The sequence below is a fragment of the Heterocephalus glaber genome, unplaced genomic scaffold (assembly GCF_053883595.1).
Source record: "Heterocephalus glaber isolate CG9 unplaced genomic scaffold, H.glaber_assembly_v1.0 deba00000613, whole genome shotgun sequence".
Taxonomy (NCBI): Eukaryota; Metazoa; Chordata; class Mammalia; order Rodentia; family Bathyergidae; genus Heterocephalus; species Heterocephalus glaber.
Window position 1 is genome coordinate 1,193,269 of NW_028258152.1, and position 237,358 is coordinate 1,430,626.

A 237,358-nucleotide genomic window follows, 5' to 3' on the forward strand; every position below is an offset into this window, starting at 1 on the left:
CATTCACATGTGTATTTGTGCAACAGAGCCTTCAGATGTACCCTTAGTATTTAATATCTGAAACTAAAAATGTTATCATGGCTTTGATCCTCAAAAATATCATCTGTAAACCTGACTTGGCCGAGGCTGCTGGCTTTGCTTGCGCTGTTCCACTCGGAGGCACACTGCAGGAACATGGTGATCAGCTTGCTCTTTGTCCTTTTTTGGTAAAAAAGCTGAAGAACACCTGTATTTTATACTTTATTTAGAATTAACAAACTAACAAACAGTTACAGGGTAGTAACAACCCAGTACAGCCAGTGAGATGTTTCAGAATTTACATATTTACAGGCTCGGAGGCCTCTCCCCACCACAGAACGTTTTAGTCTATGTAGTCAAAGTCTTCCGGAATTCCAAAATTTTTATCAATTTTATTTTCTTCAAACCCAAATTTTCTTTTGGCCCATGATTTGATTGCAAATATATTATCTGTAAAAAACAGAGAAATATTTTTGAGAATTAAAAACAATCATAAAATATTTCAAATAGAAGTATCCTCGTTGTTCCTTTATTTACCTTACTCTTAGCTGCATTAACATAAGTTTCTCTATTTTCAAGAGTGAGGGCAGTAACTACAGATAAAAGAAGATATTTTATTTAAAACTCGGAAAGTATTTGCTGATAAAGAAACCTACCTTAAGGATAATACGAAGACGGGTAGGCTAATGGCATCTTTTCTGTTATTTCCACCAGAGGCCAGACTCAGCTTAGGAGCTGGGGTTTCTCGTCCCCAAAGGGAACACCTTCTCTCTGGACCTTTCTTCCCCGACCCGAGGGTAACGGATTCCAGACCTCAGGCCAGGGTGAGAGAGAGGGGGTAGCAGCAGGGAGAGCATCCTCCGGGACTGAGACAGGAGAAGATGTGTCCTCATCCCCAGGGCTGGGGGAGGGGGGTTAAAATGTATTTGCCACTGAAAAAAGCAGTCTATTTACTTAAAAGAACTTATCCCAAGGAAAGACAATAAATTGTGTACGAAGATTTTTGATCAAGATCTTTAGCCCAGTGTGACAACAGAGGGGAAAAAAAGCAATCTAATCATCTACACGTTGCAAGGGCACTCGGGCGGCTGAGGGTGCAGGGAAACCCCGCTGCTTGCAGTGCCCTGGGGGACCAAGGACCACAATGGTGTTCCTCACTTTCACACATTTCTGATGTACATCTACAGCTTTTTGTTTGTGCTGGGGACCAAACTCAGGATCTTTTCACTGAGCTACATCCCCTGAGCACTTTTGTTTTTTCTTTTTGGTACCGGGGAATGAACTCGCGACCTTGCGCTTGCGTGGCAGGCACCGGAACCACTGAGCTAAATCCCTGGCCCCTGAGTACTTTTTTTTTGTTTTTTGGTTTTTGGTACCAGGGATCAAACTCAGGACCTTGCGCTTTAGAGGCAGGTGGCAGAACCACTGAGCTAAATCGCCGGTCCCACCCTGAGCACTTTTCTTTTTTTGTATCGGGGATCGAACTCCCGTCCTTGCGCTTGCACAGCGGGTGGCAAAACCGCTGAGCTAAATCCCCAGCCCTTGAGCACTTTTAAAGAATTTTTATTTTATTCTTTGAGACAGGGTCTTGCTAAGTTGCCCAGGCTGGGCTCAAACTTGTAAGCTTCCTGCCTCAGCCTTCCAGAGTGTTGGGATTGTAAGCCTGTGCCACTATGCCTGGCCGTATATAACCTTTATAACAAAACTGTATCCTGCACATGGAAAAATAAGGGCATAAGGTTTCCTGGCTTGTTGGGGTGCTCTGTGGAATGTTTAAAGAGTTCTCTGGGGTGTTATGGGAGGAATCAAGTCACCCTCTTGGCCCCTACTCCTATGCTGAAGTCCTACCCCTCCATGACAGCATGTGACTACATTGGATATGATGTCCAGAAATGTGATTCTCTTAAAATGAGATGATTAGGTGGGCCCTATCCAATCTGACCACTCTGCACAACGAAGGGAAGTTTGGGGCACGGAGAGGCACTCACACAAGGAAAGACTCGAGAGCACAGGGACGGAAGCCACCCCGGAGGCCAACGAGAGGCCTCAAAACACGCGAGGCTTGCCAACATCCTCATTTGGCACTTTGAGTTAGGCAGAGGATAGCATCTATTCAGCATGGTGAGGAATTACATTTCTGGTGTTTTAAACGACTCGGTGGTACTTTGCTCTGGTATCCCTAGCAAGTTAATACGTGGACTTTGACCATTCTTTAATATATTGTTTCTAAGGAAGTTAACTCCAAGTATCAAATAATGACATTTCTGGAGTCAAATTTATTTCTAAAGTGTACATTATTGCCTCAAATAAAACAAATACTGCTAGTGAAATATCATTTCTTTCCATTAAAGACTTATGGAATGTCGAAAGATACTAAAATGAATCTTGACTCTTTGTAACAACCTCAAATAAATCTTTACTTTCCCTAACAAGTGAGATAGTAGAACAATAACACGAGGGCACCAGGACTGTTTAGTTTAGCCAGTGCCTGCACAGTCAGTACAGCCTTGCCAATCACAGTCAAGCATTTATAGAGGGCTCACTGATACAGAAGACAAGTTTTAAGTGTACTACACCTGTCACAGAATGTAAAGGGCCTATGCCTTTGAGCTACCATGATGGGGGAGGGAGGGCAGAGAGAGACAGAGGCAGAGACAGACAGACACCGAGAGAGACAGAGACAAAGAGACAGAGAGAGACAGAGAGAGAGATCATTACTTTACTACCAAACAATTCTGACCTGATGTGCGTGTTAGAGAGGAAAGATGAAGGATTACACGCACAGCTTTCAGGACAGGCTCAATGAATACATAAAGATTTCCAGGAAATGAGCGAACTCAGGCGACCCTGCTTGCAGGGAAGAGACTTCGAAGCTGGGTCAGGAGAAGAAAGCGAAGCCCAGACTGAGGCTATTCAGCAGCCTCTGCTGGAAGGAGTTTCTGCTTCATGTAAGGACAAGAAAGGATCTTATTATAAACAATCCATGAATGAAATATACACAAAAGAACCAACAAATACAAGCCTCTCTGCAACACTGTAATGGACCGATTCAAAGGCGGCTCTGATCAAATATTTCCTTGGGCCACGGGATGTCCCATTTAACATGATGCAATCCACAAGCTTGACAGTTCATTCGCTATCTGATAATCTTCTTGTCATGTAGACGTTTTTATAAATGGATACAGAATAATTTTGTTTTTACAGAAACAACTCTAAGACAGGCAGAATCTCTCTTAACTTATCCGACTGCATAACCAAGATACATACAGAATAGGCTGCTCAATCATCATTTGCAAAGAGCCTATGATGGATGGGGCCTCACAACATCTACCTGCCCATGCATTGAGATGCCTCTCGTGTGAGTACAAAAACTGCCATCCTGGGCTGGCTGTGGAGTGGCAGGCCCACGAGCAAGGCCCTCGCTTCAGCAACACAAACAATCTCTACTATCTTAATTATTAAGGTTTTATGTAATTTGTTAAATTACATTTAAAGTGTACTAACTGCCATAAAACATTTAGACTTCGTATTTCTGTATTTACATCCTGAGGTGATTTCTCATTCTATAAAACTGAGATACTGAAAGGCCAGGAATTAGCTCAGTGGCACCGCACCTGCCTTGCAAACGCAAGGTCCTGAGTTCAATCCCCGGTACCACAGAAACAAAACAAAAAACCTGAGATACTGAATTATTAAACAACATAAATATAAACAATATAAATATTCTCAATTCCAGACACATTTTAAGGACTCACAGAAAAAGAAACCAACCCTTAACCGATGCTATATAACTTTTAGTTACAAAAAACAATGATATTTTGGTTTTTTTTAAAGACAGTGAGGTTTTCTGAGGTGTAATCCACTCTCTCCCCATCTTCATTTTTCACAACATGTGTTTATGCTGGAAAGAATGAGTTGTAACCTCAAAAGGAAATACAGTTCTTAACAGCTGTTTCTGCTATGCTAAAAATATCTTCCTTCCACATGCTTTAAAAAGTTCCAGGTTCTTCTGCAGCTAAGACATGGAACGAGGGTGGGAAGCTCTGCCAACTGTATTATAATTTTGGAAGTTTTTGATAAGCTGAAAAACAACTGATTGTTTATTTAACACTTGGAATTTATGATGAATTGGAGAAAGGGTGGGCTGGGGATTTAGCTCAGCGGTTACACCGCCTGTCTTGGAGAAATGGAAAGGAGGGCACTTTTTGAGGTCTTCTTTTGAGACAGGGTCTCCCTTTGTAGCCCAGGCTGGCCTTGAACTCACGGCGATCCTCCTGCCTCAGCCTCCTGAGTGCTGGGATTACAGGTGTGTGCCACCATGCCCGGCTTCAGGGTCTGACATTGTGTGGAGCGCACAGACTGTCTCGCTTCATCCTCCCAAAACGCCAGGTAGATGCGATGCAGGCGGAACAGAGGAGGAAGCGGGCTGAGAAGCTGAAGGGGTCAGACAGCAGGCGCGGCGCTCCAGGTGGACTCCTCTCCAAGTGAAGCCCTGCACACACAAGTTGCCTGTTCCACCTGCCTCGTGCGCCGCTGTGTTGAGAACTACTCAGTCATCTCGTGACTCTTGTCCTCTCTTTGACCTAAGATCCACTTGCTACTCCTGTCACACTCACTTATATTTCTCAAACCCATAAAATATCATTGCATTTGTTACTTATTTGTACCTTACAAGACACATACACTTCATTATTCTCTTTTCTTTAAAGATAATTTGCTCTTTCTACCCTCCTCTGTTCTTATCACTGAAGCATTATATTACTTAGGAAATTAACTGTAATAATTAAGATTACAAGCTATAAGATAGTAAGGGGGAAACAAGGCTAATTTATGTTGATTTTACTAATCTGTTTAATTCTAAAATAGGCTAGGGAAAAATGATTTTTACATCTTTTGTGAAACACAGGCCTGGACAGGGCACCAGGAAAACCTGGCACAAAATCTGTGTTCTTCCAGTGACTAATCCCTTTTGACTTAACAAAGTCACTTTAAACTTTACATCTCTGCTTCAATCTTATCCATATTCCCCCACAGAAACATGAGGATGACTAATACACGTGAAGGCTTTACACACTCTCACCAGAATGGAAAAATTCAATTACCATTATTTTATAATTAAATTTTGAAAAAACATTAGTATAAATTTCTGGCAGGTTTTAACAGTATATAAATCACAGTAATCCCTATTTATTAACTTTTTCCTGACCCTATGCCACATACACAATGGCTTTTTTTGTGTGGTTTTTTTTTTGTGGTACCGGGGATCAAACTCGGGTCCTTACGCTTGCGAGGCAGGCGACGGAACCACTGAGCTAAATCCCTGGCCCCACAATGGCTTTTGAATTCTCACTTCCTAAAATGTCTTTGGTGTAGATGTGGGCGGGCACCCATTAGCACATGTTTGATGAGGCACTTACAGGACAGCTGGCTGACAGAGGAGAGAGCACACGAAGTGGGTCAGAGCTCAGTCTCGGGAAACAGAACAGCCGGACTTAGCTCCTGTTCCACAGCCTAGCGTGTGTGTGTGGCCTGGGACTCGGGGGCTGTTTCATGTCCAAAATGAGGGACGCCGACCTCATAGGGTTTGTGTGGAGAGGAAGTGAGAACACAGCGCGGAAAACCACTCATATTACTCTTCAGAGAGCCCTCAGGCCTCACCTAGCACTGTCAGGAAAACAGCTGTAGGGTTCCACGAAACTCTAAAGGTGAATTTGACATGAAATACACATGAAACATCAATTATATATTTCATTAATACATATGAGAGTTAAATGATTAGTCCAGGTGACTTACCTTGAGAGAAATAACACAAAAGTTAAACTGGAAGCAATTACTGGTTTTATAAAAATACACTTTAATAAAATGAATAATAATAAGATTTTTAAAAAATAACCCTTAGTAACTGAAAAAATTTCATATACAAAAACATGAGCAATGCACACATTTCCAGAAATACCTTTTCCTGAACAGAGCTAGCACCAAGGCATCTGAATTTCACATCACAGTGAATGTGGAATAAGTTTAACCATACATTGGCAATGTCATTATAATACATACCAGTCCATCTGTTAGCAGCGTCTTTGGCCACTTTATTTGCTTGACCTAAAAAAAAAGATACATAAAACTGAATCTAATTATTTATATATACAAATTACCTTGATCTAACTATAGATTTATATTTTCATACAAAATTCTTATAGTTTATAGATTTTATAAAACACACACACACAATAGCTTTCGAAAAAAGGCTCAAATAGTAAAATAATACTGTATCTTACAAACCTGCTCAAATTCCCAAGAAAATTTTAGCTGCAGTTCTATTAGCAATGAATAAATAGAAAGTCAATGTGAACAATTTCCCTTTCCAAAATGTCTATCACTGTAGTTGCTTCTTTAAAAACACGTTTAAACGGGCCGGGGATTTAGCTCAGTGGTTCCGCCGCCTGCCTTGCAAGCACAAGGACCCAAATTCAATCCCTCGTACCCCCAAAAAACAAAAAAAAAACAACCCCCGCCAAACCACGTTTAAACGAGATGTTTCTCAAACAACTTACTAAATGATAAAATAATTTAAATTTAATGGCAAAAATTTTACTGTATATATATCCTCAGGACATGATATATCTGACCTTAAAAAAGATTAGTGTTAAGAAAGTAGCCTTACAGGAGAATGCATTTTCTTTTATTTACACTTAAATACACATCTTGTTATTAATCTATCTGTACACATACTGCCTTCCAAGTTTATCTGCAGAGCATGGAACAATGCCATAAACACCTGTGCATACATATTACTTAAGAGTGATGGCGTTTAATTTTTGATTGAAAGATAATTTATATTCCACAGAATTTATCACATTGATATAATTCAGTGGTTTTTTATTTTCATCACCCAAAAGGAAACCTTGAACTCATTAGCATTTACTCAACATTCCCCATCTGTCCCTCCACTGATCTACATTCTCTCTCTGTGGACTACCTTTCTGTGGAACAAATGATCTATGCATCAGTGGATGGACATTTGAGTTGTTTCTACTCATATGAATAATTTAGTATCTGTGAATCTGTTTTCACTTTGTTTAGGTATGTATCTAGGAATAGAATTGCTAGCTTACCCAGTAACTGTGTCATTTTGGGCAAAGGATAAATTGTTTTCCAATATGGCTACACCATTTTACAATCCCACCAGCAATCTAAGAGTTCAATTCCATAAATTAAAAAAAATTATAGCCTTCATCCTGAAGATGAAGATGCATCTCATTCTGGTTGTGATTTGAATTTTCCAAATGACTAATATTGAGCATATTTTTGTGTGCGTATTGGTATTTGCATATTTTTCTTGGAAAATGTTTGTTCAAATCCTTTGTCCACTTTGAAGATTGGGTTGCCTTTATTGTGGAATTATACAAGTATTTTAACAGTGCCCAAGTCAAGCCCAAAGAAACACACACCTATGTTTTCTTCTAAGAGTTTTATAGTTCCAGGTCTTACGTTATATCTTTAATTCACTTCAGTCAATTTCTGCTTATGGTACGAGGTGGGGGTCAGATTAATTTGTTGTCAGGTGGACATTCAACTGCACCCAACACCATTAGTTGAAAACACTACCAATTGAATGGTTTCATCACCATGGTTGAAAATCAACTATTTATTTCTGGACTCTCAATTCCATTCCATTCATCCATATGTCTGTTTCTAAACCAGTACTATACTGTCTTGATCAATGTAGATCTGTAGTAAGTTTTATAATCAAGAACTTTGAGTCCCTCGACCTTGTTTTCTCAAGATATTTTGGCCATTCTGGGTCTCCTTTATTTCTGTATGAACTTTAAGATTAGTTTATCAGTTTCTGTAAAATAAGGAGTTGGGACTTTGACAGGTTTTGCACTGAAAATATGGATCAGTTTGGGAAGTATTTCCATCTTTTTTTTTGTGGCACCAGGGATTGAACTCAGACCTTGCACTTGTGATGCAGGCACCGGAACCACTGAGCTAAATCCCCGGCCCTTCATCTTAATAATATTAATAATTTCAGTTATAGATTGTTTATTGTTAGCATACAGAAATTCACATACTTTAAGCCAGGCACTGTGGCATATGTCTGTAATTCCAGCACTCTGAGAAGCTGAAGTAGGAGGCTCTCAAGTTGTAGCCCAGCATGTAGCAATTTAGTGAGACCCTGTCTCCAAATAAAAAAGCTCAGTGTGAAGGCCACAGGTTCAATCCCTAGTACTGAAAAAAACAAAAAGATTTTTACATACAGAGTTTGTATTCTGTAAACTTGCTGACCTTATTAGGTTTTTTTAGCTTTTTGTTTGGGTGTATATCTTAGTTACTTTCTTGTCACTGAGACACAATATCTGACACCCACAACTCTAAGGAGGAAAAGTTTATTTTGGCTCAGTTTGCAGAGGTTTCAGTCTTTAGTCGCCTGGCTCCAAGGCAGAGTGGCAGGACAGAGGAAACAAACAGCTCATGACAGGACAGGAAGGAAGCAGAGAAGAATTAATGGCGGAGAGAGATAAAGCCTTCCAGGCCACGGCCCCAGTGACCTACCTCCTCCGACCAGGCTTCACTGCCCAAATCACATTCACCTACCAACTCATCAGAGGACTAATCCATCACACTGACATGATCCAATCATTGGCCAAAGCCCCACCTAGAAGAGCATGAGGCTCTGGGGGCACGTGGAGATATAAACCCTAACAGTGTGCATGCTGTTACTGAATGTATATATACATACACATTCTACATAGATATAAGATATGCCATCTGAAATCATTTTACTTCTTCCTTCTCAGAATAAATACCTTTCTTTCTCTTTCTTCATCTTTTTTTTAATGTCTAATGGTCCCAGTTAAGCTTCTGGTACAGTGTTGAATAGAAGTGCTGTGTAGACATGGATGGGAAAAGCTTTCAGTCTTTTACCATCCAACATGTTGACCATGGATTTTTGTAGATGCTCTCCGACCAGGTTAAGTTCACTTCTATTCCTATTTTGTTGAATGTTTTAATAATAAAAGGCTGTTGAATTTTGATCAAATATTTTTATTTCACCACTTAGGATAATCATGTGGATATCTCCCCACTACCGAGCATTATTTTACAAATATGTTGTAAACTGCACCCCAAGTCAAAACACTGCAAAAGTTCACTATTTTTTACTTTGTCAGCCATTTCCCATGAAGTCTGCAAGCAACAATTGTAACAATTTTGCAAGCTTTTGTGGAAGGGCAAATTTTCAAAGATGCTTGGTTTACTATTTTTATTGTCTTTCAGGCATTTATTTTAAGAAAATTTCTTGAGTACTTCTGACATTTACTTTCAAGTATTTTTGTGGGAATTTAAATTTCTACCAGGTACTTGTTTTCTCTAGTCTCATTTAAATGTTAAGTAGTTATAATTTCACATTTAAAATAAACTATTGCTTTCACTTCTTGGATATTTGCAGTTAATCATGCCAATGTTTGTGTAATGATATGAGTAATTCAAATGGCATGATGAAATATAAATATTTCTTGCAGGCATTATTGAAAAATAAGTAAGAGATAATATACAGCCATACCTATACAAAGAATGGGTTGTGGTTATTATTAGCAAATTGTGTTCCAAAATAAACCATGACAGTCCTAAACTTGAGTGTTTCTAATATGCTCTTAATTGCTATTAAGAACAAAATCCTATTTGAATCAATTTGCAGCATTTATAATCCTTCAAGCTGGTACCATCTGTTCTGCCCTAACATGATAGCTAAAATCCTATGAAATCCCTCATTAAAAAAAATAAAGCACATCTAAAAACAGTAATTTCATTGGGGAGAGCTGGGCAGTAAACAGAGGTTAAAGTTTAAAGTTCTCTGAATGTAGTGAGAAGGGGATCTCTGGCCTCTAGAACTTAAATATTTAAATTTCTTAGATTTGTAGCTGTCATCAAATTGTAACAAATTAGCTTTTAGTTCTTCAGATATTTTCCTAGCCTAGCAAACTCCCTGCCCCAAATTCTCCTTGAGACTCTGGGTAGTTGTGTGCGTGTATGTGAGACACAGGATAAACCCAGGGCCTTTGCACTGAGTTACAGAGCCAGTTCCTTTTTAAAATTTTGAGACAAAGTCTTGTTAAGTCACCACAGTGACCAAGCTGGCCTGGAATTTATGATCCTCCTGTCTCAGCCTCCCACAGTGCTAGGATTACAGGCATGTACCACCATACCCAGCTAAGAATGACATTTTCATATTAAAATTTTTTGCTTCATTTTGGATAGTTTCTATTGCTGTATCTTTAAATACAAGACCTTTTCTTCTGCAAAAGTTAATCTGCTGTTAATCCAAACCACTGTACTTTTCATGTCAAACATCATAGTTTTCATGTGACGACATCTGACATTTATAGCTTCCAAGTTAGGTAGAAATACTTAACTTTTTGAACATGTGTGGTACAGTCATAATTGTTTTAATGTTCTGGCCAGTTTGGATTGATAGATTATTCTGTTCATTTTCAATCTTATTTTCCTAGTCTTTTACATGCCTGGTAAAATTAATTTGTATGCCAAAAATAACAAGTTTTATTTTGTTGAATATTAGATTTTTTATATTTTTATTAATATTCTTGAGCTTTGATCTGGGATGTGTTTACTTGACGATTAAGATGCTTTCAAGTCTGGGTCATACGGCTCAGTAAGAGGTCAGAGAAGAGCTCAGTCTAGAGCTGTTTACTCCCTTTTTTTTTTTTTCTTCAGTACCGGGGATCGAACTTGGGTCCTTCCGCTTGCACAGCAGGTGGCGAAACCACTGAGCCAAATCCCTGGCCCATGTTTACTCCCTTCTTGTAAGGCAAGATTTTCTTGTACTCTCTAATAAATTCCTTGTTAATTGCAAATTCTCTCAATCTGGCTGGTGAAAAATGAGCACTACTCTCGGCCCTTGGTGGGTGCCTGGCACCGTTCCTTTGAACCGCACCGTGGCTCTTCCTCGGCCCCGGGTAGCGTCCTCGTGTCCTCGAGGGGGCTGCACTGGATACATGCAGAGCTTCCTGGGCACCCCGCTCCTCTGGGCGCACCCCTTCCTGACTCTCAGTTCCATCTCCTCAGCTCAGGGAATCAAGCTGCAGGGCTCTGCCTGGGATCCCCTGACTGTGCCGTGGCCAGGAAACTCAAAAAAATAAGAGGGGACAATTGCAAGGCTTACTTCAGCTGTTTCCTTTCTGCAAGGATCGCTGTTTTTCACTGATATGAATATCCTGAAAACCACTGTTTTATATATTTTGTTTGTTTTTAAGGAGGGAGACCAAATCCAATCCCCACTACTCTGTATTGACTGGAAGAAGTTCTGTGTTTGAAGTTTTATGTTTTCTGTTCTAAAATTTAAAGCAGATGAACTGGACATTTCTCTATAAAAATACGAACTGAAGTTCGTCTAAAAATTCTCATAAGTATACAAACTTTGACAGATTATTTTTCCCGTTGGTAGTTGTGATTTTTCTTTTGGTAGTGCCAGAAACTGAACCCAGAGCTTCACACATGCTCGGGAAGTGCTCTGCCACGGACGGCATTCCCAGCCTCACTTTGTGGCTTTCATATGAAAGAGACCCTTGCCACGCACCTGCATTACGCTTACGGAATAATGTAATTACTCTACACATCGACTCTGTATAAAATATGTTGAAATTTTCTATAAGTAAAGTACACAAAAACAGATAATATTCTTTAGTTGAGTAAAAAAAACTTGCACAAGGTCAGGAAGCAAAGACTCTTACCTTCTCATTTCCCAGTAAAAAATAATTTATCTCGAATAGATTTATCATTAAAATTTTCCAGGATCCAAATACTGTACAGATCCAACTTTATGTGGGCACATAAATATTAAAAGATAGTCTCAGTCTAGCTGGGCGTGGTGGCACACACCTGTACTCTCAGCACTTAGGAGGCTGAGACAGGAGGATCACTGCAAGTTCAAGGCCAGCCCGGGCTACAGACAAGAGACCCTGTGTCCCTGTCTCAAAAAACAAACAAAAATCTAGGTCTGACATTGATGAAGAATGATAAAGTCTCTTAACCCACTGAAAATTAGAAAAATTTACTTTTCTTTTCACTTACTTAGACCTCATATCCTGCATAGCACTCATTCACGTGGGCATGTTTTCCTTGGGTTGGGAAGTAAATTACCAAACTTAAATCCAAGGGCCAAGACGGATACCAGAATGCAGGCAACCAGTATAAATTTAAATTGCACAGCTGCAACTTCCTCCTCAAATACGCTATTTCATACTTCATACAATCTTTCGCATACCCTCAAATGCCTTCTTCAAGTTTTATTACCTTTCTCTGAGGTGATGCAAGAACAGCAATACCTTAAATCACATGCCTGAAAGTCTTCCCACTTTGTGAATCAGTCTTGCATAATTCTCTGTCCCTGTCCATATCCTGCACCTCAAGATGACCCGTTGGTGTAGGATCACTATCAGTGTAGGTCAGAGTGGTGTAAGAAGCCTAAATAAAAGTTTCAGTCATTCCCGAGTGGACAGAGGGTAGCAAAATTATGAGGACTATAAAAATGGAAAGTCCCATTTTGGTGTTTTTTTTGGTACCGGGGATCAAACTCCGGTCCTTGCGCTTGCGGGGCAGGCGGCGGAACCACTGAGCTAAATCCCCGGCCCGAAAGTCCCATTTTGGAGGTGAGGTCAGTCGGGGGCACTTGCCCAAGGAAACACTTGTGGCAGTTCAGTGGGGACCACAGAGTTGAAAAGCTGGAATCCTGAATGAGTGTGGGTAAAGTTGCAGGGAATAAACACATAAAGGGAATGACGCAAGCAAGTAGAGGTGCTAATGCAAGGAAACAGTACAAGAATTACACAAAACTTCAATCAAGAAGGAAGGCAGGTCAGGGGTGGTGGTGGGTGCCTGCAGTCCCAGCAGTTGGGAGGCTGAGGCAGGAAAGTCACAAGCTTGAACCCAGGCTGGGCTACAAAGCAAGATCCTGCCTCAAAAAACCAAAACCAAATCAAACCAAAACAAACAAGCAAAAATCAAACCCAACCAATCAAATGACAAAAGCAAAAAAGAAGGAAAGCAGATGTAGAGTAATGTATGAAGGATCAGAGTTAGTTAGGGTGAAAACTCAGGTTGTCATGATCTGCTAGCGGGCACTACGGGGCCGATCCTGAAAGTCGGTTCCAGAGAGCATCAAATCCAGTCAGAAGCCTGTCCCGAAGCTAGTCACAAGACAGGCTCACGCAGGCCCGGGAGTAACCTCCATCCCGTCCCTCCCGCATGCGCTTGTGTTCACTGACGGCCACCTGACACTGGTTAAAGCTTTCAATCAGGTAAAGTGATAATGGTGCAGCCCCAGATTCAGACAGTTCTGCTGGGGATGATGAATACGTCTGAGGGCAGCATGTAAGGCATGTTTCCCTAAACGCCAAATTTAACAGAGATGACTGGCTGAGGGAGTTCTTCTGCCTCCTTCTCTGTGAAAATCACCCCTGCAATCAGCTGAATCGCCCCGTATCACCACTAAGCACGACTCTACGCGCATGAACAGGGTCTCCCAGGGCTGAGCAAAGTGAGGGAGCTGTCTCAAACTCAGGACCTTGTGCTTGTGAGGCAGGCCGTGGAACCACTGAGCTAAATCCCCGGGCCTATATTTTGTTTTTAATCCTTTGATCCCATTCACTTTCCTTACTTTTGAAATGTTTAACTTCAAAGTTGTCACTATTCAACGATTTGACATTGAGTCTCTTTATTAGAAATATGACAATATTTTCCTATTATGCTAAAATACAAAGTGAGAGCAGAGGACACAACACTGTTTTATAGCCTTTCTTTTCTCTTGTACCTGGAAAGTGCTTACCAGACAACAAGAAATGCAAAATCTTGTTCACTGCCAAGTTAATGAGCCTCAAGTTGTACTATAAACTTACGTATTTCTTCCACAACTTGTGGGTCACATTCTTTGTATTTTTCTACTTCTGCCTTAAGCTGTTCCCTTTGGTCCCGAAGTGAAGAAAGCTCTTTTGCTAGCATGGTTCGTTCTTCCTAAATTCAAAGTAATTTTATGTATAATTAAGACAACAAAATCCCATCTGTTATAAAGCAATACACTTTATAAACACTTTATTTCTTATCTATGACATAGTAGGCTTTAATATAATATTCATACAGTCGGCTCTCCATATCCACAGATTCTGTGTTCAGATTCAACCAACCACGGATCAAAAATATTCAAAAATTTATAAACTTACATCTATACTGAACATGTACAGACTTTTTTCTTGTTATTTCCTAAATAACAGAGTATAACAACAATTTACATAGCATTTACACTGGATTAGGTAGTATAAGTAATCTAGAGATGATTTAAAGCTCATGAGGAGCAAGATGTGTTGGCACACAACTGCAATCCCAGCACTCTGGGGAGCTAAGGCTCGAGTCCAGCCTGGGAAACTCCATGACTTAGTGAGAATTTGTCTCAAAATAAAAAAGGGCTGGAGATATAGCTCTATGTGAAGGCTCTGGGATTAATCCCCAGTAATGAAAAAAAAAAGCACATGAAGGGACATGATACAAAAATACTACCCTATTTGATGTGAGAGGCTTAGGCACCTGCAGACTCTGATATCCTCAGAAGGTCCTGAGACCAAGCCCTGTGGGACCCTAAGGGATGACGTGTAACACACATGCACAGTGTAAAAACAAGCTTGATGCTTATCTTTCTTTGAAACCTCAGACATCTTTTGTGCAACCCAAAACAAAAATCCAAACAAAAATCAAATGCAGACAAAGACTGTGGTAAAGAATTGTAAGACAAGCCAGAGGCAAAAATCAAAGTCCAAGTGGCCCGAATGGGACTAAGGTTCCTTGCTACCTTGTATTTTTGTTTCTACTTTCCTAATCTGCCTTTGGCTGTTCCCTTTGGTTCCAAAGTGAAGAAAAGTTCCTTTTGCTGGCATTTGTCGAGGAGAAAGCATATGCAGAGCAGCATGCTTTGAGAAATAAGGTCCAACAGAGCTCTTTGCAATGACAGAAATGTTCTAGACCTGCACTCTGGGCATGTGGCTACTGAGTATATGAACTGGGGCCCCGGTGACCGAGAAACTAAATTTAATTGTATCTTACTGTAAAGAGCTGCATAGAGTCAGTATGTGTTGTATTAGCAGAGCACAGATTTACGATTATAAGACAGTGATCATTATTTGCCATCAACACCTAATTATATGTGTTTCAAAGGAAAACAGAAGAGGCTAATGAAGAAAGGAGAAGCAGAAAGGAGAGCATCCGTACGAACACCATGACAGCTCCCAGACTCTCTGAATCAATCCCATCTCAGTTACTGGCACTGAGACCTCTGCAAGATGACTGAACTCCTCTGTGCCTCTAGTTCTCCAGATGTAAAATGTACACAGTCCGAGTACAGCCTCCTCAGACTGTGGGCAGGATTTAATACATGTAAGAAATGCATTTAGGGAAGTACCTGCCTGGCTTGTAGTAAGCACCGTGTCCCTGCCATCTTTTCAGCAGCATCGCATCACCAAGGACAATACCTCACAGAGGGGGAGACATTTCTGAAAATCTACTGGCTGGCGAAACCTCATCTTTTCAGGAGCCTTTCCCAGTTACTGCCCGCCTCTGATACCCAAGGCTCCAGCCGGCTCTGTGGCTGGTTTTCCCCTGGCTGCACTGATCTGGTGGATTGAGTGACACTCGGCAGACTGGCTGACAGCTTTTGGGCACGCACACAGCGCCTCTATAAGTTATTGTCAGCGTTGAAGAAAGAGGATCAAATAAGGTGGTAATTACTACAGTCACCAGGGAAATGACAACAGATTTGGGCTGTGCCCAGAATTTAATTTCCCTTAAATATGCTACAGAAATTACCATTTTCTAAGGTCTACCTGTGACTGTGCTGCCTACTAACATGAAAAAATATATGCGAAGTAACTGCGAAAGCAACAAAGCCACTGTAACCCTGTGATGTGTTCCTTTCTGTAGTGTAACAAGTTTTCAGGTCACTTTCTTTCACAATCAAGTGATATGGGGACCTAAGTGAAAAACTTAGTGCTTCATATTGATTTCCAATGCCTTAAAAGTATTTTTCTAAATCCATTCTTGAGATAATGACAATAGATAGTGATTTTTAGAAATCTCTAACACAGTGTTTTAAAACACACTTGCACTTTAAGAAATAAAATGGGTTGGGCTGGGGTTATAGCTCAGTGGTTCCACTGCCTGCCTTGCAAGTGCAAGGTCCTGAGTTCGATCTCTGGTACCAAAAAACCTCCCAAAACCAAAAGAAATAAAATAGGTCAATACTCATTTCAATAGTTAGAAAATATTACAAGGCCACAAGAATACTATGTTGATCATTTACAGTTTATGTGTCAAAAAAGAAAAACTCTGAAAAAGTGTAAATATTTAATAGGTCTTACCATGTACCAGACCATCTTGTAACGCTTTGCAAATTTTAACTAGTTTAATCCACATAATAACCCAGTGAAGTAGATTTTATTATTCCCCATTTTACAACCGACAAAACTGAAAACAGTTAAAGAGATTTCCAAACTCCAGCAGTTTGGCTCCAGGGTTTATGCTTCAGTGCTAATCGTCCGAATACTCTCTCTCTCCCTCCCTCCTTCCCCCCTCTCTGTCCCCTGACAAGGCTCTCAATCCCCAGCACCCCTCCCAGCAAAACCTAGATTCACAATTGGTGAATTCTACCAGGTCAAACACTTCTGTCCTGTGTCCCTTGCTGTGATGAAGCTCTGTGTTCTTACAAGTCTGTTTAGAATTGCAATTATTTTATTTATTTATTTTGGTCCCAGGGATCGAACTTGGGACCTTGCACTGGCGAGGCAGATGGCAGCGCCACTGAGCTACATCCCCACCGTAGAATTGCATTAAATAACAGAAACAAACTTACTGTCTCATGTCGGCCAATTTTTGCTTTCTCGATGCTTTTCTGCAGGTTCACTTGTCTTTGGCTTCCTTCAGACAACTAGAAAATCAAAAACAAATAAAATGGCTTGCTAAGGTGAACTCTGACCTGGAGTTTATGAAGACAAAATGGCATTTTTCTTGGGCCCAGCTCTATGTCACACACACACAAAATCAGACTAACCCAGAAACTAATTTTTTAATTTGACAACAAAAAACAAAAAACAAAAAAACAAAAAAAACAACCCAAAACCAAAACCAAAAAACCAAGGACAATGAATTATTGGAGTAGACTGAAAAAGTTTTAAATATTTTCTTATCCATGAAGAAAAATAAGTAGTCTTCAGTCTTTTCTATATAATCCTCACTTACTAAATTTCCTACCTCAAGCGGTACGTGGTGGCACATGCCTATATCTCAGCACTAGAGCAGGCAAGAGGATTGCAAGTTGAAACCCAGCCTGAGCAGTTTAGAGATTTAGTGAGGTCCTGTTTCAAAATAAACAAATAAAAAAGGTCGAGACGTGTGGCAAAGTAATAGAGCACTTGGCTATAATGGGCATGACCGTGGGTTTGATCCCTAGCATTGCAAAAAAAAAAAAAGAAATTATATTTTATAGACTCAAATTTCATTTCACTTGTGACTAAATTTCTAAAATGCTACACTTTGTTTTTTTTCCCTCCCTCCCTTCCTTCTCTTCCTTTCCTTTCCCTCTTCTTTCTTCCTTTCTGTGCTGGGGTTGAATCTAGCAACTCTACACTAAACTACACCCCCAGCTCTTTTTTAGTTTTGAGAAGTCTCGCTAAATTGCCCAGGCTGGGCTCAAACTTTTGTTCCTCCTCCCTCAGCCTCCCATAGTGTTGAGATTACAGGTGTGCAGCACCAGGCCTAACTTTACACTACATTTCTTTGAAATTTGTAGTACTAGAATTTGTGTCACTGGGCTGGGGATTTAGCTCAGTGGTTCTGCCGCCTGCCTCACAAGTGCAAGGTCCCAAGTTTGATCCCCAGTACCAAAAAAAAACCCAAACACAAAGCAGAAAAGGAATTTGTGTCACTAACAGTCAATAATAAACGTAATGCTTAATATTCCTAAATAAAGTACTTTATGAACTGCACACTTTACATACTCAACTCAGGAGAAAAAAAGTCTTTCAGCCTTCTGCCTATTTTAGGTATGTTTTACGTATCTTAAAAGTGATTATTTTTCTCAGCTTAGAAAGGAGATAAATCGTATGTGGAAATGGATTAAATAATGCCAGTATAAAGAGACTACAGATATTAAATGTTCACAAGCATGTGACTAGGCCTGCACCAAAAAGGACCGGCTAATGCAAGAACTGGGTCCCCTTCTCAGTTTTATTAATCTCACCTGGGTGCATAAATAAATCACAGGAAATTGCTACCACTAAATTCTCTACCACATATTTGGCTATAAACTAGTCAGAATTTCCATTCTTGCTTGGATTAGAACCTTCTTAAAATATATTCTATACCTTCCTCATTCTTGAGGTGTAAACATTTAGGAAGTAATTAATGATTGGATGAATTTAATTTCTATTAGCAAGAAACTGAAATTTCATGATATAATTAGTAAAACAGACAAGGTGAATAATAGAGATACCCTTCTGCTTAAAATTCGGAAATACTTCCTTCAAAACTTTGGCAGCTTTACTCTGGCCTTGGGAAACCTTACACTTCCGAATATGCATAGAGAATGTTTTAACTTTAACTTTACTGGTTCTTTAGTCATGGATTCTAATATATATATAGCACAAACAAGATCCATCAGCTATGCCAAAGAGACACTATCACCAAACCAGTTGTTTCTCTTTTTCAGTGTAACTATCTTCCTAAAACAAACAACAATTAAAAAACAAAACCAAACCAAACCAAACCCTGACTTAGACTTAAGAGCCAATATAAGCTTTCAGGCCCTAAATTTAGCAGAGATCTAGTTCTTTATAACAAGAGTTCCCATTTATAAAATGAAGCCATGCTTAAAAAGTTAGTACTCTACTTTGAAGGACCCACCTGAAATAATTTTAAAATGTAACATTTAAACTCAGGAGTAAAGGATTTTTCCAACTAAAACACACATTTTTTTACATTAAAAATGTTTTAAAATAACCAGACAGGAAAATATTACCCAAAAGGCAATAATTATATAAAATAAAACCAATAGCTGGAGAATATATATCTTAATTTGACTAATGAAGTGTTTTTCATTTATTGTGTTTTTATTATTTATAATTTAAAGGCATTTGAAAGAGTTCATTCAAGAATTCCTTAATTCTGAAAACAACCCATGTATTCTGAATGTGAAGCGCTACATACATGAGTTGTCAAGTACGTTTCTTAGTAATAGAGGGAGGCACAAATGATGTTATCAAAGGAAAAGCTTCTGCTAATTATCCTAAGTGCTGAAATAGTTTGCTCTGACTCAACAGTGAAAGATTCTTGGCTCACTGCTTGCTTCTTGAGATCTCACCACTGGAAACAATGAAAGCAGCTCTTGTTAGGCAGCCCTTTAGTATCCGTTTTCCATCCTCACAGCTATTAGAAGCATTATTGCTATCATCTCTAACATGGGCCTTGGAACTGAACCAAACCCAGGCCCCAGGCAGAAATGCTGAGATCTTTAGCCATGGTGTCTTAGTTTCTCATGGCAGGGACAAAATAACTGACATCCACAATTTTTTTTTTTTTTTTGGTACCAGGGATCGAACTCGGGTCCTTGAGCTTGCACGGCAGGCGACAAAACCACTGAGCTAAATCCCTGGCCCCTGACACCCCTAATTTAAAGGAACAAAGGTTTATTCTAACTCATAGAATAGAGGTTTCAACCCATAGTCAGCTGGTTCCAAGGCAGTGGGGCATGGCAGAGGAGAAACAGTCCATGGCCTGGCAGGCAGGAAGCAGCAGGCCTTCCTTCTTCCCCTTTTTAGTCCATCCAGGCTGCAAGCCTATTGGTTGGTGCTACCCATACCAGGGGTGGGCCTTTCCTCTGCAGTAAATCAATCTATCATCCACACCCAGAACTATGCAAAACCAATCAGTGCACTGATCCAGTATCACACACTCCTGATCCAGTCACTCCCCAAAGCCCCAACTATGAGCTCATGAGGCTTTCAAGGGACATCTAAATAGAAAGCCATAACACATAGTATATTTTTCACATGTCCCAGTAACACCCAAACTTTGGCATGTATCAGGATAACCCAAAAGGTTTGTTGAAACACAGGTTTTTCTGAATAGTAGAACTGGGGTAGAGTCCTAGAATTTGTATTTCTAACATGTTCCCAGGTGACACCAAATCATCCTGGTTACCATAATTTTGAGAACTACTGATCTAAACAAAAACATGTTTCCTTGCAGTAACAAAGTCAACTAAAATACACATGATACTAATATGTGGAAAAATATCTAGTTCATTAAGTTAAAAATGAATTACAGTTAGATATTGTAGCCTAAACTAGTAAAGAACAAGAAATATACAAGGGCCAGGATTTAGCTCAGTGGTGCCACTGCCTGCCTTGCAAGCGCAAGGTTCTGAGTTTGATCTCTGGTACCAAAAAAAAGAGAGATATACAAAAATCCACATTTTTGGCCGGGCATGGTGGCGCATGCCTGTAATCCCAGCACTTAGGAGGTTGAGGCAGGAGGAGCACCATGAGTTCAAAGCCAGCCTGGTCTACGTAGTGAGGTCAGAGACAGCCTGAACTACAAAGCGAGACCCTGTCTAAAAAAAAAAAAATCCACAATTGCAAAAATAAAAATGGGGTGGGTTCCCTGCATTTAAAAATTGTATACACTGGGCTGGGGATTTAGCTCAGTGGTTCCGGCGCCTGCCTCGCAAGCGCAAGGTCCCGAGTTCGATCCCCGGCACCAAAAAAATAAAAAATAAAAAAAGGTATACACCAGGCCAGGGATTTAGCTCAGTGGTTCCAGCACCTGCCTCGCAAGCTCAAGGTCCCAAGTTTGACCCCCAGTACCAAAAAAAAAAAAAAGGTATACACCATAGGATTACTTCAAAGACCAAACTTTTCTGGCAGATTTCTATAACGTGAAACCAGAACCAACTATAACCAGTAACAATAAATCCATTCCCAAATTTCACTAAAGCAAATAATTTTTCAAAATCTAGTAATTCAGAGCAAAGAGCAGCAGCTGCAAAACAACAAAAACTACCTATAATTAGTAAAAAACAGATTTCATCTTTAAAGTTGAGATCTGACACAATGCTTCTCTTTGAATGCATTTCAGGCCACCTATTTCAGACACTCAGGGGAAACATAATGCCCATCTTTTCTAAAGGGCAATTCACTGCCTGGAGGAATTACCTATTCATATGTGAAACAGAAAGACTGATTCAAGCTAGCTGTGTTGAATTCTGATTTACTCTTTTTTAGAAATGAAGAAATTTCAAAGCATTAAGGGAAGAATACCAGCTTTTCATAGGTGGGTAAGAATGTTAAGGAACAGAGAATGAGGAAAAGAGATAATGACAAGAGCAACTAGATCATTCTTACTTTATTAAAATTAATTACTATATTGTGGAAAAATAGGTTCTATGTTTTTTGTTACACTTAAAAATAACTTGCTTTATATTTTTATGTATTTAAAGTCTTGTTAGAACATATATAATTTTAAAATTTGCATTTTTAATAAAAGGCAATATTCCACTTAGGAGCTGATCATAAACAATGAATCCTCTAAAGATACATTTATACAAAAAGATGGAAGCAATGTAATTGTCTCAACATTAATGTTAAATCGCTATTTCATAGTATGGATGTGTTACAATTATGAAACCAAAAGAGATGTGTTCAAATAATTCTTTTTTTTGTTCAAATAATTTTTAATGACGCTGAAAGATTCTCAAAGAATAAAGCCAAATTTTTAAAAAGCTGGAAACAAAACTACAACTCAGTGAAAGCCTATCTATGACAAACAAACAAAAAACAAAACTCAAGGGCTGGGGATTTAGCTCAGTGGTTCCAGCGCCTGCCTCATGAGCGCAAGGTCCTGAGTTCAATCCCCGACACACACACACAAAAAAACACCTCAAAAAGCACACCAACAAAACTGCAAGAAAATGCACAAAATCTAAACAACAGTTGTCTTTACATCATGGAATGTGCTTTCTAAGTTTTTTATATAATAAGCATAAATAATTATTATTTCCAAAACACTTTTTATAATATATACATGTATTCTCAAAAGATTAAAATATAAATATTCTTATTTTAAGACTCAAACGATGCAGAGCACTTAAGAAAATCCCCTTTGCCTCTTCAGTTCTGCACTCTCTCCACAACTCCTTCCAGAAATGACCCCTATAAAAATCCTTGTATGTATCCTTCTGTCTTATTCTTTTGCTTTCCTTCAGATACATATGAGTATGGATATCATTTCAAAACATGGATGGGTTATCCTCTATGTAATACCTTGCAGTTTTCCATTTTCAGAGAAATTTCCATGTCAGCATGGTTAGGTCTACTTCATTATATACATATAAAGACAACAAAAACTTTGTTTTTAGAGCAGTTTTAGGTTCATAGCAAAATTATGCAGAAGATATATATGTGTTTTCTATACATCCCTGACCCTACAGATACACAGCTTTCCCAACTATTGAAATCCTGTACTAACCTGTATATTTGTTACAATTTATGAGCCCACACTGATGTCATTATTTAGTCCATAGTCTCTACTAGGGTTCATTGTGTTGTACATTGTATGGATTTTGACAAATGTACCCATCGTTACTGTGTCATACACAATTTTCACTGCCCTAAAAATCCTCTGTGTTCCATCTACCATCCCTTCCCTTACTCCCCAGCCCCTGGCAGCCACTGATCTTTTCCTGTCTCCATGGCCTTGCCTTTTCCAGCATGTCATACATGTAATCACACAACATGCAGTCTTTTCACTCTGGCTTCTTTCACTGAGCAATATGCACTTAGTTTCCCCAATGACCCGAGCCAAACTAAGACTTGTACTAAACTGAAGTGTGAGAGATTATTCATGAGGTGAATGCATATAGCTTTGAAAAACATAAAAATTAACAAAAGCTAAAATTGAAGTTGTTTGTATCTAATCTATTTTTCAGAGTTACAATATAGGAAAATTACGGTCACACATAAATATAAACACAGGGAAACCTTAACAAGACTCCAAATCTGAATCTGATGAAATGCAGGCCTACAACATTTGAATCATCCCCTTGTGTTAAATAAGAGCTGTACTTTTTTTTCAAACAAAAGAGCACCCAACTAAAAGGTTATTTTTTAAACTTGTAAATTCACAGAGTAACCAGAGATATTATTGATATTGAAATATAACTTATAAAACAATGATATGCTTCTGGGGCACAAAACAGGCCAAATAACTTGAAATTAAGGTTGTTCTGGGAAATTAGAGATCCACATGATCCTGACTGCCACCACCTGGTGGCACGGCATCTAAATTGTAGGTCTAGTTGTGGAGTAAATCTTTTCGAGGTTGGCTGATTTGCAGGGGGAATATACTTTTAAAGAACGGCTATCACAAACCTGTATCTCCTATGGACCATAGGAGAGTGTTTGGGGATGGGATAGGAATTCTACAGCTGGTCTAGGGTCAACTTTTCAACCTTACCGCCACGAAGCTCTAACAGTAAAAAAGAGTAATTCCTAGGGATGTTGGAAGCTACCTCCCACAAAAGCAAAAGACACACACATATATAGTCTGTCTTCGAGTTCTACCATAAAAGCTCATGAGTTCTCACAGTTACAATATTAAGTATCTTTATTTTTTATTACTTTAAATTGCCAACCAATAAAAACCCTTTATAATAGTGTGTATGTCCCTGTCTTACCTCCAATTTTGGGTCATTCAATCCCAAGAAATATACATTTATTTAATTTTTGATTTTCCAGGCCATTATAAAACATTCAACTTAAAAAGCACAGCTTTTGGAGGTGGGGGGCGCAGACAAAGGCTTGCTAGCTGTGCTGTCCAGGCTGCCCTCGAACTCCTGGCTCATGCAGCCCTCCCACCTCAGCCTCCTGACACCGCATCCAGCTTGAGGGCATGACTTTTTTTAGCTATAATTTGGCAGACCCTCCATTCTCTCCCCAGCCCTGTATTTGGAAATGAACCCAGGACCTTTTGCACTGAGCTACACCCCTGCTCTTTTTCATGTTTTATTTTTAGCCAGGCTGGGCTCAAACTTGGAATCCTCCTGCTCTAGCCTCCCAGAGTGATGGGATTACAATGTGTGCCACCATACCTGGTTTCTTTCATTCTTACCAGGACTCCAATTTTTGTTCAAATTAGAGAGGCAATATGCTCAGAAAACAGGTCCCTTCGCAGAGCATGAACTATGTTTACTTAATTCTTCCCAGTGTGTGCACTGGAAGTGTAACTCAGACCCAACCAATGGAAAAATAAAGGGAATTCTACTTGGGCAAGGGAGCAGTCTACGATTTTCCTCCTAGATTAAGAAAAAAAAAAAAAAGACATACAAGAAGAAACTCCATCTTTCTTCCTGCTTTGGAGACAGTGTCAGGGGAGGACATAGTAGTGGTTAGTAACCACTTGCACCCAAAAAGGAAAAGCCAAGAAAATATCGCAGAAGCCAGTCTAAATCTGACATGAGTGTGTGTGGGGTCAGGCAATCCTGAGACAGGCCACCTCCATGCTCCTTGTTATATCACACAGTGAATTCTTATTATTTATGCAAAGCTGGATCTACATATCTGTTATTTATGACTAAAAACATCCTGATTTGTGTATATTAAAAAAAGGACAAAAAATGTTAGCAGTGTTTAGTATTCAATGACAGGTTTATAGGCAATTAAATTTTCTTTTTGATTCTTTTGATCTATGGTGAATAAATTTTAAATTAAAATGCAAATGTTAATATTCTAAAATATTAAAACATTGGGCTGGGGATTTAGCTCAGTGGTTTTGCTGCCTGCTGCACAAGTGCAAGGACCCGAGTTCGATCCCCAGTACCAAAAAACAAAACAAAACAAAAAAAATAAAATATTAAAACACTGTTATTTTGTGGCATGAAAAGTTTTCACTTGCTAATGTCCTGTTAGAGATTAAGTCTAAAGTGAACTAAATGGACACAGAGAACAGATGCATAATCTATACAGGAGAACTATATACACTAACAGAAAGTTGACGGCTACACTTAAGTGCCTGGTAAGGAGTAACTAAGGATAAGAAACATGGGCTGGGCTCTGTGAGAAACCTGACACTGGTATGTTTAATCAGAAGGGACGCAAAGAACAGTTGATAACGGCAGACTTTTGCACATGTTGGTATGTGATCTGCCAACTAGTGAGATGGATTCATTCTTTGATGAGTTCAGTAGCTGACTGTGCTATTAGAAGGTGGGCCTGGTCGGAAGTGTCAGGTCACTGGCAGCAAGGATTGGAGGGTATATTCTCACCCCTAGCTCCTTTCTCTCTCTGCTTCTTGGCCACCATGTGGTGAACAGCTTTCCTCCACTGAGATCTGCCACGCCATTTCCGCCTTGGAGTCAGCAGACCATGGACTAAGCTCACTGAAACTGTGAGCCAAAATAAACCTCTGTTCCTTTAAGCTGTGGATGTCTTATATTTTGTCCCAGGGACAAAAAAGTGATTACTACATACACAAAGAAGTACCAGACTATGTTGAAGAGATGAAAAATTTCCCAGAAGAGAAGATGTTTGAAGTAGGTCTTGATGCTTAGAGATGCTTCTGATAATGGACACGTTGGCATTTGTCAGACAAGTAAAAAGAACAAGCCAGGCACAACATGTAGACACACAAAGAATAAAGTAAATGCTACTCAGGAAGCTGTATACAATCTGGTATGATGATGTGTAGGGTTCGAGAAAGGGCAACAGTAGGTTATTAGGTTGCCCAATGGCAGAAGCTAGGTTATAGAGTCTTAAACACAGTCTGAGAAATCTGGATTTTACTGGAAAATTATTTAAGGTTATTAAAGGTAACTGTTACAGCAGATGAGAGAAAGCAAAGGCTGCAGACAGTGAAAACACTAACTCAAAACTCTGGGCCAGAGATAATCAGTCTAAGCCAAGAGGGTAGCAATGGGAATGGAGAGGAAAGGAGTGATCTGAGAGATACCAGGATGTAGAATCAACAAACTTGTGGAACCAAATGGACATGGGGAAAAGGGAAAGAAAAATCTAATGTAACTATCAGGTTCCAGGTGACTAAGTGACAGTGGTTTCAGAACCTAGAAGACACAAAAGAGCTACCATAGAGTATAAAGTGCCTGTCAGCCATTCGGAAAAGATGTCTAGTAGGTAGCTGAATACATGGTATGAAGCTCAGCCCATAGGTATAGGCAGGAGATAAAAAAACAAACCAAAACACTGGGGAATTATGAGCATGTAGCTGGCAATGGGAGCCATAAGAGATAAAACTAAGTAGGAAGAATGTGCAGAGCAATGGGGTCCGGCTGCAGACCCCCAGCATGGCAAGGGTGCATGCCTAGATAAACTATGACTTCTGTGATTTCAAAAAGTTTTATAGAAAACATACATTTTTTTAATGCAGGACTACATAGGCTTATAGCTAAGAGCTCATGAATGAATGGTAGAAGAAAAATTAGCCTAGTGAAAAGAATAAACTAACCCTTCTTTACAATTAGGGAGAGTGGGTTATTGTTTTAAACATTAGAGTTGTATCAACTTAGTAGGTTAAATTTTTTATTCTGCACTAAGTTTGAAAAGCTCTCTGGTTTAAAAAGCATCTGAAATGAAATGGGAATGAAATCAGGGATTTATGAATCTAAAAAACAGGGCCTTGAAAATGCGTTGGCAAACAGCAGAATAGGGTTATTACAGAAATGCAAATGGGGCAAATATAAGAACTACAGACAAGGATAACTATAAGGATGACACGATCACTTGTGGTGGATTATATAGGTGAAAAGAGCTGAACTTAATCATTCAATGCGAGTGGTAGTAACAGACCTCAGGTGCTTTCCACTTTCTCAAAAGGGTCTACCCTGACTATCTTAAATCTGCCACTCACCCCCAATTGAGTATTACCTTTTCTTTCCATATACCCTCTTTTTCTCCATATATTTCATACAACATATAGTTTATTGAGTGGTTATGTTTAGTGTTTGATGTCTGTCTCCCTCCACTAGAATGTGTAAGTTCCCCAAGGGCAAGGAACTCATGATGTCTGTCTTGTTTTATTCACTGGTGCATGTCCCAAACAACAAAACCAGTGCCTTGCCCAAAAGGGGAAGCTTAATAAATATTTGTTGGATGAGTGAGCAGATGAGTCACAGTGCAGACAAAAAATAAGAGCTGGCTAGGAGTGGAAATACTTTCTCAAACAATATCTGAGGATAATTCCAATTCAGATACTGGAAGGATCCAGAGGAAAGAGAAAGATGATAATGAGGAAGCCACCAGAAAACAAACAGCCTTGCCGCTGGTGTAACTGAGCATTCTCAAAACATATGAGGCCTTTCTGAAGAAAAGGACATGGGCAATGGGGGAATAAAGGGAGATCTTCAATGAATAAATTTAGAAAAGCAAAACTCTGATAGTCTCAAACTTTTCTCATAAGTAGAATGCAATATCAAAATCCTGAAAGAACTGTGAATTCTAATTAAGAATTACAACTCTGAAGTAGCTGTGTAATTCAGCTTATGAAAGAGGACAAATGAACCCAGGCACAGTGGCAAATGTGGAGTTCCAGCTGCTCAGCAAATTAGGGAAAAGGATCACCTGAGCTCAGGGGTTTGAGGACAGCCTGGCAAACCAGCAAGACCTTGTTCTCAAAACAACATCTATAAACAAACAGAAAACAAAAATGAAAGTTTGCTGTCAACTGTCATATCAAGATGTCAGATTTCACAAAAATTAAAGCTCTCCATGGCCTGGTGGCCTATGCCTGTGACCCCAGAACTCTGGGAGGCAGAAGTAGAAGGGTCCTAAGTTTGAGCCCAACCTAGGCAACTTAATGAAACCCTATCTAAACTAAAAACTAAAAAAGGGCTGGGAATGTAGCACAGTACACAGGCCCTGGGTTCAGTCCCCAGCCAAACAAACAAGAAATACTAAAAAATATGTCAGGAATAGAATTATTAAAGTTTCAGTAGTAACCTACCTATTCTCCCTCTTTTCTTTTTTTCCCTCTTCTCTCCTTCCCCTCATTCCCTTTTCTTTCTTCTGGGAATTGAACCCAGGGCCTTCACACTGAGCTGCATCCTCAGGCCTTTTTCGTATTTTTAATGTTTAGACAGGGTTTCATAAGTCACTAAGTTGCCCAGGCTGGGCTCAAATGTGTGATTCTTCTGCCTCAGCCTCCCAGAGTGCTGGGATTACAGGTACGTCCCACACCTGGCTGATTTTTAGTTCTTACTGAAAAGTACTTGAAAGGATTATGTATGCCCAACTGAAAAAATATTGAAAGAACTTCACTGAGAAGAACTGGCTTGATTTTGATTTTGACAGATGACCTTTCAAAATCTTGTTTCCTAAAAAATTCCACTTTGGGTGTAATTAGGTATAATTATACAAGTTTACAATAAGGCAATCATGCTATTAGGTGCTGACCTTCTGGTTTACTTCAGAAAAACAATGGAATTACGCTTCTCCTTAACAAAGGAATGAGAGGGCTCTAAAAAGGGGGAGGTATACATAAATATAACTGAAAGTTGCACTATCTTTTTTTTTTTTTTTTTGGTACCGGGGAGCGAACTCGGGTCCTTGTGCTTGCAAGGCAGGCACCAGAACCACTGAGCTAAATCCTTGACCCCACAAAACTAATATTTTAACTTAACCCAACCTGAAAATTCTAACTTAAGAAACAAGTAATATCTCTTAAAAATTTTTTATACTCACAGCTCCTTTTGCATTTTTTCTTCCTTCATGTCTTTAAAAACAATGGCAAGACCAACAAATCACCAAGTGAGCCACAGAGTCTCTCTGCTCTCCCTTAGCTGTCAGGGGAACAGCTGCTCTGATGGAGGTTTCTCCTGTGACCCAGGGCTGCAGGGGCTGTGGTACACACATGAGCTCACCGGAAGGTTTTATTATTGCCACTTGAGAGGTAAGGAAACTGAGGTCTGGAGAAAGTAAGTAAATTCACATAATAGTTGAATCCAGGTTACCTGGACAATGAAGCCTGTGTTTTCCAGAGAAAACCCTGCCCCTCCAGGCCTCACACTAATGTATTAAATTGGTGAATATTTAAAACATGAATAAATACGTTTTGAACAATTTCAAGCGAAGAATCATCAAGAAAAAATGAATTATAAGCTATAGAGCATATTTTTAGCTGACTATTGCTTTGATACAATGTAGTAGAATAAAATGGTATCTTTGATCAAGAGGAAAGCTTCAGTGCCATAACCAAAGTTTCCGAAATAACCTTTGGCACCTAAGAAAGTGAACCAATCTCAAGTACACCTATTTATTGCAGTATAAATGTGTATCAGCAAAAATACATTTGTACAGCAAACTAGTAAAAAACTACATAAGGGCTGGGGATTTAGCTCAGTGGTTCCGCTGCCTGCCTCTCAAATGCAAGGACCCGAGTTTGATCCCCCGTACAAAAAAAAAACAACAAAAAACCCCAAAAAACCAAAAACCAAACTACATAATACAAAATTAGTCAAATATTTCCATATTTTAAGGAAAAATGAAAACACAGATGTTATCTGACATTTTTAACTCAAAGATTTTGTTATCAGTGCTCAATCAAAGAGAGGAAAACCCCAAAGATAAAAGCATTGTTTTCTGTATCACCTACGCATTCACAGAGAACAAATCACTAAATGCTTTCCTATCTGACCAACTGTGCTGCAGTTATAATCCAACCCGTAAAATAACATCCTATTTTTATCACCATGCCTGTGGCCAGCTCTTTTGGTTGACTGACTCAGTAGCCCACTTCTGGTGTGCTTCCGCCCTGACTGCTTCCACTTCCAGTTCCCCCTACAGGTAGAGGTGGCAGTGTGTAAGCAAAAGTCTGGTGGTGGAGAGACAGATACTCTAGCGACCTGCCTCCCTCCTCCTGTCTCAGATTTAACAAGAGGAGTGGTGGCAGCTATCTGTGTCAGATGCAAAGGCCAAGAGAATCAGAAAGATGCCAACTGACATCACTGAGTCACTACCCATAGACACCTGTCTCCAAACTTTATATGAGAAAAATAAACTTCTACCTGTTTATATGAGTGTTCATCAGAAATTCCATCAAATGTATCACAGAGTTGCAGTGTTCACATTAACATGGATTAGAAGCTGGTTGTGACCTGATGTTCAAATGCTTAGGTCTTTGACTGTCTACTCCCCTACCCAAAATTCTGCAACTTCATTATCAGCATAAACCTACCAACATAGCTACAGCTCTAGCCTGGAGTACAGTGAGACCCTGTATCAAAACGAATGAATGAATGGGGAACTTGTGTGGGGAATGAGAGGGAGCGGGGGCAGTGAGGGGTTCTCTGTATTTTACTATCAATTTATCTACAGACCTAGATCTAACCGCCCCCTCTCAAAGGCTACTGAGGTATTTTTGTTTTGTTTTGTTTTCTGAGACAGGGTTTCACTATGTAGCTCAGGCTGGCCTCAACTTGCTGAGATCCTCCTGCCTCGGCCTTCCAAATGCTGGGATTACAGGCATGTACTACCATGCCTGGCTCCATCAAAGGCTACTGATTTTTTGGCAAAGGAGCTAAAATACTAGAAAACAAGATCATGACAAGCGGGAAAATGAAAGTTAAAACATTCTAAGGTCATAGTAGTTTTCTGTTTGTTTTGTGGTGCTATGGATCAAATCCGGGGTGCATGCATGTTGGGCAAACACTTTACACTGACCTACATCTCCAACCCTACTGCTTAGGAGAAAGATAGAGATGTTGATTATCTTTAAACTTTGAGCCAAGTAATACATGTTGAAAATGTAAAGGGAATCACCAAATGAAAAAAGGATTAGATACAACAAATCTTTGTGCTACAAATCAAGTCTATTATTTTAACTGTGGTGGCTTACCTGAGATTCCAGAGCCTCCAATTTACGTTTCCTTGCGTGAAGAGCTTTACTTGGAAAAGCCCAGTAATAATTAGACGTTCCAATCCTCTCACAGTCCACCATACCATCATCAACTAAGCTTTGAAGAACTTCTTTTACTGACATAGCAGCTAAGAGAAAGAATTTTTAAAGCCTATTAAAAAGCAGCATGAATAAAATTAAAAAAGCAAATAACTGGAGAAACATTTGCAAAAAATATTATATCTCAAGAGTTAATAAGTTATAAGTAAGAAGTTCTTAAAATAACAACAAAGATGGCCGGGGATTTAGCTCAGTGGTGCCGCCGTCTGCCTTGCAAGTGCAAGGTCCTGAGTTTGATCCCTGGAACCAAAAAAAAAAAAAAAAAAAAAATACAGGCTTCAAGGAAATGGGTACTCTCACATGGGTAGAAAAATGTGGAACTATGTGCCTAAAGCTATATTTATGCATATCTCTTATGGAGAAATTTCACCTTTATAAACTCAACCACAAAATATCATGATGGATGTGTACATTGATGTCAAAGCATTGCTTTAAATAGTAGCAACCAGTCTAGTAACAGGATTTAAAAAAAAACTGTACAGTAGTTTATGCTATAAAAGAATATTTAATGGCATAGGATATATTCAGATATTCAAAACATAGTCCACAGAATGTACTATATAAAAAATAAGGTTAGAGCCAGGCTTGGTGGTGCATGCCTGTAATCCCAGCACTCGGGAGGCTGAGGCAGGAGGATCGCCTCGAGTTCCAGGCCAGCTTGAGCTACGTAGCAAGTTCAGGGCCCGCCTGAACTACAAAGGGAGATCCTGCCTCAGAAAACGGGCCCCCCCATAAGATTAAAAGACAGCATGCACCAATGTGATAGTAGTTATCTTTGGATGGTACATAACAAGCAATTCTGACTTCCTCATGTTTGCTTCCTCCCAACAATGAACATGTATTATCCTTTGATAAGAAAACTAAAACAAAACCACTATGAAAAATTAAAGAATAAAGACATAAACTTGGTGCAATAGCTAGGGTTGAAATTAACAATCAGAAAAATGTTCCTAAAAAAACGCCATGTAAAGATGCAAAACAATACTTCTATGTATCCATATTTGCATTTAATGTCCATTTTAATTTTTCCTAGAGCAGATCCCCCACAATAAAAAAACTTTAATAATTTAAGATTTGATAAATAAGTAAAATTGACATCAAATGTGCAAAACATTCAACCCCACTTTTAAGGAAGGACACACTGAAATGAAATGACAAAGAATTAAAAAAACAAAAGCAGTTTCAGGAAATGATGCTGGGTCTGGGGTTCATTAGAAGAGTGCTTGTCTAGCAGGTCCAGGCCCCTGGATACCATTCCCAGCACCGCAAACAAGCAAACAAAACAAAGTAGTGTGAATACACATTGGTGTAGCCTTTCTCAAAGGCAATTTGAGATTACATACTAAAAAGTCTAGTACCTGCACAGATCTGTTTTCTACAGACATTTCTTAATGAAGTAATATGAGATATAGAGAAAAATTTATAAACAATATCTTAGTCCGCATGGGTTGACTTAACAAAATGTTGAAGACTGGGTAGCTAAACAACAGAAATGTTAGTTCTCAGGGTTCTGGAGAGTGGATCGAGAGAAAGGCCAAGGGCTGGATGTGGTGGCTCATGCCTGTGATCCCAGCATTTGGGAGGTGAGGCAGGAGGGATCACTGGGAGTTTGAGGCCAGCCTGGGCTACATAGTGAGACCTTGTCTCAAAAACACAAAACAAAAAAATGACAGTAGCCACTCAGTTCACGGTGAAGGTTCTTTTCCTGTTTTGCAGCTAGTTATCTTCTTACTATATCCTCACATGGCCTTGCCTCAGTAGATGCAGAGTTCTCTCTCTTCTTCTTCTAAGGTCGCCAATCCTATAGGATTAGGACCCCACTTATAACCTGACTTAATTTTCTTTTTTCTTTGGTACCGGGGATCAAATTTGGGTCCTTGCGCTTGCACAGCAGGCGGTGAAACAACTGAGCTAAATCCCCGGCCCTAACCTGACTTAATTTTAATTACCTCCTAAAAGTCCTCTCCACAAATACAAACGTACTGTGGGTAAGAAATTCAGCATATGAGTTAGAGGAGACACTATTCAGCCCAGGGAAGACAGCATGTTAATTACTCATTACTTTTAGCAGCAATATTTGGAAACAATCTAGATGCTCAACAGTAGGTACCCTAGCAAGTTATGGTGGCGTAGATGGTCACAGACAGAAAATTAGGAGACACAGATGTAAAAAAAAATCACTTTTTAGGCTGGGAGTAGTGGCACATTCCTATAATACCAGCTATGTGGGAGGCTGAAGCAGGAAATCACAAGTTCAAGGTCAGCCTGGGCAACTTAGTGAAGCTATCTGAAAATAAAAATTAAGGACTGCCGGGGATTTAGGTCAGTGGTTCTGCCACCTGCCTCGCAAGTGCAAGGATCAGAGTTCGATCCCTGGTACCACAAAAAAAAAAGAAAATTAAGAAGGACTGGGAATATAGCTTGGTGCTGCCTGGGTTCAATCTCCAGTGTGTGTGTGGTAGGGGTGATAAGCAACATAAATGCAGATAATATACCAATACGGGAGGAGTGTAATCAGCAGTACAGCACTTGCCTAGTATGCCCGAGGCCCTGGGTTTGATCCCAGCACCTACCCCCTGCCAATAAAACCATAAACACAAACTGTATATGTAGTATGGTTCCTTTTCAGGGAGCTGGACAGACAGACAGACGCACACACATACACACTAGAACCTAGGAATAAGACATTAAAATACACCAAAATGTAAGCTGGCTATAGCGGCACACGCATGTAATCCCAGTGCTTGGGAGGCTGAGACAGGTTGATCACTGCAAATTTGAGCCAAGCCTGGGCTACAAGTAAGTTCAAAGCCAGTCTGAACTACACAGCGAGACCCTCTCAACAAACAAAATACACCAAAATGTCAACAGTGGCAATCTCAGAATCAAAGATTCCTTTTACTATCTTCCTTACAATTTTTACAGTTCCAATTTTGTTAACATGTATAGCTTATGTAATCAAAAGCAAAAGGTAAAAAAATAAATGTTTATTTTTTTCAGTACCGGGGATTGAACTCAGGACCTTGCACTGTGAGGCAGGCACAGTGCCACTGAGCTAAATTGCCAGCCCAGTAAAAAAATACATTTATCATATGCAGTGGGTTTAGTAGTATTCTCTTAGACCCCTTGAACCTGTAACTGTGAGCTTATATGGAAAAGGATCTTTGTAGATGTAATTAAAAGTTAAGGATCTTGGGGCCAGGGATTTAGCTCAGTGGTGCTGCTCCTGCCTTGCAAGCACAAGGTCCTGAGTTCGATCCCTGGTACTGGAAAAAAAAAATCTACCAAAGTTAAGGATCTTAAAACGAGATCACCCTGGACTTCAAGTGGGTCCTAAGGCCAATGACATGTTTCCTTGTAAGAGAGAAAAGAAGGGAAACACAGACAGAGGGAAAGGCCGAGTGAAGGCAGAGCCAAAGACTCTTCCGTTCAGCATGTATTGCTGGCAGCCACTGGAAGCAAGGAGAGAAGTATGAAGCCAATTCTCCTTTGGAGCCTCCTTAGGAATCAGCCCCGCCCATGTCTTCATGACAAATGTCTGGTCTCCAGGAGAGTGAGAAAACAAGTTTCTGCTGTCTTAAGCCATCACATTTGTGGGAATTTGCTACGGTAGGTCGAGGAAACAAATATACCATGTAACGATGCAAAACGCACATTTAACAAACACTGGACCATGCAGTTTGACTTCTTTGGAAATAAACGATAACATAAGTGTGTGATACTGTGTATGTACACACACATGTGTGCATGTGCACGTGCATTCCATTTTAATTCCTCTCGAGCAGATGCTCCAAACACAATTGTGTCATGGCCAAGAGACGCTGATATGGGGACATTTACAAACACTCTCATCTCGAGGAGTTTATGTTGCCAGAAAGGGACTGTTGCAGAAAAGATGACAGCTCCTCCCTAGCGTATCCCAGCACATCTCCCATACTTACTAATTCCTTTCTCTTTGGGAGCAATCTTCTCCAAGTCTTTTAATTGAAATACATCTTTCTGTTGAAAGGGGTTAAAGAAGAGAAGAAATACAGATGTTTATTTTCTACTGCATATTTATATTCACCATGATTATGTTTATAAAACAATATATTAAAAACCTATGCCCGAAAAGGAACAGAGCAATAAAATTAAGCATTTTAAAACTAAAAGAGATTTTGTGATTATCTTAACACCTCCTACAGAACTTAAAATAGACAGGCTTTTGCATGAACATGAAATTCTTTTTTTTTTTTTTTTTTGAACATGAAATTCTTTAAAGTACTTGGAGATCAGAACAACAAAACATATCTTCCCACTGAAGGAGAAAAACTAGTTATGGTTAATTAGTTGGTAACATGAGTCTCTGCAACACTGATTTGAAGAAAATACCATGCAAATAGACAGGTGCAGGTGCAGTAGCTAGGAGTTTGGGCCACATGAGACCCCATAGAAAGAGGGAGAGGGAAGGGGCGGGGGAGGGGGAGGGGCGGGAGGAAGACACACAGACAGTGCTTTACTTAGGATATATCACTCTATGGATTTAGCAGTTCTAATTAAAGGCAAAGCAGATAGCTGTCAAGATTACTTTACATTTAAGGTTTCATAAAACAGTTATAACTAAACAATAGAAAAATTATGTAATCCACGGCTGTCTTTGAATTATTCACCTGTACATTTTATATGTTCTCCAGATTCAAAGCAAAACATTATGAAAAATATGCCTGTAGAATATCTAACCTGATGGTCAGGAGGAAAAAAAATCTACATTGAATACTTCTCTCTGCTTGTAACAGTCGCGGCTTAAGTGGTAAAATAACCTGGGTAATGAAAGTGAAATTACTTGAAAAGACTAAAGTATTCAGTAATTAGAATAGAAATATTGTGATTGTTGTTATGGAAATCTGGGATCCATTTCTTCCAAAATCAAGTTTATTTGAAGGCAACTTCAACTAGATGGAAATTACTCTTCAAAAAATCGAAAACTTCTGTTCATCCAAATGGGCGCTGCTAAAAAACTGAAAAGACAAATCATTCCCAGAAGAAAATATTTGCAACACAATACTTGACAAGGGAATGGTACCCAGGATATACATAAAGAATTCCTTTGAAGTATATTTTAAAAAAAGAACTGATGGATAAAGGAGTGAACAGATGAAAACAATGTGATAAAGCAAGTATGTTAATGGTAGAATTTAAATGGTAGGAATATGGTTATTTACTGAAAAGCTGTTTGATCTTTGCTATATAGGATTACCATTTTCATAATAAAGTGTTGAAAAAATTTCATCTTACTACACCAAAGATTTAACTTTGTCTTCACCTAAGATTTAACTTCTCTTTCACTATTCCCAAGGTTTGATAAATTAAGAAAATAGTAACTTAATGGATTTAGAGTACTGATTTAGATCAATTTTTACACTTCTGAAAATAAGATGTTTAAAGGTAATAACTGACGATTTCAGGGAACATGTAATAAATTAAGACTACAAATAGACTTTTAATAATGCATTTGAAAACTTGGTCTCTCTTCAAATACTTAAGATTCCTTGGCAAGAGAACATGAGCGCATTCAGACATCTGCCGGTACGCAGTCACCAAGGGAGAGCTGCAGACACGCTGGCCACCGCTGTGGGGCTGCGTGTGACTAGTGGAGCTTGCAAAGAGCAGGTCTCCAAACTTAGGCAGACAGGAAAATGATGCTGCATAAATTAGTACAAACGGTAGTTTTTACACTCCACAGATTTAAGCACTGATGATGAACGAGGTGAAAACGATGGTCCTAGCTTAAAAAAAAATAAAACTATGTGGGTCAGGGATTTAGCTCAGAGGCACCGTGCCTGTGGTACTGAAAAAAAAAAGCTATGTGCAAAATACCATGGAACATCTATAGTTGCAGTACTACACTAATTAATACATTAATTTAATCCAATGCAACCTAGAAACTGTAATGTTTTACACAGAATATCTCTCTTTTTTTTTGCTTTTTTTGAGGAAGGGTCTCCCTTTGTAGTTCAGGCTGGTCTTGAACTCACTGAGATCCTCCTGCCTCAGCCTCCCAAGTGCTGGGATCACAGGTGTGCGCCACCACACCCGGCTTAAAGTATCTCATTTTAATTCTCGAACCAACACTGAGTTAGGTACTATTATCATCCTTTTTAATAAAGTCACTGAGAAAGAGGTCCAGTGACTTCCTCAAGGTTACACAGCTACTAGGTAAAATAGATTCCAGATGTAAATTCTCAATCATGGAGTTATGCTCTTCCTGTGTTCTTCCTAGGTACAACCAGTAATCTCTTTATTACACTGGCAGCTTCAGACACACAGACACACAGACACACACACACACCCCCATCTATATATTTATGCGATGTCTGTCTCTTTCCCTCCACTTATATATTTACAGGCTCTCTCACTGTAAATGTGGTCATCCCAGGGGATCGTATACCAATGGAAAGCCATTCAAGCCTTAGCTAAGGCAGTATTCAGAAAACTCAGCAAATGTCCATTGTTATTTTGTGTCTCAAAATAGTCCTTAAAGGAAGGTTCTGATCTTTCCTGAGCTGTCATTATTACCAAGACTGTGTTTTTCAAAGATTTCCAAAACTTCACACTTCAGAGAGAGGCAATACAGTAGGTGATACTCCCTTGGCTTGTTTTCTAATTTGGTTCAAAAGGTAATATATGCTTGCTGGAGACAGCTGAGCAAACAGACTTAAAGCAAAGTCCACCTGCAATCCTAACCACTCTTCAATTTGTGATCATACTGCAATATTTTTTTAGATTCTGCATTTTTTACTTTACTTTATCAATTTCTTATTTATATTGCTACTTTTCCCCATCTTTTTTGCATCTGCATAAGATAAAAATAGCCAGTGGGCTGGGACCAATAGGTTAAAGGTCTTGGCAAGCAATATGAAATTGGTGTATATTCTTTTAGGTAAAAAGCCCATTGGTACTTGAACTAGGAGCATTTCTTGTACAAAAACATGATAAAGACAGCAGGCTCTCAAGCCAGGTGCCTGGGGCTGAACCCTGACTCTGCCACGTAAGAGTTGAAACTTTAAACATATTTCTTACTACTGGCAACCACAAACATCTGGAATAAATTAAGGAGGCCTATGTGCCATCATACATGTGTTACAGTACAGTCAGATGGAAAAATACCAAGAGGCAGTGTTTTCCTACCTCTAACATCAGGTGAACCTCTTTGATTTGAATCCTGGTACAGACAATTCTATTTCTGAGATCCAGGACTAGCTTCTTAGATAGCTGGTGTCTCACAGGTGACTTCATTTGTAAAAATGCAGATGAGACAACAGTACCTATGCTCACAGGGCAGATGGAAGGATAAAATCAGACAGCATACACTGGGGCTTGGAACAGCGATGGGCACCTAGGCAACGCCCCGTGAATGTTAGCTCTCACCCGCATATTTCAGGCAGGAAGGAGACACGAATACTGCTCTGGAAAGATAATTCCGGTACCAGTATTTAGGGCAGTCTGGGTGAAGAGACCCTCCCAACAGTGGTATATGGTCCTTTCATACTCCACTGCTCACAGGATCCACAAAGGCTGCTGAACTTTATCCATCCTTCAGTACAGACTTCTAACAAAGCAGAGACTGCTAACATTGGACTACTAAATGTGAAAATACAAAATCTACTAACTGCAAAAACATACTTTTTTTTTTGGTACTGGGGATCGAACTCAGGACCTTTCGCTTGCCAGGAAGGTACCGGCACCACTGAGCTAAATCCTGGGCCCTGCAAAAACATATTTAATGTGAAAACTACATAAAATATGAAAAATCTTAAAAGAACTTACTGTCTCAAAAAATATTTGCATCATCCGGGCTCTCTTTTCTTCTGCACTCAGTCCTTTTTTCTTTGACTAAAACACAGAAGGAAAAAGGTAAATGCTGCATTTTTTAAACACTGCATTTCAAACAACTTGGTGTGAAATGTTACCTGAAATTCTGTGCATGGTCTTATCTGATATCAACAGGTTTGATACTCTGAGTCAAGCCTGCCTTGTCGTTTTTAATTACTGTGCCAATCTCTGTGGTAGGTGCTACCAGTGTAATAGCAAGAAGAGTGCTTAAGACACCGCCTGGCATTTCGTAGACGTTAAATATTTATAAAACGAACCAACGGCAAACAACTATATTTACCTTCAAAAGGTTTACAAACTCTCACAAACACTTACAACTAATGAACAGCGACATGCCTAAGTGCCCAGGACAGGATGGATTGATTCCACCTGGGGAAGGAGAAGGAAGCCCAGAGATGAGAGGGCTTTGGAAGTTGAGAGACCCTGAGAAGGGCGCCTTGGGCAGACCACACGTGGGCACAGCCAAGTGGTCTGCTGCCGTGAGGGCTTTGGAGGGGGAGTGCAGGTTAGAAAGGGAGAAAGAGATCAGAATGTTAGATGGCATTACGGAAGGCCGGCGGGGACAGAATGGCTTTCATTCTAAATAGCGAAGAACCAGACTAAACTCTAATGCAGGGGAGTAACAAGATTAAAGAGATATTTTGGCGTACTGATTGTGGTACTAATGGGAAGAGTAGGCTAGAGGAAGGAAAAGCCTATCCAAGTAGAAAATTGGAGCCTCCTCGGGTTATTATTCTGTAATACTTTAGGCCAATTTGAAATTAAGATAATCAATATATAACTGAAATGTATAAAGACATTTTACTATCTACTGTATATAGAATATGTGCATAGAAAGCTAAAGTCCCGCTTCTTTGAAAAGCCAAATTTCAACCCAAAGATTTGCAGAAAAAAAGACAAAACCAAAAACCCGTGAAAAGCATCATTTCTAGCTCTCCAACATGGAATTTCATACTAGTGTTTCTTAAATGATCTGCACCTTTCTCAAAAATTAGATGTGATCACAGGGAAACAAACCATTTACTTAAGAAACAGGCTTAACGAAGATGACACTATTCAACCAAAAACTCCACGGGAAAATGTCACTCTGAGACACAGGAGGAAGGGATGGGGACAGCTAGTCTGACTACATACCTGAGTACGTAAGTCTATGCTTTTTTCAAAACCTAGAGACTCACTAACTCTTTTCAGTGAGTGGTTCTGTTTTTCTTGATGAGTCATATAAGTAAGCAGCCTCAAAACTCCTCAGTCTACTCTGAAACAGTGCAGTTCCTCAGGGTTTGGCTACTGATCCCCTCATCTGCTCACACCTTTCCTTTGATCTCACCTGCCTTCATGGCTTTAATCACCAGAGCTGAGAGCTCAAATCTTTACATCTGTCCCTGAGTGTGCTCCTGGGCTTCAGTCTCATGTACCTACCTGCCAACTAGACAGACTTCAAACCCAAGCGCTCCAAACCAAACCTCCTTTCGAGCACCTCCTCCCAAACCTGCTATTCTACACCCATACCAGCCACCTTGTTATCCACCCCAGAGGCACGGCAGTCATTCTAGGGGCTTTCACCTCTCTTACTCCACATCCAACCCAGCACCAGGTTCTGCCAATTTCGGTGCTTAACTGTTTCTCTCTTTTGTCCGGCTGGCTCTGTCCCTACTACCACGACCCTGGTTCAGGCCTTCATTATCTGTCTCCTGCAATATACTTTCAGTAACCTGTTTTTGTTTTTTTTTTTGGTACTGGGGATCGAACTCGGGACCTTGCGGTTGCGAGGCAGGCGCCGGAACCACTGAGCTAAATCCCCAGCCCTACTTTCAGTAACCTAACCACACTGTCTCACCTCCAAGTTCACCTTTCCCACTGTGAAAAGGCAAATCTGACCGTGCCTCTCCCTCGATGAAAACCTTGCAGTGGTTCCCAACCACCAGAAGTATCCATGCACCCTAGCTGGATGTAGGCCATCTATCACCTGACTCCAACTTACTTGTCTCAGCCGTGGCCCTCTTCAACTTCTGCCTAAAAATACAACGAGCTAAGCAAGTTGGGCTATAATATAAAGACTGTTCTCTACCCGAAGCGCGCTCTAACTTCTGTGCCTTTTAAAAAATGTTCCTCCACCTAAAACACCTCTTCTTGCATATTCCAACTCCAGAATGTCTCCCGAGGCTCGGTCCAGGCACGCTCCTCATGGAACTTCCCTGCTCACAAGCTATGCCTGTGTTTCCAGGGCACACTTTGATCAGATTGTTTACTGCGCTAAGGAGAATTTACTTGTCTCCACTCAGCAGCAGACTGAAACACTTTAGAACATGAACTGCCTTGGCCCTCCCTGGCTTAGTAAGCCAGGTTAGATAGTCAGGCCTGCATTGTAGAAGCCTTCAGCTCTAAAATTTGAAGCCGCTCAGACTCCCAAGCCCCCAGTACCTGCCACACTTCCATACATACTTACGCAGGGAGAATTAATAATGGGGAAATCTGTGATAACTACCCACTGCCTTGCTTGCAGAGAGAAATCGGAGAAATTTCAGGTAGGCAAGCTCCAGGAAACCATGTAGACCTGTTCACTAAACCTAGGGCTGAGAGCTAGACTTATCAGTCTCCCTTTGCAGTATCTGAAAATCAAGCAGAGATCCACACCTAGTTAGAAGGCTCCTAGAAGGCTCCTCGGCTCATTTCTTGATTCCAGTGGGTCTCGAATTGCCATGCATTAGAATCATCTCAGGTGCCTGTCTGAAAATACAGATCCCCAGGCACATCCTGTATGAACTGGGCATGTCTATTTTATTTTTTTCGGTACGGGGGATTGAACTCCGGTCCTTGCACTTGCACAGCAGGTGGCGAAACCACTGAGCTAAATCCCCAGCCTGGGCATGCCTATTTTAAAGGTGTTTTAACTGTGTCCTACGGTTGATAACTTTTTTTCTCCTCCAACCAGATCTAGAAGACATTGGGGGCTCAGTGGGAGCAGTAAGTCCCTTAGGACTTTACGGCTGCTTTGGCAGAAAACAAGCCCCAAAGTAGCAGGAAAGGTCCTGGCGTCTGGCATCATAAACAGCTGCTGGGAAGGCCTTGCACTCCACCAGCCTGGCAGAGGCAGGCAATGATAAAGGGAATCTAGTGTCCCCGGGCACAGCAGTAGGGAGGCTCTCAACACTAAGAGCTTATAAAAGTTACTCAAGAAATGCAGCTGTGCTGGAGCATTCATTTACAGTGCTTTCACTCGTTAATCTCTTATGATTAGAAAGAATTTTTAACCATTAACTACAGTAGGACAGTATTATGGCCGAAATTAAAATAACTACTGTAAAAGGATGTCATATTAATATCTCCATTTAGAAACGTCAAAAAATTAACAAGGACTTACTCAGTATTTAAGACTAGGAAAATTATCCTGATAGTGTGATTCAGAGAGGTTTTCAAATTAGTAAGGAGACTCAAAACTTGGCCTGAGGACTATGATGCTTCTTCATTAACCAAAGTATTTTAAATGGCTTAAAAAACCTTGTGTCTGAGGTTTACAGAATTTACAGAATTCCTAATACCAGTCTTGTTGGTCAATTACAAGAAAAAATTTTTTTTCTTTGGTACCGGGGATCGAACTTGGGTCCTTACGCTTGCGCAGCAGGCAGAGAAACCACTGAGCTAAATCCCCGGCCCTACAATAAAATTTTGAAAAAAACAGAAAGTTGTTACCTGCCGCCCTCTGAGTTGCACTTCTCCAATTCCAAAAATACGCCCGGACTCATAAATGTTTACCCATCAAGCCTGACCAAATCAAAACAGTTATCAACTGACAAGGAAGACAGAGGATAAAGTTTGTCTTTTACCGCCATAACTAATCTTATTTCTTGATCACATATGTAAAGAACAAGTCCTTATCTATGAACGGTTTTATGTGTCGCATGCTTCTCCATGATCAGACGCATCCAACGTGGTAACAGCACATTAAATCATTTAATATCAGGTGATCAATGTGTGAAAAGATTAGATAAAAGCACGAAATCGATGTATTGTCCTGCACAGTTCTCAGTAATCAGTTATGTTAGGCGCCAACTCCACAAAGAGAAATATAACACCAAGCACTGGCAACAGACTTGTTTTAAGTTTGATCTGGTAGCTTCTTGGACCATTTTGTGCCCAGGTGACTGGGTTGGTAGTTTAACCACAAAGAAGCCGTTATCGGTTAAAATACAGCTGGCCGAGTATCTGCAAATAAACACAGTACCCCAGATCTTTGTCCACCACGACCTCTGCAATATAACGTCCACTTCGCTAAATTAAGGTATTAAAGTCTTCGCTCTTTTTAATCAGACATTGATTTTCTGCCAACAGAAGCAGAAAAAAAAATGGCATGAAACTCTGAAGGTTTAGGAAATGATTTGATGAGCAGAAAGACGCTAAGTCCACAGAGCAGACGCTCCGAACCCCGGCGGGACCCGAGCCCTCAGGGCCCGGGGAAGGAGGCCGACTCCGCGCGGCGACGCCCCGGGTTTCCAGGGACCCCGCGACGGGACGCCGTGGGCTCTGCCGGGCGCGCTGCGGACCGCGGGGCCCGGGCTCCCTCAGCCGGGCCTCTCGGGGCCCAGCGCTCCAGCCGCCCGCCGGGGCCGAACGCGGGAGCAGGCCCGGCGACCCCCGCGCGAGGCGAGGCCGGGGAGGAAGCAGCCCCGGGACGCGGCCTCTGCTCTTACCATGGCGCGGGTGGCGGGCCTTCCGGCGGAGAGCCCTGCGGGGGGCGAGGGGTGAGTTTGACTTTGGCGCCAATTGCTCGGGGCGGAGCAGGAAGGGGAGCAGGGCGGGGAACTGATGGGCCGCGTCCGCACGGCGCGCAGCGACCCCTGGCGGCCCCGCCGAGCGAGGGGCGGGGCCTGCTCCCGGACAGAGGGTAGGGTCTGGGCCGGGATAGAGGGCGTGGGCCGGGATAGAGGGCGGGGCCCGGGCCTGGACGAAGGGGCGGGGCCTACGCGTAGTCCCGCGCTCTAGGCCGCCGTGTCTTCTCCCTTTCTGGATTGACTGTCCTTGTTTTCTAAAAAGAAAGATTTGAGCCCTCATTTTTACACGAGTTTCCTCGGTTCCGTGGCTGTCTGACCTGTTTGGGTTAAAAGTGGAAGGCTTGGCTGCGGGAGAAGAAACCACTGCCTCGGCCTACCCGGATTCGTCCAGTGCGGGACGACGCTGCGCCGGTCTCTTCTAATCGTCCCCGCTTCTCCCGGCCGCCACCCGCTGCTTTTCCCGCTGTAAAAGGCTGTCGTATGCTTGCTTTTCCCTTAGGCTTTTTAAAAAGGAAACAAAATGAATTTAACATCAGAAGGGTGGAAAATACACTCCTCATAATAGTAGCTGCGAATTCAGAGCAAAAGCACCGTTCCCTTACCCTGAAAAGTGCTAACAATTTTCACTAAGACGTCAATCGTATCGAACCACTCTAAAGTGTAGTAATTTTACTAACATCTTAAACAATGCCATTAAAGGTATTTGTAGTCCTTGTTGCTTATTACAGCAGGAGGGGGCGCTGGGTTCCATTCGATTTTTCTGGAGCACACAGGACAGAATTCTAAACTAGTAAATGGGTAGCCAATTAATACATGCTTAATATGTACTAGAAAAATATTATGCATATTGTGTGTTATTCATGCATTGGTCATCCTATGGCTAAAGTAGGTATTGTATGTCAGTTTAAGAAAAGGAAAGCTATAAGAAAAAACAGTAAAATGTTAGCATTTGTGGGCAGTCTTGTGTCGCTCTGCCCTGAGATTACCTTGTGTCTCCTGTCCCATCAGGGATACAGGTCCTCACCTGCCAACTTTCCCCATCCTTCAGACAGCTCAGTTGGAGCTTCCAGGAATCCCATCTCCCAGGCCACCTCACAAATGTAAGAGAGACCACAGAAGAAAGGAACAAGGCTTTTCCATGGTCCCATAAATTGTGCAGCTGTCTTTATTGTATTCATTTGTCTCATCCCAGTAGACCAAAATTCTACGAGGTCAGGGACTTCCTCATTTCCTGCTATTCCCTACTGGCTAGAACAGTAATGGAACATATTGTACTAATAAATATTTGTTAATGCACTCATAGAAAGTAGCTCACGGTACTCCCAAGTATCTGGCCTGTTTCACCAGACTGGAAGCTCCTAGGTGGTACCGGCTTCATTATTCATCTTTGTATGCCTAGGCCTACCCCAAAGTCTGGGGCACCACAGGCGTTTACGATTGTTCAGGGCCTACAGCAACGAGACAAAGGGCAGTAGTTTGGTGGAGGGGTGAACGTCACTTTGCACTGCCTGCCTCCCAACTTTGGCAGTAAGAATCTGCAGCTCGGATTCCTCTGTTCTGGAAAGGGATGTTTCGGGCTTTATGTGGAATGTGTTTCCAATGCACACTCTGAGATATGTTATCTTGATATGTGACCCAAATGGCTTGTGAAGTACTCCAATCTCTGAGTCTGAAAACCCCCAAAGAACCCATGACACCAAGGGTACTTGCTTGGGTTAAATAAGTGAACTGAAGTAGGATTCAATAATATTAATGTTCACAGTTAGTTATCAGTGGTGTTATGTTTGGTCTTTGAAAATTTCTGTTGTTTCATCTTTAAAACTAACTTAGATCATCTTTGTCAGAGTTCCAATTTATTTTGGATGTTTTTAGCCCTTTAGAAAATAAAGAAATCCTTCATTATTTACAAAGGACACTTCACAGTTCAATTAAGATGAATTTTAGGGTTCATGGCATCACAGCAAATACAAATCAGAAATTTAATGATTTAAAAGTCTGTAAGTGTAGTGTATCAGGAAAAACAAGTTGCAAGGAAACATGTAAACATGTAAAAAAAGAAAAGCCAATGACTTGTTTATAATCAGGAAAGAGCTAAGATTTCTTTATAGAAACACGAGAACAAGTCTAGACACCAGTCACAATTGTGGGAAAGATACTGGCCTGTAGATGGGGCCTCTAAAATGGCAACTTTAACATTATGAATAGAGATTATGTTTAAGAAATGTTTACTTGATTTTGAGAAAGGCTGTGGAAACTAGCTTCTTTGCAAATATATGACATATGTACATTTATCACCAGGCTCCTCCAGAGAATGAACTGCCAGAGGACTGTACAGATGTGTTCTCTGGATGGTTTGAAATGTGTGATCAGCAGCTTGATAGAACGTAGAATTTTTTATTATAAGGAATTCCATGTAATTAAATTCTGGGGCCTAAAAATAATGTTGGTAGTGAGGTCCCTCTTGAGTACTTCATTCCCCAGAAATGTGTCTCCCATGCCCACCAGAAAGTCTCTATCTTAAGATCCTTTAAGGGTTATAAGGACAGTGATTTTTTAAAAATATTTTTATATCTTTCTAAATATACATGTTATGTTTTAGGGCTTTCCAAATTCCTGTTTAAGATACAGTACACGCTAAAGACTACTAGATGATTAGCAAAGTAACAAAATTTTACTAAGCTTTTTCTTACTAGTATAAAAGTTTGGATGAGGTATTGCTTGCTATCATCCACATATTCTACAACAATCCCTTCACTCAGGGGAACAATCTGTTAAATAAACATTCACCCTGGAAATGGAGAAAACAAGCTTTATTATAATGATTTGAGATTTTGTGCATGGTAAAGATATACATATGAATCTTGTTTCTCCTAGGTTTCAAGACAGAATTAATTTAAAGTTTTATTGTAGACTAAAGCATCCAAAATACTGTGGTACGTATGTAGCTACGAACATACAAACACTTTGATGCACAGCGTTCATTCTCTTCTTTAAATAGGCAGTCAGCACTTTGATTCATAAAAGAACAAATGATGAGAATATCAGTATCAATGTCAGAGAGCAAGACTTAGTGTTCTATACACAAAATGTATGAAACAGAGCTATAAAGATGGAATGTAAAAATAAAAAGAAAACGAAGCAAAAAACCTTCATACTCATACACAGTATTCAAAAGCTATAGAACTGAGAGTGATATAAAGGATTCTATTACAAGAATACACTCTGATGATGACAGAACATTCCAATGTCATAAAGCAAAAGCACTGAATTTAAGGCTGTGTTGCTTTCGAAAATTAGTGGAAGTGCTGTACATTCAATGGAACAACATAGCCAATTTATTAATCTATTCTAGAATATTAATAGCTTTCATACATTCTGCACAAACAGACCACACAATCACTGCCTCACAATTCATCTTTAAAAGTTTTTAAGATTAGCATCATGATTTGTAGCTTACTGTCATTTAAAACAAAACAAAAAATTATTTATTTATACCAAGTAAATCTTTAATGGGCACTTAGTTTCCTTTATGGCAATACTAGATTCCTAGTTATCAAAAATATTAAAATAATTGTAAAGTTTAAAACCCTGCAACATTTACAGAACGCAATAGTATCATGACTTTTTCAGTTTTAAGCAGAATTAGATAAGGTTTGCATCCAATAGTTTTGATTTCCTCTTCTCTGGAATTTTTTTGATTCTTCAACTAAAAACACTCCTACCTTTTCATAAGCTGGTCAATAAAGAGGAACAGAGTTCAAATGTACAAAACATTCTTCTCATTTGAAGTAATCAGCAATGCTATCTGCTGTTGACTTGCTATTTCCTCAGATTTACCCGGAAGGTACTACTACCAAAGCATTTGTGTTCCTCCTCAGTGGAAGGATCCCCCGACCCTTGCTAGCGTACTGCTATTCCAGTTAGTTCCATGAGAGGACATACCCTGTATTTAGTAGTGGAAGCAAGTGTGCAACAGTTGCAAGGATCTGGAGTATTTATTTACTTCAATCTAGTCGTAGACTAAATGAAAGTTAAGAAACTTGGGGACTTGTTTAGTTATGGGGACTAAAGTTTCACTGAAATACTACATAGCATTAAAAAAAAAAGGGGTCAAGATTCATGAAGGCTTTTGTTCATAGTTTCCGGATGGTCATGTGACTCCCCACCTTCCCATGGCCAGCAGGGGAGGTCTGTGTAGGGAGAGAACGCGTTGTCACTGACCTTTAAATTCTAACTGGCAATATTTTGCCGGAAGTGCCCAGGAGAAATCTGAATGAGTACTTTTTCAGTGCTACTTATCATGAACGTATGACAGGTTCTATACACTTGACAAGGAGAAATCAAACAATAATGGTAGCCCAGAAAAAAGCCACTTATTTTAATATCCTTCTCAGTTTACCAGAAACCATTTTCTATAGAATGTGACAAAATTTCATCTAAATCTTGTCTATCTGTATCTTATAAGCAGCACTTTCCCCGAAAATATGCTTACCAGGAAATACAGTAAACACACGTATGTATCCAGGTGTGAAATGTTATCTATAATATACATGATTACATATTTTGGTGGGAAAATATAGTAGTTCCTGGAGTGCCTATAGCATGTGTTTTAGTAACAGATAGTGGAACAGGTCCAGGTCAAGCTATCTGTTCTTCTATTCCAGTTTGCAACATGTAAAAAAAAAAAAAGTTTTGTGTTCAGCCTATTACTGGGATATCTGGATATCTAGTTTGATATGATATAATGGCTGATTAGTTTATAAGTTAATTTCTAAGTTCACAAACATTTTGATGTTGAAACAAAAAGCTTCTTTATCTAAATTAGTTTTAAAATCAATGGCTATAGGGCTGGAGATTTAGCTCAGTGGTTCAAGCACTTGCCTCACAAACACAAGGTCCCGAGTTCGATCACCAGTACCAAAAAAAAAAACACCCCAAAATCAAGGGCTAAAAGCATAGCTCAGTGGGTAGAGCACTTGCCTAGCATGTATGAAGACCTAGGTTCAATCTCCAGCACCAAAGAAAAAGAAAAAACGTCTGTGACAATTTAGACAGAAATACATTCTTACTTAGGAAAATAAACTAAAATTAATTTAACCAGTTTAAAAACGTTTTCTTTTAAATGGTCCAAGAATCTAGCCTATCTTTCAGTTGGAATATTAGTAAATTGAAAAATGAAATTTCTTCCCCAGAGTGTAAAGTCCAAGGGACAGGAATTTTTGTCTATTTATTCCTTGCTCTATTCCTAGTGCCTGGATTTATGGATGGGTATTTAAATTTGAAGACCAGGTCTACAGGTACAGCTCAGTGTTGAGCTCATGCTTAGCATGTAAGAGGCCCTGGGTTCAATCACTGACACTGAGAAAAAAATAAAATAAAATAAATTCAAAGACTCATTTCAATGACCTTAGGAAACAATATCTTAGTTTAACATTCTAAAAATTAGAATTAGTAAATTTTATGACTTTATCACAGATAGGCTTGAATATTTTAAAATCTACATAAATAAAAAAATACTAAAAAGTATTTTTTGGGTGTTGATTTGGGTGTAATAAATTTAACAGAGAACTGGAAGTAGTTAGATTTCCCTTCTAAATTTTAAAAAGTTCTATGTAGAGAAGGACTGGATTTTAAATTAATAAGAAATAAACATCACATTCATATAATAAGTTCAGAAAATGCTTTCTATAGTACAGCTCTAAGGTGCTTTCAATGAAAAAGATCCCAAGTCACTATCGAAAATGTCAAACACAACATTATATTTGGTAGAACTGAGTAGAAAATTAAACAGTGGAAATAGACTGAATCTTACTGTACAGCATTAATGACAGGTGAACAACTGACTAAACTGTTCTTAACAGTTCTCAAAATGCTTTTATAGTTTAAATTAAATATAATTCAACTTTTCATCTTTTTTTTCCTTCTCTCCTTTGTCTTCTTCCTTCAAAAGCACAGAAAGCCATTTTCTGACTAAACATCAGCCACCATCATTGTTCCTGGAAAACGGGCAAAAAAATTAAACTTGCCTTTGGGCTTCCTCCGTGAGGACAGCATTAAGCTTCACTGGTAAAAGAATATGCTGCAAAATGGCTAGATAACGCTTCTGTCTTTCAGAGTGCTGCCTATTTCAATACACCAAAGATTCAGCTATATATATGCATATATTATACATTCTATCTTACCCTAATCATGTATACATAATCCCTTAATGCCTCTACTATTCATTAAACATGATAAATAACCGTAACATGCCCTTACCTGTAATGCTCTCGAGATAACAGAACTTTGGTAACACTTTCTCTCTAAGGGGAAATCACGAATCAATCACATGCCTTTGGTTGACACCATGGAGTCCTCCAAAGGGCTCTTTATGGCTCTCTGTCCTAGGATACTGGTGTCCTACTACATGTGCTGACGTTTTGCAGGAGGTAAAGCTTTCGCTTTCACAAAGTGGAAGAGGAAAGACACGTGAAAACATGGCACATCAAACGTGACTTTTTCTCCGTAACACTCCAGTATGTTAATCTGGAGCTATTCATTGAACAGAAGGTAGCGTTGCTTTTGTAATATAATTTTCAAAGCATCAGGAATTTCAGGTTCCCTTGAAAATGGACTTTGTTTTTTGATAACAAGGTGAGCAGGAAAGAGGTGGAAAAGAACAAACAAAGATGATCTTTGATCTAAACCTGAAAGGTTAGGAAATTTGCATTGATTCTTAAGTGCTCAACTCAAAAGGCCGGCTGATCAGAGCTGGGAGGACTTGCAAGAGTAATTCATATGCAGTCATTGATAACCCAAACAGTGTCACAAGAGTAATACCTACTGTGAAAGTGAGGTTAGAAGATTTCCTGGGTCTTGTGACCTAGGTGTAAAAAGTATATAAGGACAACAGATTTTGTTTTGGGGAGCTTTGCACAAAGGTGCCCATTCACAAGATTAACAAGTATCTTCACATATGCTAGAATATTTTTAACTGTTTGTTTTGCAAAATTAGTTGAACTACATAAATCCCTGTCCTACAAGCCATAGTTCACAGGTGTAAAACTTTGCAGTTTTCAAAGATTCAGAAGAGATTTTTTTTAACCCTAAAGGTGATAATGCTGGAAACTGGATAAGCAGTTTTTAAATAAATTGTTACATTCAGAAATAACCTTGGAAAGTTTACTGAAGATTCCTTCTAGCACGAAAAGTCTGGTCATAATGTGGTCCTGGGTCAAGAAATCCACTTCAGTTTATAGTGCGAGACCTTCGGGAGGACTGTCCAGCCGCAGGCTGTTACTGTAAGTATCGGTAGACTTTGAAACAGTGATTTCCAGAGTCTGCAACCACAACGTGACCATCTGAAGTCAGGGCCAGGCCTTGGGGGCCGTACAGGGGATCAGCAGATGTGTTAATGTAGGACAAAAATGATCCGCTCCCATCAAAAACCTGCAAAAGCATGAAGTCAGAATATAATAGAAGTAGTTTTGTGATATGAAGTACATGTTAGAAAACCCATGGTGCCAATGTTTTTAATCTAAAAGCATGTAAATAACCCCCTAGGTTTGCTCAGGCCGAGGTCACACATGGGACTCTTCTCTTCCCCTGTACTTCCCTTGCTTGCTCATTGTAGTTCCTGTCCTCAGAGTCACTGACACAGATTGTGCCTGGGTGGCCAAACTGCACTCTGTCCCTACAGTGGTCACACAGGGGTAGGGTGGGAATGGCATGGACAGGCTTGAAACATGAATGACCCTTATTTTTCATGCTGAGCTTCTTTTCCTCCCAGCCTCTCATTCCCTTTTCATGCCCAATTTTATGGGAGGAAAAGCAGCAGCTAGACCACAGGAGAATGACCCTGAGTCATAATGTACAACAATAAAATTCCGATTTCTTTTTCTCTTTTCAGAAACAAAGCTGTAAGAAGTCCATGGTTGAACATGTACGTTAGGAGATGAAAGGGTCTCTTTTTGGTCTATTAGCTTCTGCTGTGATGAAATAAGAGGAAATGTCCAGGACCTGTACACTTCTCCCCCTTCTCACGGCTCGGCTGTTTTCATCTGACCATTTTGCTGGCCTGCACGGCATTTTAAAAGGCAACGTCAATGGGTAGGTGCTGTGAGGTCACAACACGAACAGCTTAGCAGCCTGTGGGTCTGCTCTGTGCACTTAGCTCCCTGCCTCAATGATGGCTTCTTACAACATCAGACCCTGGAAACATTCTCCTGAGATGCAGAATTCTCTTTCAGCGCCCATGTCCTTGGGGATAGGTAAACAAGGTAAATATGGTGGTGAAATCAAAGCCTTCTGTGTTATATTTGTGGCCTCAGTTCTGCTGAGAAGCAGTTACCTCTATCTGATTTGAACAGAAGGATGCTGCTGCCCTCACAGAGACATTGAATGCCCCAGATTCAGCCAGTGCCCTCGCAATCAACACACACTACTCCGGCATCATGAAGACCTCCTTCCTGCTGGGCTCCCTGGTGCACACGGAGGAAGAGCACATTGCTGGGTGCGTGGTTACATCCACGCAGGCATGATCACAGAGAAACAGGAGCGAAGTCTTTCTTCCACTTGAGGATTTAGAAGATTTGTTCTTCATATAGAGTCTATCTTTGAGGGGCAGGGAGCGCTGGGGGCTGAAACCAGGGCCTTCACACTGAGCTACATCCCCAGGCCTTTTTATTCTTTATTTTGAGATAGGGTCACGCTAAGTCACGAAGTTGCCCAAGGTGGGCCCAAACTTGCAATCCTCCTCTTTCAGTGTCCCAGATAAGGTGTGTGGCCCCGAACGTGGCTGTGTAAAAGTCAAACTTTCATGCAGCAGGGCTCCCTTTGGCAGGCTGGCAAGGGCTACAGATCCCATCTCAGAAGTATACTGTCACACTGCCGCCCACCCCAGAATGCAACCAAACGCCAAATGCCATCCATGATACCATTATTTCCTAAATGATGAAAACAAATCATCACCATTATTCCTTTTTTAATCAACTTTTTATTTTGAGGTAATTACAGATCTGCAGGAAGTTGCAAAGATAACAGAGGTCCGCTGTACCCTTCATCTGGTTTGCCCAGCTGGTTACATCTGTAACTATACTGCCATGCAAACCCTAACACAATAGCTTCTGAGATGTGTGTGGTCAGTAGTCACTTTATCACGTGTATTTCTGCGTAACCATTCCCTCCTCGCTATCAGCGTATACTACTCCACCATGATGAAGACTTCCCTCTTGCGACTCCTGGTCAGTCACATCCACTCGGCCACACTCTCTCCATCCAGAACCTTCGCTTCCCAACACAACCTGTTTTCCTCTCCTATAATTTCATTACTTTGACAGCGTTGCATGAATAGAATCATACGGTAAGCCACCTTTTCAAAGTGGCTGTATCCACTCAGCACAAGGCCCTGAGATGCATCCAAGTTGTTAAGTTATCAGTTAGTGTATCAGTTCACAGTATGGAAACACTACACTTTATTTAGCCATAAACTGATTGATAGAAAGCTTGGCTGTTTTCAGGTTTGGGCTATTACAAATACACCTTCTATGCACAATAATGTACTACTTCCATGTGGGCCTAAGTTTTCATTTCTCTGAGATAAATGCCCAGGATTCTAACTGGTAGATTGTTTGGTGGCAATGTTTAATTTTTTAAGAAACTGCCAAACTACAGTATTTTCAAGGCAGACTTACTATTTAATTCCTACTAGCAATATATGAGAGATTTAGTTTCTGTAAGTGCTCACAAGTATTTGGTATTATCAGTATTTTTTAATTTTAGCTACTTAAACAAATAAGGGTAGGATCTCATCATGGTCTTTAATCTGTGCTTCCCTAATGTCTAATGATATTGAGCACTTTTTTATGTATATATCTTTCCTCTTCATATTTCTTGCTCATTTTCTTTTTTGGGGGGAGAGGTACCAGGGATTGAACTCAGGATCTTGCACTTCCAAGGGAGGCGGGGCACCACTGAGCTAAATCCCCGGCCCCTCTTAAAATCTTTTAAAAGTTTATCTTCTACAGCATTATCTCCTAAAAGTCTTTTAGTTTTACATTTAAACCTGTGATCCATCTTGAGATCATTTTTTGGATAAGGTGAGATTTTATTTTTCCTTACTGGTTATTTTATTTGTTACAGTCCCACTTGTTGAAAAAGCTATCATTCCCTACCTTGATTGCTTTTGTACCTTTGTCAAAAAAATCAGTGGGCTGCACGTGTGCAGGGGCTGTTTGTGGACTCGACTCTCTTCCACTGATGTTGACTCTGTCCATCCACAATACCACACAGTTGGGATGATGCCAGCTCTGTAGGAAGGTGGTGTATCAGGCAGAATGATTCCTCTCACTTTATTCTTCTTTTCAAAATTGTTTTAGCTGTTCTCGGCCCTTTGCCTCGCCATAACAGTTTCAAATAATCTTGTCTGTAGCCACAGACAAATCCAGCTGGGATTCTGTGTTAGAGCTGTGGATCAGCTGATAGCCTTGCATTGTTGAGCTGAATGGTAGCCCTGCATGTGGACCCACTCACTCTGAGTCTGGTAATTCAGTTTGTCTCTCCATGTATTACTCAGATCTTCTTTGATTTCTTTCATCAGCATTTTATAGTTTTCAACACATAAATACTGGCTAGACTTTGTTATGATACCTAAGGTTGATTCTGTTTTTAGCAAAACAAAATTATTAATATTATTATATTAATTATATTTTAAATTTTGGTTTCCATGTGTTCATTCGTTGTTTTTGTTTTTGTTTTTTGTGACAGGGTCTCACTGTGTAGTTCAGGCTGGGCCTGAGCTCACTAGGTAGCACAGGCTGGCCTCAAACTTGCAAGATCATCCTGCCTCTGCCTCCTGAGTGGAGATTGCAGGCATGTGCCACCATGCCCGGCTGTTCATTGGTAGTATACAAAAATGTAAGTGACTTTTGTTATGTTGATCTTATATTCTTGCTGAACTCACCTATTGATTCTAGGATTTTTTTGTTTGTTTTTTGAGACAGGGTCTCACTATGTAGCCCAGGCTGGCTTCAGATTTGTAGAAATCCTCCTCCCTCAGCCTTCTGGGTGCTGGGATTACAGGTATGCACCACCATGCATGGCTCTAGGAATTTTTTCGTAGACTCCTTGGTGTTTTCCATGTAAATGATCATATTATCTGCAAGTAGGGAAGATTTAAAAATTTCTTCCTTTCCAGTGTGTAAGGTTTCTCCTTTCCCTTGTTAATTGTGCTAGTTAAGACTTCCAGTTGTATACTCATTAGGAATGCTGAGAGCAAACATCACTGCCTTGTTCCCAATCTTACAGGGAAGGAATTCAGATTTTCACCATCAAGTTTAGGAGAAACTGTAGGTTTCATAGGTATTCTTCATGGAGCTGCAAAAGATTCTCTCTACTAGCTTCCTGAGAGTGTTGTCATCAGTGGGTATTGCAAGTGGTCAAATGCTTTTTCTATATAATTTTTTTTTTTGGTACTGGGGATTGAACTCAGGACCTTGCACTTGAGAGGGAGGCAGCAGCACCACTGAGCTAAATCCCCAGCTTCTATATAAATCAATACAATCATATGCTTTTTCTTCCTTAGACTTTTCATGTGGCAGGTTACACTGATTTTCAAATACTGAACCAGTCTTTTTTTTTTTTTTTTGGTTTGGTACCGGGGATCAATCTCCGGTCCTTGCGCTTGCACAGCAGGCGGTGAAACCACTGAGCTAAATCCTCGGCCCAGAACCAGTCTTGAATTCCTGGAATAAACTCACTTGGCCATAGAGGAATTTCATATATTGGTGAATTTTACTCCTCATTTGAGCCAAACTTTAACATGAACTCACCTTTCTGATTAAACACCTGCATTAAATACTTTAAAATTATTACAAGTTAAAATAATTGAGCCAACATTATAGATTTCTTTTTAAAAAATCTGTTTCTGTTTTGCTAAGAATTTTGGTATGTACACTGTGTACTCAAGAGGAATGCTGTTCTATGATTTTGTTTTTCTTTAATGTCTTAGTCTGATTTTGATATCATGTCCTCAGAAACTAAGTTGAAAGTGAGCTGAGAATTGTTCCCCTATCTTTATTTCCTGGAAAAAATTCTATAAAACCGGCACTAATTCTTCAAACATTCAGTAGAATTCTTCAGTGAAATCAAATGAATCTACGTATTGCTGGGGAGTTTTAAAATTACAAGTTTAATTTCCTTAATAGTTGTACGGCTAGTTATTTATTTCATATTGAGTAAGTTGTAAAGTTTCTATTTTCTGAGAAATTGTCCACTTTGTCTAGGTTGTCAAATTTATATGTGTAATGTTCTTCACAGAATTCCCTTATTGTCCTTTGATGTTTGTAGAGTCTGTAGTAATGTATTTTGTTCCCCCTCTCTTTCTCCTGTCAGTATTGCTAGAGGTTTGTTGATTTGATTGATCTTTTAAAAGAAGCAACTTGCTTGTTGATATTTTTAATTGTTTTTATGTTTTGAATTTCATAGATTCTGATCCCATCTTCACTACTGTCTTCCTTTGCTTTGGGGTTCTTTACTTCTATGTTTTTGCTTCTCAAGGTGGGAGCTTAGATTATTGATTCGAGCAAGAAATTTGCTTAATAATTACTGTAATGTTGTAGTGGAATGGGCATAAATGATAGTTTGGGATGTCTGTATCAAAACTATAAAAATTTCTGTGGTTTTTCTTGGTGACCACAGTCTGTGATTGTTGCCTATATTCCTAATTAAGGGAAGTGATAATTTTCAGTTATATATTAGCAGAGATAGAAACAGATTTCTTCAATTCCATCTACAAACCCTTTAAGAGTCTGTGAGATCCATGTTAAAAGAAAACCTAAATTAGAGGATTTCATCCTGGTAATACATTGCCCTTTCTTTGTCTACTCCACCTTCCATAGTTTGGTCCTGTTGGTGAGATTTTCTATGGTCTTATGATCTACCCTATGGAGAAGAGAAAACATCCCAGTCTGGGAAACAAACAATTCTTCACTTTTAACAAATACTACTAACCACATGACCACATTCAATAGCATTTTAATATACCTGGATCCTGCTGTTTCCCCAGTCTGCCACAATGATGTTCCCATTGGAATCCACTGCTACACCTGTTGGTGCATTAAACTGCCCATTTCCTTCACCATTGGAGCCAAACTTCAACATAAACTCTCCTTCCTGATTAAACACCTGTAAGAAATATTTTAAAATTGTTCGAAGTTAAAATAGTTGACCCAACTTTACACCTTAAAAAAATACGAACATGGGCCGGGGATTTAGCTCAGTGGTTTCGCCTCCTGCTGCGCAAGCGCAAGGACCCGAGTTCGATCCCCGGTACCGAAAAAAAAAAAAATACGAACAAGTTATTTATAGCAAGACTTGTGATTTAAGACACTCTGATAGAAAAGGAAAAAAAAAATCTATAAATCAAATCCCTGTATCACTTAGTGGCTCCCCAATTTGCCATATAAATATTATTCATCATTTCTTACATCACTCTTCTTTTTTCTATAATTTATATCTAGTTAATAAATACTTGGTGAAAAATTTTTTGGTATCAATCACAAAAGACTTTACAAATATAAGGCAGTATGAGTAAGGTTATAATTTTCAACAATATTATTCTTTCTACCTTTAAATATAGCAAAATTTCAAGAATGAGAATTTTATTTCTAACAGGATGGGTGCTCGTTCAATTTAGATCTAACAGTAGGAATTTCTTGTTAGGCCAGATAGTCAGAATTTACTATCATTTTATTACATCAACATAACAAAAAGAGGCTGGATTTTATGTACACAACCGGTGAAATTTAGTGTTTGTGTCTGTCAGAGAGACAAAGGGCTTTTTTATTCTCAGAAGGTAGTTTTCCTAAAATAAGTTTATATAATTCTATGGCTTTGATAAATAAATCTATGAAGACTCTTAAAAGTGAAGGAATAAATGAACTTTTAATCAAAATCTAGTACTGAATGTAGTCAAGCAATGGGTTAGTGTAGTTATTAATTAAACACTTACATGCATCAAATGCAGATTATGAATTCTGAATTAACATTTTAATGTGTTTAATGACAACACTATAGTAAGTATAATTTTATCTTGATGCTTCTGGTGATCCTTTTCCAATCTACATTTTTTCTTTTTTTGGTACTGGAGATCGAACTCTGGTCCTTGCGCTTGTGCAGCAGGCGATGAAACCACTGAGCTAAATCCCCGCCCCTCTGGTGATCCTTAATGGTTCTGAAATGTCTCTGTGACGCTATTTGAAACATCCATTACTATGGTTACCATGCCGCCTGGATGCATAAAAACAGTCCTTAACGAACTGAGAACTGAATCAACTGAATCGTACTGCGTTAAAGGCACCTTTAGAGTGAGGACTCCTCACATGTGGACCTGAGAAAGTTCACTATCTTTCAGAACAGGTCTAATTTGAAGATAATCTCGGGATCTTTAAGGGCCTCTTTAGTTCTTTAGAGACAGAGATAAGAACAACCAGCTTTCACTAAGAAGTAATGTTTTCAAATTTCTCCCTGGCTGAGGACTTGTGAATGTGGCAGAGGCTCAGCAGTGTGCATGAGGCCCTGGGTTCCTCCCCAGCAACACACACCCCCGAAATGCACGCTCATGCACACATGCATAACAAATCCCTTCACTCAGTCGCCTTTTACATACAACACTTTAAAGACCAATGGGTGTGTTTATGCTGGTAAGGACACAATTTATGATTCCCTAATCTTTCCCTTGTTGATTCTTATAAACAATATTTGAGTTTGTTTGTGGTCATCTTTCTGCATCAGTATGATTTCCTTAGCACAATGCTTCTGCTTCATGGTGGAAGAATGGATATTGCCAAATCTTGCTTCATTTTGTGATTAGAAGAAATCTACTATTGTCCCCCTTTATCCTCCATTTAATTTTGCTCAATTTCAGTTACCTGTAACTATGGTAGGGAATTTTTCTTTTTGTTTTATTGAGACAGGATCTCACTGTGTAGTCCAGGCTGGCTTTGAACTCACTATGTAGCCTAGGCTGGCCTTGAACTCTCAGCAACCCTCCTGCCTCTGCCTCCTGCGTGCTGGGATAACAAGGGATGTGCCACCACACCACCCAGCACAACAGAAGAATGTGAAATGGAAAATTCCAGAAATAATTTATAAGTTTTAAATAACTTTATCATAGTATTGTATTATAGTATTATAGCATTGCTGTAATCGGTCTACTTTATTATTAGTTACTATTGTTTGTTGTTTACTGTGCCCTACTTGTAAATCAAGTTTTATCATAGGTACAGATGATAGGAAGAAACAGAGGCCATCTGCTAGCGGGCTTGGAACAGGCAGACTCTAGCTTGCAGCCCTCCTCCTCAGCCTCCCACGACTACAGGCGGGTACCACATCTGGCTATTTCTATTTTCTATGTTTACCCATCTAAAAGGTCCTTTATTACTTTTTAATTATTCAGATGAGAACATATTAAGAGGCAGAAGTATAAACTGAAATAAATAATCTTTATACCTTTTTTGGGGTAAGTATTTACAGCAACTTTAAAAAAATAATAACCTCCTTTCCTGGTTTCAAAATCCTGCTCATGTCAAATATCACTCCCACTTGAAGTCCTCCCTGAAAGTTTTAACTATGGTTCTGGTCCTCTCCCTCTCTGTTCTCTCCCCCTCCCCGCCTCTCCCCCTCCCCTTCTCCCCTCCCTCTCCTTCCGTCTTTCTGCTGGGGATTGAACCTAGGGCCTCATCTATGCTAAACATACAATCTACTACTGAACTACATTCCCACCCCCAGAAATCTTTTTTACTGCTCTTTGGCCCTGTTCAGATCTGTCAGAGTTTTCTTCTTGCTGAATGCCTTGTACTTAAATGAGTGAAGGACACGAAGTGTGACCACAGCCTGCACTGTCTGTGCGCTCCTGTGTGTGCACAACCTGACACACATGTGTGTGCCCATTCTACAGGACCGTTACGGCCCCTGGGAGGACAGGCACAGCCCATTTCCTGGGTCCCCTGGTCTCTGTTTCCCTCCTCCTCCTCCTCCACCCACCAAGGCTGACTTTCCCTTCCTCCTTGTGGTTTTATTTGGACACCTCCAGGTCCCTGCTACTCAGCAGGCCACACCCTTTCCCTGCCCTGCCCGCCTCTGGGGCTCACTGTGCTCTGCCCTTCACAGGGTGACTTGGCCTTTCCATCTGCTCAGGTTAAACAGATCCTGGGGGAGGTTTGGGAAATGAAGCAGTGAAAGGGAGAGGGAATCTCTGGGTGTTAAAAAATCCTACTCCCTCCCCTGGTTATTTATTCCAGTTATCAGCATTTACCTTTGGCTGCTCAATGGTTATCTCTAAGTGCAAATCTTAGTCATTGCCATATGACCCTATCCTATGCGGTTGCCTTATTATTTTTCCTTTAAAGTGACTCGCTTTTTAAAATTTAAATGAATTTATTTATAAAGAAAAATTTGATCACTTTTTATGACTGCAAACCAGTATCACTTGGTGGAAATGGAAGGTGGCCCTAAAAAATTTTTTTTTCAATGCTGGAGACTGAACCGAGGGCCTCATGCATGCGAAGGAAGTGCTCTGCCACTGAGCTACATCACCGGCCCTAGTGACCCTAAAAATAAACACCTAACTCTACAATAAATGCCAGTGCACTCACAGATTGCAAAGTTTGACTTGAAGTATTGCTATTTTCTCATCATGACAGCAAACCAGAAATTTACTCTGGATTACTATATTATTTCTCAATTTTCTCATAATAAATTTCAAGTCTTTCTCCCCCTGTACTCAATAAGAAAGGTGTACTATGTTATTGGAGGAGGCAATTATTTTCTAAATAACACCAAATTATGAAAGCATTCTGAAGTGTGAAATATACTTCACGAGTGTATGTTAGGGTAATTCCTAATCCACTCTTGTAATGAGCTGTAATATCTAATTTTGTTTAAAAGACCCATACTTCAGGAAACTAAAAAAGTGATTTTGTTTTAATCTGTTGAATAGCCACAAAATACACTTATGTTAAGCTTCTGAAAAATTTGCCTCTACTTTTAAGCAGTTGCTTTTTAAAATTTAATTTTCAAGTCATCTTCAATTACACCAGTTTCTAATTAAGACACTTAAGGTTGCATATTCTGTTTGGTTCCCTGACTCTCCAGTCTGTATGCTCATATTAAAACCCTCATTTTAAAGCAGAAGCAAAATCTACTCTTCCAGGTTAATGCCTTCAAGTCCTGTATGTCTACGCAAGTTATTTTCTCCCACAGGAATTTCTCCATAAAAAGAGTTAGAAGGTAACAACAACTAATGTGTAATAAATAGTACCTTGACAGAATGATTATGGAAATCTGTAACAATAATCTCATTATTGCTATTTACAGCTGCGAAATGGGGACCTGCAATAAAGATGGAAAAAATATGTGATTACTATAACGACAAAAATGATTACAACCTATCAAGTACTGTAACAAAAACAAACTTCATACATTCATTATTTGAGAAAGAACAAAGAATCAGAGACCCAGTCCTGGATGTATCATTCAGCCTGACCCCTGGCTCCAGAAAACCTGGATCCCACTCTGTTCCACACTTGGGGTTGTCTCCTCTGACTTCTCCCACGCCAAGAGTTCGAGCAGCTCTAACGGTGTGGAAGGAGCAGTAAGGCAGAAGAGTTCCTTCTCTGCACTACCATCTGAAAGCCACGCCTGACAGCTCCTTTGAATGTCTGTTAGTTTTCTTAAGGGTTCTCAGCGTCTACTGAGGAAAGACGTGGCAACTCTCAGCACCGGGAGAGAGACTCCAATATGTAAATTTTTTTCTAAAAAGTTGAGCAGAAAACCCATACTCTGTAATTACGGGTGACATTCAGAACCTGGCAGGACAAAGAACTGAAGACAAACGGCAAAGAAATGAATGCAAATTCATGTTAAATACCCAGAGCATCATTTCAAAAAGAAAATTGATGAACCGTGTGCAGCCTCTTCCTGCAGATGTGAAAACTGTTGCAAGCCTGTGACTGCAAAGTGGCACACCAGAAAGAGGAGGAGTCGGCCTTCACAAACACTCTGAACTCCTGTTTTCATAATAACCTAGAAACATGAAATACGTTTCCATTTCAATAAAGCTGCTACTATGGGAGACAGGAGTTACTCCTCTTTTCCTGAAACAGTTTTATTTTAAAAATGCATATTTTGGGCCTGGGGATTTAGCTCAGTGGTTCCGGCGCCTGCCTCGCAAGCGCAAGGTCCCGAGTTCAATCCCCGGTACCAAAAAAAAAAAATGTGTATTTTACTTAATATGTATCTTTGAAGATTAGGCTCCTATCACCAATAAAAACCACAGCTTTTATTGCGTGGTTTGACTTACAGCCAGTGGAGAGACCGAGAAGCATCTAACTATGCTCTCATCCCAGCATCCTTCCTTCCCAGAGCCACCAGCGTGCTGGGGACACGGCGCCTTCAAAATGCTACAGCCTCATGCAGGCGTGAGCAGAGGAAGCATAAAGGGGGGGGGGTTTACGTATCAACATTGAGTGTACCTGCAAACTGCCTGTCCCCATTTCCTCGGCTACCGAACTTGGTGACGATCTTCCCGTTGGGCTGGAAGATAAACACGCAGCACGCCTTGTTGTCCACCACAATGATGTGCCCGTTGCGGTCCACGGAGACTCCTTTGGGCCCCATCAGCTTTCCTGATCCAATTTTAGTCTGTTAGGAACAAGTGCAGAGATGGAGCATGGACCCCAAGTTCAAAACCCTGCAGACAGGGAGCCCCACACTTGTTTTAGTAAACACTGACTTGGGGGCCTCAACGGGGTTTGTGGCCACTCACTGTCACAACGATCTCCAGTCCCCAACAGTGACTCCATCACACCCATTATCTGCTCACGCCATTCACAGGAAAGCCTTATTTATCAAAGGCACCACCTCCAAAAATGCTCCCCCGTCCCTGAGACCATGTCACAGGGCCCTTCTTAGGAGGCAGTGCAGTCCACGGAAAGATCCTGGGTTAGGAGTCTTACAGCAGTTTCAGTGGTGGCAGGAGAAGCTCCTACTGTTCATTTTATACTCCTCTGTAGATGGACTTTAAAAGCCCACTTACACACATGACTATAAATTATTAAATTAAAAATGAAGATAGGCGTGGTGGTGCATGCCTGTATCCTAAGGAGAATCACTGCAAATTTGAGCCCTGGGGCTACATAGGGAGTTCAAGGCCAGCCTGGAGTACACAGCGAGACCTTGTCTCAAACAAAACAAAACAATTAAATTAAAAATTAACCCCCATTTCCTTCTCGTGGGTTTCTGCTTCAGATCCTCTATTTTCCCAGTCCACAGGATCATGCTGATAGAAATGCAATGCGAGCTGTATGTACATTTTACGTTTTTCTAGTAGAGGGATGGGAGCTTTCCCATGGTGGGGACTTGGACTTAGTAGAACCCTTTATTCCGTGGTTATCAATTACTGCGATTCAGTTCGATCCCTTTGGAGCAAAGGAAACACTGGCTTTTGTAGCAAGTAAATCTGCTGCACAAACCAGACTGTGGTGCTCCACACCGGCCCGAAGATCAGAGGCCACAACACAAAGGCAGGTAAAAACAATGGCAAATATTCTTTTCTAATTTTGGGTTTGTTTTTTTTTTTCAAGACAAGGTCTTGCTATGTGGCCCAGGTTGGCCTTGAACTTGCGGCAATCCTCCTGCCTCAGCCTCCAGAGTGCTGAGGTTACAGGCATGTTAAGAAGTGGTAAATATTCTTTCATATGCACAGAGATCAAAAGGATTACCGGCACTCTGCTTAGTACTACCTAACATTATGAAAATAGTAGTCATTACTTAGAATGACTCAACCATATAATACCAAATGGGTAATTAGCTAGAATAAAAAAAATAGGATCACCTCCATTCTATTGTGTAAGGTCAGCCAGGGCAAATCTAAAAGAACATCTTACATGTTGAACCAACATTTCTTTACCTTCCACCTCCCACCTATCCCTCTTGGTTTGAGTCTATAGTACTGGATTCTACCAAGGAAATAACAATCACAATATTCGGCCTGACTATGTGAACCCACTGAAAACAGCAAGCAAAAATATTTTAGACCCTGACTTTGGAACTGTTAAATGACAGTATTTAACCGAACCAACAGGTCCTTTAATTTGAATGGGGAAGAGGTATTTTAGGGTGTAGCAGACAGAGGGGCACCATGGTTATTCTGATCACAAAAGTTTCCCAGAATGGCTAGAAGATGTAAGCTAGGAGGGGAGAGGAAAAACAGGTAAAATTAAAGGACAGTTAAGACCTTAAAAATTAAAGGACATTTAATTAAAGGACAATTAAAGAGCAATGAAAATTGGATGAACTGGAATAAAAGCAAAGAACCTGGATTTACTTTAACAGTATGTGTTTCTTAGCACCTGTTTAATTTTACTGAGTGCTACCAAAGAAGAAAAATAAGACTCTCCTGGTATATAGTTGTGATAGCAACACTTAAAGAACTCTTTTTATGGTACTAAAGTGTATTCTCCTGCTTTCATTTGGGTTCTGATCAACATCTATCATAAAAAAGGGTGCAGCTGAAAGCATACTGTACCTATGCTCCCAGACCTCTAGGGGGCGAGAGTGCTCTTCAGTGGTTATTCCAGTTATTAGCAATAGCATAACTCCAAGAATCAAGTTCTTCAAAGACCAGGATCTATTACAGACAAGACTACTGACCCAGTGAATGCGAAACTTTTAATTCATTAAAGGAGCCCTTAGATTTCACTGTTAGATGTCAAACTCCTGCCTCAGTATGTGGAACCTATTTCAACGTTACTTCCTGAATTTATAGAGATCATGATTTGAAGAACAAATGGGTTGCCTCAAACTAGATGAGCACTATCAAGAGATAATGAAAAAGTTTTCACTGTCTTCCCACTAGAACCGTCACATTTGGGTACTAGAACTATAAAAGCAAACAGAAAAGGAAGGAAGTTAGAGATGCAGAAAGGCAAGAGATCCTGATGCGTACATGACCTGTATTGTATATGGAGCTATCAAATTTCTATGGAACAAAAAATTCAAGGGCCACTGAAAAACTGCATACAGTGTTATAGAATTAAAAATGACAACCTTTTACTCTCCCAGGTTGAAAATTTGCTGCCCCATAAGGGCTCTAATTTGAGGGTTAATAATTATATAAGTAACTCATCCCATAAAAACCAGGAGGTGACTAAAGAAATCCAAAGACCTAAAACGAGGAAAACATAAGTCTCATTGATCAGAGACCAATCATGCCATCTTTAGGATTCCAGGAGGGGTTTAGGAAAAGTGGCATATCCAAGCCTTTGGATAAGGAAATGATAACCACTGGAGCCACATGTCACGAATCCCAAATCCCAAATCCCAGGTGGTCAAAGAGACTTCACTTTTTGAGCAGTTATGACAGGCATGGAAAAGAACATTTCTTAGATACTTGTTTTGTATGAGGCACATATGGAATCCAGAATAAAACCTCATTTAGTCTTTACTCAAATCCTATGAGACAGATTGTTTTAAATTCAAATTTCAAATATTAGGCTATCAGGGCTCAAGGAAATAATGTAATTTGCCAAAGCTCAAATAGTTCATAAGCCACAGAGTTTCCAGGGGGTTGATGTGAGTTAAAGTTCATGCCATCAGCTGAAACAGAGGTCTCTAGCAGGGTGGGGAGGGCGATGCAGACGGCATGGTGTACACGCCTTCAGAAAAGATGCTTGACAAGTTATACTCCTGTGAACCAATGAACAAAATGGGGCTGGATGGTAACAATTCATCGATGACAACTTAGAGATTTGTCATGACCATGGGGCTCTCTGCTCTTTGAGTTGAGAGTTGCTGAAGAAATCAGAGCTATTAGGCCAGGAGTTAGAGCAGTTATCAGCGCATAATGCTACTGGGAGGAAATGGAAGGTGGGGCCTACTGGGAGTTGCTCTTGAGGGGATACTGGGACCTGGCTCCTTTCTCTCTCTTTGTCTGCTTCCTGGCTGCCATAAGGTGAACAGTCTCCTCTGCCATGTAGTCCACCATGATGTACTGCAACACCACAGGCCCAACTCAACCGGGCCAAGCAACCATGGACTGAAGCCCCCCAAAATGTGAGCCAAATAAACCCTTCCTCCTCCCAAGTTAATGGGCTCAGGTATTTTGTTGCAGCTACAGAAAGCTGACTAACACACAAGCCATTCTTATTATTTCCATAAAGATGATGCTGGGGTGACAGCAAATCGATCCAGTGACAGGATCCCTCAAGGTGCCACTCAGTGTGAACCTTCGCTGTTTCTCTTTTCTCTTTCCCTTCCAAATCTTAAATGACATTCTTTAACACTTTGTGTTTGGATTGTACCAATTTGTGGCTGACAAGAAATGAATTGTTATCTGTCCTTTCTTGTGTGTTACTCCTTTTTCCCTCCATGAGTCTGTATATTTTTAAAAGTTGGGAACCATGTCTTATAATTTGGTTTCTCCCTGGTGATCCACCACAGTCTGAGGAAGTAGAAGGCACTTTGTAAGTGACGACCTGTAGGTCAATGTGAGAATTATAAGCTGCTTCTTCATAACCCTTTTCAAAGGGTGGTTGTTTCGCATTGAATTGAGCTAACGAGAACAGTTTTCCTCTAAATCTGATGGTTTAAAGAAAAAAACAAACCAACCGAGCCAACAAGCTGCTTGATAAAATGAAGCCACCTTTAGGATCTACATGAGCAGGCTTATAAAATTATCACTGTTACCCTGGTAGCATAAGATTTGGATGTCAATGTCTTTGTGTGTAAAGAACTGTTGACTATTGGATTAGATTTCAAAACAGAAAACAGACAACTTCATCCTGTGTTTCTCGTTCCTGCTCTCTCATTTAGTGGGGGACTGCTGGTTAATCTTACCTTAAATTTCCCATCTGAAGAGAAAATGCTAACCCATTTATTGTCGTAATCTGCGATGATTATGTCCCCACTCGGGTGCACAGCGACCCCCGTGGGCCGCTGCAGCTGCCCAGGCGAGCGCCCTCGGATGCCGAAGCGACTTTTGAACTGGCCATCATTGGAGAATATCTACAGAGCAACGTACATAGTTAGAAGGTGAACACAGCACTGAAACTACCCAGGCGAAACAGGCAACACTTGTCACTCGTACAGAGTTTGGAACGTGCCAACTCTGTGTAAGAGGCGTCTACAGACACTAGTGTAAGTTTTCCTTGCACCACATATCTTAAAGCTAAAGCAGGAAATGTGCAACCACATCTATTTTATCGGTATACACAGACCAAGGCGAAGGAAGGGACCCACCTGCACACACTGGTTGTTACTGTCTGCGATTAGTATCTTTCCGCTCGTAGATGCAGCTACCCCCTGAAGATTTGTGAACTCTCCTTTATTTCTTCCTTTGGTACCTAGAAATAAATTATGAAATTGAGTACTAGAGAATTAGATTTCTCAGTTTCAGCAAAAGAATAATTTATTCTTCCACGGGTAACCTCAGAGTGATTTTTTTTTTCAATGCTGGGGATCCAGTCTGGGGCCTTGCATGTGTTTGTTAGGCAAGTGCTCTAACACTGAGCTGCGCCTTGGCCCTGCACTGCTCTGTAATTGTACTTAAAACACGAGAATCCTTCCGCCACATGGCGTAATTCATCCCGACCTAACTTCCAGACCAATAAAGTCTATGCAAAACCACTTTTTTAGGTGAATGCCAAAATATACTCAGATTGGCATTCGCTTAAAAAAGTGGTTTTGCAAAGACTTAATAATTAAAATGTACTCAGATTCCACAAAAATATAATAAAAACTAATGTTCTAATCATGTAGATGTAAGAGGAGAAGGCCTTATTTTAGGGTTCTGCCAAAATCCCAACCTGGGCACCTGAGTTTCAGACCATTTAACAAACTCTCAGGACACAGAGGTTATAAAAGTACAGGCTAATTTTCATAAACTGCATCTAGGTAAGCATACTTTTCTAAGGTTCTGGATCTCACTGGCTGTTGTATTCTTCCTGAAATTATATTTTTAAAACCCTAAAAGGATGCTTTCTAGATTAAATAACAAAGACAAGGAAATTAATATTAGGAAATATTCTCATTCTTACTGGATCCGTCTTTACAAGGAGAGAGGAGGCAGAGGGAAGAAAAGCAACACCATATCCAGGGTAACAATACCTGTTTTTTGTTTTTATAACTTATTTTAATAGGAATACATAAATATTAACAGGTGGAAACAGAATTTAAGTTTTGTTCAAAAATGACGTGTAGGAGGTTATATTTAAAAATTTTTTTTCAGAACTAGGGATTGAACGTAGGGCTTTTGCACCAAACTACATCCACAGCCCTTTCAATTTTTTCATTTTGAGCCAGGGCCTCACAAGTCACTAAGTTGCTCCGGCTGGGCTTGAACCTATGACCCTCCTGCCTCAGCCTCCCAGAGCGCTGGGATCACAGGTGTGAGCCACTACACATGGTTTACATTTTAATCACTGGAGAAAGGAAACTATAATTTCATTTATATTCAGTAGCAATTTGATACTTTGTTCCTATACATCCATCAAGAAGGGCACAGTGAAGGTGGTGGAAGTCAAAGCTGGGAATGAACGCTCCTGAAATAGTTTCTCAGTCTGGAAAGCGAAAGTGGTGATACAGTGAACTCAACACCACCAGAATTGCTGGGCAGAACAATCCCCGATAACCTGGTTCTCACTAGACCTGCATGGTTCTTTCCAGACCCTGGAGTACCATGTTACTGAAGTCACATTTCCTCACTGCTTCTGCGCCTCAGATGCGCTTGTAAGACAAAATTGTGAGATCTGGATCCTCAGACAAGCACCTTCCACACTGGGAGGGGACAGTGCCATTTTCTTTCAAGTGTATCAGAATCCAGGATCTTTTTACAGTTGACCTGCATAGAACCTTTTCAGCATGCATGAATGTGGTATTGGTGAACATGCTTCAAAAATGCTATGTTGGAGCTGGGGATGGTGGTTTGAGCCTGTAGTCCCAGCCTCACCAGAAGGCTAAGACAGGAGGATCACTGGGACCCAGGGGTTAAATAAAGGCTGGCCTAGGTGACATAATGAGACCTTGTCTAAAAAAAAAAATGGTGCACATGGGGTGGCAGAGGACAGAGGAAGGGGTGGCCGGCTCTTTAAGGAGGTATCTACTCATGTTGTTAATGTGGTATCCGTTTTTTGGCATTCCTCTACATAACAGCTGAACCACAGGTACTGCAAAACAGATGGGCCAGAAACAATTCTACTATATTCCGCTTCCAAGTACTTTTTCAAAGAGAGTACGAGTAAGTCTAAGGCCTCTTAAAAATTAAAAACGTGGCTAGGTGTGGTAACAAACACCTGTAATCCCAGATCGGGGGAGACTGAGGCAGGAGGATTGCTGTGAGTTCAAGGCCAGCCTGGCTGGACCACATGGTGGAGGCCCTGTCTCCAAAAACCGAAGTAAGTGAGTAAGTCAATAAAATTAAAAGAAAACGTATCAAACTGTGTGATAAAGAAAAGCACAGAATTGAGCAAGATAAGAAACAGAACCAAGTAAAGAAGTGTAGTTAAAAAGCAAGAGTCTTCCTGCTAGGACAGGAACATAAAGAAGTGTTTGACCATGCAAGGACAGCCTGGCTGCTGCAGCTCCTGGCTTGCGTGGAGCACGCACACCATGGCTTAGAGGGCAAACGCAGGGGACAGAAATACTGAGCATAAGGGGAGGGGCTAGGAAGACCTCAGCAGAGTAGATGAACCCTGCCTCGTGCGCTCCTTCATTTCACTTCATTTCACCTTTATTTTGCTAAGGACAAAGTTAATTCTGCGCAGAGAAGACTTATCAGGCAGCAGCAGTGACTGGAGGGAAGGGAGAGGATGGAGAACACAGAGCGGTAGAGGAAGTTCAGGGAGTGGCTTGTCCAAAAGGGTCCCCTCTCCTTCTGGAAACAAGGAGGCAATGCTGAAAGAACAGGAAAATATATGACCAAAAAACCCCCAAAACCAAAAAACCAAAGAACCACGAAACCCACTAACGCTGTTGTGCCTTGCAGAAAAACACACCGGTGAGCACTGGCAGAAATGGGAAACAACTGCATTTTAGGGAGGAAGACGTTTAGGCAGACTCCGTGGTGGCACTATTCAGAACCAAGAGAAGGAAGACCCTATGCCCACAGGAAGTGCCGAGACGGACTTGGTACAGCCCACCCCTGGTCACCAGAGCAACGGGACAGCATTGCAAAGGAAAGCTGCTGGAGCGCCGTTCTGCAGCCGCTCTGCGCTTGAGGGTGACCTGCCAGCCCAGGGCTCACTCTTGGTCTCAGGTTAGACATACTTGGAGTCTGTTGCTCCCTTGTAAATAAAACCACAGAGCCAGAGGAACGTCGATTAGTCTAACATTGTTTATATATTTTTAAAAGACGCTAGATGAAACAGACTCTGCCACTTTAATTTTAACCCCGAACTTCCTAATGCTGGGGATTAAATCCAGGGCCTCCACACTGAGCTACATTCCCAGGCCTTTCTCATTTTTTAATTTTAAGGCAGGGTCTTGTTAAGTTACTACATTTCCCAGGCTGGGCTGGAACCTGTGATCCTCCTGCCTCAGCCTTCCAGAGTGCTGGGATTACAGGTGTGCACCACCATACCCAGCTCACCATTAAACAAAACAAAATAAAACCAAAAACCAAAAAAACCCCCCCAAAACCCAAACAATAAAAACCAAACAAACTGTGAAAGCACATCAGAGTTAACGGTCTGTTAGGGTTTAGATCTAAATTGTCCCCCTAAAGCCTCCTGCATTTGGAACGTGATTGGGTCACGGGCACTGTACTCATGGGTGGATTGATCCACTGTGAATCCACAGCTGAGTGTGCTGTCAGCACCCTGCTCTTGCAACCTCATTTCAGCCTCAGAGCAACTGGAACGGTGAGCCTAAATAAACGTCTCCTCCTTTAGGATGTGGGTGCTGGCCTAAGACACCGTGTTACCTGTGAAGATGAAAGGACTCCACAGGCATATTCTGGAGGAACCACTGATGCCAACCATCTTTGCTAGCAGTTGAATTAGAAAATTTTCTATTTTCTGAGTGCTGATGCAGAATTACTGCATACTGCTCAAACATTTGTGTGTTGCAATGAAAAAAACCTGAAGTTCCAGGAGTTAGAAATATTTGGGATAATGCTTTGCTCTTTTAGCTTTTTAGTAAATTCTATTTGGTCTATAAGATGAAGTCTCCCTTTTGTCTCTACGGTATTCAAAATTTAAATGAAAACTAGTTCTTTTACAATGATTATAAATGTTAAGACCAAATGTATATAGTGCTATAAAATCTTTACATGTCTATTTTGATATAAATTATTTCATTAGATGTTTACCTATTAGCCAATAAAATGAACAGCATGAATTTTTAAAGTAATCATAAACAGTTTGGCATAATTTTACAAGAAAGACAACATTAGTTTTTTCCCAGATGTTAAACTAACATAGGCATGGGATAAATTTTTAAGGCAACAGCTTTTCACACATGTTCCTGGTCCCTTTCATGTACCTGTCCGAGAGGATTACAGAAGTGGAGTGAGACTTTAGATTGAAATTGGGGATCAAGAGATACGGATTTTCTCTCATTACCCACTATCATATGGAAATTATTGCTAAATAAAACAAAATACTTTGAAAGGAACAATGCAACAAGATATGACTCAACCAAGTAGAGGGTCTAACACAGGATCTTTAACAAAGCTGATGCTTAACAGATGTTTGCTGCATGAATGAGCGTGTGAATGAGTTATTATTGACTGGTACTCAGTTACAATCCATGTGACATGACGGAAAAGTGAAATGTTCAATAATATTTATAGTGCTTTCATGTATATTTGCTCATGTGTTCCCTTCCCTGTAATTATCTTATGAGTTACCAGGACAAATATTATCATTCCTGTTTTAAAAATGAGAAAGTGGAAACTAGACATATCACTAAGATGGTCAAAAGAAAGAATAAAACCTGGCTTTCCTGACCTGTTACATAATATTTCTTCCAATATATACATTATTTCTTTCTAATTAGACTTCAAAATACCCGGTTTTGGAGGTAAGAATCATTTACCCTTTGAGCTCACATGAATGATGTTCTCTCTTAAAGTTTTAGAAAACTTCCTCACTTGTCACACAGTATTTTAACTGTCCACATCCCTCACTTGACTATAAGCTGCCTGGAGGTAGGAGCGACATCTGCCATGTTCAGTGTTCTACCCTGGAATACAGAGCTATAGCTAGGACTGTGACTGTCCCAAAAGCCCATACATGGTGGGTCCCCAGCTTGTAGCACTCCTGGGAGGTAGCTGAAGCTTCAGAAGGTGGAGCCTTGAGGGAGGAAGTTAGGTCATTGGAGGCGAGTCCTCCAGTGGGCTCTTGGGACCTTGGGCCTTTCCTCTTCCTGTGTGCTTCTTGGCTGCACTTAGGTAACAGCTGACTCTGCCTCCCACTAAGATGTGCTGCCTCACCACAGCCTCAAAAGCAATGGGCCAAGAGGACTCAGGCTGAAGCCTCCAAAACTGTGAGGCAACAAACCCTTTCCACCTTTTCAGTTGGTATCTCAGAGAGTTTGTTATACTAACAAAAAGCTAATACACAGTACAGTGCCTAATAGGAAATACAGGTTGAATCTTTGTCCACTTTAAATGCAAGAAGAGCTCCCAAAGACGAGATTCTTGAGGAGTAGGGGCAGGGTTCCTATAATCACCTCAGATGTCAAATTAGCATGACCTCCCCTCTTCACATGTTTTAGGCATGAAGGGGGGTAGTTTGCAGAGATGAAGCCGAGAGTGAGGCGTGAAATAATGTCATAGCTTTCTGTAAAGCCTCTGAATTCATGCTAAGGGATCTTACACAGCCGTTTTTAAATGACACTGTTCTAGAGTGCAAATGAGTGTTCCACCCAACTTCTCATCAACTCACTGAGGTACGGCATATGGGTTACATAATTTGAAACCACCCACTTGTAATTCTCTCCCTCCCTCCCACGTCTTCCAGCTTCCCTTTGTTCAATGACTTTCTTTAGTAGCTGGTGAAACCAGCTCATGGGCTTCTAGTCAGCAAACTTAGTACTGGGGGAAAAATAATCCCTGCATTTCAAGCAGTTGTCATCAACAGGGGCTCCAAGTTACTTTCCTACACTCATTCAGAATTGTTTCCCCGAACAGTATTACAGGGACAACGGAACTCACCTGCAGTGTTGTTTTCAGGCAAGGGCAAACCGGAGTTCAACTTTGGAAACCCGCAGCAGGTAAAGGGCAGAGGTTTCACTTGTCTCAACCTCCAGTTCTTCAGTGGTGCTAACGGCTGGCTGGGGGCTCGGGGAGGGAGCTCTGGTGTGTAGCATTTGCCCTTTTCCATAGTGTAAATGCTCCCACTGTGGCCGACCGCAAGCCACCAAAATGAAGCCACCGAACGAGCCGGTACGAGCTGGGTCCAGCACACCATGTGATACTGTGCAGTGGATGTGTTATATTGCGGGCCGATTAGGAACTGAGAAAATATTATCTCCGCTAAGGGTTTTAAGTAAGATGACATCGAAATCCTTGGTCCTAAGGATTTTAGACAAGTTGCCTGGCTCAGAGCACACCTGTTCTTCCTTCTGTTTCCATTCCCCATCTTTCCTTCCCTTTTCGACTCTGCCTTTGACATTGCACCAAGGCTCATGATTTAAAGCAACTCCTCTACACTTTTCACTTCCAAACTGATCTCTTTTGCCTTGATGACTCTGCTATGGTCCAAACCCACATTCTGCGCTGCCACCTGGGTGATTAAAGCAGAAGCACACCTGCTCTTCCCCTTCCTCTCCTTATTGTGGTCGATAAAGATAACAACAGGGCCGGGGATTTAGCTCAGTGGTTTCGCTGCCTGCTGCATAAGCGCAAGGACCCGAGTTCGATCCCCGGTACCAAAAAAAAAAAAAAAAAAGATAACAGTCGACTGTGTTTTCTTTCTGCAGTGCTGGGGATCTCACCCACCAGGGCTTCTCACATACTGGACAAACACTCTATCCCCGAGCTACAACGGCCAACACTGACCAAGCCTTGCTATGTACTGCACTGTTCTAAGCCTCTACATGCATTACTTTAATCCTAACCACATGAGGCATGCATTCATGCCCTTCCCATTTCATAGATGAAGAAACTGAGGCATAGAGAGGTTAAATAATTTTCCCAAAGTTACAAGACTAATAGATGGCAGCCTGCGATTTACGCTGAGGTTGTCGGGCTTTTGAGTTCTTTTTTTTTTTTGGTACTGGATATCGAACTCAGGACCTTGTGCTTGCGAGGCAGGCCGTGGAACCACTGAGCTAAATCCCTGGCCCGTTTGAGTTCTTTAATGTGCTTTTAACTAGTTGTGTTAACTATTACTTCTATACTACAACTGAACATTATGTTAGCTAGTACGATCTGCTCTGCCTAAAATGCATGAGCATTATTCAGCGCCAGGCACTGTTCTAAACTCTTCTGTGTATAAACTCATCTAATCCTCACAACGACCCAATGAGCTAGGTTCTTCATTGCCATTTTACCAAAGATACGGAGGCTCGGAGAGGTTAGATAATTGGAGCTGGAGTCCAGAGTCCAGGGCAGTCGCATATCACAACCCACAGTGTGACTGTACACTCTACTGCCTCACATTCCAAAAATACACATGTCAAACAGCCGGGTGCTGAAACGGATCACAAGCTCCACACCCACCTGCTGAGCATTTGAGACTCGGCTGTTGGCTTCTATTCCATCCCATCATTTCTTTCTTTTTTTTTGGTACCGGGGATCGAACTCGGGTCCTTACGCTTGCGAGGCAGGCGACGGAACCACTGAGCTAAATCCCCGGCCCTATCCCGTCATTTCTAATCCCAGAGCTCCTGGTGCCACAGCCTCTCAGTATAGTCTCCCTGCTTCCAGGGAACACTTCCACACACTGTTCAGTGCCTGTCACACCGACACAGCCGTGGCAGTCAGACCTCGAGTGCACAGCATAGCATCCCTGGAGTCTGCCGAATGCAAGCTCCCTGTCCCCAGGTGGATTTCCTAATTCTGCAAATGCAGCTTGGGATTCAGGAGTTACTGTTTGGCAGTAACCACAGCACTGCGACACTTGTGGTCTGGGGACCACACGCAGAGGAGCAGAGGATCACAGAACACAGTCCTGCTCCGTATCCAGGGAGCACAAGCTGTCCATTTACAGCTCCTCGGATACCCAGTGTCTCACCTTCCTGCCTTTGTACCTGCTTCCCCTCCACCTGAAACTCTGTTTCCTACTTCCACCTCAGAGCCTCTGCCTTTCAAAGCCAGTTAAGGTTTGGATGTCCTTTCCAGGAATGTTCTTTAACTCCCAACCCCCTGCCAGCCTCCCTGCTGCACCACCCTGGCTTCCGCGCCTTGATTCATCCAGAAGCTTCCACGTATTTGCACGGCTGTCTCCTAAACGCCAGCTCCCAGAGACCAGAGTCAGAATCCCACCCCTGTGTGAGGCGCTCACACAGCAGGTCCACCATGAAGGTGTAAGGTTGAATGGAGTGACAGGAACGTAACTTATGATCGGAGTGTATTTCACCCGACCTTACTCGCGCCGGTTAAGCAGGGGGATGGAAGGCAACAGTGTGAGTTGAAATTATCCTTGAAAATCTTTTAGAGAGCCTAGAATGTGAGGATTTCTTTTCATGGGCATACAAAATGAACGTGTCGTATGAACCCTAATGTCATGTTTTGTGAAAACTGTCTATCTCTCAGCACAAAATCAGTGCCACAGAAGCTCAGGATGTGTAAGAGTGGCTGAGGAAACAGCAGAGTCCTGGCTGCCACCTCGAAAGTGTGACGGAAACTGACAGACTCCTGGGTTATACGTGCAGTCTTCCACACACGCACAAAGGGACTGTTCGAATTGGAATGTTCAGTTTTCACAGCTACCAGCCCGTGGTTCTAAAACAGAGGTGTAACTGTGAAGGAAGTTTAACTTCCTCTCGTTATTTTTTATTTTATTTATTTTTTTGGTACTGAGGATCGAACTCGGATCCTTGCGCCTGCAAGGCAGGTGGTGGAACCACTGAGCTAAATCCCTGGCCCCTACTCTCATTACTAATAGAAGCTTTCCCATTTGTAGTCCAGAGTGCGGAGGCTGAGAAGACAAGGATTGGGGCCAGCACGGTTTTACCTTGTCCAGCACCGGCCCAGGCACAAGTCCCCATGAATGACTGCCCCGAACTTCCGTGCACTGTTATCCAGTCTGGGTGCCCCTGGGCCGCAGAACGGGGGCCTCGTCGTGGTGAGGAGGAAGTCAGATCACGAAGGAGGGCCCAACTTGATCCTACTCGAAGGGACAAAGTACTCACACAAAGTATTCTTCTAGGTTTTGCTGGGGATGATAAATGACTAATGACATCGTCCTTGACCTCAAGGAATTAACAGTCTTGTGGACTAATAAGACCCAGGCATAAATAATAATCCCTGTAGTTTCTAAAAGAGACGATGGTATTGGAGGAAAGCCTAAGGTTGGGGAAAGAAGCTGCCACGATGGTGCACAGCTGTATTTCCAGCTCCTCGGGAGGCTGAAGCAGGCTGAAGTCTGAAGTCACTCTGGACAACTCAGCAAGACTATCTCGAAAAGAAAAAACAGAGGGTGGGGTGAGACACTGGGTTTGGGGATGTATCTCAGTGGTACAGCCCTTGTCCACCATGCACGAGGCTCTGGGTTCAAATCCTAGTACTACCAAGAAGCAGGAAGGGGAGTTCAGGGACAAATGTACTCAGGTGAGTGGGCAGAGATACTGTTCAAGGAAAAGTGGGCTCTAACATGGATTTGCCCAATGACGTCAGTTTATATTCCTCTGGCCTTTGTTCACTACGCATGATCTCAAACCGTCAATCACGTTCTCTCCTCTTCAGTTTGCTTTTCTCTTCATACGGTCCCTCTGCCTGAGAGGACTTCTCCACTTGTTAACACAGCTAAGTTCTACTCATCATTCAGGTCCTGGCTTAAATTCTTTTTTATTTTTATGCCTTTCCATAATAGTCCTTGGTATTGGAGTTAGTCATGTATCTGTCATCTCAATTGTAAACTCCTTGACAGAGAAAGTTTCATTTCTTTTATTTCTATATACTCATTTAGTATAATACCTGTCAGGTACCAGGTGTCCTAGAAATAGTTTTAGAGTTATATTATTGCATACTGAGAGGGCTGTCTTTATTTTTTTGGTACCAGGGATCGAACGCAGGTCCTTGTGCTTGTGCAGCAGGAGGCGAAACCACTGAGCTAAATCCCCGGCCCAAGAGGGCTATCTTTTGACTAGACTCTGAGTTAGAACATAAGGTTAAAAAAGAATTTTTGGTTTTTTTGTTTGTTTGTTTGTTTTTTTGGTACTGGGGATCAAACTCGGGTCCTTGCGCTTGCGCAGCAGGTGGCAAAACCACTGAGCTAAATCCCCGGCCCTAAAAAAGAATTTTAAAATATACTCAGGAATCAATTTAACCAAGGTGAAAGATCTATATATTGAAAACTAAGACACTGATAAAAGAAACTCAAGGTGATACAAATAAATGGAAAGAAAGCCCATGATCATGTATTAGAAGACTCAATATTGTTAAAATGTCCATATTACTCAAAGTAATCTATAAATTCAATGCAACCTCTATTGAAACTCCAGTGACATTTCCCACAGAAATAGAAAAAGTAATCCTAAAAGTCATATGGAGTCACAAAAACCCCTGAATAGCCAAAGCAATTTGAACAAAAAGAATAGAGCTAGACGCAGCATATGACTTGATTTCAAAATCTACTTCAAAGCTCTTATAATAAAAACAGCATAATACTGACATAAAACAATCACATAGTCCAATGGAACAGAATAGAGGGACTAGAAATAAACCCACACATTTATGTCTAATTGCTCTTCAACAAAGATGCCAAGAACGCACAATGGGAAAAGGACAGTTTGTTCAACAATTGGTGCTAGGAAAACTGGATATCAACATGCAGAATTCAATTAAATCCTGACCTCATATTATATACAAAAATCAACTCAAAACAGGTTAGCCTTAAACATAAGACCTGAAACCATGAACATTAGAAGAAAACACAGGGGGAAAGCTTCATGACATTGGTCTGAGTAATGATATTTTTGGGAGATATGAAGCTGAAGCCAAAAAAAAAAAAAAAAAAAAAAAAAAAAACAAAAATAGACAAATAAGATTACATCAAATTTAAAAGCTTCTGCATAACAAAGGCAATAATAATCAGAATGTGGATAAACTACAGAAAAGAATACATTTGCAAACCATACATCTGATTCAGGGCTATTATGGCTTAGATCTAAAATGTCTCTCCAATATCTAATTTGCTGGGGAGAGGCGCTTTTGGAAAGTGACTAAATCAGGGGAGTGCTATCACTATACTTGTCAGTGAATTAACGTCTTGATTAGTTCGTAGCAGAATGTGCTGTTAGGAGGTGGGACCAGGTTGGACGAGGTAGGACATAGGGTGTGTGCCTTAGAAGGGTGTGTCTCCAGCTCTTTCCTTCTCTCTCTGCTTCCTACCACCATAAAGTGAGTAGCTTTGCTCAACCACAGCCTTCCATTATGATGTTTCTGCCTTGGAGCCAAATGACCATGGACTGAACCCTTGAAACCATGAGTCAAAACTCCTTTAAATTGTGAGTGTCAGGTATTTTGTCCCAGTGGCAAGTGATACAGGGGCTAATATCCAAAATACATAAGGAGCTCAAACAATTCAATAGTGAGAAAACAGCCTGATTCAAACTAGCCGAAGGATCTGAATAGATTTTTTCCAAGTGGCCAACAGGTATACAAAAAATGCCCCAAATGACTAAAGATTAATGAATCTTTAGGGAAATGCAAAGTAGAACCAAAATGAGGTATTACCTCACACCTATCAGAAGGGTTATCATCTAAAAGACTAAAGATAAGTGTTGACAAGAATGTGCAGAAAAGGGAACCCAGGTATAATTTGGTGAGAATGTAATACAGCCATTATGGAAAACAGTATGGAGGTTCCTCAAAAAAAAGAAAAACAAAACTACTTATACGATACAGCCACATCATTACTGGGTATATATCCAAAGGAAATGAAATCAAAGAGTTCCCTGCATCCCCATGTTCACCGCAATATTATTCACCATAGCCAAGATACAGAATCAAGCCATGTGCGCATCAAAGGACTGGATAAAGAAAAAAAAAAAAAAAATATATATATATAGATATATACACACACATATGAATACTCTTCAATCTTAAAAAGAAGGAAAACCTGTCATTTGTGACAACACAGATGGACATTATATTAAGTGAAATAAGACAGGTACAAAAATACAACTACCACAGGCTCTCACTTATATTGGAATTTTAAAAAATCAGACTCAAAAACAGAGTAACATCATAGTTACCAAAGGCAGGGTGGGGTGGAGGGAAGCTTAGGAAGATGTTGGTCAAGGATGCAAGATTTCTGTTAGGCAGGAGGAATAAATTCATGAGATGTACATCATGGTGATCACAGTAACAATATACTGTACACTTAAAAATTGTTAAGAATAGATTTTAAGTATTCTTATTATTACAAAATATGGTGAGATAATGCATATGTTAACATGATTTAGGCATTCCACTATATATGTGTTTATGTATATGAAAATATCATGTGGGAGACCATAAATATATATAATTTTTACTTGTAAATTAATAATTTAAAATGAGGAACAGGGCTGGGGATTTAGCTCAGTGGTTTCGCTGCCTGCTGCACAAGTGCAAGGACCTGAGTTCGATCCCTGGTACCAAAAAAAAAAAAAAAAAGAGGAATAAACCAGTCGGACTTGCTTTAATTTCTTTTTTTTTTTTTTTTGGTACCGGGGATTGAACTTGGGACCTTGCACTTGCAAGGCAGGTGGCGGTAGCACCACTAAGCTAAATCCCTGGCCCAGATTTGCCTTAATTTCTGTTTCTCTATGTACTTGCTCTTAACCAAAAGGCCAAGAAGGATTGTCTTCTATTCCTATAGACCTGTGGTGCTTTTTTATGGTAGCCTTAGCAAACTAAGACAGCATTTTTACTTTATAAATAAAGTCAGAATCATGGTATGACATGCACTGCTCTGAGCTCCTTACAAATATTCAAATTATTTCATCCCATTCCCCCAGGGCTCGGGAATCCTCACCGCTGCACTTCTCATTGGGTAGGACGGGAAAAACAGAGCTCCTTGTCCAGGGGTAGGAGCTGGGGACAACCCAAAACTGATACAGTTGGGAGGGGGGAATATGCTACATCTCTTTCCCCAGGGGGGCAGCAGAGGAGGAAATGACTCTTATTAATAGTAATAATAATAAAAGCTTAGTGACTATTAACTGAGTATGTGTTGTTCATAGGCTAGAGCTAGACATTCAATTCTCTCATTTTACCAAAGCAACTTAATAGGACCATTTCAGTCCCTTTATTTTACAGGCTTCAGGAAGGGTGAGCCAGCTGCCCAGCTGGAATAATCAAGGTTCAGATGTGGATCTGTCCAATTCTGCTCCTCTGCCCACCTCCTAAGGGGCAGGCTTGGCTTGGCTGGGGGCAGGGGTGGGGCTGGAACTCCAGAGTTTGCTCTACAAGCAGGAGACCCATAGGGAGGAGCAAATTAAACTGTCTCAAAAGAAAACGCTAAGAGAGAATCTCACAGCCTTAACCATTACACTTGCAAAGAGGACAGCTCTTTCCCTCTGGATACACCAGGCGTTAAGCTTGAAACTTAGAGCAGTTCTGAGAAGGAGGTACTTTCGTGTTTTCATTTTCTGGTCATGGAAATTAAAGTTCAGGGACGCTGAGCGATCTGCCCAAGGCTCAAGGGAAGTGGGGGAACCAGAGTGGCAGTCGTGGGAGGCTTCCGACCCCTCTCTGGCCCAGCTCTTCCCACTGCACAGCCAGAGTTCACGAGGGCTGGCGAGTTCTGTACACACAAGTCGCATGGTATATTCCAAAATGCTTTTTGGTTGGTGCTGACACAATCATAATGTTAGGCAGAAAGTCGGTCATTAGGAGGCTAGAGATAGGTGGCTGGGAGGAGGCTTTGGTTTGAAAAGCAAAGAAGATGTGGTTTTTCTTCTCCCTTAATCACTGGCTACAGAGCAGATCTACACAAGCTTGTGGTTTCCAACTTTAGCTCAAGAGAAAGTAACATCTGATGAAGGTGCCGATGAGATGAGGTCGAGCCCAATTCAGGCTGTCGGTGAGGGGCTGAGAAAACCTTAAGGTCTCAAAACAAACTAAGGAATAAACGGGACTTCTCTCCGAAGCAGGAAAACACAGCCCGTTCTTTCTGTACAAGAACAATAACACTGTCAGGGATCACCACAGGGCAACCAGGTAGAATCCTGGGCCCTCCACCTGCTGCCCACTGAAAACATGATTTGTGTTTTCTCCTGGGACAGCCAGGGACTTAAAAAGCTTTTCTTTTTTTGGTACCGGGGATGGAACTCAGGACCTTGCACTTGGGAGGCAGGCGGCAGAACCACTGAGCTAAATCCCCGGCCTTAAAAGCTATTTTTGTTATGAACCTTAACTCTTCATTTGGGCCTACAGATGCCCAATATGTGACTAAAAGCAAAACAAAGTTTGACTTTTATTTTAAAAGGAAGAAGCTGGCAGGAATCTTCCTATTAAGTTGTAAAATGTGGGTCAAATCTCTTCTCAGCTCTGCATATATATGTTAATCACTTACGGAGTGTCTGTTTTAAAATTGGCAAAAGAAGGTTACTTAGCCCTGGATTTACATAATCTCAGTCTCTTCAAGACTAAAGACACTGGGATGGGCAGCTTCCAGGCACATTCAACTCTGCTGAGAAGTCTGCAGCCATTGTCCCAAACCTGCACATCCTAAACTTTGACCACCCAGGCACAAAACCATCCCCAGGCCATACAGGATCTAGGACAATGGCACCAGGAATGGAACATGTGACACCGGGACTGAGATAATGCTCCGCTGGCCCCCAGCCCACCAGCTAACCCCAAAAGCAGGCGTCTTTTGGGGAAGCCCAGTCGGAATCCCTGTGTCAAGAGTCCTAAGCTGAAGTCTTTTCCTTTCTTGGCTCTAGCTGGCCAATTAAAACGTTTTTCCCTGTAAATGTGTGCTTTACAAACTTTTGTTTACTTTTTTTATTACTAGAAAAAAAAAGTAAGCAAGGACCCAAGGTAGCCGGATGGAACCCAGGGCTCCATGCATGCCCAGTAAACATTCTACCCCGAGCGACATCCGAAGCCCTACACCACGGCCTCAAATATTAATACTGAGCCGCTCTGCCCAAGAATGTTCCAAGGGGCCTTCACTTTCCAAGACGTCTCCTGGAAAAGGTTCAGAGGACAGAAAAGTCTACGAGTGCTGCCTGTTACCCCTCCCCTGCCCCAGAGCCTCATGGCGCTCACCAGCAGATTCTACAGGCTCTAAGAAGGTCTGCAGAAAAACAAACGTTTCTTTCATTAGGCCCAGGGTTTCCCCGGTGCACCTGAACCGCGGGATTGCCTGTCTACAGGTGTCAATCAATACGAGGTGCAGAGCCCTCTCCAGAGATGCTGCAGTCAGGGCTGAGGAGAAAGAGAAGTAGGCCGGGGCTCTGATCTGAAAGAACCGAAAGGCACTTTGGGCTTGGGGTGGCTGCACAGTGCAGAGCACTCGCCTACCATGCATCAGCCCCCGGGTTTGATCCCAGCACTGCAAAAAAGAAAAGAAAAGAAAACAGCAACTTTCTCTTTCCTTAAGAATGATCAAGTCCTTTGTTGTTTACATTTAGTTTGCTTTCCACTGAGAAAATAGACAATTAAAAATAAAATACAAACGTGAGGCCATAAGTCAGACCAGGGAAGGGCTGTCTGCATTCCCAAATGTCTTGCTTGGACCTTCTAGGGTGCTTCCGAGCCCCACCTCAGTCGGGTCCTCCACCCTCCCTCCTCCGGGCTGCTCTTCAGCTACACGACCTGTGGTGAGCCCGACCCCAAGCCAGGAGCGGCGAGGCGAGAGGCACATTTGAGAAACACGGAGACGGCCCAGACGCAGGAGATGCCGAGGCTGCGCCTGTTTCTCCCCCTCCGTGCACTTTCTAATTTTCTAGGATGAATACGCAGCGCTTACATTTTTAAAGAGGAAGAGGAGAAAGAGGAGGAAGGGGAGGAGGAGAAAGAAGAAAAGAAGCGGGAAGAGGAGGAGGGGAGGGAGAGGAGGAGAAAGAGAGAAGAGAACGCGAAGAAGTGGGGGAGAGGAGGAAAACGAAGAACGAGGAGGGAAAAGAGAAGAAAGGAAACAAGGCGACCGCGGGAGGAGGGAAGAACACCCGGAAGGGAAGGCTCCCCACGCGCAGCCTCACCCCGCGCCCCGGCCCCGCCGACGGCGCCCCCTGGCGGCGGCCGCGCTGCTCACCCACGCGGAAGATGAGGTCGTCCTCGATGGGGTTCTCTTTCCGCTTGCCCGTGCTGTACATGCTGGCCGGCCGCTTCACCGCCTTCTGCTTCACGTGGCCGCTGCCCGGGGACTTGACGCGCCGCTTCACGCCCTCGGTGGTGGGCGACACGTCGGCCGAGCGGATGACCTTGAGCTTGAACGGGCTGCCCCGGATGTGCTGGTCGTAGAGACGCAGGGACAGTGTGAAGTCGCCCTCCTTCTGCACCGTGTACAGGAACTCGTAGGTGCCGTTCTTGTTGTCCAGGATCTCGCCGTCCGCCACGCTGCCGTCGGGGGTGCTGAGCTCGGCCGTGAGGTAGGCGTTGCCGGTCTTGCACAGCTCGCCGTCCTTGTCCTTGGTGGTGATGGTCACGGACATGGGCTGCCCGATGACGGTCTGCCGGAGCCCCTCGCCCGTGGCCACCGTCTCGGAGGCCACGGCGTTGGTGGTCAGGATGGTCCCGAGGTTGTGGATGGATTTCTTCAGGCCCTCGGTCTCCACGATGAAGTCCAGCTGGTCGTTCTCGCGCGGGTGCAGGGGGAAGTCCTGGTCGGCCAGTTCGTTCAGCTTCTCGCTCATCTGCTTCTTTACCAGCAGCACCTCGGTCTCCGTGCCGTGGTTGAGGGCCTGCGCCGTGAAGCTGCTGCAACTCTTGATGCTCTCCTGGCCCTGCAGCAGGGTATCCAGCTGCGACTGCAGCACCTGCGGGAGCGGAGGGCGGTGAGGTCTCTCTGCCCGCCCGGCCCTCCTCCTGCGGGAGGCGCTCCACACCGCCCACCAGGGGCGGGAGAGCCAGGTTCCACAGTAACACCCGGTCCTCATTCCCCTGGCCTGCTGGGGTTCCCTCCCCCTTGCCCGCCTCATCTCCCACACTGTTATTTTTGGGTCATGGGTTTGCACAGGAACAGGGAGAAGCTGTCACACCCAAGAGCTGTGGCAAACAAACTGCCGGGCCTGACATCTTAAATATTCCTTATTCAGTATCTTTCCCGAATGTTCAAAGCTCCCCGGTCAGCTCCTAAAGGAACAGAAACCAAACACATGAGAAATCTCCACACCTAAATACCAGAAGCGTTCAGTGCTTGGTTTTGTGAACAGACATGCAGAGCTGAACAAAGAGGGCAGTCAGGGTGCGCTTTGGAGTTGAGGAACAGGTTGGTGTGGATGGGAGAGCAATTAAGAGACATTCCACGTTGTAATTAAGGAAGGAAAACAATCCAGTTTAACCCCCAATCCTGAAAGCATGACATGATATTCAGCCTCACCTTTTGTCAAATTATAAATTGGTACTTAAGGTCATGATATCATACCGTTTTGCTGAAAACAGGGAAGAAAAACAGAGCTGGGTTATTTTGTTAAATGCAAATGACAGTTTACTGTATGATGGTGACATTTAAGAACCTATTTGAGTCCCTCTGCTGCTACTGGGATACAATCAGCCAGCGCTGTTAAGGGCCCAGCTGTCACATCCCCAGTATGTGAACTCGGGTCCTTGCACTTGCACAGCAGGCGGCGAAACCACTGAGCTAAATCCCCGGGTCCCCTACTGGAGTCTTACTTTGTGTTTGAGGCCATAGTTGACTTCCAGTTCCATAAGCAGCACACTCTTGCGCACGTTTAAAGTCTTCTGCAGCTCATCGAAGGTGGAGTGGATATCATCCACAATGCTGGCCTTTTGGTTGGTTAGCTGATGAATGATTTCTGAGATGAACTGAAGAGCAGAATCTATTTCCGGGAGCCTGGAGGACAGTTGTTAGAAATCTTTAACATCAAATATCCCAAAGTACTGTAACCCAATACTGTTTTATAACTTTTTTCTATGGCTTTTGTCATCTTTAGAATGGACTAATGGACAAATGGGCTCATGGAATGAACGAGACTCTTGACGGTCTGTTTGTGTCTTCACTCATCTCATTTTAATAATTGACGGTGGAAGACTTGAAGCTCTAGGAAAAACCACTATGGCCAAATAATCTTTAGCTGCATAGAACGGTCTTGTGCACTGTGGGCTGTTCTGCAGTGTCCTGTCCTCTACGAGGTGCCAGCAGCATCCTTGCACATAGCTGTGACAGCAAAAATGTCTTCAAGCACTGCCCATGGTTGAGAACCACTGATCTACATATATAACTATTTTTTCCCAAACCACAGAATACTTATCCAAACTGAGAGTTTCCTGGGAACTTTCAGAAGTGTCCAAGTGCTTTTCATTAGTTTAGGATAATCATACTTTTCTTACTACAGCTGACTATTGCTAAGATATTTACTATGTTGTCTGGTTTGCAGCAGCTAATTTCCTCTGATGTTTCTCCTGCACAACAGCTACTCTGTTCCCTTAAGTCTGTGACAAAGAAACTCCAAGCAGGGGAGCTCAACACCATTCTGGGGGCTCATGGGAAGAAGGGGCTGGCCACCACAAGAAGTGCAGCTATGGAGCTCCTGAGGGCCGGTTCAGGCATGATTTTTTCAGAGATCTCCAGGGAGTAAAAGAAATGCCACCACTCAAATGCAGTTGGAATTTTACCAAGGAGGAGGGAAAACTTTTATCTCTTACTAGTTCATAACCACAGACCCAGGATGGGATCGAAGGTGAATTTATTTATGACATAATGACGGGTACCTCCAGGGTAACCTGAACCTACTACAGCATGGGAGCCTGGCGGGGTGTCCCACCTTTTGTTGACAGCATCCAGCTGGACCTGGAGGGCAGCCTTGTGCTGCTCCACCACGTCCTTGAGTGGGACTGTGGGGTGCTCGGCGTGCTCCCCCTCTGTGCACTCGTGACACATGGCAGTCTCGCAGGACTGGCAGTAAAATTCCATCACCTGCAGGGACACAAGAAAAGCTCCATGGTCAAGGTCACTGGCTGAGCACTTCCTCTGCAGGAAGCAGTTTCCTTTCACTTCCTCAGCTAATTCTCACATCCATCGAAGAATGCTGGCAATGCTCTCTCCGGCTGCATGGCAGGAAAGGAAGAATGAATGTGATGCCATGGGTCCCAAACAGAAGTGGGTCTGACTCCAGAGCTACTGCTGGGGCCACAAAGCCAGCTTTTTGGTGGCCGCTGCCTGGGGCAGAACTGTGTAGGGCTGTGTTTCAAGCATTTGGTCTTGGGCCTTCTAGACATTCTTTAAAAACTACTGGGGACACCAAAAGGACTTTTGCATACATGCATGATACCTGTAGATGTTTGTCATATTAAAAATGGAAGGAAAGGGCCGGGGATTTAGCTCAGTGGTTTCGCTGCCTGCTGCACAAGTGCAGGGACCTGAGTTTGATCCCCGGTACCAAAAAAAAAAAAAAGGAAGGAAAAAAAGTTTAAATTCTCCTTAATTTAGTAATAGCAATAGTAAGTCCATTTAAGTATTAACAGGAGTCATATAGTTTATGAAAAATAATTACATTTGCAAAATAAAAATTTGGGGAGGAGAATGGCATTATTTTCCATTTTTGTAAATGTTGGCAGTATCTGGCTTTACAGAAGTCAGCTGCTGCTCATATTTGCTTCTGCTTCTGTGCTGTTGGAACAGCACACATCAGACACACTCTGGAAAGCACCGCTGTACACTTTTGAGAGAATAAGGGTGAAAAACACAATTAATGTCTTCAAACCGCTGCACTATGGTACAGGGGCTGGGGCCCCTCAAGTATTCCTGGGCCGTCTGGAAACTTCTACTGGGAGCAGTGTGCATCCTGGTCCACCGCCTATTCAGCTGAGTGATCTTAGGCAAATTTCTTCTTCTCACCACTTCTGCCTCTGCCCAATGGAAACAGTAACAGTAGGGCTAAGTGAGTTAGTGGGCATGACGCACTCAGGGCTGCCTGGTACCAGCGCAGGCATCTTTAGTATGTAATAGTTGCTACAGTGATGACAACGACATCATCTGGTTCCCTGAAAATAAAATCACCTCATTCTGATTGTGACAAACTCTCAGGAAGGACACAACATGAAGCCTAAGGGTAGTTTCCTTGTGGAGGAAGCTCTCCCACATTCTCAGCTGGGAAGAGCATCTTCTAAGCTTGAATTCCCAAAGCCCTTTGCTGGGGGAAATTTTTTCTTATAGTGTAATGTACATCTTGAAAAGGGCATAAATCTGAATACAGCATGAATGCACCTGCCACACTGTCGTTTAGACCCCACTTACGAAACATTTATAAGGCTGTAGGTTTCTGGACAGGGACTGTCCCTCCCCTGCCCACCTAGCTAAAGCCTGTGGATAATGGGTACCAAACGCTACTGCAAGCGGCCACGGGAGGACGCTCTCAGCCAGAGCCACCGCGCGGTGACAGGTGCTAGAAGGACGTTCCTCCCTCATCCAGACTGACTGTTTTACATGGTACTTTCCTGGAGCTGATTTCCCCAGATATAAAACACTCAGTTTGCCGAACCTATCTTAGCAACAATCTTTTCCAGTGACCCAGATTTAGATAAAAGTCCTTCACACCACCGGGTGTGGTGGCACACGCCTGTAACCCCTGCACTTAGGAGGCTGAGGCAGGAAGATCAAGCATCCAAGGCCAGCCTGGCCTACATAGTGAGGCCCTGTCTCAAAATACAAAAAGAAAAATAATCCTCTGCAGGTCAAAAACATTGCTCTACATATTCCATTAATATGTATTTTAATACACAAACTCAAATGAAAATTCAATTCTCCCATAGGAAGACTACGACACTAGTCACTTGAATCTTATTTTGGTAAAGTCTAATTCAATCCAGCAGCCTGCCCAGCACATAGAAACTGTTTGATGATTGTTTGCCAAGGGACTGTATGAGCTAAGGGATTGTTCTAAGGGAACTTACTTTCTCCAGTGAGAGGCAATGTACTCCAACAAAGGACAGCATTTTGGGCTGCTTTAGGAGCAATTTACTATATTTACATTTTACTATGTTTTACTATACCCTCCCTGTGTTTAGAAAATGGAATGATCTAAAAATACCAAAATACTAAAAATAGCCAGCCTGGGCTATACAATTAGTTCAGTGCCAGCCTGAACTACCTAGCCAGACACTGTCTCAAAAAAACCAACCCCCCCCGCCACGAAACAAAAAAACTATAGGCAGTGTCATATTAAACACCATCATAAAGTTTCTAGACATTATTTTTGGAAATGCAAATACACAGTAACAAGATATGTATAAGTCCTATATCATAAATATTTCACTCTTTATTTGAAAATATGCTTCATACAAGAGGTTTCCTATTTTTCAAAGGGTTTGGGAAAGGGAGAATAAAAAAGCAGTCCTCAATGAATTCTCGGATTTTCTTTTGAAAAGTGTCACCCCTGGGGATCTGTGGAACACTTCATGGCTTTAGCAGGAAGCGACTTGCATTTCTAGATCTTATACATAACCAGACTCATATTTACGAATGTTTCACTTTGTTGGCCAGAGCTCATGAAACCTCTCTAGAGCAGGCTGTCACTGCTGGTCACATGCAAGCTCGGAGAGTCCAACAACAGAAGGAGAAGAGAGTTCTTCCCTCAGTTCTTCAGAGCGCTGGGGCTGCCCAGTGTCTGCCTGGGGAGACTGCACAGTACCAGCGCTTATTTCTTTCCCATGTCTCTCGAGGCTGAGCTCCAGTTTCCACTCCTCCTCAGGAGAAGACAGTGGGCTCTTGTCTGGAAGGAACCTGGCCAAAGGCAAACTGACTAGATTTTAAAAGAACTCTTTCACATACACTCACAGAGCTCCAAGAAAAAAACATATATAAAGAACTAAAGGAAACCACAAAACAATGTCACACCAAACACAGAATATTTAAATACCTCAATGTTTCTCTGGTGTGAGAAGCTGAAAGTGGAAATAAGGACTGAGATGTATAAGGGATGTTGGAAAATGGGAAGAAAGTGTTCAAATGGGAAGGGGAACAAGGGAAGGGGGAGGGAGAAAGGAAGGAAGGGATAAAAAGAAAAGTGAAAATAAAATGGAAACAAAGCTTTTGTACATAGGGAGGGGAGGGGGGCTGAAGGGGAGGAATGGGATAAAATGAAATTTATTTTTAAAAAAAGAGAAATTATAAAAAGGAGCTAAAGGAAATATTCTAAAGTCAAAAACTGTAACTGAAATGTAATAGTCACGATGTGAGCAGACAGAAGAAAGAACTGGTGAACATGAAAATAGGACCCTTGAGATTATAGTCTGAGGATCAGAAATAAAAAAGATAGAAGGAAACGTAATGAACCCAAGAGACCCGGAGACACCATGAAATGTACCAAAATATTCATAGTGGGAATTGCAAAGGAGAAGGGAGGGAGAAATGGAAGATGATGAAGAAATAAGGGGTGGAAACCTCCCCAGTTTTAATGAAACACACATGTACACAGTCAAAAAGCTTAATAAGCCTTAAGCAGGCAACTCAAAGAGAGCCAACCAAGGAATCGTATAGCCAAACCATCAAAAGACAAATATCTTAAAAGCAGCTCTAAGACAGAAGCGATTCATCATGTCCGCGAGATATCTGACGAGATTCATGGTCCACTTCTCCTCAGAAAGCACTTTGGTTCCACCGTCTGCCTCGCAAGCACAAGGACCCAGGTTCCATCCCCTGTACCACACACATACACACACATAAATGGCTATGATAGACCGAGGAGAGTAGATGACAAAAAAAGACATCACATAATTTGACAAAACTTGAGCTAGATTGACCAAGAAAAAGAAGAACCTCAAATTACTAAACTCGGGAAGAAAAGTGGGGAAATTAGTACTGACATCATGGAGATGAAAAGAATTATAACAGAATACTATGGATACTTGTAAGCCAACAAATGAATAACCTAGATTAACGGACAAATTTCTAGAAACACAACCAAATCTGAGTTGAAGAAGAAACAAAGTCTGGAAAGACTTAAAATCATCATCATCATCATCAACAACAAAACCCAGGACCAATAAGCTTCACTGATAAAATCTGCCAAATATTTAAATAAGAACTGATACCAATTCTTCTCAAACTCCAAAAAAGAAAAGAGAACCACCTCTTAACCCATTCTATTAGGCCAGTATTTTCCTGACACCAAGGGCGTCACAAGACTATTACAGACCAAAATCCTGTATAAATACAGATTTAATCATTATGAAGCACTAGCAAAAGGAACGGCGTCACATATTAAAAGGATTATGCACTATGAGCAGGTGGAATTTATCCCAGGAATGCAAGGGCGGCTCTCGTAGGAAAGTCACCGCGTGTGTGACACCACGTTCATAGAAGGTAGTGGCCACTTCATGGGAATGGTGTTTCTTTTGAGAGGTGATGAAAATGTTCTAGAGTTAGAGAGTGGTGATGTTTGTACAACTTAGTAAATATACTAAAAACCACCCACTGTCACTTTAAAATGATTTTTAAATTTTATCTAAAAACAAAACTGCCCGTAGCTTTAAGGAACAAGCAGCAGACTCTGGTCTCCGCTCAGTGCACAGGCCTCTTCAGTACGCCCGGGGCAAAGGCCGTGCAATCGTTCTGCTCTATCATCAGCCGCCATCTGCAAATGCCTGAGCGGGGTTCTGACAGTGGAGCTCACTGTGAGGTGCGAGCTCCATCGGCCCTGTCCCTTGAGACCTGCTGTCTCCAGGGGTGCCAGGGAGGCCAGGGGGCAGGACGAACTTACTGCTGCTGACAGGCAGTGGCTGTTTGTGTTCATCGCAAGAGGAGACTGCAGGACCATGCATATCCCTAACCTGACAAGGACTCTCAGGGCCTGAGGCTTCTGGAGGGTCCGACAGTGGATGCTGGTGGGGGAAGTGGAAACTTGTTACTGAGCGCAGGAATTGTCCACAAAGACACATCCGTTATTGAGGCATCTAAGCAAGCAGTGACAGGGTTTCCGGTCATTTGTGTACCTGGGATGATGGGGCCTGGGGCTCAAAGAACCCCTTAGATCACTGACCATTATTCAATCTCCTTTTCTTTGTACTTGGACAGTGCCGCTGTGGCAGTTTAATGAGATGACAGTGTCACTGCACTTACAGCAGATGACAGGCTTTCATCCACACATGCTCATCAGTGCCAGGCTTATGGTGGCAGCATTCTGCTTTGTTGTTAATTACTCCATTTTATTAACCTTCAGACGCTTGACTTGTTTTTAAAGATTTGCCCATGGCAATGAACTGCAGCAATTTATCTGGAATATTACATGCATTTGGCTTGAATATGCAATGAGGACCCCAGTGTCATTAAACTCCTACAAGGTACGGTTGAGCAACAGAATGATTTAAGATGCACACTGCTAATTTTCCAAGGCCTCTTGCCAGCTTATAAATTTTGTGATTCCATAGATCATAATGACTCAGCAGGGAAGAAGTACTCAAAATATACTTTAAATAGCTTCATTTACCTCAAGGTTTAATTTTTAATGCAACTTGTCAATATGCATGTGGTAGAAAAGGGGAAGTTTTAACCTAAAGAATTCTAACTACAGTAGACCCTTGAGTTATGACCGACCTAACATATGAACCTCTTGGGTTACGTCCAGAATTTTAGTTGGTTTTTTTTTTTTTTTGAGTATCGGGGATCGAACTTGGGTCCTTGCGCTTGCACAGCAGGCAGCGAAACCACTGAGCTAAATCCCCAGCCCCAGAATTTTAGTTTTTAACTTACAAAAAGTCTTGAGTGATGACCCTAATGCTGGCTGCTTGTGCTTCCAGATGGTCTCAGATACAGATCTGACCCTTAAGGAGTTTTGGAAAGAATCTTACAACATTCTTTCCTGTGTAGGGTTGAGAAATCCTGGGCCAGTGTCTCTAACAACACTGAGATCCGCCTGTGTACGGCAGAGAGACCAAAGGCTGTGTAGAGGAGCCTGAGCCTTCACTGACCAACCTGAGTTACAACCAGCCCTCGAGAAAGCATAGAGTTTGTAAGTCAAGGGTGCACTGTATGATGGAATTAGCATCTCTAGGAAGTGTTTCTGCTTTCCAAGCTAAAAGTCTGTGTTGCTGACTGGTGCTCAGGAAAAACATCTGTAGGAAATCTTTTCTAATTTATCCTTCAGGCAATGACAACAGATTACTCTTTCCAAAGTTTCACCTGAGTTGGATAATGCTATTTTATAAAAATTCATAGTTATTTTGTTTTATTCTTTGCAGTGCTGGAGACTGAACCAAAGGCCTTGCACATGGTAGGTAAACATTTCACCACTGAGCTACTCAAACTTAGAGTAATCAAAAAGCCAATCTCTATGCATGTGGCAACATCAGTGCTTCCTTGGACACCAAAGCTAGACACCTGGGAGTCACCTGGTGTCACTTGGGACTGGGGTCTCTGCTCACTGGTCCATCCTGCCACCTGACTGCTGTGGTGTCACCCTGCTGTCCTAGATTAGGGTGATGTGGATCCCTCTAGCAGGTTTCTAAGTGATCCCGTTTCAGGCTCCTTTACTTTGGATCTACCCTTCCTTACCTCTCTAGCTACTTTGGAATGAGTTCAGGGCAAGCCTTGACTGGGCGTCCCAACACATAACAGCCTTTAATAGCTCCCCAGGACTTAGAACAGGCTCAGGTTCCTTAAAGTGTCATTGAGGGCCCTCCAAACCTGAACCCTTTTACCTCTCTGATGACCATCAGCACTTCCTGGCTCCTGGGAACAATGGACTGAGGAAGAGCACAAAAGTCTCTGATTCTTCTACTCTTTCTGCAACTTCATCCTTTCTGCACAAAATACCCATCTTCTTTCTATGCTGTATATACCAGGGCCCTACAAGTTATAAAACAAGACTCTAACCATGTCCACATATAGCGGCATACATGTCACTTGTTTTGAAATCATCAGTTTTGGTCTAGACGTGTAGCTCAGTGGTACAGCATGTGCCTAGCTTGTGTGAGGCACTGGATTTGCAAAAAAAAACAAAGCACTTTTAATGCCTAATCAACAATCAGTTGTCTAGACTCACCATAATTTAACAGTGTTCCTAACATTGCACATTTAGACTATTTTTCTAATATTTACTGTCTTTAACCTCAAGTCTAATGTCTCAGACTTAGGTCTCTGCTGCCCCATTCCTCTACGTGGGGCCACTAAATATCACCCCTTATTTAAAGAGGTTTAATGCTTTCACACTGCCGGTGGAATTCAGGTCAAGCATTTTCTTGAGGATGTTCATAGCTCATCACAGCCTCTCCCCTCTACTTTCTGGGCTCCTCCCTGGGATTCTCCTCCTCACTCTCCCGCCCTCCCCTCCCCCAGGACCTGCCAGTCCGAGTCCACCACATTCTCACGCTGCTCCCTGACGCTGTCTTCCCGAGTGTCATCATCTCTCCTTCTACACCACTGCCCCTTCGCACCCCGGATTTAGACCAGTGTCTCCATAAGTCTCCTCGTGTCTCTAAAACATACTCCTCCGTGAAGTGGGGTCTGTGGAGCCCCCCCAGCCTGCGCTACATTTGAAGAGTACTCACATACCTGGCAGAAAAACACTCCCAAAACCAGTATTTAGAATGCAGGCTCCCGGCAGAGACAGCCGCACCATTCACTGTGGGAAACAGTCACTGAGAAGCATGTTCAAACTGCTACTGAACGCACTCTTTAAGGTTCTTTTTAACAAAACATACATGGTAACTCTCCCTTGTAGTAAAATGCACAGAAAACCTGATAGTCATTAAAGTCCAATCTGTTTCGATATAGCTGCAGATATGTACCTCGTGGCATTATAGAGAGGTAACCCCCAGTGTCTCTCGTTTGAGCTAAAAAGCTCACGATGATCTTTAGTCCAGGTCCAGCATTTATGATGCATTAAGTAGCTTTGTGACTTAAACCACGCAAGCCTGAGTCTCTTATCTCTGGAGTGAAGGTAATTAACTCCTACTTTACTGGGTAGCTTTGAGGAGCCAAATCTGGCTGGCAGATCTGCTCAGCAAATTCGTACTGACTGGCTCCTGTGTGAAGGGCACAATGGGCAAAGTCTCTCCTCTTCTGGAGCTCACCCTCCGAAGGAAAGCAGGAGACCCACGGTAATCAGTCCACGGATGACTGTGGGCACCATGCGGCAGTAAAGGAGGGGATGTGACAGAAGGTCAGCATTGCATGGCTCGGTACTGTTGGAGAGGGCTGCTCTGTGGAGGAGAAAGCTGCACTGAGAGCTCGAAGATGAGAATGAGACACACAGAGAAGCCGCCAAGCCCGTCCCAGGCAGGAAGGACAGACACTCCCGGAAGTGGAAAACACTTTGGCCAGGAGGCTGTCATGCAAGTGGGCAGAGGTAAGGTCAGCAAAGTGTAGCATGGGTAATAGTAACTGCTAGGCTCTAAGCGTCGCTTTCCTTTGTGGTTTTACTGTACATAGGACTTTTATTTAAGCAGTTTCAAATACTTTTTTTTTGAGACCGGGTCTCACTATGTAGCTCAGGCTGGCCTTGAACTCACTGTGTAGCCCAGGCTGGCCTCGAATTTGTGGCAATCCTCCTGCCTCAGCTTTCTGAGTGCTGGGATTACAGGGATGCACCACCACACTAGGCTCAAATACTTTTAAAGTGAGCGATATAGGAGGAAAAAATCGAGGAATGTCATTAATTAGAAATAACACTAGGGCTGGGGGTATAACTCAGCAAGCAGTGCAGCGTGTGCTTGGCATGTGCAAGGCCTTCAGTTCCATCCCCAACACTAAAAAGCAATTACTAATAGCAATTTATATACATACTATATATAATTTTATATTATATATATATATTTTTTTTTTGTAGTGATACGGATTGAGCCCAGAGCCTTGTGCATGCTAAACAAGGGATGAGGACACGCTAACTTTATAAGCCTGCCCAGCAATAGCATCCGTTGTACTTTTTACCACACTTCATAATCACACTCACAAAAGAGGAAACCTGTAACTTCAGAAAGTGAAAACTGAAATAAGAAATGAGTGTTCAAATCAAGAGGGAGTATTCCAAGGGGGACTAATGTCAGTATGTCTTTTATTCTAAGAATGTTTAAATTTCACTTTGGCTTTACAGTTTTGTATCTATGGAATATAGAAGGGGAACACAAAATAAGTGAGTAATAATTGTCACAATAGCAGTGACAATTATTACCATGAGCTATACCACAGCCCCGAGAAATAATCTGAATAGCTAACTTTTATTTTATTACTATGTCCTTAATTTGATTTAAATATTTCATTTTTCCAGTAATCTCATATGGTAAATGCTATTACTACTTCTTTTTACCAAAGAGGAAATGAGACACAGAGAGTTTTATAAACTTCCCAAAGCTGACTGAGGGAACAAATGCAAGAGCAAGATTTGAATCAGGCTGTCTGGCTTCAAAGGTGGAGCTCTCAGCAGAGCATGATCCTGCCTCAGTTACAGAATTCTAATGCATCAGCTATTGGATGGTCCACAGGTCCCCCTGAGTCTGTAACAGTTTTGTATTTGCTACTAGCAGGAAATACATTTGCTATTTTTTTTTGGTACTGGGGATTGAACTTGGGTCCTTACGCTTGCGCAGCAGGCGGTGAAACCACTGAGCTACATCGCCGGCCCAGGAAATATATTTGCAATCTATAATCTATCAAGATCCACAATGCTTCAAATTCTATTTATTATTAAGGAATAAGGTCTAAGGGAAAATGTAAAAATTTTGCCCCCCAGGAAAAATAAAACAACTTGTTGATTAACATTATTAATTAATACTCTCTCGATTTGCAGAACTTGTCTATTACTAAATTCTTATCCAGAATTTATGACATGATGTTTATGTGGGTCAGAGAACATGCAGCTTACAAACAGCTACTGACGTGCTCTCCTGAGGATAGCAACAATTTATGGCAAGCAAACACAATGAAGTGGATTTCATTATTTAAATGATTCTGATTATAGAAAGTAAGCAAGCCAGATAGTCTAAGGGTTGGTCAAAAAAATCTTTTGCAATGACTCAGTTTCCGGGTGGAGTTGTGTTTTAATGTGCATCCCTGATGTGCCCAAAGCGTGCCCAAGGTCAACGCTTCCAGGCTGCCAGGCACCGTGCGTGGTCTGCCCCCTCACTTACATTCCCATCGTGGTTCGGGCAGGAGAGAGGCTTTCCTGCAGCCACAGCGGTGACCGTCTCCAGGATGGAAGACTCCTCGACGTTGCTGCCTGGCGTCCGCTGCAGCACATCCATGAGGTTCGTGATGAAGAAGTTGTTCTGGAGCGCAGCCACCCCTTTCTCGGGCAGGATGGAGGTCTGGCGGCACACTGGGCAGGACAGGGTCAGGCTGTGGGCAGGAATGTAGTTCTGCAGGCACCTGATGGAGGGGGACACAGGGGGACAGTCAGCACTGAGATGCCGGGGACCGAGCACCACTTCTTGCAGGTATCATACACGGTCTCAGAAACTAGGTAGGCTACTTTGCAGAAACACCCTTCACCATGTCCTTTACTTGGGAAGTATTTCAGAAACCGAGGGCTAACCTCACCTCACATTGGCCTGTCAGCTGGCCAGGCAATACTCAAGGTCATGCACAAGGAAAAGAAAAATGTCACTGAGTTGCATGGAGTGTTCTAGGTCCTTGGCATACAGTGTGGAACCAGAAGAGCAGCCTCAGCCTCCCTGGGAGCTGGGTAGAAACACAGACTTGTAGGCCCCATCCAGACCTACAGAATCAGATCCTATGTGACTTGCACACACATTAAAGTGTGTAGCACTGGGCTCAAGACTGTGTGACTTTTACAGGAAGTCCTACATGAAGAAGCAGGTCATGTGTTTTATTAACACTGAAATTGATTTTACACCCAGAATCACAATTGGATATTAAAAACCAGAGCCGGGGATTTAGCTCAGTAGTTTCACCCTCTGCTGTGCAAGCGCAAGGACCCGAATTTGATCCCCGGTACCAAAAAAAAAAAATACATACCTAAACCTATTTTATTTCAACCCTATCTTACAAGACGTCTCAACAGCATCCATCAAATGTGACCACCATTTTGCCATTTTATCTCCCCTTGTCTTTATGACACCATGCTCATCTGGTCCTACTCATGTCTGCTCTGTTTTCTGAGTTGATGAAATTTGGATTTAGTTGAGGCTTCATCCTAAGAGCTCTTCTGCTCCTGGATATTCTACCCATGTATGCGGTGACAGGCAGGACTCGAATGCTGACATTTCTGCTTCTCCACCGATGTCCCCTGAGTTCACATCTGCAGACCAGCTGCCCCCCTTATGTCTTCCCTCAGGTGCCTCCCAGGACCTAAAGCTGAACATGTCCAAGCCACACCAATGATCTTCTCCCAAACTGTATCCTCTTCCATCTGGATAAAAGGCACCTCCATCCGTTCATCTAGGACAGGGGTGATGACCCCATGGCACATGTGCCTCAGTGGGCTGCTTGTTACCACTGAAACCTCTAAGAGGTTCGCCATCACTGATCGAAGCAAACCAGGAACGAAGAGTCCTTCATAAAATAGTGACTCCTCTACTGTTCTGCATTCCCCACATCCAACCCATCACCAGAGCCTGCAATTCCTTGTCTTTCTGGCCTCTCCAGTTCTTTTCATTCCTCTTGCCCTTCTCTGCACGGCAATCAGAATAATCTTAAAAATGCAAAAGGAACCCTCTTCCTCTCCTCCCCTCTCATACAAAGACTCTTCCATGCATGGCTTCCTACGTGGTGAATAAGAATCCATGGGCAGGAACAGACCACACCTGATACGACCTCACACTTACAGCTTTGCTGTCTCCTCCTCACACTTGCTGCCTGAGAGCCACAGTGGGCTCAGGTTCATTCCATGTGTCATGGTCCCTCTTAGGACAGCAGTGCTGAATGTACCTGAAATTTGTTCCTCCTACTCATTCCCCTTTGCTTCATTTTCTCTCACACTTGGGATTTCTGCAATCACTTCTGCAGGAGAGCCTTCCCTGAGTGGGGCAAATGCCCATACTATATGGTTGTCTGTGTAATTCCGGTGGGTAGCATTTGTCTGCGGTTTAATTTCACATTAATCTGAGCAATTGGGGGTTAATGACAGGCTCTTCCACTCGGCTAGTAATGGTATCACGCTTTGGTCTCCTTCCAAGCCTCGCTGGTGTTTGGAGGTAGGAAAGCAAAGATAAAGATGCCTGCAAGCAAGAGGGTATGTGTGTCCAACATAAGGGGCCCCAGGGCTAGTTCTAGAGACAGAACCCAACAGTGAAGTTCTGTCTCTACAGAAACAAAATCTTCCCATTTTAAGGAAAAGTCACCTTCACTTTCAAAAGGAAGTATTTCACCATGTGTGATGCTGGAACAATTTTAATGCACAACCTTCCGTGGGTACTCACTACAGTAGGATCTTGTAAGTCACCACCACTAGTTACTGGATGGGAAACGGGGAGAGGGGACAGACCCAGGGCTACTCTGCAGGATGCTTCTCACCAGCTGGAATAAAGTAAGAGGACCCAAGAAACAGGCAAGTCGCTGAACCTAGGACTGTGGTAGCTCTGCCGAGTTCAGACTGAGCAGCCAGGCACCGGATCCAAATCAAGTAGGGGTCTCACCATATGGGCACTGGCACTGGGACACACGGACAACTGGCTGTTATTTGTTTTAGCTATATCCGTCAAGAAGTGGGGGGAAATCACACTCTATTTAATTAGTCTGGAATATGAATTAAAAGCACTTAAGCCAAAGCATAAAACAAAAAGTACTGGTGCACTATGTAATACCACAAAAACAACAAAACAAGTCTATCCACACACATGTGCAACAATCCCAAAGGAATAAAAACCACAGCTATCAGTAACAAATCTACCTTTTTGCTCCACCCATCACCACCGCCAAGGACGTGGCTATTCTTCTGCACTTGAGACCCCCATCAACTCAAAAAACATCAAGTGGATGTCTCAGATAACCAATGTTAAATAGGTGGTAAATGGAATCAGTACATATTTGAAGCCATTAGAAGTCCTACTTTCCTGTTCTATAATAAGCAAAATATTTTATGTATCTTAGATAAAACAGTATAGAAAACTTACTTGGCAAAGTGCTATAATACATTATTACCATAATTGTTATTAAGAAAACATATAACTTTACTAAGAAAATACTTAAATTAGGCCACAGAGGGCCAGGGATTTAGCTCAGTGGTTGCACCTCCTGCCTTGAAAGCACAAGGATCCGAGTTCGATCCCTGGTACCAAAAAAATAAAAAAAATAAAAAAATTAGGCCACAAATAAACTAACTACAGACTTTTAATGCCTTATTTCTCAGGTGGTAAGTTAAACAATGGGGTAAAGTGTATTTTGATAACTCATTCACACCCCTCTCCAAAAAGATAACCTCTCAGGAAGCATAAATAGAGCATGGTGGCACACACCTGTCACCCAGTACTCTGTGAGGCAGGTTCCAGCCCAGCTCGGGGAACTTGGCAAGACCTGTCTATAAATAAATAAATAAATAAATAAATAAATAAACAAACAAACAAACAGCTGGGGGTACTGCAGTGCAAAGGCCCTAGGTTCAATCTGAAATGACCCCTTATGTATGCAGGTATTTTCACTTTACCTGTTTCAGGGAGGAAATGACAGATTTGTAATTGGCCCCCGGGAAAGACGCTCTGTGAGGGAACAGCTGTCAGCAAAATCATTCCACAAAGAACAAAGGAAAAAAAAATCACAAAAAATGTTTAATCTTGAAATAGTTAATGCTCTGTCTCCTTTGGCAATGAACCAGTGGTCCTTCCTGGGTTGCTTTCTCCTTGCAAGTATGTGAAATACAGTAGGTTGCTGGCAACGCATGCCTTGGTTTCCAGATGTCTGTCGGGAGGACGGAGACTCACTGTCTCCCGGGGTAACACAGTTCCGGGAGAAAGCCCCATGGGCCGTGGCAGGAGTCAGGCTGTACAAGCCCCTCCGAGGAGCTAGCACCGAAGAGGCTTACCTCTCGCAGAAAGTGTGCAGACAGGGGAGGACCTTGGGATTCTTGTACCGTTCCAGGCATATACTGCAAATCAGAAACTGTTTGTCGATCTGGCGTACCACGGGGCTTGGGATGTTGGTGGCTTCACTGGCCATCCTAGACCACTGACATGGGGGGCCGGCTGTCTGTGACCCTGCACGCTGCTGCTGTCAAACAGAAAAACCAAAACAGAAACATGTGTAACAATCTGCAAGTGCCCAAGTCAGTACCGCCTCCTTCCCTCCAGGCATCTTGTTATAAATACAGGTAGGTGGAAGTAAACTTTAGTGACTCTGAAACGAGCACAGTTGAGTTGCACTGCTTCGCAAGGGAAACAGTGCTCTGCCTGCTGTTTGTTTTGCAAATCAATAAAATAATCCCATCTTCATGCAAACAGAGCAAAGTAAAAGAGAGCGTGCTCTCTGGGTTTTCAAGGCTGAGTGGTAGCCAAGGGGATAAAAACTTTTTTTTTTTTTTGGTACTGGCGATCGAACTCGGGTCCTTGCACTTCCACAGCAGGCGGCGGAACCACTGAGCTAAATCCCTGGCCCAAGGGGATAAAAACTTACATAGCTATGTCTGTTCATGCCTCAGCAGGACTGTAGTTGAATATATACAGCGGATGCTGATGTTACGACCCACTTGACATATGAACAACTTGGGTTACTACTGGAATTTTCATTTAACTTATGAGCAAAGTCTTGAGTTACGAACCGAGTCCCAGTCCCTTGTGCTTCCAGATGGTCTCAGATACATATCCAGAACCTTAAAGGGTTCTGGAAGGAACAATGACATCATCCTTTCTGTGTGGGGTTAACTGAGAAATCCTGGGCCAGTGTCTCTCTAAGGACACAGATCTGCCTGAGTACAGAAGAGAGACTTTGAAGGCTGTGGAGAGGAGCCTGAGCCTTCAACTGACTGACTTGGGTTACAGCCAGCCCTCTCGAATGAATTGAGCTCGTAAGTCAAGGGTCCACTGTATTTGCCTTTTAGATTCTTACTGAATTCAGTATTCCCAAGTATTGATTGTTCTTGAAGAGATCAGAGTATGTCACTCAAAATATGCCACTTTGGCCAAAGGATTATTTTGAGCAGAAGGCTGCTAAGAAACAGCAGTCACAAAAGGAGCTCTCTGTTCTCCCTCACTTGCCTAAAATGGACATAAATATCCCATCTGTAAGGAAAACGTCCACCTATAAAGCGTCCCCTCCCTCCTATCCCAGGAAGAGAAGGTTCTTAGCCACGGAGACTGTGAGGTGAGTCTGCCTAACACACCTTTACTAAACAAACCTGCTCTACCACCCCTTCCTACTCACCATCCCACAACTTACAGCCCTCCTTTCCTTTGTCTAATCGCTTCTCCACGATTTATGACCCTTTATCAAAATGGTGTAGAAGTTCATAGTCCCCAAGCACATAATGCAGGAGAGTAGAGAGTACAAGTTTTTCTTCCCCTGCATTCTAATCTGCAGAGCAGTGCTCATTAGAAGTTTTGATTATACACTTTACATGTGGTTCGACGTGTTTTCTTCAGAACTAAAGTTTTGTTGGTTGGAAACTAAAGTGTATCTGCCATGAAGCAAGGACAAAAATCTAGAGGGGGTCCCTGTTATTTTAAAGAACTGCCCATTGGGAGCTGGGGATATAGCTCAGTGGTAGAGCTATTGCTAGCTCTTGTGAGGCTGTGGGTCCGAGCTCCAGTACCACTCAAAAATAAATAAATAGCCAGGAAGGAGGAGGGAAGGAGGAGGAAAGGAAGAGGAAAGGGAGGGAAGAAAGGAAAAAGGAAGATGGATCTGCTGATGTACATGTATGTGCATTTAAGGGACCTGGAAAAGGGAATTAATTCAGAGCAGGCTTCAAAATGTTGGGATCATTCCAGAAAAGAAGAAATTAGAAGAGAACAACAGAGAAGAAAGCAGAGAGCCCAGGGGTGCAGAAAGGAGGGAAAAGTTATAAAGCACAGCTTTGTTAGGCAGGAAGTTAGACATTAGCAGGCTTAGAGACAGGTAGCTAGGGACAACATAAAAAGCAAAGAAAACATGTTTTTTAAATTCATTTTTCCTTTGTTTTCATAATCATTAGCTATGGATAAAATCCAAACAAGCTATAGCCCCAGAGAATCTCCCCTTCTCTGAGCACACTGATAAGGCCCAGGGCTCTTACAGTACAAAGTCCAGACACCTGTGAGTGGGTGGAAAAACCTCCAGGTCTCCAAACAACCTAGAGGGCAACATTCCACCTGAGGAGTAAACAGGGGCCTCCTTTCCTCTGAAGTTGGTCAAAACAGCCCATTTTCCTCAGGAAAGAACAATGACCCAGGAGGCAAGAAATAACAATCCTTAAAGACCCAAGTAATCATAGAGACAGAACCTGAGGCCCTCAGGGCACCTGGCTCCACCAGGCCTGCATGTCTTCACACTTTCACACTTGAAGGTGTATTCTCTGTCTTGCTCTGAAAATCTATCACTTCTAAATGCTACCTATATTCTACACATCGGCCCACACGTCTGGGTCTGAAATAGTTCCTCAAAGATACAAAGAACCATGGAGCGAACATCACCAGGTCCTCACAGTGTTAGGACCTGGCTTCCTGGTGACCACAGCTCCATTTACCATGCTGAAGAGTTCCTGGCTTCTATACCAAAGGGCAAACTAAGACCGAAGTAAAATTCACACCTATTTGGTAAGGTGTCCACAGCCCTCGGAATCTTTACCAGAACAAAAAAGTAGTTAATCTTCAATATAATTCTAGAAGAAGTAGCATGATTATTCTCAATCTATGCATAAAAAAAAACAAAACACACACTTAGTTAAGGTTACCAGAATGCAAACACAGATGTAAGTCTCTGAAGCCTTTTCAGTCCCTAAACCACTCTACCGCCCTTGACCTTGTGAGCAATGGAGGCTTGGTTTGTATGTGACACTTTAACATGGCTTAACCTGTGTTTGAGGCTGGGAAATCCGCCATATTTATAGAATCAACAGTTCCACACTTTCTAAGGGAAACGCTCTTTTCAAACACCAAATCAAATTTTTGAAAAGAATTTCCGTTGTTATTAAGAAAACTTTTTTTGCACATATTTAAGCGTAGCTACATATATGACACGGCCATTTTCCAACTCTGTACTTTCCAAATAAGTTCATTAAAGAGTATGATCAACAAACAAATAGCACCTGCTATCCCTGAGCCACATTCCGACAGAGCTCAGGAATAGCAAAGCAGACTAGGTGTGAATATCTTATTAGCCAGCATTATCTGCTAGGCTTTCTACAGGTTGTCTCTAAGAACTAGAAAAGGGTCTTCATTGACTGGATTAAACATGGTTCATTTCTCGGGAGCTCAAATGTTGGCACACACTGTTTTTTGTAAAACCCCATCCCTATGACATCAGAATAGGGAAGGGATGGATTTGTCTGTCTTAAAGAAAAGGAAACCAAAGCTGAGGGTTTAAATGACTTGTCCAAGGTCATCCAGAAAAATCAGCCAATTGGAAAGCTCAAATGTCAACTTTTCTGCCTTATCTGGTAAGTGGATGACACCTAATCTTAAACAAGCTGCTTCACTAGTGTGTATGTGCGCGCGTGTAGCATAAAAATGACAGAGTGCTCCTTTCAGTAGCACTAAAATTTGAATGACACAGAGAAAATTAGCACAGCCCCTGCACAATGATGGCATAAAAATTTGTTAAGTGTTCCCTGTTTTTAAAAAACTGATATGGCAAGCAGGGGTTATAGCTCAATAATACAGTATATGCTCAGCATCCATGAAGCCATAGGTTTAATCTCCAGCACAATAATAATAACCAAAAAAATGGAAGAAAAATGATGTTGAACTCGAATCTGTCAATTAAAATTGATTAAAAATAATTTTATTTTACATAGCTTTTGAAATTTTTTCATACTATCCTTTGAAATAATCAGAGCCATGGTAGATTAAAGAAAAAAAAGAAGAGAGAGAGAAAATGATACTAGACTTCATTCTTTTTTTTTTTTTTTCCTAACCTTAAGAATTTTGGATTTGGTGCAAGGAAAAATATTTGTTTTAATCAGATGATATGTGTTGACTAACTGAGTTTCTTAAGCCAGTACTTCTATGGCCTAAAATTGAAAGAACAAACCTACTTCATTCTAATTTTATGATAATTATTGTAGATGACAGTGAATCTTTTTAGTATTGTTCATTCACACGGCAAATTAATTATGTTTACTCATTAATGCTAATTTAAAATCATGACAATATCACAAAGGTCACAAGTGACCTGTCAAAGGCATCTGGATTTTTATTTTATTTTATTTTTTTTGGTACCAGGTATCGAACTCTGGTCATCTGGATTTTTAGAACTCTCAGAATCAACACAGAAGGCTTCCAGCCCCTAACAACCTCCCAGCTTTGCCAGGATAACAATCCCTCCCTGAATATAACCGAACACTTGCAACAGGGAAGCATTCCACCACCCCTAGAGGAACAGGGTGCTTAGAATCTGAAGGGATGCAGTAGGCTGCCAGCCACCACTCTGAATAGGCCATGAGGCTCAGGCATAAAATAACACCCTTTAGTCAAAATTGTTGAGCACTAGCAGTGTTTGGTCTTCTTGTACTGGAAAGCAATGAACATTGAGATTCTTGGCTGTCTCCTTTCCCCACCTGGGTTTCTGAAGAGTAAAGAGACCTTCCCTCCCTATAAAAGCAGCAGAATTTGGTGCAGGACAACAAAGATGATCAGAATGGAGAACTGCTCTTCTGCTGGAGATTAGGAGAACTGGTTTCTGCAGGAACATCTGTGAAACACACCTGGGATCTTACTTCTGACACAGCCCCAGTGTCTGTGGGACGGGGGAATTAACATCCAGCACACCGACCAAGGGCCAAGAGACAGCCCACCAAGGCAGTATACAGACTCGATGCAAACCCCACTGAAACTCCAGAGCTAGAAAAAAGAACCCTAAAATTCATATGGAATGAGAAAAGATGCAGAATAGGACTCGGATGTAGCTCAGTCATAGTGGCCACTACCATGTGTGAGGCCCCGGGTTCCATCCTAGCATGGGGAGGGGGGAGGGGCCCCCAGAATAGCCAAAGTAATCCTGAGCAAAAGAGCAAAGCAGGAGACATCACAATTCAAGTTATGAAATCACAATTTCAAGTTATGCTATGATGCTACAATAACAAAAACAACACAGTGTTGGCACAAAAAGAGACACGTAGATGAAACAGAACAGAAGGCACAGAACCCCATGGCCTTAGCCATTTTTTATAAAAGGGCCAAAAACATGATGGGAAAAAGAGAGCCTACTTCACAAATGGTACTGGGCAAACTGGACATCCACTTGCAGAAGGTTGAAAGTAGGCCCTAGCTCTCACCCTGTACTGTACTACTAAAATCAAATCAAACTGGTCAAAGACCTCAACATAGAAACAGAACCTCTGAAACTGCTTGAGGATAACGGGCGAAACGCTTGAAGCCATATATCTTAGTCACTTTGCTCGTCTCTGAGACACAACACCAGACACCCCCAACTTAAAGGAGGACAGGTTTATTCTGGCTCACAATCTGTAGAAGTTTCAGTCCATAGTCTGCTGGCTCCAAGGCAGGGCGGACAGAGGGGGCAGAAAGCAAAGAGCAAAGGGTGGAGCCAGGGAAGCAGATGAACCCTTCCTGGCCAGGCTCCCAGGGGCCACCTCATCGGACCAGGCCCAATTCCTAACAGTAATAATCTAAGTCCCCACACCCCAATCACCTTCCAAAAGCCCCACCTCTGAGCGCCTGAGGCTTTGGGGGAACATCCACATACAAACCCTAACACTATAGCACAGGCAAAGCCTTCCCAAACAGAACTCCAATAGCACAGGAAATAATACCAAGAACCAACAAATGGGATCACATCAAATTAAAAACTTTCTGCGTAGCAAAGGAAACAGTCAACAGAGTGAGGAGACAACCTGTGGAATGGAAGAAGATCTTTGCCAGGTAGCTACTCTTCGGATAGAGAACTTATATCTAGAGTATATAAAGAGCTCAAAAAAATTAGCCCCCAAAACACCAAAGAAAAATACGGGCAAATGAATTGAACAGACATTTCTCAAAAGAAGATGTACAAATGGCCAATGAGTATACCAAAAAATGCTCCGTATCTTTAGCCACTGGGGAAAGAATGCCTGTCATCAAGACCACAAAAAGCAATGAATGCCGGCAAGGATCTAGGGGAGAGGGTGAGCCTGCATTATTGGTGGGACTATGAACTAGTACAACCACTGTGACAACCAGTACAGGGGCTCTTCCAAAAACTAAAAAATAGAAATACATTTGACCATCTTTACCTCTTCTGGGTATATTCCCTAAAGAATTAAAGCTATTAACCGCGCCTGTCTAGCAAGTGCAAGGTCCTGAGTTCGATTCCCGGTACCAAAAAAAAAAGAATTAAAGATATTATTCTATAGTGATACATGCATACTCATGTGTATAGCTGCATAGTTCACAACAGCTTAGCTCTGAAAATGGCTTGGATGCCTGTCAACAGATGAATGGATGAAGAAAATGTGTGTATATACACAACAGAATATTATTCAGCCACAAAGAACGGGATCATGTCAACTGCAGGAAAATGGATGGAACTTGAGACCATCATGCTAAGTAAGCAGAGTCAGACCCAGAAAGTTCAATATCACATGTGTCCTCTTAAATGGGAAACCTACAATTTAAAAAATGAATAAAATAGAGGAGAGATGACAGGAAACTAGAAGGCAGACTGTTGCAGAGGGGGAAGACAGGAAGAGCCCTTTTAGATGACAGAAGTAGCCAGCATTAGACTGATACTGGCATTAACCAGCTATGAGAGCTCAGATGGGGAACGCTGAGGGTCCCCGTGGGTGGGAAACACACAGAAGTCCTGCTCACAAAGGTGCCCTGTGCTGTGTCAGTCACCTGCTCGAGTGACCAGTGGCTGGAAAACTACATTCTACTGCCCCTCGTCTTTGCTATGTTTTTCTACACAGCACTGGTCACTTTCTGCTAGGTTGGCTGCCTGCCCTTCAGCACGATGGGGTAGGAAGCGGGCCCTTTAGGAGGTGACAGTCAAGAGGGAGGCGCCTCCATGAGGGGATGAGTGTCTTCTAAGAATGGACAGAGCACAGGACCTCTGTCTCTAGGTCTCCATCTCTCTCTTCCAAGTGAAGATACAACAAGAAAACAGCCATGTGCTCCCTGCCACGGTCCCAGCACTCAGAACTGTGTTACCTGGTACTCAGTAGTCACCTATCTTTTGAATGAACTGAACTAATGAAGTGTTACACAAAAATGGACTTAGGCAGAAAAGAGTGGCGTTTGCCAAATTCTGTGACAGAGAGCACAGTGTGCATGTTGTCGTTTCTCCCTGGCCTCCCCACATGACAGTCCATGCTTAGCAACAGGAGCCCTCATCCAGAAGGTAAATATTAGTGACACATTTTAACACGTTCTCAAATGCACCAAGAGAAATGAAAAACTACTGAGGACACATATGCATGGTAATAAAAAGTCTAAGAATTGGCACATAAGTCCCTTATTAATAGGGCTTTGCCAACTAAACACAGCATGTTGTGGGAAAACCAATGTAGCAATCATGTAACAAAACCCCTGCACAGAAAAATCCTGCCTGAGCATTTCTCCCTTCACATCACTGCTTCTCAATTTAGTGGAAATTACCACCAAATGGAAAAGAATTTGATAGGAGGAGACGAAATGAGAAAAAAATGCCTGAGTTTTCAATTCTAAGATTTAAACCATATTTCCCACCCCACATTATACCAGTCAGATCAGAAAAGTATACGAACTGTTGATTACAGCAGCTCAAGGAGGAACAGGAGGACAGGATGGAAAAGAACTGGAAGGGGAGGGAGGTGGCCCCAGTGCCTGGCTGGTCTAGGGAACACGGCTGCTCAAAACAGGGGCCCAGAGGGCCCTGAAAAGTGAGACGTGGACCTGTGATTTGAGGCACCCTAAAGGAACTCCAGATTAGCATACATTTTTATGCTCTAGTTTTATGGCACTCTTGGGTTTCTCTTTGTTTGGCCCTGGAGGTGAGTTTATTTACTAATGTGTATACAGTTTTAATTGCTCTTGGGCCAGTGCAATGAGGCAGATAGGCAATAACTACATCAGCTTTACAAACAAGGAAAAATTTCCCAGTACATCTGAAGAAAGGAAATCGTGAAGCTCTAGGATTATCTATAACTATGTTACCTGTTACTTGCCAGATTTGGTGACACCTACAGCTCAAGGCACAGGGAGAGGAAAAATGACAAGAGAAGCAGGCATTTAGTTCTGTTACACTTCTATTATCATCCAGCTGTAAGTGGATGTGCACTGTTACTGAGGCTTACCTTGAAGAAAGGAAAGGATGATCTTCAGTGACATGAAAACGGGCGACCCACTTCCAGTTAAATCAAGGCTCACTCCCAGATGGGCTGTTTTGTAAATTAGTAGGCTAGATGTGCTCTTTCCTGTTGGTGTGCGTGTGTGCGTGTGTGCGTGTGTGTGTGGTGGAGGTCCTCTAGTAGACGACCACCCACTTTAACTTCTGTCCCAAGGGAGGGATGTGTCCAAGGCCCTCAAGGTTCTCCTTATTTCCAACTCCTTTCTTTCCTTCCTTCCTTCCTTCCTTTCTTTCTGGTACCAGGGATAGAACTTGGGTCCTTGCACTTGTGCAGCAGGCAGCGAAACCACTGAGCTAAATCCCAGGGCCTGGTTCTCCTTATTTCCAGTGTGCAATGTGTGACAGCTTCCCAGTGTGCTGGCTTCTCCCATATGGGGGTGGTGGTGCCTGCTGAGCTGAGCTCCCCACTTCTCTTTGTGTTACGTGTGTCCATTCCCCCAACTCTCCTCTGTGTAGCTAGATAACTTTGCCATTGCCTTCCCTGTAGAAGTCCTCACCTTTTGCTTAAGCTCTTACGCTTTGCTTTGGTGTTCTGAGCTCCTGAAGGTGGTGACTGCGTGATGGAGTGCTAAGTGGTCCAGCTAATTGACATTCACCTTCAGGCACCCGAGGACAATCAAGATGAGTGGGTTCTCCACTCCCTACATCCATCACCTCGCCAGGCCTCCCACTTGCTTTCCTTGGGGACCCATGAAGTGGCTGCGTAGTCTGAGACCACAAGAAAGGCAAAGGGCAGCCAGGGAGCCACATGGTGGGAACCAAGCCTGGGGTTGGGAGAGGCTGGCAAGAAGGGAGAAGAGGAACTTATTTCACATCAGAACTCCCAAGCACAGGAGCCTATGGGACAGGATCCTCTTTTATGGCCCTGGTGTACAGAAAGCACACTGTTTAATTATGTTGTTGATTAGAGTGTTTCTTTCATTACCTAAGTTTTCAAGAAAAAATAAATAAGAAGCATTTAATTGGGGCCAGGGATTTAGCTTGGTGACACTGTACCTGCCTCACAAGCACAAGGTCCTGAGTTCCATCCCCGGTACCAAAAAACAAAAAAGCACTTAGTAGAAAAACGAAGGGTGTTGAGACAGAAGAAGATGGTAGGGAAGAGGATGAAAGATTAGCATGCAAAAAGCAACACACATGGTCCCTTCAATAATGCTATTTGAATTTTTGGTGTCTCTCTCTGTCATCTAGAGCTCTAAATTCTAGGAAGAAATCTGATCCATTAAATCCAGACAACCTGCACAAGAGAAATATTCAGAGAAGCCTAATAATCAACCCCATTATCCAGCAAACCGTAGTCTGACACTGAAACCCTTGTGTAAGTAATAAAGGGACACAAATGTCATCAGGGAATACAATTTTTAAAAGTCATTACAACTGTCTGCAAAGTATCATTTTGCTACAATGTAGAAGTAATTCACTCACTTTTTTTTAAAAGAAAAAGACTAATGCTAGGTGTAGGGGTGTAGCTCAGTGGCAAAACACTTGCTTAGTATGTACAAGACCCTGGGTTCCACGCCTAGCACCAGGAGGAGAAAAAGTATGATAGTAAATATTTTGGCAGCAATGTTTTCAAACTTTGAAAGTGCTTCTATATACATCTCTGTAATACATACAAATATTTGGTTAAAGCATTAATTTTGCCAGGGAGATAATGAAAAGAGGCAAAAGGTATCTTTAAAATTACACTCAGTTAAGTTTTTAAAAATTGCTACATATTTAGGATTTTTTTCTACTTAGTTGAGATAGATGAACTAAAGTCATAAATTTGGAGAAAGTGATTGCTATCCAAATGCAGGCCCGTATTCCTTTCCAAGAATGTGTGCTTCTTGCTGCACTGCACGGGCCACAAAGCCCCCTGATCTTCTGTTATCCCATAAATTTTAAGAGTTAAGTCACTTCAGAATTGCACTATTAACTACGGTGAAAATGTGTGTGGATTTTTAGTGTCCTTTTTAACAACGTGTAGGCTAAAGATGCTACGTTCCTACAGCTAGCGCGGTCCATCCCAGAATTTTTCTACATTCAGCAGAGTTTTAACCTTTGCAGTGGAAATCACTTATGTCTTTCGAGGAGGAGACTAGAAAGAAAGAGTTGGAGGTTTAGGGAGGGCTGGCTGCCAGCTGGAGTCTGGGCAGCAGAAAGCAGCTTTCTCACACGCAGCACACATGTAACTTCTCATTGTAAGCTCACTCAGAGGGATCTGCATTATTTAACATTTCAGTGGGCTGGGAGCCCTGCTGGTATAGCATTTGTCCCCCGAATAATGCGAGGCCCAGAAAATAACTCACACTGGGTGAAAAGAATCCTCCTACTACTTAAGAAATCAGCCTAAGGATCTGAGCAAACAAATGGCTCTCCTTACCTATTGTAAGTGTTTTAAAAACCAATTTATTCATGAGGAATAAAACTGCTGTAATGTGAGCTAAGCCAAAGAAGTGAACTGATAATTTTTTAAATGCTTCATTCTGAGTTTCTATTTGTTCTTGAAAGCTACAGCATTGAAACTGTCTTTTTCTTCAGACAAAAATATTTTATCTTTTGGCTCTGGAACCCATTTATCAACATTCAGTTTTCAGTTTAAAATAAAGAGCCGTCCTACTTGCTTTCCTATTGCCCTACAATAAAGACTGACAGGGTGGGGCACTCTTGTACAAAAAAGCTGCAATCCAAAAATTACCCATGGTTTGAAGAAGCAAACCTAGGAGCAGACCCAAGGATTCATTCTCCCACCGGTGTATAATGCTACCATTGAGCTCCACCCAGATTTGACTGTACTTAAAAGGGGGGGGGCGGGGGTCAGAAAGAAAGAAATCATCTGCTGCATATCTGTTTCCCGGTCCTCAATGTCACTGAGGATTCAGAGGGGCAAGTCATGCATTATGAATGAATGCGTTTCCCATGGTTACTGGGAGCCGTGGAGCTAAACCCCAGGATGCTCCTAATAGAGGACGTGGTGGGGGAGGGTCACACCCCACATTCCCCTCCACCCCGGGGCAGCGAGGGAGGAATCCTGCAGATTCAATATTTAAACTCAACAGAAAGATGGGGGGGGGGGTTGTCCTATTTAAAACAAGTCAAGTCGCCATTAAAATAATGACTAAATAATCAGTTCATAACAGAACTTCATAGGAAAATCTTGCATCACTTTCTCCCCATTCTTGTTCCTTTGATGCCTTTGTTTAAGCAAAGAGTGGTCCTTCCTCTTTTTTATGGTTACAGAGCATGCAGCATCACCATGAAAGAGGGGGTGCAGAGCACAGAAAGCAGGAGAAACCAGCATCCGCCAGGCGCAACGCTCAGCAACCAGCCGCTGAGCACCTACCCATTTCTGCAGGCAAACAGACTAACCAGACAGTCAAAGGCTCAAATCCTCCCGAGTCTGTCGCTGCAGCTCCGCGGCACAATGCACGGCCCCGCTCACGCCGCAAGTTTGGAAGCAGCATGCAAAGAGCCCGGGTCGCAGCCCTACCCGGCAGCGCGGCCCTCGTCAGTATCCCCGCATGGCTGCTGCTGCGCGGAGCAAGGCGCGGCGCGGAGCGGCTCGGAGCGGCGGGCGGAGCGGGCAGGAGGGGGCAGGCCCGGCGTCGGCAGGCAGGCTGCGTCCCTAGCGAGCGCGAGAGCCCCTTCGCGGCGCCGGCCGATCGGTCCCTGCCGCGCACCACATCCTTCTGGAGGCCGCCGCAGAGCCCGCAGCGAGCCGGCAAGGCATTCTGGGATCGGGATGCGGCGGCGGGCCTGAGTCAGCACCGCGCCTCCGAGCTCAGCCCGTGCGGGGCGCCCCGCACCGGCCAGCGGCCGGCCCCGGCACTGGCCTGCGGCGACAGGCTCCCGCCGACAGGCGTGCAGCGCCCACACTGGCTTCCACTAGCTGAGAAATATGATCTGCTTCCGCAGATGCTTGGGGAGCTGCAAACACGCAGAGACAGACCGGCTCCACCAGCTGCCCCACCCACTACCCCCCACCATGAATGAAAGTCCACAAAGCAAAATAATGCAAAGGACATTTCTCTGCTTTCTGTGTTCTACCCACTCAGAGAAAAATCATGTGGCACATTCATCTGATTCAGAACATACCGGACCCTGTTCTTTTTCTGATGATGAAGTTTTCAGTTAAAGGTTGAGAAACCTGACAAATTGTGCACACAAACACACACACACACACACACACACCCTGATTTCCTACCATGTCATTACACATATTTTCAAAAAGTATTAATAGCATTAAAATCAACAAGTAGCTATAAAAGTGATTAGGTTCTCATATTACAAACTGCTTTAGAATAAACAATCAACATGTCAGAATGGAATTCATGATCACTCATTACCTTTTCTATAGCAATGGAGGCAGAAAATCGAATTGCATCCTATTCTTTGGCTAGTTATTAGTTTAAAGGTAATCGCTAATCATTTTTATTTAAATAACGATATTTAATGATATCAAATAATGCATATTTGATCTATCCATTTGATTGGATTAGTATTTATCACATTCTGTCCACGAAGTCAAGCATTGCAATGAGCACCTGAAGGGGCCTTGGTTCAGGAATCAGGGATGGTCACCTTCGAGGCTGCAAGGGGAAGAGGGAGGTAGAGAATGTGCGAATCGCCGGGGCCTGGCACTGCAGACGCGTCCATTTTGGCAGGTCATTTTTGGAGGAACACAGTTCTCAAAAGCCCAGGATACAACCCCACTTTATAGTGTGTGGGATTATTTTTAATGACAGCTTCATTGGGATATAACTCACATGCTTTACAATTCCTCCATTTAACGTGTACAATTCAGTGACTTTTAGCTCACAGATGCAGACAACTATTATCACGGTCAACTTCTGAACATTTTTATCATCTCAAAAGCAAAATGAAAACAAAGTCCTGCCCTCTATAGCTGCTACTTCCTACCTTCCCGTCTCTGGAGCAATCTAACCAATCACTAATCTACTTTCAGTCTAAACAGACTTCTACTTGTATGGGAGGCTGACCCTACAAATAGATCGTTCTGTTCTAGACTGTCACATGAAGGAAATCATATAATATGGTCTTACATGTCTGGCTCTTTTCACTTAACGTGTTTTCAAACTTCATGTCAGGGCATGTGTCAGTATTTCGTTCTTTTTTATGACTAAATAATATTCTAATATTGTATGGATGTACATTTGGTGTGGCCATATATTATACAGACATAGGACATTTTATTATCCATTCTTATCAGTTAATGGATATATGAGTTGTTTCCTCTGGGGCTGTTATGAATAATGCTTCTGTAAACATTTGTGTGCAAGGTTTTGTGTGGACATAGGCTCTGCTTCAGAAGTTCACAAAATAATCAGGAGTAACTCCTGAAAGGACCAGCAAGCTGCCCCGCCCAGGTCCTCTTCCTAGGTCGGACCACCTCAAAGGTATCCGGCCTGCAATGGCAGGGGTCCGGTTCTGCTGTCCTCCTGCAAAGCCAAGCTCTAGGCTGCAGCACAGCCTTTTTTTTGATCTCCTTCCTTTTCCTCCATTTAATCCAAATTCTTGGAGTGTACAGTGGACTGGGTCTCCGTCCTCACAAAGTGGCGCAGCAGTGGGGGAGATCCTTGGTCTGGTGGGCTTATCGTCAGGGAGGCCTCCCTGATTCAGTCGTTCATTCCACAGGGAACACTTCCTGGACGTCAAGTGCGTTGCAAGCCGAGTGGCCACGGAAGATACCGTGAAGAGTGTTGGATTCTGAGCCCGTTAGGAGGGTCACAGTCTCGTGTGGAAGGTGGGCTAGTAAGCAGGCAATGTAACAGGGGCAGCAAGTGACTGACAGCAAGAGGAAGTGGGTGCCGTGGGCACCCACGGGAGGACCAGGCAGGGGTGTTTCAGGCACAGCACACAGCACAAGCAGAGGCTTGGGGTAAAAGCTGGTATGACTGCAGCCCGGGGTGGAGGAAGAACAGCGGCGGGTCATGTTTGTTTCCAGTCTTTTACCTGAATTGGGAATACCTCTTCTGTGGAAATGGCATCACACGGGAAAGCTGACTGCCGATACTCTCATTACTATGGCTTAACTACTGCATGGATAAAATGGGTTTGTGGGCTCAGCTGGGCCCTAACAAATATATGTAAGATTGCTTGTTACAGGGACATGCAGGGCTGGAGGTGCAGCTCAGTGACAGAGCACTTGCCTAGCATGTGTGACTCTCTGTATTACAAAAAAGTGGCAGCACATGTCTTGGCAGTGAACACAACCGTTTATAATAAGCACAGGCTTGGGCTGCCACAGGATGTGTTAGCAGGTCACAGCATCTCCCCCTGGGCACCCCCAGGCAACAGGCAGGTAGGCAGGTGGACAGTGGTAGTGGCTGCTGGTGTGCTTCTTTCTGAATCACAATTTGCCTGTATCGATGCCTTCAGCGGCCATCTGTGGGGTTTCACAAGCAGAGAAGAGGGCTGGGGATGTAGTTCAGTGGCAGAGCATGTGAAACAAGGCTGCTGCTGCTGCACTTTACTGACTCCATGGAGCTGGCTTCCCCTCCTGATTCTGACCAGTTGACTGGACATGAGAGTTCACGGACATCAGCCAGTCTGGCTGATGCACACTTGGGAGGTAATACAGACATTGTGTGTGCATAAGAACAAAACATTTGCAGCTATGGCTTGGCAGGATCGTGGGAGGTAGTGACCCAAAATGTATCGACCCTGTATTATGTGCCACGCTCCACCCAAAGCACTTTATGTGGAGTCTACTTATCCTTGATCAAGGAAATTTCTCTAGGAAGTAAGCTACTTGGGATGCTACACAAGGCCGCTTTGGACCTGGCCTCATTTTTCTCCACCTCTCTCCTCCCTAGTCATACTACAGCTCCAAAGATATTTGTTAGCAGTGACCCTCAGGCAGGGAATGGTACCCCACTCCCACCAGGTGGTGGGGTATGTATTTGTGAAAGGACATTTTTGCTTGTCATAGTCAGTGTATTAGGTAGATGGGGGTACCCCTGACATTCAGCGCTGGTCACATGGATAGGAAACATTCCCAATGCCTGGGACAGTCCCACACAAGGATCCCTCTCCCCGTATCGCCAGTAGCCCCACTTTGGGAAACACTCATCTCCAGACTTGTTCTTCCCAGAACACTCTCACCTTCTCCTGCTTCCCTTCCCTGCTTAACTCCTTTGACTCCTTCCTGGCTCAGCAAAGTCACTACTCGTGGTAGGAAGGATTCTCTGATTCCTCTTCTAGCCCACAGACCCCACCACTGCCAGTCCGGAGGAGAAAAGTGATTCCTGAGTCCTCCACCGCATGCTTTGCTAAAAACTGTTGGAGGTTCCTTCTTTCACCTCTAACTCCTCAGCCCCTAGTGAAATGCTAGACACAGCATAGGTGCCCAGTAAAGAGATACAGGATGACAAAAATCTTCCTACAAAGAGATGAGTGACATAATATGACAGAAAGGTAAAAGTTCATTTCTGAATTGCAAAATAGTGGACCACATACCATTTAGAGAGCAGCAATTTTTCATATCTGATTGGTGGTTTGTAATTTAAAAAGTGTCTTCATAATAGATTTTCTCCTTTATCCTCAAAGCAAACCCAGAAAGGCAGAGAAGGGATTTTTATTATCTTAGTGAGAAATGAGGTTTGAAAAGGCTACACGACCAGCTCAGGATGAAGTAGCCATTACGTAGTGAACCTGAATGAACTCAAGTCCGTTCCTGTGGCCAGCACAGGTCCTCCTTCAGTGTGTCACAACACCCCTCCAGGATGGGCAAGAATGGAGAGAGTAATCAGACAGCCGCCGAGTGGGACAAAGCCAGCTAATTAGAGTGGCGATATGTTTCAGTGAGAGATAAATATAATCAACTAGAAGGAGACCACCTGAAACCAGAGCCTTAGAAATTCCACTTAATGGAATCAGTACTTCATTTTTCTTGCCCTTGCTTTCAAAAAGCTTTATGAAAATTATCACCCAACAGTTTTAAGAAAGAGGATGGAAATGAACAATTGTTTCCAGCAATGAGGAGATGTACAACGGATTTTACAGGTCAGCAGTCCAGGTGCAGCCCGTTTCAAAACTAGGCTTCTTTCCACTGGTCCAGACTCTTGTGATCAGCTTTGTTGGGGGATTTGGGGTGAACCCCAGCAGACTCTCTCTTCTCTACTGGCAATGGCCCTGATAAGGGCTCCCTCCTTGGAGGCTTGGATCATTCTTTAGTAACTACAAGGAGGTCCCAGACCAATCGGGACTATGAGAAAATGATGTCAAGTGAAACAGTGTCCTTAAGCAGAGAGTAGATCCAAATTGGCCTCGACCTACTGGGATTATGTAGAGAGGAGTGGATTAATCAGAGAAGCAATGGAGCCATCTCCCACCTCAGGACTCACACTAGAACTAGCCTGCTGTTAGGATCACCGTTCAGTGGTGCACACTTCACAAATGAGTGTGTGCCAGTCAGTAAGTACCAGCAAATGACAGGCCTGAACCTCTCAAAATCACCCTGGGGACAGAGCTCCTGGCCTCCACCTCACAGTCATGCTGACTGGGTCTCACCCAGGCATCAGGACAGCCCTTTCTGGCCAGGCAGTGTTCAGAGAGGGGACCCAGATCAAGCACCTTTAACGTTCTGCTGAGTATCTTAGTCTCCCTCAAGATTACCTGTGTTTCTGCAGGGTGCTGCCCCACACTGAAGAAGTACATAGGTGGAGTCTGCCCAGCACAGAGCAAAACAAAATCATTGCTTTTCTAGCTCCCAGCCTGGCCTTTTGTTCGTGACCTCCGAGTTCACTGTCCTTTCTTGCCACCATTCTTATGTTGACTTATATTGAGCAGACAATAAAAATCCGAGTCCAGTAATCCTGTCCCCAAACCCTGGCTGTTGGTCTGCTCTGATTTATTCTCATGGAACTCAGGATACTCTCTTTCATGGACTCTTAGAGCCATCCCACTAATAATCCTTCTCTAGCATTATGCTTGAGAACAAGCTCCTCAGTCTGTAACTTGCTGGTTTCATTTTCTTCATTTTTGTAAATATAAAGTACACTTCCTGTCTCAGTATTTAAGAATCTCTCCTTCCCTAACAACTCTATGACTTTAATAATCGCTCCCTTCCATGGCAACACCTACTGTGGATAAAAGGTTAACTGAAGACCTGGTCTCATGCAGGGCCCTGAGGGTGACCTGGTTTTTCCACAGCACAGTTCCCTTGAACAACAACGTTCAGACAAATGGAGAGTGGTACACCTGCCTCAACTATGGCGTGCGCTAGCGGAACTGAGTTGGCCACAGAACTGGGAAGGGATATGGGACTGGTTGGGGAAAGCGGTGTAAATTCCGTAGGCCAAGGTGACCCCAGCCATCTTGACTCTTGTTCTGGCACCTTCCAGAGAGGCTGAAGGGGCACCTCAAACGCCTGACAGCATGTCCACCCTTCCTTATTCTTTGTCTTGCTCTGACTACAACAAAAGCAAAAAGCAAAAGCAAGCAAACAAAATACTGTTTTATTTTGTCATTGTTTGGCTTAGGTAATTCAAAGCGACTCTGTGTCTCATTGCTTCTAATCAGTGGGTTTGAGCATAGGGTTGGGTTAGTGCCCCACCCCCACCCCGCATCCCCTCTTTGGGGCTGGGAATGGAACGGGGCGCCTCGCATACCCTACAGCCGGGTTGCGCCGCCAGCCGGAGCTGGGATCTGGAATTAGGCTCTGCCCAGCAACAGTCCCCCGCCCACAGGCCTGGAGGCACAGAGCTGGTCGGTGGCGGGTGGGTGCGCGGCTGCTAATGCCTGGCTAGGCTCCTGGCTTCCGCTTCCTCATATTCCTTTCTTTCCGTCCGGTATAATGGATTCCTCCGAAACCAACGTGGAGGCTGGCGAGAACCTTACAGACCTTCCTCTCTATTAACCAGCCCAAACTCTGGACTCTTTACTTTAGGAGAACGACCATAGCCTTGGGCAGCTCCCGCCTCCGCCTCCCAGGCCAGGCGGAGCCCGGAGCGCATTCACCTCCGCTTTCCATGGCAACAGGCACCGCCCCAGGGTGCAGCCGCAGGCCTGGGCTGCAGAAAGGCCGGCTGGGGGCTCCGGCCGCGAGATCGCTGCTCCTGCTCCGCGGGGTTGGAAGATTCTTCTTTCTAGGTTTCTTTTTTTAACCTTTTTCCCCCATCGGGAAAAAGCTGACTCTTGGGGCTGTGACGGGGAGCGGGGGTGGAGCCGGGGCCAGGGCGACCTGGGGGCCACCCCCTCCAGGTATCACCGTAAGAGCCCCTTTCTCCAAGCTACAGTGAAAGTTGGCCCAGGCTGCGATCCAGCCAAGGCCCCGAGGCACTCAGATCCCCTGGAGGCACACGGTCCCCAACTGGGGATGCTACTGAACGCTGTATACCCTCGCTCTCCCCTGTACAAACATACGTAACTAGGATAAGGTTTGATTTATAATTTAGGCACAGAAAGAGACCAAAAATATAGCAGGGCGTGGTGGCGCACGCCAAAGGCTTAGGCAAGAGAAGTGCAAGTTTCAGAACAGCCTAGGAAATTTAGCGAGACCCTGCCTCAGGATTAAAGGGGGGAGGGGTAAAATTTAAAAAGAGATATCAAAAACAACTGAAAATAACGGAGAAAAATAACAATAGATCATAATAGAAGTTATAAGATGTGATCTCTGAAAATAATCTTATTTTCACCTTTTCACTTAAAGGAAGAACTTTACAGCTTCTCTTTGGTGTATCAGAACTGTCAACATCACTATTCTTGCATTTTGAGGCCTGCTAGATAAAATAAGTGTTACTTGAACACCACTGAGAAACCCTGACAATGGATCTGCCAGCCAAAAGGTTACATAGTAACTAACAGCAGGCAGGTAGGTATACACTGTGGATACACTGGACAAAGGGATGTACAATGGGGCAGACAGCATCAGATTTCATTATGGTACTCAAGATGGCATGCAATTTAAAATGAATTGTTTATTTCTGGAATTTTCCATTTAACATTTAGGACTAAATTTGAAGATAACTGAAACTGAGGAAAGGGAAACCACAGATAAGCGGGTACTACTGTACACATCTTCAGGTTGCTCCTTGCCTCTGTTAGCTGTTGATAGAATGCTACCTTGGAAGGCTGTTGGGATGCTTAAATGGCACTTATAGGTCCAAGACTATAATCAGAAGCAGTGTGGTGCAGTGGTCAAGGAGAGGGTGGACCTTACAGCCAGGGATGGGGTTTGGGTCCCAGCTCTGCCACTTAAAAATTGCAAGACTCTGGGTAAGAAATTTAACCTCTCTGTTATAGTCTGGATCTGAAATGTCACCCACAGGCCCGTGGCTGTGCCACTATGGGTGGTGGTGGAACCCTTAGAAGGTGGGGCCTGGGAGGAAGGGAGGTCACTGGGGGTTAGCCCTGGGAGGGGACACTGGGACCCAGTCCTCCTCCCTGTCTGCTTTCCTGGAACATAAAGTGAAGAGCTTTGCTCTACTATCCACTCCCTGCCATGATCTCCTGCCTTGACACAAACAATGGAGCCAACCAACCATGGACTGAAACCTCTTAAACCATAAGCCAAAGAAAATTTTTCTTGCTTTTAATTTGTTTGCTTCAGAATTTTGTCACAGTGATAGAAATCCAGCAAACACATTATATGCTAAAATTTCATTGATGTAATGGGGATAATAAGGGTACTAACTACATAGGGTTTTTGTAAAAATTAAATGGTTTAGTGTTTGTAAAGGACGTGATACAGCACACAATACATAGTGAGCATTATTATTAAAGACACTTCAGTTTATGAGTCCTTTAGGGAAGACTAATGATTTACTTTTTATACCTGGTGCTGGGGTCATCTTAGGACTCAATCAACATTGGTTTTCTGCATGTATGAATAGACAATACACTATTTCTCACTGGCTTTTCTTAGTCCAAATAAAATAAATCAATAAAGGAGAGTGGGTAAAGTCATGCAAAGTCAGAAGAGATTACGTCTGCTCTCTGTTGCACTGACCACAGCCTCCTGGGCCTTTCTCACTCCCTTGGCCTTGGTGGCTTCCAGCCCACATGGACAGAGTTGAGAGGCCAGAGTGCTAACCAGTCCTCACACTGACTGCCCATGCCAGGCCAGGCCAGGAAGGGACAGGTCCTTGTTGGCAACCCCCTGCCCCTCCTGGTGAGGAAGACACTTGGTGATTTGTGCGTGTCAGCGGACAGGGAAAATGAGTCGTCGCCCAGTGTATGTTCCTTAGGCCCAGCAGCCTTTGTGGGATGCTGAGAACACAGTTCCTTTCGATGGGTCTCTGGAGTCAGTTTTGCCCTGTGATGTAAGCTGCTGGCCCTGGACTGGAAAGCTGGAGGCCTCGCATCCATGCACTGCTCTGAATGAACACACCCTACAGCAGACTGGCACCCAGCTCCCTCTGCAGGTGGCAGTGTGTCTGGGCTGGATGCCAGGAAGCCACAGTGCTGGGAGAGGCAGGAAGAGGCCACAGCCCAGGCAATGCATGCAGCAGTCAGACTGGCAGCCGGGAGACCTGGTGTGGGTGAGCTTTTCATTCATCTTCTATTCTGTGCTCACAAATAGTCAACACCCTTGAGGAACTTAAATACGCTCATGAGAGAAACAAACAGAAAAGCTCAGCTAAACAATAAAACGAAATCAATTAAATGTAAAATAAATCAGATCCAAAGTGTGTATCTGTAGACTTCGCTCAGAGCCACGGAGGATGCGCGTTGCTCCAGTGAACCCAGATGGCTTTCTGTGGTGGATAAGAGGTCCCGCTCAGGAACAGCCAAGTGTGGGTGTGAACCCCAACTCCCACACTGACCAGCTGTTTGTTTTTGGCCAAATTATGACACCACCTCTCTGATCCTCCTTTTCTTCATTTCTAAAATGATGATAAAAGAGCTATATTGTATAGTTCACTGTGAAGATTAAACAAGATAATCCCTGAAAGATGGTCAGTACTGCGTCTGGTACATAGTTAGGCTCAAAAAATGTCAACTGCTACTGCCATTTAATTGTTCAAGCCTATGGATCAGCTTGCGTTTTCAGTAAAGGGTAGACAGTTAACACCTGAGACTTGTGCTTCCATATAGTTTCTGTTGCTGCTATACAGTTCTGTAATGCAAAAGCAGCTGTAGGCAGTAGATGAGCAAGGGACTGTAGTTGTGTTCCAAGACAGTATTCATCAACACTGAAATGTGAGTTTCATATAATTTTCACATGTTATGTGTTATTTTTCTTTTGATTCTCTGCAAATCATCTAAAAATATGAAAACCATTCTTAGCTCATGGGCTGTACAAAAACAGACACGGGCTGGCTGTGGCCTGTGGGGGTTCACTCACCCCTGCTTCAGCCTAATACAATGGCCAGCTCCTTTCCTGGATTTTGCTTAAGAAAAATCCAGTTGGTTGACCCACAACACCCTGTGTGGATATTAAGACACAAGCCAGACTAACAAGGTTATAAACCAACCCCAGGACAGCAAGAACCTCATAAAAGAATACCTTTGCTTTACTTGTACACAAGCCAAGATAAGTGAGCAATACCTCCCCTCTTACTTGTACCCAAGATAAGAAATGGAAAAGATAATCGGTTCCTTAGAGGCACAATGTTCACTCTGTGGTTTGAAGATAGAGGCAATCTGCTCCGCACAGGTGCGAGAATTTGCTGTGCCCATACTTCTCAGTGCTGTGAGAAACATTTTACATCAGAGGGTCACAAGTTCCCTAATTTTATAGAGGACGGGAGAAGACAGAATGTATGGTGAATCAAGAAAGCTGGGGACCCTGAGGGAGGGCAAGGGGCCCTCCCAGAAAAAGGCCAAGACCAACCCATGTGAAATCAGATCACAAATGTTTTAGTTATAAAACAACCAGGCATCCAAAGCAATGTCATGCAGTTCCTCATTCCCTTCTTTATTTTCCTTCTCCCTTTCCCTCTTCAGAATCTATGGATGGAAATAGGACACTGTACTTTATTTACTGTTGAAATCTAAGAAGACTTTTAGTCTCAAATTCATATCAAATTTCTTGCAGGCCAGAAATTCTTTCTCTAATAATATTTTTATATTATTATTTTTTTATTATTTCTACCTATTTCTGAGACACCACAGTTAATCATTAAATTTGTTTCCCAGGACTCAGAGGAAATGCAAAGCTTTCTAGTAAAGCCAATCCAAGAATCAAACCTGTTCTTCTATAACTTTGAAGATGCTATCCATATCCAGCCATTATTATTAGATCAAGGACTTGCTGATCTCACCCAACTGAAGTACTGAGGAGCCACCCGTAGCCACCTGTGTCTGATGTCACAATAGCACCCTCTAGCTGAGTGGGGACTCTCCTCTGGGAAGAACTCAGCCCAGGCACAGACCTCTCCATCGATAACAGTTTGAGTTGTGGGTGACTAGCTGACACCTTGTATTTTAACTGCTATCTGATGAGGAGCTAAGGCAAGGCTATTACCTCAGGCTTCTCTGGAGAAGAAAAAGTCAAAGTGTGGGATCTGGAAAAGAACCTGGCCAGGATGTACTGGCTGCACCCAGTGAGCCTCTATCTATTGAGAAACACAAGTTGGAGGTCACAGAACCTGGCACTCTCTTTCATCTTTGCCCTACCACACAGTGGATTCTCGGTACCCTAGAGAGAAGAGCCACTCCCTATGTGTGGACTAAACAACTGGATCTGCCATGGTTTGGATGAGTGTCCTCCAAAAGCCCATGTGGTAAAGTGGCGCTGTTGGGACAGAATGGAGCCTTTAAGAAGGAGGACGTATTGGGAGGTAGTTAGGCCATCGGGAGCATGTCCTTGAAATGGATATTGGAATTCCAGCCTTTTCTGCTTCCTATCTTTCATGTCCTGGCCATGAGGTGAACAGCTCTGCTCTGTCAACTGCTCCTGCCACAACGTACTGCCCCTCCCCACCAGACCTAAAAGCAATGTGTCCACCTGTCCATGGATGAGATCTCCAAAACTCTGAACCTTTCTTCTTTCTAAGTTGATTCATCTCAGGTACTGGTTACAATATCTGAAAGCTGACTAGCAGATCATCACTTTCCAGTCCCATGGGGGGCTTTAGTTCACTTTAGTAACACTGACTGGAAGCTCAAGGGCTTTACCCCAGCTCTGGGAGGGGCTCCTAATCTTTCCCCCTTGCCCTATGGGGGCTCTCCACCAATAACTGGCAGCAGGCAGCTAGGAGACTTAGTTCATAGAATCAGAGGTATATGATATTGGAAAAGACCTTAGAAGAAGGCACAGTCCTGTGGTTTTAAAGCCACAAAATATTTTCTCTAGAGAACTACTAGGGGATGGGGGTATGGCTCAATGGAAGCCCCCATGTTTAGCATGCAAAAGTCTCTGGGTTTAACCCCCAGCGCAGAAAACAGAGAGCTGCTTTCCATACCTCTCACCCACACTCATCCTCCACCACACACTCCCGTCAGGCACCTGGAGCTCTTCGGACACAGCCAGTCTGATCTCTGCTGTACAGACGAAGATGGACGAGTCTGGGGAGACGATCTGACTCCTTCCACAACACGCAACTCAGTGGCCACGCCATCTGCCTGCCTCTGAGTGCACAGCTCTCCATCTGCTCCTCTGTACCTTTTCTAGGCAGACCTGGGCATCAGAGGCCTCTACAGCCTGCCTGGGTTTCGTTACAGTTAGTTCTATTGAGAATATTCCACAGCAGAAACAACCAGAAATACAACAAGCCAAGGTCTTGCAAAGTGAAAATAGAACACTCCATGGAGGACAGCAAAGGGCTCTCTCTCAGGCCACAGCTAGTCTGCTCCGGGAATGAATGGTTTAGAGTTTATGAATGCACAGACACCACCATCAAACAGCAGGAGCTCCCAAGATAGCAGTGAAACAGGAACTCAGCACAAAGGATTATAGCTGTCAAAGGTTAAAAATCCAGCCACCTCATGGCAAAGGGCAGGGAGAAAATGAACCACAACATCCTGTAGAGGGAGATTCAAGAGAAGGCAGACTCCTGGGAATAGGAAAAAAAAAAAAAAAAGAAACAGATACAAGATGTAGTAGACAAAGGCTGAATGCCAACTGTAGTTAAGAAGCTGCATGGGCTGGGGATTTAGCTCAGTGGTTCCAGCGCCTGCCTCCTGACTCACAAGTGCAAGGACCTGAGTTGGATCCCCGGTACCAAAAAAAAAAAAAAAAAAAGAAGCTGCATGCCCTCAGGATGGCTCTGACAATGAAAATTCAACACTAACAAAAGTGAGGAAGAGTGGAGACTAAGTCATTAGCAGCTGTAGAGACTTCGAACAAATCCAGTCAAATCTGTGACCAAAGTGTTGTGCTAAAAATACACAGATCTACCCAAAGGTGCCATGCTGTTGGCAGCAGATGCGGCCCTCTTGGGCATCTGGCCCTCCCTTTTCCTGTTCCCTGGCGGACCTTGGTAGAATTTTCTTTTTTGTGTTTTTGTTTTGCTACTGGGGATGGAACCCAAGGCCTGGCCCATGCTAAGCATGCGCTCTCTCCCTAAGCCAAGTCCCTGGCCCTCCATTCTATTTTTAAAACGCTATTAACAAATGTTTGTCTGTGCCCAGGAATGGGATGACCTAGTCTTCCGTTCCAATCTGCCATAAAGCTTATTTTATTATAAGAAGAGTGTTTATTTCTGGTTTTCTCTTTGAGGGCCAGAGCTCTCCTGGCAGCACCCTGCAACCTGCCGCTTGGCTTCCTGTGGCCTCAGCTTTGACTTCCCCTCGCACTGTCTCTCCAAGGTTTCCGGCCTCTCAAGAATCAGCTGACCCAGGACCCTGGTGTAGATTCAAGTTCTTAAATCCTGCAAAGGAGGCTCCCCTTCTTCAGCTTGTGGCTAAATGAATGGATCTTAATGAGGTGGGAAGCAGTTCTGGTGTGAAGCTGCCACCTGGCAGGGGGCCTGCTGCCCTGGCTCTCACCCCTGTGCTGCTTTCTCCCTGAGGCTTCCCAACCCCATCCTCCAAGTGTATGTCCTTCTTTGCTATTTCTCAGCGGGCCCCCTGGAATCCTTTGTGACCATAGCCACAGTTTGGGACGGCCTATCTGCTTGGTCAGAGCAGTCGCCCTCACCAACCTGTGAACCCCACCAGGGCAGGGCCAATCCCCAGCGATGACACAGCGCACATGCAGGCTGGGCCATGAGTCCCCTCACAGGCCATGTCACCGATGCTGCTAGGGCTCCCTGTGAGCTGTCTCTGCAGCGGATCTGTCAGGGAAATGAGGTAAGAAGTTCATCAGGACAGCATGCGCTACTTAAGACTGACGTACACTCTACGGGGAAAGTATTCTCATCCAAGCATTAAGGTGTGCTTTTATAATACATTTACATGGTTATTTTGTACATACAAGTACTGTGAATAATAAAAATAGACAGCTTTTGAAAATTCTGTAATTCATTTTTTTTTAGTGCTGGGGATGGAATCCGGGGTCTTACACGGGTTAGGCAAGCACTCTGGGCTACACCCCCACACCCTATGATTCGCTCTTGCTTTTCCACACTATTTTGAGTTAGTGACCTCTTACAATATGTGTAGTCTTAGATAACTAGATAGGAACTTCCAAATGAAGAAAGAAGCAATGTAAGAAAAGATGCTATTTACTCCTAGACTGAATCCCTGCCCTAAGGCCTAATTACCATAGGTAGTGTAAGGGTAGAGGGTGCAGCTCAGGGAGTGAGCACTTGCCTAGCATGTGTGACATCCTGGGTTTGAGTCCCACATGGAAAAGTAAACAGTATCTAGTTGGGTTTGGTGGGGCATGCCTGCAGTCCCAGCACTCTGGCACAGGAGATTCAAAAGTTCAAGACCAGCCTGCACAATTCAGTGAGACTCTGTCTCAAAAAAAAAAAAGAAAGAAAAAAAACAAGAGGAAAAGGGGCTGGAAATGTAGCTCAGTGCAAAGGCCCTGAGTTCAATCCCCAGTACCACACCCTACCCAAAGTCTAACTGCTGAATATTATCTGACATTCTTTTAAAGAGTAGTTCAAACTACGATGTAAAGCTTCATCCTTCAAACTGGGAGTCTAAAAACAATATCTGAAAAAATACTTCCAAATAAGACGTATCTTCTTATTGCCCAGCCTTAAGTATTTTCAGTATTATTAAAGGAAAATATTTTCAATCCTTATGCACAGTTTGGCAGCAATGATCTTTTATATGTAAGCCAAAGAATTATGGGTATGATACTCAGCTTTTATTTAGAAACCCTATTTATTACTGCAGAAAATTACAATGCTGTCAAACATTGTCACTTTATATTGCCCAGAAACTGGTTCTAATTAAGATAGAGATGGACAAAGGAAGATAGTACCTAATAAAATTCATTTCATTTGTTGAAGAAAAAAGAGGTAGAACCAAGAGAGAAGAGATGGGGATGAGGAGAAAACATGGTACAGTCCAGTCACTTAGGACATTCATTCTCTGCTTCTTTCTTTCCATCTTCATGTGACAATGTCTCTTGTGCTTGCAGGCACAAGGCGCTTTACACCAAAGCAGACTCAAAGCAGCACTTTGGCCACAGCACTCTTTGATGGTTACAAATGAGGGGATAAGGATTTCTCTCAGTTAGAAGGGAACAGGAAGCGAAAACAGAAAGCCAAGCAAGAAAGCTAAAGGTATTGCTATCAGCTATCATTTACGATAAAGTCTTCAAAACAATTCTATCAAAGCCAGAGTTATTCTCTAACAGGAGAGAATGAGCTCTAATCTCTATGCCCACCAGCAAAAGGCCGCACCCTCTGGATCTCATTTAAGCCGGATTACCTACCAAAGTCTCCATCTCCAATACCATCACTCTGGGGGTGAGGACTTCAAGAGAGTAACTCGGGGGGACCCAATACAGCCCATGACCGAGAGCCCATGGGTTTCTGTCTCTTACTCTTGCCCCCAGGACCTCACTTCTTGGGCCTCCCTGCCACAAGTAGAGCATCCAAGCCAGCCGGCGTCACTGACCACACTGAGATTCTGTCTCAAAATGTGTGCAGAGCATGCACACGTGATTTCTACTGCAGCCAAGTCATTACCTTTGCCCTCATAAACGCTCCGTGGGTACACGTTGTTTAACGTGCTATGTGCGCCATGCGTCATGTCCTAGTCACTTCGGAGGTTGGTACTCATCAGAATATGTATGGCAGCCAAGAACTGACAAACCTTCCCCTTCCCCTAAAATACAAGTTAACCTGTCGGTTTGTCTACTTGCTTCTGAGTATTATTTGGATAAAAGCTACCGCCACTACCACCTTCAGGCTTATCTGGACTCAAGTTAGATGAGAGAGGGTGAGAAGAACAAGTAAAAGGCCCAACTACCTGGGCCCCTTTTCTTGGAAGAAAGAGTCCAGTTTCACGTGAACGGAAGACACAGAGGTCTCGTCCACCTGGACCCAGCACTGGCTCCTGCAGTCACCACACTGCCGTGCTCCATGATGACTGGTCACCCACCACACACTCAAAAGAGAAGCCACTGCACGGCCGGGAAGTGGGTCTTCTGTTCTCTGAAGAAGAGATAAATCTAGGTTTTGATATTTTCAAGCTCACTCATAGATTGCCCTGACCCCAGGACACCCTGCTTGACAATGGAGAAAATAGGGTTGTGTGTATTCAACCACCACCCACGACGTGCTTATGTGTTAGCATTTTCACTCTCCATATACTTTGTTTTATTGGCATGCATGCTCCTGAGTAACCATAAGCATCAGACCTGAAGGTTTTATTAGTTCTAAAAGAAACCAAATCATCAACTAATCAAAACTGCTTATTGAATGCCTGATATAATGCTGGGAGTGGCTCATCCGGCATGCATGAGGCCCTGGGTTTGATCTCTACCACCATAAAAAAAAAAATTGGTAAACTATGTACATATATATAAGCTATATTATATATTTTATATGTGGCCGAAGACAATTCCCTCTCACTCAGTACAGCCCAGACAAGCCTCTCCTAAATGCTCTAAATTTACATTTAAGACACGGTGCTCAGACTTGAAGCATTTGCCATCAAAAACAAACATGTAAAGATGTTGCTAGATAAAAGACATTCTTCGGTATGAGAAAATCCACCAAAGGCTGCTACAGGGTACAAAGGAGGACTGAGGACAACTACTTCCGTGCGTTAAACAATGCATTCGAACGGCTTCTGGACGGTAAGCAGGAGCGGTTGAGAGGCCTTCCAAGGGTCTGTGTGACAAGTGAAGCAGACAGCTCAGGCATTCGCTGTTCCCCAACAGAAAGAGCCCCACAGGCAGACACGAGGGGACGAAGTACGAGGCGCTGTCAGAGAGGAAGCAGCCGGCTTTGTGCGATGTGAGGTACAAGATGGGGACAAGTAGAAGACAAAACTGGAAGACTGATAGGAGCCATGCTGCACATGTCCCCAGCTGCCAGGGTCGGGCAGGTTCACCGAGCAGAGCAGCCCGAGAAGCATGGGAAAGCAAGAGAGCTCCACTTTAAACTAACCCAGTTGCAAATAACAGGGTGAATTTCTTGAGGCAGAGAGGGCAGGGACACCAACGAAAAAAATACAACACTTAGCTCATTCACCCATTCCTTGGTGCAGTCTGAATGTCTCCACCAAAGCTGGCGTTGAGACTGAGCACTCCCCGTGAGATACTAGCAGGCGGGACCAGGTGGGACCTGGAAGAGGTGATTAGTGGGCTGTGGGTCAGCAGATTAGAGGATTACACGGTTATTTGAGGGGTGGCTTTGCTGTAGAGCGAGACGCCCCTGGCTTGGTCTCAGCTGGCCATGAAATGCTCTGCACCGAGCCTGCACTCTGCAGCAAGAAAACACACACAGTCCTGCAGCCCCTAGCCGTCAGCTCCCCAGCCTCTGGAACTGTAACAAATAAATTCCTTCTCTCTATAAATTATACAGGTTTTGGTATTCAGTTACAGCCACAGAAAATGGTCTCCACCATTACTTGAAGATTACTTCAGGGAAACACGAACTGATCGCATTCTATGCGTCGGGCACCTGCAGGTACCGAGGGAGCTCTTGAGTGCATGTGGGGACATCAGGAGGCTCAGCATCTGGGCAAGAAGCAGCTCAGCTCAGAAGGCCAAGAGCTCAGACAGAGGCATGCCCAGGGCCCCTGGGCCAGTCCCAGAGAAAGTGTCACTTGGGTTTTGTCTTGAGGGATGGGTAGGTTTTGGTGAAAGGCAGGAGACTGGGAAGGTTATGTGGCCAGAAGAGACAGCCAGTACAAAGATGCAGAGATCCTGAACTATTCAGATCTGCAAGAAACTCTGGTCCACAAGGAGGTACACTGAGCCTTTTTAACAAGCAAAAATACTCATTCTTTTTTTTTTTTAGTACTGAGGATTGAACTCGGGACCTTGCACTTGTGAGGCAGCCGGTGGAACCACTGAGCTAAATCCCCAGCCCAATACTCATTCTTATAAATCAAATATGACCATGGCCACTTAAGTACCGTAGTTAGTGTGGGTCATGCGTTGCTCTTTATGCACAACAGTTCATTTCATTCTGGTAACTGTGAAGCAGGCATAGCTACTCCCGTTTTCCAGAGGCAAACACTAACTTCAAATGTTTCAGAATTCCCTTCTCAGAGTCACAAAGCTATTGACTATTCACTGGGCGGGGCAGGGGTCAAAGCTAAGTCTTTCTGACTTAAAAATTACTTTGTACAGGTGCCTGAAGGACAAGCCACTTAGCCTGACAACAAAAACAAAAGGTGGGGCAAGCAACTGAGGAAGAGGCACCCTGAAGTTGTATGCATGGTGCTGGGGTGAAGACCAAGTACATGCTTTGGAATTACCAGAGTATGAGGCGCAGGGCTTGGAGACAGCAGCACTCCACATCGGTGACGATGGTGACCCAGGCTTGGAGTCTTTCCCTAGCAGAGTTAGCAGGATGGCACGCAGGCAACCTGAGGGAGGCTGAATGGAGCTACTGCTCAGATAAGGGCGAAGGGCGTAGGAAGGGCCAGGCGCTTGGGGAGGGGGCAGACAGCCAGAGGGGTGAGAATGACCGAAGGTGGAGATGACTGGGTTCAGGCTTGGACAGGGCTTGACGTGAATGTCGTAGCAGCATCCTGGCTGAAATTCAATCTCCACTGTGAGGTATTAAGAGGCGGCAGCAGGCAGGACCTTTAGGGGGTGACGGGGTCAGGAGCTCAGAGCCACTGACCCAGTCATGATCATCTTGAGAGTGGGTCGGTCACAAAAGCCAGCTCGCTGTCGCCTTTCTGTGCCCCTCTCACTGCGGGACGCCCCGTGCCACCTCGGAAGCCTGCACAGAGGCCCTGCCAGCAAGAAGAGCGTCACTGGATGAAGCCCCTTGAACTTAGGCCCCCGGTCTCCCAGCCTCTGATCTTTGTAAGTCACCCTGTTTCTGGTATTCAGTTCTGGCAACAGGAAACAGGCTGCGGTGCAGTGAACTGGAGACGCTTGTAGGAAGAACCACATGATGGCAGCAGTTGCTGAGCTGAAGAAGAAATCCAGAGAGGCGAATAAATCCTGAAAGTAAGTTTTTTCTTCTTCAGTACTGGGGATTGAACCCAAGGCCTTCACATTCAGCTACATCTCCAGCCCTTTTTTATTTTTATTTTTTTCATTTGGAGTTAGGGTCTCACTAAATTGCTCACGCTGGGCTTTGAACTTGCCTCCCAGGGTGCTAGGATTATAGGCATGTGCCTCTCCACCTGGCCTCATAATAAGCTTTGACCGTTAAACAGGCACAGGGCACAATGTTTTTCTTGGATCTTCTCTCTGATCTTTTCAACAGCCACACAAAGTGGACAGATAACTTCATTATCTCCACTTTACAGTCAATGGACCACGCTATGCCACAAGGACATCCAGTGACCTAGGTAGGGGCACAAAGAACCCACACACCTCCGCACCCAAATTTCCCAAACTTTGGTGACCCTGATGGATAGCAGAAACATATTTCACAATGGGGTCTGGTCCAGAAATACAGACTGCACTAAAACAAAGATTGATGAGATTGAATTTAGTCCGCTGGCCTGTATTTTCTACTCCATGTTTTAAATAGGCTGTTGCAACTCACGAACTGGATGCACAACCCACTCATGAAACCCACAGTTTGAGAACCGCTGTTCAGCGCCCTCCTGCCTCCCACCCTTGAACTGAATCCATCTCAGTGGGTGTGCAAAGATGAGAGGAGGTGCAGGCGACATCACAGATGCCAGAGAAAACTTCATTTTAGAGTGTTTTAAATCTTAAGTATAAGCTGACGAGGAGAACCGACTCTTCTGCTAAATCATGCCCTGAGGACATGTCTGGGGCAGCCAGCTCTTCAGCAATGAGTCATTTACGGCTGTCGCTAGTATTTATGGGGGTTGAAGCCATTTTCACTGCCAAGTCTTCCCAGTGTATGGAACAGGGGAGGTGCAGATGCACTTAACTTTGGAGAATTTTTAAGTTGTTGGCTTTAAACTTGCTACAGAATTACAAGGCAGGCGGATTTGGGCACAGAGCCCAAAGCAAAGCAGACTTGTGCTAGCACACTACTGCAGTAACTCCTGCAGACAGTAACTGCAATAGGGAGTGAAGAGCCAGGAGGTGGAAGTTAAGGGTTATGACATTAACATCTTGCCCAACAGGAAATGGTTTTGCTGGCAGGACTTTAGGAATTCACCCCAAAATATACCATAGGCCCTGGATGTGTGCCTTCATTTGTCCTTCTGCTTCATGAGAAGGGGTAAAATGTTCTTTTCACCAAAATAACCTCTTTTGAGTGGCCCACCTGCCTTCCACTCTCTGGATTGGGAGACACCTAGAACACTGGTGAAGTGCACTTCCACGTGTGTATGGTGTGAGGGTGTGTCCAGAGGAGACTGGCACGTAGGTGTGCACACTGAGGGGCCTAGATTCACCCTAGATGTGGGTGGCAGCATCCAAGTGGCTGAGGCCCTGGACGGAATGAAAAGCACCAGACAGGAAGTTCACACTCACACGGCTCAATTATTGAACAGTTGCATTTTTTTGCTGCTGCCACTGCCCTGGGACATCAGGCTCTAGATTCCTCAGTCTCTGAGTGTGGACAGGCACCAGCCCCTCTTCGGGGAGTTTCCAATCCTTCAGTCCGGGCCCGGGCCGCACCTCAGTTCCTCTTGTTCTGAGGCTTCCAGGCTGCTGGACAGAGCAGCTTCTGGTTCCCCGACTATGCAGCTTGCAGACAGTGGTTGTGGGACTATCCGGGCCGACTGCACGTGCCAGCCTAGTACTCACATCCTATTCATTCTGCTCCTCCACAGAGCCCAGTACAGCCTCTCTCCCTCACTCAAGCCCCCACCTTTAATGTAAGCATCTACTTTAGCAAGGACCCCTTCCCTTCTGACTTCAGATAGGCATAGCTTTCCTCTGAAAGGGCCTCAACGTGTAGGAATTTCAGGATGATGTTGCTGGTTTTATCTTCATGGTGTCATGGTCACACAACTCCAACATTAAATATATATGTATATATTATTCTCTATATAACTGAACACTGGAAAGGATGAATTTGATTGTATGTAATTACATCCCAGAAATCAGACTTGCGGATACATAAAAGCCCCGCCGAGCTCTTGTTTTAATCCTGCTACCTTGTGGTTATTCTATTTCCTTCCTTCCTCTCCCGGGAAAGTTGCTCTTCTGCATCTCCTTTTAGCTACAACTGATGTCCCCCACACGGCCCTTTCCAGTTTTCCACCTGCTTTCCACACTCCTGTGGCCCCGGCACTGAAACTTCTACAAGAATCTTTCTCTTTAGCTTTGTGAGTATAGAACTCCACCTTTTCTCCCCTCCAGTTTTAAATGCTCCTTGGACCGGTTCTCAGAGATCCTCTAACTCTGGGAATTTGGCAGAATATCAAGCCCACGGCTCTGCTTCTACATCCACGTCTTGGAGAGCCCACCCTCTCCCCGGGATTAAAGTCCTGCTGGAATGCATCTGAATCCCAGATCCGTATCTTCGGGGAGGACAGATGGCTCGGTCTCCAGGGCCCACGGGCCATCTCCACTTGCCTCTGTCACCACCTCAATCCCAGCCCTGAACTCCACCCCCTCCTGGCTCCGCAGCCATGTGGATGACTTTGCCATTGTCCTCACAGGCCGGAAACCCTGCAGACACCAGATTCCTGGCCCCACAGTCAGTTCCCACCTGCAAGGAGGCAGCACAGGTGGAAGCACCACGCTGAACAAGGCACCACTGTCTTCATTGCTAATGCTTATGTGGCCTCAACTCTTCTTCTGCAACGTCTCTGGATCTTACCTACTCCTTCTGCACCCTGCCCTCCAGCCTGTAGTTCCCTCCCTCCCTCCAGTGTGGTCTGCGTTCTGTTGTTGGTCCACCTCTGCCAGAGCTTTCTCCTTCTGCTGCTGCTGAAGACTGTAAAGGCACCTGTCATGGGTTGCACAGTGTCCCCCACAAAAAAGACATGTGGAAATCTCTCTTACAGTTGGGCAAAGTCGTCTAAAGCCTGTTTTATAACAGTGTTGAATATTTCACATAATGTACTAAACACCTGCATCGCAACATTCTGGCAACACAGTATGAGGTAGGTTGTGGGGGGACCCCTCAGGATAAGGCGGCTGTGAGCCGTGGCTCACTGTACGCTGCCCAGCAGCAGGAGAAAGTGTCAGTCTGAGTCTGATTCCTACTGAGTGAGGATCATTTCTGCCCCGAGGTACAGGTGAAAATCCATAAGGTGGGAAGATTCCGGGGGGTTCAGAGAAGTAATCAAGTTTAAAGGAGATTGTCACCTGGGGCCCTTCTCCAATCTGGTGTCCTTAGAAAAAGGGAAATACGGACACAGAGACAGACACACACAGAGGGAAGATGCTCTGCAGACCCACAGAGATAACATCTACAAGGCAAGGACTGACTGAGGTTCCCGAAGTTAGGAGAGGACTCTCTTCCATAGCTCTCGGAAAAACCAGGTCAGTTCACACACTCTTCGGTGCCTACACAGCAAGTCCATGCATGTCCACCAGGCCCTCAAATCCTCTCTGATCGGCCCCATCTTAGAGCCCCGATCTCTCTGCCTACACCTTGTGGTCAGCCCCCGGCCCAGTTCTGCATGTCTCCTTACTAATCCAGATGTGGACTATGGGTCTCCCCGTGTCCAGGATGCTCCTGACAGCCTTTTATGCCCCAACATCGTCTCTCTGCCTCCTAAAGATTGCACCATCTTCAAGCTCTAGCTGTAGTCCTTCTCCTCAATTATACTGCCTTTGATTTTTCAGCTGATGGTCTTGTCTCTTCTCTGACCCATCACTGCACTTACTGCCTGTACCACATACGTTCTCATATACACATGACTATGTCTTGCTCACACCATTCTCTAATGGTTTCTTGTGTGCTGTGCAGCAGCGTAGACTCAGATTTTTTGTTTTGTTTTGAAACAGGGTCTTGATAGTGGTCAGGCTGGGCTCCAACTTGCAATCCCTCTGCCTCAGTCTCTTGGGTGGCTGGGATCACAGGTGTATGCCAGCATGCCTGGCTAATAATCTCTACAAAAACCACTCCCCCAGACACTCCCTAGGTTTGCTTTCACAATAGGACATCCTTTCATCCACAGCTTCTTGCAATTCCATTATCATTTTGCAGTACTAGGGAGGAACCCAGGGCCTTGCACATGCTTGGCAAGTGGTCTGCAGAGAATACTCAGCTCTGGTATAATTACTGTGGAAGTGACCCCTGTCCCCTTTGCTGGGGAGCTGCCCAGGGCTGCACACGAGTTAGACAAGTGCTTACCACTTAGCTGTATCTTCAGCCCAGAAAGTGACCTTTTATGTCTTGCTTTTTTTTTTTTTCCAGTGCTGCAGATTTTGCAACCCAGGGCCTCACACATGCTAAGCAAGGGCTCAGCTACAAAGCTTTGAGCTACAACCCCAGCTCATCCGAAATGATTTTCTAAAGGTAAAGTTTTTCTCCACTGTTTGAGAGTAAAACATTATTATGATCTCAGTACCAAGCGAGCTCAGCTAGTTACTGCCACACTGAAGAAATTATAGACTTGGACCACGTGAGGTGGTTCTTCTAGATTCATGCCATGGGGCCAATAAATTTCAAGACTAATGAAGAGTAGTAGGGGTGGAGAAAATGGCAAACACATCTCGGAGGGTCAGTAGGGTATCCCATACATAAAAGACAGAGCGCATACTGTCACCTCAGTCACCGTAAGGTGTGCAGCATCCCTGGCTCTCAGAAGAAATAATTGAAAGCCCCAACCTACCTAACCAGCTCTGCTGCAATAAATCCACTAGGTAATGCATTCTGGCTAAGCCAAGGGTTTAATATTTATTTATTTTAAATTGAATGACACTGACTTTTAAGACCAAAAACTAACCATGAATTGCTAAATATGTCTGTAAAACAGGAATCAACTCCAATTTAGAATCTGAACACAGTTCATCCCAGGAGCATTTCAAATCAAGGAAGAACTCACTGGCCTCACTGCCAAGTTCAAATGAAGACAAACCACAGGAGTTTACCCTGTCGGTTTGTCAGGTAAGTACTCACACTCAGAAAGCACTAAATTTTCCCTATAAAGCCAGCCATATGAACTTAATTTTAAGTAAAATGTTTCTATTTTTAAATTATTAAATGGATTTTTTTGTTTTATATCATCTTTGATATTTCTTCCACACACTTCATACCCTGGCCAATGATCGCAAGTGAACTAAGAAGTAGTTATTCTTACTGTTTGGATGCCAAACACACTAAACCTGCACATTCAGACAATAAATACTGTAGCAATCATTATGGACAAGTTCACTGGTCTGGAGGGATATGGGCAGGAAGTCTGGGGGTCTCCTCCTTCCTCTAGTGTGCCTGAGAACTTCGGTCCCCTTCTGATCCATTGCCAGACACTGGCTGAAGAGCAGCACAAGAAGACTGAAGACCACTCGAGTCACAGAGATACACCTGGCAGTACTCTGGTGAATGCATTCATTCAAAGGACATGATGAAGAGGAAATGGCTTAGGGAAAAAAATCTATTACATTTCTAGATAGATAAGATATTTTGCATGGAGCATCCCATGTGAAATAAGCTCCAAGCACACCAAGAATGTTTTGTACCAGTTACAAATGCAGAACAGCCCCAAAGCAGATGGGATTCACTGTTTCCTAACCTCATAAATCTGCCTTCCTCCTATAGCAGGAACTTTATGCAAAGCTTTAACCAGTCAAAGCAAATTCTTATTAATTTCCTATCCTTGATGTTTAAAGCTTTTCAGAAAGGAGTCAGAATTTGGAGATGGGGGATAGTTTGGTGGTGGGAGTGCTTAGCCTGTGTGGGGCCCTGGGTTCCATCCTCACCACTGACAAACAAAAAATATAAACAGCATATGAATTTGATCCGTAATGGATGGTGTTAAAAATTCAGAATCTTTGTTTGAGCCAAACAGTTTATATGGATTACGGAGGAAATCTCTACGAAATCCTATATTTTGTCTTTTAATAAAATTGTATTAAAAATGAATGAGATTCATCTTCTTGTGCTGAAACAGAAACATCGGCATAAATGTCATAAGAAAAAGCACAGGGCTCCGAACACCCTCACTGCCCTTCTCCCTTGCAGGGTGCTAGATGTTTCTTTCCTTCTCCTTCCTTCGTGTTGAGGATGGAGCCGGGGCCTTGCTCATGCTGTATGCCAGGCACTGCTCCACCATCAAGCTCCGCCACCAGCTCCCCTTGGTCTCTGCAGCTGTTTTGGTGGCAGTTTGGCAGCTCCGAGTGGGTGTCAGTCTGCAGGCATCAATTACTTTGTACTATGGGTTTCCAGATTGAGACTGGAGGGGAGGAGAAGGACAGGACAAAGCATGAAGGACACTGGAGGGGCAACTGCTAATGGATGGCAGAGAGTAAGGAAAACAGCAGAAAGAAGGCAGTCGGCCTCTGCTCAGCCCTCCCGAAGGCAAACATCCCCTGTCCCTTTCCTGTTCCCTGACTCCATGCCAGCTTCATGACCTGGGGCGAGAGATGGCATTTACCACGTGAGCTCATGTGCTGTGCAGTGTGTGCCACAACAGATGGACACAGCATTGTCCTTACAAAAGGGAAGCAGCTTTGTGAAAAAGACTGCTGCTTATTTGTGGCAGTGCTCTGGAGAACGCATTCTGGAACCGTTAAATTTGGTTTTGAGCCCTGCCTTTGTCGGTGATCAAGTGTTAGATGAGAAAGTCATTTTTTGCTATTTGTTCTCTGCAACGATCACTATGCTGACATCCAGAATACCCTCCACTGAAAGTTATAAATTAAGTATAATTTTTTAGGCCAGCCGTACTTAAAAGTTTTTCTCCCTGGTGTTAATTTTGTCCTTAAGCTTTGTATCCTAAAGCTATTCAAGCAAGACTGCTCATCATGGCCACTGGAGCCATAGGGCCCAGTGGCTGAGGAGCTGTGGTTAATTTCTGTTCTAGAAAGCTCAGGAAGTATTAAGTGTTGTAAATGGCTAGGATTTGGGTGAGAAAAGGGGTAAGGGTCAATCAAACTTGCAAGGATTGGAAAAAGGAGTCAATGTGTCTACAGACAGCTGGCGTGGGTACCAAGGGTTATGGATGGGGTAGCTGATCCTGCAGCCTTGAGCCTTCGGAGTACCCTTCTATCCCCTTTCTGGGAGTGATTTCTTTTTAGGATGCTAAATAAGGGGATAGCCAAATTATGTGCTTATATTGCATAAGAGGTTAATTTTTACAACCTCTTTCTTTGACTACCATAGTCGTCATTTTGCTTTCCATAACCAGAACCCATGCATAAGTTCCATGGAGGAAGCCCTGGGCATATGCTGAGTAATACAGGGCTGTGGAATGCCCCAAATCTGGGAGGAGATAATTCACTTGCCAATGGCAAGAGATTACTATGCACTGAGATAGGCTTTGCTGCTGCTGCGGCAAACTGTACACACACACACACACACACACACACACACACACACTGAAGGGTGTCCCCTGACCCCAAGCTTTCTTCTTTTGAACATCCTGCATGCTCCTGCCCTTCCCTTCCCCTTCCATGCCTAGTTCACTACCTTAGTTCCCAGCTGGATCATAACGAAGACAGCCGTGCATCCTCCATGGAGCCCAATAGTCAAGGACACACAGGGAAGTTAACAAGATGTAAATCCCATTCACTATGGCTCATGCCCTTTTTATCCATAGGCAAAGGGGCAGAAAACTTACTCTATTCGGTGGTCTTATAATATGGCTTCAACACCATTGTAGAATGCATGAGACTGGTTGAAATAAATCGCATGTAGTCAGCAAAAGAGACAGTTCTGTCTTTGTTTAGTCTAGGAGGCTATTTTCATGATAAGAGAAACCTGATCTCATCCTCTTAATTAATGCAAGGCTCAAGGGAATCTATCATCTACCCTCTGGACCGCTGAGCTGGCTGAAGCCACAGGAATAGAGCCACACACCCACAAGGAGTCCTGGGGTACGTAGCAAGTGCTGCTTCCCTCAGGCCCTGCTGCAACAGCCAGAAGTCACATTTACTGCCCAAGAAGCCAATCCCATGTCAGGGGCCAAGCTGATTCTCTCAGAAAGTGTTTGTATCTGAAGCCCTGAAGAGGTTCCTACCACAGCCCTGGGCTTACTTCCCAAAAAAGGAAAGACTTTGGGGGAAATAGAGCTGTGAGAAGGATGCTTGTTAATGTCTAAAGGTACCAATGAGGCTTGAAAATCTCTTCAAGGCTTATGCTCTGCTTTCTACACTGTTGTACTTTGCAGATCACAAAGCTGGGGGGCTCTGAACATAACATTTGCTCTATTAAGTCCTTGGTGGCAAACAGACTGGGGTATGGGCTTGAAAAAATAGCTTCCTGCTTTATCCAGTGGGCAGAATAATTCAGAACAAATCTTATCCTGGGAACTGGGGATGGGGTGGGCAATTGAGAGGTGGTGCAGGAATTTAACAGCAGCCCTGGGTTCCATTCCCAGCACCACAAAACTAACCAAGGAAAAGCTCATTCTAAGTTCCACTCTTTTTGGTCATATATTGGATCTCTCTTTTTACAAGTCTTAATCTGAGAGACTCTCCATTTTGTTTGCTTCCTGGTCTTCAAAGTCATCATCTCTGAAAGGCAGCCATGCATGGTCCTCCTATGCCAGTCCTGTTTCAAATGGGAGATGAGTAGGTCAGCAGGATTGTATGCCTCTCTTGATATTTTAAGTAAAATCAAAACAAAAGGGCATCCCTGAACGAGCAGGCATTCTGAAACCTGAAAACCACTTCCACGGAGTTCCAATCGCCTCCCAGCCCGGCTCTACAAACCACTCTGGTTCCAGAAGTCATCAGTCTTATTTTGATTGAGATACTGAGATCAAGGCAGAAGGAAGCCTGTACCCATGGCTTCTATCTGAGTACTTCTAAACTCTCCTTTGATTCAAAGATCCTTTTTTTTTTTCCCAGCGCTGGGAACAAACCCAGGGCCTCACCACTGGCCCCAAGGAAACATTCTAATCATCCAGAGCCAGCCCTTCCACATAAATAAATCCGATGCAGATGAGCAGTATGTCATGAAAAATTCTAGGGAGGGGATCTTTTTGTTCAACCATTAACATGAGATTCAAAGGCAGGATGTGCAACAGTAACAGTTTTACATAAGAAGAAACCAGTATGAGTAAAATAAAATAGTTGCCAGAAAAAGTCAGTTTCTGAGGTTGAATTTCTACCAAATCCTGACAAATTATATAAAAGCTGAGTCACTGATAAACAGCAGCTCAGTGTCACTAGATTTACTCCCCTAAATTTTCTTTCAACCTAAGTATCTCAAAAATTGCACTTATCAATTCTTTTAACTCTAAGGCCAAATCCCATTCCATATCAAGAAGCTTATCATTTTCTTCCAGAGAAAATCCGATGGTAAAGTCACAGATGACTGGTAAACCAGTAGGTCTGTCTTGAAGTCTAATACGTAAAAGCACAGGGGCAGCTGTTCCTTGGCATATCTGGGGACAGGTTCCAGGGCATCCCCACCAGTCTGGGCACCAAAGTCTGCAGATAATCGAGTGCCTTAAATAAAATGGTGTAGTGTTTGCACATAATCTATGCACACCTTCACATACACCTTAAATCATCCCTAGGTTGTTTATAATACCTAACACAATGTAAATAGTTGTTACATCGTACTGTATTGCTCAAGAAAAAGGTTACATATTCAGTAAAGATGTGCAAGAGTACATGTTCAGTAAAGATGTGTAGGCTGACCTATATAACACGTGTAACCTTGTTTCTTTTAAAAAAAAATTTTATAGTGCTGGAGATTGAACCCAGGGCCTTTGCACTGAGCCACATCCACAGCCCTTTTTCATTTATTTTTGAGACAGGGTCTTCCCAAGCTTTTAAGTTGCCCAGGTTGAGTTTGAACTGGTGATCCTCCTACCTCTGCCTCTCAGAGTGCCGGGATTACAGGTGTGTACCATAATACCTGGCTAACTATGTGACTTTTTCACTTTGAGGCTGGATGAATTGCTGGGCATGGAGGCTGCAGATACAGGGACCAAGTGAGTGACAGAGTTTGACAGGACCTCAGTCTGCCACAAGACTTCTAAAATAACATTCTCAGAGAGGTCTCCCACACTGACATCCTGGAAGGATTATTCTCCAGAAGCCCAAAAGGAAGTCATCATTGATCCTGTCTTCATCATGAGCAGCAGCATGTGAAGCATTTCACCAGCAGCTGACCTTTAAACTTTTAAAGCCTGAATAAATCAGGCTAACATTGTCTTTGCATATGTATAGTCCAAAGTGGGTTTGGTGTAAATCAAGCATTGCCATCTTTAGTAGAGGATGAGAAAAAGAAAATTCTGATAATGCCATCTCCCTAGGATTTCAGAATTCCAAGATATCATTTTCAAAGCTTCCCCGGGCATTGCTATACCACCAGTTGTATTAATTCCACTGAATTCTTACCATGCAGCAATTGGAAAGTAATCAGTTAGTGCTGCTCAGAAAAAGCCATGTAATATATCATTCCTCCTACAAGGTCACTAACCACGCAGCCTCCTTCCAGTCAGCAGTCAGAAATTCAAAGGATAGAATTCAACCCAATGACAGATCAAAGAATATGTCAGAGCCGAGATGGTAATTCTTAGAGAGACTCTAGCCCATTTATATTTAGTGTCTTACAGGAAGTTCCTCCCATTTGTACTTCTGTATAAAGTAGAAATAATCCTACCAGACAAGCAGGAAGCCATGCAAGTGACCGTTAACGTGATGATTCGAGGACTTTAACTCAAGACGTAGGTATCACATTTATGTTTAACAGATACCATGGAATTTCCAATGGAGAATTGAATAGATGGAGGAAGATAAACACAGGGGTTGGAAAAACGTTCTCAGGAAATATTGGTAAGGGGCATTTTCCTCTAAACAGAAGCTTGGTAATGAAAGGTGATGGTATCCTAGAGTCCATGATCCCAAATATGGTCATGGTAAGTGCTTAAATGGAATCTATAGAAAAGAGTGGAAAGAAAAGGGAGGCTGCTAGGACAAGGCTGTGCTTATATGAGCCAGTGAGAACTGGTTTTCACCCTCCCGTACCCAGCCCAGAGCAGCACCAGATTTTCTCACCTGGAAAACATTCCAAGAGTGAAGATGACCCTGCCCATCTCAGCCAAGTTCATGTTTACCCTAAGGGAGGTCCTTTTAATCCTTATGTGAACCTGAATTAGGAAGGGAAGGAAATGTACTGTACATCAGAAAAAACTCCATCAAATTCTTCATGTCTCTGATTAAAGCGGTGGCAGCTAAAGCGTCCTGAATCATCTCTGCTCTTTGGTTTCTTGGAGGTGAAAGGCAGGTGCTAGCTCTGCCAAGGATGAAACCAAGTGGAAATCCGAAAGTATAGGTCAAGGAAAACTGGAGCACAATGCCTCCTCCTATCCCCAACAAAGAAATGCGGAAATACTAGCTGTCATGCAATAAGTCCTTAACTATATTCTAGAAATATAGATTTAAAACTTAATATCCATTTGTAGAACCAACTAAGCTAAAAACTGTTGTTTTTAAAAGCCTAAGTGTAAAAACTGTCCCAAGAACAACCTCTCAAGCATACCCCAGGGACTAACCTAATCTTGGCAAGCCTGGAACTCTAAACGCTCTAAAATTCACTATTTAAAAAGCACTTGGTTTCGTCGCCTGCTGTGCAAGCGCAAGGACCCGAGTTCGATCCCCGGTACCAAAAAAAAAAAAGCATTTGGGGCTGGAGGCCTCGCCTGGCATGCACGAAACCCTGGGTTTGATCCCCAGCATCACAAAATAAATAAAAACAAGTTTTTAAAAGCACTTGAATCTAAAGTTGTCTGTTTCACAAAATACAGCTGTTGCATAAATTAAAGCTGGTGGTTAAAGGAGCCCAGGAGAATCAATTGCTCTGTGGGTTGGACTACAGGTGGGAATGAATTTAGGGTTCACAGAATGCTTTGGGTCTGACAGACATTTCGCAAGACAGGCCTGCCTCCCCGCCCTCAGCCTTTGATCTCCTTTGCCAACAGCGTATAATTTTCAAAAAGGGCAAGTATTTCCTGAGTAAATCCACCAAAAGGGTGTTGCAAACCCTCAAAAACCAACATGCCCCTCCTCTAATAAACCATAACCGTAGCCTGAGCTTGAACTCCGGATGACTGTAGGCCAGGAGGAAGGAAATCCAGCGGAAGGGCCTTTTTTTAGGAAAACCACAATTTTAAAAAGAAAGAAAGCAAAAAGATAGACAAGCAGGCGGAAGCCCATCTTTGCACCGTCACGCTTTGGGGCTGCAGAGCTTCCCTCCCGCCCCACCTCGCCGCCAGCAGCACAAAACGACTTTCCGAGCTTCACGCCCACGACAGGCCGCAAAGGGGCGCGGGTTCCCCGAGGCGGAGGCGCCGCGCGCAGAGGTGAGGGATGGGGCGCCCCGCCCGGCCGGCCACTCACCCGCTCGCTCTACGCTGGACACGCGCTCGCCCCGACTCCGCCCGGCGGGCCCTCCCGCCGCCGCGCTCCGCAGCCTAGGTCGCAGGGTCACGCTGCAGCGCCGGCCGCCTCCCGCGCGCGGGGCTCGGGTGGGGGGCATGGGGGCTCAGGGGCGCCCCGCCCGGGCTCCGGTCCCCGCTCGGGCCGCAGCAGCCAGACATGTTTTCCATAAGCCCGGGGGCCAGGCAGAGGCCGAGCCGGATTAGCTGCCGCCTGCCCGGATCTCGGGCACTCTCAGGCCCTGCAGACAGCAAGGCCCTAACAGCAATAGCTCGGAACACCCGCGCGCTGGAGCCCAGTGCCAGGAAGACGGGCGCGGTGACCCCGGGAGGTCCGGGCACCAGGCCTGCACACACCAGGCAAACGCTGTCCCCAAGGGGAAGTGACTTCAGCGGGATGGCCCGAGATGGAGAGGGCAGGCTACCACCAGGAGAAGGAAAGCCTTGGCGTTACTTCCATCTCCTGCGACACACGGGGCACCGGGCGCGCTGCACATACACTAGTACTCCGGTTTCGTTTTGTCTTGTTTGCCTGGTGCTGAGAGTTGAACTAAAGGCTTCGAGCCTGCAAAGCAAATTCTCTACCACCCCACCCCCTTTTGAGAAGGGATCCGGTATGGGGAGGCCCCAATTTAAGATCCTCCCAGTGTGCTGGGATTACAGGTGAGCCTGGCATGCGCAGTGCTCTCCAGCCCTTCCGTTATTTAAATTTTGAGAGAGTCTCCCTATGCTGCCCACACTGGTCTCCAATTTGTGGTCCTCCTGCTTCAGCCTTCTGAGAAGCTGGGAGTACAGGAGTGCACCACCTGGCTGGGGCTTATTTGGGGTAGTCTCCCCTGGCTCCTCCCCCCTCCCTTCCCATGTCACATGTGCCTCCCGAAGCTGGAAAAAGCATGGAATCAATACTTCCCCGTGCCTCGCAGTGTAGTGGGGGAGATGTGGGGCGACCTACAATTGCGAATATTGTAAAATTACCCTAAGAGGGATGCCCGATGCTAGAAACCAAGAAAGACCTCCCAGAGGAGGCTGGAACGGAGTTTGAAGGCTGGGTGAGGTGGGCAAAGAGGCATCTGGATGTGACTGCAGGACCCAGGAGCAGCCTTGAGAGAGTGGCATGGAGGGTGTGGGCTCTGTAATCTGCATTCTGGAGGTTAAGGCTGGTCTGGGCTACAGTGAGTGCAAGGCCAGTCTGGACTGCCAGCAAGACCCTGTTGTATGCTGTTAGGGGACTTGACCTTTGCCTGAAAGCCAGGGCCCCCTCTGAGGGATTTCAGATGGGCAAGTGGGTTGATTAGATTCCTGTTTCAGAAAGATTATTTCCGTGGGCAAGTCAAAGGAGGCCAACCTAGGAAAGGAGTAGAGGTGAGGGATGGAAGAAAAGACTCCAAGGATACACAAGGACAGAGGACTTGGAATTGAGGTCTCATAGAGGGTGTCAATCCCAGTAAGAAGGAGGGGACTGGAATTGAAGGTTAGCACACAGCTTCCTGCCTTAGCACCAGGGTAGGAGGAGGATGCTAATCCTCAGAAAAACACAAGAGAAGAAGTGTTACTGTTAGGCAGATCATTTGCGGGATGGGATAGGGGGTCCAAAATAGCATGGATTAGGGCTGGGGATTTAGCTCAGTGGTTCTGGCACCTGCCTCGTAAATGCAAGGTCCCGAGTTCGATCCCTGGTACCAAAAAAAAAAAAAAAGCATCCACTGCCTTCAATTTGTAGTACATTTACAATTATTTCCTGGGTCTTGGATCTAACTCTATCCCACAGAGCGCAGTGACACTGTAAGGTTGTACATGGTGGTGCATGTTGCTTCCGGTACCTGGCCACCTGGCTACTTCCACAACAAGGCACCAGCATTCCTGGGCTCTGCAGCCCACACAAGATGATATCCAAAAAGGGAGCCTTCTTTAAAACTTCCCTCCTTGGGCTGAGACCTGATTTAGAGTCTCACATGATAAGGCCCCTGAGGGAACACTGGTCACCCAAAAGGTGCAAGAAAGACACTTGTGAGGTATCGACATTCCCATCACCCCTAAGAGCAATGTCAGTAAGCACCACACTCACCGTAGTTCTCTGAACCCTAGCGCATTAGGTGTCCAGACTCACAGGCAGGGCCAAAGCCTTCATGGCACTGCCCACCTCGTCACTTGAAGGTGTAACTCTCTTCATCCACTTTACAGGAAATTCTACCTATACGTGTGCATGTTGTATGTGACTTGACTGAACTTTTTCACTGAGGGCCCAGAAATTAAGGACCAAGGAAGCAAGTGGCCAGTTCCTCCTGTATCAGGACCCCACTTCCGGGTAACATTATGGTTTATACCGAGATGTGCCCCGGAGCCTCATGGACTCAGGATGGGCCTGTGGACTGCACTGGATTATGACTAGGTGTTGGGAGGTGGGGCCTGATAAAAAGGAAGATCGCTGGGCTCCCGAGCTGGACCCCCAGCTCCAGCTCCTCCCTTTGCTCTCTGCTTCCTGGCTGCCCTGAAGTGAGCAGCTTTTCCTCTGCCAGACCCCTCTGCCACACTGTCCTCTCTTGGAGCCAGCTGACCGTGGACTGAAATGTGAGCCAAAATGAACCTCTCCTTTAAATTGCTGGTATCAGGTATGGTGTCCAGGCAACGAGGAAAGTGACTAAGACATGAAGCACCTGCCACATGGAGAAATGACTTGAGTTTTAAAAAGTTGTGTGTGGTTGCTCCAAGATAAAAAATGCTGAGGCCCAGCAGGCACAACAGCCACATAGATTTAGAAGGTGTTTCGGCCCTGAGGCTGAGCCGTACAGATTAGGCAGATGTCTGGTTATAGGCAGAAGGTAAATACAGAGAGAAAAATTCAGTGAATTAGACTGCCAACAAGTACCACAAACTGAGTGGCTTAAACAGCAGAAATTCACTGCCTCAAAGTTCTGAGGCTGGAAATCTGAGATCAGTGTTGGAGAGGTCGGCCTTGCGCCCTCTAGCGGATCTGGGATCTGCTCCAGGCTTCTCTCCTGGCTTCTACAGTAGCGCCTTGGCTGCCACAGCATAACTTGTGTCTTCAAATGGCGTTCTTCCCGTACGCATGTCTCTAAGTCCAAATTGCCCCTTTTTATAAGATACCAATCGTGTTGGATCAGGAGCCCACCCTGTTCCCTCCAGTATGACCTCATTTAACTAATTACATCTGCCCCTTGGTGTTAAGACTGCTATCACTGTGACAAAATCTGAAATAGCCAATGTGTACGGAGGGAAGTTCATTTTGGCTCTTGGTTTCATGGGTCTCAGTCCACGATCACTTGGCCCTGTTACTTTCAGCCTCTGGCCACACAGTATACATAGCAATGGTGTCCAGAAAGCAAAAGACACACCAGGAGGGACAAGGTCCACTATCCCCTTCAAGGACGTACCCCAGTGTTCAAGGACACACCCCAGTGCCTGATTTCCTCCTAGGCCACACCTACTGAAGGTTCCAACACTTCCAACAGAGGCATGGCTGGGTCCAAGCCTGTCACATGTGGGGCTCTGGGGGACATTCGACATCCAAACTATAGGGCCTGAGGATGTAGCTCAGTGGTACAGTGCTTGAGTAGAATGCAAGAGCCCTAGGTTTGATCCACAGCACTGAAAGAAAAATCCAGACTCCGGCACCTTATTCTGTCTCCTATTTGGAAATTACCCTATTTCCATGTAAGCCCGCATTCTGAAGTTGTAGTGGTTTGGGCTTCACCACTGGAGTTTTTTGGGAACATAATTTCAACCCATATGATTCACACAGTGTGAACTGAGTTATAAGAGCAGTACTGAGGATGAAGACAAGAAGAAACATCAGCTTTAAGTGGGCGAAGGACACTTTAGATGGAAACCTAGAGAAAGGGCTAGAAAGCACAAGAAGGGAAGCACAACAAGGAAGTGAAACAGGAATGATTAACAATGCCAAATGCTTAAAAGGTCAGGCAAAGTGAAGCTAGAAATTACTCATCCCCTTTGGCCATTTGATCAGCATTGACAAAATGGTCAGACTAACAGATGGACATCTATAATGTTAAAGCCACTTTCTAGGCAAACCTAGTAAGGGAATCAGGTATACAGTGCACAGGTGCCACCTTTGAATCTGGCATCTCTGGTCAGAACCTGGGTTTCCACCCTCCCTTGCAGCTAGGACTTGAAAATGGCAATCAGAGGGATAGATTGTAGGTCGCAATTTAGATGAAAAACAATGTAAGAAAATAGATCTCGGGAAGCCCATGTTCTGTAGAGGGCAGAGCTTGGTGGAGAGAAATGAAAACTCAGCCAGTAGGGTCAAAGTACCAACGGACATTTCACTACCATCCTGTTCCAGAACAGTACTAGAGCTTATTCTGGAACCATCTGGTGGTATAATTACTAAATTGTTCTTAGCCGCGTGACCTCCAATCTGCATTTTTTTGGACCACCTGGAGACTTTCCAAGCTACTTAATATTCTTTTGTTTTTAACAATAGTTTTATTGAGATATAATTCACATGGTATAAAATTGGTACATTTAAAGTGTAAAGCTCAGTGGTTTTTAGTATATTCACAGGGTTATGCAACTTTTACAATTCCAGAACATTTCATCACCTCAAAAAGAAGCCTTCTACCTTTCTCCCCCCACCTTCTCTCTCTGGAGTCACAATTTCTATGCAGTTCATATAAATGGAATCACATCATATATGGCTTTTTGTGGCTAGCTTCTTTCACTTAGCAAAACTGTTTGAAGTTTTATCCATCTTGTAGCATTATCAGTACTTCATTACTTTTTATTACCAAATAATTTTACATTGAATGGATGTACCACATTTAGTTTATCTGCTCATGACCTGATCGGCATGTGATTTTTCCCTCACTTTTTGGCTTGTGTAATAATGTTGCTATGAATATTATACACAACTATTTCTTTCATATACAACTAGGAGTAGAATTACTGGGTCGGGTGGTTAGTCTATGTTTAATATTACGAGGAACTTCCAGACTGTTTTGCAAAGTAGTTACACTATTTTATGGTACTATGAACAAGGTATGAGGGTTCCAGTTTCTTAGCTGGTGTTTCACTGTTGTTTTGATGTCCCCAATGACAAAGTTAAGAAGTTTTTCATATGCCTATTGACCATTCCTGTATCTTTTTGTAGAACTGTCTGTTGAAATTCTTTGCCCATTAAAAAATATCTTTTAAAGATGTAGTTATACGTACATAACATAAAACTCACATTTTGACCTTTTCATTTTGTTTTTTGGTGGTATTGGGACGAGGAATTGGACCCAAGGCCTTTGCATTGAGCTATCCTCAGCTCTTTTAAATTTTTTATACAGGGTCTTGCTAAGTTGATCAAGCTGGGCTCAAATTTGCAATCCTGCCTCAGTCTACCAGAGTGCTTAGATTATAGGCATGTGCCACAACTCCAGGGTTGTGCTGTATTTTCTTAATTTTACTTTCTCTTTTTTTTCCTCCTCCTCTTCCCCCTTCCTCTCCCCCTTCCTCCTTCATTTCTGTTACTGGGGGTTGAACCCGAGGCCTGGTGCATGCTAGGCAAGCCCTCTATCACTAAGCCACATCCCCAACCCCCCACTTTTTTTTTTGAGACAGAGTCTCACTGTTGCTGAGGCTGGTGTTTTACTTGATGATTCAAGCAATCCTTCCATCTCTACCTCCCAAGTAGTTGACACTACAGGCTTGTGCTCAGCTCCTTAATTTTACCTTCTATTTAAAAATAATATTTGTGTAGTTTTTCATTTTCAACTTTTCTCTCAATGGCCAATTTGGAGAATTAACACTTGAAATTGAGTTTTAGGGCAAATCTCTGGTATCCAATTTGTGATCGGAAGGGTAGAATTCTTTTAGCATTAATTTTCAGGAGTATGTGAAATGGTGAAAGAAGGTAGGGCTTCCTAGATAAGGTTCTTAGGACCCAGGAAGGAGCTAACCAGTCTTATCTAAGTTAAGATGAAATTTTTTTCCTGGTAGTTTTCTGATGGATTAGGCTTGGTGACTACCACTGTGCAATCGTCTGGCCCTGTTGCTTCCTCACAGGCTGCTTTAATCCCACCTATGTACTTCGGTAGCTGCGCAGCAATCTGTCGTCTTAGATTAGGGACTGAAAGACACCTGCGGGAAGCAGGTGCAGAGAGCCTGTGTCCGTTCAGTCCCAGATCCAGCCAGTGTTTATGAGCACACGGCTCGTGCACACCACCACCCTGGCACGAGGCAAATGAGATTTGGTTCCTGTGACAGGGAATTGGGTGACTCACGGGCGAGACTCAAGGCAAACACAGTCACCTATAAGCTCTCCATTGAAGAGGTGTTGAGGGTTCAAGGGAAGAAGAAACCATCTTTTTTAAAAATTATGTTTTTCACATGCTGGGGATGAAACCCAGAGCTTCACAAGGGCTAGACAGTGCTCTACCACTGACCTACTTCCCAGCCCTGCTTATGCTTTTGGGTAGCAGGAAAGAGTGCTTGAGAAGCCAGAGAAGGTCTCAGTCAAAGGAACCATGATCTGTTCAGCACTAACAGGAGACCTGGTGGAGTGAGAACTGATACTGCACCTTGTCCATTATACACATTATTCAGATGGTCAAGGACCATTGAGTCACTGTGGTTCTCTTTTTAGGTGCTGGTTTTAGAACCTACCTTCCTCCTGTGCCATAAAGTTAACCCCACAGTATTCTCCACTGACTCCCTCAGTCCAGTGAACCTGCGATGCTTCACTTTGCCTCATGATGTCTGTTCCTCCTGAGCCTGATGTGGCCTCCTCTTCACATTCCACAGTCCAAATCCTGCCTGGACTGTGATTATGCAGCTCAACTGGAAGCCTTTGCACGACAGCAAACTCTTCTTCTGAGTCCCATTCACAGTGACCTTGACAGAAGCACTCCCAGCCCCTCAGGTTCTCTGGCTGTTCTTGCATGTGGCTCATCTCCTACACTGCCTTGTATTATGGTTTATATCTAGATGTCCCTGGTGAATCAGTCCACTGGTAAGTTTATAGCTAAATGTGCTGCTAGGAAGTAAGGCAGGTCTGAAGAGGCAGATGGCCTGGAAGGGCTTCTCTCTCTCCCTTTCTCCTCCCTTCTCACGCTGCTTCCTGGCTGCCATGAGGTGAGTGGCTTTCCTTCCCCAGACCCTTCCACCATGCCATCCTTCCTTGAGTAGGAGAAGTGTCCCCCACAATGCACGTGTTAAAATCTCAGTCTCTACCTTGGCACTCTTGGGAGGTGGTAGGACTTTTAAAGGTGGACTCCAAAAAGAAAAACATGAGAAAAGAAGGAAAAAATGGAAACAAAGCTTTTGTAAATAAGGAAGGGAAGAGAGGTTGAAGGGAGGGGAGGAGAATGGGAAAAAATAAGAATCAAGATATACCATGTACAGGTACAAATTTCCTATGATGAACGTGATCATTATGTGTACCTAAAATGTAATAAACTTAATTTTTAAAAGTTTGTCACTTTAATTTCTTTGAAGAACTGTCAAACTGTTTTGCAGAGTGGCAGCACTGGTTTGTTTACATTTCTACTACCAATGGGTGGGGGTTCCAGTGTCTTTCCATTCTTGCCAATATTTGTTATTTTCTGTTTTAAGCAAACAGGTTGCCATTATTCTGGCCATCCTAGTGGCTCTCAAGTGGTATCTTGGTGTTTTGAATTGCATTTTCATGTACTTACTGATCATCTGTATATCTTCTATGAAGAAATGTCTACTGAAAAATTGAAAATCTCTTTATCTATTTGTAAACTGGATTGCCTTTTTATTGTTGACTTGTAAGAGTTCTTTGTATGCTCTGAATATCAATCCCTTATCAGATGTAGAATTTACAAATTCCGTATTTTCTTCACCTCTCTCTATTGTCTTTTCACTTTCTTTAGTGTCTTTTGATGGACAAAAGTCTGAATTTTGATAAAATCAAATTTACTTACAAAAAAGAAGAGGTAGGCTCCAGTGGGAGGTCCTTAGGTCATTTGGGAACATGCACGCCCTCGGAGGGGATAACAGGACCCAGCGCCTTTCTCGTCCTCACTTCCCAGCCATGAGCAAGTGACTTTGCCCCATCACATGCCCCCACCAACATGTACTGCCACAGGCACAAAGCACTGGGGCCAACTGACCATGAACTGAAACCTCCAAAACTGTGAGCCCCAATAAACCTTTTCTCTTTTTAAGTTGATTATCTCAAGTTTTATTACAGTGCTGGTAACATACACACATACCTATAAAAATAAAACAATGTCATTTAGCGGAAACATTAGCCAAAAATCTAATTTGAAAGGGAAAATTAAGATTAATATATTAGTTGTATTGATTATGGTTATGGTAATATGTCAACCAGAAGAGGGAAGAGACTCAATCTAAACAAAGGAATATTGCTAACGCAATCAACAAACTCAAGTGTCTCATTGCTATAGTCTAAATGTGTCCCCCAAATCCATAATTGGGTTGAAACCTGATTGTCAATGTGATAGTATTAGGAAGTAGGGCCCTTTGGAGGTGTGTAGGTTATGAAGGCTCCACAGTCACAGTTGGATTAATGCCCTTATAAAAGGGACTTTTTGACCTTCCTGCCATGCAAGGACACAGTGCTCAAGGAGCCATGCTGGAAGCTGAGAGCAGGCCTCACCATGCACCAGACCCGCCAGCTCCTTGTTCCTAGGCATTCCAGAACTGTGAGAAATGCCCTTCTGTTACAGGTATGCTGGCTGAGCAGCGAGGACACGTTCTGAGAAATGTGTGGTTAGATGACTTCATCACTGTGCAAACGGTTAGGGTATACCTCCGCAAACACAGAAGATACAGCCTGCTGCACACCGAGGCTTTATATGGCCTCTTACCACAGCATTTGCAGGGAATTCCGTACTCTTGGGGGCCCGGTGAAGATGGGATTAAATGAAGCACAAGAGAAAAAGATACAACCGAGATTTGGTGACCATGTGACATCTGAGGCAGTGGCTGGAAAACACAGGACACTTTTACAGTGAACATTCTTTATAAGTAGAATGAGGACACTCTAAAATGACAAAAGTGTAGTATGATAAAAGCATAAGTCAGTAAAATAGCTTATTATATTACCATGTAATATGTACTGCACAAAATTGTATGTGCTACACTTTTACACAACTGGTACCACAGCAGGTTTATTGACAGGAGCATCACTGCACACACGTGAGCAATGGATTGAGGTATGACATTAGGTTGGCTTTGGTGTCAGCAGGTGATTGGAATTTTCAGCCCCATTATAACCTGATGGGGCCCCCGCATACCTGAGGCTCAGCATCGATGCAAAATCGGTCTATGGCGCATGACTGTATATATAAATCACCCAGACTCAGGCATTTTTTTATAGCAGCACAAATGGACTCATCTTGAGACATTTTGAGTAAAAACTGAAGGACGAACAGGGAAACACGCCTCCCTTTGTGTCATCCTAAGAGGCACAAGCTGCCTGCTTATGCTGCAGCCCCTTAAGTTCTCTGCAGAAGAGGAATGAAAATGTATAAAAATTACAACCCGAGTCCAAGGGCTAAGAAACTGAACGGGGGTAAAAAATTAATTTTAGAGTCAATAGAACCAGATAATAAGCACTAATGACATTTCAAAACCATGGGGAGGTTGACAAGGAATTAGAGTAGGAGCTTTGCTTCTGGTAATGTTTTCCTGAAATGACGAACACATCTTCCCTTGCTAATCTGTTAGCCACAGAGAGAAGTTCATGGGTCTCCCGGTGCCTACGCAGTGAGGGCTCCAGACTGCCTCACAAAACTGATTCAAAACCAATTACTAGGGCCGGGCAGTGATCTCAGTGGTCTCACCGCCTGCTGCACAAGCACAAGGACCTGAGTTCGATCACCGGTACCAAAAAAAAAACAAACCCCAAAAAACCAATTACTAAGGAAGAACACACTAGAAAACTTTTCTGGGGATGATGGCATACATCTGTAGTCCCAGGTACTTGAGACTGAGGCAGGAGGATCGCTTAAGTCTGGGAGTTCAACGCTAGCTGAGCAGTGTCTTTTCTGTCTAAAGAAAAACAAACGAAAAAAACAAGATATAGTGGTGTCTGGTGGCAGAAGGCAGAAGAAGGGCCCCGTAAGGAGGTCTGTACTAATGTGGTATTCATTTTTGGTCATTTCTCCTGATATTTACAGAAAAACTGAAGGACTGGAAATGAAACAATTCTGCAATGTTCAGTTTTTAAACAAACCAACCCAAGGTAGTAATAATAGGCAGCCTTTTTAGAACTATATTTCTTAGGACTATGGTGACTTTACGTCTGTTTAATTCTTGCATTACAGATAAACAAACAATCAAAGCATTTCTTTTGAACTCTTTTATTCAATATGTGGAGCAAATATGGCAATTGAGTCATTTTCTTATTCTTTGTAACAGATTTCAATGTCTGTCTTTAACTCCCAAAAGGCTGTATTTTGCATGTAGAAGCTTATTTATTTTTGAGCTAGGGTCCAGGCTGGTTTTGGACTCCTGGGCTGCAGCTATCTTCCTGCTTGAGCCTCCTCAGTAGCCAGGACTATAGGCATGTGCCACTGTGCCTGATCAGTGAGGGCTTCTTCAAGAAGCTGAGGCCGGAGGACCACAAATTGGAGATCAGTTGGGGTCACTTAGTGAGATCCTGTCTCAAGGGAGAAGTAAACAGGCCAGGGATGTAGCACAGTGCTCCTGAGCCAAGTCCTTAGTTACCGCGTAGGCTGGTGGGAGGATGTCATTAGCAGATGCCCTCTCCCAAGGATAGCTTTGAGCTAGATATATTTTTTTCATAGAAACAATATTACTGTCGTTAGTAAGTACCCAGATCAATCCAAAAAGGCCAAAATCTGTCCTTGGACTGTGGCAAGATGGCACATCAACATCAGTGTGTGCACAGGGATTTCCCTTCTGAACAGTGATGCCGGGGAACTTCCCAGGACTCAGCATCCTGGAACCCTAAGGGTTCCTCCCACTGTAGGGACCGTGGGTGGGGCAGGCACAGAGGGAGGAGGAGCTTGCCAGGATCCCAGGACAGGTGGTGGTTCTATATCTGTGAAGTTCTTGGATAAACCAACCCTGGGTTCAGTGGGTTGGAAAAAATTTTTTTTAAGAGATGGGAATGCCCAAGATGGCTCTGAACTCCTGGGCTCAAGCAACCTTCCTGTCTCAGCCTCCTGACTACAGATACATGCCATGGTGGGGGTGCTCAGCTTAGTAGGACTGTTTTTTAAAAATTGCATCTGTATTGAACTTGTATCAAACTTCCTCCCTAGTGTCCTGGATTAATTACTTCTCTTGTCCCTGAGACACAATCCTTGATGCCCATGACTATAAGGAGGAAAGGTTTATTTTGGCTCACAGTTTGTAAAGAAATGAAAATGTATAAAAATTACAACCAGAGTCCAAGGGCTGAGGAACTGAATGAGGATAAAAAAATTAATTTGAGAGTCAATAAAGAGTCAGAACCAGAAAATAAGCACTAATGACATTTCAAAACCATGGGGAGGTTGACAAGGAATGAAGAGTAGGAGCTTTGCTTCTGGTAGTGTTTTCCTGAAATGATGAATAGATCTTCCCTTGCTAATCTGTCAGCCACAGAGAGAAGTTTGTGAGTTTCTGGCTGGCTTCAAGGCAGGGTGGCATGGCAGAGGAGAAACAGCCAATGGTATGTCAGCAGGAAGCAGAGAGAGATCAAGGGAGGAGGAGGGAGATAGACCCTGCTAGGCCATGCCCCCAGTGACCACCTCCTCCAACCAGGCTTCAGCTCCCCACATCATGTTCAGCTATAAACCCATCAGGGGACCAATCCACCCATGAGTATAGCACCCCCCTGAGCCAATCACCCCCCAAAAGTCTCCCCTATAAGTGCATGGGGTTTGGGGGGACATCCAGATATAAAGCATAACATCACTATTCCCCAATCAATACAGTACAATAGCTATTCACATAGATTTCACATTGTGCTACTGTAAGTAACCTAGAGATGATCTGAAGTGTGGGGGAGGATACGTATAGGTCATATGCAAACCCTACACCTTTTCTATAAGGAACATGGGTGCCCTCAGAGCAGAGACTGGGATCCTGGAACTCATCTCCTGCTGGTACAGAAGATGAATGGAACCAGTTTCTAGTCTACACCAGCTTTAGCATGCAAACAAGAGACAGTGGTGCTTTAGATAGACATGGGACAAGTATTCTGATTTAGGAAAGAGATTGTAAGGGTTTGTGTGTGCATGTGTAGATCTATGTTATATTAGTGTGATTAGCAATGTGCATCTGTGTAATAGACATTCAGGAGAATTAGATGATGTATACTTAGTGCAGGTGAAGAATGAAGGGGAGACAAATATATAACTGACCTTTGTAGGGTCTTTTTTTCAGCATCTGATGCCAAGTAAAGGCAAGCATTCTCCTTTTAATAACTTACCACTGAAAAGACAACTGGGGCTCAGGGTGTGGCTCTGTGGGGGAGTGTGTCCCTGACATGTGGAAGGCCCTGTGTGTTCAACTGCCAGCCCCACACAAAACAAGACAAATTCCAAAGATAATTTATTATAAATATTCAATACTGTTTTGGGCATTTAGCAAAACTCCCCAGAAAATAAAAATCACAGATTTAACAGCTCCAACCCAGACATACGCTTGAGAATTTCCACGGGGAAGGGCTGGTATCCATGGTTATTTACTTAACAACACCCTGTTGTATTTCCTACCTTTGATACTATAGGAAACCCTGGCTCTAAGAAATATGACAGAGCCCTGCGTTCAGTTAAAAGCATTGTATAAGTTTAGCTGTTTTTTTAATTGTTCTATTTGTGTGTGAGTGGCGCTGGATTCAAACTGGGGATCTCATGTGTGCTGACAAACACTAGCTACCACTGACTACACTCCCAGCCCCATGCTGGTTAAGTCCTATGGACATGCTGTCCAGGGGCTTCCGGAGACCTGCTACCGGTGACATCCAACTTAAAGATTTCTTAATGGACTGGGCAGTGCACTTGGAAATGCAAATTACTGTAACAACCGGCGTTACTGGAAAGCAGCTTTGTGGTATGTGTCAAGAATCTTAACAGTATTTTACCTCATGCTCTAGTATTTTCACTTTATAAACCTTCCCTGAAACTGGGTGCAGGGGCACACATCTGGTACTGTACCACTCGAAGATGCAGCAGGAGGACTGCAACAAGAGGACTGCGGCTGGACTCCAGCCTGGGCAGTGTGGCAGCTTAGTGAGACTTCTCAAAATAAAAAATAAACAAAGGCTGAGTAGCTCAGCCCAAAGGCCCTGGGTTCAAGCCCCAGCACCAGAAAAAACCAGAAAGCTCCTCAGAGGTGTGGTGACAGACGCTATGTCCAGATACCGCTCTCGGAACACCAGCCCTGGGTCTGAAGGGCAGCTCTCCACTTCCAACTCTGCAACCTGGAACCAAATATGTAACCACGGCTCTGTGGCTCAGTTTCCTCATCTGTTAACTGGTCACACTAGCAGGGTATTACAGAGCTGAAATTAGTCCAGACACATAAAATACTTGGAACCGTGCTTGTCACAGATCCAGTGATCTACATTTTAGCTGTTATGACAAAAACGTTCATCACTGCATTATTTATAATGTGGTAAATTTGGAAAGAAGGGAAATAACAAGAACTAGGGGAACAAATGTACACACTGTTGTCCATTCATATAAAAGACTATCATGTACCTTGCCAGTATTATATTGTGGTTACAAAAACGCACTGGAACCTGAATGCTAGCCTCCACTTGACCAGATGTGTGGCCTGGGAGAATTTTCTTAACAGTCGGAGCCTCAGTTTCCCCACCTGAAAATGGAGACCAACCTTTGCAACTATGTGAAAGGTTAGCTGTCTTCTTTGCTGTAGTTTGGATTGGAAGTGTCCCCCAAAGGCTCCCATGTTAAAGGCTTGGTCCCCAGCCTGAGGTGGGGGAACCTTTAGGAGGCGGGGCCAGGAAGAAGGAAGTGAGGCAGCTGGGGGCGTGGCCTTGAAGGGGCTGCTGGGACCCTGGCCCTTCCTCTCTGCTTCGGCTGCCTTGAGGGGCACAGGCCTCCTCCACCCGTGAGGTTCCCCACTGCCACAGGCCCAATACAACCATGGACTGAACCACACAACCATGGACTGAAGCTTCTGAAACTAGGATCAAAATATGCCTTTCCCCCTTAAACATTGATTTCTATCAGGTGCTTTTTACAGTGACAGCTGACGAACACAATGTGGAATGGTTTCCAGCTTAATCAGTGCTGTGTCTCCATTTAGAGCTGAAGCTCTGCACCCGCCTGCCTGGTGACATCACACACAGAGCCTCTGGCCAGCAGCTGAGAAAGGTGAACAAAAGCTAAACTGTCCTTTGAATGAATGGAAGAAATGGGAGACACAAGCCTACACCTGGATGCTACATTTGCAGCTACCCTGCGAAGGAACCAACGGTGGTTCTGCAGGTAGCACCAGCACAGTGTGCTCTGACTAAAAGAGAAAAGAAAGGAAGGAGAGAGGGGCCCCAAAGAGAAGCACCCACCACGGAGGCAAACAAGCCCTGGCCAGAGAAAAGAGCTGAAATGCCTTTGCTAATCTCCAGCCGGAGCTCACCTCTTTCTAGAAAGATACATTTGTGTCTACTGAGGGAAAAGGTAAGCAATGACAGCTTCCAAAGAAAGAACCTGGGACTCCCCTGTGGTGTTACCCAGCTTGGTCCGAAAGCCAAGTGGGGCCATGGACACAGCTGGGCAGCAGTCCGTTCTGAGACGGTTCTCTGGTAACCCCAGTTCCAGGACAGATGAGGGTCAGCAGGGGCCACTACTGTGAGTCCCCAGACAGTGCCGGGGAAGGCTCCTCCTGGCTCCTCCCAGCTGTCCAGGGACAGCACAGACAACGGCATCCCTCGGTTTATTGCCATGTGTCGAGTGTGGGAAAAGAGCTGCTTCTTTTTCAGGTCTTGTACTGTCTCCTTGTCACGGATCCAACACTGATTCAGGGATTTCTAGGGTCACTGCTGCCTTATAGGGGTCTTCCCATTTTCATTTGGTAATGGACCAGAAATAATTAATATTTATGCTGCGCACACAGTGTACCCAGAGTCCAGGGTGTCCAGAAACACAAGAGCTAACCAAGTCAAGGGTGCACAGGAAGGGGCCGCATTTCTAAGAAGTCACTGCTTGCCGCTGTGTTGGTTAAAAATGCTCTCATCTAGGGCAGAGCAGGACTCCTATCTCCCAAAGCCCTTGTTCTTATTCCTCGGTTTCACTGAAGAACCCAAATGCCAGTAATATATCAAAAGGATCGGGCTGTCCTGGGTGTTCTGGAAATGCAATTATCAAGCAGTTGCCTGTGAAGTACTGGGGACACAGCGAGGGAGACGATCTTGTGGCAGCCAGAGGCGACTCATCACTGCTAGACTCAAGGGCCCTGCAAAGAGGCTGTGGCATCCACCACCTCATTGCCTGCAGTTCGTTATCGGAGGTCAGCCACGGACTGAAGATAGTAAATGGAACAGCTCCGAAATTAACCATTTATGTTTTAAATAACTTTTATTACTGTATATTGTTAAAATTCTTCCAATTTTATTATAGTTTTTTTTACTGTGGCTAATTTATAAATTAAACTTTATCATAGACAGGGACAGGAAAAATCATAGTAAATACAGAGTTTGGTACTATCTGCAGTTTCAGGCATTGCAGGGAAGGGGTACCTGGGAAGGTATCCTTGTATCCTTGGAAGGATAAAGAGAGCTACTTTGTCTGAAATCCGATCACCCCAGTTGCAACTAGGAATATCTTGGGGAACTATGGAGATTTGGAGCTCTCTTGGGGAGATGTGAATGCTCTTTAGGGTACATGGTTCTGAGGTAAAGTTCAGTACTAAGCTCTTCATTTAGGGACAGGGATTTAGCGCAGGTTAAGTGCTTGCCTAGTGTGTACAAGGTCCTGGGTTAGATCCCTACTGAAGGGGAGGGGAGAGGGAGGGAGAGGGAGGGAGAGAGAGAGAGAGAGAGAGAGAGAGAGAGAGAGAGAGAGAGAGAGAGAGAGAGAAATGAAAAGCCCCTTTCCCATAAACTCCCTTGCTGGACCCCCCCACCCCCCCCACCCCAGGATCTGGGTCATGATGTATTTAGCTCCTTAACGTATCAAAGATCTCACATAGGGAACTGCCCAGCTGGGTTTACAACCCCAATCTGAGGTGTTAACAGATTCAGACATCTGCCTCACACACGTCACAGGGGACAGATAGCATATTTCCAGTCAGATCAGAGACCGGTGTCCAGAAGCAGATCCGACACTTGTGAAGTCAGCCATCGGCCCTTTGGCTCCTGCGGCTTCTAAAGTCAACAGTCTGCAGAGTTCCACCACAGTTCTGTTTGCTCAAGAGCTGCAAAATATGGAGTGTGCAGTGCCCTCCAATCCAAATGTCAAGTACAGGACTTGAGAGTGAGCAAATACACCTGGCAGTTACAGACCTGCGCGGGTGGAAATGCTCCCCTTGAGAAGCTGGCAGGACTGGAGGTGTGATAAGGACTCCTGTTCCCAGCAGGCAGCGTAGGGGAGGCAATGGCAATCCAAATGGCTCCCTGGGCTGCCCCAGGCCTGAACCCCAGCTGGGTTTCTGATTCACCTTCCGTCTTTTTTGGGAGAGTCTCTAACAGCCTGGGATGACAAAATAGCACGCTTACTGAATGTGGGTAAGGCTGAGAGTGCCTCATTTAAAAATGCAAGGGTTCTGAACGCAACTCGCAACGCAGTTGTTTTTGCCTCCACTGCTACACTTAGGGAGGCCTTGGGAACACAAAGGTAACCTGGCTCTCTGTCCCAGGGCATTAGACCCTTGACTACAAGGTCTCAGTTTTCCTAGTGTCTTTGACAAAATGGGACTGGTGAAGAAATGACTCCACTCTCATCAAATCTTAGAGGGAATTGGCGCTGGGCCTTCTCAGCGGACGAATTTCAGCCCGTGACATGGTTCTCAGTGCCATCCTCTGCCCCAGGTTGGCTCCCGGCTTGAGCCGCCCATGCTTCTGTAGCTTAGAGTTGGAAAGTCCGCTGTCCAAACCTGTGCAGCACCATCTAGAAAGGCAGCGTGAGGGGTGGCCTATCTGGGAAGGACAAGCTCTGGAAGCCTACTGTGTTCTGTTTCTTCCATCCCTCGAACAGCCCCAGAACACAGACCCTGGTTTTCCAGCTCAAGGTGAGGACGATGGAGACTGGAGGGGGAATGTAACTGCCCAGGATCACTAGCACTCACACTCAGCTACACACCTGAGATCTGAGTTCAGCTCTGCTGGGTCATGTCTGCTCTTGGCCTGTCTGAGACGCTGTAGTCATCATAAAATGTATTATAAAATTACTACATTCACACAAATGCTCGTAAGTGGGAATTTGCTTATTGTACTAAACAACTTGAATGTATTACCTCCTGAGAAAAGAAGGAGCACAGTTTTCAAACTGCATATCTGACTCATCTATTAATCTTTTATTTACTCGTTTATTTCAGAGGCACTGGATGGAACCCAGGACCTCGAGTATGCCAGCCGGCATTGTCCCTGAGCGGCGCTGTCTACTACTCTTCCGTGACCCTTCAAGGGAGATGTGTGCAGCTAACCATGAGCTCCAGGGTGATTGCAAACCATGTCCAACCCACAATCCTGGGTCCCCGGGAGGGAAACTTCTTTCTGATCTACAATCATAGAGTAGGGAGCGGAATGGGCTTTGAAGATGTGACCTCATGGGCAGATCAGAAGATGGTGGCCCTGGGGGACGTTTTATCCAGAATCACCCAGTGGCCAGGACAGAGCACAGACCAAGCGCCGGGTGCTGTGTGCGGGGCACCATATAAAACACTGTTGCTCATTTCCACACTGAAGCCTCCCAGTGGTCCAGGGAATGAGGCTGGCATCCTCCTGATGTAGTGTTGAGCTGTGAAACTCGCTCACTGTTGCATCAGTGGAAGAGCAAAAGGGAGGCTTGAAGCTAAATCCCTCTGAATGAAAGCTCTTGCTGGGAATCTCCCCTCGCCAGCTTCTGCTGTCCCTCCCTGCCCAGCAGTGTGGCAGGATGGGCCCCAAACACCTCTCCTCAGCAGGACGTCCCTAAGATCTGCCTTATTTTACAGATGAGGGAATTGGGACATGGAGATGTGGAAGTGTGAATCCTTTAGGGAGGTGTAATATTGTGATTTATAGGAAATATATATTTGTAAGTGCAAGGTCCCGAGTTCAATCCCCGGTACCAAAAAAAAAAAAAAGAAAAGAAAAGAAAAAGAAATATATACTTGGTCTTGTCCCATTTCCTGGCACGCAGTTCCTAAAACCCTTGGAATCTACAAAGTGATGGAGCATCTTTTTGTATGCTAATGAGAAGACAAAAGGTGAGGGCTTGTGAAAGGACTCCAGAGGGGGTCTGGTTGCCGGGAACCCACCACAGTGATTAGAAGGTTGGACTTTCCCCCCAACCTCCTCCCCACTGCAGCAACTGCACCCCACCTTCCGGGGGCAGAGAGGGGCTGCAGAGGAACTCAGTTCCCAGGCAGTGATTTAACCAACAACAGTGCCTATGAAATGCTGCCTCCATGGAAACCCAGGAGGATGGAATCTGCTGTTCACACGGACGTGCTGGAGGGGGTGCACCTGAGGAGGGTGTGGAGGCTGACACCCCCTCACCTCTTCCTCCACAGCTTCTCATCTATACCCTTTGTAATATCCTTTACAATGAACCAGTAAACAGCTGTTTCCCAGAGTTCTGAGAACCATTCTAACAACTGACTGAACCCAGGGAGCAGGTCGTGGGAACCTCCCATATATGACACAAGGCAGACAAAGCCCCACAGCCAGTAACCCAGCCCCCCCCCCCAGACAGTGGGGACCTCTGATTCATCGCCAGGGGGCCAAGCGTAGGGAACACCCGGGTTCCGCTGGTATGTGGGGCGGAGCCAACTTGAAGACGGAGCCTTTACTCCATGGGGCGAACCTGCCCTCTCCCTCTGCGCCTCAGACCTGTGCGACCTGTGAGAAGTGCTGCTCTTCAACAAGCGCGGGAGCGATGAGTGACAATGACGAGTGACGGGTGACGCATGACGCGCCCCCTTCCCTGGCTCTCCAGCCACTGCAGGAGCCAGGGCCACACACAGAAACCTTGGGTTTTCACACCACGGGCTCAAATATTCACGTTGCTTTGGGTTAAATTCATTTGAAAGATAACCTTTGCATTCTGATCTCATTCTTCAGGGGCACAAAGACAGCTTTAAACATAACACAGCTACAGGAAAGACAACTAATTCTGGGGACCTGGAGAGGTGGGGAGATTTAAAATGCATTGATGTATTACCATCTAGCAGTTCACCTTTGGCTTTGTCTGAACTTCAGCCGCACCTCTATGATTTATCACACACAGACCTTGAGTTCACTGACTTCGAACCACGAGGGGCATCAGACACGCAAAGGCAAAGTTCTCTGATCAAAACTCCCCTTGGTGATTCTTCTGTTCTAAAGCATGACCCAGGATTTTAGATTCCCTAGCAGGGGCTGGTGACAACACAGCCCTTCACGCACCATGCGCTTGTCCCTCTGCACTGGGTCAGTGTCTCAGGACCCAGTGGGCCGTCCAGATGCTGAAATCAGGCCCCCAAGACCACTACTCAACAGCTTCCACTCAGTTCAAACACCCCGTTCCCCTGCAGGGCCGCCAGGCCCAGCCCCTCCACCCCCACTCCCTTCCTCTGGGGCGTTCTTCTCACTTGGGTAGTCAAGGACAAACACCCTATTTGCCTGGAGCCGTTCCTTCATTCCAGAGCCCCACACAGATGGCCACGGTGGCCTTTGGACGTTTATTGGGCAGTAAAACTTTACAGCAGCTCAAAACTGTTCCCACATTACTGATCGGATCTATTATGACAGTCGAGATGAATATGCTTTGCCCTTTGAAAATGCCAGCAGATACTAGAGCCATCAGAAAGGGCCGACCAAGGCACATCCACTAACAGCAGACGCACAGAAACCCCACAGCGGCAGAGCCAAACTGACAGGCACCGCAAGTCAGAAAAGAAACCGCATTTGAGGCCCACAATATCCTTGGAAATGGCCTTATACTCTGGCACATGCACACTGCTTTGGGCTCACATCGGCTTCATCTCTCCCCAGGCTTTTGCTTTGTCGCTCCTTGCTTGCCTGGGTTCATAGGGTTCATTGCGAGTTTCGTCAGCAAATCCCAGCAAACTGGTCCTTTCCTTCCATTTCTCACAGGCAAAAAATTATAACCAGAAAAAGCTAGCGACTCAATCACAACTTATTTCTCCCAGTCCCCGGAATTAACCCAGCTAGCCCAGAAAAAAATCAACATCCACTTAGCCGAGTTCTTACCAGAGTTCCATAGCAGCCGCTCTGGGGCATTGGGCTCCTGCCTCTGTGGAACCAGGGACCTGGCTCCCTGTGGCCCTCGCACAACTGGGCCCATTATAGTCCTCGGGCTGTGGAGCTAAAGGGTGGCCCTTAGGAAAATATCAGCGGCTCCTCAGAGGAGGCCAGAGAGGCGGGGCTGCGGTGTTGGGCACAATGGGAGCCAATGAACAGCCTTTCTGGGCTCAGTTTGCTTAAGATATTGTATTTCCTTCTGAAGCAGAGGAGACAGGAGTTTGGAACACTGAACAGGAAGGGCCAATGCCTTTGTGTTTTTAGTTTTTAACTGTGGTTCTCTTTGTTTGGGCCCATTTCTTTAACAACTATCCTAGCGGGGGTGACTCCCTCAAGTGCCTCTAAAGGCTTCTTGCTCTAGGCATTCAGAGTCCTCTTTCTGGCTACAGGGTGCATGCCCTGGAAGGCACTTGTGATTCCCCGGAGCTTCATTCCCCCTCCAGGCCTGCACACCTGCTCCATCACCTTTCCTTTGCCATCAGCATTGAGCAGGTGTCAGAAACGACGGGCCATGTATGGCCTTTACCACTGCACCTATGCCCCAGGTTTCAGTTTCCAAGGGCCGAGAAGAAAGCTTTGATACATGACCTTGCCAGGCAGGCATCCAGCACTGGCACTGCCCAGGCTCCACAGGATGGAATGCTCCTTTTCTACAGCAGGGCAGGGACGGGACGAGACCCACTTGGATTTCCCACTTGGATTTCCTTATCCTTCCGTATCTTTATCACCTGCCAGAAGCTGGGGCATCTTCCCCCAGGGAAAGCACCTAGGGCTGGGGCAGGACTCGGCTCTGGGAGAAACTGCTTCCCACAGACACTGAAGCTCCGGGGCTGAGCAACACCCCAGGGCTGGGCACCGTGATCTCACTGACCTCCAAGGTCAAGGGTTGGAGAGTGACTAGCGCTTTCTTTGGTAGAAGGTGAAGGGGCTCAGGATTTAAATTAGTCCTTCTTTAGCTAACTGGTACTAAGCCCAAGGCACAGCTTCAAGTTAGATCCTATAAGCAGGGAGTAGGTTATTGAGAACAGCTCCGAGGGGTCTTCAGGCCCCAGCATCACATACAGGGACCTTGGAGGAAGGAGACAGAGTTCACAGAGCCCAGCTTGAGGACCTGAGATGAACCTGGGAACCAAGTGCTCCTCCTCCTCCTCCAGGGAAATGTAGGCAGACATGCAGATGTGGGAAAGAAGGGGCCTGCAAAGATGGCATTTCTGGCTAGTGAAGAGCAACCTTGGCAGCAGGGACATTTCCCAGGTGCAGTTCTCCTTGGCCTCCTCCATGCAGCAGAGTTTCCAGGACCTTCCTGATGGTCTGGATGGGCTCTGGCAACATCTGCTGCCTACAGCACAGGTGCCATAACCCTTTTCCCTGCTGGACCACAGAAAGGAGCAGGTGAGGAATTCATCCAGGGTTCTTTCCTTAAGGCAGAAGTCACTGTCACCTTGCAACTGCTCCACCCCGTCCTGGGACAGTCCTCTGCTGCTGGGGCCCTATCCTACTGGATTTTGGTGAGCACAAAAGGGCTCCACACCATGGAATCCAGAAGTTCTGACAAGCATTTCATAAATCCAGTCCTTGTGAGTTCCTCTTCTGGGACGAACCTTCTGGGCAAGCACAATCCAACCCCATCAGCTCAGCCCATAGGGGCTTTAGGTAAGGGAGGCAGGTGGAAGGCTGGGCTTGCCCAGTGGCCTGCAGGAGCAGCAGCTGGAAGGACTGGTGGGCAGCTCTCCTGCAGCAGAAATGACCACCACTTCACCCCTCAGCAGGCTTGGCCCTGTCAGTCCCGGGAGTCTGGGTGGGGCTTGGTGGTTGTCCTGATGAGTCAGATAGGGACCCTTGGCAGGGTGCTTGGACCTCAAAGAAAGGCAGCAAAGCCAGGCTCTAGGATTCTGGGTTCTCTTGTGGGGTAGGGTGGGGCTAGGTGTTCTTTTTTGAAATTTATTTTTTCTTTTTTGCAGTACTGGGGATTGGACCTAGGGCCTCACACACACGAGGTAGTGAGTGCTGTGCCGCGGAGCTATATCCCTAGCCTTTTTCTTCTTTGAGACAGGGTCTCGCCAAGTTGCCCTGACTGGTATGGAACTTGTAACCCTCCCATCTCAGCTTTCCAAAAACCTGGGATTATGGGTGTGGGCCACTGCACCTGGCAAACTATTTTCATTTTTAATTGACATAGTAACTATGCATATGTATGAGATAAAGTATTATATTCTGATATATGCTTAGTGTACAATAATTAAATCAAGGTACCTGGCATTTTCATCACCTCAACTGGTCATTTCTTTATAGTGAGAAAATTCAAACTTTCATCTTCCAGCTATTCTGAAATATACAACACATTGTTAGCTATAGTTACCTTACTATGTAATGGAACACCAGAATTTATTCCTCTAATATAATTGTAACGTATGGCACATGACAGGATTTCATTCTGTTTTGTGGCTGAACAGTGTCCCACTGTGATACACATTTTGTTTATTCAGTCATCCTTTGGTAGACACAGGCTGTTTCCATATCTTGCTTACTGTGGATAGTGCTGCAAAGAACATGGAAGTACAGATGTCGCCTCAACATACTCATTTCATTTTCTTTGGATATATATATTCCCAACAGTCAGACTGCTACTTCATATGTTAGTTCTATTTTTAAAATTTTTAGGAACCTTCATACTGTTTTACATAATGGCTGTACTAATTTACATTTCTGCATATGGTGTGTAAGAGTTTCCTTCTTTGTCTTAACTTTTTTTTCTCCAGTACCAGGGATTGAACTCTGGACCTTGAGCTTGCAAGGCAGTCGTGGTGTCACTCAGCTAAATCCCTGGTCCCAAGAGTTTCCTTTTTTGTACAGTCTCACCATATTAGTTATTTTTATTTTCTTTGTGATAATGGCCATTCTAATTGGGGTATGGTGATATCTTATTGTGGTTTTGGTTGGGACTCCTCTGATGATTAGTGATGTTGAGAACTTTTTTATATACCATTGACTATTTGTATGCCTTCTTTTGAGAAATGTCTGTTGTCCATGTTATAAACCTTTCGCTATTGAGTTTGAGTTCCTTAAATAATCTGGCTGTTGATCCCTTGTCAGATGTATAGTTGGGCAATATTTTTTCCCATTCTATACATTGTTTCTTTGGTCTGTTCACTGTACCCTGCAGTGTGCAGAAGCTTTTTGGATATAACCTCATTCGTCTTTTTTTTTTTTTTGGTACCGGGGTTTGAACTCGGGTCCTTGTGCTTTCGAGGCAGGTGGCAGAACCACTGAGCTAAATCCCCAGCCCTCATTTGTCTATTTTTGTTTTTATTCCCTATACTTTTGAGGTCCTCTCCCCAAAATCCTCCTACAGATCAAAGTCATGAAACATGTTTTCTTCTATTTGCTTCTTAATTTCAGGTCTTGTAGTTAAGTCTTTAATACATTTTGAGTTCATTTTTATAACTGGTGAGAGATAGTGGTCTAGTTTCATTCTTATGCATGTAGATATGGGGTTTTTCTCAGAATCACTGATCAAAGAGACTGTGTTAGTCAACTTTTCACTGGCACCAAATGCCTGATATACACAACTTAAAGGAGGGAGAAATTTTTTGCTTATGGTTTCAGAGGATTCAGTCCATGGTCAGCTGGTTCCAGGGCGGGAACATTGTGTCAGAAAGGCATGGCAGAGCAAAGCTGCCTGAAAAGAGCAAGAGAATGGTGCCAGAGAGGAAGGAGGCAGAAACCAGATACAGATCTCAAGATTACTCTCCAAGACTCAACAGAAGTGTGCTTAACTAATCCCCTAGGCAACTCCCAAGCCAATTAAATTGGCAATTAAGCTTAACTATCACATACTACCCCTTGTCAACTTGATACCCAACGCATAGGGCATAACATTGAGTTACCACAACCCATCCCATACTTTTCTACTGTAAATTTGTACTTTAGCGTAATAGTAGCTGGCTGTGTGTCCCAGTAGCTGCATCTGAGGGACACAGGAAGCAATCTTTGTTTTTAATCACTTAGTACTACAATGGCAAGGTGAATAGCGACACGTGTGCAAAAATGTCAAACTGGCATTTCTACCCACAATGCTCTGGCTAACAGGCTTTGTGTATATTTACCTGAGGATCACAGCGGGTAAAATACACTCACATCACTCTTCTGTTACATAAATATGTATCCTACCATAATGGAATGTGGGTGTGACTCAGTAGCTGCACCTGGGGAAAGCAAAAACCCATCTGTGTATTCACTCACTTGGCAGATGAAGGGCAAGGTGTGTATAGGAGCTCCAAAGCAGCAACAGATGAGTTTTATTCATGAAATGCTTATTGCTAAATTTCTGTGTACTGGGGATTTGTTTTTTGTTTTTTTTTTTGGTGCCAGGGATTGAACTCGGGTCCTTGCGCTTGCGCAGCAGGTGGAGAAACCACTGAGCTAAATCCCCAGCCCAAGGTGGTGGTGGGGGGATTTGTTTTTTAAAAAGTTTTCTTTTCATTTTTCTGGTAGAAGTACCACAAGTCATACATTAGCACATGAAAAAACAGATTTGGAAGTTTTGAAGGAGGTCCAAAGTGAATACTCAGATTACTCGTGTATGGATGATGAAGATGATAATGACTTTCATGTTGGCCATGTGAGGCAAAGTTCCTATGACAGTGACATGGACTAAGAATCACCCGATACAGACACAGAATATGCAGACCTCCTTGTTTCAGATGACAAAGAAAACTGCAATGGGAGTACATATTTGACTAGCTGAAATGGTAGGAAATGGTCATGAAACCAAATGGAACAATCTAATATTAGAACTAGATTCAAAAATATAGTGAGGATCTTGGCAAGGGTGAAACCTTTTGGACAGAATGCCAGCACTACCATTCAATGTCAGAAATTGTAACAGATGAAATGCTGTAAGGTGTTGTAAAATACACAAATGCCAAAATACAAGTAAAATGTTCTGTATGCAACAATAGCCATACTCAAAATGTATTCATTATGACACCTCATTAGGTGAACTGAAAACATTCACAGGTCTGCTGTACTTAGCAAGGATTTCTCATGGTAATCACAAGAATGTAAAAGACTTATGGAAAAGGGATAGGTGTGAGCTTGAAGCTTGTAGAATAACAATGACAGTGAGAAGATTTGCTTTCCGTCAGAATTGCCTGAGGCTTGATGACAGAACTACCTACCCAGAAAGAAAAAGAACCAATGAACTGGCTGCTATTTGCTCATTGTCTGAGAGATTTGTGGGTAACTGTCAAACTATTTACACACCATCTGATTACATGACAAACATCTGGCAGTATTTCATGGTCACTGTAGCTTTAGGTAGTATATACCAAAAAAACCCTTCAAAATATGGCATAAAAATTTATCCCCTTATAGATGTGAAGACTTATTATGCTTTCAATTTAGAAATTTATCCTGGAACTTAGCCATTATCTGAATAGTAATAAACTGAACGATGCTGTGAACAGACTTGTTGCTCCCATTTCCCAAATTAATTGGAATGTGACATTCAACAATCGATTTACAAGTTTCCAATTGATGTTACATTTTCTAATAGAGCACAAGATGACTAGCATAGGAACCGTACGCAGGAACAAAGCAGAAATTCCAAATGAAATGTTGCAATTTCAAAACAGAGAATTGTATGGTACAATCTTTGGATTTCAGAAAGATATAACATTGGCCTCATATACGGCAAAGAAAAACAAACTGGTACTGCTGATATCAACACTGCACCATGGGGCTGGGGATTTAGCTCAGTTGTTCCACCACCTGCCTCAAAAGCGCAAGGAAGGACCTGAGTTCCAACCCCAGTACCAAAACAAACAAACAAACATTCAAAACACTGCACCATGATGGAAATATTGATAGGGAAACCTTCACAAAACACAATCCTGAGATAGTAACTTTCTACAACAAAACCAAAGGCAGAGTAGATGTTGTTGATGAGTTATGCAGCAATTATGATGTCACTCAAAACACAAAACATAGACCAATGGTGGTATTTTACTCAATCCTAAACATGTGTGGCATAAGCAGTTTGATAGTTTACAAAGAAAATTATAAGTGCAAAATGCAATGGAGAAATTTTCTTAGAGGATTGGGACTAGAACTCACAAGAGATCATTTATAGCAGAGGAAAAACAAAATGTTTCTTCCCAGGGAACTATGCAAAGAAATTGTGGAGCACACTGGTGAGCTAACAAGTAAACAGGCAGGCACAGAATCACAAAGACCTTGTATGACAACAGGAAAACCAAAAAGATGCCAATGGTGTCCTACAAAAAAGGACAGGAAAACAAAACATACAAGCTATCAGTGTAAGCAATCCTTGTGTATGTAACATGCAGTTTTCATGTGTGAAGACTGTGTTGGGTGTGACAATCAAAGCAAAGATTTTTTTTTGTGGTAGATTTTTGTTTGTAGTTAGATTGTATAGGTATTCATTTTTGATGTTATCTTTTAGGTTTTGTAAGCAAGTACACAGCTGACATGAAAATGTTGATATCTATTCTAAGCACTCATTACACATTTGATATTTTATTTTATTGATATCTTATTTTCTTGCTCAGTGCACACTGTACAATACAGCAAGAAGTTTCTGACAAAACAGGAAGACCAGCAAGATGTCAAGTATGTCCTACAAAAAGGCCAGGAAAGCAAAACACATGTGCTGTCAGTGTAAGCGATACATATGTATGGAATGCACTATTGTCATGTGTGAAGACTGCTTTGGAGGCTTTGAGGCCGCCATAGCACTGCTCCCAGCGCAGAGGAGGAGGCTTCTGGGCCACTGTACCACCGCTCCCAGCTCAGAGGAAGTAAGCATCATGGGTGCCACCAGCATCCCCCTCCCCCTGTCAAAATGAGAAGACACATAAACAAGCCTCAAAACCAGATTTCCAGATCACCTACAGCAACCCCAAAGGGAAATGAGATGGAACACTCTGATACTCAAATGCCTGGACTCCCTGAACTGACAACAAAAGAGGATCTGGAAAGAATGAAATCAGAAATAATTTCTCAAATAAGAGCAGAGATTGTGCCCATAGTGCAAGACATGATTAATAAATCTAGAGAGGACACAGATAAAAGAACAGAGGAGCTGAGGAACATGATGGAATCCCAACATAGGAAACATATGGAATCCACAAAACAGATGCAAAAAGATGTCCAGGAGATTAAAAACTGCATTGAGGGCCAGGGATTTAGCTCAGTGGTTTCGTCGCCTGCTGCAAAAGTGCAAGGACTCGAGTTCGATCCCCAGTACCAAAAAAAAAACTCCACTGAAAATTTACACAGCAGTATGAGCCAATGTGAGGACAGAATTTCAGATATAGAAGATAAGATTACAATTAGTGACCAGGAAAAGAAAAATTTCTTTAAAATTGTAAGGGACCATGAGAAATCAATCCAGCAGCTGCTAGACGATGCAAAGAAGATTAACTAAGACTGATAGGAGTCAATGAAGAAACAGGAGAGAGTGCAGTTGACATAAAAAAACTGTTCACAGAAGTGAGGGCAGAAAACTTCCCAAGCAGGGGAAAAGAACTTGACATACAGGTAAGTGAGGCACATAGGACTCCAACTAGCCTTGATCAAAAAATATCTATACAGAGGCATATAATTGTTAAGATTCCAGAAACCCAAAAGAAGAACAATGTTCTACAAGCAGTAGAGAAAAGAAACAAATCACATACAAAGGAAAGCCTATCAGAATCACAGCAGACTTCTCAATGCAAACCCTCAAGGCAAGAAGAGCTTGGAGTGCTGGGGATTTAGCTCAGTGATGCTGCTACCTGCCTTGCAAGCGCAAGGACCCAAGTTTGATCCCTGGTACCAAAAAAAAAAAAAAAAGAAGAAGAAGAGCTTGGAGTGATGTATTCCAATCCCTAAAGGAAAACAGCCTCCAACCCAGACTGACGTACCCTGCAAAACTGTCTTTCAAAACTGATGAAGAAATAAGATACTTTCATGACAAAGAGAACCTTAGGAACTTCATAAATACCAAACCAGCACTCCAAAAAATTTTGGACAATATCCTAGGAAAAGACAATGAGGATCACAACCCCAGGAAACCCAGCAAAATGAATGCATCAGGCATGGCAAGAAATTAAATGCAAAGGGGGAGAATCCAAAAAAAAAAAGAAAAAGTCATGACAAGCATAAGTCCATACATATCATTTGTAACCATCAATGTTAATGGTCTCAACTCACCAATAAAAAGAAATAGACTGGCAGGATGGGTCAAGAAGCAAGATCCAACAATATGCCACATACAAGAAATACACTTAATTCAAAAAGAAACTCATAGACTGAAAGTTAAAGGGTGGAAAACAATACTCCATATGAAAGGAACCTGAAAAAAAGCAGGAGTAGCTATCCTCTTTGCAGATCAAGTGGATTTCAAAACAACACTGATTTAGAGACAAAGAAGGACACTACATCCTTGTAAAGGGAACAATCCAAGAGGAGAGATGACAATCATAAATATATATATGCAAATATTAGTGCACTCAACTGTATAAAACAAATACTAACGGACATGAAAAATCATATAAGCACTAATACAATAGTAGTGGAGGACCTTCAATACCCCACTATCGCAAACAGACAGATCAACTAGACAAAAGTTAGCAACAAAATACTAGAACTCAAATTCTTGAACAAATGACCTTAACAGATGTTTACAAAGTGTTCCACCCCACAAAATCAGAATACACATTCTTTTCAGCTGCACACAGGTTGTTCTTCAAAATAGACCACACACTTGCTCATAGAACATATTTAAGTAAGTGCAAAGGAATTGAGGTTATCCCTTGTATATTATCAGACCATAGTGCGATGAAATTGGAGATCAATAGCAAAAGAAACCACAAGAATTTCATAAACACATGGAAATTGAACAACACACTTCTGAATAACCAAGGGGTCACAGAGGAAATTAAAGAAGAAATCAGACAGTTCCTACAATTAAATAACAATGATAATACAACATATTGGAATCTATGGGACACAATGAAACCAGTCTTAAGAGGGAAATTCATAGCAGTGAATACTCATATTAGGAAAACAGAGGGAGCCCAATTAAACAACCTGATGCTGAACCTCAAGCTTCTAGAAAAAGAAGAGCAGGACAAACCAAAAGCTCATACAATGGAGGAAATTATAAAGATCAGGGCAGAAATCAATGCAATGGAGACTAAGAGAACGATACAAAAAAAAAAATCAATGAAGCCAAGAGTTGGTTCTTCGAAAGAATAAACAAAATTGACAAACCCTTAGCCAACTTTATCAGGAAAAGGGAAGAAAAGGCCCAAATCCATGCAATTAAGAATGAAAAGGATGAAATTACAATGGACCCAGCAGAAATCCAGAGGATCATCAATACCTACTTCGAGAACCTATACGCCAATAAGGTGGAAAACTCAGAAGAAATAGACAGATTCCTAGTACATACGAATTACCAAAGTTGAACAAAGAAGACCTAAAAATTCTAAACAACCCAATATCAATCAATGAAATTTAAAATATAATTAAAAACTTACCAACTAAGAAAAGCATGGGTCCTGTTGGCTTCACTGTTGAATTCTACAAGACATTTAGAGAGGAACTACTGCCACTACTGTTTCAGCTCTTCAATGAAAGAGAAAGGAAAGCAATACTCCTGAATTCATTCCTGGAAGCAAGCATCACCTTGATCCCCAAAGAAGAGAAAGACCCAACTGAAAAAGAGAACTACAGGCCAATCTCAATAATGAACATAGATGCAAAAATCCTTAATAAGATACTGGCAAATAGAATGCAGAAGATCATCAAGAAGATCATATACCCGGACCAAGTGAGATTCATCCCAGGGATGCAGGGATGGTTCAACATATGCAAATTAATCAATGTAATACACTATATCAATAGAGCCAAGGACAAAAACCATAGGATCATCTCAATGGATGCAGAAAAAGCATTTGACAAAATCCAACATGCATTTATGATTTTAAAAAAACCTACAAAAATTGGAATAGATGGTCTCTATCTCAATCTGATAAAAGCCATCTACGAAAAACCAACAGCCAATATCATACTAAATGGTCAAAAACTGAAATCCTTTACACTATAATCAGGAACAAGACAAGGATGTCCATTATTACCACTCCTGTTCAATAAGGTTTTGGAAACATTAGCCACGGCAATTAGACAAGAGAAAGAAATAAAAGGAATAAAGATAGGAAATGAAGAAGTCAAATTGTCATTACTTGCAGATGACATGATACTCTATATAGAAGACCCCAAGAACTCCACCAAAAGTGTTCTAGACCTAATAACCAAATTCAGTAAAGTAGCTGGACACAAGGTCAACACACAAAAATCAACAGCTTTTCTGTACACAGACAACAGACTCACTGAGAGAGAAACAGGGCAAACAATTCCTTTCACAATAGCATCCAAAAAACTGAAATACCTAGGAATCAACCTAACAAAAGAAATCAAAGACCTCTTCTCTGAAAACTATAGCACTCTGAAAAGAGAGATTGAAGATGGTATCAGAAAATGGAAAGACATGCCTTGCTCCTGGGTAGGAAGAATTAACATAGTGAAAATGGCCATACTTCCAAAACTGCTATATAGATTCAATGCAATCCCAATTGAAATCCCAGCAGCACACTTTACACATCTTCAGAAAACAATCCAAAAATTCATGTGGAACAAGAAGAGACCCAGAGTAGCAAAAGCAATTCTAGGTAACAGAGGCATGGCAAAGGGCTATTACAACCTCCAACTTGAAACTATACTACAAAGCAACTGTGATAAAAACAGAATGGTACTGGCAAAGAAACAGACCTGAGGACCAGTGGAACAGATTAGAAGATGCAGAAACAACTCCAGACCCACTCAGCCATCTCATCTTTGATAAAGGAGCCAAACACCCTTACTGGAGGAAAGATAGATTCTTTAATGAATGATGCAGGAAAAACTGGGTTTCAACTTGCCAAAGATTAAAACTAGACCTATATCTCTCACCATGCACTAAACTAAAATAAAAATGGATTAAAGATCTAAATATTAAAACAAACGCTGAACCGGATGGAACAGAGAGGTTAGGTAGAACTCTTGAAGACACTGGTGTGGGAAAAGATTTTATGAACAAAACCTCAGTTGCCCATGAACTAGTATAAACAATCAAGTGGGATCTGTTCTTACTAAAACGCTTCTGCACAGCAAGAGAAACCACCAACAGTGTGAAGAGACAACCCACAATGTGGGAAAATATCTTCACTGGCTGTTACTCAGACAAAGGTCTACTATCTAGAATATATAAAGAACTTAAAAAAATCAGACCTCCCAAATTTAAAGACCCAATCCAAAAATGGGCATCTGAAATGAACAGACATTTCTCAGACAAAGAAGCAGTAATAGCAAATGAACATGAAAAAATGTTCAACATCACTGGTCATTCGAGAGATGCAGATGAAAATGACACTGAGATTCCACCTCACCCCAGAAAAAATGGCTGCTATCATGAAATCAACCAGTAACAAATGCTGTAGGGGCTGTGGGGAAAGAGGAACCCTGCTCCACTGCTGGTGGGAGTGTCAAGTGGTGCAACCACTGTGGAAATCAGTATGGAGATACCTCAAAGTACTAGGATTGGAAGTCCCATTTGACCCAGCTATTCCCCTGCTGGGGATCTTCCCCAAAGAATTAAAAGAATCTTTACACAGTGATATATGTGCACCCATGTTCACAGCATCACAGTTTATAATAGCTAAAACTTGGAAACAGCCCAAATGCCCATCAACTGGAGACTGGATAAAGAAAATGTGGTTTTTAAATAAAATGGAGTACTACTCAGCCATAAAAATGAGAAAGTAGACATATTTATAGCTAAATGGATGCACATTGAAGCGATACTCTTAAATGAAATAAATAGGACACACATGTGTAAATACCGAATAGTTTCTCTAGTGTGAGAAACTGAAAGTGTAAATAAGGACTAAAAGGTATAATAGGTAATGTGAAATAGGAAGAAAAGGGGCAAAGGGGAAGGAGAAGTGGGAGGGGTAGGGGAGAGGAAAGAAGGGAATGGAATTAATATGAGAAAATGGAAAAATGGAAACAAAGTCTTTGTAAATAGGGAGGGGTGGAGGGGTTGAAGGGAGGGCAGGGGAAGGGGGAAAAATAAGAACCAAGAGAGATTATGTAAAGGTGCAAATTTCCAATGATGAATGTCATTATACTGTGTACCTAAAATGTACCAATAAAATTAAATTTAAAAAAAGACTGCATTGTGTGTGATAATTAAAGGTTTTTTTTTTGTAGAGTTCTATCGGTATTTTCATTGTAGTTCATAAAGGAATTTATTCTGTTGTTATTTTCTAGACTTTGTACAGTAAAAAACTGTCAATGTTGAAAATTTTGATGCTTTTTCATAAATTCTCAATAAATTTTAAAAATTCAATACTTTTATTTTTTGATATTTTTGCCTGTTAAGTACTGATTGTTTAATGAAAGTCATAAAATTAAAATTAATAATTCAGCAATAAAAATATTCAAAAGAATAACCGTGGCTATTATACAACCCAACAATGCACCTTTATGAGAAACTTGGCATAATGCCCCATGAGTTGGGCTCCAAGTGAAGATATTAACAAGCTCATAATCTCACCCAACGTGACACAACTGTCTTGCATACATCCAAACTCAATAAACCCTTCTCCGAAGTCTCAATTGTCCCAGCAATTCTCAGCGCTCTGAGTCAAAGTCTCCTCTGAAATGGGAAGCAAATCCCTAGCTGTGAACATCTATAAAAACTTAAAAGCCAGTTACTGATTTCCAAAATACAACGGTACAGGATAAACGTTCCCATTCCTAAAGGGAGGAATAGGGGGACAGAAAAGAAATCACAGGAACCCAAGACTGACACCCATCAGGCCAAACATTAAGTCCTGTAGCTCTATATCCAGTGTCCTGGGCATGTGGTGCTAAGATGCGAGTCTCAAAGGGCTTGGGTGGCCCCACACCTAAGCTCTTGCTGGTTGCAGCCCACGTGGTCTCTCTATTGGGCTGGCTTCACTCACTGCCTGTGGCTTTTTGTGCCAGATGTTCATGCTTCTGGCATCTACTTCCGGGGGTTTCCCCTGCACCTTTGGCATTATTCTCACACTTGCACCCATTACCCTATCAGGGGCTCCTTTCCTGGTCTTCCAGGTTTCCTTTGAAATCTGGGTGGAAGCTGCCCTGACTCTACAACTTTTGCAATCTGCTCGCCTGAAAAATCTGTATCACATAGATGATGCCAGGTCTACCACGAGGTCAAGCAGGAGCCATGCCCACTTGGGCCATGGGCTATAGTAGCTTCTGAGTACTTGGAAGGATAGGCATAGTGAAATAAATCCTGAGAATTAATTCACTGGAAGCCCAGGGGCTGTCTTCACATGATAGGTTTACATTTCTGCACCCTCAAGTTTGAAATGGGTTGGGTGTATTGCTGATTTCTGAGATTCTCTAAAAGCATCTTTATTATTGTCCTAGTTCAAAGTACTTTGTGTGTTTGTGTGTGATACTAGGATTTGAACCCAGAGCCTTTGCACTAAGCTATATTCCTAGTCTTATTTATTTATTTTTGAGACAGGATCTCACTAAGTTGTTAAGTTCCCTAGGCTGGGCTTGAACTTGTGATCCTTCTGCCTCAGGCTCCCAGAGTGCTGGGGTTACAGGTGTGCCTTTTTAATGGTGCTAATTTCTTCAGCATCTACACCTCCAGCCTCCAACTTAACATGTTTTTCTCACCAAAATTTAAATTTACAAAAAATTCTGCTCTGCTTTTTGCTTCCAATTCTCGCTATAAATCTTGGTATAAGCAGCCTGCAGTACCTATGACACAGTCTGAACACTGGGCTGCCTTGAAGTTTCCTCCATCAGATCAATTAGTCTATAGCCTGTAAATTCAGCTTTATGCAAAGTTTGAGGATATGGGCACAATGTAGATGAATTCTTTGGCAGAATGTAACACACACAGTCTCCAGTTCAACTCCCAACAGAGTCCACATTCCCATCTGTAGCTTCCTGAGCTTGCCCTTTACTGTGCACATTCCCTTTAGCATTGTGGTCTTCTGAGCCCTAACCAGAATCATCCACCAGGGTCTAATTAAAGCATTTTATACTTTCACTAGCCCACATCTCTGAACTTTTCCAAATTCCTCCCAAAACCAGTTCCAAAGGCTTCTGAACCACATGGTCAGATACATTCACAGCAATTACTCCACTGCTTTGGTACCAATTTTTTAAAAAATTAGTTACTTTCCTGTTGCCGGGACCAAATGCCTTACATACACAACTTAAAGGAAGGGGCCAGGGATTTAGCTCAGTGATTCTGCCGCCTGCCTCGAAAGTGCAAGGTCCCAAGTTCAATCCCTGGTACCAAAAAAAAAAAAAAAATTAACAACTTAAAGGAAGAAAGGTTTATTTTTTGCTCTTAATTTCAGAGGAGTTAGTCCATGTTTAGCTGAATCCAAAGCAGACACATCATGGAAGAAGGGTGTTGGGGAGCAAAGATGCTTAGTTTATGGTGGGCAGGAAGCAGAACAGGGGACAAGTGCCAAAGAGGAAGGGGCCAGGAGATATATCGAACTCAAGGTCATGCTTTCTGATCCATCAGACACCCAGAAGTGTGCGGCACCAATCTCCTAGTTGGCTTCTAAGCCAATCAATTTGGCAATGAAACTAAGGATGGCCTGTCCCTGAAGTGTGTTCTTGCCACCTTTGTTGAACAATCAGAGGCTGTACATGTTCATTTTTAAAATTCTCATTTAATTTGATTGTGCATGTGGAAACAAAACAGAAGTTAGTTCAGAACATTTAGAAGGAGAATGCAGAAGTAGGTTCTTTCTGTTGAACAAACTTAACTGAATTTTGTTTTTCAATCTACTATACCAGATAACTTTTTGATATCCTATGATAATAACCATGAACCAGAAAATAAACTGCTGCATTTTTTCTACATATAATTTCTAAATAATACACCAAGTTAGAGATAAATTTAAGAGCTATTTAGCTGATTATGTGGCATCACATAAATTACAGGCAGGAGAAAAGTATAGTCATTACAATTTGGAACAGTCTCATTATTTATAAAGGAGAACACAGTAGTTATCAAAGTTAACTAGTAGAGAAAAAGAAAAATGTTGAAATATACTCATTTCCCACAAACTCTGTATTAAGCCCTTCTGATACTGATTATAAAAGTAATAACCCAAAGGCACTGTCCTTTCTAAACTATGTTAGTTTAGAAATATTTTTATTCAGCCCCTGGTGCATAATTTGTATTAAAGTAAAATTCCTCTTGTACCTATTCCAAAAGTGTAGGAGGCTCCTTCTGTATTCTTCTAATCATTCTAAAAGAATAATTATATCTACATTATCATGGCTTTTGATTTTAAAATAAAGATTACCTGCTGGAAATAATCTAGTTTTTTCCTAAAGTATTAAGATTCTGTCATTCAAAAAAGCTCACTACACTAAAAGCAGGAGCAACAAAGGAAAAATAGATAATATGGACTTCATTAAAATCAAAACTTCTGTGCATCAAAAGATATTATCTAGAAGCAAAAAATCTGCAGAATAGGGAAAATATTTGCAAAGTGTATATCTGATAAAGCTCTATTATCAATATATAAAAAACTCTTACAACTCAAAAACAAAAGACAATTCAACTTAAAAATGGACCAAGTCTTACATAGATATTCTCCAAAAATAATGCATAAATGGCCAACATGGACATGTAAAGATGCTCAACACTAGTCATAAGGAAAATGCTAATAAAAACACGATGAGGTGCCACTTCAGACCTGTTAGGATGACTACAATTTCAAGAAAAGAAAGAAAAACAAGTGTTGGGAAGCATACAGAGACACTGCTATCCTTGCACAATGCTTTGGGGAATGTACAGTGGCTCTGTTGCTGTGGAAAACAGTCCCACAATTCTTCAGGAAATTAAACACAGAACTACCATTTGAGCCAGCAACTTTATTCCTGGATATATACCGAAAGAACTGAAAACAGGCTGGTAAACGGGATGATACAAACACAGGGGATGATACAAATACACGTACACCCATGTTTATGGCATGAGTATCGCAATAGCCAAAGACAGAAACAGCCCAAATGTCCACCAATAAATAAATGGATAAAAAAATTGTGGTATAGACATACAATGGGATATTATAGTCATAAAAAGGAAAGCAATACTGATACAGACTATAACAAAGATGGATTCCTAAAATATTAAGCTAAGTGAAATAATCCAGACACAAAAGGTCATATATTGTATGATTATATGTATAGAAAATGTCCCAAGTAAATAAACTCAAAGAAACAGAGCACATAATTTATTTTTAAGCTTCAGTTTCTTTTGAGTTCAGCAGGAAACTTCCTTGAAAGACCAGCCTTCAGATTTACTGAATTTTTAAAAAGATAATTTATTCAATTTGTTCAGTTGCTGTATTTATGCACTGTCTTGCATCAATAAGCTCTAGGCACTGTGGGCCCCTCTTACCTATCAAAGGAGGAAAGAACAAGACCATCTAAGGAGGAAAGGACAGTGGTGAACAGGGCAAAAGACTCTGTGGTAAGGGTAGGTCACTTCCTACTATGTGGTACGTCACTTCCTACTTGATCTCATTTAATACATTCAAAACCGAGCTGCGGGTATAGCTCAGTGTAGCACATGCCATGTATGCTCAGGACCCTGCATTCAATCCCTACACACACATACACACACACAGAGGTGGAGTAGTAGGAATTATTATTCCCATTTTCTAGATAAGGAAACAGAGAATCAGAATGAAGCCAGATTCTCTTAGTTCTTCTCCTGAGCAGAGGGGTGTGAAGAGTTGAATCCACTGGGTAAAGGCCATTCTCCAGTGAAAAGGAAAAATAAAATGATGTCTAAAATTTATTAAGAAACATTTTAGACAACCCAGAGAGCAGAGCGTCTCTCTAGTGGGATGAATACACAAACCAGAGGGGAAAAAAGAAGCAAAACCAACTGTCATAATTGTACTCAGAAACTATCATTTTCAAAAACAACCACAGAGCTTTAGAAATGAAGGAATGTTCTATGTAATTTGACCAGATACCCTTACTATTCAGATGGAAAAACTAATGCTGTGTAAAATTAAGTGACTTTCCTGGGGTTATACGGTAAGATGGTAGCAGCGTCAGGCTAAGAACCAAATCTCTCAACACCTATTCTAAGGTTCTTCCCACTGCACCTCTATAAACAACTAACAAACTGACCCTAGACTAATTTTTTTTTTTGGTACTGGGGATCGAACTTGGGATCCTGCGCTTGCGAGGCAGGCGGCGGAACCACTAAGCTAAATTCCCGGTCCTACTGGATTTTTAATAAAATACATCATAAATTATCTGCCTCTTCATAGTATTAGTACACACAATTCATCCCCCCATCAACTCTTGAGTATAGTGGCTTACAGAATGTTCGACATTCTCAGTGAGTTTTTGTTCAATACGTATTTTATTAAAAAATCAATAAAGGAGACAGTTATGAGATATAATCAGGGAAGGGGTATGTTTCAACTCAATTATTAGTTTGTGGTGCTGGAGATTGAATTTAGAGCCTCAGCCATTCTGAGGTACACCTCAAATCCCTGAATTCAGTTTATTTTAACATCAGTAAACCCCCTGGGGCTGGAGTAGAAAGGAGGAGGGAGGGAAGACTGAGAACATGGAAAGAAGATTTTGCCAGGTATTTTAGCAAGAAAACACAACTACAGTATGTAGGGCTGAAACTCTGGGTCCCTACTTCTTTCCTGACCACCTTATGCCTTAGAATTGGCCTGTGTGTTATTACAAATATACACAAAATAATTATAGAGGTCTATGTATGCTCTTTAAAAAGACAAGGAGATGACCTCACTACTTTCTAAATTTCAAACCAATAGATTACACAACTTAGAAAATTGCTATCTGCCCTTTGAGGGTGCTCATCATCCAATTACAATTTTATCCTTGATCTGAAACCACTGTTTCTTAGTTACACATCTCTTGGCTACCTGAAACTTCAGTTCCCCATCAGGAGAGCACACTGACCTTTTGAAGAGCTAAGTCCAGTGAACGAGCTGAGTTCCAACCCCACAGATGGTCCCGATTTTCCAACTTATAAAACACTGTACTAAAGGGGAGACATTACACTGCCTATGGGTATTCCATAAAAATGATATGCTCATAAAATATACCCTGTGTCAAGAGACCCTGTAATAACATATGATTAATGGAACTGGGTGAAGTTACAACAGAATCCTTTGGATGGTGCCAGCTTTTCTGTTATTGGACAAAATACCCAGTGCCCACAACTTAATGGACAACGGGTTTATTTATCTCATGATTTCAGAAGACTCAGTCTGTGGTTGGCTGGCTTTAAGGTACAGACATCATGGCTGAAGAGGCTTGTGGAGCAAAGCTGCTTAGTTCATGGAGGCCGGGAAGCAGAGTAGGGGAATAGGCCCCAGAGGAAGGGACCAGGGACAGGACATAGACCTCCAGGTCACACTCCATGACCCCCTGGACACATCCAGAAGTGTGTTTTAGTAATTCCCTAGGCACATCAAGTTGACGATTACACTTAACCATCACAGATAGTGTAAGGGACAGTATATGGATGAATGGTCAGGACCTGTTAAGTTTCTTCTCAGATGATTCTGGAAATTACAAGCTTTTAAGCTAGAGAGGGGGGTGGGAGGGGGGAGAGAGGAGAGGAGAGGCTGCCGAAAATGTTTACCTCAGGAAAACACTTGTATAAATATTTTAATATTAAATTTACTGAAACATTATGAGATTAATACAAGTTACCTTTGGCCTCTACAATTACAAGAGGTGCTCACAGTGGTGGCTGTTAGCTTCCAGACATTTATCAGTATGGCGAACTGCTGGAGTGTGTGTATTGTTTTGACGGACTCTCTGTACCTATATTTGTCTTTTAGTGTGGTGCTGAGAATGGAACTGAAGGCCTGAGGTACACTAGGGAAGCAGTTTACTACTGAACTATACTTCCAGCCAAGTATTTTTAAATTCTTTACTTTCCTTTTTCCTGGTACTGGATGGAGCTAGGGCCTTCACGCTGAGTTACATCCCAAGAGTATTTTTAATTTTGAGACAGAATCTTACTAAGCTGCTAAACTGCCTACACTGGGATCGAACTTGCAATGCTTCAGCCTCCCGGAGTGCTGGGATTACAGGCCTTCGCTACCAAGCCTGGTTATGAGTTGAAGATTAAACCTATGGTCTCATGCTAAGCACGCACTTCATCACTGAACTACACATCCAGAATGATCTGATCTTAGTCCATTCGGGCTGCTATAATAAAATACCAAGGAACAAGTGGTTTACACATGCTGGAAATTTACTTCTTACAATGCTGGAGAGCGGAAGTGTAAGAGCAGGGTTCCAGCAGATCCCACACCTGATGAAGGCTTCCCCATTGACTGGCAGCTGCCTTTTTGCTGTGTTGCTACATGGTGAAAGGAACAAGGTGACCTGAGGTATTCTTTATAAGTCAATAATCTCATTCATTTTATATGAATGGAATTATGCTTTGTCCAACTCTTGGTAATCTGAAGCTTTAATAAGCCAGGGGCAGAGCATCCCCCCCCCCCAATAAACTTTTTAAATTTTTTTTATTTCACTTAATTTCTCTGAGACTGATCTATGTTGTTCTGCATATCAACAGTTCTCTTCTCTCTCTCTCTCTCTCTCTCTCTCTCTCTCTCTCGGGGGGTGGGCCAGCGACTGAACTCAGGATCTTTGCACTGAGCTTCGTTCCCAGCCCTTTCAAAAACTTTTAAGTTCTGAGACAGAGTCTCACTAAATTGCCCAAGCTGGGCTGGAACTTAGGATCCTTCTGCCTCAGCCTCCAGAGTGCTGGGATCACAGACTTCTGTCACTGAGCCCAGCTTCATTCTTTTCCTTATAGCGAAGTGGTGTTCCATTATACAAGTATCCCACAACTTGTTTATCCACTCACTACTTAAAGGTGTTTTAATCAATGGAGTAACTTGATAATTCAGGATCAAGGAACAGATGAGAGAACATGAACTCTAATGTCTGAGAATCTGAGTTGACCACCCTCTTCTCCTCCAAATTACTCTCATGGCACAGGCCCACGGCCACAGTTCTCTTAGTTCTGTTGCCACTTTCAGGATTCCCATTTTGTCTCTCCTACACTCAGATGTGATCTGCTGCCTCCTCTCCTGTGCCTGATCAGTTCGCCTGGCCCGGAAAGCTCTCTAGTTGGCCTCAACTCACCCCTGTCCAATCTTGTGCTTCTGCCAAGTAGATTTCACGTATGTATAGGAGGCCACACAGTCCTGTGAGACCATGAGGGGACAGAATTGAACAGGTTGCCCCATCTAGATACAAGCCATAACACAAATACCTGGAGTAACCAATTTAAAAAGAGGAAAGGTGTCTTTGGGTTCACAGTATTGGAGGGTTCAGTCCATGGTCAGGGGTTCCGTTGTTTTGGGCCGTGGTGAGGGAGCAACATTATTGTGGACGCATGTGGTGAAGGAAGTGGCTTACCTCAGAACAGGCAGAGGAAGAACAAGCCTGTGGTCCCACAATCCCCTTACCGAGCACACCCCTGGTGATCTAAGGATTTTTCCCAAGGCCCCAACTCCTGAAGTTCCCACCACCTCCCAACAGGGCCCAGCTAAACACCAGGCCTCCAATATGTGGGCCTTTGAGGGATATTGCAGCCCAAACCATAGCACTCAGGTGAGCTGCAGAGGGCTGGGCTGACCCAGGGAGCTGCAATCCCAAACAGCACGGTCAGGAAAGCCCTTGCTGAGAAGATGGCCTTGAGAGAACAGGCGAAGGGCCTCAGGAACATGCATCTGGCTGTGTGGGAAAGAGCATCCTGAGTTCCAACTGTAGCAAGTCCAAAGGGCCAGCATCTCCTGGCCTTTAATGCTCAGTGGCCACTGCAGATTGGCTGATTGTGAATGGACACATGACACTAAGCTTTCATTAATTCTACTTGTTCTACTTGTAGTTTGAACCCCTTAGCCTTGATGTACATAGCTTTCCCAAAATGTTAGAAAGTTATATTTTGTATAATTAGAACCTCAACACTTTTTAGAATAGAGATTCAATGCTGGTTACAGTGGACTCAAAATGGCATGGGTTGACCTCCTGGGACAATGCTTAAACAATCACCACGATGCCTGAATGCTTAGGAAAGAGGGTGGCCCTCACTGATCTTAAGGCTTCATGATCAGCCTGGCCAATTAGCTCTCGGCTTGGCATGGAGAACGGGCTTACAAGAGAATGAACAAGACAATAAAAGGACTGACAATAATTGTAGGGAACAGAACCAAGGAAAAACCTGAATAGACCTCTATTTTCACTTGCTTTTAGTAACTTGCGCTTATCATCAGTTTCAGAGGCTAGGTAGCTAAGCAGTATGATCCCATTAGCTTTGCTACGGTTACACAATGTATGGTTGTTGCCCATCAGCCTAGGGTTCTTGGCTTGTTTCTGATGGAAATCATGACTGAGCAGAGAATATCTCTGCTGGCAGTCCCGAAGTCAGCAAATGACACTAGATAATGGTGGATGCCAACAGCTGACATGTCCAGCTGTTGGTCACTCACTGCTGCTGGCTTGTTTTCCAGTGCTAGCTTGTGCTGGACAGCAGACTACCAGGTGCCTGTCCTCATTGCTTGCTGGTCTCTGGAGCTCTTCAGTGCTAATAGCTCTTAGTGTTTCTTTTTTTTTTGGTTCCTGGGATCAAACTTGGGACCTTGCTCTTGCAAGGCAGGCGGTGGAAGCACTGAGCAAATCCCCAGCCCTTTAAAATAATTTTTTTTTTTGTACCAGGGATCCAACTCAGGTCCTTCCACTTGCGAGGCAGATGGCGGAACCACTGAGCTAAATTCCTGGCCCTACTGCTTTTTTTAAAAAAAAAAAACTGCTCTGTCCACACTACCCAGTATAGGAATCCTGAGTAGATTTACAGGATTTTGGGACCCCACAAGACCCAAGAAATCAATCAAGAGCAGGGTTTCAGGTTCACAAAAATGATTATTTTTATAGCCCTCCTAGACTAATCCCCAGAAAAGACTGGCAAGTGCTGCTAATATAGCAGCTGCTGGCCTGTGTCAGTGAGGGGCGGGAGACTGAGAAGGAGACTCAGACTCTCTTCTGGAAGGCTTGCTGTGAGGGTTGGTATGTAAATAAGGGGCCCAGATCCCTCCCTTCTGATCTCAGCCACCAGGGTCCCCTCCTTCTTCAAAAAGGCAACAGGAGCATCCGATTGGGAAGAGTGGGGAGGGCACTGCATGGTAGCCAGGGAGGACACTGAAGCCAGTTGTCCCTGCCCACTGGGGTAAGAGGAAAGCAAAGGGAGGCCAGGGGGTGGGCATAACACCTGCAGGCCAAGCCACACCCGCTGCAACCAGCACAGGAGAAATGAGTCACTGTTTCTCATCTTGAAAGGGAATTTCCAGACAGGTAGGTATTTTTAACAACAACAAAAAATAACTAAATTGGACAGCTATGAGTTAACTGTCTTATTAAGCAACTATGGGTTAACTAGTAGCTGTGCAGCTATGACAGCTTCTGTAATCTGTCACCAAAGGAGCGTAAGGGACTCAGAAAGTCCTGCCAGAACTCTGTGCTCTGCCTGTCTTCAATGCTCTGCTTTGTGTAAACTCTGCTTGCTCTACTCCCAGGGAAACTCCAGTGGAATTAAGCCTCATAGATGTAAAAAAAAAAAAAAAAAGAAAGAAAAATAACTAACCAACCAAAGGCTGCCAAATACTCTGCTTCTGCACCTCCTGTTTACAACCCTATAAAACTGCTGGCCCTCTGATATTCTGGGCCTGACCTCTTTGGGGAAATATCCCGGTCAGGTCCACCAGTGGAAATAAAGCTATTTATTGCCTCCAAACCTCTGGGTGCTGTGTTTTTCCCGGTTCTGGTATTCTGCAACAGTCTGTCTCCTGGACACTATGATAGTTGTTCAAGTTGTTTTTTATAGGAACTTGGAGGCCTTTTTTTCTATCTCAAACTTGTTGAAGCCACAGAGCCATCACTTGGGTCTGCACAAGTGTTTGATGTGCAGCCTTTCAGTATCAGAAGGTGGAAAACAATACCATTTTCTGAACATGATGAGACAAAGAGCCATGAAGTCGGACTAGGCATGTGTAGACCGCTGATGATGTCAATTCCTACATTTTTGTTCTTTTTCTTTGGGTTCAGAGTGCCTATTTTTTTTAGGAATCCTGTTCTCTAGGGGATGGATTTGAATCTAGAGCCTTCTCCTCATGTTTGGCCCCCTTATAAATGAAACTTTTTGCAAAACTCTTCTTCAGGGATTGGCACAGCGGGTGGCAGGCATGTACACGTCATCAGTTTGGTAGCAGAATTTATAATGCAAGTGCTTTTGAAGAGGGGATGTCTCTACATTCTCACACATTTCCTCTGAGAACTAACTAAAAGAAAATGGGCTTAATTTGCAGCATGATGATTTTAAGTAGAGCTTCCACCAGGAAGGCTGGTTAAACACCACAGTTTGGGTGACTTCTCATCTCTGAAATTATTGAAACAAAGAAGCATGTGGGGCCAGGGATTTAGCTCAGTGGTTTTGATGCCTGCTACGCAAGTGCAAGGACCCGAGTTTGATCCCCGGTACAAAAAAAAAAAAAAAAAAAATTACATTAAGTAACAAATAAATATAGTAAACAAATTTAAAAAACAAAAGAAAGAACATCTGGAGGTTAAAGTTACGTATGTTTCTCAGTGTTGTGGGTTTTTTTTGCTTTCGGCTGTCGGTGCTGGGGATTGAACCCAGGGCCTTCTTCCAGTACTAAACCCAGTACTGTGTTTTAAGCATCCACTGGGTGGTGGCTCTTGGATCTATTCTTGGATCTATGGTGCTCTGTGATCCTCTGGGACGGCCCCTGATCCATGTTGGTGCTATGAGCCTGCTCAGTCAATCCAAGCTGAGCCAGTAACTTGTCCGGTTCTTCAGCCACAGATGAGTGGTCTGCGGACAGCGGGAAAGGGAGGCCTCTGCCCAGTTTAGCCAACCACTAGATTATTTTGAACAAAATCAAAGGGGAAAGAAGCAATGAGGTCAGCAGCTTCAGTTATCCTTCCTCCTGACAAGAGATAGAAGCTAAAATGCACAGAGGCAGAGAGAAAAAAGAGTGTTCCTGACCCTGGTTCCAATTGCCCCAATGTCCGGCGGCATCTTCATATTTTGTAAGATGTCCTACCGTTCCCTCCCATAATGCCTATTTTTTTTCCAAGGTAGTTGGAGGCTTGTTTCTATTCCTGGTAAATAATAGCATGCATAACACACTCTGGAGTCAGCCCTCATAATTATTAAGCTGTGTGACTTTGAGTCACTTGAACTTTTTTTATTGTGGTTATATAAAAAAATTTAACATTTTAAGCACTTTAGTGCCATTCAACACAGCTAAATATGTTCCAATTGTCCAGCCATCATACTAAACCTTTCTAGAACTTTGTCATCATCCCAACAGAAACTCTATATCCACTGCATAATGATTTCTGATTCCATCCTCCCCTCAGCCCCAGGGAACCCTAATTCTTCTGTCTCTATACATTTGTTTAGTCTGTAATATTCTGAAATGGATGTCTGGTTACCTGCTAGAAAGGAATAGTTGTAGGGAAGATGAATTCTGTACACAGGACATGTCAGACATGGGAGGTGGTTCCTGGCATATAACTCCTAAAATTGTTGGAATCTCTGAAATAAATGTCTTTGTATGCAAATGAACTGACAGGTGGCTGGAAGCCCCTGGATCACGTCAGGATTGGAACTGGTCACCAGAAGGACCAAGGTAGGATTAGAGGGTGGGGACATTCACCTCCAGCCCCAGCCTCTAGAGAGGAGAGAGGAAGTGGAGGTTGAGCTGATCACCAATCAGTTAACCCACAAAACCCCACAAAGCACAGAGAGCTTGCAGACAGCGGAACATGAGGAGGGCTCGCCAAGCAAGGGCTTGGATGCTTCGACCCCCTCCATTATACCTTGGCCTATGCTTCTCTTATCCCTGTCCTTTGCAATGTCTTTCATAGTAAACTGCTAAATGTGTTTCCCGGAGTTGTGTGAGCTGATTAAGCAAATTAACTAAACCTGAGGAGGGGCTGTGGGACCCCTGACTTACAGCCAGTGGGTCAGAAGCAAGACTAACAGCAGGACCTTGCGGCTGGCTCCGAGGGGACAGGAGAGGCTGTGCTGGGCACTACCCGGGTGGTGCGGGGCGAATGCTGACTGTTACCATGGGTGGCACTAAGAACCCAGGCCTGCCTGCCACCACTTGCTATTGTTTGTTTCCATCACGTTTTTGTCGCAGGCAGAGCCTCTCTCTCCTTCCTCATCTCCTCTGACGTGTTCTGTGTACAGAATTCATCTTCCCTACAACTACTCCTTTCTAGCAGAAAACACCCTTTGTTCTTAAACCACTAGTTTAAAACCTGTCCTTAGGAACTAACTGTAACTCACCAAGGATATCTAATTTTCCAAGTTCTACCAGCCAGAGGAAAGCATTTTACCTGAGCCTTAAACTTATATTTTATTTATTTAGGTACCGGGGATCGAACTCGGGTCTTTGCAATTGTGAGGTTTATTTTATTTATTATAGGATTATATTATAGGCCTAATCATTCCATAGTTTCTGATTTGATTCAAATCACATCCACATAATTTTATTTTTTATTTTTATTTTGCAGTGCTGAGGATTGAAGCCGGGGCCTTGCACATATTAAGAACTCAGTTGCACCTCCACCTTATTTATTTAGAGACAGAGTCTCACTGTGTAGGTCAGGCTGGCCTTGAACTCTTGATGATCCTCCTGCCTCAGCCTCCCAAGTGCTAGGATTACAGGTGTGTGCCACCACACAGAACCCTTACATATTTATTGAAATCTAATCAGCAGGATTGATTTTTCCCCAGAGATGTTCATATTGCCTCTTACAATGATTCCATATATCCCACTTGAACCCAAAACTACATTCTTTTGATTTCTCTTTCCTAAAAAAAATTTACTTTTTAAATTGATACATAGAATTGCAAACTTTGTACATATTAGCGAGGTACCATGTGATGCTTTGATATATGCATACATCAGGTAACCAGGTAAACATACCTATTACCTCAAACAATGATCACTTCTTTATCCAGCTTTTTGAGATACACAGTGTAACATCTCTAGCTATAGTCCCCCTGGCATGTCTTCCAATTCCTGAAATGTCACTGTTAAGGAATGCTTGTTGTGTGCACTTCAGAGCAGCGGTGAAGGCACGCATGCCGCAGCGGGCTGATTGTTATCAGTGAAAGCTCTAAAAGGTTCGCCATCATGCATTAGAGGGACAGCAGAAATGGCAAAGTTCGCAACGTTCAGTTGGTACACACGCCCGTCCCTAGTTTATGAGATGAGCACGAGGGTCCTGCAGAGCTGCATGCCCTGTGCCACGTGTGGTGTAGACAAGATTCACCAGGCCACCAGGGGAGGCAAGAGGCAGAAGTTACAGCAGCACAGAGCAGGGTGCCCGAGCGTGGGGAGGAGGGGTGGACAGGGAATACCAGGCAGAGAGCTTGTGGGTGTGTCTTGTCCTCTGGGGCACCTCCGAGCTGGACGATCCAGGGGTGAACCGGTAGGTCACTTCTCTCCAGCTCTGTTTGTTAATCAACAAACCCAGATCCTGATTATCAGTCTTTCAAGACTTTGGTGCCTTTAAATGGAAGACACAGTTCAATGCCCTTTGGCCTTTATCCACCTACTCCATTCCCTCTCCCTTGAACCTTATCCACCAGAGAAGCTAGGCTCTGTTTTGGGTTAGAGTTCCTGCTTGGCAGTGAAGCTTTTTCTATTCATCCCTCAATCATCAGTTTCAGTGTCTTCATTTTACTCTTTACCAATGTGCAGATAAAACTGAGCCATAAAACGGCATCTTCTCTGTTCCTAAAACCTGTTTGATCTTTTTCAGGATGCAGGTACAGAGCTCTAGGATCTGACCTAAAATGACAACTTAAAGAAAGAAGAGTTTATTCTGGCTCGCAGTTTCAGTGGGTTGAGTCCATGGTTGACAAGTTCCAACTCAGAAGCCACAGTGTGGAAGGGTCTAGAAAAGAAAAGCTGCTCACAGCACAGTGGCCAGGAAGCATAGAGAGAAGGTAGGAGGCAAGAACAAGAATAGACCCTTCCAGGTCTCAGGGACCCAGCCAGGGCCCACCTCCTAAAGGCACTCAGCTATGAACTCATCCATGGATGAGCCCATGGGCAAGGATAGCATTCCCATGTTCCAATCACCCTCCAAACACACAAGACTTCTGGGGGACATTGTAGATCAAAAACCCTAACAGGAATGGAACCTGAGGAAAAGCACAGGGCCTCATGGATCTAAATTAGAACCAAATGGTGCCATCAGCCTTTGCAGGATGGACCAGGATTACCCCCAAGTTCCACCCAGACCAGCGTAGCTGCGTGGACTATTCCACCAGTCAACTCCCAATTTTCCCTTACCCTGGGCCACTTATATTCCTTACCTGTCGGCTCATGGGGAAACACGTCTGAGTGTGCCTCCTGCCTCCGAGTTGGTGGGTCTTCAATAAAGCTGCTTCTTTTTGCAAAAATGTGATGTGGTATTGGCCTCTATGTGCACGGGGCAGCAGGCTCTTGCTTGGTATCACAAGGAGCAAAGAGCATTGTAGTTAGAAAGAACAGCTGAGCAAAGATGTATGCATGTGAAGGAAAAACTACCAGTCCAGTGAGTGTAGGGGAATGGTGTGATGGGATTGGTTTGCAGTGGCCAGATTGTGAAAGAGTTTAGATTTCCTGGTTATAATCAAATTTTATAAAATTTGCAGTTTGAGAAATAAAATTTAAACTTTTCTGGAGGTAAAGGACTTGATGGAAAAAGAATTCTTTGGGTGATTGTGGGACACAGAAAATCAATTGAATGCCTGTTTCCTCCACTCTTCCACACACAGCCATAGAAACATTCCAAATGCAAAGGAATCCACTGCACACAACGGGTGCTTGGGCAGCGGGGCTTAACTCTCTCTCTTAAGAGCCTGTGGACGGGGCAGCTGGCTGAGGAGCCACTCCTTTGCTGAAGACATAGCTTCCTACTGAATGGGGTGGATTTCATAAGTGCAAATACACAGCAAGTTTATCTCTCTGCTGACTTTCAAACAGCTGCATGGAATCCCAGGTGAGCCCCAATAATATATCCAGTCAATTCTGGGTTTCTAACTGTCTTCTGAGCATGGTTTGAATATCTAATATTGGATTTTTTTAAAGCATTTATTTTATTTTAGCTTTATCATGTTGTGCAAGGGGATCCTATCAGAACATACTCATTTTCCTGGAAAGTAACAATGCGTGTAACGTCATCAGGATTAGTGCTTTCTTCAAGCCAGCATCCCTGGGCGGGCAAAGCTTGTTTCTTCTTCTTCCCCTTTTTTTTTTTTTTTTTTTTTTGGCTTGATTCTTCTTATTCTTTCCCTTCTGGTCTTTTCTAAAAGGTCTGGAAGAGTAGGCTGCTCGGATATGAAGAGATTTGAGCAGCAGCAGATCAGGTGATGTGGGATAATGGCTCTGCTTGGCAGAGCTCTGCTTTTCCTTTCAGGACTTGGCAGCAGGGACAGGACTTAGAAAGCAGCCCTCAGGTGCACCGGTGGCCTCTGAGGTGCCAGGAAGCTCTAGGAGAAGATTCTGCCGCGGGCTGTCCCTGGAGTCCCTAACGAGAATTCCTTCCCTAGTGACAAAGCCTGGGAACTGGCTCCTTTCGTTTATTCCACGGGTTTGTGAAGATAAAATGGTTTTGTTTAAAGGATTCACCTCAGCTTTAAGTGCTATTTCCTAGAAAGTCTCTTAAAACCCTCTATATTTCTTCTACTCTCTTTTTAAAAACATGAAATTCTAAAGACATTCATATGCTGACGTTATGCATCTGTCACTGAACCACAAAGCCTGAGGCCCAAAAGTGACCCAGGAGCTCTTCGAGTCACAGGTCACCTGGCGCTCGGACCTGGATGCTGCCTCCGGCCCTGAGTGGGTTTCTCAATCTTGGACAAATAATCCTGCCTCAGGGGCTGCTCTGGGCAGGTAGGATAGTTCACAGCCTCCCTACCTCCTCTACCTATTAGTTCCCAAGAGCACCTCCCTCCCGAGCCTGCTCTTGCAGTCCCCACAACCACAAGTAATTCCAGGAACTGCCAAAAGTCAGGGCAGGGTGCAAAATTACTGCTAGTTCCGAACCACTGGCCCAGCAATATCCTCAGGCCCTGGCCAAAGCACAGGTCTGGTTTGATAACAACTGCTGTGTGATCAGCGCACTTTACTTAATTTACTCCTCCCGAAGGGCTGCTCATCCAGCACCATCTTATCAAACTGCTCCTGGGAGAGGTCAGCCCCGGGCGTGGTCAATGGCCCTGGCAATCACAAACAAGCTCAGGGGACTGGGACGCTATCGGCTAAACAAGTCCGAAGAAAGGCCTGGCTTTCTTCCCACAGTGCTGGAGATAGGACCCAGGCCTCAGGGATGCCAGGCAACCATCCTGTCACTGAGCTGCACCCAGCCCAAGACTGAGGCTTGTCTGCCATATTTAAGTGAGAATGGAACTGAGAAAACTTGGGAGTAAAAAACCAATGCAGTGAAACCGGAAATGTTTCTGAGACTTCCAAACGCAGTTACCAAACCAACTGCCATTTGGAGGGGACCCTGTCACTTAGTTTTATTGGGTGTTTTATTGGTCAGAAGGTTCTTCTTGTGTGTGTGTGGAAAGAAAGAAAAAACTCTGGGCCTGGGGATTTAGCTCGGTGGTTTCGCTGCCTGCTGTGCAGGTGCAAGGTCTCGAGTTCAATCCCTGGTACCAAAAAAACAAAACAAAACAAATCAAAACAAAACCCCAACTCTGCTGTGGGAAATGATCGGCAAAATGAAAGCGATTCCATTCATTCATTCATTCATTCATTTGTTCATTCATTTATTTATTCATTCATCTTGTATTTCATTCGGTAAGTACATAGGAAGAATATATCAAAAATGGTGCTATGCGGGTCACCCCAACTCTCCCTTTTCATCCCTGTGAGGTAGGTGATGCTGTTATCTTCATTTTGCGGTCGAGGAAGGCAAAGCCCAGAAAATCACTGAAGCTTGCCCAATTTAAGGCCAGCCTGAGCAGGGGACTGGGGCTAGAACACAGAAGTTTCTTCCGGTTCTCAACTCACACCTGCAGGGGATCCTCGCCTCTGCTGGCCATCTCACTCGTCCCTAACCTCTGACTTGCGAAGGCCAGTGGCTCCCAGGGTAGCCATGTGCAGGGTGGAGTTTGGGGTGTGATGGTGTCCGAAGGGCCCTGGCCTCCTCAGCAGATTGAACAGGAGGCTGCAGGCGGGCTGGAGAAGTGCCACTAGGGGCGTGCCCAGGAAGGGGTATCTTGTCCCCTGGCCCTCTCTTCTGGCTTCCTGGCTCCAGCGGATGGGCGGCCTCCTCAGTGCCTGGCCCCATGCTGGTCCACCTCACCACACGCCAAGGACCGGAACCTCTCAGACAGGAGCCCACAGAAATCTCCTTGGAGTTGTTGGCCTCAGACATTTTGTCACAGCGAAGGACAGCTGACAAACCGTCTGAATGAGCTGGCAGAGCAGTGGTTATTTTCCCCAACCAGACAATTTTTTTTTCTAGGTAGGATTGCAACACCTAAAATTTGCCTTTCAAAGGCCGTGGGCCCTGACAGCCACAGGCACGGGGAGCCTTTGGCTTTGCTTCCAGCCATGTCCCTGTCCCAATTAGCTGTTCCAGGCAAGGCTGCCTAGAGCCTCACTTTCCTGACAAGAATAACGGTAACTTTCATCCTCATCCTAGGGCTGAGGTGAAAATTAGCGAGACCACACGAGGAATGTGCCCTGGGCCTCACCAGACAGCCTGTCCTCACTCTAAATTGGATTTATTAAAAATGTACCCAAAATAGGTGGAGTTAACAGGCTGTTAACTGACCGGCAACAAATCATTCTGTTTGTTTAGCGAGGTCACTGAGCCAAGGTCACCATGTTATCTTTAACTCGTGGAGGCAAAGTCAATCCATTTTATTCACTACAGGTATTGAAGAGAAAATGAAAGTATCTGTCACCCCCTCACCCGTTTGTTTAAGTAAAACCCCAGAGTAGTTTAGGAATTCGAAGCGGTTTAGGAGAGAATTCAGGGCCAATGTGCTTGCCTGGTTGACCAGGCATCCCCCACCCCACTTAGCCTGCTGGAAGGCTGAGGCAGGAGGATCACAAGTTTTAGCTTGGCCTGGGCAATTTAAGGAGACTGTGTCTCAAAGTAAAATGGCCCTGGGTGCAAAACAAATACCCCAAAGCATATATAATCATGGCTATATTATACACACGTGCATATAACTACTGTATACATTTATAAAACTTAAATCACACTAGAAAAATTGGTCAAAAAATGCTACTCCAAATAAGCAAGTGAAATTCAGTTAAAATTCATTTACCCAGCTAAACCATATTAAGTAGGACCAATTATACAATTTTCCTTGAAGAATCTGAATCCAGCCTCTCATCTCCGAGATACAGTAACAAGTGCCGGATCATTAACGAGCTCGTCGTCAGCCAGTGAGAGATTCCACTCACAAACCCGCCTGAAATACTGGCCCCCACTGCGTCATGAACTCAACCTCTCTGCTCCTCAGTACACATCGGTTTCTTAGAGAGCAAAGATGCCTCCGCTGCTACAGATGCACATCAAGTGCAAAACTTTTAAGGAACCTGGCATATGTGCTAGAGAACAGTCGGGAAAATCAACACCGTGAGACTGTATTTTAAAGAGCTTTTAACGATGCACTTAAACTAACCGCTGTATGTCATTACACATTCTGTTTTACGAAACACTGTATCCGTCACCCTATTCAACTGGTTTTGTGAAGAAGAAAAAAATAATGCTGAGTTATTTGAAAGACTCAATTAATCATGATTATCCAATATACATATTATTAGTATTTCTCTGGGCTCCCTGCCTGCCCTTTGTTACTGTACAGTTATATACATTTTCTCCTAGTTTCAAAAAAAATGTTCTTGGGTCGGGGATTTAGCTCAGTGGTTCCACCACCTGCCTTGCAAGAGCAAGGTTCCGAGTTCGATCCCTGCTACCAAAAAAAAATGTTCTTTAGGAGTATTCTATTATCACCTATCATGCTACCCCACAGAAATGATCACTTAACAAGCTAGCATCACACCAGTTTTCTAGACGAAAACAGTCCCTGTTAAAACAAAAGGACACATGTAATTTATCATTCCATTTCCCTTGTGAATAACATGCCATGGACACATTTTCTTACAGAAATACTTAGTTCTGTAATCCCATTTTGCATGTATGTGTGGGTACACAGAATACTATTTTACAGTTGTACCACAATTTATGTTCCCCTGCATGCTCCCAGAATGGTGGGAATCAATTTTACCTACCCGAAGCAGATGGATTCCTAGAAGGATTTTATTTTTATCTATCTATCTATCTATCTATCTATCTGTGGTACTTGGGATCAAACCCAGGGCCTCATGCATTCTAAGCAAGCACTCTACCACTGAGCTACATCACCAGGATTAGAAGGCTTATTAACTAAGAAGAAACTAAATGGCCCCATTAAAGAGAAATCCTTTCAGTATTGCCTTCTGGGGCAATTCAAAGAAAACTTGGTTGACTGCCATCACCCTATAAAGTCTATCAGCTGCCAGCCCCCCAAATCAAAGATCCCAATAAAATACTATAGAACCGCACCCTTGAATGTGAGTGGACAGTCAAGTCCTCTAGACAGTTGAGGAAAGAAAAAATATGAAACAACAAATAAAACAAACAAATAGAAGGGAACCCAGAAAGATAAAAGGAAGTCTTTACCTAGCTATATTATGAAATGTGAGAATACAGAATTGAAAAATTACCTTCCATTTCCCCTTTTTCTTAAAAAGCTATTAGGGGCTGTATTTCAGAAACACTGAATGAAACCAAGAGAATAAACGATGGTGCAGACACTGAAGAAAAGACAATTCCACACAGGAGAGTAATAAAAACAGGTCCGCCCCAAGAGCATCACAGGGCTGGAGAAAAAACAGTCCAGATTGAAGTGGGAGAGACACCTAAGAGGAAAATCTCAAGGGAGTATGGGGAAAGGGACCAGTAAAGTGTTTGAGACTTCTTGAATGGAAAAAAAGGATTATCAATCATATGACATATCTGGTGGAGCATTTGATAAAAACATTTACAATAAGCCTATAGAAAAATCAAGTGAGAAAATAATTATTAACTCTGGGCAAACAAAATTCAGTCTATAAAAGGACACATAATTACAGTTGTGAAGGTTAAGCTTGACTGTGTCAACCTGATTGGCTTGTGTGCTGCCAGGGCACTGGTGGAGGACACTTCAGGGTGTGTCTGGGTGGGTCATGGAGGTATGACCTTGGGGTCTGTACCTGGCTCATTGTCCTTTCCTCTCTGGCACTGTTCCCCTGACTGCTCTGCTTCCAGGCCACCATGAACTGAGCAGCTTTGCTCTGCTGCACTCTCTGCCATGATGCTCCTGCCTTGGAGCCAGGTGACCATGGACTGAATCCTCCAAAACCATGAGCCAAATTAAACCTCTCCTCCTTTAAGTGCCTCAGTGATGAGAAAGCTCACTAATACAACAGTAAACTATTTGACTAAGCACTGACAATATTTACAGAGCCCTACAAATATAGCAATGTAATCAAGACTTATACTATTACTCAGTTGTAGAGACAGAAAAGAGAAAATAGAGTATATGAAAGAAAAATAAGTTGACATCTAGTATAACTGAGAGTCAATAGATAATACCTACAATTAGCTAACCATCAGCAGTCTATGCATGTAAAGGACATTTCAGGGAGCACATGTGAGCTGGTAACACTGGTTACATTGGAAAGAACCTGGGGACTAGGGCAGGAGGTAAGGCTTTTGATTATTTTTATCTTAAAAAAAAAATCTTGAACTGTGTAAATATAGTACCTATTTAAATAAATAAAGAAAAAACTAGTAGAAAGAGGATAATTTTTAGAATCATGGAAGCAATTAGCAGAATGGCTAAGAATGTTAAAAGGAATCGTCTTTAGAGAGGAAGACTAGAGGATGGGAGTACCAGAAAGGTATGAGATATGAGCTTTAAAATACTAAGTGCATGTGCTTATTGTATAAATTAAAAGTCATTATAATGTTACAATATGAGAATGACTTCTGAGGGCAATCTTGCTTAACAGTATAGGTTAGTGGTGGTGCACTTAAGGCACACGTTATTTGTTTTTCTTTTAAGACAGAAGATGTTAACATATGAGTTTTTTTCTAAACTAAAACCTCAGTATTGGGGTTTAATTGCGGTGTTGGCACTTTATGATAAATAGGTGGGTTTGGGGTTAAATTTGGGCACTCAGCTCTAAAAGGCTTGCCATCACTGGTATAGGTAATCAAGGTTAGGAACAACTTGCTACAATAAAGAATTTATGGAACTCTGGGCCGGGATTTAGCTCAGTGGTTCTGCTGCCTGCCTCACAAGCGCGAGGATCTGAGTTTGATCCCTGGTACCAAAAAAAAAAAAAAAAAAAAATTTATGGAACCCTGAGTGAGAAAAAATACTAACATCCTTAATAACAGTTGATCTTTCTCAAATAACATTGTCTATGTCTAAAAAGGTAGAGTCTAAAGTGCATTTGTGGCCTGGGTATATCTCAGAGACAGGATGCTTGCCTAGCATGCATGTGGTCCCTGGTTCCATCCCCAGTACCCAAAACAAAACAACATAAGAAACCCCCAAACAAACAAACCCTAAAGCGGATTTGTGTGTGAATAACAAACTAAATACAAATTAAACCAGACAGCAGAAACATATTTCCTTGGCTACTTTAGTTCACTGCATGCATTCTAAGATATAAATTTAGGACATGGATCCCAGGGTATGCAACATGAGTTATGATTTTAGAGAATAAATATCTACAAGTTTCCACATTTATAGTAACTGTTTCATTGCATTAAACCAACTCAACAAAGTAGTTTTAAACATGGCTACAAATACTCCGTAGCATAGTGGTAATTTTTTCTATAAGTTCTTAGAAAAACCAGGTCCTTGGGTGTTTCTTAAGGCTCTACCTCCAAAATATCTTACTACCGAGAAGAACACTCTCTTCTTCTTTCAGTTTTGGGAAGCATGGCCCATGTTCCAACCTGCTTGTTAAATTGCTTTGACGCAGCCGTGCCTGATCACCTCGGCACAAGTGGCCAGGGAAAGATTCACCAAAGGTGGGATCAAGGCTTCACGCTGTGCCGTCTGTGGGAGCTGCTCACTGGGAAGAAGAGCCCTCCTTACTAGTGGAGTGTTGTTTTAACACCTCAACAGCTGGGCCAGTGCCTGCCATCTTGCTTACTTTTCCACAGTTCAGAAGCAGTTGTTTCTCACAGTCATTCACTAATCAGGATGGTTAATTTTATGTGTCAACTTGACCAGGCCATGGGAAGTCCTCTGATATTCGGTTAAATATTATTCTGGATGTTTCTGCAAGGGTATTTTTAGGTGAGATTAGCATTTTAATCAGTAGAATAAAGCAGATTGCCCCCATAATGAGAGTGGTCCTTATCTAACCAGCTGAAGGATTGACTAGAACAAAAGACTGACCTGTCCCTGCATGAGAGGGAACTCTTGGCAGACTGCCTTTGAACATTATCTGCACTGTCTTTTCTTTCTAACTCAAGTCCTTAAAATCAGAACACTGGCTCCAAGTCTCTAGCCTGCTAGCTCATCCTATAGTTGGACTTACCTGTCTTCATAATCATGTGAGCCAGTTTCTATAATAAACTTATTTACGTATTGTTAGTCAGCTTTGTGCCCTTGTGAAAAAATAGCTGAGATAATCAGCTTATAAGCAGGAAAGATTTATTTGGGCTCCTAGTTTTGGAGATTTCATTCCATAGGTGGTTGGTCCCACTGCTTTTGGGCTAGTGGGGAGGAAGATCATCATGGTGGGAGAGTGAGGAAGTCTGTTTGCCTCATGTTGGCCAGGAAGAAAAAGAGAAAGAGGAAGGAGTCTGGGTCGCAACAGCCCCCTCAAGGCCATGCCTCCAATGACCTAACTTTCTCCCTCCAGGTCCCACCTCCTAAAGGTTCTACCACCTCCCAGTGGTGCCACAGGCTGGGGACTGAGCCTTTAATATTTGGGCCTATGGAGGATGCTTCAGATCCAAACTATAGCATCTATCTATCATCTATATCTGTAGATCTCCTATTGACTGATTCTCTGGAAACCCTGATGCACTCATTCAAACAAATGATTATTGGCACACACTGTATGCCACGCACTAAGCTAAGTGACTAAGTACCAGAATAGAGTTAACACTAAGTCTTTACCCTTAGAGGCTCAAGAATTTGGCAATAACGTGGCAACAAATACTTTCTCTGGACAGTAAGTTATCAACTGGGTCCTACACAGAGAATGTGCACATGGATTTCATTGAAGAATCTTGGCTTCATCGGACTTCTTCAAAACCACACTCTGACCAACCTTGCTTGAGCAGTTGGGTTTTTCCAGTCTTGCCTTATCTGTTTGTTTTTTTTCCCCAACAGATGGAAAGTCCCAGTAAACACAACCCCAATCATGTCAGCTGTGGAGAACAGGAGTGCATTTCTTCACTGGTGGTCTGTGGAGCAACCCTTACTTAATGATTTTGTGTGGGTGTTTGACATAGTTTCCTACTTTGCAACACTGCCAATATTCAGTTGTTAAGAAATGTGTTGGACCTGTCTTGTGACTGGCTTGAGAGAACACCACATAACATAACATGACGTAACATAACATGACACACATCATGACTTAACACAAAAGTAGTTAAATGTTGTGGCTTTGTCAGTGAGAGTTCTCTGAGCTTCAGTCACCTCCTAAGCAGGTTACTCTAAGACCTAAGCCGGGGAATAGAATATTCCAACTGATTCTGCTGTATGTGATGTCATATATAGAAAGAAAATGGCTTTAAGTCAGACAGTGAGTCAAACGCCTGCATTTGCTTCTTATTAGCTGAGGCCTCTGGAGAATTTATCAAGCTCTCCGGGCACAGTCTCCACCTCTAGAATGAGGACCAACTTGCCAAGGTGGACCCCTTGCCTTGGGATTCCTGTTAGAACTGAATGGATCACGTGTGCACAGTGACAAGGATGGCGCCTGCCAACAAGCTCACAGTCTCCATCAACAAAGGTTTCTTTTTGGCATGAAATGTTCCTCTATCTTCGGTCCATCTCTGTGCTTGTAAAAGCAAGTTGAGGTTGGTTCTAAACATTTGCTTGCACTGTTTCTGTATACAAGAAGGAATACAGTCCCTATTCAAAGTTTTGTATTGCATTTTTAGAACAAAGCAGCTATGTTAGTTCAAAAGACAACCAAATGTTTGCTATTCAGCACTCTGGAGAGTGGGCAGGAAGCCGGTGTCCAAAGACTCTAGCCAAGGAAGAGTTAATTCCCACTGGCAAGATGGTCTGGCTGGGCTCTTCTCCCTCCTAGGGAAGCAGAAACAAAGGGAATGAAAAAAACCAGAAAGTGATGTACTCACTGTTGGGGAGCAGAGAGCTAGACCCCAGCACATCCCTTTTCTCTCTGAAAGTGAAGCCTGGGAAACAATCATCTTAAAGTCTGAATAGGAACTCACAGGACAGACTGGTTTTCCTTGGGGGAAGCTAACGGGATTGGCCAGTTCTGCTGTACTATCTCGGAAATGCTATTCTTAGAACCTTGTCCAGGGAGGAATGTCAGATACTGCAACTTACTTCTCTTAGTGATGCTGAATTGAGAGCAACTCAAAAGAACCAAGGGAGGGGGAGGGAAAGAGAAGGGAGAAAAACTTCAGGGAATATTTCACTCAGAAAGGTCACAAAGAGACGTTTCAAAACCACATTGTAAAGACTGTAACTGACTCATTTTCTAAAAATGGCACTAAGCAGGTCTAGAAAGTTGTAGACTAGAGATATAACAATGGAAACATTACTCATCTCCAAACTAAAAACTATGATGAAGTTGTAACTTTTACTGAAAAGAGCTAAAACAATGGCTTGTGAGAAAATGTCCAAAAAGAGTAACATACTCATGTAGATAACTGATCCTATGGGTTGAAATCCTGAATTTTCACCAAGTTCATCTCTCATAGCAGAAACTGGTAGGAATAACTGTTTTTTTGGATAACTAACTATATTATCTTCACAGCTACTGGATTTCTCCCAGAAGTATGGCACCTAACTGCTATTAAAGGTGTCTTGACAAACCATGGCAGGAGAGAGTCTTTTCACCAAATTACAGAGGTGTTTTCAGATTCTCTTGTTTTTCCCCTTCTGATGGACTTTTATTTCTTATTAGAGGTGGAAAAACACTTCCATCAATATTTGTCACATTTTTAAGAAGCAGGGCTGGAACGTAGCTCAGTGGTAGAGCACTTATAGCATAGACAGGGCCCTGGATTCCATTATCAGCACTGCCAACTCCCCCTAGTAATAATTAATAATAAATAAAATAGCCAATAGAATTGATGGTTGTTTTTGTGGTGCTGGGGATTGGACCTTGAGCCTTGCTACACTAGGCAAGCACTCTACCACTGAACTACACCTCCAGGCCTGGAATTATGGCTGTTAAAGAACCAATTATAGGGCTGGGGATTTAGCTCAGTGGTTCTGCCGCCTGCCTTGCAAGCGGAAGGACCTGAGTTCGATCCACGGTACCAAAAAAAAAAAAAAAAAGAACCAATTATAGTTCAGAATAATACACAACATACTAGTATCCTCACTTATTTAATATAGAGACAGTCTTTGATCATTCCGGATAGAGAAGAATTGATTAGTGGTGAATATACAGTTATATTTTAGGTGGCAGCTTCAAATTTCCCCTTAAATTATATCTCTACCACCACTCTTTAAAAAGTTCAAAAAAAGACTGGAGTTTTGTTTTCTCTCTATCCCTTATTACACTTGAGTAGATCTTTTGCCTAAAAGGAAGGGCCAACAGGAAGGTTCTAGAATAGAGAGGCACCCAGATAAACCACCTCAAGAAAAAAATACAAGCCCCTCAGCCAGGATTCTCCTAGGAAGCGTGTCATTATCAAGCCAGAAAAGAAAGAGCTTGAGCCATTTCTAGATGAATGGAAGCGCCTTAAGGGAAATCAGACACACATGTTTAAATTCCACATTGTTTCTCTGGTGGGAGAAGCTGAAAGTGGAAAGGAGGACCAAAATGTGTAACAGAGACTGGGAAATGGGAAGAAAATGTTCAAACAGGAACGGGAATGGGCGGGGAGGGGCAGAGAAAAAAGAATAGAAGGAAAAAATGGAAACCAAGCTTTTGTAAATAAGGAGAGGGAGAGAGGTGGAAGGGAGGCGAGGGGAATGGGAAAAAAGCAGCAGCAAGACATATCATGTACAGGTGCAGATTCCCTACGATGAATGGTACAATTATGTCTACGTAAAATGTACCAATAGGGCCGGGGATTTAGCTCAGTGGTTTCGGCCACCTGCTGCGCAAGCGCGAGGACCTGAGTTCAATCCCTGGTACCAAAAAAAAAAGTACCAATAAATGTTTTGCTTCAAACACACACAGACACACAGTCACACACACTCACACACTCAAAGAGCAGAGTGAGGTCCTCCCAGCAACAGGGCAGCTGATGGGGCCTAACAAGAGCCGGGCTGGGGCTGGTCCCAGGCGCACATCGCAGGCTGGGCCGTGGCTGAAAGGAGGACTTGGGTGGGGAGCAGTCACCCAGACAGGCGTTGAGGCCTGGGTCAGCAGCCTGGCCCCCGCCGGGCCGTGACAGGAAGGCTGACGAGGCTTCTGTCCCTTCAAACCGGGATTTCTGTTCTCGGGTGCACAGACTCCAACCAGACACCTGGATCTCACTTCTTCCTTTCCTTTGGGTCATTCACACAGTGTAGCCTGGGTGTAGTGAGACGCTGAGAACTCTGTTTTCTAGACTTTGCAGAGCTGAGGAGCTGGCAGGAGCCCTGAGGCCACAGGGCCACAACCTGGGGAGGTTTTCCTGGCCCTAAGTGGGAGAAGTGGCCCCTGCTCGCCACACTAGTGTTGCCTGTTTCCTCGGAGCCCAGGGAAAGTGACGCTGAAGCTGCTAATGAGGGTCGACTTGTGTATGTGTTTATGCTCTGTGCACCTTTGCTTAGCACAGGGGCTGCTGGTGGGAATCAGTGTTGGGGCAGGTGCCTGATCCACTGCCCGTCTCCACCACTGTGCCACACCGGGCTCGGTGTCCTCCTAGCTCTTAGTTCATCATCACCGGGGAACAAGGACACACTGCCCTGTCCTTAGAGCCACAGTGAGGGCGACAGCCAGACAGAAGCAAGTGTTCTGCCTTCCAATGCCCAAACTGTCCCCTACACTTGTTCTCCACATTCACCCAAAGAGCTAAACATAAGACCGCAGTCCTTTCTGACAAAGGCGCCAACCAGACACGTCGGGAAAAGACAGCCTCTTCCATAAATGGCGCCAGACAGCTGTGTATTCACATGCAGAAGATGCAGCCCTTAGAGTGCTAGGCCTTGGCAGTCAGAAAAATTAATTACACGTGAAAGAAAGGGCAAGACCAGCATTCGTGAGGCCTTGGGTTCCATCCCTAACACGGGGAAAAAGGACGGACTTCTACGCTGGTGGTGGAAATGTGAATCAGTACAGGCACTGGGGAAAACAGCATGAAGGTTCCTCAGAAAATTAAAAGAGAACTACCATAGGACCACCCAACCCCACTGCTGGGTATACTGCATATCCCAAAGAAACGAGATCAGTAGGCCCAAGACACATCTGCACACCTGCAGTAGCCAAGATACAGGATAAACGAGGGAGTACTATTCCACCAGAAAGAGGATAAAATCCTGTCATTTGTGACAACGTGGTGGGCATAAAGGACATTATTTGTAGGGAATAAGTCAGGTACAGAAAGGCAAGTACTGTGTGATCTCACTCGTATGTGGAATCTAAAAGGGTTGACATCATAAAAGTAGCAGCCTATATGTTCATCAACAGATGAGTGGATAAAGAAAATGAGGTATTTACATATAGTGGAGTACTACTCTGGCATAAAGAATGATGAACTTGAGTCATTTGTAGGAAAATGATGCTCCTTGAGACCATAATGTTAAGTGAAATAAATCAGACAGACCCAAAATATAAATAAAGAGCAAAATAAAAGATAGATAATAGGAAACAGGGAGCTAGATCTTTCTCAAATGGGAAGGGATCAAGAGATGGAGGAGGAGGAGGGAGGGGATGAAAAAGGAATGAAGACGTGCTGTGTACACGAACCAGCTTCATGTGAGGAATGCAAATATTAGGTACTGCAAACATGAACTAATACAAGGGGAAAAAAAGCAGAGGAGAATAGTGGTTCCGGGGCGCGGAGTCGGGCCAGAGGCTGAGCAATGTGTGCATCGCAGTTAGGTGGGAGAAGCAAGTCCCTGGGTTCTGTTGCAAGGAAGGGTGACTGTTGTTAAACAAAAATGTACTGAGTACCTCAGAACTAGAAGAAATGATTCTGAATGTTCTTACCACAAAGAAATGATAAATGTCTGAGGTGATGGATATGCTAATCACCCCGATTTGATCATTGTGTGATGTAAACATGCATCCAAGCTGCGAATACACCCCATAATATGTGCAACTATAACGTGTCAAAATAAACCACACCAGAACACAAAGCCCTAACCCACAGGTGGGAGGCAGGGAGAATCCAGCCACGTCACAGTGCTAGATCTGAATTGTTTCTGCTTTTATCAAAGATGTTCTTGTGTCCACAGAGCTGTACTGAATGCTTCCTGCTTGCTCACGGAGACATGCAATTTTCTGTTGCTTTTGTGGGAAGTTTAAGAGGGAAATTCAAGGACCCCATGAACGGGGATTTCTGGGATCTCAGCTCTAAGGATTACCCATCGATGTCAGTGCTGTTTATGGGCAAGGACAACTGTGTTTCTGTCTCCCCAGGTCTCTGGGAACAGGCAGCAGGAGGCAGCTCCAGGACAGTCCCCAGGCCTTCAGTCAGAGGCAGGAAGGGAAGAGACAGGTGTGATCAATCTGCAGGCACCAGCCAGGGAAGTGGGAACTAGAGAGTTCTTCACTCTGCTGACATTCAGGCCATGAAGACATGGGCCTTCAGAAAGAATAAGACCATGACATGCTTTTTCATGTTAAAAAGAATCTGTAAACCCAGCTACTCTGGAGGCTGAGGCAGGAGGATTCCAAGTTCAAAATCAACCTGGCCAATTTAGTATGACCCTGTTTTGAAATAAAACATAAGAAGGGATAGAGGTGTAGCTCAGTGGTACAGCACTTGCCTAGTATGTGTGAGGCCCTGAGTTTAATCCCTAGCAAAAAGAAAGAAAGAAAGAAAGAAAGAAAGAAAGAAAAAGAAAGAGAGAGAGAGAGAAAGGAAGGAAGGTTGGGTGTTTTGTGGGGCAAGCAAAACACACTTTCCAAAATTTTACTGTGAATTCATTGCAAACCTTCATGGAGTTATTACTCATATTAATAAATGAAAGCTAGAGTCCCAGTGCCACCAAATCCGAAGACTGGCAAGTCCGCTGACATGTGTCTGCCCTGCCAACCCCCACTCCCTCGCTGGGCCAGGGGTGGATGCTCCCTGCCCAGCCCTGCAGCCACAAACCAGCCTCGGAGCTTGGACCAAGTTATCCGCCTGACTTCCGCCCAGGGAGCTCGGCAAAAATACCTATCCCTGGGCTCAGGCCAGTGAATCACATAACATTCTTTCCACAACACTCTTACTTAATCATAATCTGGTTTTTATTAAAAAGAGACTTGCTTGCAAAAATCTGAAAACCACACTCTAGGATGGATAATCCAGATTTGAGGCAAATTCAAATATCAAGCTTTGTTTTGGGGTCAGGGCCATAATTTGATGTGTAAAATTAAAGTGTCTGCCCACAGAGTTTCAGTTTTTAATCCATAAATCAAGTAATGCCCAATCAATTGAGCAGTCTGTTTTTAGCCAATTTCTAATCTACATTTGATTACTGCTTCTTTGAGTCTTTATTTTCCATTTATTTGTGATAGGATCTCGCTATGCAGTTCAAGCTGGCCTCATACCTGTGCCAATCCTCCTGCCTCAGCTTCCTAAGTGCTGGGATTACAGCTGCGTGCCACCATGCTCGGCTGCTTCTGTGAGTTTTTAAAAAATGTTTTCACTTTGTATGCTTTTCCTTTCGTTCCTCTGTACTTTCATTAAGTCAAGCACACATCTCAGCCTCTTCAGCTGAGCGTTAGACAGGACTTTGCTGAGTGGACAGAACCCACTTTGTGGGTGAGCAGACTGAGGTGTGGGAGCCGGAAGTCGGTCCGCAGTTCTTCGCTGGCGTTCCCCACAGACCTTCCAGGGAAGGCGAGGTCTTTGGCGGCCAGCAGCCCGGACACTGGGACCAGACAGAAGAAACCAACACCAAGAAGCCAAGCCGCGGAGACCGCAGACCGCAGACCCCAGCAGCCGGGCTCTGGGTCAGACAAGGGCAGAGCCTGCGTCTCCGTGGAACACTCGGGCCTGAACCAGACACTCGCGAAACCGAAGTCAACCACGGTTTCCGTTCTCTTCTGTTCTGTTTTCCTCTCGAGACTGGACACCCAAGTCCTCGCACCGACTTGGGTACCGAGCCCTTCCTACCTTTTGTTTGGGCCACCGTCTCACTGAGCCGCTAAGCCGACCGGGCTGGGCTCAGAGCGGGGGCCTGGTGTGCACCACTCGGCCCAGTCCCAGCCCAAGGTTGGGAAGGACGGAAGCCACGGAGAGCTCGCACACGCCAGCTCCGCGGGGCTGCAAGTCTCGTCCAGCCGAGTCGAACTTCAAGATTCCCTCGAGGTCAAGAGCGAGAACCAGCCACACCCCTTCCCATCACACTCCGGGCCAAAGCAGGGAATTATGATCTTTTCCTCTTTCTGTCGCTCTCCAGAAAACGCTCCATGAGGACGAGCGAGCGCCGCGGGCCGGGGTGGGAAGGAAGGCAGGGAAGGATCTGGGCCAGGGCGACAGCGCGAAGGCAGCCTAAAGGCCGCGGGCGCCGAGGTCCCCAGGCTGGGACACAGCGGCGCTGCCCACACACCTGGTCCCCGCAGGGCGGTGGCTGCGGTCGCGTGCGCTGGGGGGGAGGGGGCGCGGGCGGGGAAAGCACTGCTCACCTCCCTGTTCCGAGCCTAAAACACGGCCTCGCCCCTTTCTCGACAAAGAATGAACAGGCGAGCGGCGGGGCTGGGCCGAGCTGCTGCATCGGTGCCAGGCCCTGGCCCTCTGTGCACCCGTCCCCAACACGGGCCGCCCCGGGCCGTGACTAACACCCCGCAGCCCGCCCGCTGGCCCCAGCGCCGGGGTGGGGGAGAGCGCGGCCGCCCGCGCGTACTCACGCTTGCAGCGGTCCCCACGCACGCCTCCGCACAGCAGCGGGGTGCAGTCAGCGCCCGGCAGCCTGCGCACGGCCGCCTGCGAACCCCCTGCTCCCGACGCGCTCCCGCCAGCGCTGCTCCGCGCCCGGCTTAACCCCCGCGGCGGACGGCGCGCCCCTCCCCCGCATGCACGCCCGGGAGCGACCCTGGGGCCCGCGACCCCGTCCCCGGAGCCCGCATCCGCCCGCGTCCCGCCGTGGGCCCCGCGCCGCGGTCGCGCCTGGGCCCGGACTCGGGCCAGCAGAGCCTTACGGCTTCGGGGGGCTCCGCGGCGGCTCCTCGTGGACCTGGAACATTTCCAACGCACAGGCTGCTGCGTCCAGAGCCCCGGGTCTCAAGCCGGAAGCGGGTAGGGTGCTGCTCCGCAAGCCGGATGCCCGAGCCAAGACACCACCGAAAGCTGTTTTCTGAGAATTGCGGGTTTCACTGAGCGCTCGGGCGCGCGCAGCCCGGCCACGCCCCTCGGCCGGGGTCCTCGCCCCCGCGCGCCCCGCCCCCGCGCGCCCCGCCCCCGCGCTGCCCGGATCGCCGCACCTGCCTCTCCCCGGAGTGGTTTTCTTGGAAACCCTGGAGCGCACTTCTTCCAGCCCGGGCGCTGTCACCCTGACAACTGCGACGCGGCGCAGCGCTAGGCGCGCCAAGAAGAGTGTCAGGGTTCGCCTGCTTGAAATCATCCATTCAAGGGCTCTCCGGGTGGATGGACGGGAAGACAGTGATATTTGGAGCCTGCAGGGGAGCAGCGCCAGCCCGGTACTGTGTCTCAGGGTCGGGCACTGCTTCGCCCACCCCTCCCTTCCAGGTGAGTTTGTACTCCCTTTGGAATGGGTTTCGTCATTCTCTCCAGCATATTTCCCTCACGCTGCTTAAGACACTACTTAAAAGTTATTTTCCCTTCACTGAGCACTAACTTGCCCCAAGTAGGAATGAGGGAAAGCCCCGGACTTACCTGTGAAATGGGAGAACTCCTGGGGATAATGCTAACTATGGATGACTTCCTGCTTAGAAACTGAAGAATTGCTCCCAACACAGCCTGCGCCATCAGACTAAGCTGAATACATGGTTACAACAGCTCATAGTTTCAGGAGAAGGTGTGGCCAGGGAAAGAGGGCAACGTGAAGGAAGAGATCACATTTATTACAAATTTAAATGTTCACATGCTACCTGGTTACTTGTGGCGAAGGACAGTTTACACTCATCAAACCACAAATAAATACTACAGGGTAAAATGAAACAAGTTAAAAAAGTTCAGGTGAGGCATAAAAAAGACTGCACACATGCACACATGTCCCATACTGGTTTCTCCTTATGATAAATTATATATTCCTTATCTGAGCTATTAAAAGTTTAAAATTAGTGACAGGTTCGCATTGATGAGATTTTATACACATTGTAGACCTACGATATTAATCTCTGGATCACGACTGACATACCTTATGTACAAATGCATCTTTTTGAAAATCACAAATAAATGCATTTCTGAAAAGTTTCCTATGCATCCAATATTTATAAAGCAAGTGACATTTTCATACTCTAAGGAAACAAGTGTGTCTAAAAGAAAATATACAGGAGAATTTCTGCATAAAGCAAAAAGATTTTTTGTCAAGAACCATCAAATTTTTGTTTTGAAAATTCACATGTTGTATCCTGATTCTGCTTTATAGCACATACCATTTTGTTTTTAAATAACCATGCCCACTGGCTTGTTTTACCTAGAGGGGGACCTGGAGTTAACAATATGAAGAAAGCTGGAGCAACAGTGTTTATTCGCAAAATACATCTACCCAGCTACAGAACAGCTATCCACATTTCAAGTTTGAGAAAATGAAAAATATTAACTAAATCATCTTTGTTTCTAACAAATATTAACAGTGAACATTTTAGAAGGAAGAAGTATAAGCGTAAGGAGGTTAAAAACACTAAGCATGCAGAGCATGGTGGAGCATGCCTGTAATCACAGCATGCTTAGATGCTGAGGTGGAAGGATCACAACTTCCAGCCTAGATTGGGCAATTTATTGACTTACTGAGACCCTGTCTCAAAAATAATAATAATTTTAAAAAGGGTGGAGTTAGAGCTCACTGCAAAGGGTAGTACTGGTTCAGTCCCCAGTACTGCAAAACAAACAAAAACTAAGCAAAGCAATTGTCTTAGTTACTTTTTTCGTCATTGAGATGCAATACCCAAGACCCACAATGCCTAAAGCAGGAAAAGTTTTATTGTAGCTCACAGTTTGTAGAGGTTTCAGTCCATAGTCGGCTGGCTCCAAGGCAGGGTGGCATGGCAGACGGGAATCGCAGAGGGGAACTGCTCATGGCCTGGAGGCTGAGAAACAGAGTGATCAAGGGAGGAGGAGGGAGAGAGAGACCTGCCAGGCCACACCCACAGTATCTTCCTCCTCCAGCCAGGTTCATCTCCCAAATTACGTTTATCTGTAAACTCAGCAGTAGACTGACACTGAGGAGCATCACTTCCTCATGATCCTGTCACCTCTCAAAAACCCCACCTATGAGTGCATGAGTCTTGGGGAGGGGGGCATCTAGACACAAGCCATAACAGCAATCATAAAAAATGTCTATCCAAAGAATAATTAAGAGCAAGATGATTATATTCAGACTATAATACTAACTGGTAATATTAAGTGAAATTCAAAACAGTAAATAGTTATGATTCCACACTTTCAAAATCATGCGTGTGTGTGTGTGTGTGTGTGTGTGTGTGTGTGTGTGTGTGTTATATGGATGACAGTGATGGTTTGGAGATATTTTTGGCTTTCCACTTGCTAATTCCTTCCCCCCTGTGCTGGGGATTGAACCCAAGTCTCTAACATAATAAGCACATGCTGTATCACTGAACTGCACTGTGACCCCACATTTGCCTGTCCATGGTGAATATTGCCAGGATATGGTAGAGTGGTTAAGACTACAGTCAGGTAGATCTGGCTGTATTTCCTCATGTGAAAGGTGAAAATAGTAATAGCACCTTGCTGGAGAGAGATTAGAAGGATTAAGTGAGATAGTGCCTGACGAAGGATGCATTCTTTAGAGTATATGTGTTAGTGTTGATTTTTAGACTATTTTTCTAAGGTTTTAATTTTAGCTTTGATATGTTTAAACTTTCAATTAGATATTATTTTATATATATAATATTGTTTGTATTTGTCCATAATTTGGGTTTTTTCTTTGATTTATTTATTTACTTCAGATTTCTATTGATTTTTGGTCCTTGAATCAAACCCAGGGCCTTTTCCCTGAGCTACACCCCCAGCCTTTTAAAAAATTTAAAAAATTTTGACAGTTGAAGCTGCTAAGATGCCCAGCCTGGGTTTGGACTTGTGATCCTCCTGCCTCAGCCTGCCAGAGTGCTGGAGTTACAGGAATGCACCCCCAAGCCCGGTCCCACAGTTTTACTTATATTTCCTATCATTCCTTTTGCTACTCAGAACTTCTTTCTGGAATCATTCTCCTTTTCCTTAAAGTAGAACCCTAGAAAGATTTATAATGAGAAGGTTGTCTTTTTACTCTGTTGTCTCAGTTTGGGTTTAATAATGTCTTTACTTTGGTTTTGTTTTTGAAATATAATTATACTTGACACAATTTTGGGTTCGTGGTTATTTTCAGTCAGTGCTTTGAACATATTCTACTTACTTCTGGCTTTCCCGTTGCTACTGAGGAATCAGCTAGCATCTACTTTTCATTTTTTTCTAAGTAATCTCTCAACTTTGAATGCTTTGTTCCATGTTATACTTTTATTTCCATTATCGTATTTTAGCAAAATATCAACATACTCATTTCACATTCTGTGCCCAGCCGTGAGTCTGTAGGTTTGCCTCAGCAGGTTGTCGTCTCAGCTTGTGACGTCCTGGTTCCTTGCTCACGTCCTGCTTTTTACGGTGGTGAATTCACGCGCCTGGAGTTTCGCCTGTGGGAATGCGCTGTGCTGACTGCAGTGCTCAGGTGGGTGGGCCCTGCCGCTAGCAGGAAGTGACAGGGCCACTTTAAAATCAATTTTACCTTTTCGGTTTGCAGTCCGTACGGGTATCCATTTCCGGCTCACACGGGTGCAAGTGGGAGTGCGAGCTGCAAATTCTCAAGCAAGCATTTCCCAGGCTTCCCCACAGCCAGACTGGGGTGGGTAGCAAATCCTGCAGGAGAGTTTTCCCTTTGGGTAACAACTGTGCTGTCTTTGGGGGTGGGGGTTCTGGCTTCATATGGTGTGTTTTTGCTTATGTTTGTTGTTGTCGTTGTTTGTGGCACTGGGGATCAAACCCAGGGTCTCGGGCGCGCTAGGCAAGTGCTCTTCTGAGCAACCCCAGGCCACCACTTTGCTTGAGGCCTGGACATTTTATCTTCTGGTCCTAGATGCAGCTCCTTGAAACTGAGCCTCAGCTACCAGGGACTGGCAGATGCCCCAACCTCTCTGCGCCATCCTGATCCCCAGTGCGACCAAGCTGCCTTCTACCAAGCTGCTGTCTATTTCCTTTCCTTCACCACTGACCCAGCAGTGCTTTGATCCAATTTTTTTTTTTTTGGTACCGGAGATCGAACTCAGGACCTTGCGCTTATGAGGCAGGCGGTGGAACCACTGAGCTAAATCCCCGGTCCTTTTGATCCAATTTTTAAAAGACAGGCTAAAGATCTGGACAGACATTTCACTCAAGAAGATACATGGATTTGAAATTAGCCTGAAAAAAGATGCTTAACATCCTTTGTTATTAGGGAAGTACAAATCAAAGCCACAATGCATGTAATTTGTGAGTCCAGCTACTTGGGAGGCTGAGGCAGGAGTATTGCAAATTTGAGGCCTGCCTGGGAAACTTACAAAGATTCTAAAAAAGAAGAAAAAAGAGAAAAAAGACCAAGACCATAGCTCAGCACCACCTGGATTCAATCCCCAATATTGTAAACAAAATCAAACCACAGTAAAATAGCACTAAAAATTGAAAAAGACTAACAGTGCAAATACTGTCAAGAATGTGGAACAACTGGAATTTCCTACATCCCAGGAGGGAGTAAAAGGTGTTGCAGCCACTTTGGGGAACAATTTGGCAGGTTTTATTTTGTTTTGTTTTTCAATAATGGGAATTGAGCCCAGGGCCTTTGAACTGAGCCATATTACCGGTCCTTTTCAGGTTTTATTTTGAGGCAGTTTCTTAGGAAGCTAACCACCCACATTCCACATGTATTCCTTTTCTGTTGCTGTGACAAATCCCCCAGACCTTAGTGTATTGATTTGTTATCTCGGGTGCATGGATCGGAGGTCTTGACTCTTGTGGCCAGGTTTTGCGACATCACAAGACTGAGATGAAGGTGTTGGCCAGGCTGAATCTTCTCCCAGAGGCTCTGAGATGGGATTCTCCCAAGCTCCCAGATTTGCTGGCAGGAGCCAGTTCCTCTGGTCACAGGACTGAAGTCCCCCTCTCCCTGCTGGCTTCAGATATGGCCTCTCTGTCCCTCTCTTCTTCCAAAGCCACCTGTGTTTCTTCTTAGGGCCCCTCCATCTTTAAGCCAGTAAGGACACATTGGATTCCCCTGGCATGCTTTGTCCCCCACATGTCTTTGTGCAGAAGCTTTGTTCCCAGTGTGCTGATCCTGAGAGATGCTGGGCCTTTAAGAGGTGGGGCCTAGTGGGAGATAGTTAGGTCTTGGGGCCCCTCCCTCACAAGTGGAGTTAGTTTTTCAGCAGGTAACCATTTCCTTTTCTATTTCCCACCATGTTGGATGCATGAAAGAGGGCCCTAACCAGAACACCACCACACTGTTTGGACTCTCCTGTCCCCAAAATCATGAGCAAAATAAATCACTTGGCTTTATAAAATACTCCACCTCAGGCATTTTGTTATAGCAACAAAAATGTACTAATACACTCTTTATATTTTCTCTTTCTTTTTTTCTTGACAGTGGTTAAAGGGGTCACATGAACAGATTAGGCCCACTCAGATAATCTCCTTTTGCCTTGTAAGATAACATGTTTGTGTTGGGCCAGGGATTTAGCTCAGTGGCGCCATGCCTGCCTCACAAGTGCAAGGTCCTGAGTTTGATCCCTGGTACCAAAAAACAAAAGATAACATGTTTGTGGCAGTGATATTATATTCATATGTTTCACCCACACTCCAAGGGAAAGGTGTTATTCAAGCACCAAGGTCATTGAGAGCCATTCGTAGGATTCTGCCATTCCGTGCCTAGGTACTTACCTTAGATAAATGGAAGTATGCCAGAGACTCCTGCAGTGAGTCTCTAGTCCCCACCTGCCTAGTGCGTGACGCAGAGTTGAAGGAAAACTTAAGACAGAGTTAAAGAGACAGTGTGAACTGGGACGGCCCATGCTCCTTTGGCAAAAGGCACTGGCTCGTCTCTTCCACTGAATTTTATTATTCATCACTCAGGGTAAAGGTGCACATAAAGATGTGCAGTATGTGAAATCACCATGGAAACTAATGCAGGCAAGGCTTTAAAGAGGAGTCAAGGCATTTTCAAATTAGAAGCAAGACAGACAAAATACACGGTTGTAATTAGAGCACTGTCCTTCAAGCTATGAAGGCACTAATTGTGGGAATGGAATTTGGGCGCCATTACTCCAATCTCAGCTACAGATGTTATCTCGTATTAGCCCCACTGCTTCATAGGCCAGTACTCTCGGAGTAATTGGAGGTGGCCGTTAGCGGGGAGGTCATGTTAATCTGCGCGCTACCACAGTGCTCATGAGATACTTCAGTGAGTCACGTCGCTTCAGTCAGACTCGCTTCTTAAAGTGAGCCAATCGAGGGATTGAACTCTTTGCAGCCTGCACTGCTTACAGCATATTTTGTGCATAATCAATATTGTGGGCTCTGACAAAAGTATATGTCTGCTCAAGGACTTGGAGGTGACTATGTCAGCTTTATTCATGAGAGCTAAGAATCAGAAAGAACTCGTATGTCCATCAGCAATGAATTAATGTCCATCAATAGTGAATTAATAAAACAAATTGTGGTTTATCCATCCAATGCAATGTCATTCGACAACAGAAAGGAGCAGCCTCCAGTGTGGTGTGGTGGCACAAGCCTGTAATCCCAGCTCTCTAGGAGGTAGGAGGATGGCAAGTTTGAGCCTAGCCCGGGCAACTTAGTGACTAGGCAAGATCCTATCTAAAAGGGCTGGGGATGTAGCAGTGGACAGGCCCTGGGTTCCATCACCACCCCGCACCCCCCACCCCCACCGACACACAAAGAAAGGAACAGACTCCTGACATATTAAAATGTGAAAAAATCACAAGAGCATTAGCTTAAATGAAAGCATTCAGACCCAGAAGGCTACATAGCACATGACTTAATTTACATGAAATTCTAGAGAAGGCAAAACTACAGTAACAGGAAGCTGATTAGTGCTTCCTGAGGGCAAGGAGGGCCAAGGCTGTGCCAGAATGTTGAGGGCCGAGGGGATATGCTGTATCATGAACGTGGCAGTGCTTATTTGACCCCGTACATTTACTGCTCATTGAAGTGTGCAATCAAAATCAATGAATTTCATGATATGTAAATCACTCTTTGTGTAAGTCCGTTGTCTGTTGCTATAACCTAATGCTAGACACTAGGTGATTTATAAAGAACAAAGGCCCATTCACCTCATGATTCCAAAGGCTGAGAGTTCCAAGGTTGAAGGGCTGCAGCTGTGAGGTGTCTCTCACTGGTGGAGACTTGGAGAGACCCAGTGTCACCAGCACCATGTGTGAGAGGAGAATATGAGAGACAGAGCCAAACTGGCTTTTAAAAGAGGCCCACCCTTGAGTTAATGTGTTAGCTCTCTGTTGCTGTGACAGAATATCTGAGCAAATCGACATAGAGGGAGAAAAGATTTATTTTGGCTCAGTCTCAGAGGTTTCAGTCCATGGGTGGCCGACTCTGCTGGTCTAGGCCTGTGGTGAGGCAGAACATCATGGTGGCTGGAGTGTGTGTCAGAGAAGGGGTCCCACCTCATGGCGGCTGAAAGGAGAGAGAGGGTGAGAGACAGAGACAGAGAGTCAGAGACAGAGAGAAAATGAGAGAGAGCGAGAGAGGGGGAGAGAGAGGAGGGTAAGGGCTAATATATCTATCCTTCAAGACACGCTGCCAGTGACCTACTTCCTTCCTCAAGGCTCCACCCCCTAACATTCCCATCATCTCCCGGTATCCATTGACTTATGGGTTCATCCATTGATGGCATCGAGGCCCTCGTGCCCCAGGCATTACTAAAAGCCCCACATCTGAGCACTGCTGCATGAAGGATATGGGGCTCTGGGGGACACATCACCCCCTGACCTCAACACTCAGTGACTGGTGAGCCCGCAAGTGGCCTCACCCACTCACACGAGCTCTGCCCTTATCACATGATCACATAAATGTCCCCTCCGGTCCCACTTGTCATACCTCACAGGAGCCTGGTGACATTCAAACCACAGCAAACCTAACAAAATGAGCAAAAATCAGGAACATGGTTTTTATATTTTGTCCAGCGACTCAAGGTGTCCTATACTGGGAGTTTCCCTACACATGTAATACACAAAATTGATCCAAGTTTTTCTTTCTTTTTCCAGCACTGGAGATGGAGCCTAGGCGGGGGCACATGTTCTACCACTGTGCGGCACCTCCAGCCCCATCCGAGACTTCCTCCTGCAGCCTAAACGTGCCGTCGTGGGGTCACTTGGTTATTGTCGGCCTCCTTGGAGCTGGACAGTGAAGCCCAGGTCGACAAGTCCTGCTTGTCCCGATCACCAATGCACTCAGCACACACTTGGCTCGCTGAGCATCTGCTGAATGAAAGGATAACCCTCCCCGAGGCAATTCCCAACATGGAAAATCTGACTGCACATCTCCCTCCTGCTGATCTCTGGCTCTGCGGCCCCTTCCCAGCCTTTTCTAAGCTCTATCTGAAGTAGGGCAGTGAGAAGCCTTTTCTTTAGCCTGCCGCGTGAGACAGTCCACTTGGCCTGACTGCCATTACCTGGGCCGGATGCCCAGCGTACACTCAGGATGGCACCTCAGAGGCTGAGAAGGGAACACGTGGCTGCTGGGGACAGAGCCCACGAGCCGCTCTGGCTGAGCCTGCGGTCTTCCTTCCACTTCTCGTCTTCTTTTGTCACTGCGGACCAAGCACCCTGTTTCACTTCAAGGTTTAAGTTCATTGTTGTCCTCTCAACACATGCGTGACTCATTTAAACATTAAGAAATATTAGTGCACTCAAAGACTGATGTCCTTTAGGAGATCAGAAGGGACCGTAACAGGAGCCCACAGTGCCCTCAGAGAGGCCAGAAGGCCTCTTTCTACTCAGGGAACTCGTTAGACACCCCCATTTGGCCTTGGCCTCTGTTACTTACCTGTGAGTATCACACATGAGCCCTCCCAGTAGAACCAACATGCAAAATTACCTGTAATTTTTTTTTTAATGAGTCAGGGTCTCACTAAGTCACTAAGTTGCTAAGTTGCCCAGGCTGGGCTTGAACTTGTGACCCTCCTGCCTCATAAACACTATCCTTGATTCCTGTCTCCAACAACCCCAAGCAAACTGCGCCTGTCTGGAGGTGGGTGGTGGGCGTGGTTGCACAGTGACGTGAGTGTACACTCACACGGTAGGCTTACAAATGGTTAAACATGTGATCGTGTGCTTATCAAACCCTTCATCACTTTGTAATTAGGTGCTATGACTTTGTAGCCACACTCGAATATTCCAGAGCCTGCAAGACCCCCTCACTCGCCTCCTTCACCCCTACAAGCTAGGGCCAGTGTGGAGAGGGAAGGAGGGGAGGTAGGTGGGTGCAGGAGGACAAGGTATTTGCCATCAGAGCAGTGCTGTGGCTTCTGTCCCCTGCTGTGCCTGGTGGTCTTATTGCCTCTGTTGATGGTTTTACAGCCAACTTAAATCAACGCACGATTGGCATTTATTGGCCTGAGAATGCACAGTGTGGATGCTGAGCCACCTGCAGCACAGATGTTTTCAGGGAAGATGCTGGGCATAAAATCACTTTCCCTGCAGCGACTAGATTCATTGACACACAGTGGATGACTCTGAGAGTAGAGGGCCCTGGGGTGGCCCCCTTCCCATGTTTTGTAGCAGCTAGCTTCTCCCTTTAATCTGGAGGGCATTAAAAAGTACTCTCTTCATACTGCCTACATTTGGATTCATTGGTTAGGAAAATTCAGAAACTGACTCAGAATGAAGGGGCCGAGAACTAATGTGCTAGGGATATGATTCTGGGTTCTAGGTATTTTCCCAGAGTGGGGGAGAAATCAGTTACTAAGACAGGATAATAACAGCTACTGTTTACTGGGTGCTTCTCTGTACCAGGCCCAGATCTCACTGTTTGCCACCCTTTATCGCATGTCACACTCACAGCTCTACGGGTGACTGGGGGAGGGGCGAGGAAGTTGTGGCAGACAGCGGTGACGGAACTGATGCAGATCCTAGGGCACAGTGAGCAGCCGGGCAGTGTGCAGCCAGGTGGTCGGCACCAGGCCCCTGCATGCTTTCTCTGTCATTCGTGCGGGAGCCCTTGCACTGAGCTACATCCCTAACCCGCTTCATTTTGAGACAGGGTCTCACTAAGTCACTGAGTTTCCCAGGCTGGACTCAAACCTCCCGTCTTCCTGGCTCAGCCTCTCAGAGTGCTGGGATCACAGGTTTAGGCCACCATGCCTGGTTTACCTCTTAGCTACACTTTCATTTAGTTCACCTGACGTCTTGTACAAGTGGGTAAGTTTGTCGTGCAAGCGACGACCCTGATATGGTAATTGTTAGAACCTGGAGAGGTGCATACCTGTCCTGCCCTGCAGAAAATAAGAGAGAAATGAAATTTTCCACCACCAATAGCTTTTGTTTAGAAGCAGAAAAGAGTCTCTTAACATCAGGAGGCGCTGATCCCTTCTGTCACTGCAGATACGCTGCTGCAGGCCAGGGCTGGGGGTCTTTTCAGATGAGGGTTGCACTCATTGGAGCAGGGAATGAAGTAAACCCCACAAAGCAGCTTAGTGACTTAGTGAGGTCCCATCTCATGCAATAAAACAGTACAAAAGGGCCGGGGATGTAGCTCAGTGCAAGGGCTCTGGGTTCATTCCCAGTACTGGGGGAAAAAGCACTGGGTGAGGGGCACTAGAGATAAAAATGCTGGTGAGCTTGTCTGGCTCTCTCTCTCCCCTTCAATCTACACCAGCCTTGGCAGAGTCCTAGGAACTCCGGTGGCCGTGAGATTCGCGGTCTGCGGTTCTTGGCTGGAACCGGATCGTGGGTTGAACTGGATCCAGGCAGGTGCCGTGTGGGCCGGTGCTGGACCCAGGTCCCTGGGGGCGGGGCAGCTCCTCCCTCGGGAGCCCCTCGGGCTGCGTTGTCCAGAGAAACAGCCCCGTAATTCTGGTCATCTGAGAGCTTGCTCTCAGGCTCGCCCTCCTCAGCATCCTTCCATCCTCCCTAAAGCGTTCCTTCCTCATAGCACAGATGGAAGAATCCCTGACGCGAATCCGCAACGCATCTCTCTCTCTCCCGACCCCGGGAGGGGGGAAAAGGCCTCTTTTAGAGAACTCAGTCAAGAAATAGCAGAGACCATTCCCCGGAGAGCTCCACTTCCTCCATCACCTGTGGAAACATTTTCTTCAAAAAACCAAGCTCTCTTGAGGCACATTAAATAGAATTTGATTTTGAAAGATTACATTTTCCAGACACACAGCTATTCTTTATCCGAATTTAGCAAGTCTGACGCTACATTGACACCGCACTCTGTCTAGCGTCTTCTGAAAACGGTGAGTCACCTGCAGCTCCTCGGGTGTTCGGGAGGGGATAGAGGAGCCAGGAGAAGCAGTATTTAGAGAGTGTCTGACCCTGGAGGCTTCTAAACCTTTATTTTATTATTATTATTTTATTTTGGCACCGGGGACCGAACTCAGGTCCTTGTGCTTGCGCAGCAGGCGACGAAACCACTGAGCCAAATCCCCGGCCCTAAACCTTTATTTTTTAAGACAGAGGATCTTGCTATCCTTCCCCGGGCTGGCCCTGAACTCCTGGGTCCTCGAAATCTCCCACCTGACCTTGGAGAGCAGCCGCCCCATCACGCTCACCAGGCCTTTGTTTATGGTTTTGAGATCCAGGTTTACCTGCTGGGGGGAGGGGGCAGATGCTGGGATGTGGAAGGGGCTGGCTCTGGGAACCCTGTGGGCTACTGTGATGCCTGCCCCAAGCACATGTGTCTTGTGGTGCTGGCTGGTGACTGTCCGGGATGAACAGAATCTCTCCCTCTCTTACACAGCTCGGGTCTCATTCTGTCTGCGCAGAAAGTGCCAGTGGGCCATTTTCTCGAACACACAACTCTATCCCCGTCTGTGCTGTCATCCCTGGGCTCTTCCCGGCCTGGCACAGCCTGGTGGACTCCTGGGGCGACTGCCCCCACCAAGCCGGCACTCACTGTGAGGGCAGTGTACTCCCCTGCAGTTGCTGCTGCTGCTAGTTCCTGCCTGACCCATTTCCTGGTGTCTGTCCATCGCAAAGGTGCTGCCGTGCTTGCTGACAGGCTCTCCAGACTCTGGAAACACCTGCTTGGCATTCCCCTTCCGTGGGATCTGGTTCAAAACCATTCCAGCTGGGGTTTAGGGCACCATCATTTTCCCAGTCAGCTTTTCCTACTTTTCCTCGATCTTGGAAATCAAGTCGGTGACACATTTGAAAGCACACACCAGGCCCTGGGTTCAGTGACCAGCACCAAAGGGGAACAAGTGCATTGGAAACTAGCAAGGGATCATATTTCTGTGTGTGTGTGTGTGTGTGTGTGTGTGCGCGCGTGCATGTGCGTGTGTACATACATAAGCACATCATGGCTAGGAAATAACAAAAATTTTAGCAAGAGAAAAACTACCCATTGTTCTTTCCCTAAAGCAAAAACTGTTCTCATAATGGCACATTCCATTCTTCCTTTTGCCAAATATATGCATTTTATATGTTGGGTCATAGAACATGCGCACTTTTGTTTTCTGATATAGACACTGCTGTCCATAGGGGCTGTTCTCCCCCCAGCATACCTTGCTGTCTCTATTTCTATTTTAGCGAGTATTTCCCTGTACCATGTTGGTATTTGTGTAGCAATCTCCCCATTCTTGGAGGGGAGAAAGAAGGAGATCATTAGCTTTATATTCCTAACATCGTGCACAGGGTCTGGCATACAGCTGGATCTTGATAACAGCCGACTGAGTGAGGGATTATAAGTACAGAACAGTCAGAACAGATTAGTGCCAACTGGGTTTTTTTCTTTTTCTGGGGATTATGAGTTTGTCCAGAGTCCAGAGTCCATGAGATCTGAGACCTTCAGCCCAGGGGTTACAGGGAAGATCCTGATATTTGCAAAATCACCTCCACAGGAAGTTCTCACTGACATTCAATCTATTTGAAGATGCACAGTGGGGCTGGGCATGTAGCTCAGTGGCGCTGCACCTGCCTGGCAAGCACAGCGAGGTCCTGAGTTCGGTTCCCCATACTGCGGGTTGGGGGTAGGGATTAAGTAGTAAACTGGAAATGCCCGTGGGTGCCTTTGCAATAAAACAGAAGAAAAAGCCATCCTTGCAGAACCAAAGCACAAGAGCTGGCCACCAATCCCCATATGAAAAGCAGAACCCCAGAGTAGCATCAGGTGCCCACAGGAAAAGAAGAGAGCCCAAAATTCCATAACCAGCTAAATGAGCTTTCAGGTGAAGGATTCGAACAAGCTTATCCACATGGTAGAACTCAGTTTAGACACATGTTATTTGTAGAACTAAAACTAAATGAGGGTTGAGAAGAAGCATACATACTATGTTGTGGGAAAACATGCAGACAATGAGATATAGAACTATAAAGCATACATGGGAAGAAAGGAACACATGCAAACATTTTGAGGGGACTTGAGGTATAGCTTAGTGCAGTGAAAAAGTGTCTGCTTAACATGTGGGAGGCCCTGGGCTTGATCCCCAGCACTACCCCCCTGCCAAGAAAGAAAAATGTAAGCTATTCGCCATAGTTGTATTGCTGATGGTAATAATGAATCTGAAACTGACATATATGTAATGTGGGCTACAGTCAATGAGTGATTGTGAAATAAACTAATACCATCATCCTTTAAGAACCAGGATTTTCAGTATGCAAGGAAATACAGATAGATAGACAAGAGATTCACACAAGAACTAGACAACAGGTTAAATGAAAACTCAGCAGTTCTGAATTAAATTGGAATTCTCAAGGTGAATTCAAGAGGTATTTTATCTGTCTAGCTAATCCTTCTATCTACAGACAAGGCCTAAAAACAATCCCTAATCTAGTTGCAAAGAACATTTCCCACTAAAAGAAGCCAGGGGTTTTTGAAGAAATGGTCAAATCCCAGAACAAGATAAGCTTGGATCATCTTTTCATACCCAATATCAGTGTGATCAAAGACACAGAGTTACACATAAGGACTCAGAACCCAAGCTCGAGAGGCACTGGCCACACACAAGACAACTACAGCATCAAGAAGCTTAATGAATACCACTGGTTGAGAAGCAGGAAATATCTTAAAATTTATGAGTTCATCAGGATATCAGTAAGTCTCACTGGTCACCTTCAGAGGGTGATAAGAAACTGTCTGGTTAACTATTATAAGTAACCCCCCCCCCAGTGTAAAAGCAGCGATCGACAATCACATGATGCTTATGGGTTCTGTATTTGAGGACACTGGGCAGGGAATGGCTCCATGTGCCTGTCATCCCCCCTGGGGGCACAAAGTGGCTGGACCTGGAGTCACCCTGAGGTTATTTCACTGTGCGCTGGGCCTGGGCTGGGAGCCTGCACCCCCGGGGAACTGTTAACCAGAGTGTTGTGTGTGAACCTTCCAGGAGCGTGGCCAGGGTCTCTGAACACAGCTCCAGGCTCCCAGGCTGCAGGAAAGAAGCCAGAGGTGGTGTGACCTTCCTGATACAGGCATGGAAATCACCAACTGTGGTTTTCATGCAGTCTGTTGTTTGAAGCAGTCATGTGCCCACCCGGATTCAAGGAGGGCAGAAGACCCGCCTTATAGGCAGGAAGCCCAAGGAATCTGCAGCCGTTCTTCAAAGCTAGCATGGGGATTAATTCATTTTCTTGAAAACTGAGTAATTCAAGCAAAAAAAGCCAAGCTTTTTCTATGCGAACTTTACCACTGAGATCACACATGAACTCACACATGAAGGGCAGCAATAGCTTACAAAGGTACTGTAACTGGGCCAGGGGAGTAGCTGAATGGCAAAGTGCCTGACTGGCAGTGTGAGACTCTGGGTTCCATCCCCAGTACCACACACACACACACACACACACACACACACACACACACACACACACATTCTGGCTAATAGGTACAAACAGTAAGGTAATTTTCACAGTATCCCATACATAATACAACTTGTATGTGCCTAACATTTTAATTTAAATTTTTTTAAAATAGTAAAATTAGAGTGTCACCATTTTGCAAATCCCAGTGAACTAATGGTTGGAACAGTTGGGTATCAACATTTGGAGACATCATAGACACCAGTGCAACCTGCTCGTCATGAAAGAACACAGCACCACCTAGTGAGTTACCTAAGGCTGCAATGTGAGTCTGATCATACTGACTCCTAGCTCTCAAATTGCAAGAAGTAACAGAAGACAGAGGAACATGTTGCATCACACCAAGCGACTGCACATAGACTGAGATACTGAAGGTTAAATATCCAGGGCTTTCAAGAGATAAGGTTAAAAGGAAAAGAAAGAAATGAGGGAAGTCAGTGAATTAACATAAACTTGAAAGATATAAAGCATAAATACTAAAGGTGGGGGTGAGGAGGTGCAAACTAAGCTGTAGTGTCTAGGCCTTCACATTTGGGTGATAAAACCACAAAAAAAGCACCGGAGTGATGCAGTAAGAAGCTAGCAAGTCCTTTTGGGGAAAGGGAGCAGGCTGAATGGTTAGCACTTTGTAAAAGTTTACACAAGTGTCTACCTTCTGATGACTTATTACAACCTACATTTAGGGCTGGGGATTTAGCTCAGTGGTTTCGCCGACCCGAGTTCAATCCCTGGTACCAAAACAAAAAACAAAACAACAAAAAAACCCAAACTACATTTATTTAGAGGGTTCTATGTGTTTTATTTCATAACATAAGCCAAAAAAAAGAGAGGAACAGAAAGAGATAGAAAGTGATTTTGATATAGTGGCAGCTAAGATTTATTGAATCACATTACAAAATGGAAGTCACTGTGCTCAGCATCTCTCACATAGTATCTCGTTTAATCCCCATTAATGATGATCCACAAACAGTACTCCCACAACAGGCTAAGCAAATAGCAAAGTTGTGGAGATTCCATTGTCACCTCCTCTGAGTGTAAAAAAGAAAATATGCAATATTTACTGTGCAATATTAATTCTGGAGAGATTGTTGTGGATGATCTATTTTTCTGCACCTTTGATAAACAGTACATTAGGGAAGTAGAGGATATTGCTCAAAGCACTTGTGACACATTACTAATATACAACACAACACTTCAATTTGAAATTTACAAAAATAATTTATCTTCTTATAATGATTTTTAAAGATTCAGCTATCTTTACTGAACATAAATGTCCTAATGTCCTACATATCCCTGCTATTCATCTTGTTTCTATTTTCAAAAAGCAAGACATTTAAAGTCATATAAACTTAAAGGTTTTGAGACTTTTTTTTTTTTTTAGTGCTGGGATTGAACCCATGGACTCACACATATATTCCCAGGCATTATTAGATTTGAAAAGGGAAATTTTGGCTAGAGAGGGAGGTCATATCTTTGTAAGAAAAACTATTAATGTAATAGATTCCCTGGTCTCTTCAAATCACTTTGTAAATCCCAAGCAAGCTGCTCTATCTTCTAACATAAAAGTAGCCCTTTTGTGTTCTCTACAAAGACGGTTCAAATACTGACCCCGCTCTGAGAACCTGAGCAATGGTTCCTGAATTTGCAAGTAGTGGGCCGTCCACAAGAGGGCACTCTTTCCCCAGGCTGCTCAAAGCAGCCGGGGTCAAGGGCCAGGCTCTTACCGGGTAGCTCAGCGCAAAAGATGCAGGCACATCCGTCCCTTCCTTCCAAGGGGCTGGGGAAACTTCTAAAGGGCAAAACTTTAAAAGGCAGAGGAAACCCAGCACCCAGTGTTGGCTCCCACAGCCTCCACAAACAGCCTGTGACTCAGCTGCATTTTGTTAGAGACGGGTGATTACACTGTAAAAAATACACTATTCAATCCCTGGCACCAACACACACACACACAGGCACACACACACACACACACACTAAACAAACCAGAAGCACCTGTTTGTTTTACGATACTGTTTGCTCGGTAAGGATTCTGGCCTAGTGACACCAATATATCCAGCAGTCGGTTTTGCCTGAGCTGTATCTTCCCAGAATGAGATGCTCGAAGGTGCTATGCAGCCCACAGCAGCAGGTGTGAACCGGTCCTGGGTTTGGTCCAGAAGGAAGCACGGATGCTCCACCTAGATCGCAATGGGGTGCTCAGCACCCCCATAACACCCAGGTTCTTACCCCTCACTGTGCTTATTCTTGTTTTCTAGGGAAAACACATCTCAACTGTGTGAGCAGCCCTACTCCAAAAAATAGTACATTTTGAACTTAGAGCCACTTTCATAGTCTTTTTTTTTTTTTGGTACTGGGGATCAAACTCAGGTCCTTGCACTTTCGAGGCAGGTGGCAGAACCACTGAGCTAAATCCCCAGCCCTATAGTCTGTTTTTAAGAAAGCCACAAATATATCCCCCAGCCAACACCAAAGCAGCAAAAGTTCAGAGTGAACAACTCAAAGCAAACACACCAAAGGAAGATCAACCCTCTTGTTTACTTACAAGGTCTTTAAGCTCCTAATATTGACATTGGTTTCTTAGTTCTCCCGTGCATTTTCTTTTCTATAGCGAACAACAGCACTTTAATCTAGAAAGAAGCAGGTTTGGCTGGGGTGAGCAAACCTGCAAGTGAACAGTGTTGAGCAGCAACAAGCAAGCAGTCTTGGGTATCAAAACCAGCTGCTTTGCATTAGCTGAAGTGACGCCTCACAGAATCCAGGCTGAAGACCCAGAACTGGAGATGGACACCAGGGAGGTGGATCACAGTGTTTGAGAAAGCTTTGCTCCCTCTTTCTGAGGGTCTGTTTGGTAGTATTACATTTAACTCCAGCAAGCCTTTCCAAAAGGTATTTTTAGAAGCAATTATGTTAAAAGCTTGAGTTCCTGGAGTTTTATCTATACGGATATCTCTTGGCCTGAGGGACCTTAAGGTATTGAATTGAGCAAGGCTCCTTTTAAGAAGCCAGTTTCCTTATATAAATAAAGCAGCCATGCTTGGGAGCACAAGAGCTTGAAGGTATTTGGAAAAGGCCAGGTGTGCCTTTTGCTTCCCTGATGGGGCAGGCTGCTCAAGGAAGGGGCTGTGAAGGTGGGATCTAGGACTCAGGAGTTCCTGTCTCCCCACACGGGACCACCCAGGAGGAGAATTAGGAGGGAGCTTCCTTCCCCTCCTGAGGCCTGGCTGGCAGAGTGGTCTAGGAACCCATGCTGATCCCACCCCCTGCAGACTCCTGCTTCCTGGTCATTTTCTAGTGCAGGAGTTTTCACCCTGGGCCCTTTAAGGACTGGGCACTCTGAGGTCCTGTGCCAATGCGCATTTCCCCTGAGGGGAATAGTCACTGGAGTATGGAAGGGATTTACAGCAACCAGTGGGCGATGAGACCACACCAAAAAAGCTCATTGCACATGAGCTGAAGGCTGGGAAACTACACAGAGTCACTGATAAGCCCTGGCTATCTTGGGAGGAGCTAGAAACAGTCCTGACCCTTCCCTTTCCCCTGACAGCCATGAAGGGGCATGGACACGGGTGGAGACAAGTCCTAATGATTAACAACAAAAGTCTTGGAAAGATGAGGGCCCATTAGTGATTTCCCAGAGTTTCCCTCACTGCAGTGAGCTATGATCAACACTACAGTCTCTCCTGGAGACTGCACAAAAGCCACAGCAGCCCTGTTTCAGACCCGCTGTTTTTGAGCTGTCAGTCAAGCAGCCGCCAGTCTTGGTGTGGCAAGACTTCCTCTGAGAAGGCTAAGGCCCTCCTGCTGGCTTGGGGAGGTACTGGCCTTGCCTGCAATAGGCTTGAAACATGGACCTATTGAGGCAGGAGATTAGGGCGAGGGAAACTGGCTGAGCAAGTGGGCATGGCTGCCAACAATGGAGGTCCAGGAAATTCGCTGAAAAACAGCTCCCCAAGCCCTGTGCCTGGGACCAATAGAGAAGGCATTTCAGCTCTTCTGGGGAGAACTCAGGTGGGGTTTTGATAGGACAGCCCAGATCAGACTCAGCCTGAGGACTGGGAGATACCAAAGGCCTCCATTAACCTCGAGGCCACCCCACTCTTTCAGTGGTCTGTGTTCACTCTGCAGGCTGCGCTTCTCTTTCTACCTTAAATTGGCCCACACTCGCTCTGTAGAGCATATTTCTTTTCCTGTCTTTAACAAATGTAAAGCCTTGCTACTTTTTGCACGGGTCTGGATCAATTCTTTGTTCAGGACAGAAAGAACCCAGCAGACACCTCTCGAAAGAGACCTCAGAACCCCAGGTGGCACTGTCATGCAACCTCCAGATGACTCAGTCCCCTCTGATGCTAGTCCAGAAATCCCCAGGTAGGTGGTGGCAAGCAGGAGACTGCATGTGCTGGCTGCTCCTCCTACCCATAAGCAGTGCATCCTCCCGGGGCTCCCCCAGGGCACTGTCCACTTCTGCAGCATGGGTCCTAATAAAAGTTTCACTAGGGTGGCCCTAATCTGGGTAGAAGGGGCTTAGTGGGGTCCATGAAAAGGGCTGACGGCACCAGGGGCTCTGTATTAAGACTGAAGAACTCGAGACTGGCAGTAGCCCTGTTGGTGGAGGAGAGGCTGAGCCCTCAGCTGTGGGCAGAGGAGGAGGAGCTGGAGGCCAGGCCATGAGGTCAGCAGAAGTGCCCTAGAGAGGTCAGGGGTAGAGAACCCCAAAGAACCAGTGTTCGAGCCCAGCCTGGGCAACTCAGTGACTTAGTGAGACCCTGTCTCAAAGTAAAAGAATTTTGGCCAGGGGATTTAGCTCAGTGATTCTGCCACCTGCCTCGAAAGTGCAGTTTGATCAAACTCAAAAGAGTTTGATCCCCAGTACCAAAAAAAAAAAAGTAAAAGAATTTTTTTAAAGGCTAGGGATGTAGCTCAGTGCAAAGGCCCTGGGTTCCATTCCCAGTACAGAAACAAAACAAAACAAAAAAGCTGTACCATCAGAACTGTAACACGAAGAGCTGAGAGGTGCTGCCTCTCAAAGGCTGGGCCCTAACCTGAAGGGAGTGGCATCTTGCCAATTGGAGATTTCCATCTGAAAAGGAACCCTTGGCTCATCCCTGACACGTGACACCGTAGGAGAAGAGTAAAAGTGAGCTGGCTAGAACCTTGAAGATGACAGATGTTAGAGGTCATCCTGTCCAATCCTCTTATCTTATAAATAAGGAAACTGAGGCTCAAAGTCCCCCAGGGTGGGCATGAGGCCGGGCACCTGAGTCTCCTCACTGGTTAGGATTGGTGTAATCTTGAGGATACAAGGATCAAGTCCTTCAGCTCTAACTGTGGAGACAGAGGGAGGACAGAGCAGGAGCTGAGCGCCTCCCACTACCCACAGTCCCACGACACCACAGGGCTCATTAGAGCAGCATGTGTCGAGGAGTGTGGGCTCTGCTACTCAGCTTTGAACCTGGCCTTTGCCTTTGGGGCAATGATCTCACCCTAATGCCCCGATTTCCTTACCTATGAAATGGAAAAAAATAGTGACACAGGCCATATATGATTGCTGAGGTTTAAATGAGCATGCACGCGTGTGTGTGTGTGTGTGCATGTGTGTGTGTGTACATATACTCGCTTAATGCAGATATTCCATAGGATAGGGTTTGATACATGTCAAAAACTCCTCTTTGTCCTCATCTATTGCTGATGTTTTAACAGACATTTATCGAGTATCTACTGTTGTCAAAGCATGTACCAGACCCCAGGGATACAGAGATAAAAGACCTCCAATCAGGAGCAAGGATGCAGGAACCACAGTTACTGAAAATAGGTTGTAACAAGAGCCTCCATACTGGTTGGCCCAGTGTGTTTGGTAACTAGAGGGCACTAATATCCAGAGTCTTAATCATCCCTGGGATCCAAAATGCAAACCTACATGGGTATGCTGTGGAGCTACCTACCGAGTGTCCCTGGAGCGACTGAGGACGTACAGTACGCTAATATGGACATTACTGACTGATAATCCCAGGGGCCAGGCTGATCAGCATTGCCAGGTGGGGGGTTAGGATTGGCAGTTAGATGTGAAGGGTGGGAAGGGGCTGCCTGGGGACCAAGTATTGCAGAGCTGCCAGGAGAGCCTGGGACCTAATTACGTGCCCGGTGTTTGTGGACCAGGAGGAGCAGGGTCACAGAGAAGGAGAGCTTGGGTTCAGGCCTGAGCAGGGTCAGGGGTGCAGCCAGTGGTAGAGCATGTGCCATGAAGGAAGGCGGGAATGAAGGAAGGGGAGAAAGAAAGGAGAAGGGAGAGGAGGGAAGGGGAGAGAACTGGAAAGAAAATAAAAGAAAAAAGAAAAGGTAGTTTCTGCCAATTTCCTCCATAGTGGCTGTGTCTCTTGTGTCCCTTTTTGAAGGCACAGCTAGGACCTCAAGGCCACCAACTCAATGGCCTAAACGTAAAGCCTTCCACATTGGTCAGTTGGTCAGGGTTCTCCAGAGAAGCAGGACCAGTAGGGTGAATGGAGTGCCAGAGGCGGGTGGGAGGGCTTTGAAGGAATTGGCCCAGTCATCACGGGGGCTGGCGAGTCTGAAATCTGTTAGGCAGGCTGGAAACTTAAGACAGAAGTTGAAGCCACAGGCTTAAGGCCAAAGGCTGGAAACTCAGGCAGGATTTCTATGCTGCCGTATGAAGGCAGAATCCCTTCCTCTTTAGGGGCCTTAAGTCTTTTCTGAAGGCCTTCAACATACTAGGTGAGGTTTACTCATATCATGGAGTAGTCTACCAGACTCAACTCTCCTGGTTTAGATGTGAGTCTGTGGCTTGATGTAGCTCAGTGGTAAGGTATGTGTTTGGCACAAACGAGGTCCTGAGTTCAATCCTCAGCACCAAAAGAAAAAAAAGTTTCTCACGTCTAAAAATTACCTCACAGCAACAACTGGACTAGTTTTTGACAGAGCAGCCGGGCACAGTGGTTCCCATGGCCTAGCCGAGTTGTCATCCAGTGAACTGTCGTACCATCTCTGACTCCAACACTCACTAAAGACTGGATGAAGCCACGTGAAACTAGGAGAAAAAGGAGAGACTTTTCTGTTTCAAATTCTAGCAAATGTGAACCTCCCCACTCCCTCGTCACTTCTAGAAGGTTCTCCCTGGACTCCTGCTCTAAGTGAGGGGCCACCCCTCTGTGCCTGCCCCAGGATGGTCGGTGCCCTGTTGTAACTGAGGGCTTCATCTCCCAACTGTGTCTTTTATCCCTTGCGACCCATGACTTCGACTTCATGGCAGGCCCTGGACAAAGTCGGCACTCGATAAATGTTTGGAATTGTCCTTGCACTGCCACACCAAGGAACAAAAGAACTCGAGCTACCTGATGAGCCTGGATGCCAAGATGCCTGCGTGCTTGTGTTCTGCATCACACTCATCAAAACACAGCTCGAGCCCAGTGATGGGTTCACTCTGCTGTGTAACGTGCTAATAAAACCCATTTCCTCCTCCTCCATCAGATAGCAGCTCTGAGTCACTTCCTTAGGAATGGGGGTGCACATTAAAGATCCTGATATGGAAGGCTCCAGGCCAGACCCTGTGCTTGCCAGTTTTCATTCCTTCTTTCACCCAAGAAGCATTTATTTATTAGGTGCTGACTGCGTGCTGGGGTACGATCTCAGCACTTCAGGAATTCGCAGCCTGGGGCTCAAGATTTCTCTTTTATCTTCTTAAAGGCATTCCAGATTCACTTGCTATTTTGCTTATAACGATAGGTGTATTCACTTATAGAAGTGAACCTTAGGCCAAAATAACATGGTTTTTCATGACTTCATCTTGAAATCTGGCACCACATTAAAGCTTGGTCAAATTTGTGCCATATTTCCTCTAACGGAATGTGATATGTCAGGGTACATCACAGTAAGCTATAAATCCTGCTCCTGTAACCACTGCACACTTAGAAAAAGCAAACACAGTAAAGAAAAATCCCCCTTTCGCTCCTTTCTGTGGCCAATACTCCAGAATTGAACTTGGAAACCAGGTAGGGAAGGGAGAAAGGTTTCCTCTGTAATGATCATAAAATGACCATTAAATTCTAAATTATAGAATTTTAGAACTAGAAATTTGTCCAAAGTGATGCTTTATAAACCAATAGGTCTCACTGGGGATTTAGCTCAGTGGTTTCACTGCAAGGTCCCGAGTTTGATCCCTGGTACCGAAAACACAAAAGTCTCGAAGTACATGTCCACCAATTACATCTCATGTTACCAGGATGGTCTGAGACCTCCTCCTGCTGCTGTCCAAGTGCCCAAAGGCACCAGAAGTGAGTGTTTCTTGGCATTGGTTCTGTTTCACACGGTGACATGGGGACACCCACCAAGGCCTCCACCTCCACTCTCCTGCTTTCAGTGTTCTGAGTGGCTTGAGAGAGCCCAGTCTGGGTACCACAGGGTCTATAAAGGAAAGAACTTAGATTTGAAACCAGTTTATCAAATAATAAACAATATTGAGACATGTAGGGATTTCAAGTGCAGTTAGCCACAGGTATCATATTTATCTGAAATTTTAAGTTAACAGACACTGGGGAGCAGTTTTGAAAATGTGGCAGAGATGCCTATTCCACAGCGTGGTGCTGGGACCCAAATCCAGGGCCCTGCACATACTAGGCAAGTACTTACCAATGAGCTATGCCTCCTTCGTCACTTCCTTCATTCTGGATTAGTATTTGGCCAGTAAACCAAATCTGGCCCACAGCCTGTTTTGGAACAAAGCTTTATTGGGAGACAGCCACAGTCACTCCCATCACCTGAGGTGGCTTTAACACTAGAAAGGCAGAGTTGGGTCATTACTCCCGAAACTACGAACCACGGACCTTTAAATATTTACCATCCGCCTTTTACAGAACAAGTCTGTCAGCCCTCAATCTAGTTGATCAGGAAGACAATAAATCAGCCCTGACTTGTCGTGCTAGCAGTAAATACCTCCACCTTGGTCAGTGCCACGGTACTGCTGGTGACTAAGCAGGCACTTTCATTTTCTCTTGGTTCGGGGATCGAATAAGCACACACGTTTTGGAGCTGTCACTTAGGATTTTGCAAGGAAGGGGAGCTGCTGTGATGTCCTGGTGAGGACTGCTAACCTTCCTGCAGGCTTTTTTGTTCTGTTTGGTGTTTTGTTTCACATAAGGCCCTCCCAAGAAATTTACAAGGCACCAACTCCGATCAGCAAGTCACTGACTCACTCTTTTTAGGCGACCTGAACTTTTCTCGTGGTCACACTGAGTTCTCACTGGGCTTGACCTATGAGCATTAGAGGTGGGCTGCCCACCTCTAATGGGATGGTGAGTCATTCCTATGTGATATCACTAATTTCTCCAATAAAAGTCCTTCGCTGTCTTTGTTCAGGGAGACAGGGCTTTGGGAATTATTCCCAGGGCTTTCTCTACTAGCTACAAGTAGTGTACTTTTTCACTCTTTTACCTCCTGGTTGTGCTTATGGGCTGAGCAGTCTTCACAGTTTGCCATGGAAACCAGGCCTGGACCAAAGTGTCTAAAAGTTTCATCTGCAAATGATCCCCAGTTAATCCTACAGCTACATCCTACCTGCCAGGAACATCTCTACCATGAAACATGAATTCCCTTATGACCCTGTGCAAGATGTGCCTCTTTTCTATCCTACTGGATTTCCATCTTCTTTGAATCCTCCAATGCAGAACTGTAGAGTCACTCCATCCTCTTTAGTACATTGTCTGCAAGTAGCTCAATCTTCCCGTGGCCACCTAACTGGCTGACGATGCTAATGTAACAGGACAGCACAGGGCTGACAGGGCTGGGGTTTGCCACAACATGGCTCTGAAGCAGAAGTCTATGTATTATCATCTAAACAGTATAAATGAAAATGGAAAATGTTAATCAGTCAAGAAGTAGCTAAATAAATTGTGGTAATAGTTATACATTGTGTTTTAGTTACTTTCTCCTTGCTGAAACAAAATACCTGACACCCGCAAGTTAAAGGAGGAGAGGTTTATTTTGGCTCACAGTTTATAGAGGTTTCAGCCCATAGTCGGCTGGCTCCAAGGCAGGATGGCATGGCAGAGGAGAGACAGTCCATGGCAGGGCAATGGGAAGCAGAGAGAGATCAAGGGAGGAGGAGGGAGGTAGACCCTACCAGGCCACACCCCCAGTGACCACCTCCTCCAGCCAGGCTTCAGCTCCCCACATCATATTCAGCCATCAACTCATCAGGGGACCAATCTACCCATGAGTATGGCACCCCCTGATCCAATAACCTCCCAAAAGGCCTGCCTATGAGCACATGAGGCTTTGGGGGGACATCTAGATATAAATCATAACACACTGGAATACATATACAGTCATACCCTCATACTAGACTGTTTTGAAATTTGTTGGACTCAGTATTGGATGCATTTTATCCTGGTACCACTCATACCCATACTCAACACACAAGACAGAACTTTTCAGCATCACTTGCCTGATGACTCACTACCCTCTCTGCCAATACATCTGTTTGGTACTAGTTGTTTTTGGTGCTAGTTGCACCTCCTGGAACCAATTAATGATGAACATCAAGTACTGAGGAGCCACTGTATCAGATAAAATGAACAAAGTAAAGGCATATGTGTTCACATATAGTTGGAGATACTGTGAAAAAGTGTAAAAGGCATATGATGTATATATACCCTTTTCCCCTGAAAATAAATTCTCTTGCTCAGTGGCTACTCTGCAAGGCAGGTAAGGCCAGGATAGGCTGAATGGGGCTGGCATTTTTGGTCTCTAGTTTTCAAGGCTAATTATTTTCCAGCTAGGTCTTATTTTCAGAGAAACATGTTAGTAGAATGTACAAGAGTATTGAATAACAATACACATTCTGAAATCATGGGTAAAGGATACATGCCAGTTTTATAATCATGACTCCTGGGGAGGAGGAAGGGAATCAGATGAATGGAGTGGGAATGGGACTCCAATTCTATCTACAAAGACAGTTCTTTAAAGAAGTATGAAGAAAATATTGCAAAATGTTAAAATGTGTTCAATACTGGGGGTTGGTACATGGGCATCTATTAAATTACTATTATTTGGTATTTTTGTGTGTTTGGATTTTTTATCACTGCACGTTTGCAGTACATAATGACGATATTCATTGTAGGGAGTTGGTACATGCCCCTAACACACCTTAATTCTTATTAGTTTCCTTCCCTCCCTTCCCTCTTCTTCCCTTTGTCTCCAGATCCCCTTCCCACTTGCAAAAGATCTATTTCCCTGTTTCCTATAATCCAGACTTTATTTTGCTCTTTAAATTATTTGTATTTTAGGTTTTTCATATAAGGGAAACGATGTGGTATGAAAGCTTGTGTGTCTGATTTATTTCACTTAACATGGTCTCCAGGTGCATCCATTTTCCTACAAATGACTCAAGTTTATCCTTGAAAGAAAGAAATACATCCTTCTTTACAGCAGAGTACTACTCCATTGCATGTAAATATTACACTTACTTTATCCATTCATTTGTTGATGGACATAGAGGCTGCTTCCAAGATTTAGCTATTATGAATTGTGTTGCTATAAAGACGGGTGTGCATGTATCACTGTAATATGATGATTTTAACTCTTTGGGAAGACTCCTAGAAAGAGAATAGCTGGGCCCAGGGGAATTTCTAGTTTCAGGTTTTTGAAGAAGCTCCCCATACTGATTTCCGTAGTGGTTGCACGAGTTTACATTCCCACCAACACTGACGAAGGGTCATCCCTCCCCTGCCCCAGACTCTCTAGCATTTGTTATCATCTGATTTCTTTATGATGGCCATTCTTTGTGGAGTGAGATGGAATCTGAGTGTTGTTTTAATTTTTATTTCTCTAATGGTCAGAGATGTTGAGTGTCTTTTCATGTATTTATTGACCATTTGTATTTATTCTTCTGAGAAATGTTCATTTCAATTGCCCCCCCCCTTTTTTTGATTGAATGTTTTAAGGGGGGGGAGCTAAAGGAGTAGCTGGAAAAAATTTTTTTCCATTCTGTAGGTTGTCTCTTCACTCTGTTGGCTGTTTCTTTTGCTGTACTGAAGATTTTTATCTTGATCTAATCTCATTTGTTGATTCTTGGTCTTATTTCTTGGGCAATTGAGATTCTGTTCAGAACCTATGCCCATGTCTTCAAGAGTTTTACCTGTTTTATCTTTCAGGAGATCAACTGTTTATGTTTTAATATCTAGGTCTTTGATCCATTTTGATTTTATTAAATTTTTTTAAGAAAGTCTAGGAAGTAGTCCCGACAAAATCCAACCGCTCTGTAAACTGCAGGTATTAGAACTAAAATACCCTCCGGCTCCTGTTTGACTCCTTTATTTTAGAAGACAGAAAATTAGTAGAGCTCATTTTTCCCTTCCTTCCTTCCCTCCCTCCCCATCTATCTAACACAATGGTTTCCATTAATATGTCCTGAATATTTCTTGGCATGAGTTTTGTGCGTAGTAGAGGCAACAATGCCTTATGAAGTGGATAAGAAATATACCCAAATGTTGACTGCTGCCTGTTGCACCCACTCCTCACCTCGACCTCAGAGGTTTGACTGACACCTGTGACCCCCCTGCCCTGATTCCTGTGGCTGCCGTCTGGGAGTGTAATAGAAATGCACTTTCCTGCTGGGGATTTAGCTCAGTGGTTTCGCCACCTGCCTTGCAAGCACAAGGACCAGGGTTCGATCCCCTGGTACCCCCAAAAAAAAAGCACTTTCCTGACTCTGCTGCCAGAGACACTAATTTGGTGGGTGGGGGTTGGAGGAAGGGCCCTGGTAATTTTTTTTTTTTTTTTTGGTACCGGGGATCGAACTCGGGTCCTTGCGCTTGTGCAGCAGGCGGAGAAACCACTGAGCCAAATCCCCGGCCCGTGATGATTATTTTTCACGTGTACTTTGGATGCTGCTGAGGCAGGGGGCGGCAGATGACACTGCGAATGAACTTCAGCCTCTTGGCTGCCTTTACTAAATACCTGCCTTGGTTTCTTCTTTGAAAAAAACCAAAACACTGCAGGGCAAAAGGCAGCCTGGCTTACTGCTGGTGAACATGAGACCTCAGAAACCAGGGCAAGGCTCACCAGCCACCCCCGTGGAAAATAATACTGAGCTGGTGGCCAACATGAAAGTAGATGACCTGTGTGGTTAGAAATGGAAGCGGCAAGTTTCCACTGTGAGCACCAGGCCAGTGGCGAATGGCAAGGTGATGCTTGGAAGGAAGGGGACTCAGGGTCTTCCCGGATTCAGGGTGGGCAGAAGGAGAGCACAGTGCAGAATCCAGCAGGGGAAGTTCCTGACTTACTCACAACTGTGCACTGATTGATGTCAAATCATGTGCTGAGGCCTGCAAAGTGCTCTGTGTCCTAAATACTGGCCTCATATTCTTTCTCAGGATGTCGCAGCAGGGGCCCAGCAGGACCACTAGGACAGCCGCAGCACACTAGGTGCAGAGCTTGCTAGCATGACTGATGGAAGGACTGAGGGACAGGGTAGAGACAAGAACCTGCAATGGCATAATAAATGTTGTTGTACACATTGCCCTCCATGGCCGGAGCCTCTTTTCCTGTCCAAAGCCCCAGACAAAGAATGTGCGACGTGGCTGACACCTCCAGTACTGTCTGTTGAAAGACGACATGGCCTGGGAAGCTCCCCATTGTGAGTACCGTTGGTGTCAGACCTTTGAGGCTGTACAGAGCTGCCTGATGAGGATTGGGGAGACAGGTGAGTGACACACATGTCACTTCCTGGCCCCTGTGGCCTCAGGCACCAAGGCAAGTCATCCAAGCAGGTCATTCGCTTAGGGCTTGCTGTCATTGGATAAGTGTCTCTCTCAGGCTTGGTCAGCAGCCTGTGGCATGGTTGGAGCTGGCAGGACCTTCAAGAGGCGACGCCTGTTAGAG

At 43.8% G+C, this 237,358-nt stretch overlaps 2 protein-coding genes, 2 long non-coding RNA genes and 1 pseudogene across 16 annotated transcripts; 3 read left to right on the forward strand and 2 right to left on the reverse strand.

Moving 5' to 3' along the window:
- Positions 1-227: 227 nt before the first annotated feature.
- Mnd1 (meiotic nuclear divisions 1) lies at positions 228-44,021 on the reverse strand. Of its 2 annotated transcripts, XM_087205768.1 has the most exons (9): positions 43,650-44,021; positions 38,896-38,961; positions 35,031-35,088; positions 30,970-31,118; positions 16,928-17,002; positions 13,932-14,046; positions 8,094-8,250; positions 6,076-6,120; positions 228-468 (listed from the first exon to the last, which is right to left on the reverse strand). In XM_087205768.1, exons 1-8 carry the CDS (start codon positions 43,650-43,652, stop codon positions 6,108-6,110), a joined length of 636 nt encoding a protein of 211 aa, XP_087061894.1. In that variant the 5' UTR covers positions 43,653-44,021; the 3' UTR covers positions 228-468; positions 6,076-6,107. The 2 variants fall into 2 exon arrangements, with proteins under 2 accessions (XP_087061894.1, XP_087061895.1); XM_087205769.1 differs by lacking the exon at positions 8,094-8,250 and having other exon boundaries at positions 43,650-43,999.
- Positions 38,896-208,602, reverse strand: Trim2 (tripartite motif containing 2). 12 transcript variants are annotated; one of them, XR_015449067.1, is made up of 13 exons: positions 163,590-164,217; positions 99,960-100,144; positions 96,112-96,349; positions 85,815-85,966; positions 84,703-84,883; positions 83,123-83,846; positions 67,005-67,108; positions 66,603-66,770; positions 62,240-62,408; positions 61,027-61,097; positions 56,751-56,891; positions 49,989-51,158; positions 38,896-38,961 (listed from the first exon to the last, which is right to left on the reverse strand). XR_015449067.1 is itself a non-coding variant. In XM_087205760.1 (12 exons), the coding sequence occupies exons 2-12, from the start codon at positions 100,091-100,093 to the stop codon at positions 51,006-51,008; spliced, it is 2,235 nt and encodes a 744-aa protein (XP_087061886.1). In that variant the 5' UTR covers positions 100,094-100,141; positions 208,424-208,602; the 3' UTR covers positions 46,526-51,005. The 12 variants fall into 12 exon arrangements, 10 of the variants coding, with proteins under 10 accessions (XP_087061886.1, XP_087061885.1, XP_087061884.1 ...); XR_015449066.1 differs by lacking the exon at positions 38,896-38,961 and adding an exon at positions 44,107-44,230; XM_087205760.1 differs by lacking the exons at positions 38,896-38,961; positions 163,590-164,217 and adding an exon at positions 208,424-208,602 and having other exon boundaries at positions 46,526-51,158; positions 99,960-100,141.
- On the forward strand, positions 103,584-103,684 carry LOC147829451 (U6 spliceosomal RNA; annotated as a pseudogene).
- Positions 126,213-135,790, forward strand: LOC110346583 (uncharacterized). Its single transcript, XR_015449068.1, has 3 exons — positions 126,213-129,321; positions 129,990-135,225; positions 135,686-135,790. It is a non-coding gene; the product is annotated as an uncharacterized LOC110346583 (long non-coding RNA).
- Positions 208,603-208,633: 31 nt separating the features above from the next.
- LOC110346582 (uncharacterized) lies at positions 208,634-218,283 on the forward strand. The gene is made up of 3 exons (XR_002390708.2): positions 208,634-208,970; positions 212,006-212,124; positions 216,719-218,283. It is a non-coding gene; the product is annotated as an uncharacterized LOC110346582 (long non-coding RNA).
- The last annotated feature ends 19,075 nt before the right edge of the window (positions 218,284-237,358 follow it).

Bases quoted from the DNA above. Each gene is read 5' to 3' on its own strand.
- Mnd1 (XM_087205768.1), bottom strand. The intron at 14,047-16,927 runs GTAAGTTTGTTT...CTTTGAATTTAG, and splicing joins AAATTGGCCGACATGAGACA to GAAGAACGAACCATGCTAGC. The intron at 8,251-13,931 runs GTAAGTTTATAG...TGTTTTTTTCAG, and splicing joins ACAAGTTGTGGAAGAAATAC to TACTAGGGATTGAACCTGTG.
- Trim2 (XM_087205757.1), bottom strand. From the start codon at position 163,619: ATGCCCCAGAGCGGCTGCTATGGAACTCTG. The intron at 62,409-66,602 runs GTAAGATTAACC...TGTTCCTAACAG, and splicing joins CTTCAGATGGGAAATTTAAG to ACTAAAATTGGATCAGGAAA. The intron at 51,159-56,750 runs GTATATTAAAAT...ATGCTTTTGCAG, and splicing joins GGGGAAACAGCAGGATCCAG to GTTTTTGATGGGAGCGGATC.